The following is a 226,234-nucleotide window of genomic DNA, read 5'->3' as shown; positions in this document are numbered from 1 at the left end:
CCATTTCCTTCTCCAATGCTCGAGAGTGAAAGTGAAGCTGCTCAGTCCTGTCCGACTCTTATCAACCCCGTGGACTGCAGCCTACCAGGCTCCTCCGTCCATGGGATTTTCCAGGCAAGAGTACCAGAGTGGGTCACCATTGCCTTCTCTGACTTGGGCATGAGTAAGAAAGACGAGGTCAGCTTGGTTCCAAAGTTCTATACCTGCTCCAGCTGGGTCAGAATTCTGTTTTCGTTCTAGACTCACCCAGACTCAGGACAGTCACTGGCTTGGGGATCTTCCAGAACTAGAGAGGAGGCCTGCCCTGGCCCCTTAAGGCCATCCAGAACCTATAAGACTTTTAGGTATGGAGTATTCTGACCCTTAGTTCAGAAAACTAAGATCATGGCATCTGGTCCCATCACTTCATGGCAAACAGATGGGGAAACAGTGGAAACAGTGACAGACTTTATTTTTTTGGGCTCCAAAATCACTGCAGATGGTGACTGCAGTCATGAAATTAAAAGATGCTTGCTCCTTGGAAGAAAAGCATGACCAACCTAGGCAGCATATTACAAAGCAGAGACATTACTTTGCTAACAAAGTCCATCTAGTTAAAGCTATGGTTTTTCCAGTAGTCAGGTACTGATGTGAGAGTTGGACTATAAAGAAAGCTGAGCACCGAAGAATTGGTGCTTTTGAACTGTGGTGTTGGAGAAGACTCTTGAGAGTCCCTTGGACTGCAAGGAGATCCATCCAGTCCATCCTAAAGGAAATCAGTCCTGAATATTCATTGGAAGGACTGATAATGAAGCTGAAACTCCAATACTTTGGCCACCTGATGCGAAGAACTTGACTCATTTGAAAAGACCCCGATTCTGGCAAAGATTGAAGGCAGGAGGAGAAGGGGACGACAGAGGATGAGATGGTTGGATGGCATCACAGACTCAATGGACATGAGTTTGAGTAAATTCCGGGAGCTGGTGATGGACAGGGAAGCCTGGCCTGCTGCAGTCAGTAGGGTCCCAAAGGGTCCAACACAACTGAGCGACTGAACGGAACTGATCTGACCCGAGTGAGAGTAGGGGCAGATCTTTGTGTTGTCCCTGCGGTTGAGGCACAGAAGCATTTATGATGTAACCAGACGGCAGGGGGAGTAACATTGTTGCTGGGCAACCTGGCTTCATTAACTCTATGGCTTTCCTCAAGGTGCTACCTTGTGCAAAATTTCCTTAAGTCTTTCCTCACCCCCACCCTTCCCCCTACCTCAACTCCCCCTTCCTGTGCCCCAGGGAACCAATCAGCCCCCTTCCAACTCTAGCAATCTTGTTATCCTAGTGCAGAGTAGTGACTGAAGACTTAGGGTTTAGTTTTAGACAGACCAGTCTCCATTGTGTAACCCGCAACTTCCTTTCCCTCTGCGGCAGCGTTTGCATTTGTAAAACGGATGGTGGCTAACTAAAACTGGTAGCTAACTAAAACTGTCTCTTAAATGGGCTAAATGTGGCAATACACTCAGGGACTTAACCCACTGCAAGAGCTTGACGGTGACTATTCATCTTCCAATCATCTGGCAAGTTCATCTCACTCCTCATTCATTCCTTGTAGCAGTTCTTTTCTGTCCTTCTGGTTTAAATCTCAAATATCTATCTAGGTAGTAAAGTTAGTTCGCATCTGACGTCTTTTTTTGGTCTGTCCCTCCTTCCCAGGGCCCACCCTCTGCGGACGCAGAGCGTCTGTTGGTCAGAGTGATGGTCGGTTACGGCAGTCTCCGAGGCAATGCAATCTTGTCCTCGGCTTGGAAAGTCTCCGAACCGCTAGCTCAGATCCTCTGCGGCGCTGCCCTGCAGGGAAAGCCGCCAGCCCATTCTCAGGGGCGCGAGTGGAAGAATCACACTGCAGCAGAGGTAACAGACAGGGACCGAGGCCAATGAAGGGGGATGGGCGCATTAGAAGATAACGGGATGACCGGGATCAAGAACACGCCGCCACGCCCTCTCCGCCCGGCCTCTTATCCTCCAGCCGGTGGCCCCGGTTATCCTCCTAGATCCGGACAGCGGCTTCCGAAGTGACAGCCACGTGGACTGCGGGGGACTAGAATGTTGGCGTGGGGGGCGGGGCTGGAAGGGCGCCCGAGAGGTGAAGAAGGACCCGCGTACGCATGCTCGGGCGCCGGCTGCCAGGCGACGCCGCCGGGAGCGAGTACGCTCCTGACGTCACGCGCCGCTCGTCCATTGAGCGGCGGCCGGAGGGAGGCGCCGTTCCGCCCCCTCCCGCCCCCGCCGCCGCCACCGCCGCCACGGCAGCCGCCTCCGGGAGTGTCTGAGGGGGCGCGGGGCCGCCGCAGGCTCGGGCGCCGCAGCGCGCGGTCCGGAGCCGCCGGTCGAGGCCCAGCGTGCGGCTTGCTCCGACCCCCGCCGCCCGATGTCCTCAAGATGGAGTCGGCGGGGAGGGCGGCGTGAAGAAAGCGGCGCTGTGGGCGCTGGGGCAAGGGCCCGGGCGCCCCAGGCGGCGACGGCGGCGGCGGCGGCGGGATGGGGCTGCTCCTCATGATCCTGGCGTCGGCCGTGCTGGGCTCCTTCCTCACGCTCCTCACCCAGTTCCTGCTGCTCTACCGCAGACAGCCCGAGCCGCCGCCGGACGAGGCCGCCCGCGCGGCCGACGGCTTCCGCTACATCAAGCCGGTGCCGGGCCTGTCCCTGAGAGAGTACCTTTATGGCGGCGGCGGCGGGGCTGAGGAGCCCTCTGGCGGGCCCCCCGAGGGCGGCGCGACCCCGGCCCCCGAGACCCCCGCCCCGCCGACGCGCGAGACCTGCTACTTCCTCAACGCCATCATCCTGTTCTTGTTCCGGGAGCTGCGGGACACCGCACTTGCCCGCCGCTGGGTCACCAAGAAGATCAAGGTGGAGTTCGAGGAGCTGCTGCAGACCAAGACGGCTGGGCGCCTGCTGGAGGGGCTGAGCCTGCGGGACGTGTTCCTGGGCGAGACCGTGCCCTTCATCAAGACCATCCGGCTCCTACGGCCCGTGGCGCCCTCGGCCACCGGGGAGCCCGATGGCCCCGAGGGGGAGGCGCTGCCCCCCGCCACCACCCCCGAGGAGCTGGCCTTCGAGGCGGAGGTGGAGTACAACGGGGGCTTCCACCTGGCCATCGACGTGGACTTGGTCTTCGGCAAGTCCGCCTACCTGTTCGTCAAGCTATCGCGGGTGGTGGGGAGGCTGCGCTTCGTCCTCACCCGCGTGCCCTTCACCCACTGGTTCTTCTCCTTCGTGGAGGACCCGCGGATCGACTTCGAGGTGCGCTCCCAGTTCGAAGGGCGGCCCCTGCCCCAGCTCACCTCCTTCATCGTCAACCAGCTCAAGAAGATCATCAAGCGCAAGCACACCCTTCCGAGTTACAAGATCAGGTGAGAGGAAGGTTGCGGGGGAAGGTCGCCCGGGCGCGAGGGCCCCCTGGCTGCTGGGACCCGGAGCCTGGCAGGGCATTGCCTCCGTCGTTGGGTGGGAAGGGCAGAGACTTATACAGCCCCTGCTTTCCAGGGCTCTTCCCCACCCTGGCCAGGGCCCTCGATTAAGTACCCACATTCTTTGCTTCCGAAGGGCATTAATAAGAAGCTGGAAGCCTTTACGTGTGCTCTTGGGCATCCACGGTGTTGTCAGCGCGGGTCGAAGCAGCATATTGAAAATGGAAGGGAAGTCCCTCCCTCCCCGGACGGCTCTGGGACTGTTGAGAAACTATTTCTCTAGGTGGTTGCTGCATTGAGGGCAGCTTTGCAGCATCGCCTTGACCACATTGAGAAACTGTTCGTGGACACCAAGTACAGGCATGAGGAGTGTGCTGGGAGCCCAGAGCTGTTGTATTTTGCAACCGCAGGCCAGTTTTGCCTTGGTGCTTTGGCAACTTTCAAGGCAGAGGCAGCATCTGTTGGAAAGGAATACTTTTCCACTGCAAATTGGAAACGAGTTGGGAGCCTATACATCTTGTAGTTCTCTGTACCTTTTGTGTTAATGTCGTCTGGGGTAAATTCTGTAGCACAACCCCAGGCTGCCCCCAGACCTTTGAACTCTACTTGGCTGTAGGCTCCTCCCACAGTACCTGAAATTGCCCAGCAGGTAGTATTTTAAGATAGGTGACTTTAACTTTGTAAAGCCTACCTATATCTGGCGGCTTGATTTTTATGTAGTGTACTATTTTGATTAATGTACAAGGGTTTGGGTTTTTATTTATTTTTAATATCGTAGAGGTGGAAGGGGAAAAGAAATTTTGTGGGGCTGGAGTCTTCACTTTGGGAAGGCTTGTCGGTGTTGAAGGGTCATATATGGCTATTTCTTCTAAAACAGATACATTTTTAACTTAAAGTGTTTAACCCTTTAGGATTTTGTTCTTTACCATAAAATTATGTAGTCTGGTATTTGCCTCACCTAGTTCCCTTTAGTGGAAGTTACATATTTCTAGATCACTAACTTGCTACCACAGTTTAAAACATCAGTGACCCAGATAATTCAGGAATGCTTTTGTTTGGGATGGAGTATTGACTTGTATTATGTGGCAGGTTTGCCTTAGTAATTGTGTTTGTTTAGGCTAATAGCATAGTGACAGCTTAAAACTGTCAAGTGGCAGAAATTTATAATGGAAAATTTTCCATAGATTTGCACAGGATGGTGAACTGGTCATTCACTGTCTGATTTCCTGTTCCGTGAAGTAGAACATACTTATGAAACCTACTCTTTCAGCTCTGGAATATGTGACTAAATTCTCAGTGAGTTATAGTGTTTAAGCAGTGAGGTGTTTATAGCAGTGTGTGGCTGAGAAAGTCATGAGAGAAAGTTGTTACAGATTTTGATGTGTTTTCACAACTTCAGTTCTAATATTTTCTAAGTGGCTTTAAGATGCCAAAAACTTGACTAAGCTATTACTGATATTTGGGGGTTATTTGCAGGTTAGCCAGCGGTAATGGGATTACATGTCATTTTGGGTTGGTTGGTTGGTTGGTTAGTTGTTTTCAGTGTTGACTTGAAATTCAGTTAAATCTGAAGGAAATTGTGATTAGCAGTTATAGAGCCATTAATAGGTTTATTTCCTTTGAAGGAACTTTTAGCATCTGTTCAATTGAATAGCATCATCATTTAAAATGTAGTCAAATTGCTTTTATTTACTGTATCCAAAAGGATTTTTAGAAAACCTAAAAATCTTGGGTGTGTTTGGGTATTATGATATTTCAACTTTTAAACCTTAAAAGTTAAATGGTCACCTCCAAACATCTACACTCTTGGGCTCTATATTCCAAAGCATAGTCAGTAAGTACTGCACAGAATATATCACTCAATCTGTAAATATTTACTGCGCAACTGCTCTGTGCTTAACCATTATTCTGGGTACAGGGTTTCCATACAGTCTCAACCCTAATGGAGGCTGGAGTTTAGTGAGGATTGAATTAGCTGTACTTAATAAGATTTAGCTAGAATGTCATTGATGGGGTAACATTGAAGTAACTAGGAAGCTGATTTTAGTTTAGTAAAAGAAAATGATAAAAGTATGAGGATGGAGAGTGCTGCTTCAGAAAGTGTTGAGTTCTCTTATCTGTGTGTAGCTGTTCTGCCAGGAATATTTTAAACTACTGATGTTGTGGAGCAAATTCAAGTTTCAGCAAAGAGAACGAATTAAAATACATTTAAGATGTGTCACAATTCTCATAATGAGAATTAAAGTAGCTGTGGTTTCTTCTTTTTTATAGATGGGGAAGAGTGCTCAGAGTAGTTAAATAACTTGCCTAAAGTCACACAACTGTCAGATGGTGAAATCCAGCTCAGATACAGCCAGACTACCCTTTTTTCTTAAACTATACTGTGTTGTCCTTAAGGGATTTTTAAAGTATGCCATCAAAATAATGTATGTGGGAGGTATCCTTCCAAATTAACTGAGAACTCTTAAGAAGCATATGACTGTACAACTTTTCTCCCCCCCTTAAATTAGAAGTTTTGAGAAAGATTCCTTTTAAATTTTTTTTAATTTAAATCATAAGGGTAAATCTTTGGGTGCTACCCTATTTAGCATTTCATTTTTAATCCAGCAGATTTTGTTTCCAAATAGAAGGTCTTGCTAGTTTATCCTTTTTAGCTGCCTAATCTACTTAGTAGAGCTAAAGCAGTAAAGAAAACTGTATTGAATCTTAGGGTCTTTTGGCACTTGAAATTATTATAAAGGAGAAATATCTTAACAGTTGGCCTTGTTGTCACTTCTTCCCCCTCTTCATTTGTTTTTCCATTTTCATGTTGCTAAAGTGAAAGTGTTATAAAGTGGCCCATCAGGGCTACCAGTTCTCATCAGGAGATGAGAAGGCAGCTTAAGTGGTTGGCTGCTTTCTAAGGACCTAGCTGATAGACACTTCATTTTACCCAGGTAACATAGTTGGTAAAGGCTGTAGTATTTTTTTAACGAGTATACTTTTTTTTACATATTATTCTAATTTTATTAATATTCCAATGCCACTATCTCAGTGTTAATTTTTTTGAGTTTTTTCTTAAAATGTACACTTTAAAATAGTAAATTAAAGCCATCCTTTTAAAAATTATTATTAATCAAAAATTAGTCTTCAAGAGAAATAGATTACCCTCAGTGTTCTTTTCTTCGCTCATTTTTTTTGTTGTTCTCAAAAATTTTGTTTTTATTTAATTTCCTATTAGAGAATTATGGGTTACCAGTGCTCTTGACTACATGGAGAACCCATCTTCAACATGAAATCTAAGTAATAGTCCTGAGGAGTTTAGGGTTTGCGAGTCAGGTATTTGAGATTCTTACTGATGCTTCTCTTCCTAGGGTATCATTGCTGAGTAGTCAGCAGTGGTTGCATATTCAAAGGCCATATCTGGTTCGTAGGTGCTTTTAATTTGGCTTGCACTGTAGTTTTTTTGTTTCTTCATTGCCAGCATTTAAAAATGGATAATATTGCATGATTTAGATTTCTGGCTTCTCTTAGGAAAATCTGGAAGACCTTAAAGCACTAGGCCTGCATTCGTCCTAGCAGTAATAAGATGGGAGAGATGGAGTCTAGGTGCAGGAAGCTCTTACATAGAGTGAGTCCCCACCCACTTGCTACATTTACTGATGACACTTGCCTGGCCTGGCATTATATGCATTTGAAATTGCTTACTAAATGAACATTACTCTTGCTCTTCACTGCAAGTGGGAAGAGTGTTAGTAGCTGGGTAGTAGAGGGTGATCATTTTTATCCCTTTTTAAACATTATATCTTTGAAAAGCCTTTCACTGAACAACTTTATTTTATAAAAGATATTATCATTATAATATTGAATGCTAAAAACATCATTCTATTGGAAATCTTTTAAAAATCCCTTGAAATGTTTTTCATTTCTCTGCAGTGTAGTGATAGTAAGTAGACAGTGGCTGCTTTTCCCTTGAGTTTGCTGGACTTTTGCTTTAGTACAAAGTGTGGGTCATCAGTTAACTAGGTATAAGTGTTTACTTCTGAGTTACAAATAAGAGGGCATCTACTTATTGACACTATTTGAATTTAATAAATTAGTATGGAACAAATATTGGAAAACTTCACTTTTCAAGTTCATGGAATATCTTCTGAGCATGACTATTTTGTCAAAACTGTTTCATTCTTTTACTCTTAAAAATGTTCTGATAGATATTTGTAGAAAATTTTCACATATTCTTAGTGACTGGAGATTGAGGATAGGTCTATATTTAGTTTGATAGGGTCTTTTAGCATAATTATCTGTATCTTCTCTAATATATGATTAATTTCAGAGAACTAAATTAGACCTGGCCTGGAAAGCCTCATACTATATAGAGCAGCTTGTAATTGTGTTATTTCTTCCTTGGTCTGAGATGAGAAAGAAAAACATTTATTCTTATGTTAATTATAACTTTTAAAAATTTTATTGAATATTGGAAGTAAAGATAGTTTCTAGTAATCAATGTCTTCTTAAAATTTTTCAAAGTGAATTCTCTGAAAGCTGAAAAAATCATTTGTAAAGTTAAATGTATGGTACTGTGTTTATTCACTTACACTTTCATACTCTTCTGTATATAAACAGATTTTAAAAAATATCTTTGCTTAGGCTGGAAAATACTTTAAAATAGCTACTGATTATAATTTTACTTATATTAGTAGAAAAAATTCACCTTTGGTACTTTGGGATAGTGAAGACAAGGACATTGGGGTATCACTCTAGCTGTTCTAGAGTAATGACGTAATGTATTAGCTAATTTTTAATTTGTTATTTCTTGTACTTCTGCTCAGATGAGTATCTCTATATAAATGGAATTGTAAGATGACATTGTCTTAGATAAATAATTGTCATTTTTTAAATAATCACTTATTTTTAGTAACTAAAGATAACTGAAGTACTGAAGACTACCACACCAAGTGAAGAAGGAAATGGCAACCCACTCCAGTATTCTTGCCTGGACAGTTCTGTGGACAGAGGAGCCTGGTGGGCTATAGTCCATGGAGTCGCAAAGAGTTGGACAATACTAAGTGACTAAAACACACACACACACCCCATAGCTAGTGTTGTAAGAGTATGATGATAAAAATGGTTATAGCATAGTTCATGCTTTCAAGCTGGTTAGTCTTCCTGGGAAAAACAGAAAACAGTTAAAGCTCATTATACTGGCATTTGTATATATTTAAGACCTTCAGTTTTGTGAGAAATGAAGAGGAGCGATCAGTGTCTGCTAGGCAAACACTTGATTACTTTGTGCTGTATAATGTTTTGTGACCTTGGAATACCTGAGTATGCTCCAGTTTAGTGCTGGTTTTAACTTCTTGCAAGTTGGGTTTTCTTCAGCTATTTTGAATTACTATGATTTAGGCATTTAAAACGCTTTAGATGGAAAATAGTATATTGAAAATTAAATCTTTGCTCTAAAAATTTGGCTTACATATTGAAAAGAGAAGAGTAATAATGAGGAAGCTGTTTGAGTCTAATCAGTAGTGTAGAGATCTGTTGGCTTCTGGGAAAGCCCTACTGTGTTACTGGAAATAGCCAAAGCAGATCACTGTAAAGTAGATTGCATTGAAGGAGCATGCCTAATCAGACACTTAATATTGACTTATAAATATTACTAGTCTATCATATGAGATAGAGACACAGGTAATAAAATCAGTTTGCTAACTATATGCAAAGCACTGTGTGTGTACTTCCAAATACTTGCTATCTTTTTTCATAGTTACAGGAGCTGTGTAGGAGAAGTCGGTATCTCATTTTTACAGAGACGGTGGAAACTTGAGACTTCCAGGGGGTTAGTGACCCTCTCAGAGTCTTTTTAAAAAGTCCTGGACTCCTAAAGTCATGTGTGTTATTTCTACAGAGATAAATCAATGGTTACTCTACCAGGAGTTTGCAAACAAACTGGTGCTAGGCTTACAAATTAAGAATGACTTTTACATTTTATAACTTTACATTTTAAAGTTGTTCAAACAAAAAGAAGAATGTGCAACAGACCATATTGGATTCTAAAATATTTCCTTTCTCGTCCACTATAAAAAAAGGTTTGCTAATCCCTGGTCTAAACCCTGAAACAGAAAGCCCTAAAGAAAAAAACACACAAAAAAACTGTACTTCAGTGTATACAAAAAAGGAACATGTGTGCATATACAATACATTGAAAGGTACTTTTAAACCTTTTTTTGAGAGTCCTATCTTTTTGGAAAGCTAATGATAACTGTGGTACTTTGCAGAAAAATGCATAAACAGTTTAGTTTCATGGAATTTTTAGTCCCCTGGAAACCTGTCTGGGGTTCTTAACCCAGGTTGCATAGTAAACACAAAGGAATACAATTTTTTTCCCATAAATATAACTAAAACTAATCTTCTGGAAAAAAATATTAAGCACTTCATACTTTTGCTGGCCTTCTTGTATGGCTTCTATGGCTCACTGACCCAGCATTTCTCCCCTTCTCTTTCTCCATACCCTCCGAACATTGTCATCAGGAAACAAATGCTGTTAAATCCCTTTGTTTCTTTCTAGAGTCATAGGACCTACCAATACTTTTGTCATGACATCAGAGCACATCACACTTCATTGGAAAGTTGTAAAGCGCCTACCTGGTCATTAGCAGAAGTTTTACAGAGTAGTTTTGAAATCTCTCTTGCTAAATTGCTGCTGCTGCTGCTAAGTCGCTTCAGTCGTGTCCGACTCTGTGCGACCCCGTAGAAGGCAGCCCACTAGGCTCCGCCGTCCCTGGGATTCTTCAGGCAAGAACACTGGAATGGGTTGCCATTTCCTTCTCCAATGCATGAAAGTGAAAAGTGAAAGTGAAGTTGCTCAGTCGTGTCTGATTCTTCGCGACCCCAAGGACTGCAGCCTACCAGGCTCCTCCATCCATGGGATTTTCCAGACAAGGGTACTGGAGTAGGGTGCCATTGCCTTCTCCGTGCCAAATTGTTAGGACTCCGATAAAACCACATACTTACTGTATTTGTATTAGGGAAAAATGAGATGTAAGTGTTAATTATTTACCTTCAAATGAGTAGAACTGCAGGTGTTACAGAGAGGCTGCCAGTACTGTGGAATTATTTCACTCTTTTGTTTGAGGCTACAGAGAAGTACTTCAATTATCTATTCCAGTAAATAGAGCTTTGGATTACCATATACCTTAATTCAGCACTCTGCTGCTCAAAAGGACCTTAGACAAAAGGCTTTTATCTTCTCTTATTCTCAGTTTCCATATTTGTAAAATGGAGATGAAATAATATCTATCTAATTGGAGATAATAAATGTCATATATGATACCTACTGAATAAATATATCTTTCCTTTAGTAACTAATTGAATGTACTCATTTATTGATTATCCTACATTCGTCACGTTTTGCTAGAGATATGTCAGAAATTTGTTAGGTGATACTATAAAAAAATTTCTCTTTTCAAATGAGTGATAAGCTCATTGTAAAAAAAATACAGAGAAAATCACAGTGGAAAATCTCCTGTAATATGTCTTCTTAAAGAAAACTGTTAAATTCAGGGACTATTCTTCCATATTTTTTTCTAAATGTATTCTAATTTGTTGTTGTTCAGTCACTAAGTCATGTGACCTCTTTGTGACCCTGTGGATTGCAGCACAGCAGGCTTCCCTGTCCTTTACTATCTCCCAGAGTTTGCTTAAATTCCTGTCCATTGAGTTGGTGATGCTATCTAACCATCTGATCCTCTGCTATCCTCTTCTCCTGCCTTTAATCTTTCCCAGCAGCAGGGTCTTTTCCAGTGAGTTGGCTCTTCACATCAGGTGGCCAGAGTACTGGAGCTTCCCTCTGTCCAGGGGATCCTCCCAGCAAGAACACTAGAACAGGTTGCCATTTCCTCCTCCAGGGGATCTTCCCTACCCAGGGAATCCAACCAGTGTCTCCTGCATTGGCAAGTGGATTCTTTATGCCTAATGCCACCTGGGAAGCCCCTATAATTTGTTACTAATTTATAAAAACAGTTGGTATCCCACTGTTAGCATCTTGCTTTTTTGGTATGTTTTACTCACTGTATCTTAGGTTTTTAAATGTACCTGCTTTATTTTCTTTTTAAAGGTGCTTGGAATTACCCTGATTGTAAGTACCACAAGTTAACCAATTCCTTGTTGATTTTTTCCCCAGCTTTTCACTAATATAAATAATGGTATCACAGACATTCCTCTATCTATATATCTTTGAGTAGATACTAGTTTTTTTTCTTGTGATTTGTTTTTTTGAAGGAGTATGTATTTTTTGTTTTTTTTCCCCCCATTTTTTTTGCCAGTGGTCAAGTAATATTTAGGAGCATTAAGGAGTTGAAAATACACTCCTCTCCCTTTTAATTTCATTCCTCGATGTACCCATTGTTAAGTTTGTGGCGTACACCCAGCTCTGTGCTCAATCACAGGTACATCAATACAAGCCTTTGAGGTGTACACCAGACTCTTACGCTCAAACACAAATATACAAGCCTCTTATGTACTGAGGAGGTGCCTGTCTCTTCCTCTTTCGCTCCCTCTCTGTGTCCCCATCCTTTTCTCCTCAATAAAAAAAATGGGGAGTGTAATATAAATGTGACCCTGAAAATTGGTTTGTAGGTGTAACACGAACATCCCTCCAGGCAGCATGTATAGGTCTAATTCACTGATTAATTCCATTCCTGGTCATACTTTATTTTCTATAACTTGTTTTCTCTGGCTCTGACCTTTTATTCCATACCTCTTCCTCTCACTTCATTTGTTCTAGCCTCCTGAGTGTTCTCACACTCCAATCTTGCAGCCATCCTGAGGCCTTGGCTAGTTGTTCTCCGGGAATATTTTTCCCACAGATAGCCAAAGAGCTCACCCTGTCACTTTTCAGGTCCTTGCTTCCATATCACCTTTTAGTTATCCTATATAAAAAAGTACATTAGTGTGTTATGTGTGGAGTTATTGGGGTTTTTTGCACAGACTTTTTACTGACACATTGTGTGTGTATTTCTGTGTGTGATATAGAAACTGCCCAAATCCTAAGGATACACTTAAATTCTCACAGAGTGAACTCAGCCTTGTAACTGAAGTGCTGGGATTTTAATTTAGTCTGAAGAATACCTATTTGTTGACTTTCTTTAAATGGAATGTATAGAATATATTAACTTTTTTATTAAATGGTTGAAGGTTGTTATAAACACAGACTGATAATGTGTAATCCAATTCTGATTGTAAAATCAGTACTGAGGAGGAATGCCTTCTCTCCCAACACACATACATGCACTCCAATGATGCTGATTGAGGTTTCCAAAAGTTGACAGTGCTGACTTCAAGGTCTGTCAGGCACCTTATGGACACCATCTCTCTTCCTCTGATTCTTACACACAAACAAAGACAAAACATGAATGCATTTGCAACCTTCTCTAACACTCTAGAAGCCCTGGTTTTTGATTTCACATTGTTTGGAAAGGTCAGTATTGATAAACTAGATTATCATCCTTCCCTTGGACAGATACAATAAAACTTATTTTCACATAATTAGCAGTTTTCTGAAAACCAGCTGAATGCTTCAGAACATGTATTTCTTCTGTAATCAGCACATTGGGTCTTTATTTTGTGCCCATGAATTCTTTATATATTGTAGGGGGAATGGAGCTGATAATATGCTATGTGAATTACTGAAATATCTATGCCTTGATTTGCATAACTTTGATTAAAAAGCTGCACAATTTCCCCCTCCCCAGCATAATTAGTTTTTCTTGATATGTACTTACAACAAACATGCTGATTAGCAAGCACAACAGTAAAGATGTTTTATCTGCCTGTAGTGCAGGAGACGCTGGGGAGACAGGTGTGATCCCCGGATGGGGAAGATGCCCTGGAGTAGGGCATGGCAACCCACTCCCAGTATTCTTGCAGGGAGAATCCCACGACAGCCGAGCCTGGTCACAGAGTTGGACACAACTGAAGCAACTGAGCATGCACGCATTCTTTTGCATTAAGTACCTGTTAACGTGCACTTGCTTCATTTGGTGAGGTGTGTGCCTGTCGCTGAATAGGTGTGTGTTTAGAAATGGTACTTCTGCTAGGATCAACTCCATATCCTCCTAGATTATCTGCATTATAAGTGACTGTTGTTTTTAGTTTTTTTTTTTTTTGCTGTAAAATCTTCAGGAGCAATATGGGGAGAAAGTATTTCTGTTTAGCAGCTGGCTATAAGAATCTCTGTTTTGAAAATGACTGTGTTCTTAGTACAGCTGTTTCATGCAGGCATCAGTGTCTGCTAAACAGAGCATCTGGTGGTGTGTGCTAACTAATGTCCTCCTCACACAATAGCCTTTCATGCTTGTGAGATTATACTCATACTCATTACTAAGGATGGATGTGGTTGCTGACTGCACAATCTCTCTACTTAGTTATTTGGTCAAGCAAGTAAATTATTCAAAGCTTTTAGTTCTGTGAAACTTGGTGTAGCTGAAGTTAAGAGCCATTCTTCTGTAGCTCATTTCATCATATGATAATTATTTTTATAACACACAAAATTTTGTTTTGTTCTCACCATTATTAAGTACAATATTCTATAAAATTCGGGAAGATGATGTCTGGCCTATTTTAAAGTTTGGAAAGGTTATTAGTTCTCAATATTTAACTTTGGATTTTAATCAGGACTAGAATTGCAGACCGGAGAAGGCAATGGCACCCCACTCCATACTCTTGCCTGGAAAATCCCATGGATGGAGGAGCCTGGTAGGCTGCAGTCCATGGGGTCGGGAAAAGTCGGACACGACTGAGCGACTTCACTTTCACTTTTCACCTTTATGCATTGGAGAAGGAAATGGCAACCCACTCCAGTGTTCTTGCCTGGAGAATCCCAGGGATGGGGTAGCACAGAATCAGACACGACTGAAGTGACTTAGCAGTAGCAGAATTGCAGACTCTTAACATGGGAAGAATTTAAGTAAATGTTTGTAGTGAAATATGACAGCTTTTGTTTACTCATTCTGGAATAGTAGATAGCACAGATTTAGTTCAGGTATTTTGAAATTCATGAAGTATTAGGAGATAAATCATGGCAATCTTAGTCTGTAGTAAAGCCCATGAATATAGTTTATCTAAATGAAAGGCTATTTTAGGGGTCAGTTGCTTACCTTTATTTTAAGCTTCATGAAAGCTTAGAGTTTCAATGTAATTGGTCATAGGCCATGGTAAGAGACCTTCACGTTGTAGGTTGTGATAAACATAGAAAGATAGATCTATTAGATGTGGTCAAGAGAATTGCTTTGGTTTCCTGAGCAACTCATCTCGTTTGATACTTTCTCTCTCTCATGCATAGGATATCAGTTAACACTGACTCACCTTTGAGTCACCAGCTATTGAGTTCTTTAGTGAGGGACTTGGCAGCCTCTGTTATCACTCTTGTCAGCCTATATATAAAACCGCTTCAGAAAATTTTGTAACATCTTAGACCTTGATTAGTGTATGCAGAATTAGGTGTTTGGATAAAAGTGAACCTTGCATATTACGTAGAGGGTGTATGGATGAATGAGCAGGAGGGAAAGTTTTTTTGTAATATTATTTGTTATCCTTGTTTTTATTAGTTTCATTACCACTTAGAAGTACTTTTTTCTTCCCAGGAGTACAGAAATTAAAATCATTTTCCCAAGTATGAACTTTATCCACCTAATGTGCCCCAAGGAATTCCATAAATAGAACAATTCTGTGTGGGTTTCCTTAAGAAACCCATGCAGTGTCTTAATATATTCAGTTTAATATAAGTCTTTGTTTAAAAAGCTTAATGACACAGAAATATAAAGGTGATACCTAAGGTAGGGAAGCATACTGGCTATTATTAACTTGTTTCTTTGCACTTGCAAATTTATATCCACACAAAGGACACAGTTTTTAAGAGGCCAACTAGTAGAGTGACTGAAATCATGGTCATGTGAAATCTGAAGTCCAAGAAAGACAAACAGCTACAATCTTGAACATCATCCATGATGAATACTAAGACCTGAGATGGTTCCTTGTGGAAGGGAAGAAGTTTGCTGTCTGACATGTCTCTAGGAGACCATCCTTCAAATAAATAAATAGAAAGTTTGACAGGAAATGTTTCTAGAGCATCTCCCTATGCCAAATGCTTTATGTGAACTTTCTCATCTAATCCTTAGAGTAACCTTGTAAGACAGGTTCTAATTAGTACATATGTTTACAGATGGAGAGACTGAGGCTCTCAAATTTGAAATAGCTTGCCCAGGTCTCAAAGCTAATAAGTGTTGGACCTGAAATTCAAAACTAAGACTTAACTAAAATCTGTGTCCTTACCACTGCTTTAAACTATCATGTAAAAAAGGAACTGAGAAGTGAAGGATGCTAAGTGCTTTACATTATTTCTTGTAATCTTTATAACAGCACTGTGAGATCATTGTTATTGTCCTCCTTCTGATATGAGGAAACTGAGGTTTAAAGGCAAGAGTTGACTCAGGGTCACGTTGCTGCAAAGTGGCAGAACAGGATCCCAAGCCCAGCTGTCTGGCTCCAGAGTCTGCTCTTAACCACTCTTCTGTACTACCTGCCATAGATGTTTCCTCTCTTCAGGCAACTCCCTGTTTAGCTGGGAGGAGTGGGAGGTGTGGGAGAACCACAGAGAGATAGACATGTAATGTGATTAGTGAGAAGCTGTGACCAGATGGTGGGGGTGGGGAGGGGGCTGCTGGTTAGAGAGGAGGTGACTTTGAAGGAGAACTTAAATAGTGTAAATTAGGAACTTACCATCCGGGGCTAGTTACACGATCAGAGTGATTAGCAGGCAGACAAATCTCTCAGGAGAAATAATATGGCTGTGCTAACCTTGCTGAGTGGAGGAGCTTGGTGTATGAATTGTCTTTTTAGTGTAATATTAGCTGAGTTGTCTACATAAAATAGAAGATTTGAAATTTAGGTCCATAGTTTACCAATATAGAAAATAGTGTTTCGAACTACTTGTACTTTGTTTTCTTTCTCGTTACATACGGTTTTGCATGTGTACTGTACTTTGCATAATAATGGGCACCATACAAGTTATGACTAATAGAGGTTTGTGATGATACTTAAATACACCAGGAGAACTCTTTCTTTAAATGACTACTGAGGTACCTCCAAAGAACAATGAATGGAGACACATTTTGAAATGATCACCACTGATTTATCTAGTTTATATATTTGGTCTAGGAGATTTGGGAGCACATTTATGTTTGCTAGTTCCTAATGTGAGAGAGTCAAGACTGTCAGACTAAAAGGCAAAAACCACACAGAACTCCCAGTTGCCTGCTCCTGTCTGCTTGTTCTACTCTTCATTAGGCAGGATGTAGTGCTGGTTATGTTCCTGAGCCTGAGATAAGACTCGTCTCTGAGTGCCTGACTGTGATTGGTCTCTCCATCCTTGAACACAGTAAACCTTTGTTGAAGGGATAAGATGACATTTAAGCTGATTGTTGAAGGATGGTGTGGCTTTAGACCTAGGGAGATGGGATGGAAGTTTAGTGTGGGTAGAAGAAATAGCAAAGGAACAGAATCAGGACACTGTGTACTATCTTTAGGGACATTAAGGAGGCCAGTTTGATGAGACTCAAGCGCAGAGAAGGGAGAAAACTAGCATTTGTGTACCTGTTACCTGCTGAGAACTCTACGAGGTGCTTCACATGTGTGAACTCTCTAATTAATAGTCCTGGGAGGTAGCTTTTTATTTAGAGAAAAAAGACAGAGGCTCTTGTTTTTGGTTCAGAAAATGGTCTTTTTTAAGAAGAGGAAACATAATTTTAGAAGTCACAAAATTCTGACTAATCATTGATAACCTGAACCAAGCTAGTGGGGAACACAGAATATTAGAATATTAGCAGCAGGAAATTGGGGGAACGGAGGTGGGACTGGTTGGTTGTGAGGAGGAGGTACAAGTTACCTTCAGATTTTTAAGAGTTCATGAAATCAATCATGCCAAGAAGAGAAAACAGGAGAGGAGGAGCAAATTTGAAGGAAAGGTGTTCCATTTACTTTTAAGCATAAATATATGGAATTCATAGATGCAGCGAGAGCAAATGATGTTGCTAAGGAAAGTACAGAAGAGAAAGGAAAGAAAGAATCCAAGTTGTTTTAGTTTACAGAACAAACTTCTAATTCTCCATTATGGGAAATTTCAAGCTTACTCAAAAGTTAAAGAGAATAGTTTGATAAACCCCATTATCTGTAGCCAGATGGTCATTAACTTGTAGGCACTTTTGATCTTCTGTATTTTCCCATGCTCCCCCCCCTTTGATTATTTTGAAACAAATATCTAGGAACTGGGACCATAATCTGTGTTTGTATGACTAAATCATGTTAACACAACACCTTCCCTCTTTGACAAGGCCTCATCCAACCTCTACATGAATATTTTGAGAAATAGAAGGCAAGCAATGCCTCGAGACAGTTGTGCCTTTTTTATTATTATTATTATTATCTCTTAATTGGTAGAAAGTTTTCCCTTTTATTGAGTTGAAAACTCTAGCTGATTTATTATTATGGCAAGGATACAAGAACCCATGGTGAAGTCCAAAGTAGATTTAGGGCTGAGAATATTTTTATATTGGGTTTGTAGTAAAGCCTTTTCTCTAAAGATCACAGTGTTTGCAAACAGTTTTACTGCTGCCATGTGATGGAGATGTCACCAGCTGGCATTCAGGGTGCTTATAGAACAGTCTTGAAACATCTTAGAGCAAAAACATATTTTAGACGTTAAAAAAGATTCTCTCGGATCCACATATGAGAAGAAGGCTTGGCGTTTCTTGTAAGTGTAAAATTTTAAATATGTATTTTTAAAATGTTATCAAAGTAACATATTTTTAAATTAAACATGGTTTTTCTTTTAAACTTTTACTGCAGTATAACTCACTGCTTAAAAAGCACACTAACTGTAAAAGTTCAGTTCAGTGAATTTTTACAAAATGAACAAAACAGCATTCAGAACAAGGAATAGAGTATTACCAGCAATCAGGAAGTCCCTCATATGCTGCCTTCCCTGCTCTGCTTAGCGGTAACTACTGTCCTGCCATCTACCACCATTGCTTTTTGTTGGGGCGGGGGCGTGCCTATTTTTTAACTTGTATAAATTGAGCCATAGTCTTTACACTCATTGTTTTTCTGGGTTCTTTGACTCAACAGTATGTTTGCGAGATTGTTTCCATGTTATTGTGTATATAGTTTGTTCATTATATTTGCTGTAGTGTCTTCACATGTACCTCGATTTATCCCTTTACTGTTGATGGGTAGTTGGATATTGCTGTTATAAGTATTCTTATACATGTTTTTGGTTAACATTTATGCACATTTCTATTGGATATCTAGGATTGCCGAGTCATAGGTTAAGCATGTATTCTGGTGTAGTAGATACAGCCACACAGTTTTACAGTAGTTATAATAGCACACTAGCAGTTTCACATCCTTTTCAACATTTGATATTGTCTGTCTTTTCATTTGGAGAACGTGCCTGCCAGTGTAGGAGACTTAAAGACACGGGTTTGATCGTTGGGTCGGGAAAATCCCCCGGAGAAGGGCCTGGCAAGCCACTCCAGTATTCTTGCCTGGATAATTCCATGGACAGAGGAACCTGGTGGGTTACAGTCCATAGCGTTGCAAAGAGTTGGACACGACTGAAGCGACTTACCATGCATGTGCGCATGTCTTTTCATTTGAGTTAATGCACATAATTTTAAATAATGTACATAATTTTAAAATCAAACATAATAGAAGGACTGATAATTAAAATCAGTGATTACTTCCCTAAACCCTCTACTTTCCTCCTGTAAATCACAGTCTTCAGAAGCAACCATTTATATGTACTACTATTTCTGTTTTTAGCAACTTTTAATTTAAGAGGCAGTGATAAATAGCATAGATTTTGAAGCCAGACTGCTTAGATTCTCTTCTTGGCTTTACCACTTACTGACTGTGTAACCTTGAGCAAGTTTTTTAACCTTTCTGTGTCTCAGTTTCTTCATCTACAAAATGGGGATTAATTATAGTATCTATCTTACAAAATTGCGAGAATTAATAAATGACTTATGTAGTAAGTACTCAGTAAAGGTTAGCTGTACTAATTAATGACATTACCTATATTGTTCAACCAAGTCATACAATCAGTTGTCTTGCTTCAGCATCTTTAAATATTTTCTATTGATTGACTTCCTTCTAAGATACATGAAGATTTAGCTAAATGATACCTTCTCACCTTCCTTTCTGAGAAGGAAATGGCAACCCACTCCAGTATTCTTGCTTGGAGAATCCTGTGGACAGAGGAGCCTGGTGGGCTGCTCTCCATAGGGTCACACAGAGTCAGACACAACTGAAGCGACTTATCATGCATGCATGCATTGGAGGAGGAAATGGCAACCCACTCATGTTCTTGCCTGGAGAATCCCAGGGATAGGTAAGCCTGGTGGGCTGCACAGAGGCGGACGTGACTTAGCAGCAGCAGCAGCATATTCATTTCTATCTTTTCCCAATCCAGTTATGTCACTATTTTCAGTTCATTCACTGAGCTGCATCCTTGTTTATATATAGTAACAACTATGTTTTATTCGAACTGAAATCTTCCTTGATTGATATATATACCTTATTGTTAGGTCTGTACACTTTTTTTTTTATTGCAGAACTGCCAAATATGCCGGTTTATGCTTCCTTTTCTATATTATAATTTCAAAATCTTTGAGCCATTCAAATCAGTATGTTCCTAGAGTCAAGTTTGAATTCTTTTTTATCCTCTTACCAAATTGCCTTAACCAAATCTTCAAGATTTAATTGAAAAATGAACCTCTTCCTTATCTCTTCTTCCATTCCCTATATTCTGGAGATCCCCTTCTTAAGAGTTTTCATCACCTTCCCCAAACTGGACTTTTCCCTTGGTTTGCCACAGTCCTGTCATCTGGGTTTAGGACATCATTGCCTTCTTGACTTGGATCCCCTGTTTCCTGGATTACTTTCTTCTTTCTTGCTTTAGACCCTCATTCTGTTGGCATGTATTACATGTAACTTTTTAATAAAGGATGCAGTCTCCAGCATGTTCTCTGTGAACCAGTTGTGTGAATTGGGGAAATGATCTGCAGCTGTGCCTCACCCTGTTGTTGCTGAGTGAGAATCAAGCACAGTAGTACATTTGAAACCATGCCCATCCTTGTCAGATAACTGCAGACCCGGTCTAGAGCATGTGTTCCAGCAGAAATCAGGGTGGTCATCAAGTCAGCCTCAGGAACTGTAGACCAGGCTCTGGAGTTATGTTTGAGTTCTTTTATGGACGAATTGTGTCCCCAAAATGTTAAAGCCCTAACCTTCAATGTAACTATTTGAGATAATAGGGCCTTTAAGGAGGTAATTAACATTAAAGAGTTCATAAGGATGGAGTTCTCATCCTAGTAGGACTGGCTCTTTACAAGAACAGGAAGAGATGCCAGAAGTGTGTGTGCAGAGAGAAAAGGCCATGAGAGGATACAGCAAGAAGGTGGCTGTCTATAAGCCAGGAGAGAGGTTTTACCAGAAACCAGCCCCCCTGGCATCTTGATCTTTGACTTCCACTGTGAGAAAGCAAGCTTCTGTTTTTTATGTCACCCAGTCTATGGTATTCTGTTGTGGCAGTGCTAGGAAACTAATATAGGTTCCAGTTTTGGCTCCAGTGTATAGTGTTTGTGAGACGTCTAGGACTGTTTACTTATGTACAGCGTGCTATTCCTGGTTTGGGGAGTTAAGTGAGCAAGTAAGTGCTGTATACAGTCAGTACCTGGTATGGTAGCCATTCAGTAACTCTTTTTCATAAGCCTTAAAACAACCTGTAAGTTTCTTTATTTTAGTTAGGAAAGGATAGATTTATTACTTTGTCAGGCAAAGGGGGACACACTGGGCTTCTGCCTCGAAAAACTGTGTGTCCCCTATAAGTTATTTTAATGAAAAGTGTCATTTATGGTTTTGTTTCTTTAATCAGATAATTCTAACCAAATATTTACATATCAAAACACTGACAAGAGCAACTATCTCTGGGTAACTGGGGTAGATTTTTTTAAAGTAGCTTTATTGAGATATAATTCATACTCCAAATTCAGCTATTTAAATCTATAATTCGGTGGTTTTTAGTATATTCACAGATATGTACCACTGTCACTACCATCATTTTAGACCATTTTTTATCACCTCAAAAACAAAACCCCATACCCTCAACCATCATCCTCCTTACCCATCTACCACCCTGAACCCTAAGCAACCACTAATTACTTTCTGTCTCTGTAGATGTCTTTATTCTGGATTTTCATATGAATGAAATCATGTAATTTGTGGCTTTGGGGCTTACTAGCTACCTCTATTTGAATATTTTTTTCTGTTCTTCTCTCTCTCTCCCCTCCCCTCCCACTGGCACTCCCCTTATGTTTATGTTGGTGTACTTAATGGTATCATTTCTCTAAGGCTCAGTTTGTTTTTTCATCCACCCCCCCCCACCCCCCATTCTTTGGCTTGGCAACCTCTATTGCTCTGTCTTCAAGTTCACTACTTTTTTTTCTTCTGCAAGTTCATAGCTACTGTTCAGAGCCCTTTTGTTGAACTTCAGAATTTCTCTGCACTTTATATTGTACTTTTCAAGTCCAGAATTCACACTTTTTAAAAATATATATATATTTAAATATATGTCAATGTATCCATTGATATTAAAGATTTCATGTGACATTGTCATAATACCTCCTTTTACTTCTTTAATCATGCTTTAAACATTTTTTGTAAAAACATATGTTTAAGAGCTATTTTAAAGTCTTCTTCTGTTAAGTCCAGCACTTGGTCATTTTAACTAGCAGTTTGTAGTTTGTGTTGCCTGCTTTCTTTCTGCTTTACAGATCATGCTTTCCTGTTGCTTTATATGCCTCATATTTTTTGTTGGAAACCAAATATTTTAGATAATATATTGTAGTAACTGGATACTGGTCCCCGTCTCCCAGGGTTTAGTGTTTGTTTGTTTAGTGATTGTTTTAGTGATTTGCCTGGATTATTTTAGTGGAGTGTTAAGCCTCTGAAGTGTCTTTTGTTTTCAACAATGCCCTGAAATGTTCCCTGACTCTAGCTGTTGGATGTTAGATGGAAGTGGGATGGGGGGGTGGCAGAAGCCTGAGGTCCTCTTGGGTTGCCTCTCTTGGCAGAGAACCACTGTGTCATAAACCAGGGCAAGGACAATCAAGATGGCAGAATCCTTAGTGTGCTATGCCCAAGATAGAGTCTGCGTTTCTCAAGTGGGGACAGGGTCGATGAAAGGAGCTCCCAATTTCTTGAGCATTCTTGCCCTGAACTTAACCTCATCACAGGTAGTCGAGGGCCAGATGAGAAACACTGATGACCTATTCTCCCCTCTGACAGGGAACTGGAGTTGGGGCGGTGGTGATGGCAAGGCAGCCTGTGTTCTTGGCTTCAGCAGTCCAAAGTGAACTCTCTCTTGCTGAGCCTGTTGGTGGGCGCAGTCTTGACGTCAGCACCATAGACTGTCACCTTTCTCACCACATTTCTATAGGTTTTCTTGAATAGAAGTTTCTTTACTTGCTGTTTGCCCTTGGAACCATTTCCAGAGGGCTTAATATCTGTTTTAATAATTTCCCCAGTTTTACTGGAAATTTAATAATTTCCCCAGTAGGTCAATGGAGTGTCTCATGCTGTTGTTATGAAAGTCCATCTTCCCAGATTGGTTTTTAAAGTTTTCTACAAGAGGAAATACAGATAGCTTGTCAAAGGTTTGTCTTCTGGGAACTTGAGTGAGAAAACTGACAGTTTTAAATTGATAGGTTAACAAGAGATAAAGGCTAATGAAACGGTTTTGTGCTAGGGTGGGAAGACAAAGTTCAGTTCAGTCTCTCAGTCTTGTCCGACTCTTTGCGACCCCATGGACTGCAGCATGCTAGGCTTCCCTGTCCATCACCAACTCCCGGAGCTTACTCAAACTCCAGTCCATCAAGTCGGTGATACCATCCAACCATCTCATCCTCTGTGGTCCCCTTATCTTCCTGCCTTCAATCTTTCCCAGCATCAGGATCTTTTCTAGTGAGTCGGTTCTTCACATCAGGTGGCCGAAGTATTGGAGTTTAAGCTTCAACATCAGTCCTTCCAGTGAATATTCAGGACTGATTTCCTTTAGGATGGACTGGCTGGATCCTCCTGGGTGTCCACGGGACTCTCAAGAGTCTTCTCCAACACCACAGTTAGTTCAAAAGCATCAATTCTTCGGCGCTCAGCTTCCTTTATAGTCCAGCTCTTACATCTGTACACGACTACTGAAAGAACCATAGCTTTGACTAGACTGACCTTTGTTGGTAAAGTAACATTTCTGCTTTTTAATGTGCTGTCTAGGTTGGTCATAACTTTTCTTCCAAGGAGCAAGCGTCTTTTAATTTCATGGCTGCAGTCACCATCTGCAGTGATTTTTGGAGCCCCCAAAAATGAAGTCAGCCACTGTTTCCACTGTTTCCCCATCTGTTTGCCATCAGGTGATGGGACCAAATGCCATGATCTTAGTTTTCTGAATGTTGAGTTTTAAGCCAACATTTTTACTCTCCTCTTTGACTTTCATCAAGAGGCTCTTTAGTTCTTCTTCGCTTTCTGCCATAAAGGTTGTGTCATCTGCATATCTGAGGTTATTGATATTTATCCTGGCAATCTTGATTCCAGCTTATGCTTCATCCAGTCCAGCGTTTCTCATGATGTTCTCTGCATTTAAGTTAAATAGACAGGGTGACAATATACAGCCTTCATGTACTCCTTTCCCGATTTGGAACCAGTCTGTTGTTCCATGTCCAGTTCTAACTGTTGCTTCTTGATCTGCATCCAGATTTCTCAGGAGGCAGATCAGATGGTCTGGTATTCCCATCTCTTTAATAATTTTCCACAGTTTCTTGTGATCCACACAGTCAAAGGCTTTGGCATAGTCAATAAAACAGAGGTAGATGTTTTTCTGGAACTCTCTCACTTTTTCCATGATCCAATGGATGTTGGCAATTTGATCTTGGGTTCCTCTGCTTTTTCTAAATCCAGCTTGAACATCTGGAAATTCACGTACTGTTGAAGTCTGGCTTGGAGAATTTTGAGCATTACTTTGCTAGCTGGTGAGATGAGTGCAGTTGTGCAGTAGTTTGAGCATTCTTTGGCATTGCCTTTCTTTGGAATTGGAATGAAAACTAATATTTTCCAGTCCTTTGGCCACTGCTGAGTTTTCCAAATTTGCTGGCATATTGAGTGCAACACTTTCACAGCATCATCTTTTAGCATTTGAAATAGCTCAACTGGAATTCATCACTTCTACTAGCTTTGTTCATAGTGATGCTTTCTAAGGCCCACTTGACTTCTCATCCCAGGATATCTGGCTCTAGGTGTGATCACACCATTGTGATTATCTGGGTCATGAAGATGTTTTTTTATAGTTCTTCTGTGTATTGTTGCCACGTCTTCTTAATATCTTCTGCTTCTGTTAGGTCCATACCATTTCTGTTCTTTATTGCGGCTATCTTTGCATGAAATGTTCCTTTGGGAAGACAAAAGAAAGGTATAGAAGTAGCCTGCTTCATTGTTTGGATTCGTTTATGGGTTTGAGCTACTAAAGACTTGGACTAAAAGTTTTGAAAACCAGGTGTTCTTTGTGAGAGTGTGGATTCTGTTTATTAACTTGCTGAACAAGTAGCTTTTTGTTTTGTTTTCTTGAAGTATAGTTTAATTTGCAATGTTGTGTTAATTACTGCTATACCGCAAAGTGACTCAGTTATACACATATTTATTAATACATTCTTTTTCATACTCTTTTCCATTATGGTTTATCACAGAATATTGAATATAGTTCCCTGTGCTATACTGTAGGACCTTGTTGTTTATCCATCTATATATTAAAACTTACATGTGTTAACCCCAACCTCCAACTTTATCCCTCCCCCTGACTCCTCCCCCTTAGCAACCACCAGTCTGTTCTTAATGTCCGTGATTCTGTTCATCTTTCATAGATAGGTTTATTTGTGTCATATTTTAGATTCCACAGGGACTTGCCGGGTGGTTCATTGGTTAAGACTTTGTACTCCAGTGCAGGGGTCACTGGTTCAAGCCCTGGTTGGGAAACTAAGATCCCCACGCCACATGGCTTGGCCCTAAAAAAAGAAATAGATTCCACATATAAGTTATATTATATGGTATCTGTCTTTCTCTTTCCGATTTACACTTGCATCTGTTGACGTGTACTGCTGCAAATGGCATTATTTTGTTCTTTTATGGCTGAATAATATTTCATTGTGTGTGTGTAGCACATCTTCTTTATTCATTCATTTGTCTCTGGACATTTAGAGGTTGTTTCCATGTCTTGGATGTTGTGAATAGTGCTACTGTGAACATAGGGGTGTATGTATTTTTTTGAATTATAGTTTGTCTGGATATATGCCCAGGAGTATGATTGCTAGATCATATGGTAATTCTATTTTTAGTTTTATGAGGAACCTCTCTACTGTTTTCTAGAGTGACTATGACTACATCAACTTACATTACCACCAGCCAGGTAGGAGGGTTCCCTTTTCTCCATACCCTCCCCAACATTTGTTGTTTGTAAACTCTTTAATAATGGCCATTCTGACCAGTTTGAGGTAGTACCTCACTGTAATAGTTTTCATCTGCATTTCTCTGATAATTAATGATGTTGAGCATCTTTTCATGTGCTTATTGGCCATCTGTATTTCTTTGGAGAAATGTCTTTTTAGATCTTCTGCCCATTTTTATTTTGGGCTATTTTCTTGTTCAGTTATATGAACTGTTGGTATATTTCAGAAATTAAGCCCATGTCAGTTGCATTATTTGCAAATATTTTCTCCCATTCTGTAGGTCATCTTTTTGTTTTGTTTATTTATTTATTTGCTGTACAAAAGCTTGTAAGTTTGATTAGGTTCTATTTGTTTATTTCTGTTGCCTTGGGAGGTTGACCTATGAAAATTCTGGTATGATTTGTGTCATAGAATGTTTTGCCTATGTTCTCTTCTAGGAGTTTTACGGTGTCATGTCTTAAAGTCTTTAAGCCGTTTTGATTCTGTTTTTGTGTATGATGAGAGGGTGTTGAACAAGTAGCTTTATCTCACTGTTTAGTGTGCTGTTTTTAAATGAAATACATTTTTAAATTTTAGTTTATTTTTGTGCAGAAATCATTTCAGCAACACCCCTAGTAGTATTAATAAACCCAAATTAGATTTTAGTGCTTGTAACATTGAAGTCACACACCTGTGAGAAATTTTTAAATTGAATTTTAGCTTTATATTTGACAAGAAAAGTTAATTCATGGAGCAGCTGTGATTTAGCACCTGTATTATTCAAAGTTGCTAGTGTTTGTAGTGGTTTTTGTGATTTTTTTGTTTTTAATAGAGTGACAGTAACATGTTCTTCAGGAGTCATAAGCCTTATTAAAAACACTGAGCTACAACATCCTTCTGTCATTTCTATGATAGATGTAGTTTCTAGCTTTTTTTTCTCTCAGAAATTTGGCGCCAGTCTGTCTGAATCAAATAAGTTCAATGGAAACTAAGAAACAAAAGGGGCCTTTCTGTTTTCCATCTATTTCAAAAGCAGAAGAAAAGCACTGAGCGTTATCTGTGTACCTACTTGCCTTTCCCTAAGAAGTTTTTTCTTTAATCCTGTTCATCGGGCAACCGTAAAATTGTATTTCTCTCCCTCTAACAATCTTTTTCAGTATAAACTGTTGAGGGCCATTCATATTTTCTTAATGTTTGTTTCACATTTAATGTTGGATTTTTATAAACCAGATCGATACATGTTTCAGTCCTGATGGTATGTGTGAGGGGTTAGATAATTAGATGTGAGACCAGATCACATCTGAGATTTCAAGGCATAAGTGCCCAGCAATTTAAATAACTATGAGATAAAGAAGAATGAAAGCAGTGTGTGTGATCCACCATGATAAAGGACCTAAAGCCGGTTATTTCGGGTTTAAGTAGGCTTTGAGGAATAGGGGAGACCTTCCCTTAGTACAGAAGGCTTGAAAGCAGGAATACACATGGCATCCTCTGGGTTCATGAGGTGATGACTCTTCTAGATTGGAAAGTTTCTATTAAGGAAAAATGCTATTGGAAAGATTGGCTTTGGTAGACCTTGAATATGAAACCAAGAACTTTTGACTTTCTTTTGTATTGTATGGTTAGTGAGAAGGCATAAAGCTTTTGAGCAGATAAATGTCATATCTAGTGACAGCAAATAGGGTTAATTGAAAACTATGGACCCTCAAATCCAATTTTCTCTTATTTTCTTTGTCCTTTGCTTAAATAGAGGAGCACGAATTATGTTTCAAATTAAAGTTTTTTAAAGCCTGCAGATTATAACTCACCACAAGCATCTCCATAAAAACCAAGAGTATTAACAATGAACACGTAAAGACCTGAATAATTCATAGGTAACGGAAGTGTTATGTAGTCTGGGCTTTGATGAGGTTAAAATAGCTTGAATTCTGGTTATGCCACTCACTGTGTAATGTTGAACAAAATCTTTATCCTTTCTAACCCTCACTTCATCTGGAAAGGGAAGCTAGTAATATTGCTCACTCAGGATTGTAAGCATGAATAACATACAAAGCATGTAAAGCTCTTAGCACACTGCCTGGCAAATAGTAAACATCTCTGATAAATACCTTTGCTACTGTTAATTGTTGTGTTATTATTTATCATTATCTGGAGAATCCCAGGGACGGGGGAAGCCTGGTGGGCTGCAGTCTTTGGGGTCGCACAGAGTCGGACACGACTGAAGTGACTTAGCAGCAGCAGCAGCAGTGCTGATCACTATCCAGTTGTCTTGTTTCCATGGAACAGTGCATTCTAATTTTGATCTTGTTACTGCAGGAACACTTCCCATCTGGTCCAGGAAGAATCTCTCCTCCCCACTCAAGTTTCAGAGCCCACTGATTGGCCTTAGATTTTCTTTAACGTTCTTCTCAGAGTCTTGCCTGGTCAATGAGGGCATGCCAGAAAAACCAGGAAGTTTTGACTGCTGCAAAGAAAGTACCATTTACAGCCAGTTGTGAGGGAGAGTGGTAAACTTCGGTTTTATAATTTAGGTATTAGGTGTTTTGTTTTGTGTTGTTTTCCTACAGGTAAGTTTTGTTACTATGCTTTAAAATGTGGTGTTTATTATTCAGAAATTTAGACTTATCTTTACTTTTGTCAGGTATAAGCCGTTTTTCCCGTTCCAAACCTTGCAAGGATTTGAAGACGATGACGAAGAGTATATCCATATACAACAGTGGGCACTTACTGAAGGCCGCCTTAAAGTTACATTGCTAGAATGTAGCAGGTATGTTCTTTGTTATTACTACATTAGAGGAAAGAAGGTATACCGAAAATGTACGTGAGCAGTATTTGTGCTTGTTCCCCTCTGTGTTAATTTATATTATATTATCTGTAAATTCTTTAATGGTAAATTTCATAAGAGTAGTCCTTTCCAACTTATAAAAAATATGAACTATATTTTAGAAAGCATACTAATGGGGGGAATCATTTGTCCTGCAGTAATTTCCAGACTTCTTAGGTACATAATGCTCTGTTGGCATATTTCTTACTACCTGTTAGAAAGCTGTTCATAGCATAACAGTTTTGAAAATTGGTTTGGTAATTAAAAATACCCTGGAAAGTTGCAAAACCAGACTTGTAAACCCCTGTGATTCTTAAATTTTAGGCTGAAAGGGAATCTCAGAAATAATCTGGCCCAGCCTTTTTATTTTTCCATCCCTATAGTTTAAGCTATGTTTATACTTTGCTTGAACTACTTACTACATTAGCCTCCTTCCTTATCTCCTAACATTGGTTACCAATATGTCAACCAGAATAAGCTTTTCAAAATGCATATCTGATTGTCCCTTTCCTACTTAAAATTCTCTTGATGGCTTCCCCATTCCTCTTAGACTATAGACCCAAATCATTACCATGACACGCGTGCCCCTCTTTACCTCTCTAGTTTCTTTTTGTACTCACTCACAGTGCTTCAGCCAAAAAGGCCTTCCTAAGAGAAGAGGATGGCAGATTTTTTTCTCTAAAGTGCCAGATAAGTAAATAGTCTAGGCTTTGGCATTCACGTGGTTTCTTTTGCAACTACTCAACTCTGCCTTGTAGTATGAAAGCAGTCATAGATAAGACAGTAGGTAAATGAATGGGCCTGACTTGACTGTGTAACCATAAAACTGTATTATATGAATTTTATAATTTTTATGTGTCATAAAGTTCTTTTGATTTTTTTTTTTAACCATTTAAAAATGTGAGAACTATTGGTAGCCCACAGGCCATAGAAAAACCAACAATGGACTGGGTTTGGTCCATGGACCATAGCTTGCCATTCCCGGCCTTAGGTATTTAAACATACCAAGCTCCTTGTGTCTATTGCTTATGGCTTTTAACCTTGTGTCTATTGTTTATGGCTTTTAACCAAAGTATTAGAGTTGTCTCCTTTGCTCACCATTCTTTTGCTGTATCTGAGATACTGCTCACCTAAAGCCTTGGGTCAGTCTTGAACCCGACTGCATGAAGGCATCAAGAGAGTGTAGTAAGGCATTGTTTAGGTCTTGCTGAATTGAGGTAAATGATACAAAGAAAAACATGACAATTTGTGAAGTATATGTATCCTACTTTATTTTAATAAGGACCTGTATAACGAATTTCTGAAAGAATATACAAGAAACCAGTAAAGATTTTTATGGGGAAAAAGTGAAGGAAACAGGGTTAATGATGATGGACAGGGGTGAAGGTGGGAGCCAAACTTCTCATTATAAACTTTTTTTGTATTGTTTGATTTTTGTGACTGTATCACCTTGTCAAAAAATAAAATAAAGGCCAGTATTTCTGGAGAGTTGAAGGAGAAAGCATGGACAGTAGTTCATGTTCTTATGTTAGTACTTGTAGGCTTGGGTTATATAGTGCCAGCACCTTCCACCGGGTGACAGCTTAATCTTGGGAACAAGCACGCTATCTCAATAGTTTTTTAATCACTATGGTTACAAACCTGACCATGTAAAGCTACTCAGTGTTGTCATGCTGTGTATTATTCACACAGTTTAAGGAGTACTTAACATTGTTAATGGAGGAGAGAATAAAGTACTATTTTCAACTCATCCTTGCTTTTTTGTCTTTGTGTTGAGAAGTCAAAACATTTGTCTTATTTTTATTAAAATCTTTTTTACATTATTTTCTTCTAAACATTTTTGTTAGTATAAAAATAGAACTCTGAATTCATAGAGCTTCCAAGTTTCTAGGATTCACATTAAAGGAAAGATACTATTATTATCTCAGTATTTTAAGTTTTCCCCCTACTGAATATAAATTCATTTTGTGTGGTTTATTGTAATCTCTAAAATAGAAAGTGACACTCTAGAAAAAAACAGAAGAACAAATAACAATGCCCCCTTTTTGGAGGAAGAACAAAAAAATGCTTATTGTTTATTTCAGTTTTGGAAGCCTAAGGCTTAAGAGCTCTTAAGATATTTTTTCCATGACTGCTTCACTTAGTAATGTGAAAAGTTGTTGTTCAGTTGCTAAGTCATATCCGACTCTTTGTGACCTCATGGACTATAGCATACCAGACTCCTCTGTCCTCCACTATCTCTTGGAGTTTGTGCAGATTCACATCCATTGAGTCGGTAATGCTATCTAACCACCTCATCTTTGGCCACCCGCTTCGCCTTTGCCTTCAATCTTTCCCAGCTTTAGGGTTTTTTCCAATAAGTCAGCTCTTTACATCAGATGGCCAAAGTATTAGAGTTTCAACTTCAGCATCAGTCCTTCCAATGAATATTCAGGGTTGATTTCCTTTAGGATTGACTGGTTTGATCTCCTTGCTGTCCAAGGGACTCTCAAGAGTCTTCTCCAGCACCGCAGTTCAAAAGCATTTGATTCTTTGCCACGCACCCTTCTTTATGGTCCAACTCTCACATCCATACATGACTACTGGAAAAACCATAGTTTTGACTACATAGACCTTTGTTGGCAAAGTGATGTCTTTGCTTTTTAACATGTTGTCTGGATTTGTCATAACTTTCCTTCCAAAGAGCAAGCGTCTTTTAATTTCATGACTGCAGTCACTGTCAGCAGTGATTTTGGAGCCCAAGAAAATAAAATCTGTCACTACTCTTCCCCTTCTACTTGCCATGACATGATGGGACCTGATGCCATGATTTTAGTTTTTTTAAATGTTGAGTTTCAAGGCAGCGTTTTCACTCTCCTGTTTACCCTCATGAAGAGTCTCTTTGTTCTTCTTTTTACTTTCTGCCATTAGACTAGTATCATCTGCATGTCTGAGGTTGTTGACATTTCTCCTGGCAATCTTGATTCCAGCTTGTGATTCATCCAGCCGAGCATTTCATGTGATATACTCTGCACAGAAGTTGACATTATACAGCCTTTTCCAATTTTGAACCAGTGAGTTCCGTGTCTGGTTGTAACTGTTATTTCTTGACCTGCCTACAGGTTTCTCAGGAAACAGGTTAAGATGGTCTGGTACTCCCATCTCTTAAAGAATTTTCCACAGTTTGTTGTGATACACACAATCAGAGGCTTTAGCACGGTCAGTGAAGCAAAAGTAGATGTTTTTCTGGAACTCCCTTGCTTTCTCCATGATCCAGCGAATGTTGGCAATTTAATCTCTAGTTCTTCTGCCTCTTCAGCTTCACATGAGAAAACCCAGCTTCACATGAGAAGATTTGAAACAAGTAGAAGAACATTTTATTTTTTTTTTTCGCAGTAAGTTTATTTATTTATTTGTTTTTTGAAGGTCAAGTTTAAATTTAATGACTTTGCTATTAACTATACACATACTAGTAAGTGCTAAGACTTAAAATCTTCCGATTCAGTTGTGACTCCAGACAGGATCCAGAGAGTTCTAAAAATCTCTTCTCTGGGTTTTATGGAGACTTTCTTTACCCTCCTGTGTTAGCCTCTTAAGGCACTGCGTCAGCCTTAAAAGGGCACTGGAAAGGGTGATAGAAGAACATTTTAGAATGATCAGAGTTTTGAAAGAGCATAAACCAATTAAGATTAGAACATATCTGTAGACCACTTGTATGTATATAAAATTGTTCTAAATTAGCATGCTATCATGAGTTGAAGTTTCTTGGATTTTTAACATATAGGCATGCATATTCACATTTCTCCTCCTTGAGACCTATTTAAACATGTCCAAGTTACAGTGTCATAGGGATCACTCAGCATTATTATGTTCGTGCATGCTTAGTCTCTTAAGTTGTGTTAGCCCATGGACTGCAGCCCGCCAGGCTCCTCTGTCTATGGGCTTCTCTAGGCAAAAATACTAGAGTGGGTTGCCATTTCCTCTTACAGAGGATCTTCCCAATCCAGGGGTCAAGCCTGCATCTCCTGCATTGGCAGGCAGATTCTTGACCACTGAGCCACCTGGGAAGCCCAGTGTTGTTACAGTTTTAACTTAATATATTGTTAAAATTTTTATCTTTTGGTTGCACTGCGTCTTTATTGCTGCACATGGGCTTTCTCTAGTTGCAGTGAGAGGGGCTACTCTTTGTGGCGGTGCATGGGCTTCTGATTGTGGCAGTTTCTCTTGTTGTGGAATGCAGGCTCTGGGCATGTGGGCTTCAGTAGTTGCGTCACACAGGCTCAGAAGTTGTGGCCTGTGGGCTCTAGAGCACAGACTCCGAAGTTGTGGCACCTGGGCTTAGTTGCCCCGTAGCATGTGGAATCCTCCTGGACCAGGCATCGAACCCATGTCCCCTGCATTGGAAGGTAGATTCTTATCCACTCTGCCACCAGGGAAGTCCCCTAGCTTAATATTCTTTTAAATGCTTGTTTCTTAAGCATTTTTGAACTTGACCTTGAATCAAGTAAAATATAACTTTAATAATGTTTTCCCGAAATCCGTGAAAGAATCATACTCGTCACCCACACACAGTGATGGCTTTCTGCAAGGATTTCTTAATTTTTTAAACTTTATTTTGAAATGATAAAATGGTTCTCTGTGAGGATTTTTTTCTTTCTTAACTTTATTTTGAATTTCAAGACTTCCAGAAGTCTGTGTGAAGATTTAGCAATTGTAATTTGCTGTAATTTAAGAGTAAATTTTGCCAAAGAGGAAACAAGTTAGAAGTATTCATAGTAAACTGTTTACTGAAAATAACGGGAGTTGTACAGCTGGAAGCTTTATGCTTCAGAAGGCAACGCAAAGTAGAAATAATCCTGACTTTTGAGTTAGCAAGTGCTATGTTCACATCCTGGCGATACGCTTTTACTGTTTGTTACATGTTCTTGGGCAAGTTACACATCTGTAAAAATGGACAAGTATGCTGCTTACTGGTAATTGTGATCAGAGATAAGTAAATAAACTATAGTGCCTGCTGCTGCTGCTGCTGCTTTGTCATTTCAGTCGTGTCTGACTCTGTGCGAACCCACAGACGGCAGCCCACCAGGCTCCTCTGTCCCTGGGATTCTCCAGGCAAGCATACTGGAGTGGGTTGCCATTTCTTTCTCCAATGCATGCATGCATGCTAAGTCACTTCAGTTGTGTCTGGTTCTGTGCGACCCTATGGACAGCAGCCCACCAGGCTCCTCTGTCCACAGGATTCTCTAGGCAAGAACACTGGAGTGGGTTGCCATTACTACACGCTAAGGCTTCACTAGATGTAACTTCTGTTGTTATGCCTTGATATAAGCATTCTCATACTTATCAAGAAAAAAATCTTTATAGAAAACTGGGTTTTTTGGACATGTAGTTGTGAGAACTGGAATTTGAATTTTATTAATTTGAAAGGGTCTTGCACTGTGAAGGGAAGTTGTTTTCTAATTTATGAAATATAGTTTTGGATTTCCCAAATAAAGCTTGGGAATGGAAACATAGTTGTGTTTGTAAAAATTGGTTCTTACACCTTGCTTTTATCAAATGTTTTAGAAAGTGAATACAGTCATTCTGAAGTTACCTTTTTTTTATTGCATTGACTAAAGTTAGTTTTTTAATCACAGAAGAACTCAACTGCTGTGTTTGTAGTACTGCTATTAGAAGACTAAATTATTTCACATTAGTGTTGCAGTCACTAAGATTATTAAGATTATTATTTTTAAATTTATAGTTCAGCTTCTAAAAGGATTTTAGATACTTTGCAAAAGAAAATAATATTCCCATGTGCAGTTAAGTAGAAGATAAATTAGATCAAAAACAGCCTTGTAGAAAAGAGATCGGTTTTCTGGCAGAGAAGGAAACTCGATGGATGGGTTTTTTAGTTTTTAATCTTTTGATAAACCGTGCCTGCTTTTCAGGGGAAGAGAGATTCTGATGTCAAATTCTAGAAGGGATTTGTCCCTACCTCTTTGTATAAAAGATATTAAACAGTGTAGTGGGCCTCATTTCATCTCTTCTCTCTTTTGTTTTCCTGGTTTTAGCAGCTGGTGATATTTTTAAGAAACGAGCTAAGATTATAGTCAGTGAAAGCGAAGCCTGTAAAGTTTTGTCGTGTGACAGTTCTGTACTCTAAAGCAGTATATTTAGGATAGACTGTCCTTATTATAGATAGTTCTAATTAAGGTCAGTTCTTCACTGAGTCATACTTAGAGTATTGTAAAGCTTCTGTTTTCTCAGCACCTTTTAGAGTGTTGTTTTGTTTTACTGGGTTCCAAAAATACATCATTTAAAAATTTTTTTAATGTTAACACAAATGCAGAAAAACCATAGCCCTTGGCATTCTTCTTTTATTACCAAGAGTTCTCCCTTATCTCATAATTATCTGTTATCAGCATGCACTCATGGATTCTTATTTTTTTCAATGGTTATAATTCCTTACCATGCTTAATTATTTTGGTGCCTAAATTTTCTCAGATGTAGCTTCTTGGAGCCTCTTCAAACTGGCTCCTATGTGCTTGTGACATGACCTTGTCTTTTTTCTTTGCTTTTCTTTTTCTTGCTGCTGCTTCTTGAAAACTGGACATTGGAAATAATGAGTTGTAGAAACTCTGGTTTCTGTTATATTCTGGGATGATTGATTTTATGTTCTAGAGGGCAGTTGACTTTCCTTTTCTCAAGTTGCAAACTGTTGTCTCCTTATTCTTCCCACCTTTCCAACTTCCTAGCAACAGCATGTTTCTGTTCTCTATTTTGTCTTCCCACTACTGCCGTTTTAGACTGGTGTCCCGGAGTCTCCTCCTTTACATAGGAGTCAGCCAAGGATTTGAGCAGAGATGGAACTTACCCTCTCAGTGGTTTCTTTGCTCCTAGGGATCACCCCATAATTTCTAGCTGCTTGTCGGCTTTGCACGCCATCCTCTGATAGTTAAAACCCATAAATCTTCAACTTTCTGCTGCATGAACTACACCACCATTTTCCTGCAGCTCTAGCCCTGAGCGGTGTAAAACCCCAAGCTAGTAATTTATACTCCTTCTTGAAATTTTTTGAAATTAGACTGTCCTCTGGCTTCTCTCTGCTTTGGTTAAGTTTTCTTTGCCTTTAAATGTGTTTTTACAAATCTTTTTATCCACTTTTTATAACTGCAGTCTGTTGGAGAGTTTGTGTGACCACTTACCACTGTTACCTGAAGTACTGCTCACCTGGTTTTGTTTTAGATGTTGTTGACAGGTTTTGCCTTTGTTTTGCTTTTGTTTTCCTGATTGTTCTCTGTGCTTTTATGGGAAAATTTTGGGAGACTCAAAACCATGCTATCACTACCACTATCCTTCTAGAACCAGAAATACATATTTTTACTTAGATTTTTATAAGGCAAAGGAAAGGGTTTAATTGTGTGATTAAACAAATTTGAAATAAAATCAGCTGGTCTTGTTTCTTTTATTAGAGGCAGCTTTGACATAAAAATTTGGCAGAAGGAATTAATACTTTTAAGTAGTGTTATATCCATATTATATGGTGAAGTGTTTAGTTCTTCCATAGAGAAGGCTATTAACATGGAATTTTGAAATTCATTTCAAACTCATGAGCTATTTTAAAAGTTAAAACCAAAGATATAATTCTAGCTTACATTTGTTTTTATTCTTCCGTTTATTTTAGGATTGAGTTTGAGTACATTCACTTGTTTATTTTTGACTCAAGTGGTAAAAAAAAAAAAATATTATCTACAGTAAATAATGCTAAATATTGTTTCCTCTCCTGAGTAGTTGGTAAATAAATGTTCCTTATAGTCTGCATTTATTTTAATATTTGACAGTTTTATCTTTTTTAAAAAGAGAAAATATCTAGCTAAATTTGAATACATGGGGGGGGGCATGATTCCACAGTTACCTTTATTGTTGTTAATAGCATTTACTTATTATCTGCAATTTACATACACACATATATATATGGTAGGTACTTTGCATTCATTGTTTCAGTCCTCAAAACATCTTCATGAGATTAATAATATATGTTTTATAGATGAAGAACTGAGATCCATGGGTTACTTGCTTAAAACCACATGGCTGGAATTTGAAGCTAGGTTTGTTTGACTTCAAAATCCTTCACTCATTCTGTCTTCATAGTCTTTTTTTTTTTTTTTTTTAGCTTGTTGAAGAAAATTTTGATTCTTAAATTTTTCATATTGTGTTAGAAGTATATAAATTTTGGAATTTTTTTTTTTTAGTCTGTTTGAAGGCAAGTCATTTTTTTAAGTTACCTTTTCAGGAAGATCTTGAGATGTAGAAACATGTATTAATAATGAAGCATCATTTATATAAAGGCTGGAGGAGAGATAAAAGGAAGTTAGCTCAAACATGAGATATTTAATTTTCTTTAAGGGAAAACTTCCACTCAAAGTGAGCTGTTGAAAAACAAGAATTACTTGGCACTGTTGCTGAATGTCATTCCTCGAGTTTTTTTTAAAAGCTATGTAGATCTGTAACAATAATGGTCTGTAACTCTGAATTTGGACATATAACTCCACAAGATGAACTGAATTCCTAGAGATCTTATGCCTATGCCTGTATTTATTTAACTGTTTAAGTTCCTCTAGCAGTAAGAGATAAATAAATAAAATAATTGAATGATGTTTCCCTTTGTTTCTATACACTTCTCTGGGGTATAATTAAGTAATCTTCCCTATAGTTAGGTTGCTTTTGACTAGAAGCAGGCTTCTCAGAATATCCCAAATTTGGAGTCCACTTGCCCTAGGTTTATGTAGGTATTCTTTTCTTCCCCTAGTTCCTCTTCCCTAAGATTATTGTGTTGGAAATAGTATTGTTTCTTTTGTAATTGTATAGGCATATTTCCAGAGCACTGCAATAAAGTGAACATGACGATAAACCAAATCACATGAATGTTTTGGTTTCCCAATACATACAAAAGTTATGTTTACACTATACTGTAGTCTATTAAGTGTGTGATAGTATTATGTCTAGAAAAATGTACATACCTTATTATAAAAGACTTGATTACCAAATGATGCTCACCATCATCTGAGCCTTCAGTGAGTCATAAACTCTTTGCAGGTGGATAATCTTGCATTAATGTTGGTGGCTCCTGTGACTTACCAAGTGTGGTTGCTGAAGGATGAGATGGCATGGTAATTTCTTAAAATAAGACAACAGAGAAATTGGCTGCATTGATTGACTCTTCCTTTCATAGACGATTTCCTGTAGCATGCAATTCTGCTTGGTAGTGTTTTACTCACGGCAGAACTTTTTTCAAAACTGGAGTCAGTGCTCTCAAATCCTGCCACTGTTTTATCAGTAAAGTTTATGTAATAGTCTAAATCCTTTGTTGTTATTTTCAAAAGTCAATTGAGTTTGAAATAGTAAATGCTGGAGAGGGTGTGGAGAGAAGGGAATTCTCCTACACTGTTGGTGGGAATGTAAATTGGTACAGTCACTATGGAGAACAGTATGGAGGTTCCTTAAAAAATGAAAAATAGAGCTACCATATGACCCCGCAGTCCCAATCCCCGCCATATACCTGGAGAAAAACATGATGTGAAAGGATACATTCATCCCCGTGTTCACCACAGCACTATTTACGGTAGCCAAGACATGGAAGCAACTTAAATGTCCACTGACAGAGGAATGAAATAAGATGTGGTACATATATTCAATGGAATACTACTCAGCCATTAAAAAGAAGGAAATAATGCCATTTGCAGTAACATGGAAGGACCTAGAGATTGTCAGACTGAGTGAAGCCAGTCAGAGAAGGAAAAATATTACATGACATTCCTTATATGTGGAATCTAAAAAGAAATGAGACAAATGAACTTAACAAAATAGAAAGAGACTCGCAGACTTCATTGAGAGAATGAACTTATGGTTGCCAGGGGGAAGGGATACGTAGGGAGTGTGGGATGAATCTGAACACACTGCTATGTTTAAAGTGGATAATCAACAACTACCTACTGTGTTTAGCACAGGGAACTCTGCTTGGTGTCATGTGGCAGCCTGGATGGGAGGGGAGTTTGGGGAAGAGTGGATACATGTATAGGTATGGCTGAGTCCCTTCTCTGTCCACCTGAAACTATCACTGCATTGTTCAACTGAAATAAAAGGTACATTCACAGATTTTTTAAAAGTCAAACAAGTTTGCCTTCTTCATGGTGCTGCAAAATAATTACATAATAGCATCAAAGATCATTCATCATAGATCACCATAACAAATATAATGGTAATGAAAAAGTTTGAGATACTCTGAGAATTAACAGAACGTGACACAGACACAAAGTGAGCAAATGCTGTAGGAAAAAATGGTGCTGACAGACTTGCTCAATGCAGGGTTGTCACAAACCCTCAATTTCTAAAAATTGTAATATTTACAAAATATAGTAAAGCAAAGAGCAGTAAAGCAAGGCATGGTAAAACAGGTATGCTTGTATACCTCTACTTCTATTTCATGTAGTAAAACAACTATTTTCATGCTTCTGATATCTGAATAGCAAAAAGAACTTAAGAAAATTAAGTACAAACCCAGATGACATAAAGCGAACACTGTGTTAAAATGCCAGACTCCAGAATATTTCAGTGTGGTGTTGGCATGCTATACACTTAAATATGATACTTTCAACAAACGTGAACTGTGACATGAACTGTGGTCAGAAAAATAAAAATTCAAGGGTATTATATCTGAATTTTCCCTCTCTTTGCACCATGATGCCATAACTGTCAATCAGGTGCTTCTGATGAACTTATTAAAGATACCTGAAGGTGACATTAAGATAACACTTGTTTTCAGAAATTGTTGTTTATAGTGTGGATTGCATGGTAAGAGAAATTGAAGGCCCAGAAACAAATTAAGAGGTGTTATAGGTTAAAAGTGAGGAAGTAAGTTCTTGAAATACATGTATTAGTAGAAACAAAAAGGGACAAATGGTATAACTAGGACAGGATTTAGTGAGTGACAGAATATGTGGGTGGGAGTAGGTAGAAGAAGCCAAGGAATGTTAAGAATTTGAGTGTAGGAGAGTTACGATCTCATTGAACTTTGATTTGGTCAAGTGTTGGTTATTTTCTAATATTAGAGGTTATAAAGTTCAAAACAAAGTTTCTCTCTTCAGGACTTGTGGGGGAAATAGTGACACTTGTTTCAGAGGGAGAAGAAGGTACAATTATCAACACAGTCTGATTTTAGAACATTGTCCCTGTCACAGAAGCTCCACACTGATTAGCAGTCAATTCCTATTCCCCCTAGTCCTCTTCCCCCAGACCTTATGTAACCAAGAGGCTTTTGAATTCTTATTTTTCTGACCACAGTTCATTTCACAGTTCACTTTTGTTGAAAGTATATTTAAGTGTATAGCATGCCAACACCACACTGAAATATTTTGGACTCTGGCATTTTAACATAGTGTTCGCTTTATGTCATCTGGGTTTGTACTTAATTTTCTTAAGTTCTTTTGCTATTCAGATATCAGAAGCATGGAAATAGTTGTTTTACTACATGAAATAGCAGTAGAGATACACAAGTATACCTGTTTTACTACACCTTGCTTTACTGTATTTCATAAATATTGCATTTAGAAATTGAGGGTTTGTGACAACCCTGCATCAAGTGACAACCCTACATTGAGCAAGTCTGTCAGCACCATTTTTTCTAACAGCATTTGCTCACTTTGTGTCTATGTCATATTTTGTTAATTCTCAGAGTATTTCAAGCCTTTTCATTATTATTATATTTGTTATGGTGGTCTATGATCATTGATCTTTGATGCTACTTTTGCCTCTATAAATTTGCTTATTTCCAGACATTCCACTGGAGAAGGCAATGGCACCCTACTCCACTACTCTTATGCCTGGAAAATCCCATGGACGGAGGAGCCTGGCAGGCTTCAGTCCATGGGGTCACTAAGAGTGGGACACGACTGAGCAACTTCACTTTCACTTTTCACTTTCGTGCATTGGAGAAGGAAATGGCACCCCACTCCAGTGTTCTTGCCTCGAGAATCCCAGGGACGGAGGAGCCTGGTGGGCTGCTGTCAATGGGGTCGCACAGAGTCGGACACGACTGAAGCGACTTAGCAGCAGTAGCAGCAGACGTTCCATAGAGTATGGGATCTTTTGTGATTGGCTTTTTTCACTTAGCTTGTTTTCAGGGTTTATCCATATTGTAGCATGTGTCATCACTTCATTGCCTTTTGTTACCAAATAATATTCCATTGTGTGTATATGCCATATGCCATATCTTATTTACCTGTTCATGACCTCATGGACATATGGGTTGTTTTCACGTTTTGGCTGTTGTGACAAAAGCTATCATGGACATTCATGTCACATTTTTGTGTGAATATGTGCTTTTATTTTTCTTGATTATATATCTAGGAGTAGAATTTCTGGGTCATATGTTAATTCTATGTTAACTTTTTAAGGAGCAAGTGACTACATCATTTTCCAACCCCTCCAGCAATGTGTGAGGATTCTAGGTTCTCCATATCCTCACCCACACGTCTCTCTTTTTAAATTAGCTATCTAGTGGGTATGAAGTGTATCTCATTGTGGTTTTAATTTGCATTTCCCTGATGACTAATGATGTTGAACATATTTTCATGTGCTGATTGGCTGTTCGCATGTCTTTGGATAAATGTCTATTCATATTCTTTGTCCATTTTTTCAATTGGGTTATACTAGGTCCTGATGAGACACCTGATTCGCACATTCTGTGGATTGTCTTTGCTTACTTGGAGGTATCCTTTGAAGGAGAAAAATTTTAATTTCAGTAAAGTTCCATTCACCTATTTTTTCTGTTGTTACCTGTGCTTTTGGTCTTCTGTTTTAAGAAATTGTTGCCTAATTAAGATCACAAACGTTTGCTTTTATGTTTTCTTAACAGAAATTTATTTTCTGAAACAAACAAAAAAATTATTTCTTATCACACATTTAGTTCTGTGGCTTACTTTTTGGTTTATTTTTATTACGCTTTTAAAATTTTAAAAAGTGTTGTCAAAAATATAGAATGACTTATGATTTCAGGGAAGGATTGCAAGAATTATGCTTTCTCATTCCTGAATCCTGTAATACCTGTTGAGAATTTGGGAGTACCAGATGGTGCATCGGAGAAGGCAATGGCAACCCACTCCAGTACTCTTGCCTGGAAAATCCTGTGAATGGAGGAGCCTGGTAGGCTGCAGTCCATGGGGTCGCTAAGAGTCTGACACGACTGAGCGATTTCACTTTCACTTTTCACTTTCATGCATTGGAGAAGGAAGTGGCACCCCACTCCAGTGTTCTTGCCTGGAGAATCCCAGGGATGGGGGAGCCTGGTGGGCTGCCGTCTATGGGGTCGCAGAGAGTTGGACACGACTGAAGCGACTTAGCAGCAGCAGATGGTGCGTAGCCTTCTCTGGATTGACAGCAAATCCTTCAGGTAGTTTGCTCTTTTGAACAGATGGTGGCAGCAGAGCTTTGCTGAATGAAAATTATCAATTTTTAAGCCTAGTATTTTTGAATTATGAAAATTTTTAATGCTCTTGGCAATAAATTGTTAGGCAGTAAGTTTAAATTTCCATTTAAGATTAAAAACTATTTAAATTTAGGAACTTTTTTGCTGTGAGTTTATACTGGCTTTTCAGTTTATGAAACCAGTTTGTGAGGTATGGGCCTGGTTTTCTTCAGTTCTCCAACCTTAGGACACAATTTTCTCTTAGTACTCTAAGGTCTTTTATCCACTTTTCTTTCATTATCTCACTCCTATCCCTGTGATCTTTGTGTAGAGATAAAGTAATACAGCAACAGTCAAAATGGTGATTAATGCTAAAGCTATTCACAAACTTACTCCTAAAACACATTGGCAGACCCACATTCTGACTTAGGAGATATGTAATATAGAAGTTGAACATGTCGGTGACAGTTTTTTCCTTCAATAAGAAAAACTGCTTTATATCATCTCAAGATCGGATTCAAGATTTCCTTTTTAGATCTAAATATAAAACAGTAAAATTAAGTGGTGCAGTTATTCTGTGACAGTTGTTTTCAAGTTAATAGAAATAGTAAACATATATTGAGCACTGATTGTTCGCTAAGTGTTAGTCACTCAGTTGTGTCTGACTCTTTGCGACCCCATGGACTGTAGCCCACCAGGCTTCTCTGTCCATGGAATTCTCCAGGCAAGAATACTGGAGTGGGCTGCCATTTCCTTTTCCAGACTGTTTGCTAAACACCGTGCTGAATGCCTCATGTGCATTGTCTCTTATTCTCACAACAGCTTCTTCTAAGAGGTAAGCTACTGTTTTTGGCCTGAAGTTTCCAGAGGAAGACATGAGTTTAGAGAAGTTAAATAATTTGCTCAAGTCACATTAGTGGATGGAAGGGGGGTGTGTGTGTGTGTGTGTTCATAAGCAACCATATTATTCTATTTTATGTGTGTTTAATTTTTACAGAGGTGGTATCATACTATTGCATATGCATCATTTTGCAACTTATTTTTAAAATTCGACAGCCTGATTTGAAAATCTATAGCATTTGCTACTGTGTGTATATATCTGATCAATTTGTTTGCCTCATGAATAGATACTACTTTCTTTGAATAAGCTGCTTAAAAACAGTTTGTCCTAGAGTTTCATCTGATTTTTCATTTTATTTCACTTTTCCACTAGAGCGTGTACCAAGTGTTTAATTAAATTTTTTCCTCTGTTAACAGTATTAATTTTGGGTATAATGATCAGGAAGAAAAAGTTTAATACATATAACTGGTATAATAGTCCCTATGTTTTATTTTATACTTCAGGTTACTTATTTTTGGATCATATGACACTGAAGCAAATATTCATTGCACACTTGAGCTGAGTACTGGTGTTTGGGAAGAAAAGCAAAGGAGTTCCATTAAGACAGTAAGATAAATTTGCTTAAGTTTTACATCTGTATAAAGTTTATATTCTATAAGTGTTTTTTTTTTCATATTTCTGTATCCTTGAGTTATTTTTAGTCATTTGCAAATAATTATGAACAGCTCTTATTTGTTTTGTTGTAATGCATGCATAATAAAATGAATCACGTAAAGGTATAACATAAATTGCTTGCTTGCATCAAAAACCTTGTCTGACTAATTTTCCTTTTGTAACTTTAGTCGTTTCATAGTTGTGAGATCAGAGGGAGATAATTCTGAAAACATTGAAAAGTATGTACATTCAGAGCATTCACTCATTCATTTATCGGATATTTTGTGAGCACTTACTTTGTACCAGGCACTGTGTTAGCTGCTGGGGAAACAGTCTCTTGTCTGACAAGAGACCCTGTTTTTGTTGTGCTGTCCCAGGGTTTGATATTCGTCTGCCTGTACGGAGAAAGAATTACAAGAGGACAGGGGTAAACCTGCAGAGAGATCAGATCAGTTAAGAGGCATTTGGGGAGGCACTGGCTGCTTTAACTAGGTGGCAGGCAGTTAAGGCAATGGAAAGAAAAGGATGGCGTTCTGCTTCCTTTTTTTGGTCTCTCTCAAAAGAAGCTGTCACCGAAATTGCAAAGAGTTTGAAAAAACTGTAAAAGCATTTTAAAAATATTTGAAGTGCTATAATTAAAAATAAAAACAGTGCTTTAATCTCATTATGTTTTATTTGAACATGTTTGTGTTCTTTGGGTTCCTAAATGAGTAAAGATTGTCACTAGTTATTAGTTAATTTGTTTTCAAAGTTGAGTTGGTGTTTTTGAATGTTCTGTGTAGCAGTTTTAGTAGCAGTTATGTCTTGCTTCTTGGAATTTGCATAAATCTAGTAGTCTGCTAAAGATTTTAGAGCATTTATTCAAGATATTGTCTACAAAATTTCTTCATTAAGCCCATGAAGTTACACGAGAATAGAATCCCAGAATTTTAATGGCTGAAATAGAAAAAAAAAAAAAAAAGTCAGTGTCCTAAAGGGACCCTCAGACTTTAAAAAAAAAAAAAGGTTTATTTAGTTTACTAAGCATATACTATTATGGATTTAGTAATAATAAAATGCCAAGAGTGCTTTTGGAACCCCAGACCTCTCCAGAGTTACTTTTAGTCTGTTTTAAGGTAACATCAGTAGTTTTTTGCAGGAATAAATTATTGTGTTTTTAAAGTTGTGTTTAATAAGTTAGATATTTAGCTGTTCCCATTTAACTCTTGGTGGCAGTATAACTAATCCTATGATTATTTTTTGGTAGCCAGTATTTAAGAAAACTCCTCTTTTGTCTTCATTATACTGGTGAATAAGTACTTTTGAACTGTACCACCTAGCTGTTTCACAGTAGTAGTAAGGGTACTTTTTGGAATTTCTAGGATAGTCTGTTATTCTTCATAGCATTTTTAAAAAGACAGTTCTCAATTTTTTAAACAGATACATAAGCCTATTACCATGCTTTCAAAAATTTTGACTTTTAATGGTTATGTGGTATTTTTATGGATGTGCCTTTGACTTTTGAATTGTTGCCAGCTTCTCTATGTAGTAATTGTTATGAACATTCTTACATAAAAAAATTGAGCACTGTGGAATTCTTTTGGAATAGAGTAATTTCAATGAGTATAGGAAAGGAGGGAGAAATAAAGCTGAAAAGGGAGGATGGGCCCCCAGAGTTTGAATGTGTGAAAGTAATTGGGAGAATTGGATTTGGGACATGGGAATGCAGCCCATAGGGTTGCAAAGAGGTGGACACGACTGAACGACTGAACTGAACTGAAAAGAGTGACAGGGTCAAAATAGTTTTTTGTAGGAAAACCTCCCCTTTCTCTTGTGGTTGTTCATGCCACCTTTCCTTTGTTACATCTCAAACAATTTGAAGCAACTTCTCAGAGAAAATAGCCAGGTTTACAGTTTGTTCTCAAATAAATAAATACGTGAAAACCAGCATTGTTTTGTCTAGATACGAAAGGGTCTTAATTTGCCGCTGCTGTTGCCATTTTCAGTTTCCTTTATTATACTTGCAAAGATATGAGATTAGACAGCTTTAATATTTTGTAGCAAAGGTTACTGAGACTTTAATCTTGAGTCATAATTTTAGATCTTAGCATATGTCATAGGTAGTTTTGGGGAAGGAATTCTAGGTTAGTAATTACATCTGGTGTCAAACCATGGCAGCAGCACTGCAGTGTCTCCAGGCATTAAATCACATGTGTCTGAACTTAATAACCCTAGGGAGCAGAATCACAGTGTTTCTGAAGACCACATAAAGCATTACAGAATAGGATTTGATCATTTGAGATACATTGCAAATTTGGCTAGAAAAAAGTATATCATTAAAAAATAACTATGCTAAAAAAAAATATTGAAAGAAACTTAATTACATGTTTTAAATACTCCTTTGAGTTTTTCAAACCTTTTTTAAAGTGTAATTTACTTTATGCTCTTAAGTTGGGTAAGATCAATAATAAATGGAAAGTTTTGAATTTGTGGTATTTGCATAGATGTTGTAGCTGGGGGTGGAAGTAGAACAGTTGTAATGCAATAGCTGTGAGTCCTAGCTAAATCTAATGAATAGTGGCTTAAGCAAGAAAAGAACTTAATTGTCTTGTGGAATTTTTCTTAAATTGGGATGTCAGAGAATAATTGAAAGAATAATTTAATAAATACCCTGCATAGAACCTACTTCCTACCTTATTAGAAATCTGAGGAAAGTTTGGATCAAAATCAGACACTCAGTTCAGTGCTGTTTGTTAGCTTATTTGCACAATAAAAGAACTCATAGGGTAAATGAAGTACTCTGTGGTAGCATTTGTTCTTTAAAAATAATAAGTACAGATTCCTCATGAGATAGAATGAGGAATAAATTTGAAATTAGGCTTAAACAAAAATTAGAGGATCATCTTAAAAGTGATGACGGTGTCAATACTAAAAATGTATTTACTTGCACCAAAAGAGACAGGACACTTTATAATTTATTTCATCTGTTGCGCTATACAGGTTTGGTGATGATAGTTTGCTTCTCTTTTACTAAGGAACAAATTTAAGAAGTTTTCAGATTTTAAAAAAGTTTGAGGCCATGTTTCAGTAGGAAATGATGAAGACAACAGTATCGCTCGGCTCTACTGGCAATACAGTTAACCTGACATCTATTAAACATGGGATGTCGCAGGTGGCGCTAGTAATAAAGAACCCACCTGCCAGTGCAGGAGACCTAAGACACACTGGTTCGATCCCTGGGTCGGGAAGATCTCCTGAAGGAAGGGCATGGCAACCCACCCAGTATTCTTGCCTCTGAAAATCCCATGGACAGAGGAGCTAAGCAGGCTATGGTCCATAGGGTTGCAAAGAGTCAGACATGACTGAAGCAACTTAGCACATACACATATTAAAATATTGATCACACATAATCATTATTGTGTGCATGGTAAAGCAAACAGATCTCATAAATGTCACTTAGACATACATGGTTTTAAAGAAAGAGAGATCTTGAGTCTTACCCTCCCAGAACTGGAGTTCACTCATCCTTGACCACCCACTTGCTTTACCGTTACTCCCGGACATAAGATAGGTTATCTGTAAATGCTCTTTTCTTTTGCTCTCTCTTAACTATCCTGTCTGTGCCATCCATGTCTTCTCTTCCATCAGTTATCCAAACTGCCACTGGAGTCTTCAAACATTGTTTTATTCTTGATGCAGCATGGAATTCTTGAGGCCATTTGAGGAGAAGAGAAGAAGCACCATGAAAATGAGCTGTGGAACCTCTGAATGTGGAAATTCTGGGGTTGAGGGAAAAGCAGTGGCGGCCTTTTGGCACCCGGCTGTCCGGTCTAACTTTCCCTTGTTCACGATTTTGAATAAAATATGAAAGGAGTTTTAATTTTTAAAACAAGCTTTTTAATGTACATTTTTGGTACTAACCCTATTCCCTCTCCTACCAGCCTACCAGACTATGCCCTGAGACCCATGATAGCAATTGTCCCTTGTAAGATTTAAGTTTTCCCTTCTCTAATTAGAGATAGAAGGCTAAAAATCTAAATAACTGTTAAGGCAGTCCATCCACATAAATATGTCACTATCAAACAGGAAGAAAGAATACTGATTTCTTCCTTTGAGGTGATGAAGAGTTAGCAAGGAGTCTTCTCTGGATATGTAGTAGATGGACAAAAGAGAGCTACTGTTACAGTCAGCGTGTTCAGTATGAAAAGCAGAAGCACTTAGTGTCTTATGTAGCCCAGTATATAGATACCAGAGGGAACCATTAAAGACATTAGGAGATGTCATGACATTTCAGATTTGTCTGAAAAATAAGAAGTAATAAATTTCTAAAAAGCATTCAGCTAACAACTTGGAGAGAGTCCATAAATAAGAATTTGAAACTCTTAATCAGATTGAATGTATTCCTTTTAGAGGGTTATGTGTTGTCAGCTGGCAACTTGAAATTGGCCACTCCTCTAAGAAGGGCTTTAGATAGGATCAGCCACATCCAAAATCATGAAGTCAGAAGTCATCTGGAGTCTAGACTTTATCTTTTTGTTTTATTTGATTGGTACTTTTCCTTCTCTCTACTACCACTTCCCTATCAAAATCTCATTTTTTGAAAGGATTTGATTCTGAGAGATAATTTATATTAGATTCCCTTCCATTTTCTTTTAACCTACCCTTAGAATTCCCCAGTTCAATTCCTGGGTCAGGAAGATCCGCTGGAGAAGGAATAGGCAACCCACTCTAGTATTCTTGGGTTTCCCTTGTGACTCAGCTGGTAAAAAATAACGCCTGCAATGCAGGACACCTGGATTCGATCCCTGGGTTGGGAAGATCCCCTGGAGAAGGGAAAGGCTACCCACTCCAGTATTCTGGCCTAGAGAATTCCATGGACTGTATAGTCCATAGGGTCTCAAAAAGTTGGACACAACTGAGTAACTTTGATTTTGACTAGAATTAGAGAAACATTTGAAGAGATGATGCCTACTTTCTAAGAACTGTCAGTGTAGGGAAAGAAACATGTAAACCAAATATGTCACATAAGTAATACTTCAGAGTCTACGAAATACTGGATACTTTTACCATATATAAAGAACCAAACTCTTTTTGCCCATAGGATCTGTTCTTGGTCCCTCAAATCCCACTACCTCTTAACAAAATTAGACTGTGTGTGGTAATCTGATAATTAGGAGACAATTTGGGAGTGATGTTAGTGGGATTATTTTAGACCAGAGGCAAAGAGAACTCTGAGACTGTGGGGAGATGGAAGTTGAGTGGAAGAGCCTTCATGATAAGGTCAGCCATGTTTATTTGCCAAAGATTGAGCCTGATAATCTGCCTTATTGTAGAGTCCAATGAGTCTGCTACTGGAGATCAGTGGAGAAATATCTCCAGAAAGAATGAAGAGACAGAGCCAAAGCAAAAACAGCACCCAGTTGGGGATTTCACTGGTGATAGAAGCAAAGTCCGATGCTGTAAAGAGCAGTATTGCATAGGAACCTGGAATGCTAGGTCCATGAATCAATGCAAATTGAAAGTGGTCAAACAGGAGATGGCAAGAGTGAACATCGACATTTTAGGAATCAGCGAACTGAAATGGACTGGAATGGGTGAGTTTAACTCAGATGACCATTATATCTGCTACTGTGGGCAAGAATAATACCTTAGAAGAAATGGAGTAGCCATCATAGTCAACAAAAGAGTCCAAAATGCAGTACTTGGATGCAATCTCAAAAACAACAGAAGGATCTCTGTTCATTTCCAAGGAAAACCATTCAGTATCACGATAATCCATGTCTGTGCCCTGATGAGTAATGCTGAAGAAGCTGAAGATGAACAGTTCTATGAAGACCTACAAGACCTTTTAGAACTAACACCCAAAAGAGATGTCCTTTTTATTATGGGGGACTGAAATGCAAAGATAGGAAGTCCGGAAACACCTGGAGTAACAGGCAAATTTGGCCTTAGAGTACAGAATGAAGCAGGGCAAAGGCTAATAGAGTTTTGCCGAGAGAATGCACTGGTCATAGCAAACACCCTCTTCCAACAACACAAGAGAAGACTCCTACACATGGACATCACCAGATGGTCAATACCAAACTCAGATTGGTTATATTTTTTGCAGCCAAAGATGGAGAAGCTCTATACAGTCAGCAAAAACAAGACCGGGAGCTGATTGTGACTCAGATCATGAACTCCTAATTGCCAAATTCAGACTTAAGTTGAAGAAAGTAGGGAAAACCACTAGACCATTCAGGTATGACCTAAATCAAATCCCTTACGATTATACGGTGGAAGTGACAAATAGATTCAAGGAATTACATCTGATAGAGTGCCTGAAGAACTATGGTTGGAAGTTTGTGACATTGTACAAGAGACAGTGATCAAGACTATCCCCAAGAAAAAGAAATGCAAAACAGCAAAATGGCTGTCTGAGGAGGCCTTACAAATAGCTGTGAAAAGTAGAGAAGTGAAAAACAAAGGAAAAAAGGAAAGATATACCCATTTGAATGCAGAGTTCCAAAGAATAGCAAGGAGGGATAAGAAAGCCTTCCTCGGTCATCAGTGCAAAGAAATAGAGGAAAACAATAGAATGGGAAAGACTAGAGATCTCTTCAAGAAAATTAGAGATACCAAGGGAACATTTCATGCAAAGATGGGCACAATAAAGGACAGAAATGGTATGAACCTAACAGAAGCAGAAGATATTAAGAAGAGGTGGCAACAATACACAGAAGAACTATACAAAAAAGATCTTCATGACTCGGATAACCACGATGTTATGATCACTCACCTAGAGCCTTGACATCCTAGAATGTGAAGTCAAGCGGGCCTTAGGAAGCATCACTATGAACAAAGCTAGTGGAGGTGATGAAATTCCAGTTGAGCTATTTCAAATCCTGAAAGATGATGCTGTGAAAGTGCTGCACTCAATATGCTATCAAATTGGAAAACTCAGCAGTGGCCACAGGACTGGAAAAGGTCAGTTTACATTCCAGTCCCAAAGAAAGGCAATGCCAAAGAATGCTCAAACTAGCACACAATTGCAGTCATCTCACACACTAGTAAAGTAATGCTCAAAATTCTCCAAGCCAGGCTTCAACAGTATGTGAACTGTGAACCTACAGGTGTTCAAGCTGGATTTAGAAAATGCAGAGGAACCAGAGATCAAATTGCCAACATCTGTTGGATTATCGAAAAAGCAAGAGAGTTCCAGAAAAACATCTATTTCTGCTTTATTGACTGTGCCAAAGCCTTTGACTGTGTGGATCATCACAAACTGTGGAAAATTCTTAAAGAGATGGGAATACCAGACCACCTGATCCGCCTCTTGAGAAACCTGTATGCAGGTCAGGAGGCAACAGTTAGAACTGGACATGGACCAACAGACTGGTTCTAAATAGGAGAAGGAGTACATCAAGGCTGTATATTGTCACCCTGCTTATTTAACTTATATGCAGAGTGCATCATGAGAAACTCTGGGCTGGATGAAGCACAAGCTGGAATTAAGATTGGTGAGAGAGACGTCAATAACCTCAGATATGCAGATGACACCACCCTAATGGCAGAAAGCAAAGACGAACTAAAGAGCCTCTTGATGAAAGTGAAAGAGGAGAGTTAAAAGTTGGGTTAAAACTCACCATTCAGAAAACTAAGATCATGGCATCTGGTCCCATCACTTTGTGGCAAATAAATGGGGAAACAGTGACAGACCTTATTTTTGGGCTTTCCAAAATCACTGCAGATGGTGACTGCAGCCATGAAATTAAAAGACGCTTACTCCTTGGAAGAAAAGTTATGACCAACCTAGACAGCATATTAAAAACCAGAGATGTTACTTTACCAACAAAGATTTGTCTAGTCAAGACTATGGTTTTTCCAGTAGTCATGTATGGATGTGAGACTTGGACTATAAAGAAAGCTGAGCGCTGAAGAATTGATGCTTTTGAACTGTGGTGTTGGAGAAGACTCTTGAGAGTCTGTTAGACAGCCAGGAGATCCAGCCAGTCCATCAAAGGAAATCAGTCCTGAATGTTCGTTGGAAAGACTGATGTTGAAGCTTAAACTCCAGGCCACCTGATGTGAAGAATTGACTCATTGGAAAAGACACTGATGCTGGGAAAGATTGCAGGCGGGAGGAGAAGTGGATGACAGAGGATGAGGTGGTTGGATGGCATCACCGACTCTGTGGACATGAGTGTGAATAAATTCCGGGAGTTGGTGATGGACAGGGATGCCTGACGTGTTGCAGACCATAGGGACGCAAAGAGTCGGACACGACTGAGCGACTGAACCGAATGATTCTTCCTCTACTTCCAGTGTGAAGGTTAGGGCCACTGAGTACAGGAAGCGTTTTGTAGAAGATGCATTTTGCATTTTGGAGAAAATGCAATGTATAGGAAATCTTTCCTGTCTAGTATGAGGATGCTAAACAAACATATAAAAGAAATGGAAACAGTAAATGCATTCTCACCTTTCAAAAAGCTTTTGATGAATATCCATACTATAGGTTCCCAAATCATCTAATTACTAGGAGAATATTTTGTTACAGATTTGTCTTAAGGATAAGAAGAAACGGTAAAAATGACCGATGTAATATCCTGGATGATTGAGTTCAGGATTTTGAAGAGTTTTCACAAACGATCTAAAATAAAATAGCACTCTCCAATGGAAATAAAATGCATGCCACTTAAGTAATTTTAAATGTTCTTGTAGCCACGTTTGAAAAAGTAGAAATTAGCCAGTAAACAATTTTAGTAATCTTTTATTTGACTCATAAACCTAAAACATTGTCATTTCTGCATAACATAAAATTTAAGGAGACTTTTTTTTTAAATAGTCTTTGAAATCTGGTGCATATTTTACAATTACAACAGACCACAATTCATCCTAGCCACATTTCAAGTGCTCAGCCACATGTGACTACATCTGACAACACAAATGTAGAGAAAGCAACTCAGCTTTGCACATGTCATTAAACTTCTAGAATGTGCCCAGTTAAGAGGTACAAAATTGAGAACGCACTCTCAGGACAAATGTGTAAGAAAGAATTCCAAACTGTGCCTAAAATATGTGAAATCTAGGTTCCCTAAAGAAATAGACAGTTATATCATTGTACCTCCAAAACAAGACAGCTTTTCTTTAGAGCGAGTGTCACAAAGTGAATGTGCTTATTTTAAAGCTATGAAATTCTCAGAATAAGTTGTTTTTACATTTCTGGTTTCTATAATACTACAAATTTATATTTGCTAGATAAGCTAGGGAGAAAGAACTAAACTTTACATGGAAGTGAGGTAGCCATATAAAGATAAATGGATGGGAAAAAATTAATGTTCTTCAGCTGTAAAGACAAATGTGGGTGAATGATTAATGGAAGAATATAAATATAAAAAGTAAACAATAGAATGATCAAATTTACGGAGTCAAGGAACTAAGTCTATGGGTCTGGGAACGTAAATCTCGTGGCCCTGATGATAATCAGATGATAAATGCTAAAAGAAGGGTACTTAAATGGTCTTTGGTAATACTGCACATTACGTACTTGCTGATAGACTTTGCAGGAACTCAGATATGTTCTATTTACTCTATGTGTCCTACACCTATTAGAATTCCTGGCATGTTGCAGTTGTTCAGTGAATGTCCTGGGAGGGGACGAGGAGGATTGGTGGCCTTCATAGCTCCATACTTCTCACAGGACACAAACACACTACACTTATATCTTCTGCTGGAAAAATCTGCTTGATGCTCCAGCCTCTAACCTCTGCTAATAATATTATACTTTCTCCCTGTGTTCCGCAAGAGCTTCTAAAACTCCCCACAACTTAAAGGGAAATAAGGCTAGTAAAATTTAGATTCCACAGTGTTTCTTCCAAACTTTCAGCATGACTTAGTCACATTTCTGTCTCCTTTCTCCCTTCAAGTCTATCTCTGATGTATGTTTTAAGCAAATAAAAATGTTTAGGTTAGGGATAACCACAGAATGAGATTTACTGCTCAGTATTCAAGAGGCCTGCTTTTTAGAGTGAGGAGTTTACAAATATGGCACATAATAGTATAATGGCATTATTAAAAATATCAGAAGAGCTTCTTATCCAATGTGTGTAGTTCAACATATCCTGAAATAAAATGACTGGGATCTAAAATATTACTTACCTCACTTCTTTCTCAGTTTTGGAGAGTTTTAGTTCATGCTGAATATTATTTGTCCATGAATTGTGTGTACATACAAACTGTCGAAAAGAGCTCCCTAAAGAACTGTGATTTTAAGTAAGAACATAAGAGACAAATTTACAAACACATTAAGCTAGATACTTCAGAGTTGGCATTTTGGTGTGTTTGTTTAAGGCCAGATGCCTTGCAGATGGTATTTTTTGGTGCTCCTGTTTAACCATTTGCCATTTGCAGTCTTAATCTTGTTGAAAGGAAGAGAAAGATTAAAACAAATAAAGCTTTTTTGAAAATGTCAGTTTTTATGAAAACACTGCTTTAGTTCCATTTGATAATATTCATGAATTCAATATGGACTCAGTGAAATTTTGACCATATATAACCCTCTATAATTTGGCTTCTTAAATAAACTAAATACCTTTGAACTTTAGTAGTAAACCCTATTTGGCATTTCCACTCTTAAGTTCATCTTGGTTAGAAATGAAGGATGCAGTTTTCTGTCTCATGTTTTCTGTGTTTAATATGATTGTGAAATTCTGTGAAAAGAATAGGAACTTAGGTTAAAATACAGAAGTATCTCCAAATCAAGTCAGTATAAAGCATTGAGTATGAGAAAGAGGAAACTGAGCATGAGATGCGAGGTGATGACAATGTGGTCCTTTCCTTCAAGGAGGAGGAGATAAGATCAGCAATATAATGAGCATACCTGAATATTCATTGGAAGGACTGATGCTAAAGCTTCAGTACTTCGGCCACCTGGTGCCAAGAGCTGACTCACTGGGAAAGACCCTGATGCTAGGAAAGATGGAAGGCAAAAGGAGAAGGGGGCAGCAGAGAATGACATGGTTAGATATCATCACTGACTTAATGGACATGAGTTTGAGCAAACTCTAAGAGATAGTGAAGGACAGGGGAGCCTGGCTGCTGCGGTCCACGGGGTCACAAAGAGTCGGACACGACTTAGCAACTGAACAGCAACAACATGACGAGCATCAGTATTCCTGTTAGCACATGAATGCTCTAAGAGAGTTTCATAATAAAGTATAATAAGGCTCCATTGGAGGGTAGGTAGCTTTCTTTTGGGAAAACCAGGAAAGAATATTTTGAGGTGACATTTGAGCCAAGCCTCACAGTATATGTAGGATTTTGAAATGTAATAGAGCATTTTGGGTAGAAAACATGAGGTAAATTCAAATAAATAGTATGAATGTTTGAGCATGTTTAGGATACATTGGGGACTTCCCAGATGGCACTAGTGGTAAAAAAAAAAAAAAAAACCTGCCTGCCAGTGCAGGAGACATAAAAAGACGTGGGTTCAATCCCTGGGTCAGGAAGATCCCTTGGAGGACAGCATGGCAATCCACTCCAGTATTCTTGCAACCCATTCCCAGTATTCATGGGAGAATCCCATGGACAGAGGAGCCTTGTGGATTACAGTCCATAGGGTCACAGAGAGTCGGACACAACAAGCAACTGAGTGAGTGAGTGAGTGGAGCAGCTGAGTGAGTGAGTCATCCAGGTTGGCTAAAGAATTTGGTAATGCAGGTAGAGCATGCAAAGCAAGAGTAAAAGCAGTGGGATCCTGTTAAATTTGACTGTTAACTCCCAGACAGCAGTTACGGAGGCTTTTAAAATGAAACTGATGTCATCACAGTCTTGATTTAAACAGACTTGGCTCTAACTTTGAGTCTTAGCTGTTTCACTTATTGGCAGTAGGATGCTAAAGTCCCCAAACCTATCTCATTCACAAATATTTTATTTGTCTCTTAAATACTGCTCAGTCGTTTCCAGTTCTTTGTGATCCCATGGACTGTAGGCTGCCCAGCTCCTCTGTCCATGGGATTCTCCAGGCAAGAATATTGGAGTGGGTTGCCATTTCCTTCTCCAGCGGAACTTTGCTACCCAGGGACTGAACCCAGGTTTCCTGCAGTTGCAGGCAGACTCTTTACCAACTGAACCAGTAGATAAATGAGATTCTGTATATTAAAATGCCTAGTACAATATCTGGCATATAGTAGGTATTGAAATGTTCACTAAACCTGGCAGCAAATGGGTAAAAGCAAGAATGATCTGACAAGGGAAAGACTTGAAATAGAAGAGGGGAAGGGTAATGGAAGTCTAAAACAGAACAGGGGCGAAAGTGGAAAATAGAGTCAGTGTGGCTCAGATACCACTGGAAATGGAGGGTTTTGGAGAACGAGAGAGAAAACCAGAAAGACAGGAGCCATGAGGAGGCTCACCATACCTGTGACGTGTTAGGGCATAGTGATGGTCAGAGGTCAGTCCGGAGATCATTTTTTTTTTTAATTTGCTGCTTTGATTTATTGTTTTTTGTTCATTTGTTTTTAATATTTTCAGTGCTGTTGTTCAAAGTTTTAATATCTGGTAAGTTGAACACTTTATTTGGAATATCTCTTGTGGCTCAGCTGGGAAAGAATCCGCCTGCAATGCGGGAGACCTGGGTTCGATCCCCGGGTTGGGAGGATCCCCTGGAGAAGGGAAAGTTTACCCACTCCAGGATTCTGGCCTGGAGAACTCCAGGGAATGTAGAGTCCATGGGGTCACAAAGAATTGGACACAACTGAGCGACTTTGACTTCACTTCACTTCACTTCACTCTGTTTTTAGATTTCTTTATTCAAGGATGAAGAGAAGCAGAATGGTTTCACAAAAGAATAGTAAGAATCTAATTTTTTTTTTTTTAAAAAGCCTTTGAGAACACGTTAAGGAAATAATACTAATGAGACCTAAACACTGGTTTGGGGTTTTGTTTATTAAACTCTGCAGTTCACCGCAACCCAAGTAAAACTGATTCCCTAAGTCCATACTTTGTCATGAACTAAAACATTCTGTTCAAGGCATAGTAGCACCTTCCCATAGAAATCCACTTAGCCAGATAGCTTTTTTTCTGAGTCATACATTCAGATGCAAGATACAGAACTGGGAAGTAGACAGTTTAGAAAAGTGTTAGGTTTTATCAGAGATCCTGCAGTGTATTACAGCTCCTTGCCCACATGTGTTCAGTCTGGTGGTATTTAGGAGCAATAACAAGATACCAGTGATTTCTCTGTGCCTCTTGGAATTTTAAGACACATGCATGAAATTCTTACAACTACTCCTTGACGATAGGCACTATTATCATCTCCGTTTTATGTGTGAGGAAACAGAGACACAGAGAGAAAGTAACAGACTCAGATAATCCAGCTAAGCAGGTGGTAAGACAGTCTGCACACCCAGGCAGTGTGACTCCAGAGCTGGGGTTCTGCATTACTATGCCATCTCCATGAATGGTGGCTTCAAGTCTGGTTCTTCCACTCTAGTTCTATGCCAGTGAACAAATTATTTCCTAATTTTAAAAAAGAAATACTAGTAATGGTTGGACACTTAGCCCAGTGTCATGGTAACTGTAACAGTAACTATTATTATTGAACTTGACCCAAATGCCACCTCTTTTGCACCAGTGTTTTTAGTGCTATCTGATATTTTGTACATTCTTAAAATCCCCGTCTCCCTTTTAAATCCTTCCTATGATAAGGTGAGGAGGACAAGGAAATAGCTTCCTGAAGGGATACTATTGTTTTAAGAGTTTCATATGGTTACTTTTAAAAACATCTACAAGGTTATTAAAGGCTATTAGAAGAAAGATAAAGATCAACTAGCTATTGCTCATCACAGCTGATGATTATCTTTTGTAAACTGATCAGCACGTTGGGCTTCCCTGGTGGTGCTAGTGGTAAAGAACCCACCTGCCAATGCAGGAACTACAGTGAGACACAGATTCGATCCCTGGGTCGGAAAGATCCCCTGGAGGAAGGTATGGCAACCCACTGCAGTATTCTTGCCTGGAGAATCCCTTGGACAGAGGAGCCTGGCCGGCCACAGTCTGTGGGGTCATGAAGAGTTGGACATGACTGATGTGAATGTTGTCACAAGTCTAAGTAGGAAACCATTGAACATAAGGAAGTAGGTATCATGAAGCAGAGTTTTAGTTTTTGTTATACTCATTTGTGAAATTGGAGGATATTTGTGTATTTTAACAGTAAAATCAGTAATTTATGTAAGATAAAAATGATATATGTTTGGAAATTGGTATGAGCTTTCTTTTTTTGCCCATATCAAAAAAAGAGAGAGAGAGAAGACTATAAATAAAGCTGTAAAAGCCAGCCATATTCCTACTTTCCAGAGAAACCACTAATAACTTTTAAGAAGAACTTTATAGATACAAGTATATACACAAAGATATGTATATGGTTCTGTAAATAAGAATAAAATGAGATTGTATATTTTATGACCTACTTTTTTTCCAACTTACCAATATACCAGGGGCATATTTTTATCTCAATACATATGTTAATTGTTTTTATGTCCGCATGATAGTCCACCATGTACCATAATCTATTAAACCGATCATTTATTGGTAAACATTTGGATTTTTTCCAGTATTTTGATGTTGTAGAGAAATATATAATGGCTGTGTGTGTGTGTGTGTGTGTGTGTGTGTATTCACACACATTCATTAAGTCATGGTTTGGCACACTTTTTCTATAAAGGGCCAGATAGGAAATATTTTAAACTTTGTGGGCAAGATGATAAGTCTCAGAACTATTCAACTCACCTGTTTAATCCTAAAGCAGCCAGAGACAATACATAAACAAATTAGTGTGGCTGTTTTCCAGTAAAACTTTTTTAGAAATAACTGTAGTTTGCTGACCCCTGATCTGAATGATTCTTTGATCAAAGATTATGCAAAAAAAAAAGCTTTTAGTAGGTATTTCAAAATTGCATCCCAGCTAGAATCAAGGCTAGAAATTAGATAATAGTATTATATCAATGTTAATCTTCTGACCTTGATAACTGTGCTGTGGTTATATAACAAAATGTCCTTGTTAGGAAATACACAGTCAAATATTTAATGGTGAGGGGACATCATGTCTGCAACTCATTTTCAAATGGTTCATGAAAAAATATGAGAGAGGAAAAAAGTAGGAAAATGTTAATAATTGGTAAATCAGGATTTAGGATAAATGGAAACCCTTAGTACAATGTTTCTGTATGTTTGAAATTATTTCAAAATAAAAAATAATAAAAAATGGTCCAGCCCCAAAGCTCTCATACTTTCTTAGTGAGGTGTAAATCACCCTGCAGAAGTACGGTTGACAATATATATAGCTGCGAGTTGACTTGCTGATTCAGAATCAGAACTGTTTCTATTTGACAAAGGAATTAAAAAGGGCAAAAGTGTTCCACTGCATTGTTTCCATAACAACTCAGACTTGACGTACTTTTCAGAGCTTATTATTTCACTGGAATGGTTGTGTAAAATTTAACTTAGTGTCAGATCAAACTATTAATGCAGACTTCAATCACATTTAAAAAGAAAGAGAGAAGAAACCTAGTGTATGGCAAGGTAATCATTTGGATAAGCTTACTTTCCTAAGAGCCTTTGAACCTGGGCAAAGGCTCATTATTATTCTTTGAATCTCTTAGGTCAGTTGTATTTTTATAATGGACTTTTTTTTCTCAGCATATTTGTACATCTTTGTTGTCTCTCAGATGAGGCAATGAAAGGATGCAGCCCTAATTTACCATCCAGTTGCTTTAGAGACAAGGTTATCAGGTGGCCAAGCTGGCATTCCGTTTTAACACTTGAGGAGTCTCACTTGTATTTTTATCCCAGAAAGAGGTCTTCCTAATCCACCTGAACAGAGATAATTAAAATGCCTGGATTGTACTAGACATTTATTCCTGGACTAGACATTTATTCCTGGAGTTCATTTAATCTTGGCAGCACCCCAGTGTGGTAGATATTAGTGTCCCCTTCCCACAAAGAAGACCCATAGAGGTTAACTCACTTGCCTGAGACCACAGAACTAGTAAATGTTAGAGCTAAAATACAAATCCAATACTGAATACAGGCCATCTCAGACATTGCAGTTTTTCTTCAAGGAGGAATTTTGAATTGGTCCTAGTACTGAGGGAGTTTATTTCAGAATTTTTGTTGTTTCTTTTCTTTTTTTTTTTTAACCTATTCATTAAGATGTGATGACTGAAAATTTAGGCATTCTGCTAACAAAAGAAAAGATGTGTACTTGTAAAGTCTTTGTGAGAGAATTTAGGGTTTATCTCCTGTACTACTAATACATGCCTTTTTAAGAAACACCCATCTCTTTTAAAAATAATTTTTGTCACCATTTGGGACAGGACATGAAAATTTACTTCTGTGGTGGCACTTTATCTGACAGATTCTTTTTTTTTTTTTAATCTGGCTTATGAGTTTAAGATCTGTTATGATTTGAACCTTTATGAAGTGGTTAACTTTAATGCCAGGCCTTTGAAAAAGTTTATGGGAGTTGATAGTTGTTTGCCAAGAGATAAAAACAAGACATTTGCCATATGTGTGTTTTAAGAGTTACACTTTTTGTGAAAAAGACGGTAAATTGTGAATTCTCTTTGCTGATAAGAGTTTCAAAGAAGACAGCTAATAAACATGGTATCTCCTTTTTTCTGGTCTGGTGATAAACTTTAATGGAAGACAGTTGAGAATTTACTTGAATCTTTGGAAGCAGCATAGTTACCCAGTAGTTGAGAGTCCCATGACTAACTAATGGAGTTAGTGGAATCATCAATTATAGTTTTGGTTTTTAAAGGTGATAGATGGTAAAATACACAGTGGGCAAAGGTGAGGGTGGGAGGAGTTGAGAGTAACATTGACATATATACACTACTGTGTGTAAAATTGCTGGCTAGCAGGAAGCTGCTGTACAGCGCAGGAAGCTCAGCTCCTCAGCTCGATGCTCTGTGATGACCTAAAGGGGTGGAATGGCGGTGTGGGAAGGAGGCTCACGAGGGAGGGGATGTATGTATACATACGGCTAATTCACGCTGTTGTACAGAGGAAACTAACTCAGCATTGTAAAGCGGTTATGTTCCGATTAGGAAAAAAAACTGCTCACACACACAAAAACTGTGAAATCTGGCTCTAGCTCTTCAACAGCCTCATTGCTGCTTCTAATTGAGATGGACAGTAAACCATTGGTCCCACGCCTGGCTGTATTCTGTGCCCTGTAGCCATAAACAGATTGATCCGATGTCTGGTATTCAAGCAAATGACCGGAAAGTTACACCTCTAAGACACTGTGCCAAGTATGTTGTACCTCAAAGTTTCCTTTACAGACAGCTCAGATACTATATTTATTATATATATATATATATTTTTTTTTTAAGCAAACAGGTTTTACTTAGACCTCTGAGTGTCGGCCTGCACAGTGTTCTGAAAAGTATGTTGAGTTAGCTGTCAAGCTTTAGAAATGGGTGGATTCCACATAAATGCCCAGATTCCCAGCTTCTCTTAAAAAATCTGTAGAGCTGGCAAGACTGCGCCCACATTCCGATGTGGCAACAGCCGGTGAGGCTGAGAGGCAGCCCCCATTCGAGGGAAAGTGGGACTCCCTATTTGGCTCAGAACTGAGGGCATGAGGCTCCAGACCAAGACCCCAGCGAGGACCCAGTACAAGGATGAGAATGTGCACACCAACGCCCTTCACTGTGAAACCTGAGGACACTGGGGAGAAGGTCCTACAAGCCTGCAGAGAGAGAGAGAGAGGGAGAGAGGGAGAGGGAGAGAGGAGGAGGCAGGGGAGGAGAGAAGCAGGTCCCATGAGAGGGATCTGGGATGACCTCCCAAAGCAACCCTGGAACCTAAAATACACTGTCGGGTCAGTGAACCAGGAGAGAAGCACTCAACCTAGTCAGGACAGGCTTCCTGGAGAAAGTGGCTGGACGGGAAAGCTGGGGACAAGCACAACTGCAGGCACGCGTGGGGGGAGGCAGGCGTGGACACCCACTTTTGGCAGCTTCCAGGTCCCAGACGCGGATGGAGCCCGACTGGGAGCCGGCCACGATGAGCTCCTCGGGGGTGTTGAGACGGACGCTCTCCATGGGGGTCGTGTGACCCGTCAGGCTCTCACCATGATGCAGTTGGGCTTGTTGATGGACCACAGGTTGACGCGGCAGTCATCCCCGCCCGTGGCCAGCAGCCGGCCCGAGGCTTTGCCCAGCACCAGCGAGGACACATTGCTGGCGTGGGCTACGATCTCCTGCAACTTCCAGGCCGTCTTGGTGACCACAGGGGTGGCCATCCTTCAGCTGGCTGGCACCTGAAGCTCCACCCACAATAGACTGTGCTTTCCTTGTGGGGTGGGGGTGGATCCCCCCCAGATCCACCAATCAAGTTGGCAGGGAGTTTCCACACATGCAGGCAGAGGGAATACCTCGTCTCCGGACCACCTCGTGGTTTTAAATCATCCACAGCAGCAGCCCGTGGGTGCCTTTTGGGATCCTGGGTGATGGAATGTCAAGCTTGAGCCATCTCAGCTCAACACTGGGCTGCAGCTGCGGCTCGGGAGGCCGAGGCTCCGCTCCAGGCGCGACCCCCACTTGCCTCCATCCCCTGGCCTCATACTATATTTATTATAAAAGCTGTTCTAGTTTTAGAAATCTTGACCTCTCAAATATAAATCAGAGTTTGGGGATAAATATTTAATCATAGTTGACCGGGCCCCAAATATTCAGAATTTAAATGCCATGTCCCAAAGCAAGCCAAGTAAAGGTGATCTGTTAAAAAGTTCAGTTTATACAGGTGCTGTGTACGTTTGTGTACAGGCTGTTGTGTCATTTCTCCTTTTCCTGTTCCCCTACTCTACTAAAAAAGCTAGGAAATAGTCCTCATGATGTCTTTTTCAGAAGCTTTCTTGATGAAAGAATACTCAGAAGTATACCTGGTCACAGTAATGCAAGGGTCTTTCACATAGACCCTTTTATTCTTGCATTTTTGATTTTTTGCTCAATGTTACCAGCTCCAGTAAGAGAAGTTTGTAAAAGAATTATATTGATGTGTTATTAAAATGTATCCTCTTCTTATCCATTATATAAAATTATGTCCCTGTTAGGAAGGGATTTAAAAATCAATATGTTGTTTCCCAACCTCTTAGGTGAAAATAAGGCATCACAGCTGGGTCCAGGAAAGGCTGAAATTATGTCAGAGTGTGAGAGCTCTTAAAGGCTATCTTGGTGTTTTTACTAAATTGCTGTCCACCAGTTAGGTACACATGCAGTCAGGATTTTTTAACCTGAGTCCAGCATTATTGGTGGAGTTAAATGCAGGCTGTCTGCAATCTTGTATGTATTGACTAGTGATTTAGCTCAGGTAATTGCTGTTTAGTTAGTATGTGTCAGCAGTTCTTGACAATTGATAAACTTTGGGGGGGGGGGTGTTATATCATGCAAAAGAATACTAGAAATCATATTTCTATTCCAACAGAAATTTATCTTTTGGTTTCAGCAAAATTCAGGCCAATTGATTCATGCTAAGCCACAGAGAAAACACTTTTCCATCCTACATTTTTTTCCTATTCCTATTAGAGATTGGTATATTGATTATGTTGACAGCACAGTTAAAGAATTTCTTCATAACAGTTCAGAGTATAATCAACTACTAAGATACAAGTTACAGATTTTAAAGCCCACTTTACTTAGCACATGAGGGTACTACAAGGGCAGGGAGCAGGGAAGCATCCTCTCCAACGAGGATGGCTTCCAGCAGTTACTTGCTCCTCCCAGACTCTGAAACCTACTCTGCTGCCCCTGGGGGGTAGGGACAGCAGCTCAAGCCTCATGGAGACCCTGAGGATGCAGCTTATAAGTTTGGAGATGCCTAGACCTGCACCCTTCCAAGAGCCTCTCTGTCGCTGACACTCTAGGACCTGGAGCTGCCAGCCTGGGGGTCCTCTTGTTATGGGGCAGGGCTCATGTGCCCGAGATGTAGAAGCCCAACACTGACAGCAGGTGTGTGAATCTAAGTGAGGGTTTATTTGTAGGGTGCCAAGCAAGGGAGCAGGAGACAAGTCTCAAATCCACTCCAATTTGGTCTTTGATTTAGGGGCTATTTTAAAGGGAAGAAAGTCAGAAGATTAATCATCACCTTGTGATTTAATTGAGGCATAGCTGATGTAAGGTATTCTATAACTCTCAGGGGTACAACATAATGAGTCACCGTTTTCCAGGTCATTACCCTTTATAGTTCTTCTAACATACTGGCAATCTTCCTTGTGTGTGTCAGTCACTCAGCCATGTCCGACTCTTTGCGACCCCATGGACTGTGACCCACCAGAAATCCTCTGTCCATGGGATTTCCCAGGCAAGAATACTGGAGCGGGTTGCTATTTCCTGCTCCAGGGGATCTCCCCGACCCAGGGATTGAACCCAGGTCTCCTGCTGGGACTTCCCTAGTGACTCAGATGGTAAAGCGTCTGCCTGCAATGAGGGAGACCCGGCTTTGATCCATGGGTTGGGAAGATCCCCTGGAGAAGGAAATGGCAACCCACTCCAGTACTCTTACCTGGGATTTCCCGTAGACAGAGAAGCCTGGTAGGCCAATCTGTGGGGTTGCAAAGAGTCAGGCATGACTGAGAGATTTCACTTTCTTTCTTTCTCCTGCATTGCAGGCAGATTCATCTTCCTTGTGCTGTATGTATAATAATACATCTTTGTAGCTTACTTATTTTGTACCTAGTAGTTTGCTATTTTTTAACCCCTGGTGGTGTTGGTAGTCACTCAGTCGTGTCTGACTCTTTGCAACCCCATAGACCATAGCCTGCCAGGCTCCTCTGTCTATGAAATTCTTCACACAAGAATACTAGAGTAGGTTGCCACTTCCTTCTGCAGGGGCTCTTCCTGACCCAGGGATCGAACCCAGGTCTCCTGCACTGCAAGCAAATTCTTCACCATCTGAGCCACCAGGGAAGACCTTTTAACCCCTATTCCTGTTTTGTCCCTTCCTATTTCCTTCCCCCACTGGTAACCACTAGGTTGTTCTACATGACATTTTCTTTTTTTTAACTGAATTATAGTTGAATCACAATGTATGTTAGTTTCAGGTATACAACACAGTGATTCAATTTTATATATGTATTTTTTCAGATTATTTTTCATTATAGATTATTACACAATATTGAATACATAGCTCCCCGTGCTATACAGTAAATCTTTGTTGCTTTGGTGTTTATCTTTTGTATACAGTAATTTATATCTATTAATTACATACTGTAAGCCAGTCAGTCAGTTCAGTCGCTCAGTCGTATCCGACTCTTTGCGACCCCATGGACTGCAGCACGCCAGGCTTCCCTGTCCATTACCTACTCTCAGAGATTGCTCAAATTCATGTCCATTGAGTCGGTGATGCCATCCAACCATCTCACCCTCTGTCATCCCCTTCTCCTCTTTCCCCCCTTCAGTCTTTCCCAGCATCAGGGTCTTTTCCAGTGAGTCAGTGCTTCGCATCAGGTGGCCAAAGTATTGGAGTTTCAGCTTCAGCATAATCCTTCCAATGAATATTCAGGACTGATCTCCTTTAGGATGGACTGATTTGTTCTCCTTGCAGTCCAAGGGACTCTCAGGAGTCTTCTCCAGCAGCACAGTTCAAAAGCATCATTTCTTTGTTGCTCAGCTTTCTAAAAGTCCAGCTCTCACATCTATACATGACTACTGGAAAAACATAGCTTTGATTAGATGGACCTTTGTTGGCAAAGTAATGTCTCTGCTTTTTAATATGCTGCCTAAGTTGTCATAGCTTTTCTTCCAAGGAGCAAGCGTCTTTTAATTTCATGACTGCAGTCACCATCTGCTGTGATGCAGTGATTTTTGGCTTCCAAAAAAATCAAGTCTGTCACTGTTTCCATTGTTTCCCCATCTATTTGCCATAAAGTGATGGGACCAGATGCCATGATCTTCGTTTTTTGAATGTTGAGTTTTAAGCCAACTTTTTAACTCTCCTCATTCAAAATATATGTTCTTATTTGTCCATAAGAAATATAATTTTTTTCTCTCCCTGCTATTGCTTTTCTTGACTCCTTCCCCTTTCATTTGATATGTCTTTAGTCTTCTATAGAGGAAACTTTCTAGTGGGATAGAAACATATTTTAGATAGAGATACAAAAACATTATTTTGTGGAAAGGTAGATATTTATCATCACTGCACTGGTTCCTACATTTCAGAAGTATTAATAAAGACCATGCTTGAGCCCATTCTTCTAGCGGGTTTGAACCGGCTACGGTTCTGTTACTGAATGTTGACATCAGTCACCATCTTTGTCTTTTCTAATGAGACAGTTTTTAAAGTCATGTGATCATAAAATTATTTTTAGCTTCTTGATCTTGATTTTATAAAAGTAAATTAAACTTTGTACAGTATAAAATAGTTTAAATATTCTAATATCCTGAATTGATGTTTGTTTCATGACATGTTTGCCTTGTTTGCTGAGCAGTATATTAAGTTCATTTACAACAGATTGGTTTTTAAATTTCCTTTTGTATCCCATTTTGACTGGTAGTGCCAAGTCTCACTAATAAGAATAATAATAAATACTGAAACTTTTCTCAGCTCCATTTATGAAAAACATGTAATTTTGTCAATGACATTCACAGAACTTAATATTTGCCTAAAGTCATAGGCAAGGATTGTTGAAGACATTGTATTTTACCTCTAAGTATTTCAGTATGAATCTTCTAAAAATAGAACATTTTACTACATGTTCTGTTGGTAGATAGATGCTACAATAACCATCATCACACATAAAAAATTAATAATTCCTTAATTTGTTTGTCTATATTAAAATGCTCCCAATGTCCCGTAAATGTTTTTGTGAGTTTTTTCCCCCTAAGCTTATGTCTTTGCAAGATTCACACGTTGCATCGTGTTGTTACGTCTCTTTAGTCTTTGTCTCTCTCTTTTTTAATCTAAATGCATCTCTCCCCTTTTGGGAGATTATAAAAGGGTGATTTTTCAAATCTAATCATTCTTTCTGCTTCATTATTAACTGGCTTCTTTTTGGCAGGAATGAGGGAGGGGTAAAGAAAAACTCCCGTTTGACCGAATGCTAAATAGTTTAAATAATTTAATATGTAAACAAATGGATAGGTGCATTTAAAAGCTAATTGCAGAAACAGTGCTTACATAAATCCTGCGTTTAAAGTGAAAGCTATGTTGTTTTAAGAAAAGCCTCCAAGAAAAGCAAAAGACTATACAAGACAGAAAATGTAAAGATGTCCAGATTCTCAGTAAGTAATATTTATATAGTTATAATGTTTTAAACACAGCTGACTTTCAGTCAACCTTGATGGCTTAAAATAGTTAAAAAATGAATATAATAGTTATCAACTTTGATGATAGAGTTATAGAAAGTAGGAAGTGACTTATGCTATTGACTCCTGGCTGCTTGAATCAACCTTGAATTCCTGAATCAACTCCACTTGATTATGATTATTATCCTCATCTACTAGTGAAATTCCCTAAAATTTTGTTACCAGATGTAAGGAAAATATTTAGGATCTCTATTTTCACCTCATCATTTAAAAGTTTCTGTTTTGTCATATGTTTTATAGTACATGGTATATCCAATAATCATAAAAGTTTAAAATATAGATACATGTGTATAGGGAAGAATTATATACTTATTTTGCTATTCTTAATTTAAAAATAGTTTCATCCCAGTGGACATGTCAGTTTCGTTTTGTTTGTTTTTCTTTTTTGGACATGTCAGTTTTGTTTTGTTTGTTTTTCTTTTTTGGACATGTCAGTTTTGTTTTAAAAGTATGGTATATTTGAATGGTCTTGTAAACATTATCCTAAATTTTCATTAAAATAAAAATTTTGTGTGATATTCATTTTTAAATTTTTTTTTAAAATTTTTCTCAGGTTTTTAATTGAGGGGTTTTTATACTTTAAAACTTTTGAATCATTGTCACAGCTTAATTGTAAGTTTTAAATTTGTATTTCAGAGAGGCTGAAACTAATTCTGAAAGTAGATGGGTCAGCAGTATTAGCTTAAAAGGAAATAAGCTTTTAATAAGAAAGGAGATGAAATAAGTAGTGTCTTAAGCTCTGTACCCTGTGTATGAAATTAAGAGCATTTACTAATAATCAGTATAAAAGTTGGGGGGAGAAGGAAGTAATTTAGTATTTGCCCTTATTAATTATTCCTACTAAAAACCTTTTTTCCATCTGGAATGTTTACTTCAAGGATCATTTGAAATAAGAAAAGCAAAGGAAATAATATGATTGGTAGGGAGAAAATAAGAAACTGAATTGTGCAGAAGTCTGTATTAGACTCACTTCCCTTCTCAACCCCACCGTCTCCATCCCACTTTAGGAACAAAGAGTAGATCACAAAAAAGCACATTCTAAATGTTAATTTTTAAAATTTACAGTTCTCAGACTCATACAGTTTAGCGTTTTTTTACCCATTTGCCATGTTAGCTTTTTGAAAGTAGAAGAATTTGCATTCTTTTTAAGCTTTGGTACTCTGTATATTAAGAATACATATAGGTTCATGAATTTGAGAGAAAGTTTTCTTTAGGGCTTTTATTAACTGAAAAACGCTTTTAACATTATAAGGTGATTATTTACTATATCATGAGGCAAGAATTGGACCAATGTTTTTGGAGGTTTAAACAGAAATAATGTTTTATGGAAGGATTGTTTTGATAGATTTTTTTTGTAAACTTTTAGGTAATCAAAAACTTGACTACATTTCCCATTTCTTGAACATAATATTAATATTGGTAAGATTTTCCTTAATATAAAAATAACTTTACAATATCAATTAACACCCATATTAAAGAACAGCTTTCAATAACATCATTAGTCCAGCATCATTAAGTAGGAGAATTGAATTTCTGGCTTTTAAGTGGGATTTATCAATTAAAGCACTATAGACAGTGATATATGTACATATTAGCAGATTATTTGGCAGAGTCCTTCATGAGATAGTTTGAAGAATAGACATGGCCTGAATGATAGTACAATTAGACTGATTTATAATCTAGCTTACTAAACACAGATTAAATTCTTGTCATCTAGAGGGTTGTAGTCTATCCATTTTTTAAATAAGTGATTCAAATGAGGACAGATAGCATATGTTGTTTTTTTAATTCATAGATGATATGAGTCTGAGACACATACTCCTAATAAATAGGATAGTATTTCTTTAGAAAACAGAATGATCTTGATGAGTTAGAATGGGATATTTCACAAGATAACTCTTAATAAAACATGAGCATAAACTCCTCCCCCCCAGAAAAGTTTAACAGTATACTATAAAAAATGGAAGTTCCCAGGCACATCTTAATAGATATTAATAGAAGATTATTCCCATTTCAAAAAAGCAAGATTCAGGATTATATTCATAATGGGATCTCAACTTTATATATATGTGTGTATGTGTGTGTGTGTGTGTGTGTGTGTGTGTGTATAAAAGAAAGTACAAAATACAGCAGTTCTAAATTAGGAATGATTTTCTGTTCATTTTGCCTTATTGTCAAATTTTCTACAGCAAGCATGCATCTTTCCTAACATATGTAAGATAAGGTGTTTCATGTTTTCAGTGGCCCAGATGTGCAGTCTAAGCATCAGTCAGTTCAGTTCAGTTGCTCAGTCGTGTCCGACTCTTTGCAACCCCATGAATTGCAGCACACCAGGCCTCCCTGTCCATCACAAACTTCCGGATTTTACTCAAACTCATGTCCATCGAGTCGGTGATGCCATCCAGCCATCTCGTCCTCTGTCGTCCCCTTCTCCTCCTGCCCCCAATCCCTCCCAGCATCAGGGTCTTTTCCAGTGAGTCAGCTCTTCACATGAGGTGGCCAAAGTATTGGAGTTTCAGCCTCAGCATCAGTCCCTCCAACGCACACCCTGGACTGATCTCCTTTAGGATGGACTGGTTGGATCTCCTTGCAGTCCAAGGGACTCTCAAGAGTCTTCCCCAACACCACAGTTCAAAAGCATCAATTTTTCGGCGCTCAGCTTTCTTCACAGTCCAACTCTCACATCCATACATGACCACTGGAAAAGCCATAGCCTTGACTAGATGGACCTTTGTTGGCAAAGGAATGTCTCTGCTTTTTAGTATGCTATCTGTAGGTTGGTTTATATGTCACAGTAGAGATTTCCTACCTTTTATCGGTCTGTAATAATCACCGTGGCGTAAAAGCATGAGCTGTAGTGCTCTGTGTGTTCGTGTTTTCTCACTCCACTACCGTGAACCCACTGAATCTGTTTTCATTTTTTTCTCTTTATCAAAGGTTGAATTAATAAAGGGGAATTTACAAAGTGTCGGACTTACACTTCGTCTGGTTCAGTCAACTGACGGCTATGCTGGGCACGTCATAATTGAGACTGTGGCCCCAAATTCGCCAGCTGCAATTGCTAACCTTCAGCGGGGAGATCGACTGATTGCTATTGGAGGTAATTATGCTGCTGTGCAGTATACTTGACATTTACCGAGAAAACCAGAGAGTAGATGTGGGGCTTTTTTCCTCTTCCTTGTTTCTATAAGCACATTACTTTTATAATGGGAAAAAAAAAAAACATTACTATAAGTGAAAATCTGAAGGAAGCCTTAAAAAATTTGAAACAGGTATCATTTTAGTTCTAATGTATAAATCTTTAAAATACTTCCTCTTTAGACCATTTTCCTCCTTTTACTTCTGTATTTTTTCCTGAATATGAAAGGGCAGGTCAACAGTTATCTTTCTTTATGATCACCACTAATACTACTCTGAGCCTAAAACTGGCAGAATTAGCAGTACTACCCCCATCACTTAGGACTAGATACAGAACAGGAGAGAGATTCCTTGTCTAACTGGGCACACCTGATCTATCCTGTGGCCCCTATATTGGTGGCCCATATTGTTCCTTATTGACCAGCCATTGTTGATAGACTGTCATTCAGAGTGCAGCCCAAATCACTGTCACTGGTGGAACAGTGTGTCACCTGCATGCCTTCCTGTCAGTTGCATTAATAAAAACTGCAGATCTATCGATCGGCAGATTATTTGCTTGCATGTGTATAAATTATCAATAAGGCTACCTGCGAACACCAGTGGGGAAAAGTCTAAGCCTTTTCAGATCTTTGTAGTACTGGGCCCACCCATTCTAGACTTGTCAAGAGATTTCTTAAACACATGGTTGGTTACAGTTGAGCTTTTAAAGGCAATGTGGAATATTTTGTCACAACTAAGACAATAAATAACCAGGTAGGTTAGTTCCTAAATTGAGGAGCAGTTGTCCTTGGTTATATGTTGAGGAAGCTCTGTCTTTATTTTAATTCATAGCCATCATGACAATAAAATAATGAAAAAATTTGAAGTTTCAAAATATTGAAAAATTAGAATTTGAAAATTTTGAAACAGTGTTTTTCAAAGTCTCTTGTGTATTCCAGTCACCCAGGCATGGTGTTAAAATGTGGGTTCTGATTTAGTAGATCTGGAGTGGCGCTCCAGGTTCCACATTTCTAACAGGCTCCCAGATGATGACTGTGGTCCACAAACACCTAGGATAATAAAGCTATAAAATAGACCTCATCTGTTACATAGTTATTTAACATAAACATAACAGCTATCCCTCAGCTAAAACTCACAGTTCAGTATAATTTTTTATATTTATACATACCCTGTTTTGATTTTACCTACAGCATAAAATTTTCCTTTTTAGACCCTTTTACAGGAAATTTTTGTTTTCAGTTACACAAGTCATAAATATCTATTATCAAAAATAAATCCAAGCAATATAAGTATAGACAGGGTGAAAAAACAAAAGTCATCTCTTCGTGTCGAACATTTGTTAAAAATTATAATATTGAGATAAGGGACAGGTATAATACACATTCTTTTTTTTTTTTAAATCACTGTACTTCATTTATGCAGGTATGTGTCATTTAAAAAATTTTTAGTAACAGGATTGGTGATAGTTGAAATAAGACTGACAAAATGTTATATTTAAGCTCAGTGATGGAGTTCATTTTACTATTTCCTCTGCTCTTGTGTATATTTGAAATATTCCAAAAGGAAAATAATCCAGGTTTGGCTGGCCGGTCCAACAGATGAGTTTAGATTGATATGAAGTTTTACCTACCTCAGATCATCAGATTGACTTATTTTTTATATCAGACTACAGTTTTGCTGGAACATAGTGTGGTTAGAGGGAAGCAGTAGAGCTTAAGGCTGGATGAATCATGAAGTCATGTTAGCTCTCGATTGCCATATGATTGAGTTTATTTGCTAAAGGGTTTTGAACCAATATTTTAGGAAAGTTGGGAAGCAACATATGTTTGGTGATTAAAATAAGGAAGCTCCAAGTGAGGGATCATAGTAAAAAGCTGTTTATTACTGTAGTTGAAACAAGTGATCAGGAGGATCTGAGCCAGGAAGGAAAATGGAAAACTCTTGGATTCACAGCAGAATGAATCTCAAGAGTCCACCATCTCCACTATTCAAATCAGGTTAACTGGGAGGGCAGCAAATTGATTCATGTACTAGTGAGGACAGCAAGATAAGAATGTCAAAGAGAAGTTTTAACTTTATCAACAAAACATCCAGGTGGTGATGTCCAGAAGCCTTTGGGAATGTATGACTAGACTGAAGAAGAGGGGTTGCCACCCAAAGAAAAAGTTGATGGTTGAAACTACTGAATGGGTGTAATCTAGGGAAAGAACAAAAAGGTCGAGGAAACCAGTGACAAAACCATGGGAACGTTTGCATACAAGGGACCGATAGAGGTGGGGGGTTGGGAAAGAAAGTAAAGGAGAGGTGATCAGAGCTAAATTACTGCAGCGTAAAACCAAGGAAAAGGAAGGTTTTAAAGGAAAAGAAGGACGGGAATTAACATTTCAGCAAGAATAACTGACAGAGCAAAGTCCTGAAGGAGATGGGGAACAGAATCCAGAGTACAGGTGAAGGGCGGCTTCCTCCTCTCAGACAGCTCAGTCTGGAAAATGATTGGCAGGGAGAAAAGGCAGCCGTTTGTTGGTCTTTTCAGTAACTCGAGTGATGTCATCTATAGAATAAAAGAGCAGGAATGGTGGGCTTCAGGGGAGTAAGAGAGGTTTGAAGCTGGTGTTTGGAGACTTAGTGGTTTAGACACCAATTCAAAGAATGCTAAAGCAGCACTGAAAGGCACGCTGGAGACAGATGGCATAGCTCGGTGCTGTCTCCAGGTAGGAAGCTCAGCATCAGGACAGGGCAGAGAAGGGGCTAGCCCAGCTCTGGGGATCATCGGGACAGCGGATGGTAGAAGAGGAGAGGACTGGAGCAGAAGCAGAAAAAAGCTTGATGTGAACACCATTATGGTGAAGAGGAGAGGGCTAGGGCAAAAGCATAAAAATGTTTAATGTGAACACCATTAAGGTCGTGAGACTGAGCCTGGGGAGGGAAGCAAGTGGACCAGCTGGACCATGAGAGCAAAAGGAGGAATGACCGGACATGGACACTACCTCAAAACAGATTCAGTTAGCAGACAGGTGGAAATAGGAGATTGTGATCAGAAGTTCATTCAAAGTAGAAGGTCTTTGATGTGGAAAAGTTCCAAGTGATGACCAGATCTAGAGCATGCTCTTGCCTGGGCAGCTGAAGTTGGAGAATATAGAGGTTGGGGAACTCTGAAGTCAGGTTATTAGATGGGGCTGATACTATTTTGATTTATTGAGGATGGCTGTAGGATCTTTGGAAAGCCAAGTCTCCTCCTCATCTTTCTCTTAAGTCCTATAGAAGGGGATTGCTTAGGTAAGTACTGTTTGAGGGAAGGCAGGGAGACCTTTTCAAGTTACACCTGGAATGTCCCTAGAAGAATGCATCAGAAGCTGCTAGCTTTGATTGCCTCAGGGAAGGGAGACTTTCCACTGTGCATCTTTCTGTGCCTTTTGAATTTTGAATTAATATAGCACCTATCAGAAAATAGAATGAAAACTTAAGATAGGTATTATTGAATTACAGATACAGGTAATAAACAACTTGGTTAACTTTAAAGCCCTCCTGTCCCTTCTTTATTCTTTCTCGTCCTGAAAAAGATTCGTTTCATGTGTATGGCTAATAGAATCTGTAAGCGTCCACTATTCACAGCATAGTATTTTGCTAAGTTTAGTTCAAGCACCGGTCTCTTAATTTGAATCATTCATCACCTAGCTTATAATCCCTGAAGCGCTTTAGAATTTCCTTCAGAAGAATCACAGTTTCCCATCATTTTTAAGCCTGGTTTAACCATTAATAAAATCCTTTTCAGTAGGTTTCACTCGGTTCACTTCAATTCAAACTGAGAAAAAATGTCATTTAAACCTAGGAAGGAATGGAAAGCAGTTAGGAGTTAGCAGCTTGACACCCTCCTGAGATTTTCATGGCATCATTTGGTTTGGAAAGGTAAACATTTCCAGGACATTGGAGCAGTCAGAGTTTAGGAATCAGTACACTGGTGTATCCATAAGCCCATAACATATTTTAGAGTTTTCACTATTGCTTTTCCATTAGTTCAATGATCATGAATTAATGGCAATTATACTTAGTGAATTTAGGTAATTTTTACTGCAGTAATTTTATGTTTTCCCTTTTAAAATCTTAAAACAGGTGTGAAAATCACATCTACACTGCAGGTGCTGAAGCTCATCAAGCAGGCTGGTGACCGAGTGCTGGTGTATTATGAGAGGCCTGTTGGCCAGAGTAACCAGGGTACAGTGCTGCAGGATAACTTTGGACAGTTGGAAGAAAACTTTCTGTCAGGCTCATGCCAACCGAACTTTGAAGAGGAAGCAACTGGATTGGCAGTAGATGCTGAAAATAGAGACCTGGATTCTGAATTTGAAGACTTGGCAAGCGATGTCAGAGCCCAGACTGAAGCCAGAGAGGAGGCACAGTCACTAAGCCACAGCCCCAGGCGCGCTCCCACAGCTCTTCCTGTCAGACCCCCCGGGACTGGGTCACCTGTTTTAAACCGTAAGTCAGCTGTAGGAAGCTACCCACCACCACCAAAACTCCCATCCAAAGAAGGAAATAAGCCCTTAGCCCTAAAATCTTCTGAGATACCAGAACCAGCACAAGTGTCAAAACCTACCCAAGGATCCACTTTCAAACCACCTGTGCCACCACGACCACAAGTCAAACTTCCTTTGCCTTCTGCTGATGTCCCGACCCAGGCCGAGCCAGATATTTCTGTTGAAAAGCCAGAGAAGGTGCTGCCACCGCCTCCTGCAGATAAACCTGCTGAAAAGCAAGTGAAGAATCTGGATCACGTAGAAGAAGCAGCTGCAGCTAAGCAGTTTTTAGCCAAGCAAGAAGTGGCAAAAGATCTGACTTCTGAAAGCGCCTGCCCACCTAAAGACAGTTCAGATGACCATCAAACTTGGGAATCATCAGAAATTCCTTATCGCAAGAAGCTGGGAAAATGGACAAGAACCAGAGCCAGCTGTTTCTTTGACATAGAAGCCTGCCACAGGTACTTAAACATTGCGCTGTGGTGCAGGGACCCTTTCAAACTAGGGGGTCTCATCTGCTTGGGGCACGTGAGCTTGAAACTTGAAGAGGTGGCGTTAGGATGCTTAGCTACTTCGAACATGGAATACCTTTCCAAGTTCAGACTGGAAGCCCCATCACCTAAGGCCATGGTCACGAGAACCGCACTACGAAATCTGAGTATGCAGAAGGGGTTCAATGACAAATTCTGCTACGGTGACATTACTGTTCACTTCAAATATTTGAAAGATGGAGAGCCAGACCACGTAGTTACTAACTTAGAAAAAGAAAAAGAACTCCATTTGGTTGAAGAGGTTTCTGCTCTGCCTAAAGAGGAGCATTTTGTTGGACAAATGGGTTTAACAGAAAATAAACACAGTTTCCAGGACACTCAGTTCCAGAACCCGACTTGGTGTGATTACTGTAAGAAAAAAGTTTGGACTAAAGCTGCTTCCCAGTGTATGTTCTGTGCTTATGTCTGCCATAAAAAATGTCAGGAAAAGTGTCTAGCCGAGACTCCTCTTTGTGGAGCGATGGATCAGCGGATAGATCGGGCCCTGAAAAATCTCAGACTGGAAGGACAGGAAACCCTCTTAGGCCTGCCCCCTCGTGTTGATGCTGAAGCTGGGAAGTCAGTCAACAGAACAACAGGTTTGACGAGACATATTATCAATACGAGCTCTCGTTTGTTAAACCTGCGTCAGGTCTCCAAAACTCGCCTGTCTGAGCCAGGAACTGATCTGGTAGAACCTTCACCAAAACACACACCCAACACATCAGACAATGAAGGCAGTGACACAGAGGTCTGTGGTTCGAACAGCCCTTCTAAACGAGGCAACAGTGCAGGAATAAAGTTAGTGAGAAAGGAGGGTGGTCTGGATGATAGCGTTTTCATTGCCGTTAAAGAGATCGGTCGTGATCTGTACAGGGGCTTGCCTACAGAGGAGAGGATTCAGAAACTAGAGTTCATGCTAGATAAACTGCAGAATGAAATTGATCAGGAGTTGGAACATAATAATTCCCTTGTTAGAGAAGAAAAAGAGACAACTGATGCAAGGAAAAAGTCCCTTCTTTCTGCTGCTTTGGCTAAATCTGGTGAAAGACTACAAGCTCTGACACTTCTCATGATCCACTACAGAGCAGGCATTGAAGATATTGAGTCTTTAGAAAGTCTCTCTTTAGACCAGCACTCCAAGAAAATCAGCAAGTACACAGATGACGCAGAAGAAGACCTCGACAGTGAAATAACCCAACTCATAGACTCTCAGCCATTCAGTAGCATATCAGATGACTTATTTGGCCCATCTGAGTCTGTGTAACAGCCCATATTTAAACTTTCAAGTGCTTGAGGAAAAGTTGCATCTAAAGTACCACAGATACAACCACATTTAAACCCTCTTATTATGCACTTTGGCCTGCTTCTTTACAGTTATTTGCTTGTGTGAGAACTAGAGTGGAAGAGGTGGTTTTCCAGCAAAAACATGACCAGCCCACTAAATTGGTTGTTTCAGATTGCATTTATAGCTATGCTTTTTTGGGTTTATACTGGGAATTTATTTTTACTAATTTATTTTTAACTTTTTCTAATTATGTAATTATGTAAGCTAACTTTTTGTGTTTATGTATGTGTGATGTCTCATTGTGTTTTTTCCCCCTCCTCTTCCTAGTTTTTGAATTAATGTTAAATAGCATACTGTCCAGATTCTTGAAATATTTTCACTTCCATCACGGTTGTAACAACAAATTTGCTGCATGCCCAACTTGACAACAGCAATCATTGAGGGAACAGGTTTTGAATCTTACTTTGTGTTATGAAGTTTGTCATTTCTACTTGCTTGAGATTTTTGTTATTTTGGGGTTTGGGGGCGATGCTTTCTGTTTTGATTTTGCCAAATGTAATATGAAAGCAGATGCTGCAGCTTTAGTTAGTTATGCTGATTTAGTAAAAAAAAAAAAAAAAAGATTACATATATTGCTTGTTTTTTATGCTTCTGTGAACTTTTTTTCTAAAGCTTCTGTGCAGTTTAAGTATAGTAAGCATATAGTGATTAATTTGAAGAGCTTGCATTGAAAAACAAAATGTAATAGGGAATAAATATAGAATGCAGTTGGTTAAGAATTTTGAGAGGATAACAAGATTGCTTAAAAAAAAAGTAACCATAGGATTTTGAAATAGAATCTTTCAAAATATTGATATTTTCCTTTCAAATGGAAGTTTTAAACATTTATGATTATTTTTCAGCTTCAGTTCTCCCATAGGAAATAAAGCATGTGCAAGGATATTTGAAGTTTCAGAGGACTGTTCTTAAAATGACCTTGTTGATATCTGGTTTGGCTGTTTTGTTTTAGAAATTTTTTCATGCATGAGAATGTCGTGAACAAGAGGAATCATGCAAAATACATTTATTGTTTCACCTGACATCTGCAGACTTAAAGGAATGATCATTCTGAATGCTTCTATAGTTCAGACTGTCTTTTATTCATTTAAAAAAAAAAAAAAATAGCATAGATACCTAGGAATTGGGACCAGGTGTCTTTAAAGGAAGGTCTACTGTAACAGTTCATTGTGTGGGTCCTCAGTAATACGTGACTGAGGGAAAACGTGTGAGCATGACCTTTGTTGGTATACCATGAAAGTTTTGGCCTTTTATATGTCTATAAAAGATTTGTACATGTTTTTCCCTTTCGTAGGTAGCTACTATGATAATTGCTATATAGTGAAACTGACATGAATTTAAAACTAGATAGCACAGCTTATATAACTGGCCAGAATTCTGGCCCAGGTCCATAAGCTAGGATTCCATACAAGAGTTTAAGTTGAAGCTCTTCTGTTGGCCATTAGCAAACTGTGTAACCATAAGCAAGCCACAAAAGGGCTCCATGCTGCAGTCTCCCCAGCTCTAAAGTAGGAATAAACCAAAACTTCCTCTTAACTACCTCACAGAATTGTTGTGAGGATAACAGCATAACTGTGGAAGTTCTCTGAATAGTAAAAAGCTGTTCAAATAAAAGGGATGACTTACATGGATGGTAAAACATTTTTATGGGTAGAAAAGCTATTCTAGTTTTAGAATCATAGCCAGTTCTCATTCTTGCTGTTTTATTATCAAGTAAAATATAAGGAAACCCAAATACCTTTCTTGGCCAAGTTTATAACAAAAATATATCTCGGTATGCCCCCCTTTTTTGTTTAAGCATGCTTGCATTTTAAAAGAACACTGCTATAGAAGTCTCTATACACCAAATTCACTGAAAGCTAAAATATTGTTCTGTAAACAATAGCTTAAAGTCATCTGCCCAGTGTGATCACAGACTTTCATCTTACCATAAAAAAATCACTTACCACTGACAACCTGGAAGGCAGAGTAAGTGACTGGTGGTTTTGGATCATACCATGGAAGTTTTAGTGACATCCAAGCATGCTGCTGAAATGGATGCATTTGAAACAGCTGTAGAAATAATGCAAAACTTTGCTTTCATAAAAATCTGCTCATGTTTTTAAAGTATCTAACTCTGTAGAACCACAATTATGGAAAGCTCAGAAATGCTGCTAATGATAATTGTAAAATATACCTTCAGTGTAGTGCGATATTTTTCTATTTATTGGTGAGAGGCAATAGAGGCATCACAGTTGTACTTTAGGGCAAGGGAGGGGGACCCCTCCCAGCCACCTAGGGAATAGTAAGGTCTAAAGCTTCAATGAAAACAGTTGTATTATATCACATTCCTGATGTAATCTTTCTGCCATGCTATGTTATCAATAGCTTAAAAATAATAATAAATAAAACCTACCAAGAAAACAAGAATATCTTCATTTAACAACATCTGAAAAAAAGTGATTACTGCATCTATGTGGAATTAATTGCCTGTATAATTGGGCCGTGAAAACAAGCTTAACCAAGTCCACTTTTGCTAAACAGAATTGCTATTCTGAAAATTGTCTAAAAGCATTAAATTTGGTTTTACTCTTTTTTTATGCTGTGAGATACCAGATTTATCTATTTGCCTCTGCTATCTAGGAGTAACGAGACTATTTAAAGTGTATTTTCCACATATCAGCATTCAGATGAATGTTTAGACAGTCAAGTTGAGCAACGTTTTAGCATTATTTTAAAATAAATTCATTTAAAAAATAATAAAATAAATTCATATGCTACATTTCTTAATATCAAGCCTTACATTCTTCAGTATCAGAGCTAGTTAAAATATTCTGTGGCCATTTGTGATTTTGAGAGGAGAAAATACATAGTAGTAAAAATGTGAGGGTTACTATCAATTCTAAATTTAAGTATATTTGAACTTTTTGAAAGGCAGTTTGAAGATATTTGGCTCTTACTAATAGTAAGATAATAAAATCTTAAGTCCCCATAAAAGTGAATAACTTCAAAATCACTTTAATTTTAAAATACATTAAGTTTATTTCTAAACTGAGAGATAATGGCTTTTCTTTAAAAATGGGATTGGGGGAGGTTCCCGTAAACGTTTTTAAGCTGTGGATCCACTTTAAGATCTGTTTAAAGCCATGGATTCTCACCCCTGAAAGATGCACACACGCATATCCTAGACTTATGGTACTTCCATGGCCGTGGATCTGCTGTGTAACGCGGCTGCATATCCTAGTTACTTTTATCAACTATAGTTATTTGTTCATAGCGATTAGGAAAGCAGTACAGCTTTAGAGATGCAAGGATAACTTACTGGTTGATTCCACATTGACACCATGTGGGTAGTTACATATTTCAATTTAAAACAAATTTTGCAAAGCCAGAAAATATGGTTCAAACTAGTCTGGAGTAGATTTTACCTGACGTCTGCAAGCAAAAAAAGAATAGTTTTTAATTGAATATCCACAGTTAATATGTTCTCACATATTTTATTCTGATGATATTATCTGGTTAACAAAGGAAAACAACAGGCACAGTAGTGTTCAGAAGATTTATTAGGTAAACTAGCTAAAACAGAATGTAGGTGGATACACTTAGCAGTCAAAAGAAAGAACTGAGTATTCATTGCTACCTCATTAAATTTTTTGTATCTGTTTTGCTAGGTACAAGCATAAAAACCACCTCTGCTCAAAAAATAAACAGTTCAGAGAGCTGTGTGTTCTTTGTTCTGATACACACATTTAAAAACAGCCCCTCTTTTCATAGTTTTACCCACCCCAGGATATTATTCATATGAAAGACCTTTCAGGTTTTTTCCTCATCAGATATAGTTTTCCCCCTTTTGCTCTCAAAACATGTCTGAAAAACATTTCTCTTTTATATGATCTCTAGGGATCACCAGCAGACATGGCTGCCAGTCATTCTTGAAGAGACTGGAGCCTTACAGGCAAAAGTTTTAAAAGCTATATAGTATTAGGAGTGGGGAGAACTACAAACCCTCCAAGAGAACTGATTTGTAGTACATTGTTTTTTAAGGGTCTCCCCTAAAGAAGTAGAGAACAATCCCGCTTTTTTACTTCAGCCATAGGAGCACCTCCAGCAAAGCAGAGGCCTTGTGTGAGTCGCCCAATGCAAATACATGAGTAGGAAGCCAGTTTGCTTCCAACACATGCACTTAAAAAACCAGACTTCAGATCAAAGCCCCACAAAAAAGCTTCATGAAGAAAATGGAAAGGAACTATTAGCTACTTTCTTAGGGAAGTAAAAGGTAGAGTCTTTCCAAGTTAACAGAAATAATTTTAGCTTTACAAAGAAACTGACATTAGGTAGTTTTTGCTTACTATTACAGAACTACAGAATGAACAAGTGTTTTTAAGACATTCCATACTATCTTCATATACAAAACTATGTAAACGGACAATGTTCACTAACAGTACTTACATCGAAAAGGCACAGCAACGTTATCATGCTCAGAAAAACTACATCACACAGCGCTAGGTGATACAGTATTACATAGACAATTTTAGATGTTTGGGTTTTTTCCTGCATGTGAAAGGGAGTGTGCCCTGACCACCCTATTATTTTTACCTGTTTTCCTAACACGATCCAAGACAGTTTTATTCCTCCTTCATCTTCATCTAAAATAATAGTATCAAAAAAAATTAACAGATCCCTAGAAAACACTTGACTTCCAGGTAAAAGAAAATTATAGTCTGATTTTTTTTTTTTCACATCACAGCAGCTATTAGCTTTTTAAATTTCTTTTCTAAAACTTCAGCTAGATGTTGATATATCTCATCATGCTTAAACAATCCTAATAGTATAAGGATTTTCTATTCTCAATCTTTTGTCGTCCAGTAAGACAAGTATGTATCTGAAAGGGAAAGCTTCTAGTTGTTCATAATTATATATTTGGGTGCTTTTCTCTGCTTTCAGAATATTCACTGTTTTACCCTTATTGGCTTTAATGTTTGCTGCCAACCACAAGACATGTAAACATATAATTTACAACCATCTGCTTCCAGGTAGGTGATTACATAGAAAACTAATGCCAGCTGAGATTCATGGATTAAATCTGAAAGATGATTGACTCAAGTTCTTCTGCATTTGAGATAACTAGCTTTTGCCTCATGAATATATTGACAGTACAGTTGACCCCTGAACAACATGATTTGAACTGCATGGGTCCACTTATATGCAGAGTTTTTTCAACAAATACAGACTGCAGTACTACGTGACCCGTGGTAGGATGAATCCATAGACGTGAAATCACGGATACGAAGGGCTGACTGTTTTCGGCTGTGTGGGGTGTTGGCATTCCCAAACCCTGTGTTGTTCCAGGTCAACTGTAATTCCAAGTTCAGTATCATTCAGTATCACTACATAATATACGCCGTCTTACTTGACTCTGTTTTTCAGACTCCCTTCTAGTTTCTCATTGTTGGAAGTGTCTCGGAGATAATGTGTGCTTTAAACACTCATTACCAATATTCAGAAAAAAATATAAGACTTTTTTTTTGCCCAGGTGTTTGTGAATGTAAGTTAAAAAATTATATTTGATTTGGATTCAAATATTTATAGATTTACACTATATTTCGTCAAAATATATTGTATAATATTTAATAAAATCAAATACATAAAATAAAGTTTTCAACACTATTTATACAAACCCCTAGAAAAGCTGCTTTTTCTTTATAAGGCCGTTGGCAATCGATCATAACCGTGGAAAAGAAAGAACCTTTGGTTGTATGGACTCTCACCAGGAATGAGTGGTATGACTAAGACAGTTCTGGATGAGTCATTTCACTGGAAACACTGTTTTATACAATTAGGTACTTGGAGGACTTTTCAGGGTCTCAGTCACTTTCAGATTCTTCATCCTCACCTATTGGATATGACTGGCTGCTATTCTGAGTGTACATTTTTGTTTTAATGGGGCAGTTGTGATCCATGAGGATAGCCTAAAAGAGAGCAGAGTGCAGATATATTAACTCACTGGTTCATAAAGAGAAGACAGAAACTGGTTAAGACAGGATTAGTAGTTTGAAAACTACCTACAGTACCACCCAAAATATTAACCAACCAGTAATCTGGTGCAACTGCCAGGTGCCTGGCCTGGAAGACCTGGCATTCTAAAGAGTGAAAATTCCAGGTGGTAGGAGGCAGCAGAAGCAGTCTCTGCAGTGTTCCTATTATATCTGCCAGGGACCCTAAGTCAATTTGGAGGAACCTGTAAGCTCTGAAGAAAGGGGTATGCAGGTTAGGTTAAGTTTATACTTAGGGTGGGGCCACAGGTACGGCCCCTTTGGTTTCCCTGGATTAAGCATCACAGGGCCCTTACCTTTTTAAATATGGCATCTCGGAAGGACGTCTTCCCAAGTCCTGGCTGGCCTCTTCTTGCTCAAGTGTGTTTTATTAATAAAAAGTATGTTTCTCTCATACACATAAAAATTCTATGTGCTCCCTTATTGTAACAAAAACTTTTTAAAGATCAATTGATCCTCAGTTGATAAACATCTTCAGTTGATAAGCGCTATAGTCATTATTCCTCCTGGAAGCATAGGGACCAAGCACGTATGTGATAGCTTGATCACCCTCTGTGTAGGCATAAGGGTCAAAGAACTTGACCAAGAGATGCTCGGCTAAATGGGGTAGATCGAGCCCAGGTGGCCTGTGCCAACGTCCGCTCTAGTGACACTCCACAGGACAGCCAGGGGTGCAGAGCATGACATTGGGTGCAACTGAAATGGATTCTGTCACCAGGCATGTCTTTCAGTTTTCCTCCACGTAAGCTATCCTGCCAGTGCCTTTTTGTGCATTTGAAAATCTAAATGGCAACATTTATCTGGATTAAATTAATCTTCTGTTGCCTATTGCAACCTATCTTGGCACTTGTCAGCTGCCCCTCGCAGTTCTTGTCCCACAGATTTGATAAGCTCCTTTGTCTCCACTCAGCCCTTAACCCATTTATCATTTCCCAAGAAATTCTAAAATGATCTGCCATGTGGCCTGTAATGATAAGGACTTCCGTGACTCTAAGTTAGGCTGCCAGCTCAAATTGTCAGCTGCGAATTCAACTCTAGTTTTTTTTTTTTTTTTTTCGTTATGCTTCTTGCCAAGTGAATTGATACATGGACTTCATGAGGAGCTCAATTTTTAAAAAGTAAGTAGCTAAAGTGATAGCAAGACCCTTCTTCCCACATGGGTGTGTGCTTGTAACACACAAGGTTTAGCCATCAAGAGCTCCATGTCTTGCCTCTGGAGTCACAATCCTCAAAGAAACGTGCCCAAGAATCACTCGATGGGGCAGGCTAAACATCGAATCCCAGGTTCCCACCCTTAGTGATCCTGGTGTCAGCGTGCTGTGAGAAACACCACCCAACTTACGTGCGGCATCTTCTGGGACAAACAGGGCCACACAGCTGATGACCGCTTACTGGGCACCTACCAGATGCATGCTTCAGGCTTTTAAGGTCCTCTCCCAGCAACTTCAGAACCTCACTGCACACAAGTGACGGTTGGGGGTTCGTGGGCAGAGTGCTTACCGGGAGTCTCAAGTGCTTGGGGAAAGCACAGGAGAAGATAGGGGTGGATTTGAAGCTTGCAGGGCCTTCTGTAGAGCAGCCTGCCTTTTTCCCCAACCCTCCTCCTGACCCCCAGATCTGATGTTGAGGCATAAGGAGACCATCGCGGGAAAGCCGAATCAGACCCAGACTGCAGGGCCCTGAATGCCAGGCAAGAGGCCTTATTAACCCCAGGCCCACAGGCGGAGAGCCAGCCTTGGAAAGGATGGCCATCCTTCTTCCTTACCACAAAGACCTTCTCTCCCCTGGCTAGTCCACCATCATACCATACACTATATAGACTTAAGGACCTCTGGAACCTAGCACTGGGCACATAACAGACCCAATTTAAAAACCGCATTGCAAGGGAAGAAGTTCAGTCAGACCAATGATTTGGCATTGTACAGAACTTATCAATTAACCAAACTGGGTTTGCTGACACTACCTGTACCAGGTAAAGGAGTTTTCTTCCTTAATGTAACTTTTAAAACCTAGCTTACTGACTTCTGGACACTTTTTTGAAAGACTTATTGTGCCACTTTTTTTTTTTTTAAGTTATACACGATTAAGCCAGATGGCATGTAATAGTCCAAAAGTGCCACGAAAAGAGAGGCATGAACAGCATCAAGTCATGGGCATGAGGGACGCATACAGAGGGGCCTGGGGAGTAGCCTGGTAATTAGAGCAGTCCATGCACTACTGTGGGGAGAAAGGTGTGTTTGACCCTCAAGTGAAGTATAAAGGGGGGGGGGGCGGGGGCAGGGGATTGTCATTTGTATTCAGGGCAAAGCCAGTTCCTGAGAGTTGAGCTCCAGTCCTGCCAAATGCCTGGTTTCATATCAGACACTGTACAGTCAGGATTTCCAAAGCAGTAAAAACACGCTGGACCAAGTGAAGTGTAAAAATAACACAAATAGGAAGCTAGGACAGTGAAACCGTCAAAGTATTAAAATGTAAGAGTTCCAGGCTTCAAGATATTGAAAGACACCAGGGCTCCTGTGTGCTAGAAAAGACTTATTTACCACATTATCTTTTTTTTTTTAATAAAGTGATGGTTTTGCATCAGGATCAGCCAGTAAAAGCAAGCTACAGCCCTCAAATAGCCTACTTTCCTGTCTGAGCAACAATTAGAAACTTGAAGAGTAAGACCTAAGTGGTTGTTTAGTCGCCAAGTCGTGATTCTTTGCAACCCCATGGACTGCAGCACACCAGGCTCCCTGTCCTTCACCATCTCCTGGAGTTTGCTCAAACTCATGTCCATTGAGACCTAAGAAATGTGCCCTATCTTTAAAAAAAATTTTAACCTGAAAAAATAAAGTCCGTTCCAGAACCCAGTTTCCTCACTGGCTACTCTGAGAACCAGAGGCTACAACCAATCTCTTATAAGTGGAATGCAGTTCCCTCAAATGACAGAGCTGGTGTTTCTTATACCTGCAGAGGGACTAGAGTAACAGGCTTTTCTCTCTGCCTGTTTTGATAACACTAATTTAAAACAAAACAAAGCAAAAAAACAGAAATCCAATAAACCAAATGAAAGCAACACTCAGGTGCTCACAAACTGGTTCATGACTGGATGACTTGGGAACCATAAAACGGCACTCGAACTTTCCATTTCGAGCTTAAGTCCACACACCACTTAATCAGAAGGCTTCCTAATGAAGGAATTACTTGCTAAGGTTTGTACGCCTTCTGGCTCTCCCGTCCCCTGCGCCTGGTAACTGCTGATCCTGAATGCCAGCACTTGGTATTGGAGCTTCTCAAGTGGGTGGTAATCGATGGCTTCTCCGCCCTGGCTCGCACGGCTTCCTGCCCTGGCTGCCTCCCATCACTCGGTGCCATCGGCTGCTTCCTGCCTGCACAGTGAGTAGGCAGTGGCTGTTGGCTGCCACCTTCCGATGTCACCATCGTGCCCCTCAAATGGATCTGACGTGATGCCTTCAATTACAGGCATCAATTATGGGCAGGGAGACACACATTCTCTCTGGTTTTCAATGATTCATCTTGCTAGGCACTTATTAAGGGACATTTTACAGCGGAAGTAGCTCCTGGAAGCCTGGCCCTCCTTATCACTTTGCCTTTCAGGATTGTCTCTTCCATTTCCTTCAGCACTTTTCTTTTTAAATGAACTAAAGTCTTGGTTTGAATGTGGGGAGAGGCACAGAGGCTTTCTGCCCATCGTGTGTGGACCCCAGAGCGGGAACTGGTCCCCTGACCTCACCCACTTCCTCCAAGACCTCAGATAAGCCCTCAAAGCTGCTACTGACAAACGGATAACACCACAGCCACTAACATCCGCTGCTCGGCAAGGGAAGCCCAGTGGGCAGCGCTGGGTTATGAGCACTCTCATCTCCCAGAGAGAAGAAGGGGAGGAGACTGAGGGACCGCCGGGCTGACAGAGTACGTCAGAGCTAGGTAAGACAAGAAAGGAGGGTGGGGTTATGTGGAAACAAGTGAGAGCCTATTGAGCATTTACTGTGTGCAGATATGGGGGCCACACTCTGCTGGAACTCCTTCATTGAATCCTCAAACCACCCTGTGAGGTCAGGTCTAAATCGTCTTCCTGTGAGAGAGACAGCTCGGCTCCAGGGCCCTGCGCTACCTCCTGGGTCTTATACAGTCTCCTGGGTGGCAGAATCATTTGTAGGTGATTTTTTCTTTTTTTTTTTGGTCAAATAGGGTTGGGAGTAATCTTCATTCAGCCTTAATCAGATTGATACGGTGGCAACAGAACAAGAGCTATTTTCTGGGATTGCACAGAGAATGTCCTGACCCTGATGGGGGCCAAGGTACTCTGCTGGGGTCAGACAAAGGTGGCCAGGGAACTCAGATGACCAGGCTGGAAAGCAGGAAGTGCCCTGAGAGAGATGAGAAAGTTGTTCAGAGCTGGGGAGGTGTCAGCAAAAGAGGAAGAGTCAGATAGGTGTGAGTACTTCAAAGATACCTACTTAAATCCTATATAATAAAGGGCACAAGACCAGTGCTCAGTGCTGGATACACTTCTTAAATATACTGAACATATTAATAAATGCCCAAAATGCCCAAAACAAAGACTACATACAACTCAACTTCAGGGTCTGTGTCTGTCTTTAAACCTACTCTTTGGGGAAGGTCATGAAAGGGGCAATTAAGAAATGCCAAAGCCTTAAAACCCATTTCAGTTCAAATGTCATGGAGAACTTCTGATGTACTCCCAAGAGCACAGTGCAAGGGAACCTACATCCATTACTAAACACAAAAATACCACCTCCCCCGGCCTTGCTTCTCTAAACACACAAATACCACCTCCCCCTTGCTTCTCTCATTCACTCTTAATCTAAGGCCCTCTTCTTTCAACCAGATGAGTGTCCATCAGCATCGAATATTTAAAAAAAGTCAGCAGCAGCACCACCAGGTATGAACACTTATTGGAAAGGATAAAATGACTGATGCATTTCAAAATTCAAATTTAGAATTGATAAGTTTGAATTTGTTCAAAAGGGGAACACTTTATACTCAATACTATATCTTGCTTATAGCTAGGATTCTGGTCATGAAATTATTAACTTAAACGTTATAAAGATGTGCTCACATGTGCCCAAAGGTACATAAAACAATGTTTTTCCATAAGTGTCTGTTACCTACATTAAAACCATCTCCAGACTTTTATGCAATAAAGACTAAGACACTACTACTGAAAATGGTAAGGGTTAAGAGAAAAGCAGACAGGACCAAAAAAGGTTGATCTTAGGAGTGAGCACCGGAGGCAAAAAAGTTATGTTCAAGAGTTCAAGTATCTTTGAAAATTAAATTGTTTAATTGTTAATATAAATCTATGTTTATATTTGATTGACAGAAGAGCTATATTGATCGCTAATCTAGGTATGAAAATTATTTCACTCTTCAAATGTATAAACATAATGCTTGATACAGTCAAAGAAGTATCTGCTCTATGCAGTATAAGCTAAAAAGGAACTCTTACCATTTATATTTGGGGAGTTCTGTTCAAAAGGAGTAGAAATATATTTTAGAACCAAGCCATAAGGCACTAGCCAGAAGACCATGCTAAAATGATCAAGAAACACTTAATTGCAACCTAAAATTTTTCTTACCATTTTTTCTTCCTTGGCAGGTGGACTTCGAAGAAAAAAGCAGAGAGGAGCAAAAAGAATATCAATTATTCCGATAATTGTCATGAGCCATGGAAATCCAATTGCCTTTGCGATAGCACCACCAGCGGAAGGACCTTTCAGGAAACAGAGAATTAGATAAAGCTCTCTCTAAATGTCTTGTAGGCGGAAAGATGCAAAGGTTTAAATAATTCTCAGTAGGCATTATTAGTTTGCACTGAGAAAAAAAAGTTCTTTTGGAAACCCAATGTCCTTACCTATGGCATATCCCATACAAAATGCTACATCGGCAATGGCATACACGCTCCCATAGACGGACACGTGCCGCAGGTCGACCAGGTAGCCCATGATGGGCATCATTGATGAATCCACCATGCCTGTGGACAGTCAGGGAACACAGTCTACAGAAAACTGATGGAAACCAACAGTGGGCTGAATGTCAATGACTGTGTCCTAACCTTACAACCCTGCCAAGATTCTTCACTGCTGTCTGCCAAGTCTTGAGGCAAACTCCCTACAACGTACCTTTCACTGAAGACAGACCAAAGGTGCCTGAGGCTGGGACTGGAACTCAGACTACCATTTGCCTGTTCCCTGCCTTGCCTCATCGTGTCCTCCACTGTCTGGGAGACGGCACGCAGTCCTCTAGGGACTTGCCTGCCATTCTGCAGACCCAGAGGGATGCTGGTTACCGGCTGTGTGAACCCTGAGCCTGCTTCCTGTGGATGCTTTCCTGATTCACTATTTTCTGGTCCACGTTGTCCTCTGCCCTCAAAGAGTGGGTACACTACATGCCTCACCCAGCCTCCTCCCCACCCACAGCTTGGCCTCACTCTTAAATTATGAGAGTTAAAGTCGGAAAGCATAGAGAGAATCAGGAGGAACCAGAACAGGAAAGAGTATGAGGGACTGCCTGGCCCTACTCAGGAAACTAAAATCAAAAGAGGTTTGCTCATTTAGTTGGCTAAAACACCAAAAACCATCACCACTGCCAAGACCTGTATTAGAACCTCTGGTCTCTAGAATAGTCAGGGAACAGGAAGCATAAAGAAAGGACACGTGTATTCGGAGTTCTAAATCCAAACCCCTGGCTGGCTGAGCATCATCATGCCTTATTTCTCTGAACGTCACTCTCCCCATTGATAAAATGGAGATGATAATGATTGGCTGAATGAGATGATGGCTGTGAACACATCTGGCAGGGCATTCAAATGTCAGCTCCCTCACCCACACCCCCACAGAGGCAGGAGGGTAAGGGAGATTTCTTGCATTTAACTAGTATGTGCTGATCACCTGAGATGTGCAAGGTGCTGGGATAACGAACAGAGCAAAGATTTGAAATAAATTATGATTGTGAGTGATGCTATGAATGCGCTGTGAGAAGCTGTGTGTATGTATACACATATGTATGTGTATGTGTATATGTATATGTATGCACATAAGCTGGGATAACCTAGCCTGGTCTAAGGGGTCAGCAAAGGCTCCATCCTCGCTACTGTACCAAAGATCCAACTTCTGCCTTTACCCTGGACAGATTCACCTTTATCATGATTAATCTGTATATTATAAATGAGAAACAGCACATGCTATTTATCTAAAATATGAATGAGATTTTTCCTAACATATTACTTACTGTGCCTCACACTGCTACAAAGACTTGTCCCCTTTGCTTGTGAAAATTCCCGCAGTACAGCTGGTCATCAATGTATCAGTAACCTTTTCTGTGCCAAACCTTATTGAAAACTACATGTGAAGCCTTTGTCCCCCAGCCTCATATGAGAAAGTCTGTGCACAGATATGAGCCCAAACAGATGGGTTCTGAGTAAGCAGTTCTTCTGTTTGCCCAGGCTCAGCAGTGGAGTATCATTTTGCTTCTGTAAATATCAGGCTTTTACAATACTGGTTTTCAGGAAATAAATGACTAGTTCATGAAAGCCAGTATCTGTGGACAATCTACAAACTGTACATGAGCTAAGCTGCCACAGTCTCCTGTCAAGCTTCTAGAAATTTTATTATTGAGTAACTATAAGTCTGCCCAAGTAAGGACTCTTTTTGTTGTTGTTTTGTTTTTGCCACACAGAGCAGCATGCAGGATCTTAGTTCCCCAACCAGGAATTGAACCCAAGCCCTTGCTGTAAAAGTGCAGAGTCCTAACCACTGGACTGCCAGGGAAGTTGAGGAACTCTTTCTTGGTACTGGGAAAACAAAGTTTTAAATTTAGGCACAAGGCTCCCGTGACTTACCAATTGCAAAACCAACTCCGAAGTTGGGAGCTATGAGTCCATAGATGTTTTTTGCAAGAGGAATCTGTAAGAGGAAATACATGTTATGCCAAAAGAACATGCTATTCAACTCTGAATTATCATAGGAAGTCTTAAAGAGAGGTTTTCTCTGGCCTGGTATGTGTGTCCCCTTATGGAGGAAGTAGGAGGAGGGGGCAAGATGGGGTTTGGGCAAAAGACGACCCTCCAGATCTTTAATAGAGTTGAAATGACCACCATGAAAAGCTAGTTCACTTCCATATGTGAAAGTTCAGCCTAGTCTATACTCCATTTTTTTAATAGTTATTTTTATTTATTTGGCTGCACTGGGTCTTAGTTGCAGCACGCGGGATCTTTAGCTTCAGCATTCGAACGCTTAGTTGCAGCATGTGGGATCTTGTTCCCTGACGAGGGATCAAACCCAGGCACACTGCACTGGGAGGGCAGAGTCTCAGCCACTGGACCACCAGGGAAGTGCCCATACTCTGTTTTTGAAAAAACCAGAAGGTCTCATTTGGGGTAGATATTAGCCTTTGGTAGAAGATGTTTTACTCTAGAAAAACATCTTGCTATTGTTTCTGGCTGGTTGCCCTAAAGTGTTCAAGATACTGTAATGTTTTAGATGCACAGGGAGGGGGAACGAGGTGAAATAAAAACAATGTAATAAAACATTCTAAATAATTTCCAACTGACATAAAATAAAGATAAACCCTTTGGAGAATCTTGTCCGCAGTTTTTAACATGATAAAAAATGAGAAGAAAAGGGAAGATTAATAAAACTAAGTGTCAACAAACTTCAAACTGCCATATTTGTTGGTGATTCTTGCCCAAAGCAACAGTTTCATTTACAGGTTATTTCCACCTGCCAAATGTCATCTTTTTTTTTTTTCAAATGTCATCTTTTACTCACACATAAAATGCTCATTCCGACAATTATCATTCCTAGAAGAGCACAAAGCCATCTGTCAAAACACAAAAAAGCACATTAAGAAACGATTCTCCACACCGCCCCCCCCATCCAGGTTTTCAGTGGAAATCAAAACAGAATCAAAATAGTGAAGGTAGAAACACTTGGGGTTTTTTGAAGTAAGCAAGTTACCGTAACAGAGTGAGTGTTGAGTTGTTTCATTTCATCTTACCTCCCCATTTTGTGTGCAAGGATCCCGAAAACATTGGTTCCAATGAGATAAGAGACGCTAGCTGGCAAGAAAGCCACGCCTGTAAATTTATGAAAGGGACACCTTATCAGTACAGATATCAGTCACGTGTGAGAAAAACTAATAATTGTGAGGCACCACGCTTGTGATGAGAGCTGAGGAAATGAAGCCCTGCGACCTGCACCCAAGCAGCTAATATCCGGTGTCTGATGGAGCTAGTCTGGACCCCACACGGCTTATCCGTCCACACGAAGCCGCCAGCCGCCACGACACTCCAGAGATGAGATCCCTCCCTCTATCGTGGGCTTCATCTCGCCCCCACCTCTGCCTGGTGGCGGGCTTTACCAGGGGAGGGGGCGGTGACGGGGATAGCTCCCGGCTGTGGAGCTGTCAGCTGCCACCCCACACAGGCAGTGAGCAGTGCTGGTTATCTGCTCCCAGGTTCCTCCCTTCATGTTTGTGCAGAAGAACAAAGACACAGGCACTGACAAAAGTCAGGAACACTGAGATGAGCATAAAGAAAAAAACATTAAAATTCTCCCACGTTCTATCACTCAGATAGTACCACAGTTGTTTTCCCTTGCAAGTTCTATGTACATAAATAAATGCGTAAGCACAGGAGTTTTGTGTCTTTAAAAGAAAAATTAGTATTATACCTACGGTTCTACATCCTGCTTTTTTTTTTTAAGATTTATTTATTTATTTTTGGCTGTGCTGGGTCTTCACTGCTGGTCAGGCTTTTCCCTAGTTGCAGCGAGTGGGGCTACCCTTCCTTGCAGTGGCTTCTCTTGTTGGGGACCATGGGGTCTAGGGCCCACAGGCTTCAGCAGTTGCAGTTCCCGGGCTCTAGGACACAGGCTCAGGAGTGGCACACGGGCTTAGTTGTCCCATGGCCTGTGGGATCCTCCAGGGATCGAACCAGGGATCAAACCTGCGTCTCCTAAAATGACAGGCGGATTCTCTACCACTGAGCCACTAGAGAAGCCCCAACCTGCTTTCAATTACCTTATGGACATCTGTCCATGCCAGATAAATAAGTAAATAAGTATGTGGTCATTTTTTTGTGGCCAAATCCTATGTGACTGACAGTTTCATGGTTTCCCAGGAGAGGAACTTTGCAAGCCCCAAGCTAAGTTCACAGCTGACGAGGGCAATGGTTGTCTTGAATGTACCTCTGCCTGGAATAGGAAAGCCTACTCAAGCCAGCCCACGCTTGGTGGCCAGGGCATTTGTCCACATCAGCTCCATCTGGTCTCCATCCATCTTTAAGGCAATAGGACAATCTCTTTTCCAAAGATGGCTTTTCAAAGTTTTAACACTTCTGGTGTTTTCCCTTGAAATCCAGAAATACCAGGTTGGTTCCTAAGCCTTGTCCACAAGTGGTAAACGTTGCTTTGTTGCCAATCATCTGATTGCATAAATTAGATATGCAGAGGGATACCAGATGGTCAGCAGGTCCCCACTCACTCCAAAGGCCCAGGGCCAGAGCCCTTCTCGTACAGGCAGCTCACCAGCACACGAGCAGCAAGTGTGATCTTACCTCTCCAAAGACACACTGGCTTCCACTGCTCCCCCACAGGCACTAACTAACACAAGCCATCAAACTCTCAGATACACAGTATTGAAGGGAATCAAAAAGGGGGTATATGTAAACACACAGCAGACTGCACTTTGCTGTAAGCAGAAAGTAAAACAACATTGTAAAGAAACTGTGATCCAATAAAAATTAATTAAAAAAAAAAAAAACCCTCCAGAAAGGCCGAGCTTCCCAGAACAGAAGGGACTTCAATAAGTGATTGCTTACGGGAGCTAAATCTAAAACCAAATCATTCTAGATTTGATAATCTGGAAAATAACAATTAAATGCGATCTCATTTCGCGTTCCAGGAAACCATTTCCATCACACTTAGCAACATACAGTGGCCACATAATTGCTGGGGTGACAGGACACAGCAAACATCGCCGACAGCTCATGAGTGCTGGGCTGCGGCAAAGACAATGGCCACAACGTGGTCCTGGTCACCATAAGAGCCTCTTCAGAGGATCAGAGGACATCTGAACTACGACATGGCTGAGCTGGGGACGCACACAGGTGCCAGTGCCGTGCTCTGGGAACCAGAGTCTGCAGCTGCAAAGCTCCCCAAAGCAGCGAGTGTTTAAACCTGACCCTGGAAGGGGCATAGCAGAGAGCTAAATTAGTCTGGAGATGTAAGAAATCATGAGGGCCTTTGTCTGAGGATGAGTGTCAGGGAGGCATTAATGAATGAAGCACACAAACTATCAGAAAAGCGGCAGCATGGGTACTGTGATAAAGAGCTGCTGGCATTCAGCTTCAGCATCAGAGAAACAAAAGGAAAACAGAGGGGGAGGCCCCAGACCCACCTAAGGATGCAGCTGCCATTCTGCCCAGACAATGACTGCCCTGGGGGACTGAAATCCCAAATGAGACGATCTGGTTTTTCTAGAAAAGTTGGAATTCCAGATTCTTACATGAAGTCTCCTGATTTTTACACGTTGGCAATTCGTATTTTAAAAACATAAACCTCATGCCAACACCTGTGCCAGCCAAGCAAAACGTACTTCTAGGCTGAATTTGTCCCAGAACCTGAGCAGAGGTTGGAGAAAGTGGTTGGTACAGCATCTGGCCAGAATGGCTTGCTGGTGACTCCTGACTCCCCAGGTGAAACATGGGAAGCATCTCTGAAGCTGAAACTTCAAAGCAGGGATGCAGACAAGCTCACAGAACACCCCAGATGAGCTACATCTTCCCGAGCAAACCAGCTGGGATACTGAGCACACAGGCGTATCCTGGGAGCTGGCACACGTTATTTTCCGGCAAATAGAGCTGACCCTTGAACAATATGAGTTTGAACTGCTCAGATCATTTGCATGTAGATTTTTTCCAGTAGTAAATCCTACAGTTCTACACACCCCACGGTTGGGTGAATCCACACATGTGGAACCACAGACACCAAGGCAACTATAAATTATAGCGAATTTCCAACCGTGTGGAGGGTCAGTGCTTCTAACCCCCCAGTTGTTCAAGGGTCAGCAGTACTCTCAGACGACAAACACCAACTTCATGATTCTCTAGTCAGAAGCAAGGAATTAGGTGGCAGGCAACAAGGTGTTCATTTCAGCTGGGAATTTACCAGCTGAGGCTTGAATGGGTCACTTGAACCTCGAGACAGAGAGATGGCAACAGCTCCCACTGCACACACCTCACAGAGAGGCTTTGAAGATCACATGGCCAAGTGAGCACCAAGGGCCTTGGCACCTGCCCTCCCAGCCCGATCCCTGTGCCCTGTCACTTCACACTCACCCCACCTGACCCACCATTCACCCTGGCACGCTGACCTTCCCCACACTGCGGTAAGCTTCTGTGGGCAGGGACCACTTCATCTGTCTCCCTGCAGCCTTGCTCCACGGTGGCACACAGGAGGTGCCCAGAACCACCTGACCATTTAGAGCAAAGACCCAGAGCCAGGACATTCCCTTAACAGAGCTGAAGGCTGTCCCTCGAAGGCGCCCCCACTGGTCCGGCAGCCTGCCCCATGGGGAAACAGGCAGGGTACATGTTTAGGAGCCCAGAAGCCCCTCTTCTCCCTCCAAGGTGCGGGCAGGGCCACATGTTCTTTGGACGTCAGGCTCCGAGCTCCCGATTCATGTTCTGACACAGCCTCTGCATCCTCTGCCTTCTGGGACCTCCACTGCCTACACCATCGATGGAACCCGCCTCTCGGAACTCAAAGAGACCTCAGTGGGCCTCACGGAGGAACTGCTGCAGTGCTCCAACAGGGAGTCATCCATCTCTGCCAGACCCGGGGCTGGCAACCTACTACTTTTCCAGACAGCCTTTCAGGGGCACCTCCTAGGACAGGGCGGGCATCCTGACACCAAGCCCTAAGCCTTCCCATCATCTCCACCCACCAGCCCTGGTTCACATTACAAAGCCAAGAGCAGTGGGCTTCAACCCCCACCTCACGAGACCCTAGACCAGGAGGGGCAGAGCTGCCAGGCCTCCGGGAAAGAGCTGTGCAGCCTCCTGGCACCGGCTCCTCACCTCGGGGACAGGCCCAGCATGGGGGCTCCTCACCTGGCTGGGGGGGCCAAAGGGGCTCGGGAGAGGTGGGCAGCAAGGTGCCAAGGGCCCACATGGTGGGGGATGGAGGGAGATTTTCCCCCACACTGTAGATGACACTGCAAATGGGAACAGAAATCTGATTCTCTGAAGGAAACACAAGTCTAGCTCTGAGGCAAGGAAGGAGCCAGGTCACTGGTGGAAAGGTATGGGGCTGGGGGACCATCTGGCTGGAGAGATAAGCCCTGAAAGAGGTCCTTCCTGATGAAATCTAAGCAGCCTGTGTCCGGCTATCTAACCCGGATGGCCTGGGTCCCTGACTGACATGAAAGACTTGATGATGTTTACGTGTCTGGAGAGGAAGAGGGCCAAGCCGCTGAAGAGCCCTGCGTATGGCCAGGACACAGTCAATTAGAGCGATAAGTCAGTTAATTGGAGAAAACAGAAACACCAGAGCAGCATCTCTGCCCAGGAGCACGTGCAAAGCCAACACGTAGCTCCACTCACAGCCACGTGCCCCCCCAACACACAGGGCACCGCCTGAGGACAGCTGGAGGCCCCAGTCAGCACAGGCCAGAGGGAAAGAGCCCGAGAAAAACACCCCCCATGGCGTCATCCGCTGGTATTAGCATTGAGATGGAAGCACGTCTCATCCTTTGCAAAACCACTATTTGCTAACTTAAGGACAGAAGCCCACGCCTCCTGAGAAGCGCTGAGCTCGCCTTAGGACCCTGGAGAGCTTCCACAGTTCCTCTGCCATCTCCATAGCCAGGAAGTTCAAAGTGAGATTTCTGCTGAGAACTGGCCTTAGCTGAGCTCCCAGAATCTTTCCTCCTTCACTGAATGACTCCTGTTGTTGAGCGTTTGGTTTTATTTTTGTTTTGTGGCATAATCCACAGACCAGACAATTCTGCGTACCCTTTTAAAGCACACAGTTCACTGGGTTTTAGTATATCCACTGGGCTGTGAAACCAGCATTATGATTTAATTTCAGAATGCTTTCATCACCCCCAAAAGAAATCTCACACCCTTTAGCAGTCCCTCCACATCCAGCCCAGCTTCCAGCCATTTGGGGCTTTTTAATGAAGGATTTTTTTTTTTTTTTTAATGAAAGAACACAGAAATTCAGTGCAGACCCCCAAAGGAGCAGTCCCCAGGCCAGGAAACTGGAATAAGTCTGGAAGATGAGGGACCAGCCCCAACCAGAGGGGAGCGTTTGTGAAGACGCCTCTGCAAGGAGCATGCAAGCTCACCTGAGGAAGGTAGTGCTGTGCTATGCTCAGTCATTCAGTTGTGTCTGACTCTGCGACCCCATGGACTGCAGCCCGCCAGGCTCCTCTGTCCATGGGGATTCTCCAGGCCAGAATACTGGAGTGGGTTGCCATGACCTCCTCCAGGAGGTCTTCCCAACCCAGGAATCAAACCGGGATCTCCTGCATTGCAGGCAGATTCTTTACCAACTGAGCTACCAGAGAAGGTTGGGGGACTCTAAAAATGTAGGCTTGTTCAAAACTGAGAGTCTCCATCTGAAGATGTCAGTATGTAATGTGAAAGAACTGTGAAAAGAAACTAAATCTCCAAGAAGGACAGTTGATAAATTCTCAAAGAAATGTGTACGTGCAAGGACTAGTCTTCCAGATATTAAGCAGGATTATCAGGCTACAGTAATTAAATAGTAAGGTATTGACAAGGGGATACAGGCAGACAAATGGAACACAAGAGAGAAATCCAGAAACAGACCCGAGAACATATGGTCATTTCCAGCAAGTGGGACATGGGAAATATCAGATGGACTCCAGGGGCGCCTGGCTGTAGAGCTGGCTGGCTATAAAGAAAACAGTTACACTAGGTCCTTGTCACACTCTTATACAGCAAAAACCAAGAGTTAAATGCAAAAAAAAAAGAAAAGCGCAACTCATACATTTATTGAAGGAAACTCAGCAAAACAATAATCTTGACATAGGAAAGGCCTTCCTGAACCTGACTTTGAAATGATGGAGAAGCCTGCTAAATCTGACTTAGGGCATTTTAAATGTTCCAAGTGGCAAAAAGAAAAAGAAAGAAAAACAAAAAAACCTAAGAACACCTATTAAGTCAAAAGACAGACAACAAAGGGCCATATCTGCAAAACATCTGATAAAGATTAATATCTGAACATACAAAGAACACAACTTTTTTAAAAAGGATGAAACAATAGAAAAAATGGGCAAAGGATATCAATCAGAAATTCACAGTAAAGGGAATACATATGGATAATAAACATATGAAAAGGTGCTCAATTTCACTCACAAAGCAGAAATAAATCAATATGAGACCCCCTTTCTCACATACACTCAATGGGGAAAGGCTGATAACACCTATTTTAGGGCAAGGCCACCAAATATCAAAACACAATTTAAGTTTAGGAATTTGCCCTATAGACATAGGTACTTTCAAACTTGAGTAGGAATACATGGAAAGGCTATTTCACTGCAGTGTGGATTCTAATGGCAAAAACTGGAATGAAACCAAATGTTCAGCTAAGGACAGGTGGAAAATGTATGGTATAATCATAACACAGAACAGAAGGAAATCACTAGTAGGAATGATGGGGACGTCCCTGGTGGTCCAGCGGCTAAGATGGCGCACTCCCAATGCAGGGGGCCCAGGTTCGATCGCTGGTCAAGGATCCAGATTCCACATGTAGCAACTAAGTGTTGGCCCACCACAACTAAAGATCCTGCTCAGCCAAATAAATAAATAAATATTTAAATTTTAAAAAGGAATGATGTTGTTTAGTTGCCGAGTCATTTCTGACTCTTTTGTGACCCCCCTGGACAGTAGCCCAGCAGGCTCCTCTGTCCATGGAATTCTCTTGGCAAGAACACTGGAAGGGGTTGCCATTTCCTTCTCCAAGAGATCTTCCTGACCCAGGGATTGAACATGCATCTCCTGCATTACAGGCAGATTCTTTACCACTGAGCCATCTGGGAAGCCAGATTCAGTTAAACAGGGCAGACTGAATCTACAGCGTTTTCTAAATTCCACTTAAATTTTAGTAAAGGAATAAAAGAAAACTATAGACCCTCCCCTCTCTGCTCAAGGAGAAACAAAATGAAAAAGCAAAATGCTGTGAGAGGGAGGATCAACCAGAGGGAGAGAAGTGAGGGACACGGCAGAGAGCTCTGGAACCTTCCACCCGCACACAGAATGGGCAGAGGCAGTGAGACCTTTGTGCCTCAGAACCCAGGAAGTTCAGGAGCTGAAGGTCCAGGTGCTGTGAACGTAAGGCTGAGAGCACAGGCTGTCAACCAGAAAGAGGGCTGTTCTAAGACTGGTTGAACCGCCCCCTCACCCGCCCCGTCCTCAGAGGTTCACCTGGCAGGAGACAGTTTCTTGAGAGAAACTGAACTGAAGAGGTTCAAAGACCCCAGATAATGACACAGGAGGCTGAAACAGGAGGTGGACAGAGTCTTCCTACTAAATAGTAAGAGGATACTCTTTCAACAACCTCATCACCACCCTCCCAACACACACACAAAACCACTCAGAGAAAATACGAAAGGTCGCTTCAAATGTATGACACGTGACACCAATTATAAAAGCTCAATAGAGTTTGGAGGGTGAAGATGAAGAAATCCTTGGAAACAGGAAAGGCAAGATAAGAAATTAAAGTATAAAATGTAGGGTCCAACATCTGACCAACCAGAGCACCAGAAAAGAGCAGAGAGAAAATGGAAGAGGGGTAGGATTAAAGAAATAATATAAAAACGTCTCCCAGAACTGAAAAAAAGGGGTTTCCCAAGTGAGGAGGCTGACCATGCTAATGCCCAGCAGAGTGGAGGAAAACAAGACTCCTGTCAATCACCATCGTGGATGCTCAAAACCTAGGGACAAACAGAAGACCCTTCAAGCTCCTACAGAAGATGGGGAATGAGGACACTGGCCTCCTCAACAGCGACCCTGGCTGCCAGAAGACAACAGGCCAGTGGCCTCAAAACTCTGAAGGACTTCCCTGGTGGTCAAGTGGTTGGGGCTCCATACTCCCAAGGCAGGGAGCATGGGTTTGATTCCTGGTTGGGAAACTAAGATCCCACATGCCACACAGTGCATCAAAAAAAATTTTTTTTTAAGATTCTGAAGGAAAAGCACTTCCAACCTAGGATTATACACCCAAACAGACTAGGTCAATCAAACTCAGGATAAAACTGAGGTAAGGATGCATGTGTGTGTGCTAAGTTGCTTCAGTCATGACCGACTCTTTGCAGCCTTATGGACTGTAGCCCACCAGGCTCCTCTGTCCATGGGATTCTCCAGGCAAGAACACTGGAGTGGGGTGCCATCCCCTCCTCTATAAAGACACTTTCAGATATGCAGGATCCCAGAGAACTTTTACCTGCCATGCATTCCCCCCTCAGGAAGCTGCTGGAGGATGTGTTCCAGCATAATGAGAATGTAAACCAAAGAGACGAATGCAGAAGAGGAGGGTACAGGGGACAGAAGAGAGGCAAAGAAGATGCCCAGATATTAGAAGAGAAAAGTCTCAGGATGGCCTAGAGAGCAAGTCTAGACTGGAGCAGGAAAAGAGAATGACGTGGAACAGATGTCCACAAACAAGCAGAAACACAGAAAGGTTAGGTCTGTGAATGCACTTAGCTACATTTAGAGGGTCTCTCATCTCTGCATGAGAGTTTGAAGGATATATTCATAAATGCTACATAGGAATCTAAGGAAATAGAAAGACAGCAATTACTACCTCCAAGAAAAACAAGCAATTTGTAAAAGAGAGAGAAACTACTAGTAGTCCAGTAGTTAAGACTCCACACTTCCACTGCAGGGGCCCTGGGTTCAATCCCTGGTTGGGGAACTAGATTACACACACACACAAAGGAAATAATCACAGAACCCTACACAGCTCATCTCTGAACAATATTTACACAGTGATAGTAATGTCAACACTGAAAACCAATGTAAACAAAACCTGTTATAGAACTGGTTTAGGAGAACAGAGGATGAGAAAACACGTGAGTTGTTTGTTTGATATTCTCAGGTAGAGCAATAATGGCATTAAAGCCTCATTTATTATATTAGGAAGCTGGTGGACAAGTCAGAAATTGGAAAATCAAAAAATAAGGGTGTACACATTATTGAGAGACATAAAGGAATTAGCAGAAGAAACAACTAAAAGAGCTGAGGGTGAACAAAATTTGAGGAAGGGATTGGAGATGAGAAGGCATTCAGAAAAGACTGCTGTCTTCAGACGCACAGAACAGACTTCTGGACTCTGTGGGGGAAGGCGAGGGTGGGATGTTTCGAGAGAACAGCATCGAAACACGTATATTATCTAGGGTGAAACAGATCACCAGCCCAGGCTGGATGCATGAGACAAGTGCTCAGGCCTGGTGCACTGGGAAGACCCAGAGGAATCAGGTAGAGAGGGAGGTGGCAGGAGGGATCGGGATGAGGAATACATGTAAATCCATGGATGATTCATGTCATTGTATGACAAAAACCACTACAATATTGTAAAGTAATTAGCCTCCAACTAATAAAAATAAATGGAAAAAAAAAATAAGACTGCTGTCTTTTTACTATGACTTGTGTAATATTTTACTTAAAAATTATGTACATGTGTAATTTTGATAAAAACTAAATTTAACTGTGATAAGTAAATCTACCCATTCGGACACAGAAACATGAAAAAACAAGAAGTCACACAGTGATGTAAATGAAAAGATTTCACGTGGGTTGGGTTTTCAAGCATTTCACATGGATGGCACAGAGCCAGAAGACACAGAATTGTTAACAGTGACTGTCACAGAGGCCTGGGCTAGGAGAAGGGGAAAGATGCACATGAGATTTTTTAAAAAATTTTACTTCCTCATTCCCTGTACTTTGGTTTTGACCAATAAGCATGAAAGCAAAAGTGAAAGTCTCTTAGTCGTGTCTGACTCTTTGTGAGTCCATGGGCTATACAGTCCATGGAATTCTCCAGACCAGAATACTGGACTGGATAGCCGTTCCCTTCTCCAGAGGATCTTCCCAATCCAGGGATCGAACCCAGGATTCCTGCATTGCATGCGAATTCTTTACCAGCTAACTTACCAAGGAAGCCACCAATAAGCATGAATTACTCTATAAATAAAAAATACTCTAAAAAATTCATCCTCTTAAAAACCAAGTTTGTAATGGATAAAGATGATGTGGTATATATATAAAATGGAATACTACTCAGCCATAAAAAGAATGAAATAATGCCATTCCAGCAACATGTATGGACCTAGAGATTATCATACTAAAGGAAGTAACTCAAACAGAGAAAGACAAATAGCATATGATACCACTTATGTGTGGAATCTAAAATTTGACACAAATGAACTTATTTAGGAAACAGAAACAGACTTAGACATGGAAGACAAAATACATAGTTAGCAAACAGGGAAGGTGGGGGAGGTATAAATTAGGAGTTTGGTATTAGCAGATACAAATTACTACATACAAAATAAAGAAACAACAAGGGCCTACTCTACAGCACAGAGGACTATACTCAATATCTTGTAATAAACCATAATGTAAAAGAATATGTATATATATGCTTGGGCCTTCGTAGGAGGCACAGTGGTAAAGAATCTGTCTGCCAATATAGGAGACATGAGAGACTCAGGTTTGATCCCTGGGTAGGAAAAATCTGGAGAAGGAAATTTGCTGGAAAACTCTAAGGACAGAGGAGCCTGGTGGGCTACAGTTTGCAGAGTCACGAAGACTCAAACGTGACTGAGTGACTAAGCACGCATGCACGTATAACTGGATCACTGTGCTGTACATCGAAAACTAACAAAAACGTGTAAATCAACGATACTCAATTTTTAAAAAAACTGTTTAGTTGCTAAGTTGTGTCTGACTCTTCAGCAGCCCCATGGACTATAGCCCGCCAGGCTCCTCTGTCCATGGGATTTCCCAGGCACGATTACAAGAGTGGGTTGCCATTTCCTTCTCCAGAGGATCTTCCTGACCCAGGGACCAACCTGAATCTCCTGCACTGCAAGTGGATTCTTTACCACCGAGCCACTAGGGAAGCCCTCTTGAAAAATAAAACTAAGTTTCTTGTTATTCTTTTTTCCATAAATGTGATTGCTGTCCACATATATTTAATACAATAGTTCAGCTTCAGAAACATGAGGAAATACTGAATGCATTTTTTCTCTCTCATTTCTGCTCTTTCAGGCAGAATTAACTGCATCTCTATCAGGCATGATGCAAAAACTGGAGTTGAAAGAAACCCCAAAGCTCATTGCTAACCTAAGCACTGATCCCCTTAAGTGTCAAACAGAAACAATTGCTTTACCATCCTGCCACCAGCAGCTCAGCAGGGCTACAATAATGAGCCCTCCCCTGGGGACAACAGTTCTAGAATCAGAAGTGCCCGGCCCAGTCTTACCCAGCTGCCACTTGTGGGAACACATGGTCTCCATCATCCAGATGGGCAGGGCTGGCTCCAACATGGCAATCCCCATGTTTGCGAAGCAGATGGACCCTTTAAGGGAGAAAGAGGGTTAGTGTCCTTCTGTTTGGGGTCTCCAGTGTCCCCTACCATTCCCAAACACAGCTAAATCCTATGTGCCCACAGCCAGAACAATCAGCTCAGATACCCAGAACTTCTACTTTTGTAAGAATAACAGATCCAGGGGATAGTGGGAAGGGTTGTTTCTTTTAAGTATTACTATTACTTAAGACAGCTAACATCTCAGAGTCATAAAGTTTGGAACTGGAGAAAGGCTTAGCGATCACCAGGTTTAAACTTTCCCAATTTATTAGGGAAGTAATGTGCTTGAGGCCACTCAGCAGCTCAGACTGATCACACATAGACTCAGGCAACCTGAGGCTCCTACACTTTGTGCAATCACACAGATATTTCTAAGGATGCCCCTGGTTGCTTGAAATTCCAGTGCATTCGGTGCAAATATGCTGGTGAGGAATTTTTCTTTTAAAACAACTATACCTATAGGGTATCATTACTGTCTTAACCAGAACCCTTTGTAAATGCAGAACCTTTGGGGAAAACACACACATACACTGCTGTCCCCATTATTCTGAAAGCTTCCTATGCTGTGCGCTGTGAATCCTCTAATTTTCTAGACTTCGGATTCAAAGAACATCGTGCAACCATAATTAAGGTGCTTACAGAAGAAGAAAGATGTTTTTTTTCAATCTTTGTAAATTTAAAGACAGAACATAAAAATGATATTGAAGTGGCTGAACTACCTTCACTCACCTATTTGGTGTTTCCTTAGATTCTGTATTTGTCTATTTGACATTAACTATAGGGCCAAACTAACAAACCAGGGTTGTTCATGTCTCCCCTGTGATCCAGAGCCCATACTCTGAGCTCCCTCTTTATTAACTCCGACCCAGGACACCAGTATCCCCTCCCCACCCTAAATTCACCCAGGGAACTGGGGAGGGCACCCAAACTGGGATTAGTGAAACTAGCCCACCCTAAGCTTCTTACCCTGCCCTGATATTCACATAGAAGCTCCTAGGATCTGGCCTGGGCTTTCCCCAGCCCCTTTCTGCCTCCTGACCAAACCAGTTGCGCATGTGGCCCTGAGCAGTGTGGCATGCTCCCTTTTCTTTGGAAATGCAACTAATAAAATCTTCCTTCAGTGGTATTGACCTCTCTTGTGTCATCACTCAGTCACCTCCATAAACTAACAAATGAGACACACCAGGCTTGCAACTAACCCCTCCCGCTGGCCAGGCTGCCTGGACCTATGATGGCCTGACATTGAGTGCTGGCTGGGTCTCTGTACTTCCTCCATGGTGGGTGGGTGTCGCGTAGGAACAAGACAGGTCAGAGAAGGTCAGAGAGAGGCAGGGGCAGGAAGGTCACAGGCAGCAACCCCTGCCCACATGCCTGCCCCAAAGTACAGGGTGGCGTCTCTGGGCCCCCACCTCTCACCACACATGTCCTCACCCCCAGCTCAGACGGCCAGGGCTCCAGGGGAATCCCAGCTCTGGAATGTTCCCTGTGTCTTGCAGGGGGCCCACAGAAGGCCCCCTCCAGGAGGCAGTCACCACTCTAGGCCTACCACCCTTTGGTCAACAGGTATGACAGAGAAGGTCTAGACCAGGGTCACATGTGTGCCGCCTTAACCAAACCCAGTGGCAGATGGCGTAACAAAACCAGCCTGGGTATATGGGTCAACCCGTCTTGTAATTCACCCCACCTGCCCCTCTCCTGCTTTGTAACAAAACGTTCGCTCTCTACCTCTGTGTCTCTATTATTTCTGCTTTGTAAATAAGATCCTCTGTACCAACTTTTTCAGATTCCACATGGGCGTATACACGCTATTGATACTATGTATAAAATAGATAACTAAGGAGAACCTACTGTATACCACAGGGAACTCTACTCAATGCTCTGTGATGACCTAAGCGGCAAGAAAATCCAAAAAAGGAGGGGTGTGCTTAGTCTCCCAGTCACGTTTGAATTTTTGTGACCCCATGGACTGTAGCCCACCAGGCTCCTTTGTTCATGGGGATTCTCCAGGCGAGAATGCTGGAGTGGGTTGCCAAGCTTGCCTCAAAAAAGGAGGGATATATATATGTGTGTGTATATATATATATACATATATATGTATATATATAAGGCTATGGTTTTTCCAGTGGTCATGTATGGATGTGAGAGTTGGACTGTGAAGAGAGCTGAGTGCCGAAAAATTGATGCTTTTGAACTATGGTGTTGGAGAAGACTCTTGAGAGTCCTTTGGACTGCAAGGAGATCCAACCAGTCCATCCTGAAGGAGATCAGTCCTGGGTGTTCATTGAAAGGACTCATGTTGATGCTGAAACTCCAATACTTTGGCCACCTCATGAGAAGAGTTGACTCACTGGAAAAGACCCTGATGCTGGGAGGGATTGGGGGCAGGAGGAGAAGGGGACAACAGAGGATGAGATGGCTGGATGGCATCACCGACTCGATGGACATGGGTTTGAGTAAACTCCGGGAGTTGGTGATGGACAGGGAGGTCTGGTGTGCTGTGGTTCATGGGGTCGCAAAGAGTCAGACATGACTGAGCGACTGAACTGAACTGAAATATATATATATATACACACATACACACACACACACACACATTTAACTGATTTGCTTCATTACACAGCAAAAACTAATACTATAAAGCACTATAAAGCAACTATATGCCAATAAAAAATTTAAAATATTAAAAAAATAAAATAAAAAACAGCCTGAGGTTTTGAGAATGGCTGAATCTGAATGGCCTCAGGCAGGAGTGCCTTGGCTCGCCCAGGCTCCCTGCGGCCCTCACGTCTGTGACCCCTGCTTAGAGACACCTAACCCTAACGGGAAGGAACCCACACTGCACAGCTCCCCTGCCCCCAAGGGCTGCTGCTGACCCTGTGTCCAGGCCCAGGCCACATAAGGCTGGTCCCTCACCAGGCAGTCCCAGGCCTGGGTCACCGGGATGGTCCTAGGAGGAGGGTCACTTGGATGGATACAGCCCATTATCCCCCGCAAGAGCCACAGCACTCCGGGGCATCCTCTGAGCCCATCTCTGCTAAGAACACAAAGGATGTCTTTTCCGGCCACCGCACAGGATACCCTCTGCAGAAAGGGCGTGCCCCTTCGCCCTCCAGTGCCCTGCTGTCAGTCTCCATCCACAGATGCCAAGGTGAATCAGACCACCCACCTAAGATGCCTGCAGGGAGCCCACGGACCCATGCCGGAAGCTCGAGGCCAAACAGCGATGCCCGCTAACACAAACACAGAGAACAAACTTGGCCCAAACATCCTCCGTGGAGGGCATCTCTGTGACGCAGACTGCTTTGCCCCAAATGCAAAACAACAAAGGAGCTTGGCTGCGTCAGAAATCAACAACAGAAGAAAAACATTTCTTCTGACGTGTGACCCCTTTGTGCCTTTTATGTTTTTCTACAGCCCAATGTTTCCAACAGCAAAACCAACAGTGATCCTCGCCACCCGCCTCCACCTGCTTGGCAGGGAAGAGCTGGGGTGCTGGGGGAGCCCCACCTGCAGCGATGAGGATGTACGGGTCCCTCAGCAGGGTGGTGAGCGGCGTCCCCTTCTGGCTCTGTCGGGAAAACAGGGGTTAGAAGAGGCCGCGCGGCCACCACAGCGCCCACCTGGCCCTGTTGCTCACCTCTGGCTGCACCCGGGACGGCTGGAGCACAAAGAGCTGAATGGCTACGGGAGGAAAAAGAAGAGGCGTGGCCCCGAGCACCTGCCCACAAGGATGCTGAGCCCGAGGCCCCCGAGATCACGGCCAGGGGTCCCAGGGGACTCACTCACTCACCTCCATCCAAGAGCACCAGGGCAGCCAGGACCAGGAACGGAGCTGTCTTCCCCACAAACTCATATAGCACACTCCCAAAGGGGGGGCCCACTGCGAGGAAGACGGAGCGGGGCTGGTATCAGGCCCCGGACTGCCGACCACCCCTCAGCCAGAACCCTCCTCTTTGTGCTTCTCCCTCTATGCGTGCTCAGTCGCGTCCGACTCTTTGTGACCCCATGGACTGTAGCTCACCAGGATCCTCTGTCCATGGGATTTCCCAGGCAAGAATACTGGAGTGGGTTGCCATTTCCTACTCCAGGGGATCTTCCCGACCCAGAGAGCAAACCCTCCTCTCCTGCATCTCCTGCATCGGCAGGCAAATTCTTTACCACAAACATCCCCTGGGAAGCCCCCCTACTTGGTTCCAGACAGTATGTGAAAGGACCACCCTGTATTCTGTTCAGGAGTGTTAAACCACCCTGGCAACTCCTCTAAGTGGTTTTACACCTGAGACATGGGCAAGAGCCTATGAGGGAAACCCCACAAGCAAAGGTCAGAGAGAAATAAGGCCCAGGCACAGACATGCACAGGAAAATGGGCCAGGGAGGACTGCAGGGTCCTTACAAAGCAGCAGACAGGGAGGGACTGTGGGCTCCCAGATGAAGGTCAGGAAGGTACAGAGGAGGCAGATGACCTGGATCTGTCAGGGAAGGTGTCTGTTCCTGGTCTGGGAGCTCAGCCAGGGCAAGTCGGGGAGGCAGGCTCAGAAAGAGGGAAAGTCCTCGGGTGGGATGGAAACTCAGAGAATGTTCTAGGACAGGGACCTTGGCAGGGCATTCTGTTCAAGACTTGTTTTCATCTGGATCAGGGAGAGAGGACTGGGGAGCCCAGAACTGCCCAGGTCAGGACACGTCCCATTTTTCAAAGACTCCATGAAAGCAGGGAGGAAACAGAGGACAGTAGAGTGAAAAGGGGCTCATTGTCCAACACAGGACAGACCCTTCCCTCTACTGTGGCCCTCACCCACCTAGGACCCCCATGGCCAGGCCGCCCAGGGCGATCCCCATGGCGTTGCCTCTCTCCTCGTCATCTGTGTACACGCTGGCCAGCATGCCCATCCCTAATCAGGGAAAGAAACGGTGACAGCCAAGCTCTGGAAGCAACAGAATTATCTTCATGACTCACAACCCTGCCCACCCCAGCCCAGACTGTGGTCTTCCCACACCTGCCAGACCAACAAAACATAAGGTCAAGCTACATCCAAAAACCCACCACCCACCACCACCCATACCCTAACTGCCTGAATTATTCCAGCTCATTCTGTAAAGGGTCGCCAGCCAAGGCAATGCCCATGGTCCTCCCACAGACCAAAGCCCCTGGGACACGGACTTAGTCGGTTCCACACCTACCAGCTACAGACGAGCAGGAGGAACCGATGCCCTGCAGGGACCTGGCGATCAGCAGGAAGGCGTAGCTGCGGGAGAAGGCGAACACTGCGGAGAGAGTGGCCAGGCCACGGTCAGTGTAGACCCGGCTGGCATGGTGACCAAATATGCTCAAACAGGACCCTCCTGAAGGCTTCCCTTAACCAGATGGGGGTACTTCTGGATTAACCACATCATGCTTTGGCTCCCTGAAGACCTCACCCACCCTGAAGACCCTCACCCCTTTCTGCAATTGTTGCCAACATACCTACCCCCGCCCCCATCCCAGCTGTGTTCTCAATTCCCAGCCTGTGGTGGTCAGCCCCCGGTGACCCAAACTCAGAAGGCAAACGTCAGACACTTACTAACTGTTGAGATAAACATGATGCAGAATCCCGTGAACATGGGAATTGGGTAGCCAATTCTGCAAAACAGAACCACAGAGAGAACCTAGTGACTGCTCCGTATTTTTTTTTTTTTTTAAGCCTTTCTATTGAGTTTCTCCTGTTAGCCTTTGGGATCAGGTGGATAAGCATCTGGTCAACTTTTCTAAAAATTCATATAGTTGGTGCTTCCTCTGTGACCTTTTGGTGTTTGACTGTCTTGGAACGTGAATACATTTAGGGACTGCCACTCTGAGGGGAAATTTCTCTGGCATAAATGTTAATAAAATCTTGGCAAGTAACCCAGAACACATTCAAATACACAGCCCCTGTTTCCAGCATTTTGTAAAACTTTCTTTAATTATAGTCTTGGCTAGAGCTTCCCCAGAGGGACAGCTGCAATCAAATGATTCTAGTAAAAGGTCATCAAGAGATTCCATGGGCAGCAGACACAACTGCAGTACGTCTAAGAGGCATCAGGAAACAAGGACAATCCCAAATCTATCTTCACCTTGACCCTGATAAGGCTAGCTAAGAAAGACAGGTCTTGTTTTCTGTGCAAAAATCTCAACATCCTAATTGCTCCATAAGACCACAGAGCATAGGGCTCTGCCACCAGGCAGACAGGAGAGGTGGGGAGACCTCAGTGTCTGGGTATCACACCCTTGGCTGGACACCTGCCTTGCCATTTAACTCAAGTAGATCCCCCCACCCAGGCTCAAAGAGAGACCACCACCCACTTCCCAGAGGTGGACTGCTATGTCCCTTCAGTCATGTCCCACTCTTTGCAACCCCATGTAGCCCACCAGGCTCCTCCGTCCGTGGGATTCTCCAGGCAAGAATACTGGAGCAGGTTGCCATTTCCTCCTCCAGGGGATCTTCCTGACCCAGGGAGTGAATCCACATCTCTTATGCCTCCTGCACTGACAGGGGGGTTCTTTACCATTGGTACCACCGCGGAAGTGGAGTGGGTATGACATGAGACACGGCTATTAAACTGCTACCAGGGCACCCGGAACATGAAAAATGCTTCAGAAATTTTGCTTCATCCCTCATTCTCTTCCTGTTTTCCCCACCCGTTTCTGCAGATTAAGCAGCTTGGTCCCTGTCATACAGATGGTACATGAGAGTGAAGCGATTTCCTGCCCCTTGGCCTCCTTTCTGCTAGGAAAAAGGGAAAAAGGCAGAAAAAAGTAGGGGCCAGGACTGGCTGAGCGACAGCCCTAGAGGAGATCTGTGTCACAGCCCAGAATAGCCCTGAGCATCTCCAGGCCTCATCTTCCTCCAGCCCTAGACACTCCAGACCCTGGAGAGAAACCCAATGAGGAACAAGGAGCCCTGAGTCCCAGTCACACAGCCTGGGAGGGCTCTTCTACGCCAAGCTGGAATAAAAAATCAACAATACCTTCACCTAAGGTTACACTCCATTCTCCAAGCACTTCCACCCATGAGCTCCCTGATTTGATAAGAGCAGACAGACTACTTCCCCATGTTACAGATGAGGTATAAAAAACTGACTTACTGATGTCTTAGGGCTAATTCCATTCAGGGCCATTCTAACTAGTCCTTCTCCTTGCAGACTTACTTTATTAACCTCCCCAGGTAGCCAAAAGGCATATGTGGTTTTGAACAGAACCTTCTAAAAGTTCTGGTCACACTTATATAATTTTTTAACTGCTTCATGTGCATCCAGAAAACAAATAGCATCATAAAATCCTCACATTCTCACGCAATCACCACCCCACAAACCGACGCAAAGACTCCTCTACTGTGACCTGAAGTGAGCTTGTAACTCACAAAGCAGGCTTTGAAGCCAATCTCTTGAACTAGGAAAGATACCAAGGTGCTGAACTGCAGTTCAAATGCCATTGAATGACAGCTGCTTGTCTCCACCAGCCCTGAGCTGACTGCTCTGTGCTCTTACTTCTGTGGGCAAAAGAAACCTGCTCACAACACCAGATCCAACACGGCACTAATGGAAAATGATGAAGGAAACTTCCAGGAGGCTCAGAGAGAAGTCACAGGCAGTTTATTTTCTCAGCAACTATTGCATGTCCATAAAGAAGGCTGAGCACCAAAGAATTGATGCTTTTGAACTGTGGTGCTGAAGAAGACTTTTGAGAGCCCCCTGGACTGCACGGAGATCAAGCTAGTCAATCCTAAAGGAAATCAACCCTGAATGTTCACTGGAAGGACTGATGCTGAAGGTGAAGCTCCAATACTTTGGCACCTGCTGCAAAAATTTGACTCATTAGAAAAGACCCTGATGCTGGAAAAAATTGAGGGCAGGAGGAGAAGGGACGACCGAGGATGAGATTGTTGGATGGCATCACCGACTCAATGGACACGAGTTTGAGCAAACTCCGGGAGCTGATGAAAGACAGGGAAGCCTGGCACTTGTAGTCCATGGGGTCACAAAGAGTCAGACACGACCGAGCAACTAAACAACAACATTGCCTGTCTGGGGGAAGAATGAAGACACAACTGCCCTGGAATGAACAGAGGCTTCTTGTCCCTTTCAACATCCAACCTGGAAAACCACTGACTTAAGTCAAAGCTATTGGAATACCAGTAATATTACATCCGGCCTACAGCCCGGCCACTGACCAAGGTCACCTGGCAGAACACAGCTGGTGTGAGCGCCTTCTGACCTGGAGGCTCCAGCACTCCCGGAGATGATAAGCATGCGGAGTCACCTGTGACTGTCACAGTTCCATGTGGTAGCTGGCTCCAACCCTATTTTCAGATGGCCACACAGAGGCTCAAGGGACTTAAGTAACTTGCCCCAAATTCAGGACAGAGGGCATAATCTTGAGTGTCGACGAGGCCAGGTCCTGCTAGTGTACACTCTGGTGGGGACACCAGTCGCAGAAGCAGAGGTTCACACGGGGTGCATGGAGCATGGGTCCACAGTACCTGTTAGTACCAGGTGGCTTGGTACCCAGAGGGCTGAGCACTTATGGACAATTCTTTTAACCAAGACCAGGTGTTGTGTTTCTCTCTAAAAATACAGCAGCTACTGTTGTGTTTCTCAGTTGCTTTGGGATTTTAATAAAGCATGACTGGAAAACCAAATGGCAAAGCTAGAAGGAAACTCAAAGGCTGGCCAGTCCAAACCCCCATCTGGGATGAGAAAGTCAAGGTTCAAAGGTTGAGCCTGTGACTCAGCCACAACTGCAGAGCAAGCCAGACGCTTTGGGTATCACTGGGATCCTGGGGCTTCCTTCTCACTACCAGACTCATGTGGCCTACGCTTTCAACACTGGCCAAGCCACTGGCAGCGTTGCCCAGTGGCAAGTGCTGGGCAGCATCCTTCTCTGGAGCTCAGCCCCAAGGCAAACGCAGCCCACTGGGCAGCTCCTGGCTCTGCACCCTCAGACTGTCCTGTCCCCCTGAACACCTGCCTCAGGACAGCTGCCCAAGGCCCCAGGGTCACTGAGTGATGGGCAGATGGCCACTGTCCTTTCTGCCTCCCCACAATGTCTCCTAAATGGTCAGAACCTCAATTGACATTAGTCATAAATGTCTGATTTGGTCTCCTGCCGCAATTCAGTGCCATCTCAATTAAAGTGTTACTGAGCTGAGCCATGTCTGATGAGGCAAACCTTTACCCAAGCATCTCGTTATCACCCCCTCGTGAGTCATCCTGGCCCACAGTCATCTCCACAGGGCATCAGGGAGCAGTTAACTCAATTGGAATAAAAGTAAAAATCATATATTTGAATCCTAGAAGAGAGCGCAAAGCAATAAAAGTTATATGCAATATGTATCCATACACAGTCAGTGGAAAAACCCCATTATGTTCCTAAATTATCACTGGCAATCAATACTTGTTCTCTAATGCTACGAACTAGTTTATCTTTACCACAGAGATTAATGCAAGCTCTTGTCCCAGGCTTGCTAAGATCAGCCTCGGTTCCCTCTTCTGGGTAAGTGACAAAAGCAAGGACACAGAATAGAAGACAGAGAAGGGAACCAACTGCACCAGAGGAGACAGAGGTGACATCTCCCTTTTCAATTATCTCAACCACTCCTAAACAGTGAACAGCAGTCAAAAGAAAGGTGTTTTACATTTACTAGTGGCCCAGTGGTATGCAGGAGACACAGGGTCCATCCCTGGAGCGGGAAGATCCCCTGGAGGAGGGAATGGCAACCCACTCCAGTATTCTTATCTGGGAAATGCCACGGATGGAGGAGCCTGGCTGGCTACAGTCCATGGGGTCACAAAAAATCCGACAGGACTTGGAAGCTTGTGGTCAACCATTTCATAAATAAAAGAAAATCCTTAGGTTTAGCCCCTGGGTCTGTCTCTTTCAGTTATTACGTGTGGAGTGAGCTACAGGAGCCTTGAAATTCTTCCTCGCCCATGTGTTCCTTGATGTACAGGTCACGTGAGGGCTCTGCTCCCATGGGAAAGACCCAAATCCACAGCCAACTTGTTCTGATTTCAAAGCAAAGACGCTGTCACACCCTCTCCATCCTCACGACGTCTGGGATGGGAGATCCCTTTCCTGAATGGCCGCTTTCCCTGTCCATGGAGATGCTTTTTGAAAAGGTCACTGCTTATTCCTACAGAACCCACCTCAGACCAACTGCCTGAAGCTAGAGAAAAAAAAAACCCACAAAAACACACAGTCGATCTGGGGGGGATTTCATGCCCTGCGGCTTTCTCCCTGTCGTTCAGATGTGAGCTAAGATTTGTGAGGAAGAATAACTGGCTTTCAAATATACTAGGTAACTATGGAAATAAATTAAGCCACTAACGCTGGTTTGATAAAAAGCAGACCACTGAGACAACGACAAGCTGAGGAGGGAGCTCTCCCCACCCTCTGGCCCCAGAGTTAACCCTTTCCCAAGCCGTCGGGTTCATTTGGAATATCTTGGGTCTAAAGATACAACTACTATGTAAGCCTTATGTTAAGCAAGTGAAGACCATAGTGCCATGTTCTTAACTTGACTTACAGAAGAGAGAAATGTGAAGGTGGTTTTCACATTGTTTATCTCCCTGGAACATGCGTTTTAAAAATCCACTTACTGGGCCAAATGACAACAGCTGTTGCTCGTATAAGTCCTTCTACGCCATTTCACTCACAAGTGCAATCATGAAACGAACAGTTAAACTGGAATTAGAAAAGAAGTCACACAAGCCTCAAAGACGGCAATTAAGTCAAGACACACACCCACAGGCTTTGGAAAGTGTGTTACTGGACCTGTGATCGCCACCCTCACCACAGTCAAAATGTCCTTTGTTCCCTATCTGGTCACAAATTATTCAGTGAAAATATACTACCTACAGAGGAAATGAAACAGGAATTACTTGCACCATCCAGCAGCCAAATGAGCACTTAAATACTTCCTAAGAATTGTCATATTTTATTTTCATGACTTGAGATCTTACCCAATATTTAAAACAAAAGACAGGAGGCTGCCTCCTGTTGTCACCCACTCACAAAAGCCACTCATGTGGCAGCATTGTGACCACAAACAATGGGGCGCTGGATTGTAATGTGGGGGTTCAACGGGTTATGATGGGTGTGATGTTGGGTGTCTCATTTCAGAGTGGGTGCTGCTTACAGCAAGAAGCTTTAGAAATGAGTGGCTCCATGCAGCCCATCTCTAAGGAGCTCCCCACTGCATCTCTGGAGATGCAAGAGGTTTCTTTTTTCCCCACTGTCAGAAGCACTGCAGAGACACCGGGATGCTGGACCAGCACACATCACGGGATGGAAAAAGATATTTTTCTAAGGCCAGGGAGGTGGGGGAGGATCAAGGTCCCTCATATCAGGCTGATTTTTCCTAAACTCACTCCCACTGAACAAAAATAGCATCCAACAACTCACTGTTTTGACTTTTTCTCATTCAGCCTGGTGCACCCAGGGAGAGCCCAAGTAGATGCTAAAAAGGTGGATTTTACCTATATTATTTATATTCCATAACTAAAGGTACAAACCAGGTTAATAGTAAGCTGGTGGAAAGAACTGGAAGAGAGGAAGACATCATCAGAGTCTGGACAAATGCTTTCTCCTCCTGAGCTGTTGTTTAGCGACCCCATGGACTATAGCTGGCCAGGCTCCTCTGTCCACGGGATTTCGCAGGCAAGAATACTGGAGTGGTTGCAATTTCATTCCACTGAGTCACCAAGGAAGCCTATCCTTGTGAGTGGCAAACCCCTTTGGCTATAAACCAGGAGTCCCTAACCTTCAGGATCTAATGCCTGGTGATCTGAGCTGGAACTGATGTAATAATAACAGAAATAAAGTGCATAGTAAATGTAATGCCATTGAATCGTCCCCAAAGCACCCCCTACCCCCTACCCATGGAAAAATTGTCTTCCACAAAACCGGTCCCTGGTGCCAAAAAGGTTGGGGACCACTGCTATAAAAATACTAAGACAGCCCCAAAAGCTTTTGCTCAAGCCTCCTCAAGATCTGATGCTTCAAGTTTTAACTACTCTTTAATCAGAAACATATTAACCAAGTGTAAAATGCTATTTTAAACTCAGTTCTTTACAACCCCGAAAATGTGAGTCACACATCTCGTTGGTAATTGCGGATGTGATTGGCACAAATTACATCAAAAGGCTATTTGCAATGCCTCACAAGGGAAGAGTCTGTAAGCGGAAATATATTTATCACTTCTCTGAGCAGAGCTGCGGAGTGCCCAGAAATGCTGCAAGTCCCCAAATTCATATCCACTGGGCTTGGAAAATATTAGAAAACATTACTTATCATGATCACGTTGGAGGGACAACAGAGTTTGTTCAATTGTTTTGCCTGCCTGCATTGATATTAACATTTGTTTCCATTTCCACATTACAAGGCAGTGCTAGAAGATGAAGATTATTTTGAAATTTTGCTGGAGAGCTAGGAGAAATCAGCTAGGGCGGAAAATTTTGTTCTTGACAAGTTCCACCATACAAATAGACTAAATTTCACAGGTCACTAAAGGAAATTAGTTTTGTCTTGGAAGATAATTTTTTTTAGGAGGCCCAAACACAAGCCTTGCATGCATGCATGCTAACTCACATCCAACTCTTTGCAACCCCATGGACTGTAAGACCACCAGGCTCCTCTGTCCATAGGATTCTTCAGGCAAGAACACTGGAGTGGGTTGCCATGCCCTCTTCCACGGAATCTTCCCATCCCAGGGATCAAACCTGCGTCTCCTGCAGCTCCTGCATTGCAGGCAGATTCTTTACCCCTGAGGGGGCTGCAATGTCAAAGCATTTGGAGTATATAACAGGGCAAAGGTCTCACTGGTTTTAAACAAGCTCCTGCCCCTTGGCATAAGCAAAGCATTAGAAATGAGAATGGGAGGTTTTATCCAAGCTTTTCATTTGCCATTTACATTTGGACGATTGGAACGCTCACATCGTTTCTGCCGAGTTTCTAAGTATTGCACTGTACAGCTAGTGACAGGCCTGCCCAAGTGATTGGCAAGGTGTTATTACAATAATGTCCTCAATTTTCCCATATAGCATTTGAGCTGTTTGCTTTCTCAGAATACAAAACCCGGAGCTGTTTTCTGTAATTATACCAGATGCATTTTAAGGCGCGCTCTTAGGTGTGTGAAAAGAAAGAAAATCCTGTAACCACAGAGGTCTGCTTGGTTTTCCTCCTGAAGAACAGAAGACCCGCTGACTGCCACCTTCACAATGGTGCTTCTTGGTGGGCGCCCAGTCGGTCCAGCATCCTGCCTTCATTTGCTTAACATTTTACGCAGCAGCCTGGTAACACTGCCACACAGCCTGTGGGCTGGATGTGGCCTGGGATGGTTAAAATGCATTCAATGGCACCACCCAGTCCAGAAAATCACATCGCAGAGGTAGAAAACGTGCTTCCGTCCGACTCACCATGGGTACCCTACCAGAAATCTCTGTGTCAGAGGACCGCTTGTGTGGAGGAAGGCAGGCCTGCTGTGCCCGTTTTGAGCCCCTGCCACCACCCCAGGCCTCATCACCTCATACAGCCCCCAGCCCTCCAGAGTTGGCAACACTCTCAGCCACACAGGGTCCCTCTCTATTGTCACCATCTTGAAATGATGAATAGGATGTTAATAAAAGGCTGGACCTTGGAGGAAGAAATGGCAACCCCCTCCAGTATTCTCGTCTGGGAAATCCCTTCCCAGAGGAGCCTGGTGGGCTACAGTCCACGAGGCCGCAGAGAGTTGGACACGTCCCAGTGACTAATACTTTCACTTTTCACTTTCCCTGACTCTTCAATTTGGTTTTGGAACCTCTAGTGGCTCCTAAGTGCTCCTGCAACCAACTCCTACTCCTCCGTCTAGCACGTGGGGCTTCTCACAGCCCAGCCCGGCCCAGTCCCCCCAGACCTGCCCTCCTCAGTTCTCTGGACCCCTCTTTTGCCCTGTTTCCCACCTCTGGTCCTTGTCTTTGTTTGTGCTTCTAAGCCTGCTTCACAGGTAGGACTCTGGGCACCGCCCCCCTCCACGGTTTTTCACATCTCCGCTCTTGGGGTCACACTGTTTAGATGCGAGCCCACCACCACCACTCTACCAGCTCCCACTCTTTGCAACAGACACCTCCTCCCCTCTTTTGCAAGCCCCCTGACCTGTGCTTGCAGCCCCCAAGTACTGGGCAGAGCTGGACCACCTCAGCTGGAGAAGAACAAATACTAGCTGGATGACCACCAAAAACGGAAATGTGAACCATTATTCAGAATAACTGGGTCTTAAAAGACTCCAGAACATCCGGATTAACATAAAGCTCGTGTGGGCAGCTTGAATTATCTGGGGGGAAAAAAAATTCTCTTCGTGTGTGCACGTGGACACAGCTCAGCAGGTGGGAGGGGAAGGGCCACTGCCCAGGGCCTCGGGGTCAGTGAGCTGCTTCCTCTATCAGCAGGATTATGGATCACATCCCACGTTCCCCACCCGGCCATCCACACGAGCCTTGACCACACCAGCTCTGAAGGAAACCACTTCGGCTGTCTGTTGGGAAGTCCATGACCAGAGGTGGAAGAGAAGAGAAAGCCACGAGGCACATACAATCCCACAATGACGGCCATGGTGGCAATGAAAAGGAGCACCAGAGGGGAAATCGCGACTGACTCAAGATGAAACGTAAGGTGAAGGAGACTGGATTTTCCCTCCAGCTTTAGATCTCCAGACTCTGATCAATGAATAAGAAACAAAATGATCTGGAACAAAATTATGAATATTTAGCTCCTTGAGCGAAACAATATAACCCACCTGTTGGTCAACAGTCCTATGAACGGGTTGGTGAGGAGCTGGACAGTGGCTTTCGAGGCAAACAGCAGGCCGACCTGCACATTCTCATTCAGGAGGTCTTTGTCTTCACTGGGACAGTCGGAAGGGGCCGAGGACGAGTTAGTGGCCATGCGCTGCGTGGTGGCCTCGTGCACCAGTGCCCCCTGAAGGTGGTCGGTGTTGTTCCCGGTGACCATGGTGGAATTGTCGTAATAGGAGAAGATGTTCTGGAAGCCGCCGGAGGCGGAGGCTGTGAGCCCAGGCTTGGCGGTCTGGATTTCTAGAGCATCTTTCTCATGCTCAATGCTATACAAGTAACTCGGGATGATGGGGACTGGGGACGAGAGCAGGACAGCGGTGAGTACATTGAAAGCCTCCCTGGGGCCAAAGCCAGCAAAACTGTGGTCTTGTCAAATGCTAAAGGAGACCCAGAGAAGTGGCGTGTCTGCCTCAGGAAAGGGAACCTCTGCACTGACACTGAACAATTTCATGTTGTTTAGCTCTGGGAAAGATTGAGGGCAGAAGGAGAAAGGGGTGACAGAGGATGAGATGGTTAGAGGGCATCACTGACTCAATGGACTTAAGTTTTAGCAAATTCCAGGAGATGGTGAAGGGCAGGGAAGGCTGGTGGGCTGCAGTCCAAGGGGCTGCAAAGAGTCGGACACAACTGAGCAACTAAACAACAAGCTCTGAGAACAAAGCCCCAGAGGCTGTGTGAGCTCTCAGGGCCAGCAGACCTGACCAGCCCCAAAGCTCCCTATGCTTCTTACAGGGCTCCTTCACAGGAATATTTTAGGAAAGGAAAGCAAGATGCAATCTGAAATCTAGTCAGTGCTGACCTGGGGTCAACCAGGGCTTCTCAGAAAGAGGCTAGAGAGACCTTTAAGTGAATGAATCAGGAAAACAGAAACCTAAATTTCATTATGTGTCTTAGAAAAAAAAAAATTAACCTGCAGGAAGTAATAATAATTTGGAAATTCTGCACCAGGCTCACTTTATCTTTCTATTACTTGAGGGGGAAGCAGCAATGTTTCATACAACTTGGCAAATTCAAGACTTCTGAGACTTTCATAAAGGAAAAGAAAGCTGATGTAACCGAAGCTTTGGGCATGTGTATAACAGAGGATTCAAGACAAAGGAGTACCCAGGCCCTTGTTACTCTACTGGGATGAGCCCCAAAGCTCCGATATTCCTGGAAGTGAAAACCTGACTCTCTGATGCTCTGAAAACTGTCCAGAGAGAGAACCTTAAACAGAGACAAGGGAAATGACCCTTTAAAAAATCATTTTTATTCATTAAAAATTGGGATATTTTTTAGGAAAATATGCGTGCCAAACCCGTTGTTCATGAGGCTAATTAAGAGACCTGGATGTCAATTATGTAGCTGTTCAAAAATCTATTACAGCCAAAAAGATGAAAACCAACAGTTAAAACTGCTCTTGATAGGAGTCCTGACATGTGTCCATGCCAAGTCATCTGCAGAGTCACTACATTTAAATGTCCCTTCCTGCTATGGAGGGAGGTATGCTGACCTGTTCCTTTAGGTGACAGACCACATTATTAACCCACCTTTTTCGCGGGGCGTAATAATTATTATAACATTATTCTGAATCCTGGAAATTGCTCTTCCTTCATAGAATTTTTTTTTTTTTTTAATCGCGTTGAAAGTGACAAGGGGAAGCAGGAAATTATCAGGAGGAAACATAAGTTCTGGGTTTTATCTGATGTCACAGTTTTTTGACCGGACCTCCAGGAAAACGAAGCCGCAAACGCGGCCACTAGCCTAAACGAGGCAGCCTCGGGCGGGGAACGTCTTTTTGAAAAACGTATTCTCTCCAACCTGCCCGCACCGCGCTGGGGTAAGGCGGGCGCGCCCGGGGACTGGGACGCCCGGTCCGTACGTACCCACGACCGTGAGCAGCATGTTATCCAGCAGCAGCGCGAGGAACACGATGAACAGGATGAGCTTCCGCGAGTGCCGGCTCTCCTGCAGCCAGCGGAGCAGCGCCAGCTCGCTCAGGGCCATGGCTCCGGGGCTCGGCTGCGGGCGCGGCGCGCGGTCAGAGGCCGTGCGGGACCGCCGGCTCCCCCGACCCCAGGGCTCGGACTTCGCCCGGCCCGGCCTGCCGGAGGGGCGCTCGCAGAGCGGCGCGCACCGGACGGCGCCAGACGGCCCCCGGCGTCCCACCCTCGGCTCACCTGCGGCGAAAGCGTCCTCACCGGCACCTGAGCTCCCGGGTAATAACGCCGCGAGCGCCGTCGGGGCGCGATCCCCCGCCACGCCCGGCTCTCCGCCGCCCGCGCCCACTTCACCCCCTGAGCGCTCGGAAAGGGCCGCGCGCCCCCCGCGCACCAGAGGTCCTGCACCTCGGCTTTCCCGGGACCCCTCGGAACCCCGCGAGTGGCGCCTCCGGGGGCTTCCCCTGTCCTCAGCCGGGCCCCACTCTCCCGCGCGTCCCGGCGGCGATCGGTCCCCAGCGCCGAGCCCCGCGGGCCGGGAGCGGGGCCGGCCTTACCTCGGGGTCGTCTGCGGCTGGCCGCCGTAGGCTCCGTCTGGCCGGCCGGCTCCGGTCGCCGTCTCCACCCCAGCGCCCGGCCGCCGCCGCTCAGTTTACCGGGTCCGGCTCTGACGTCACGGCCGGCGCGGAGCGGGGGCGGGGGGCTGGGGCGCCCGGGCCTCCGCCTTCCCAGCGCAGTAGCTCTCCTGTCCCCGCCCCGCCCCGGACCCGGCTTTGCGCTGGGACTCCGGAGTCGCCCGGTCCCGAGCAGACCCTCGCCCCTTTCCGGGCACTTGGCCGTGCGCCCTGGGAACACCGGCCCGGGTGAAGGGGATGGGTCTCAAAGGGAGGACGTCAGGAACCCCAGGGCGAGGGGCCAAGGGTCCTGGGCTCAGGGGCCAGGATGAGGAGTCGGGGATTAGTGCTTTCATCCGGCCCCAGTTAGGAGCTAACGCTCTCCTTGAGCCTCCGTGTTCCTGAGCTGGGCCATGAGGACGTGAAGCCTCGTGAGTGAGTGTGCCTGGGACAGAGGTTGGGGTTGGGCGGCCGCGGACAGACCTGTTTCCTGGAGAAGCCGCCCTGCACCCCAGCACCCCTCCCCTCTTCCGCCTCCGGATCTTGGTGCAGAGTGCCCCTCGGCCTCTTTGACCATTGGATCCTCGGGTACCCTCCAGATGCTGATGTGGATACGGTGGGGGGCGGGGGGCGGGGGGCGGGGAGAAGGGGACATCCCTCAGCGTCATCCCCACAGTGAGAGTGAGGATATGAGGGCCCCAGGCCCCTGAGTCGAGGTCCCAGAAAGGAGGACCATGTCGCCTGAGCAGGGGACACTGGAGACTAGGTGAGCGCCTGGTGCCCAAATAAAAGGACCCCGTGGGCAGCTGCCCAAGCCCTGTGGCCACAGTGCTCTCTGCTCAATGTTTTCCGGGGATACTGGCAAAGGGCCTGTCTGTGGCTGACCTGGAGCTGTCATCTTCACTACCAAAGGGCAGGAGCCCAGTTTGATTTCCAAGTCCCTCTATTTTATAAAGAGAAACAGATAGACTTCCCTCCTGACACAGCTGGAGCTTTGGTGACCCTTTAAGGGGCGGGAGGAGCAGAAGCTGTTTTCTTAGAAAGCCACTTAGAATAAATGTTATCTGCTGCAGCGGCAGAGGTAGAGTCTGGCCGTGTTTTATTAATGTTTGCTTGTCAGCTGGAGACTGCTAAGAGCAGCGGGGTGCTGTGTGGGGCTCCCCTCTCTCTGCACCTCCTTCCTCCCTTCCAGATACCCCCTGTGCCATCCCGGATGTGAGAGAAATGGTTGGATAAGTAAGTAGGTCAGTAACATGGGGACTCCGGGATGTCCCAGGATGTGTGCAACTTAAATATTAAACGGGGAGGAGGGGAGGAAAACCACTTAGGAGGAGAGAACAGATGGCAGGGAGCTGTTTGAGATGGCTCAGAAGGGGATCACGTTCATGGGGTGGCCCAAAGTGCCTGGAGTTTCAGAACAGAGACACGGGCCCTGTCCCTCTGCTCTGTGGGGCAGAGAGGTGTCATGGTTATCAGGATGCCTGGGTCCTGTCCACTGTGGCCTTGATAGGTGACCTCGGGCACATTATGTATCTTCTCTGTGCCTTAGTTTTCTCATCTCTGAAACGGGGATGCCAACTGGACATGATGCCAACTGGACATAATGCAGTGTTGTTGTGGGGATCCACAAGGATTCCTTAATACAGTGCCTGGCATAAAAGTGAGAGTCAGCATCCACCGTTCATCCACCCAACAAATATTTGTTGAGCATTGACTACATCCAGGCACTGTCGATGATATTGGAGAGATATTAATGGCCCAAAGAGATAAAATCCCCATCCTTGGGGGCGTTACACATTCTGATGGCAACACCACGATGGTGCACAGAGGAAGCCACACCAACTTGAGCCCAGTCATCTGGAAGAATATGGTGCTAGGGGAAAATGCCATTCCCTAGGTCCCTTCTCCTGATCTCTACCACCCCTCCTAGAGCACCATAGCCTGTACTAGCGTCTTAAGATTTTTTGTTGACATGCCCCAGAGTGTTTTTAAAAAGATAGGTGAGCCTCACATATTTCTCAGTTGGCATCTAAAATATTCTTTCATCATAAATTTAAATAGTTTAGGGGTATATCATGTATGTGTGTGTATGTTAGTCACTTAGTTGTGTCTAAATCTTTGCCGCCCCATGGACTGTAGCTCACCAGGCTCCTCTGTCCATGGAATTCTCTAGGCAGGAATACTGGAGTGGTTGCCATTCCCCTCTCCAGGGGATCTTCCCAACCCAGGGATTGAACCCGGGTTTCCTGTGTTGCAGGCAGATTCTTTGCTGTCTGAGGCACCAGGAAAGCCCCATATCATGTATCAGTTCAATTCAGTTCAGTTGCTCAGTCCTGTCCGACTCTTTGTGACCCCATGGACTGCAGCACACTAGGCTATATTCATCTTTATATATAAAACCATTGCGACTCTCTTTTGAATGTACCCAATGGATTATGAAATTACCACGTTTTATTTGAAAATACAAAGAACTTTTTCTTTAACACTGTAAATGTTACATTGTTTCTCTTTAACAATGTAAAAATTTTACATTGTTTCCTTTATGCTCTCAAAGTATATTTTCTAGCCACTTTCAACAGAATTTTATCTAACTGTAATTTTTTATTACTTAAATTCTGTATTTACCACCTTATCTATTATATGAACTTCAACAGATATATGAACATGCATTAGCATTTTAAAATTTTCTTATGGCCATAAGGTCCTAAGTTCAAAAATTCTTTTTTAAGATTGTGTTATTATATCAATTATTGGTAGTATATAAATGATAAAGCTGCAAACACATAATACAAATTTTGATAAATATTAAACAAAAGAGAAACATATTAGATGTGTATTACCTAATGAGATGAGTAGGGAGAGGATTTTTGGAGCCTTAACAGAAGAGAAACCATATTGTCTCTGGATGTTTTTATGCCTCAGAACAATGTAACACAGTAAAATGCTATGTGTCAGGTTGGGTGGGAGGTAAGCCTTTCTTTGTCCAGTGGGAGACAGGAGATTATTGAAAGGGGAAGCGATAAAAGAGAATCCTCATGTCTCTACCTGGGACCATCTCAGCCAGGTTAGTTTTTAAGTACAGGGCACAGGGAATGAGCATCTGCTATGGCTTGGGAAACCTTGAAATATACCCAGTGTCCTGAAGTAGCAGATTGAAGAGCCAACCTGGAAAGCCCTGCCTATCTGGGACTTTGGGACTCCAGAGCCTTTTAACTGACTCAGCCCCTACCTCCCCTCTCTAGCCACACTCGCTCCTCTGGCCTTTCTCTGCCGCAGGGCCTCTGCACATTCTCTGCCCGGGAAGTTCTGCTTCTAGTTATCACCTTCTCCTTCTTCGTTACCAGTCCTAATGCCACTTCTTAAGGGGAGCCATCCTTTCATGGACACCCCAGCCCCAAGTATCAGGTCCCCTTCTCTTGTAAATCCTCATGGAACAGTTACTTCCTCCAAAATATTTCTGTCCATGAGGAGCTGTTCTCCATCTCCCCAGGTATCAGGACCAGGGAGACCCTTCTTGGTCATCACCAAGGTTCCAGAACACAGATGAAGCTCATTAAATACCTGCAAGAAGGATGTGTTCTGGGTGGATTGGGTTCCCTTATGAAGCAGAATGGTGGGAACCTGAAAGAGAAGCACCTTTGCTGGAAGGTCAAGGTTACACTCCTGTCTCTCTCCCCCACTCCTCCAGGACCAGGCTTTGAGGAAGCCCCCTAGTGAACACTGGTGGCTCAGATGATAAAGGATTAGCCTGCAATGCAGGAGGAATTGGGAAAATCCCCTAGAGAAGGGAATGGCAACCCACTCCAGTATTCTTGCCTGGAGAATTCCACGGGCAGAGGAGCCTTGCAGGCTATAATTCAGGGGGTCACAAAGAGTTAGACACAACTGAGTGACTAATACTTTCACTTTTATTTCCTAGTGAACACATTTATTGACTTGACCAAAAAGATCGTTTGGGATTTTCTGTAGGATATTAAGGAAAAACTCGAATGAACTTTCTGGCCAACCCAGTATTCACTTTTCCTGGGAACTCAGACTGGTGAGCTCAGCCACTCAACCCCCTGCCTTCACCCACTCCCACCCTTTTCAAACACTAGGGACTGGGAAGGTACAAAGGTCCCAGCAGGGTTGATTTTTTTTTTCCCCATTAAATTTCAGTATTTAGGAAAGATAAGGCATGGAGCTTTCTTGAACATAGCAGTTATTTGAAATCGGCACTATGGGAGATACACTAATAGTTTAAGCCATGGATGGCATCTGATTGGGTCACTTTTACAATTCTGTGAATTTGAGTGAGTCATTAAACTTGTACGTGCCTCAGTTTAACATCTGTCACTCAAGCATGATAGGAGCACCCCCCCTCCTGCCCCCACAACACACACACACACATACAGAGCTGTTTGGGAATGGAGAGAGATGATCCTGGCATAGTGCCTGGCGCAGAGCAGAGGCTCACAGTTGAAGGGTTCCTTGGCCTCAGAAAAGTGAAAGTGCTGATACCCGGGAGATGTAAGTGGTCCATGGGAAAATCCTTGGGCGCTCTCCCCATCAGAGACCTTGGAAATAAGGAAAACAGATTTATGACCTGGGCATTAAGCTGTGAAATGCAGACAAGGGATCAGAGCAGAAATGAACAATGGCATCCTGAAGAGATACAATTGTTCGTGGGCCAGCAAAACCCAATACACTGGTTAACTTGTGGGCAGAGTAAGGAGTGGAATACCCGGTGGAGAGCCAGGCATGGGGTGGAGCAGGCTGTTCCTAGAAGAGGGAGCCCCATTGGCTCCGAAGCTCATGAAGAGATGCTCAGACACACTAGTGATCAGAGAAATGCCAATTATAATGGGAGGAAGAGGCAGCACTATACCCATCAGACTGACAACAACTAGGAAGCTGGGTTCACAACAAATGCCATTTGTTGGTGAAGATGTAAGGAAATAGGGACCCTTTCCTTGGGGGTGGTGTGGGGACTGGGGCAGCCTTTCTGGAAGCTTGGTGGAATTAAGTCAGCGTGCACCCTCTGATCAAGTCCACATCTCAGGGAAATCCCAAGGGAGGAAGAACTAGGGAAGGCAGGAAGGCATTACAGTGTTGGTTGCAGTGGGGAGTGGGAGGCAACTTCGGTCTCCATCACTAGGGAAGAAATAATTGAAATGTGGAGGATGCTCAGAATGGAGTGCCGTGGATGTGGGATTACCCATGTGTCTGTGCACAGATTCTACTAAGCCTTGAGGGTAAAGGCAGGAGGAGGCGAGCGGGATCTGAAGTAAGATTCCATGTTGTAAAAGCACACGGAACACCACTGGAGGCTTCATTCCTATTCAAGGGTCCATATTAAGTTCTGCGGAGCGGGTGCCTTCATAGGAGAGGGGCCCAGGAGTGAGCATGCAGGATGAATTGGGAAAAAAAGTGGACATAAACCAGGAAATGGGCCTTACAAGGACCGATGATGATAGTATGCTCAGAGATGAGACAGATGATCAGCTCAACTCTGTGCACATGGGTGCCCCCAAAGGGATGCCTAGAGAAGTAGGAGCCTTTCAGTACAGAGTTAGCTGTTCTGAACGCATAGGCTGCCCAGGGGCTTTATCTCCCAGGGCAGGCAGGACTGTGCTCTGTCTTAACCCAGCCTGATGGGAAGGGAGAGCAGATGGAAATCCAGGTCCAGGAAAGAGCAGAGAACATCAGAAACAGTAAGCTGTCTGGCTAAATGCAAAAGATACAGCTGGTTTTTTCGTCTTATTTGGTTTTGTTTCATCTTTTCCCTCTTGTTTTCTCTGTAAGTCTTTAACTGTTTAGATTTATAACATTTAAAACTATAACAGTTGAGGAATTGATGACGAGTAGATGAACTACTTAAAACAACTATAACTTAAAGGATGAGGGTGGTTATGGGGATATAAAGCAGCCAGATATCTGTATTTTATGTGAAGTGGTATATTATTCACTGTAAATGGACTGTAAAAAGTCAAGAATGTGTGTTGTAGTCTCTAGCACAACCACTGTAAAAGTAATAAAAAGGAGAATAAATAGCTAACAGGAAAATTAAATGGGATTCTGTGAAGTATTCATATACTTGTAACAGATAGGAAAGGAGGAACAGATGAGCAAAAAAAAGAAAAAAAGAAATCAAACAAACAAACAAAAAAACCTAGAGGAGTCAAGTAGAAAACAAAAAATAAAATGATAGATTGAGGGCTTCCCTGGTGGCTCTGTGGTAAAGAATCCGCCTGCCAATGTAGGAAACAGTTTTGATCCTCTATCCGGGAAGAATCTACATGCCGCGGAGCGATGAAGCCTGTGTGTCAGGGGATGTTTAGCAGTAGGACTCCTGTGGGCTGTGTCCTATCTCTCTTGAGCCCTCTGTTCCTTATCAGTCCCCATCAGGGGTGAGAGGAGCTGGCAAGCCGCTCCCGGGACTGAGATCATAGAGATGGGATGCTTGCATCGGATTTCCTTCATTAGCTTTTCCATTTGGTGAAAGGGAGTATTTATGACCCTCTTTTGATATGGATTGCCTTTTGGCCTTATGGCCTCTATTGCTCCTTGTCTCCTTGGTAACTTGTAAAGTCAGGTCTTTTGACCTTTATCTGAAGAAGCTACCTTGTAATACGGTATATATACTCTTACGGAATTCAATAAAGCACTCTTGCTCCACCAGAGACTTGGGTCCCCATGTCCTTCTTTCTCTCTCTCTCTCTCTCTCTCTCTCTCTCTTTCTGGCCGATTCCCTGGAGCAAGAAGGCCGGCTGCGTAATCCAGGGAATATTAGCCTCTTTACTTCTTTCACTTTCTTATCGTGGACTCGGGACCACCAGGTTCCGGTCCACTAAAGAACCCCAACACCTGTGCACCACAACCACTGAGCCCGTGCCCTAGAGTCTGGGGGTCACAACTGCTGAAGCCCATGCTCCCTAGAGCCCATGCTCTGAAACAAGAGGAGCCCCCACAATGAGAAGCCCACTCACCACAAGAGAGTAGCCCCCTGCTCGTTGCAACTAGAGAAAAGCTCCTGCGGCAACAGAGACCCAGCACAGCCAAAAATAAGTCAATAAATAAAAATTTTAAAGAATGAGATTGAAATCCAGCTATATTAACAATTATATTGTGTATGGGGACCCATAATTAAAAGGTAGAAATTGTCAGAATAGATTAAAAAAAAAAATAGCCCCACCTCTACAATGTCTGTACAAGACCATTTAAATATAGACACAGGTAGGTGGAAAGTAAATGGGTGAAAAAAAATACAGCATGCAAACTATAAGCATAAGAGTGCTGAAATGACCACATTAATATAACGGTAAAAGCGATCAATTCAGTAGAAGACATAAGACTCAGTGTGTATATACCCGAGCAGAACTTCAAAATGTATGAAACAAAACCAGACAGAATTAAATAAGAGAAAAAGACAATTTCACAATCCAAACTAGGGAATCTAAACACCTAGACCAAAAAATCAGCAGATATAGAAGATCAAAACCACGCCATCAACCACCTTGGTTTAATTGATATTTATTTACCCTGAACAAATGACTTCACATTCTTTTCAAGTGCTCTTGGAAGGTCTCGGCCAAGATCGGTCTAATTCAGAGAGCTTTTTTCCTTCTTGAAGCCAGCTCTATCTGTTGTTAACCACGTATATAAAGACTGAGAATACAAGTGGGAAAAAAATGCATTTTATTTTCATCCTTTTCTGTGTTCTTCTGCATACTGCAAAGCACATTTTCTGTATAAAGTTTAACCAAATCTACTGTTCTGGTTTTAAGACAGAATGGCAAAGCAAATGTCAATTTACTTGAAGGAGGCCATGCTGATGGCCAATGAAATTAAGTCATAGATGCTCTAACTTAATAATTCAATCACTGAATTAACTGGCTTCATGCAGCATTATCTGTAAAATGTGGGTCTCCAGGTTTGGCCACTTTAATAGAATCACTAACCTGTCTGAGGACATTTGCTGTTATTAGAGGCTGCAGAGGAGCCAGGCAGCTGTGAAGGGCAGCATTTCATCAGCTTTAGGCCTTGATTCCCCACTCTCACCTGGACTTTTGCAATCATCTCCAGTGGCTACGCTAACGGTCACCCAGGCCTCCTACACTTCACCCTCCTCACCTGTTCTAGAGAGCTCTAAAACACCAGAGTGGTGATATCACTCCCTCTCCAAATCTTCAGTGGCTTTGCACTTGGGATAATGTCAAACATCTTCAATGTGGCCCAAGAGGAAGTGCCTGTTCTGGCCTCAGCCACTCCTCCATCCTCATTTACCACTGTTCGTGCCGCTGACCTAAAATCAGATTCCCTCCTGATTTGCTGGGCTCTCACATGGCATCAGATGTCTGTGTGTATCACGGGGGTCCTAGCATTGCAGCTGGAGGAACCCTGACCCAGAGCCCATGCCCCTCCTGGGTCATGCAGCCTCCACACTTCTTGTGGCCCCTGCCTTCCCCCTGCAGCCACAGAGGGCTTCTTGCACTGAGGTTCTCTGCCTCAGGGCCTTTGCACACTCCATTCCTTCTGCCTGTGAAGCTCTTCTCTGTCTCTTTGTTTCTTTCTCATTCCTTGCCTTCCGTCTGTTCATATATCTTGTGCTCCTTCCCACCTGGAGCCTTTGCTGAGGCCATTTCTGCTTGCCGGGAATGTCCTTCCCTCTCGCTCCTTTTAACTTCGTTAGTTCCCCCTTAGCCTTTATGCCTTGGGGTCAAGACACAGGTAGGCTGAAAGTAAATGGATGGAAAGGTGTTTCTTCTTAGGGAGGTCTTCCCAACACCTGTGCATTTGTCGCTTGTAGTATATTGATTGGTTCCTTCATTCCTGCTATTTCTCAATAATAATCTGTGACTGTGAGACTGTGAGTAATGTCTGACTTCTGCATCCCTCCTTCACACAATCTGAGGCCAGGGCAAGGCCGCTGGGATCTTGCTCCCCACATCTTCCCCCCAGAGCCTCACACTGCCTGGCACAGAGTAAGTATCCACAAATGCAGTGATTGACTCGGACTTGGAGACCACTTCGGCAGTGAGCGCCCTCTGAGGGTGACTCACGGAATTGACCTCTGTTCTCCCAGGCTGTCGAGAAACAGAAACAAGCTGCTACGCCCAGTCCAGCTCATAGGTCATTCATTGCAAAAGTGATGTCCCTCTACCACCTGTCTTCTACCTGCCCAAGCCCCGACCCCCTCCTACTTGGCTGGGTTTGAAAAACCTTTTTCCTGCCATTCTACCAACTTACCAAAAACCCCACTCAATTTACGATGCCAAGGCTTGGTGGCTCAGATGGTAAAGAATCTGCCTGCGATGCAAGAGACCCAGGTTTGATCCTTGAGTCGGGAAGGTCCCCTGGAGAAGGGAATGGCTACCCACTCCAGTATTCTTGCCTGGAGAATTCCATGGACAGAGGAGCCTGACAGGCTATAGTCCTTGGGGTCGCAAAGAGTCGGACATGACTAAGTGACTAAGCACATATGCAAGGAATTGCTGTCTTGCTCGTTAAGGCCTCAATCAATTGATTCCTTCATCCCCCTCCCTCCCCAGCAGCTACCTGCAGCCAACCCAGTCCCAACACCCCAACCTCTGTCTCTTTCTGACTGAGTCTTTGCTTAAGCAGAACCATCCACATAGTGTGACCCTCCTGCCCTTAGGAAGGAGAGCCCAGGAGGAAACAAAATGCCCAGATGTCATCACACCATCATAGTTTCACCATCAAAGCTGAAGACCCCTGGGACTGGCATCCTCTCATTCCGTAGAATGACTCCTCTTACCCCCAGCTCTGGTCACCACCTCCTGACCCAGCAGTCCCCTCGCCCACTCCTGGCAACAGGTGCTGCCTCCAATCCATCAGTGACAGCAGATCTCATTGAACCACCGCTTCCACTGAACCCTTCCCCAGCTCAAGAGCCAAAGGTGGCTTCCTATACTCCTGTCTAAACATTTCTGTGTTTCAAGTTCAGTTGCTCAGTCATGTCTGACTCTTTGCAACCCCATGGACTGCAGCACGCCAGGCTTCCCTGTCCATCACCAACTCCCAGAGCTTGCTCAAACTCATGTCCATCAAGTCGGTGATGCCACCCAACTGTCTCATCCTCTGCTGTCCCCTTCTCCTCCTGCCTTCAATCTTTCCCAGCATCTATGTTTCAAGGTTGTCCACAATCCACTCCACCACACCCCCCCAAGTTCCCACCTTCGGCTCTAATCACAATGGCCCCCAAATTCCCCAGCAATGGACATTATTCATATTTTCCACATCTCTCTGAGACTTTGAATCTTTTTCCTACCCTGGATGTCCAACTCAAGTCCTCTGTTCACATGAAGTCAAGTCTGGGATGACCCACAACCACCCTGGGTCTCTATCTCCAAGAGCGCATGAAGCCCTGATAGCCTGTTCCCCCTAAAATTTAACCAGCCAGCACTGGTCCCCAGTAGGTGCCTCTGGGCTCCTTCTTTTTCTTTTCTCCAACTGGATTATTAGCTCCTTGATGGCAAAGGGATTCCTTCCTCCTCTGTCTCCCCCAGAGTGGCTTGTACAGTGAGCTGGAGAGAGTAAATCCTGGGACCAGCATCGGATCACAGGTAGGAGCCTGGGGCTAGAGCCATCTGTCCCAGTCGGTCTGCTTCAGGTTCTTCATCTGTATAGACAAGGAGTGGACCAGGGACACCTGAGATGTCCAATCCAGTAGCCATTCACCACCTGTGGCCATGGAGCACTCAAAATGCCAGAGGCCAAACTGAGATGTGCTGTGAAGTATAAAATACACAGTGAATTTCAAAGACTCAGTATGAAAAAAATGTAAAGAATTTCATTAATGTTTTTTATTCTTATATGCTGAAACAATATCATAGATACTTAGATAACATATTCATATCTTAGATCTTAGCATCTTAGATACTTAGAATTGGCTTAAATAAAATATATTATTAAAAGCTAATTTCATCTCTTGCTTTTTACTTTTTTAAACATGGCTGCTAGCAATGAAATGACCTATGCAACTGGTGTTTGTAGCTCACATTATATTTCTACAGGATAGTGCGGGGCTAGAATATCAGTGCCGGAAGGGGCCTCAGAGGTTGTTGAGTCTAATGGCTGCCTTTCCAGGTGGGAAAGCAGACTCGGCGAGAGACAGAGCCCCGCCCGAGGTCCCACAGCTGTGAGAGCTGGAACTCTGCTTCCTGGGCCTTCGTGGTTCGGGGGCGGCTGACGTGCGACCCTAGAGGGGCTGACAGGTGGGTGCCCACAGACGGTCCTTGGCCACAGAGGATGCTGGGAGGGACGTGGGGTGCAGCTGTGTGGAGGCTTCCGCCCCCACCTCCTCACCCCCTGCCCAGATCTGTCTTCGCCCACTTGCTATGCTGACTGCACACCCGGATGTCCGCAAGGCAGGAGATTTTAGTGGATAATCAATAGTCCAATAGGGCAGACTGCAAAGCCCCAAACCTAATTATTTTGTACAGAAACTTGTCTATAACTAAAAGGCATCTGAGCAATCATGGTCACCATGTCTGAGGGGGGGGAGAGAAATCCAGTCATTATGGCCAATTGGATTTATATTGACTGTTGTTGTCTTGTTGAAGATGTCGTCTCCCTGCAAAACCAATGTTCGGGTGTCACAGGGACACACACACACACAGACACACATATGTATACACGCTCACACACACACATTCACAGGAACACATATGCAGGCACATGGACACACGCAGACACACATAATCATACCGATGCACAGACATACACACACATGTAAACACACATACACACATAAACACACATACAAACTCACACACATACATACATATAAACATACGCACGTGCACAGGCACAGGCACACACATAGACATAAACACACACACATACATACTCACACACAAGGGAGAGTTATCCCTTTTCTAGGAGACTTTGGGAAGGTTCTGCTCCACCCTTTTCACACAGGTGACCGGAGCTGCTTTTACACGGCTGGTTCTCTGGGTCTAATTTTTGAAGTCCAGATGCTGCCACCCTAATCCTCTGCGGAGAAGAGAGAATGAATCCCTTTAAAACAGCGGCATGGAGAGACTGCGTATCTTCTGCAAGTGCAGGAATTCACCAACGCCTCCCTTCCCCAACCCCAATGAGACCAAATACTTAGGAATGAGAAATCTTTTGAAAATTAGTTAAGACATTTGTATGTCAAGTCACTTGTGTGACTTTAAAATTGCAATAGGGAAGAACTGGAAGTCTCCTGAGTGTCTGCATGCTGGGGCCTGTGAAAGTAAGTGGCGGTCATCCTGACAGTGAAATACCCAGTGGCCACTAAACAGGATGAGGTAGCACAAGGGTTATCATGGAAAAGTATCCAGGACACTCTTCAGTCTGTATTTTTCATTCTTTGATTTGTGAAATCTAAGCTCACAGGACAGCGTGTCTGCTGTGATTCATTTAGGAAAGCAAGTTAACTTATCCAAAAGGCTTTACATACATGTACTAATGCAAAATGCATAAAACAGATTGGTTCTGGATGGCTGATGGTCAGCCCACAATGGTAGTTACTGTGTTTACTTCCAGGGACTGAAAACAGTGGGGGAAGAGGAGAGTTGGAGGGTGAAGATTTTTACTCTCCATGGGTAGTTTTATGTCCCTCCAATTTTTTAAAAGTACTATTTAGCACAGCTTCTATTGCTTCTTTCTCATATCTTCATTATGGGATATATTGTATATACAAAGGAGAGCACAAAACATGCTTACAGAGTAAAAAATAATTGTCTGGTGAGCCACATGCTACCCCACCCATGCCGTGCTCAGCCATGTCCGACTCTGCGACCCTGTGGACTGTAGCCCGCCAGGCTCCTCTGTCCTTGGGGATTCTCCAGGCAAGAATACTGGAGTGGGTTGTCATGCCCTCCTCCAGGGGATCTTCCCAACCCAGGGATCAAACCCAGGTCTCCCACATTGCAGGCAGATCTTTTTTTTTTTTTTTTAACCGACAGAGCCACCAGGGAAGCCACTGTTTACAGAGTAAAAAGTAACCATTCAGTGAGCAGCATGCACCCTCACCCAGGTCAAGACATAAAAGCCGTCTGGAAGCCCCGGGGCTCCCAAGGGCCTCTCCTCCATCCCAGTCACCTCCTTTCCTCTAGACTTCCTGACTTCTTAGATTTTCTGTTCCTTCTTCTTTTTTTTATAATTCTACCACCTACGGTGCTTCCCTAAAAATATAATTGAGGTTTGTCTGTTTTTTATCTTTTTATAAGTGGAATCCTTCTGTGGATGTTCTTTCTTTCTCTGGTTCCTTTTCCATCTCACCAATATCATTGGTGATGTTCATCCATTTCATGAATACCTAAAGTTCATTCCTGTTCACTGCTGTATAGTATTCCATTAAAAACTATATCACAGTTTCTTTGTTCATTCTGTGGATGGACATTGGGGTGTCCCACATTTAGGGCTGTTTTTAGCAATGCTGCTGTGGAGACTGTGACCTGAGTTTCTTTAGGATCCATGCCTATTGGAACTGCCGGCTCATGGGATACCCAAGCTTCATCCTTCCCAACAAGTGTCAAATGCTTTCCAAAATTGCATGAATACATATTTTGCATGATTACATATTGCTAATTTTAAGTTTTTTTTTTTTTAAGGTCTTTATGCAAATAAAAACAGAGAAGGCAATGGCAACCCACTCCAGTACTCTTGCCTGGAAAATCCCATGGATGGAGGAGCCTGGTAGGCTACAGTCCATGGGGTTGCAGAGTCGGACACGACTGAGCAACTTTACTTTCACTTTTCACTTTCATGCATTGGAGAAGGAAATAGAAACCCACTCCAGTGTTCTTACCGGGAGAATCCCAGGGACGGGGGAGCCTGGTGGGCTACCAGTCTATGGCGTCGTACAGAGTTGGACACGACTGAAGCGACTTAGCAGCAGCAGCAAATAAAAAGTGAGAGGGTGAAATGGGTTGTGCGTGTGTGCTGACCAACCAGCCTGCTTCAGATCTTGACATTCCCCTCTACTCCCCACAGCTCATCTCTCCCCAAAGATGAGGGAGGGCCTGGTTAGCAGAATTGCTGGTGACACTGAACCCCACATATACCCAGAAGGAAGGGCCTCCCTAAAGCTGAGAGTCAGTGACAGGCAGTCCATTTCAATTCGGGATTTTTTTGGCCCTGCCACGTGACTTAAAGGATTTTAGGTCCCCGACCAGGGATCAAACCTGTGCGTGCCCTCTGCAGTGGAATCGAGGAGTCCTAACCACTGGACTGCTAAGGAAGTCTTTTTTTTTTTAATGGACTTCTTTCTTCAAATGACATGTAATAGGGAAGTGGAATATATAACATGGAGCAAAGTAAGTGACTGGGATCTTCACCTGTGTTTCAGAAACCTCTGTATGAAAACTCCTAGGCTCCTTCAGCCCCCTTGTACTCTGGGAAACAGGCCTGGAGAGGCAGTCCTGACCATAAGCTCTGAGAAAGCAGAGACCTGGTTGGTTTTTTTACCATGCTGAATCCCCAGCACCCAACCCACCCCGAGTCCTAGCACAGTGGGTGCTTAGTAAATGTTTATTGGATACTGACATACAAGCAAAGCTGTCTCTGTGAGGTCATCTCTTGTTCTACACATGAGATTACTTTCCAAAGAGACTAAAAGAGGGGGCTCGAACCTCAGAGAGGCCCCTTAATTGCCTGTCTTGAATTTATAGCATTTGAAAGGGTTTCATTCTCTGATCTAAATGGCAAGAACAAAAGCAAAACAGTAAAGAGCCCAGGAGAATGAAAAGAAGCCATAATTTGCATCCAAGATGGAGGTGCCCTTTGTTGTCCCCGCACCCAAGTCAACTTCAAAGTTATCTGCTGAACAGACAGAGGTACATCGGTCACCATGGTAACAACCAAGCCACCCAGCCCACCCAATTCCGACAGCCCAGCTCCAGGAAGCTGGGGGTGGGAGGGAGACAGAGAAGTTACAGGGCGTGGGGAGTCTGACGACCTGCTAGGCTCGGCCCCTCCATCATCCAGCCATCTTGTTCCTTCTCTGTTGTGGGGGAGGTCTGGGTCATCACCTCCACCTCAATGCACAGGAGCACCTGCTGTGTGTCTGGGCGTCAGAAGTGTTCTCCTTCAGAGCTGTTGCCTCGGTGCCTGGCACACAGTCATTGGACAAAAGCTTGTGATGAGTAAGTGCATGAAGACACAGCCAGAACCACCTGGGAGTTTCTAAAATATACAAATGCTGAGCCCCTCCTGACATCAGCGACAGCAGAATCGCTCAAGGCTGGAGTGGTGGGGGGGCTTCATAAACTCTGCATACATGCCTCTCAAGTCACAGCAGGCAAGAGAAGAAAGCAGGGTCAAGACAGCCTCCCAGGCATCTGGCTTGAGTAGCTATCAGGCTGGGGCTGCCACTCCCAGGGTGGATGGGACAGAGCAGGACCCGGGGAGAGGTTTGAGCTGTGTCTTGGACTTGTCCAGGGAGAGGTGCTGGGGAAGAAGTCATGAGTCTGCAGTCCTGGGGAGAAGCCAGGACTGGAGATGGTGTTTGTATCCACTAGCATGGACGAGACAGAGGGGAGGGAGTGGAGACAGGGAAGAAACAAATGGTCCAAGGTGTAAGCCCTGGAGCCCCATGAGGAGGGCCCAGCAAAAACCCGAGCCATCAGAAAGAGAGCATCAGGCAATGTGGTGTTGCGGAAGCCACAAGAAAGGACAAACGCAGGCTGGAGAAGAAGGATCTAGTCATGTGTGGGGACTTCAGGGCACGCAGTGGGGAGCCAAGGAGGAGGTGTGCTGAGGTGTTAGCCACTGAAGGTGCCCCGTCTGGCTGGGGGTTGCCTATTCTGCCTGAGCCCGCAGGAATAAGACCACCCTAGAATCAGCCAGGGATGACAAATGCACCCTTTTCCCTAATTAGTGAGGGGGTGCTGGAGACAGAGGAAACCTGGCATTTTTTGCCTCCTAATCACAGTAATGGGGACATAGGATTTTTTTAGTCACTAGTAAATGTGGGCATGGGTGTCCCTGGTGGTTCAGTGGTAAAGAATCTGCTTGCAATTCAAGAGATGCAGGAGACATGGGCTTGATCTCTGGGTCAGGAAGATCCCCTGGAGGAGGAAATGGCAACCCACTCTAATATTGTTGCCTGGAGAATCCCATGGACAGAGGAGCCTGGCGGGCTACAGTCCACAGGGTTGCAAAGAATCAGACATAACTGAAGCGGCTGAGCATGCATGCATGCAAAGGTGGGCACAGGGCTACAGCGCTTCACATGGATTATCTTGTTTGATCCTCACAATAACCCTCCGAGATCAGTCCTATTGTTGTGTCGGCTGGCCAGCTTTCATTGTTAAGGAACTGGTCATTCCTATTTTCCACCCGTCAAAGCAGCAGGACACAGGGGCGAACCTCTCCTCTCTGGAGAACTCAGAAGCAGGGGCACACCCAGGACTGGTGGTCTGGCCAGGTTTCCTGATTCCTCGTCCCTCCGGCCCTAGCAGCCCTTCCAGGATGCACTAGGTCTCCCCAAGCCCCTTTGGATCAGAGCTGGCCTGGCCCTGTCTCTTCCTGGTCAGCACATTGAAGGTGCTCCTGGGGAAGTTTCTGGGCTGGCATTCGAGTTCTTTCCTCTTGACTCTTTGTATCAGTCACCTTCTTTGGGGGGCATCTCTGGACAGTGGGCAGTCTTACCACAAGGCAGAAACCAGAGCATAAATCCTGTTAGTTCCTGGCTCCTCCTAAGGTTATTTACTGTAAGCCTGTGTGTGCAGAGGCTGATGTGGCCAGAGGGGACTTTGTGGCCAGTGACAAAGTGGCTGGACCTCTGTCTGTGGGAGGACATTGGATCAGCAGGAGGCTGGCCAAAGGGGGTGTCCCCCTAGACAGCATTTCCTTCTGTTGAGTACCTGTCAGCAGGGGCAGGTTTGTGGATGTTGATTCAATTTAAGGGGCTTCTGTAAGAAAACAATATAAAATTTCCCATTCGAAACTGGGTTTGATTGTGAATAATCTTCTAGAGTGTTTAACATTTAACAACAAATTAAAATGCCAATGAATACAAAATACAACTGAGGGACTTCACTGTCAGCATATCTCCCAGCCAAAGGAGGTCCCAGGTGAGCCACGGGACCCTGAGCTTAAGCTTCATCAGTTTCCAGGTAGATCACCTCTGCTTTTAACACACTGACCATCATCTGAGTCACTGGGAGTCTCTGATCGTTTGTTGCAAACACCACCTTCTGGTATTTGGCCCTATCCACCCAAACTGGAGAGGGGATAGTGTTAGGGAAGACCCTGCTCTCCAGTGAGGCTGGTGGATCAGAAAAACATCCAGGGTGAAAGGGAGCTAACGGCGGGATTACTAACAGGACCCCACGTGTCGAGTGGCCGAGACTCAAGTAGTAACATTTCAGGCACTGACTTGAGCTGGACAAGACGCGTGACTTCGGAGATGCAGGACAGACGTCCGAGGCGCCCACGTGTTGCTCCCCCCGGTGTCCGTGGAGAGAAGTCCAAGGCGTCCCTTCTCAGAGGATGACAGGAGCCTGACTCTCCCCTTCGCGGTCGGGGGTGGGGGGGTGGACCACAGGGTGGGGTTCGGGGGAGATAAACACTCCTGAAGCCCCTTTCTCTGAGGCGCCGGGCGGCAGGCGCGCCACCTGGTGGCCACTCGGGGAAGGACTCAGCTTGGGGTCTGGAGGTAGCAGGTGAGCGGTTAAGGGGTGACTGCTCTCCTAGGGATTCGTGCACCGAAGTTCTGCCCAGAGTTCTCCTGTCTGTGGTAGATACGGCGACGTATGGGTGGAAGGAGTCAAAGAACAACGATAATGAAAAAGACACAATCATTTTCCTCGGGGAGAGGACCTAGTTACAATCCTGTCACAGAGGAAGGGGTTACGGTGGGTGCAGTGGGAGCATGGGGAGACCAGAAGTCAGGGGACACTACCCAGAGGAGGGGACGTGTGGGCTGAGACAGGAACTTAAGTCTTCATTAGTCCTAGAAGGAGAAGGGCATTCAGGTCAGAGAGCAGCTAGTGCGTGGTTCTCAACTGTTGACCACACGCTGGGATCACTTGGGGAACTTTTTAAAAGCCCGAATGGCACCTCAACCAATGACTTCTGAATCTCAAGGGGAGGGACATGAGGAGACACGTGAGTTCTCTGAGCCCCCAGCTGTCCGTGTGGTGAAATGGAATCAGTTCAGTTCCGTCGCTCAGTCGTGTCTGACTCTTTGCGACCCCATGGACAGCAGCACGCCAGGCTTCCCTATCCATCACTATCTCCCAGCGCTTGCTCAAACTCATGTCCATCGAGTCAGTGATGCCATCCAACCATCTCAGCCTCCGTCATCCCCTTCTCCTGCCCTCAATCTTTCCCAGCATCAGGGTCTTTTCCAATGAGTCAGCTCTTCACATCGGGTGGCCAAAGTATTGGAGTTTCAGTTTCAACATCAGTCCTTCCAGTGAACACTCAGGCCTGATCTCCTTTAGGATGGGCTGGTTGGATCTCCTTGCAGTCCAAGGGACTCTCAAGAGTCTTCTCCAAAACCACAGTTCAAAACCATCAATGCTTTAGCACTCAGCTTTCTTTATAGTCCAACTCTCACATCCATACATGACTGGAATATCATGAAATGGAATATCTCCTGCCATATCAATAAACAAGGATGTCACAGCTATCTGTCATTCTAGCCCTCTAATTTCAGGTTGTGACTCTATTATTTTTCAGTCGACAGAGAATAGGCAAAGTTGAGAACCACCAAGAAAAGTCTTGGAGGAAAGAATTTCTATTTTCTCAGAACCACATAATACCCACTAGTAAATGAAATAAGCAGATCTTTAATTTGTATAAAACTTACTCTGACAAGCTCTGTTTGCATTTGAACAGGACTCTCCTTACAAAGGGAGGGACTGAGCAATTCAATGGAAGTGGAAGTGTGGAAGTGTTAGCTGCTCGGTCATGTCTGACTCTTTGCAACTCCATGGACTATAGACCTCTAGGATCCTCTGTCCATGGAGAGACTGAATATCACCAGTAATTACCTCCACATTTCTGAGAATATGCCTGATTATCTTTGGAATCCTCTATGATCCTGGAAAACAGCAAGCACTCAATGAATGTTTGCTGAACTGGACTTTGAATCCAATCATGTGCTCCCACGTGAGTGGCTAGTCTTGATCACCTTTGGGTTTGAGCAGCTTTGCTGCATAGAAACTGGGCGACTGTGACTTCAGGGATGTGGGGAGACTTCACAAAAACCCTCGTCCCAGTGGCTGCTGCCTGAAATTCCATGTCTTTCAGTGGTTCCAGTTTACACTGTATCAATTCCCTTTCCTGAGGTAGGTCTTAAAGAGTTAAAGGGGCAAAAAGCTGAACAGTGTAACAGAGGACCCTATGGGACCTTCTGGGGACAGACCTCCCCCCATATCCTCTGCTTTAGCTCCTCTGAAGTACCCAGATAAGAGTATTTTATGCACATTTCCTGAGTTGTTTTGTGAATGCAAAAAAAAAAAAAAACCCTCCCCCTCTCCAACAAATGGAAGATGTTAATTACTTGATAACCCTGAGCACCTAGCCCCAGGCCTCCTGAATCCTGGGGACTGATAATGTTAACCCCTGTGACACCACCCTGCCACCATCACCATGTCACATGTGACACCATCAGCCAGAGTATTGCTCACGAACTGATCACAGACCCTGCGACCCCTCTCACTCATCTGGTTTCTAAAAGTTCTTTGCTGAAATCCTTTGGGGAGCTCAGGGCTTTCTAGGGCATTAACACCCATCTACTTGCATGGCCTTGCAGTAAAGCTTTCTCTGGGCTTCCCTGGTGGCTCAGACGGTAAGGACTCCACCTGCAATGCAGGAGACCCAGGTTCGATTCCTGAGTCAGGAAAGATCCCCTGGAGAAGGGAATGGCAAGCTACTCCAGTATCCTTGCCTGGAGACTCCCATGGACAGAGGACGGTGGTGGGCTACAGTCCATGGGATCGCAAAGAATCGAGGACATGACTAAGCAACTAACACAAACCTGTCACTCTGTGTCTGACACAGAAACTTGCAAATTGTTAACTTGCATTAACAACAGTAGTAGGGTAGAGAAGGAAAGATCCAGAAAGGAAGGCCTGCACCCCCCACCGGGAGCTGACTTCCTTTCACTTCAGACTGGAGCCCACTGCCAGTTTTCATTGGTTCTTGCAACTTTTGTTCTCCCTGTGCACTCAGGCGCACAGTCGTGTTCAGCTCTTTGCGACCCCATGGACTGTAGCCCACCGGGCTCCTCCATCCACGGGATTTCCCAAGCAAGAATACAGGAGTGGGGGGCGGGAAAAAAAAAAAAAAAGAATACAGGAGTGGGTGGCCATTTCCTCTTCCAGGGGATTTTCCTGACTCAGGGATTTTGTTCTATACCCTGGAGCAAAATTCACTGGTTACCCAATTTAGCCAATCACAGGACACGAGTTGATTTTTCCAAGATTCTCTCAAAGAAGCATTCAGGAAACTTTGCTTCTCTCCAATAAGACACTTCCAATAAGTGACTAGGGAAACAGTGTGGCTTATGTTATTCCACGCATGAACCAATCGGTTTTCTATACAGATTTGGTACTTCCTCTCCTGGGCTGGGGAGTGACTCTGAGACAAGGCTTGTGTGCAAGTGGGTTATCGAGGGGTGATCTCAAGAGGAGTGGAGATGTGAGACAGAGAAATGAAGCAGGCTCAGTTGCGCTGGGGAACTTGGGGGGACGGTGTTGAACATGCTCCAAAGTTACCCCATGGGAGGGGCAAGAAGCTGGGGCCAGACGTCCACCCACTCCCACCGGTTGTCGGTTCAGGGAGGCAGCCAGGAGTGTTAACCCACTGGCACTTCTAGCCTGCCCTGCGCATGCCTGTGCTTTGGTGGCCAGAGAAAGTCCTCTGGCAAAGGGAGCTGGAATACCAAGCCACATGCCACACAGACCTCCCCATTCACATGCCAGTCATTCATGAACAGCTCACACCCGCCAGATAAGCACCAGCCCTTTATGGATGTGTACCCATCCATAAACATCAACATGTTAAGCCAGCTCACTCAGGAGATGCGATCCTGTGCCACTTGCGGAGAGCCCTTGTCTACACTGAATCCGGCAATCAGGAAATCTGCCAGGCCCCTGTGAACACATGACAATTTCTCTTAGTGCCATTGATGTATGTTACAAGGGTGGGGATTGGGCTGATCCGACTCACACAGTCATTCAAGAAAAGCGGTGGCTCAGACTCACTCTGCTTCACCAAGGGTAAACCCGGAATGGCTGAGGGAGGTTTTAATTTAGCTGAAAGTACAAATGGCAAAATCAAAGGTAATTTTTTTCCTCCTGTTACAAGAAAACCAGTGACATCTGTGAGGTGGTTCGACCCACATCTGGGGAGCTTTTGAAAAATGGAGATGGCAATTAATTGGACTTTAGAGGATGGTGACAGTTTTTTTTCCTAATGTCCTGATAGGAAGGGCATTGACCACTTTTCTGCAGGGCCTCAAGACTGTAATCAGATGTCATGTCGGAATGTGACTCCAAGGTCTCAGGCGACACCAGGTCTAACTAGAGTGCCCCCAAACACAGGACGAGACAACCAGCTTGGCCGGCGGAGTCACCTGAGAGTCAACAAGATGGGAAAACCCAAGTCAATGGAGTCTTCACTTTTTGACAGGACTGGAAAGCCTCCCGTTTGCAAAGAAGAGTATGAGAGTTTTATAGAGGTGAACCAGCCTGTTCTGCACTAGCTTGAAAGCAATGCACACAATCTCCATCCCAATGATGATGTAAATGGAGAAGAACAAGAAGAAGTGAGGGTGTTCCAGCATGATGTCCCCGAACCCAATGGTGGTCAGCGTGACGAAGCAGAAGTAGAAGGCGTTTTCAAAGTTCAGCTGCTTCTCCCAGATGGGAAGGACGGCGGCCGCGCAGGAAATGTAGGCGAAGACCACGAGGGCGATGACGGGGAGGGGGACGTCCAGCCTCTCCACCTGCCGCCCCACCTCATCCAGGTTGCTGATGATGGAGTTCGAGAGCCTTCCGGACCCCAGCTCGGGACACGACGTGCTCCTCTCCATGGCCAGAGGGGGCACCTGGAGGGTGCTGTCTTTCTCCCGTGCCAGAAGTCTCTCGAACAGCTCCATGTTGCTGCTTGGGGCCGCGGGGGCAGGTTTGGCGGCCGGGAGCTCCGGGTCATGGATGACCACGTGCGGGAGGACTTCATCTGCGGGACGGGAGTCCGGTCGGCTTTTGCAGGAGCGTCCGGAGCACCACTTGGGAAGGGGAGCTGGGAGGAAGGAGAGTCTTCGGAATTGATTATAGGACGTGGATAAGATGGTGGCCAGGATGTCGCCTATGTCCGTGAGGACCAGGAACATCAGCGGGATGCCAAAGAGAGCGTAGAGCATGCACAGGTACTTGCCGAGCCTGGTGACGGGGTAGACGTGGCTGTAACCTGAAAAAGAAGACCGAGCCGGATGGTTGGATGGTCCGCGGCTCCCCCCCCTCCCCCGCAAAAAAAAAAAAAAAACTTTAAAGAGACCTTCTGCCATTTCCTTTCCTTGGCATGACATTTTGCACCACGTATTTTTAAAATATTCATCCTAAAACATTCATCAGCTTGTCTGACATTAGGTCTGCTTTGGTTGGGGCAGCAGGAGGTGAAACCCAGCTTATCTTTAGGGTAAGGGACGACTCATGTCCTTGGCAGGAGACAAGCCGGCATGTGGGAGTGAGCTGACTGCCTTGCCTTCTGCCCTCTCTGAGCGTCTGAAAGAGGATGGGCCCAGCGCACCTGGAGAGACGGGATGAGCGCAGGTGACAGGATGTGGTGGCTTTGCAAGCAAACCCATCACTTCCGTCATCCTCCATGAAGGCGGCAGTTCCTAAGAAGCCACGCCCATCCTTTCTGGGATGTCTGGGCCTCTATATAAGGTTTGTGTCTATATAAGAGGCAATTATGTGCCAGTGGTGTAAGCAGTGCACACAGTACTTGGGATGGCAGGAAGAGGGACAGTGAATAACATATCCCTGCTGCCTTCAGAGCCAGCTGTGGTCGACTGTTCATGAACAACACTGAAGAGCTGAGGACCCCAGCATCTAGAATCCTGCCAGCCTCATTTCCAGTTCCAGCGCTACCATTTACTAGAAAGTGATGTGACTGCTCACATTTTCTAAAGTGGGGAGGACCATCCCTGCTTTGCATACTGACCAGTGGAGGGATTACAAGAGACCAGTGCTTCACACGCAGTGGGTGTGTCATTCCCAGGCGGTCGATGTCCTCGTTCTAATAATAACAGCTGGCTTTTTGAGCAGTTACTGGGGGCCAGGTATTAACCAGCCTTCATTGGTAGCTATGGTGATCACCATCACAGAGGGGGAAACTGAGGCCCAGAGAAGTGAAGCGACTTAGCCAAGAGCATACGTGTGATAAACTGTGAAGCAGGGGGCCAGAGCATTGAAACCTGGCCTACAGTAGGTGCTCAATAAATGCCAATCCAGGATGGATGCCTAGAAATCCCATCCGGCTCCCGAGCCAACACTCTCCACTGGGTCAGGAGCACCAAAGGGGCCAGACACGCCAACCATGAAGGACAGGTGAGCCAAGCAAACAGAGGGCTAGGTTGAAGTCTTCCTTCTCTTTACCAGCTGCCTCCTTCCATCACTCCATCCTCCTCTCTTGTCGACAGAGGCCCAGGAGCAGAGGGATACCAAATCCCACAGCACAAGTCGCTGGATCTTCTGGAGTGGGCAAGCTCAGTGCCTTCCACAAAGAGGGAGAAGCTTCTGTATTTAATGCCTGTGTTTAATTTTTGATGTCCTAAAGGATGATTAATACAGAAAGCCCCAGCCCAACTATGTAAATTAATTGGAAGGCAATTGACAAGCTGGCTAAGCCCCAACCTCCTCCAGGCCCACTGCTTCCTGTGCAAACTCTGGCCTCAGCATCTGCCCTCCAGGCACACAAGGTGGTCAGGCTGCCCATCTTCACTGGGGTCCTGGGGGAGGCCTTCAGCTGGTCTCCTCAGTGAGCATCCCTCCCAGGGCACTCCACGCCACCCTGCTGCTTCCACGAGGTACCATATGATGGCAGGAGCAGTGAACTCTACATTAGTGTTGATATGGGATCCAATCTCAGTGATCTTCTGGTTTAGTGGAGGAGGCAGATATGAATTAAATAACCACCCCAGTGAGTATGCTTCCCTGAGAGCTCAGAAGGTAAAGAATCTGCCTGCAGTGCAGGAGACCTGGGTTCAATCCCTGGGTTAGGAAGATCCCCTGGAGGAAGGCATAGCAATCCACTCCATTATTCTTGCCTGGAGAATCCCTATGGACAGAAGAGCTTGGTGGGCTACAGTCCATGGAGTTGCAAAGAGTCAGACGTGCCTGAGCAACTAAGCACAGTGAGTATGCAATTGCACGTGGAGATCAGTAACGAGTCATAAAACCACGGCCACCTGATGCAAAGAGCTGACTCATTGGAAAAGACCCTAATGGGGAAATGATTGAGGGCAAAAGGAGAAGCGGGGCAGAGGATGAGATGGTTAGAGAGCATCATCAACTCAATGGATATGAATTTGAGCCGATTCCAGGAGACAGTGAAGGACAGGGAGGTTTGTCTTGGCATGCTGCAGACATGGGGTCGCAGAGTCAGACACAACTTAGCGAGTGAAAGTGAGTCACTCAGTCGTGTCCGACTCTTTGTGACCCCATGAACTATACAGTCCATGGAATTCTCTAGGCCAGAATACTGGAGTGGGTAGCCTTTCCCTTCTCCAGGGGATCTTCCCAACCCAGGTATCGAACCCAGGTCTCTTGCATTGCAGGTGGATTCTTTACCAGCTGAGCCACAAGGGAAGCCCAAGAAACCTGGAGTGGGTAGCCTATCCCTTCTCCAGGGGATCTTCCCAACCCAGGAATCGAACTGGGGTCTCCTGCATTGCAGGTGGATTCTTTACCAACTGAGCTACCAGGAAGCCCACGCGAGTAAACAACAACACATTAGATGGGAACAAAGGCATCCAAGCTGTATTTGCATTTATCGAGGACCTACTCTGTGCCAGGCTTTTGTGGGCAGTATTGAGGGTACAGTGAGGAACGGGCTGAGGTCATGCGCTCCAGGAGCTCCTAGTCGAGAGGAAAGCAAAGCCATGAGTTCAGCCCCCTCAGTGTCCAGCAGGACCCAACAGCACCAGGAGCAGGAGTGAGCTCTCCCTGGCTAAACCTCCCATCAGACGCCAGGATTGCTCAGAGGGGCCGGACTTGCTGAGGGAGCCCAGCGTCTCCAGTCTCTGCTCCCTGCGGGGCTCCAGCAGCTCAGCCCTCCCCTCGGGGGGAGGAGGTGGCAGAAGGGACCTCAAGACAGTGTCTCGTCCGTACTGCAGTGACAATGACCGCCCAGGAGCACTGAGGAGGTGGGGGTGCGGTGGCGTCTCAGGGAGAGGGAGGGGGTGGGGGACAGAGGGGGCTCTGGATAGGAAGGCCAACTGTCCCATGTGCCCAGGACTCAGGGTCTCCTGTTCCGGTAAAACCCTTAAGTGCTAAAGCCAGGGCGGCCTCAGGCACGCCAGGGAGCTCCTCTCTGGAGCCAGGGTGAGTGTGGAAGGGGCAGAGAGATTCTCCAGGGCAGGGAAGAGGAGAAAGGAGGGAGCCCAGAGCCCCTTGTGGGGACAGGAGTTCAGAGAGGCCATGGATGGAGTCTTGGAGGGGTCCAGACCCGGGTGTCAGCAAAGATTCCCATGCCCGAGCTTGTCACGGGCCCCGTAGGGCCAGCAGTCCCTAAAAGATGTGAGCAGCGGGGCCCATAAGCAGGGAGTCATCCCGTTTTCCAGATGTTGCCTAAGTCCCCAGCTTTCGTGCACCCATAGGAAAATCAGGAAAAGCTCCCAGTGGAAGCCCCCCAGTCCCCAGGATGGGGTCCTAAGGTGAGATCTATGTAAAGAAAAGAATATCACATTTCTTACCAGATTTATGGAGTAAAATGCCTTCTAGAGTCAGACTTCCCTGCATAGCAGAACCCCTAATGCTGCTAACCACCCCTATTACTGCATGTCAATGGGCAAGGAACCAGAAAGTCAGGTGACTCGTGTGGGGTCACCCAGCCCACAGCCAACAAGCATGTGCACCCCTCGCCCAAAGACCTCCGCCCCCTCCCCCCAACCCACATGCTGTCCTTGGCAAAGGCAGGTTCAGTGAATCATAAACAAAGTCACTGTGACTGCCTCTGAGTGGAATATGATTGCAATCCAGAGGACGGGCCACAAGGCAGAGAGGCAAGTCTCAGAGCACAGGCCCCTGTGAAGGAAATGGATTGCCTCCCCAATTACTGAATACTAGAACACATAATGGAAAAATCATATCATTTCTTATAATGCAGGCATATATTTTAATGCCATCAGTTCACCTCACTTAGTCTATGAGGATTTAACAGCCCATGCACTCTCAAATCCCAGGGGGCTGATCCGTTTGGCAATGACTGGGATTGATCAGCCTCGTACCTGCCCAGGGTCCCTTCTTCAACATAAGGTCAGGTGCGTTCCAGGTGACCCAGAGATGCAGGGCAGCAAGCAGCATTATCAGCAGGGCCGTTATTGATTACGGGCAGTGCAGAAACTGCCCCCAACAACCCCTTCCGGTAGCAATTACTGGATGGCCTGATGTCCTAATGGACTTGGACATGAGTGGGAGCATTGTTTTCTTGGGATTTAAACCAAGCTAATGCATTTCCATTAGATCAGTGGTTCATCGCCTGGACTACCATTAGAATCACCTGGAGGGCTCTGAAAAACACTGATGCCTGGGCCTGTCCCGAGTAAGTCTGACTTGATTGGTGTGGGGTCCAGGCATGGCGGTGGTGGGGTGGGGCACCTGTAAATGATAACCCGGTGATTCTGATGTGCAGCCTGGCCTGAGAACACTTGTCCCAGGAGAGTGTTTCTCAAATGTCTTATGCATCAAAATCACATGTAGAGCTGGTTACAACACAGTTCACTGGCCCCACCTCCATAGCTTCCAACTCAGTAGGTCTAGGATGGAGCCTGAAAATTAATTTGTATTTCTAACAGGTTCTCTGGTGATAGTCATGCCACTGGTCCAGGGACCCCACCATGATCTGATAATGATTACATCACATCAGTGGTTCTCAACAGGGGGCAATTTTGCTCCCTGAGGGATATCTGGCAATGTCTGGAGACATTCTGGGCTCTCTCAACTGGTGGAGACAGCAGGGGAAAAGTTGGGTTTCCATAGTGGGGAGAGGCCAGGGATACTTCTAAACATCCCACCATGAGTGCACAGAACAGCCCCCACCATAAAGAATCCTTTAGTTTAAGACATTGGCCATGCCAAAGTCCAAGGTCACTCCCAAAAGGGGCAGTCACAGTGCCTACCTTGTAGAGCTGTTGTGAGAATTAAATAAAATCGTGCATATAAAACATGCTGGCACCATGCCTGACGCTGGTATGTGCTCAGTAGCACAGCTATTAAGTTGCTGTTACTCCTTTAGCGACTAAACAACAACTACCCCTCTTTCTGCCCCTTACCTGTCGCTGCCTGTATCAGCATTCAGGTGAATGAGAGCTGTTCTGAAGGAAGCCACACGGGGGCGCCCTTGGACACAAGCACATGCCCATTTATACAAGCTCGTTACAGTAGACACTGGCTGTCCATCCCGCAGCCATTCCCCCGTCTTTCCCTGGAAGGCCGCTGCTCCCTCATCTGATTCAGCGATAGATCCAGTTCGTCTAAATCATCCCGGTAATCCAACCCTCTTTGCCAGGGACTGGCTTGGGGTGGGAGGCTTCTCGGAAGAAGTTTCCTTGCTCCACCGCCTCCACTACGGTGACCCCCGCCCCCAGCAGGGAGGCTCCTGACAACTCTGGCTTGGCCGCTCTCACCCGGCCCTTCCTGCTGCTGCCCTGCAGAGGGAAGCTTCTTTTCGTTCAGCTGCTCAGTCGTGTCTGACTCTGTGACCCCGTGGACTGCAGCACACCAGGCTTCCCTGTCCCCCACCATCTCCCAGAGTTTGCTCAAACTCACATCTATCGAGTCAGTGAAGCCATCCAACCATTTCATCCACTGTCATCTCCTTCTCCTGCTCTCAATCTTTCCCAGGATCAGGGTCTTTTCCCATGAATTGGTTCTTTGCATCAGGTGGCCAATGTATGGGCCCAGATGCCAGGAGGCCCTCCGACACTGGCCTAGGGATACGGTGCTTGAATGCAAGACCAGCCCCATCCCTCACAGCCCGCCAGCCTCGGTGGCCTCTCCCTCAGAGTTCTGCCCTGCTGTCTGGCTGGAAAGCTCTCTCAGCCTTCTTCGCCTGGTTAATCTCCACAGATCCTTCAGCTCCAATGCTACTTTCACTGACAAGCCTCTCCCTGCTCCCCACCCATCAGGATCACCCCGACATCCTGTTCCACCCACTTCCACCGTCCAAGCTTCTCCTCTGAGCTCGTCTGCATGCTCAGCTGTTCACTGTTCCTCCCTCCGTTAGACTCTGAGCCGCACTGGGGTGGGAGGCGCCCACCTACTTCAGTCCCATGCTGGGCACAGAGAAAGTCAGGCCTGGACAGAAGCAGTGGGGTCTCAGGTTAAGACCCAGACAGCCTGAAGCCAGACGTACATGAGCTGTCACCTTGCAAACAGGGCGGACCTGCCCTCCCTCCCTGTCCCCATCCAGAGAGCGGGACGAACACCAGCAGCTACCTCAGGGCCGCTGCGAGGCTTCAGCAGGCTAATCGTGGCGAAGAACTTAGCCTCGAGCCTGGTCAGTTGTAAATACACATGTGTTAGCCAGTGCAGCGGCTGCTGGTGCAGTCATAGGCGTTCAGTATGTGTCCATGAAGGAAAGAAGGAAAGAGAGGGAGAAGGGAGGCTGCAAAGGCTATCTCCAGGGCCGAGTCCCAGTGTCTTCTGTCACCCAGGAAAGTGAAAAGTGAAAGTGCTACTTGCTCAGTTGTGTCTGACTTGTTGCAACCCCATGGACTGTAGCCTGCCAGGCCCCTCTGTCTGTGGAGTTCTCCAGGCAAGAATCCTGGAGTGGATTGCCATTCCCTGAGCCCACCCTTTGTGCAGCCATCGAGAGGCGAGTCTGTGGCTTTGAGGGTCAACAAGTCCATCTTTAAACATGCAAGTGGTCACTGTGGGGTGGGGGCAGGTCTGTCCCGTACCCTCTCCTCTGCCGGGGCTCTGGGAGGGACATCCCCGGGACAGGGACTCACACGGAAGTCTCTCCCTTGCTCCAAGGCTGAAGACACATATACAGCAAGTGCTGGGAACAGGGTGAGGCCAGCTCCTTCCTCTCTGCAAGTCCCTTCCTTCTGTCATCTACTCCAACTGGACGCAGGAATCCAAGGGGGTCCCTGCTTCCCAGGCATAGCCAGGCCCTCCCAGGGGCTCCCTGAGCAGCAGCTCCCACAGACCTGCAAACCGGCAGCCTCCTTTGGGGAAGGAGCACTGGACTTGGAGTCTCAGCGGTTGTCACGAGCACCAGCTTCACTCTCTGCATGACCTTGGCTCCTGACATCCACTCTCTGGGCTCAGGCTCCCTGACCTGATTCCCTGTGGGCCTTAAAGGAGGTGGCTTAGCACAGCCCCTGCAGGCAGCTGTTAGCTCTCGTTAGCCCTGCAGCTCCCCCTCCTCCTCTGTCTCACGGCTAGTGCTCCGGTCCTGCTCTCGCACACTGTCCTCCCTCTCCACAACGAGCCCTCCTCGAGCGCCTTCCTCCATTCCTTCGGAGTCAGCCACCATCAGTGTGCCGGTGACTGAAACCCCAAGGCTGGAGCGGCTGCGCTCTCGCGTTACCCTGAGCACATCACACTGACCACGTTTGGTTGCCCCTGAGTCCAGGCACCGGGGCAGGCAGATACATGGCAGGTTATGTTTTGTACGAGAGCACTCACCCGGAGACCAAGAAGAAGCTGAAATGCAGCCTGCACCTTGCCTACTGGGACCTCCGCATGGGGCTGCCCCCACCCGAAGGAAAGGTTGTGGTGCTTGTTAAGTCGCTCAGTCATGTCAGACTCTTGTGACCCCCTGGACTGTAGCCCACCAGGCTCCTCTGTCCATGGGGTTCTCCAGGCAAGAATACTGGAGTGGGTTGACATCCCCTTCTCCAGGGGATCTTCCTGATCCAGGGATTGAACCTGGGTCTCTAGCATTACAGGCAGATTCTTTACCATCTGAGCCACCAGGGAAGCCTGAACTGGAAGGGTATGCTTTCCTGATTTGCACAAATGGGCCAGTGGCAGCCTCACTCACTGCCACCTTTCTGAGCACAGGGTAGGCGCTGCACACCCATTTCTTGCACTAGATGAAGTGAACATTTCAGCATCCCTGCCAGGGCTCCCCCACCCCCACTCTGCTTTCTCTTGCAGGCCCGCCCTTGCCCTTGGACTTACCCACTGTGCTGATGACCGTGCAGCAGAAAAAGAGTGAGCTGAGGAAGGACCAGTCTGCAGACGTGGAAAACCACTGGGGCTTCACCTTCTGCAGCAGCTTCTCGAGGTCCCGCTTCCGGCCTTCCTCAACTCCAGAGAGACAGGACCGGAGTGAGTGAGAGGGTCCCACGCTCTAAAACAGGTCCCACCCAGGTGAAAGCGTGTCTTCCCCCGGGACCACGCCCCCTGCCTTGTGGCCCTCATCAATGCGAGATGGGGGCTCCCGGAGCCCTTTGCTCAACGTCTCTGCAGTTTGGGTCCTGCTCCAGCAGCTGCAGGGATCAGGAGCCCACGTAAACCTGTGTGACGGGCACCCGAGAGAGAGGCCCACCAGCCTGAGGTCATCATGGAAGTGCCCTGGGGGCTTTCTGAACGTTCTGAGCCTTGCAAAGGGGCTTACTAACTTCTGCTCTGTCTCTTTCACTGGGGTCTTAAGAACTGAAAGGAAAAGGCTTTCATGAAATGCGAGGAGATGCATGATTGCAAACCATCCCCACTCCCGGAGACCATTAAGCCTGATTGAGCATGGGGATCAGGCTGGCATCAGCTGCCTGAGAATATCTGGGAAGCCTGGGTGGAGGCCAGCTTGGGGACCCTGGTTTCTCAAGGAGGTTCCCAAATGGTTCCCTTGGCCCAGCACTCAGGGGGTTTGGGGATCCCAGAAACTGCCTGCCAGCTGGCACTGTTATAAGAGGAGATCACACAGCCAGGCACACAGCAGAAAACTCTTATTTTTGCAAAATAGTTTGTAATTTTATGAAAGAAAATCCATCCTTATTTGAATGGGCACTGAACTGGGAGTCCAGGCACCTACAGTCTAGACTCAGCTCTGCCCTTGACTAGTTCCCGTCGCTGTGGACATGAGGCTTCTTTCTGAGCCTCAGTTTCCCCATCGGGGAGGAAGCATGACAAGGTGAAAAGTTCTGGCTTAGGAATCTAAATGCCTCGGATTGAATCCCTGGCTCCTTTTTCTCATGGGTAACCTTGGGCAAGTTGTTTTACTCCCAGTGCCTCAGGTTCCTGATCTGTAAAAGGGGGACAATTCATACCTCATAGGGTCGGTGGGAGGATTGAGTGAGTACATGAAAAACACTCGGCACAGGGGCTGCATGAACCCAGCGCTTACCAGGCATTTTCTCCAGTGAAAATCAGGGGATGGGCCAGCTCTGTTCCCCATGGCATTCTGTGCTCAGAATCACCCAGGAAACTTTTCAAAAATAAGATTCCCAGCCCAGCCCTGGAGATCCTGCTTCAGTGGGTTGGGGAAGAGCCTGGGAATGTGCATTTGAGACAAGCTCCTTTGATGATTCTGATGTGTGGCCAGGTTTGGAGAGCCCTGAACTTGTTGATAGTTTGGATCCAGTGATGGCGCAGTGTCTGATGGCATCTCATGGGTCATCTGAGTGGCCCAGATGCAGAGAGAAGGACCCTCCACCGAGGAAGGACTCTGCCACCTGTGAGCAGCCTCTGGTCCGCCCCCACTGAAGGGACCTCCCGCAGGTCAGAGGAGTCATTAACAGCCTGGCTGAGGACCTATCGTACCGTGGACCCTGTTATTCCTCTGAACTTTAGAGTCTGTGTTTCCTTTGTCTTTTCTTCACTCTCTATTATTTTATCTTGTTCTATTGAATCCATCTTTGCAAGTTTTAGGAGACAGAACAGAATAGAAATAGTGGACAAATGTCGATGAAAAGCGATAAGGATAGACGTACAGCCCCCTGTGCCTTCCAAGAGGCTTCACGTCTATTATCTCATCTGCTTCCCACAGGGTCCCTGGGATTTGGCAGACCTGAGACTGTGGGCCTTCTTCTCCCTGGCAGATTGAGACCTAGAGAGGGTCATTACTCTGCTTCAGATCACTCAGCAAGCTGGGAGAGCACCTGGCCTGGAACCAGGCCCCAAGTTCTTCTCAGGACCCTTCTTATCTCCCCTGAGTTGAACCACACACCCACACACACACAAAAGGCCATTGGAAACAAAAAGTAGAAGACCAGAGGGGCAGACTGGAGCCTATCCAATCTGGATGGTTCCTTGAATTCTAATCCCTGTAAACTGAATCAGGGTGGGGCAGGCAGTTCTGAGGACCAGTCTAGGAATCCCCGGCTCCAGATCTGACCAGCCTAGGAATCCCCAACTCCAGATCTGACCAGCCTAGGAATCCCCAGCTCCAGATCTGACCAGCCTAGGAATCCCCGGCTCCAGGCCTGGCCAGCCTAGGAATCCCCGGCTCCAAATCTGGCCAGCCAGCCATGCCACCCCACCTCATCAAATCTCCAGCAATCGGTCCTCCATGGAGCATGCAGGTCTGGGTGGGGCAGGAGCTGAGGCAAAGGGGTGGGAACACCTACTGGGTGCTCAGTGCTTTTCCTACATTCCTTATAACAACCCTGAGAGGCTGTCCACTCTTCTCCCCCATTTTACAGAAGGGAAAACCGAGACTCAGAGAGAAGTCACTTGCCTAAGTTTGCCCAGGGATGGGGAGGAGGCAGGCAGAGGGCTCCCAGATCAAGCCTTCTCCAAACCCGCTCTTCTCTGGGGGCTGCTTCCAGCAACAGAGAAAAGGCCTGCCCACCAGGTGAGCCCCCTACCTGTGCTGTTACATTTCAGGATGCCACAGAGCTTCTCCAAGAACTCCTCAAACTCCGGGTCCTCTGCCCGTAGGTCCTGGCTGCCCTCGATGGCCGAGAAGACCGCAGCGCCCACCAGTGCGTAGGTCACCAGGGAGCAGAGAAAACAGAGGCGAGGGGAGAGCTTCTCCAGGGCCTCCCAGTAGCACCTCTTCGCTTGGGGAAGCCCCGCAGCCTCCATCCTCCCCGCAGTGGACAGGACAGGAAATGCTGGAGAGGCCGGAGTCCAGAGGCCAAGAGGAGGTGCGGGGGGTGGGGTGGGTGGAGGAAAGCGCCCTGAGAATGGCCAGGCTCCAGCGTTAAGTGGTTGGTGCCAGGGTTTCCCCCCGAGGACTCGGGAAGCAGCCGGCACTCCTAGCGTTCAGTTCCTAAGAGTTTCTCGGATAGCGCACCCCCCTCCTCGGCCCACCCCTCTCCAGTGCCCCAGATTGATCCACCGTGCCAGTGCACACCCAGCAGCCTGGCCAGTCCTGGAGCTGCCCTTCAGGGGCTTTGCAAAGACTGTCTGGTGCTTTGGCCTTTCCCATTCCGAAGCTGCCCTTTTGACTTCCAGGTACCGAATGTGGCTTTTGCTTTTTAGCCAAGTGGTGGTCCTTCCTGGGTATGTGTGGTACCCTGACTCTTGGACAGGTCAAAATAATCGTAATTAGTGCGGCCAGAGCTCCACGGTTTACAAAGGGCCTTCATCCTGTGTGGATCTAATTGTTGGTCCCAATTCTTCATTCCTCAGTAGCATACCCCCAGGCTCACCGTGGCCTCAGGTGGGTGGAGCAGACTTCCCAGCTATTAGGGTTGGACTAAGCCATGTGACTTGCTCCAGCCAATCACATGTTAGCAGGTGTGATGTAAGCAAGCACCTGAAATGTGAATGTGAAGTACAACTTGCTACTCCGTGCCCTGTCTCTGCTAGGAGGGTAAAAACGTGCCCCAGATGGCAGACGTGGAGATGTGTGTGCCTTCAGATCCCCCTCCATGAAAGGATTCTCTGTGCAGCTCCAAACAGCATGGTTCCTGACAGCCTCCAGCTGTTCATTCCTTCCAGTTTTGCCTCAGCTTTCAGGCCGTGTTCTCTGGGAAACCCCTGTCCAATGACTGAGCAATGTCGGGGGAACATGAGCTTAACCATTTCTGTCACCTGCCAAACTCCTCCAACCTGAAATCTTTGCTCTCCCTTGGTCTACCAGAGATTTTGTCAGGTTTGCATCATGATCTCAAGGCTCCCCTTGTCCCATCCTGCTTCCTCCCTTCTCCCTTACTTCCTAATAAATAGAGCTTTTGCATATTGTGTTGTTGTCCAGTCGCTAAGTCATGTCTGACTCTTTGAAGCCCCATGGACTGCAGCACGCCAGGCTTCCCTGTCTTCCACTATCTCCTGGAGTTTGCTCAAACTCATGTCCATTGTCAGTGATGTCATCATCTCATCCTCTGTCATCCCCTTCTCCTCCTGCCCTCAATCTTTCCCAGCCTCAGGGTCTTTTCTAATGAGTCAGCTCGTCCCACCCGGTGGCCAAAGTATTGGAGCTTCAGCATCAGTCCTTCTAATGAATATGCAGGGTCCATCCTCCTCCCTTCTCCTTTACTTGCTAATAAATAGAGCTTTTGCATGCCTTACTCTATCTGTGTCTGCTTCACAAGGGATACAGTCTGCAGTAGCAGGCACCAGGGGTAATCTGAGAGAGCAGGATGGCTCAATACCCATTGGTAAGGAGATGGTGTGCAGAAAGTTCTTGTCAAGATCGCCATGCAATTGTTCAGCTTTTGTCAGTGGTGAGCTGGGATGGTGTACAAGTGCAACAACCCAGGCATTTTAAAACATAGGGGAAGGATGATAAATATAAGGATAAGTATAAGTTGGGTTTCCCTAGTGGCTCAGACAGTAAAAAATCTGCCCACAATACGGGAGACCCAAGTTCGATCTCTGGATCAGAAAGATACCCTGGAGAAGGGAATGGCAGCCCACTCCAGTATTCTTACCTGGAGAATTCCATGGATAAAGGAGCCAGGTGGGCTACAGTCCATGGGATCACAAAGAATTGGACATGACTAAGCAACTAAGGCTACTACTAAGTTTAGATAGTTACTAGGAAGTTCCATTGATCCCCCGAAGGCAAACCTAGGAAGGGAGCTTAGCAGGACAAGCACAGCTTCCGCTGTGGCTGGACTCAGGACAGCAACTGATATTCGTAGCCTCCTTATTTCACTACTCATTCTAAATTCTCCTTGCCCTCTGCCACCTCTTTTGCTGCTTTCAGTGGATTTCCCATTGGCATGACCCAAATCCTCGTTCCTGAAAGGTTTGAGCCTTTCCAGGTCAAACTTGCTTGTGTTTGTCCATTCACAGACACCGATACGAAGTGGTCCCCCCACCCCCCGTTACTACCCGTATTCTCCCTGCCCCTGCAGTGTGAACACCTTCACATCAGGTATAATGATTCCTCCTACCTTCTCTTCTTTTTCAAGATTGTTTCAGCTATTTTAAGGCCTTTCTACTTCAAAGACATACTGTATAGCACAAGGAGCAATACTCAATATCTTGTAATAACCTACAAGAGAAAAGAATCTGAATATATATGTATATATAACTGAATCATTTTACTGTACATGTGAACATAACACAAAATTGTAAATCAACTTATGCTTCAATTTTTTTTACTTCAATTTTTTAAATTAGAATGTCCTTTTTATTTATGTATTTATTTTTGGCTGTGCTGGGTCTTCACTGCTGCATGGACTTTTCTCTAGTTGTGGGGAACAGAGGCTACCCTTCATTGTAGTGGCTTCTCTTGTTGTGGGCTCTAGAGCACAGACTCAGCAGTTGTGGCGTATAGGTTTAGTTGCTCTTTGGCATGTGGGATCTCTCCAGACCAGGGATCAAATCCATGTCTCCACTGGCAGGCAGATTCTTTACCACTGAGGCACCATGGAGGCCCTATACTTCAATTTAAAAAGAAGGCAAAAAAGGCCCTTCTATGTAAGCTTTTGAATTATCTTACCTATGTCTATAGAAAACCTCACTGGGATTTTGATAGCAGTTGCATAAACCCATAGAACAATGTGGGGAGGCTTGACACCAAACTCTGTCAAACCCCCCAGTCCTTGAACACAGTATTTCACTCCTGGCCATTGTTTTTGAATACTGCCTTAGGGTGCTCCCATCACTCTTTACTCAAGTCAGGAATCAACATCTGAAGATGAGAATGCATAAGTCATTTGTTATTTATTATGTGGTGCATTCTGAGTGCTATTTAATGTGTTTGGGGGCAATGTTAATGGTTGAAAATGTTAGATGGCAGAGGTCAAAAAGCATATTTGTACTTCTCTTTGTAAGTCTTTCCAGAAGACATAGTCCAAAGGTCTAGAACAGTGTAGAGGATAACAGAGCCTGTGTGCTCATCACCCTTCGTGATGAGTATCACGATGCTGTGGGCCTTCCAGAGGTAGACAGACTGCTGGCTAGAGAAGGACCCTGGGATCGGCCCCAAACTGACAGTAAGTGAGCTCCGGCTCGTTGGCCAGACCCAGTCCCAGCCCAAGGTGCAGCCGCACCTCGCTGGCCATTGTGCGTTCTCCTACCACAGGCTGCCCTGGAGAGAAACATGGCCTCAGGGTTCTCTCCCTGTGTGTGTGTCTCTGTGTGCATGTGTCTATTTCTCACTCTTTTCTTTTTTTTAATTGTTTCTGTTTTATGTTTTGGTTTCTTGGTGGAGAGGCATGCGGGACCTTAGCCCCCCAACCAGGGATCGAACCTGCACCCCCTGCATTGGGAGGTAAAATCTTAACCACTGAATCACCAGGGAAGTCCCGATTTCTCACTCTTAAGAAAGGATGAGCAGTCAGGGAGTGTGCTTCTCAATCACAAAGAACCCACCAGTTCTTATAGAAATAATGAGAAGCCGATTACACTTCTACATTAAACATGGCATTGGTCCCTAAAATCAAACTGCTATGTTACAATCAACTTGTAAGGCTTTGGCATGGAAATAGGGACATATGACCTGCACTCCACATGGCAGGGCCTATGGGAAAAGGATGATTAAGAAGTCACAGGCCCAGAGAGGAAATTAAACCTTAAGGACATCATTGACCAAACACCTGCCTGGAGTCCACTGTTCCCTTCTTGGCCATCACCCTATGTCCTAGATGGGAATAAAGGCAAAGTTGCTTTAATGAGAGGACGAAAAAATATATATAGTGGCTTAAAAGAAATGGACGTATACTGACCTCTTACATAACAGTCTGGAAGCAGGAGCTCCTTATTGTTGGAGCAGCTCCACTTTATCCAGTTGATCTCAGGCGGCCTTGGCCTGCAGCAGCTTGAAGCAGGATTTCAGTTCCCAGACAGAGACTGAAGTTAGGCTGAGGCAGTGAGAGCTCTGAATCCCAGCCACAGACCAGTGACCAGTGACAACGCCCTGGCCCGACAACTTTGTAGAAATAAATTTCCACATAGACAAAGTCATGAGACAAGTTAAATGTTTATTAGGAGGGAAAGGAATACATGTGGATGGATACACGGGTGGACTCAGAGAGAGAGTTGTGTCCACTGGTAGTTTGAATCACTTACATGTGGGCATTTCTTCCAGGTTTCCTTTGGCCAGTTATCTTGCTTTGCCTGGTTCTGAGCTTGTTCTTAATTTATCTCAGGGTCCCCCCATGTGTACATGTGTATGTCTTGGCCAAGATGGATTCTAGTGAAGAGATCCATGGGCAGGTTGACATCACTTACTGTGAGGTGACACCCCCTCCCTTTTGCTCCCCGAGGAGCCTTTCTGCACAGATGTAGTTGGGAAGGTTTCCATGACCTTGAGAATGAGAGAAATGTGGTCTCTTATCTGGGCAGGGCTCCTCTGAAGAGGAGGGCTCCTCCTCTTCATCTTGGAATAACTGTCCACAGGGGACAAACTCCAGCTGCTCAGGCTGGGGCACATCTATCTCCTGCCTCACAGTCATTAAGCACCAGAGTCTTTCCATCTTGTTGCCCCATCATATCCCAGGGCAGTAGTTTTCAAAATGTGGCCCTTAGACAAGCGGCATGACCATTGTTTGGGGACTTATAGGAAATAGAAGTTCTTGAGCCCCATCCCAGACCTACTGAATTCAGAACTCTGGGGTGGGACCCAGCGTTGTGATCAAGCCCCTCAAGTGATGCTAAAGCACATTAAAGTTTGAGAAGCACTGCCCTAAGTCATCAACCCAAGCTGCATGCTTAAAACTAGACTCTTGGGCTCGCCTGGTGGCTCAGTGGTAAAGAATCTGCTTGCCAGTGCAGGAGACATAGGTTCAATCCCTGATCCGGGAAGATCCCACGTGCTGCAGAGCAACTAAGCCCATGCATCACAGCTATTGAACCTGTGCTCCAAAGCCCAGGAGCCCCAACTACTGAGCCTACGTGACCACCCTACTGAAGCCCATGCTCCCTAGATAGAGCCTGTGCTCTGAAACGAGAGAAGCCACCACAATGAGAAGCCTGTATGTCATAACTAGAGAGTAGCATCCACTTGCCACAACTAGAGAAGAGCCCACTCAGCAACAAAGACCCAGCACAGCCAAAAATAAATTTAAAAATACCTTTGATTCTTCGCTGATCACTTCATTTAAAAAAAAACCAAAACACTAGACTCTTAGGCTCATCCCCGTCCTATCTCAAGGGGAGGGAAAGGGGAAGTCAGGATGAGAACTATTTTTTTAACGTCAGTGAGATGGAAATTGCACACATCACTTCTACTGACATTCAGTTGATGAGGACTTCCTCACACTGAGCCACCAGGTCATCCAGAAGATGTAAGCAAAGCATCTAGCAGGTGGCAACTGCCCAGGAGGAAGGGGGCGGGGATTGATTAGGAACACAGAATTGACCACAACCACACTCAGGGGGCAAGATATCCTGAGACTGTGGCTAAGTCACCCCTCCTGTGGATGGCAACACACGAATCTGAGTCTTTGACAGGCGCTTTCATAAAACCTCCATATGGAGATGACTTCTTATTACCACCTGCAATTAATTATCCTGGTTGGTGAGGGAAGAATGAGAAAAGTCAAAAGATAAACAGTTTTGAAAGTGCTTTGGGAACTCTAAGTTTGCTAAGTTGCTTCAGTCATACCTTTGTGATCCCATAGGCTATAGTCCTCCAGGTTCCTCTCTCCATGGGATTTTCTAGGCAAGAATACTGGAGTGGGTTACCATTTACTCCTCCAGGGGATCTTCCCAACCCAGGGATCAAACCCGAGTCTAAAGCACTGTGTAAATTCAAGGGATAATGTTCTTATTTGGGGATTTTGCTTTTTTGTTGCGGGTTTTTGTGATTTTTATTATTTTAGGATGTTCCCTAGTGGCTCAGTCAGTAAAGAATCCACCTGCAATGCAGGAAACCTGGGTTCGATCCCTGGGTTGGGAAGATCTCCTGGAGGAGGGCATGGCAACCCACTCCAGCATTCTCGCCTGGAGAATCCCCGTGAACAGAGGAGCCTGGTGGGCTACAGTCCATGGGGTCTCAAGGACTCAGTCATGACTGAGCGACTTAGCACACAGCACAGAACGTTGAGGTATGGAGGTTCCCACCCTTTTCATTCTGCCTGTTCAGCACCCCCCCAAAAAAACACAATAGACATATTGACAGGAAATTGTGAACTTAATCAAGTGGGGAAAAAAAACAAAGGTGGACCCACATGTGATCCAGATGTTAGAATAAGGAGATAAGTACTTTAACATAACTATAACTAACACGATAAAGAAAATAAGAGCAAAGGTTGACAAATGGATGAATGAGTAATGTTAACAGAGAATCTCTAAAAGACCATCAAGAAGATATTCTAGAATTTAAAATTTAACAATATGAAATTTAAAGCTAACTGAAAATGAGAAGACAAGACACAGAGTGAGAGGAGATATTTGCAAAAGAAATGCCTGATAAACAATTTATCTAAAATATATAAAGAGCTCTCAAAACTCAAGAAGAAGAACAACCTCACTTTGCAATGTATTATATGAGCATCAAATCAACATGCTGTGTACCTTAAACTTACCCAGTGTTATATGTCAACTACATCTAATAAAGCTGGAAAATTAAACATTTTTAATTTTTAACAAGAAAAAGCTTCCCTGGTGGCTTAGTGGTAAACAATCCTCCTCCCAAAGCAGAAGACACAAGAGATGCAAGTTTGATCCCTGGGTCCGGAAGATCCCCTGGAGTAGGAAATGACAACCCGCTCTAGTACTCTTGCCTGGGAAATTCCATGGACAAAGGAGCCTGGTGGGCTACAGTCTGAGGGGTCACAAAGAGTCGGACACGACTGACCATGAATGCAAGTATGCAATCATACATCATTAGGGAAGTGCAAATTAAAAATAACAATGGCATACAACTACACATCTCTTAGAATGGCCAAAATCTGGAACAACTGCCAACACCAAATGCTGGTGAGCAACAAGAACTCTCACCTGTTGCTGGTGGAAATGCAAAATGTTATAGCCGATGTAGGAGATAGATGGAGTGGGTAGCCATTCCTTTCTCCAGTGGATCTTCCCAACCCAGGGATCCCACATTGCAGGCATATTTTTTACTGTCTGAGACACAAGGGAAGCCCAGAATACTGGAGTGGATAGCCCATCCCTCCTCCAGGGGATCTTCCTGACCCAGGAATCGAACTGGGGCTCCTGCATTGCAGGTAGATTCTTTACCAGCTGAGCTACCAGGGAAGCCTGCTGACGGGTCAAGTGAGATGCAAATACATGTTAGTATATAGAGCATAAAGAAAATCCTGGAGAGTTATACACCGCACCATTGCCAGAGATTATCTCTGAGGGCTGGAATGCAGAGACTCTTCCTTTTTTAAAAAACTTTCCCAGTATTACATATTTCTGTGAGGTATTCATTATTTAAAAGGAAAAACTAATAAAGCAATCTGCAAAGCATGTCTATCTTGTGGGTGAGGATGCATCCACATTTTAGATGTCTGATAAATGTTAATTTTCCTTCCCTTCCCTCCTGTGGTTTTGCATTCTGAAAGGAGTCTTCCAAAGAGGCAAAGCCCTCAGAATGGTTTTTAATGTGTTTGTTTTAGGTATTTTTTGGGCCACACCATGTGGCATGTGGAATCTTAGTTCCCCAGCCAGGGATTGAGGGCTTCCCTTGTGGCTCAGATCCTGCCTTCCAAGCGGGAGACCTGGGTTTGATCCCTGGGTTGGGAAGATCCCCTGGAAAATGGAATAGCTACCCACTCCAGTATTATGGGCTGGAGAATTCCATGAACTATATAGTCCATGGGGTCACAAAGAGTCGGACACGACTGAGAGACTTTCACTTCACACCAAGGATCGAACCTGCACTCCCTGCATTGGAAGGGCAACGTCTTAACCACTGAACTGCCAGGGGAATGAATTTCTGCTATCTTGGCAGACAGGTAGCAAAGACCTTTCTGAACAGAGGATAGACCCTTTCTGCAGCCTTGAAGTCACATCACAGAGGGGCCTGTGGCATCTCCCACGAACAAGATGCTCCTACACGCTCATTTCCCTAACCCTGCAGAAGAAGTAGAAAAGGAAACTCAGGGTCGCCTTGACATCTCAGCGCACTGTAGAGTCATTCTATTCTGAAATCTGAATTTTTAATAGTTTAGAAATGCCCCGTGTTTCAGAAGGTGAACAGAGGTCCAAACACTGAAAAGCATGAATACCCTGCTGGTGATTTCTGCAGCCTACTGTTCATTTCTGAGAATGTTCCTGGAGGTGAATAATTGATGTGACTTTTTGATGCACATTCCTTAAGAGGCCCATCTTAAAGGAGGCTGGAGGTTTCCACCCAGAGCAAGCCCAGCTTCCCCAGAGGCGTTTCCAGCAATCAGGATGCTCCACAGCTGTGGTTGGCTATAAACATCCCACAGTGCAAACACATTTGCATCAAGACCATGAATGTCCTTGATACAATGTAAATATGATGTAGAAAAAGTAAGTTAAGTATTGAAAATCACCCCAGTACAAAAAGAAACAAATCTTATCAGAGACGTTGAGGAGGGTAATTTCTCCCGTTCCTTACTCTGTGCCTCTAATACCACAATTTAGCCACACCCTCTGCCCTGTGACTTTAGAATGCCTCCCACAGTTACATCCCTTCTCCATTAAAGCTGAGCTTGGCTATGCAACTTTAGACAATGAAAAGGCAGCAGCTATGATGCCATAAAAGGCTTTTTAATGTGTTTGCATGGATGGGTTAGGCTTCTGCTATGCATGGTAAGAAGAGCATCTCTGAGAGCTATTTGTTCCAGACACACAGAGCCAACCAGAACCCCCTCACTCCCACCCAAGCCAAGCCATGCCAGCCAGCTGGCAAACCTGCAACAGATGCAGGAGAACAGATGAGCAGGTGGCAGGAATTGTTAGATGCTAGAACATGTCTTCTACCTGAAGACCCGGTTCATCAAGAAATTAAACACAGAATTATTATATGACCTAGAAAGTCCACTCCTAGATACATACCCCAAATAATTGAGAATAGGGACTCAAACACATACATGCACACGGATGCTCATAGGGGCACTATTCACAATAGCCACAAGGTGGGAACAACCAAATGGCCATCGGTGGATGAGTGGTACCATATGTAATAGAACATCATTCAGCCACTTAAAGGAATGGAATTGTGTTACATGCTACAACTTGTATGAACCTCAAAAACCTCACACTAGGTGAAAGAAGCCAGATACAGAAGGACAAATATTGTACGATTCCATTTCATTTACTAGAGTAAGGTAAACACATACAGACAGAAAATGAATTGGCGGTTTCCAGGTACCAGAGAAGTGGGGACTAACTGCATAGGTACAGGAGTTTTCTTTTGAGATGATGAAAGTGTTTTGGAACTAGCACATTCACATAACATAATATGCACATAATGTTGTGTACGTACCGAATGTCACTGAATTGTTCACATTAAAATGATTGATTTTATAAACTATAATGGAGAAGAATATGAAAAAGAATATACATGTGTGAATCACTTTATTGTACACAGTAACTAATACAATAATGTTAATGAACTATACTTCATTTGCAAAAATGGCTGATTTTATGTTATGTAAACCTTATCTCAAGGCTTCCCTGGTGGCTCAACAGTAAAGAATCCACCCACAATGCAAGAGACGCGGGTTTGACGCTTGGGTCCGGAAGATCTCCTGGAGAAGGAAATGGCAACCCCACTCCAGTATTCTTGCCATGGACAGAGGAGCCTGTCAGGCTACAGTCCATGAGGTCACAAAAGAGCCGGACACAACGTAGCGACTAATCAGCAATAAAAAAATCTTACTCCAAGAGAAAGTAAAAGTTGTCTTCATACAAATGAGATGCTTAATAACTACAAGTGTTTACCAGGGCTTAGTGTCATTTCTCTTTTCAATGAATCCACTGTGAAACAGGAGTGTACCAGGTCTCAGAAGCTTGCAAAACTTAATCTGCAAATCGACTTATGAATGGATTTAAATAATCTGGCTGTAAATCCACTTAACAATTGCCTCTAAATTACCATCTTGAAGTAAAGTCAGTCATTAAGGGGATGAAAGACCTAAGCACCTCATCTAGTTACAAGTATGTGTTCCTTCCAGGGATGAGTAAAGTTTGGGGGACAATATCCACCCCCCTTTATTAATCCAAGTTTGTGTGTCTATTTGTGTGTGTGCTCGTGGGCATGCTCAGTTGCTCAATCTTGTCTGACTCTTTGCAAGTCCAAGGAATGTAGTCTTTCTGGCTTCTCTGTCCATGGAATTTTCCAGGCAGGAATACTGGAGCAGGTTGTCATTTCCTACTCCAGGGGATCTTCCTGATTCAGGGATCAAACTCACATCTCTTACATCTACCTGATTGTCAGGCGGATTCTTTACCACTAGCTTCACCTGAGACATCCACCCAATTCAAGTTTGTAAGGCTTTACAAATTGTCTTTACCACCCTACAAGATTAGATTCACTGCCACAAGGGGGCAGTGGTGTTCAGGAAATGCCCCACCTGTTAAGAGAAAGACAAGTTAGAATTCCTGAGCTGCAGATTCCAGTTTTCATCTTTGAAAGTGGTAGCAAATATCCCCAGGTCACTGAAAACATTATCAGCTATTGAAAAATACATAGCATAGGGCTTCCTAGGCGGTGCAGTGGTAAAGAATCTACCTGCCAATGCAGGAGACTTGTGTTCAATCCCTGGGTCGGGAAGATCTCCTAGAGAAGGAAATGGCAATTCACTCCGGTGTTCTTGCCTAGAAAATCCCATGGACAGAGGAACCTGGCGAGCTATAGTCCATGGGGTCACAAAGAGTCAGACTTGACTTAGCGACAGCATGCATAGAGAGTGGTTGTTCTAATAGCTTGGAAGGATGAAGGCACAGAATGGTATTCCCAGCCAAACTGTGATGATCACAGACTAAGAGTGAAAAATAAACCTTGGTTGTTTGGTGTTTTTTTTTTTTAATAAAAATATATAGTAGGTTTGTTGAAAACAATATTGGATCTGGAAAAGAATCTTTGGAAAACATGTTCTATTGAGTTTATATAAGGAAACTGGGTTTCTAGAAACCCAGTAGAAACTGGGTTGCATGAGCAGCCCAGAGCCACAGAGTCAGGCCTGGAACCCAGGTCTAGTGTTTTCTGAGGCTCTTGGTGCCACGGCCTCCTGCTCTCAAGCTTTCCTCAGCCTTTTCTTGAGCTTTCAGAGCAAGTCGAGTCTGCGCGTTGGCAGGAGCACTTTTCACTGATTTCTTGCAGCAAGTCTCTTCCAACGCCACGGTCTGCCTTAAAACTCCCACCGTGCTGCCCGCGGCCCCCATCTCCCGGGGCAAAAGCATTAGCTGAAAAGCCCAGCTCTCGGAATCAGAGCTGGCGGTCCAAGAGCAGCGACTGGGGACGAGCGTCCACACGGGGCTAACGAGCTGTCAAAGCCACCACTGTCTGTCAAGACCCATGAGATCGCAGCCCGCACAGGGCAGGCAAGCAGCTGAGGCGCTCGGTCACTCAGCATCGGCCTCAGAGGCACACAGCAGTTCACCTCGTGACCGGCCCAGGCTCCAGCATCTCCCAGGAAGTCCTCCCATCGGCAAAGTCCCCTACTAGATGCTGGAGGGAGGGAGGCGTCCTTCACGGGTGATTAAGATGCCATTTCAGCACTGGAGAAACTGCTGATCTGCTGGGGAAATGGGGACCAATATAGGAAGCTCGAGGGATAGGGACCTGACTGCCAATGCAGGAGACATGAGACTCCAGTTTGATTCCTGGATCAGGGAGATCCCCTGGAGGAGGAAAACTCCAGTATTCTTGCCTGGAGAATCCCATGGACAGAGGAGCCTGGTGAGCTACAGTCCACGGGGTCGCAAAGAGTTGGACATGACTGAAGTGACTTAGCATGCACAAATGAGAAGACGAGCACCAAAGCTGTCCAGAGCAGCTTTCCAAGTTCCCTGCAAGAATCCTTCACGCCAGGATACATGCACATCAACAGGACCAGACATCCAGAGGAATTTCAACTCCTCAGGCTCCGAATGGCAGCCCCTTACAGAAGGGAATGGTGGACTTTTTGCCATGCCACTGGAAGTGTAGAGGACCGTTCCTCCTATAGCTTCTTACTGAAAACTCAGGTCACCTCTGTGCCACTGGACTCAGTCACGTCCAACTCTTTGCGACCCCATGGACTATAGCTCACCAGGTTCCTCTGTCCATGGAATTATCCCCGCAAGAATAGTGGAGTGGGTTGTCATTTTCTTCTCCAGGGAGTCTTCCTGACCCAGGGATGGAACTTGCGTCTCCTGCACCTCCTGTTTGCAGTCGGATTTTTTTTACCCGCTGAGGCCTCAGGAAGCCCCTCTGTGCCATGTGATATTGTTCAGTGGCTCAGCTGTGTCCAACTCTGCGACCCCATGGACTGCAGCACGCCAGGCTTCCCTATCCTTCACCAACTCCCGGAGCTTGCTCAAACTCATGTCCTGTGAGTCAGTGATGCCATCCAACCATCTCATCCTCTGTCATCCGCTTCTCCTCCTACCTTCAATCTTTGCCAGCAACAGGGTCTTTTCTAGTGAGTTGGCTATTCACATCAGATGGCCAAAGTACTGGAGTTTCAGCTTCAGCATCAGTCCTTCCAATGGATATTCAGGACTGATTTCCTTTTGGATTGACTGGTTTGATCTTGCAGTCCAAGGGGCTCAAGAATCTTATCCAACACCACAGTTCAAAAGCCTCAGTTCTTCGGCATTCAGTCTTCTTTATGGTCCAAGTCTCACATCCATACATGACTACTGGAAAAACCATAGCTTTGACTATTCGGATCTTTGTTGGCAAAGTAATGTCTCTGCCTTTTAGTACACTGTCTAGGTTGGTCATAGCTTCTCTTCCAAGGAGCAAGTGTCTTAATTTCATGGCTGCAGTCACCATCTGCAGTGATTTTGGAGCCACTCATGTCTAACTCTATATAGTCCATGGAATTCTCCAGGCCAGAATACTGGAGTGGGTAGCCTTTCCCTTCTCCAGGGGATCTTCCCAACCCATAGATTGAACCCAGGTCTCCCGCATTGCAGGCGGATTCTTTACCAGCTAAGCCACCAGGGAAGCCCAAGAATACTGGAATGGGTAGCCTATCCCTCCTCCAGCGGATCTTCCTGACCCAGGAATCAAACCGGGGTCTCCTGCGTTATACGTGGATTCTTTACCAACTGAGCTCTCAGGGAAGCATCCCCACCCCCACCCCCACGTCCTGCCAAAAAAATACAACCCTCAGAGCTGGATTTTTTTGTAATTGCCACCAGAGGGCGCTCCAAGAACAAGTCTGAATTTTGCTTTCTCGGCGTTTATGAAGGAAGAGGGGAAAATGCTCCTCTCTGCTCTCAGCAAGTCCCAAGGACCAGTGAAAACCCTCTAATGGTTTTACTTCACTATGAATTTATGACAGGCACACACTGCAAAGTGAATCTGGATCTGTAGACTTTACAGAGCAGTTGCCCTCCCCCATGGGTTTCCCAAGAATATTCCAGACACAAAGGATCCCCAAAGCACAAGTCCTGCCCTGATACTCCGCTGGAGTGCACTGTCCAGAGGATCAGATGCCAGCCTTCTCCCTGTCTGGATTCAGAGCCTCCGGAACTGCTCTCCCAACCAGAATCAAGCCCAGGTCCTGTCTCCAACAGCTACAGGAGTGCCAGCCCCACCCCTCAGGGGCCCTCTTTACCAAGCTACTCCCAGGAACATAGGATAACACTAATGTGACAGACTGTGTTAGCCAGGCCTTGGAGCTAAAGTAGACATGGCTTCCAGCGACTTGATTCCACGTGCCTCCTTTTTTACTGCAGGTCCGCCTCTCGGCTGGGATGGGGACACGGCAGTGTGGTGTTCTGCTTCCAGGAAGACGTGAGGAGACTCCCCAGGGAGGAGATGGAGCGGGCACATCCAACAGCACGACAAACCCCACCTGAGATCGCTTGTTGATTAGAATAGTTGGTGTTCATAAGGTTATCATCCGTATTAACACATGAGGATGCGCACCTGCTTTTTTTTTTTCCTCAAGATTATTTTGCACCTGCAGAAGGTTCCCTTTTTAAAAATGTGTCTGGAGACAGAACTGTGAGAAGGACTGATGCTCCCATTGGCCCATGCACCTGTGGTTATCGTGCAGAAAGAACATAAGGGGCAACCAGAAGGGCAGCGAGGGGTGGGGGGGCGGCAGAGGGAAATGGCCCTGACACTCAAGTTTGGGGGTTCAGCAGAGATTGCTGTTGTGAGTGCCACACTTGAAGGAGGCCATAGGCCAACAGGGAAGTGGGTTTATCAACATGATCAGATGCACTCTTCCTGCTCTCAGAAGACATTAGAGGGGTGCATGACTACCCCGTGAAGCTTCCCTGAGCTTCAAGGCTCAGATGGTAAAGAATCTGCATGCAATGCAAGAGACCCAGGTTCGATCCCCGAGTCGGGAAGATGCCCTGTAGAAGGGAATGGCTATCCACTCTAGTATTCTTGCCTGGAGAATTCCATGGACAGAAGAGTGGCAACTGCTTCTGGAGACATCTGGAAAGGCGTCCAAGGACAGATGTCGCCTGGGTTTCTCCTGGAAGGCTGAGAGGTAACTGTCACCACCAGTCTAGGTTCACCCCAGCACCCCCCTGGCCTGCCCCAGCACGTGCTCCCCAAGAAGCACCTTCTGTGTGCCTGCCAAGTTAGGTGACAGGATCAGCAGGGGGCTGCTACTGTCCTGGGTCTCATTCCTTCCCCCAGGCCTCAGGTGATATTCACGACTCACACCTGAGATGTGACACTCTCGCCCTCTAGGGCTCTGTGAATAAAGAGGGCATTTGAGTTCCTTTTCTTTCTTGCACATGGTCAAAAACCTAGACTCTCTTTGAGACAGTGTACCCAGGGTTTTGGTTCAGAGATGAATGGAGCCCTTAACCACAGTGTTCACCCACACATCAGCTTGCCCCTCATCTGAAAAGGCCTGGAACATCCATGCTATGGGCTTTGTAGCCATGGAATCCCGACTTTCCTAGCCACCCTCATGTCCTCTGAATGGGATTTTATGGTTTGCAAAATGCTTTCACTGTCACTGTATTATCCCCATTAGACAGATGAGGAAACTGAGGCTTGCCAGCATCCAAAAGTATGGTGAATCAGGAACCACATTACAAATCTGTAGAAGTGGAAGTCCTGAAGTCGAAGTATTAATTTTACAAGCTTACCTCATGGAGGAGATAATGCTAATCTGAGATACTTTATATTGATCAAGGAGCTGTGCTTGAACTTGCAAGACTCTCTGGGTAAGTACCTGGATTCCAGAACCCACAGAGCCTGGTGCTGCACTAGAAGGCTGATGCTCTCAGGAATACCTGTGTTCAATCTCACATCTATGGTGGATGCCTTAGGTTTTGCTATCCATCACGCTGTCTGCTTCCTTCTGATGCCTCGATTTTTCTAGGAGTGACCCCTGTCTCTCACATTCAGAATGACGTTTCCCCTGTGTCCAGAAAGGAAATGCAATTCAGACTTGAGCACTTCAAGCCTTGCTTTCTCCGGGCCCAAGTGATTGGCTAAGGCATGAGCACGTGGCCCAGTCAGAAGCACTGAGACTGCTGCTGTGATCATTAAGGGGCGGGCACTCTCTCTCTCACAGTACTCAAACCTGGTAGGATGCAGGCTTGGAGTATGTGGCCACAATCTTGTCACCATGAGGGACCCAAGAAACAGAGAGTGTGATACCATTGGTCTCTGGAGATAACTATGTCTGAAATGAGTATTTTTCTAGACTTTTTTGTTATGTGGTCCAATAAAGGCCTTTCATTTCTTAGGTCAGCTTTGAGTTGATTCAAAGGTCCTATCCAATGTAACATCCCTTCTACTACAACTACCAGTCATCCATTATAATCGCACACATTCCTTTTCTAGACAGTGGGCTTTGCCTCTGTCCTTCCTGTCAAATCACATGGAAGTTAGTTGAGGACTCTGGCTACTCATCCCTTGGCCCAGTGAGTTGATTCATGGAATGAGGGCAAACTGCAATACCCGGGGTGAAACCAGCCAGGCATCTTGCTTGATCCTCATTTATTTGCGTAAGGATACATTGTGTTTTCTTCTCAGCAAGGCCTGTCATGTCCTCCAGTCTGCACCTGGAGCCGGTTGCCCTGTTTTCAAAATGAAAGGGACAGACCAAATAATGTCTTAAAAGATGCACTACAACTAATATCCTGTTATCCACTTAAACATTCTTTAAGAGAATATGGGAAACAGTCCTTATCAAGGAAGTGTGGCCTGTGATCAGAGGGCTTTGGCACTTGGGAAAAGCCTGAGGTTTCTGGAAAATGTCACTGACGAGGATGTGCTTACAGACTCTCCATTTACAGTAACCTGTGACCCTAGAAATGTCTCAATTTGGGGGGAAATAAATGAGAATAAGCATCAAGGTGGGTCTGTGTGGGGCATTTTCTTCTTTGTCTGAGGCCTCAGATCTGTAAGCAAGCGCTATCCAGAAAGCAGCGGAGGCAGGTCCCTTTCAGGAAAAACTTCTTGTACCGAGGTTCCCAGAAAATTGCGTTTGGAGAGCTAAGAAGCTTGGCCGTGAGTAATTTGTTTTTTAAATAGCCCTGTTAGTTGGTCCACATTGTGTTTTTCATTCCACCAGAGCCGAAGGTGGCGTTCCTTTTGTTTATAGTATTAGTGTTATATTATTGGTGATCTCATTGTTCTTGTTTGTGACATGTTTACCTCGGTGGGACAGTTATTGTAGGAGGCACGTCGGGGGCCAATCTACCCACCAAACCTGCAGAACTAAAGAAAAAGACGCCAATCTGTCCTGCAGGGTGCACATTACTCCTCTCTTGGATTGTTAAAGTCTAATTATAGGCTGTTGATCCCAGTTAGAACCATTTATAAGCCTAAACACTTTTCTGCGGTGTCTTTTGCCAATAGGTGTGTTTCGTTCTTATTGTTGTGTAAAACATAACATTTGCGCATTTGGGGGACTAGAACAGGTTAGTGTTCCCTTGGAAAGTCACAGGGAAAACACGCTAGATATGATTCAAAAGTGGGTTGAGGGAAAGCAATAGATCTTGATGTTTATTTTTCAGGAATTTCAGAAACCTCAGGACTATGGAGCTCTCCTTGCAAATCTCAGCTCAAGTGCCACCTCCTCTGGGAAGCTCTCCCTGACTGCTCATCTCAGGTTCTTGGGACAGCAGATCTCTCCAACCTTCCCCTGCGCCAGCTGCCTGGCATTTGTCCCATTCCATATGTCTGTGTGGACTGATTGTGTCTTTCCACTAACTAGAAGGCTGCCTAGCATGATGCTTAGCATTTAGTAAACATACAATATGTGTGTGCTGTGTTATTTGAGAATACTGAATCATGTCCCAGAAGACAGGAAAAAGAAACGGATGGATGAAACTCATAAGAAGTGTGATGGTAAGCAAGGCAGTAGACAATGAAATATAAGCAAAATTCATAGGAAGTGTTCATTCTAGAGCACGGGTCACAAGTAGCTTGTGGGACATGGCAGAAATTCACCTGCAGATAAATCAGCAATATGCAGGATATGGTAAAGATGGAGAGAGAAAAAAAAATAGTGTGGAACAAACCAGAGTGCTAAGTGCAAATAGGGATGAAAAGACCAAGTAATAAGGTACGATCATGACACCTCAGGGCTGGCAGCTATGTAATCCTCTAAATCAGCCACTCATTGGTGACATCCATCGTGGTCCCAGTTGTGTTCTGCCCATGATGCACAGCTAAACCTGAAGGTGTTCTGCAGACTAACAGTAGAGTTCCTGCTGTTAGCCAGGCAAACTTGATGGTGAAAGTGTGTGTCACTGCCTTGGGCACTTTCTGTCTGTCATCTCAGGACCCACCCCCAGCTGTAGTCCTTGTAACCACATCATCAAGGGGGAACCCGAGAAACCTGCATGCAGGTCAAGAAGCAACAGTTAGAATTAGACATGGAACAATGGACTGGTTCCAAATTGGGAAAGGAGTACATCAAGGCTGTGTATTGTCATCCTGCTTATTTAACTTACATGCAGAGTACGTCATGCGACATGCCAGGCTGGATGAAGCACAAGCTGGAATCAAGACTGCCGGGAGAAATATCAGTAACCTCAGATATGCAGAGGACATCACGCTCGTGGCAGAAAGTGAAGAAGAACTAAAGAGCCTCTTGATGAAAGTGAAAGAGGAGAGTGAAAAAGCTGGCTTGAACATTCAAAAAACTAAGATTGTGGCACCCGGTCCCATCACTTGGTGGCAAATACATGGGGAAACAATGGAAACAATGACAGACTTTATTTTGGGGGGCCTCAAAATCACTGCAGATGGTGACTGCAGCCATGAAATTAAAAGACACTTGCTCCTTGGAAGAAAAGCTATGACCAACCTAGACAGCATATTAAAAAGCAAAGACATTACTTTGCCAACAAAGGTCTGTATAGTCAAAGCAATGGTTTTTCCAGTAGTTATATATAGATGTGACAGTTGAACCTTAAAGAAGGCTGGGTGCAGAAGAATTGATGCTTTTGAACTGTGGTGTTGGAGAAGACTCTTGAGAGTCCCTTGGACTGCAAGGAGATCAAACCAGTCAATCCTAAAGGAAATCAGTCCTAAATATTCATTGGAGGGACTGATGCTGAAGCTGAAGCTTCAATACTTTGGCCACCTGATGCAAAGACCTGACTCATTGGAAAAGACCCTGATACTGGGAAAGAGTGAAGGCAGGAGGAGAAGGGGACGGCAGAGGATGAGATGGTTGGATGGCATCACCGACTTGATGGACATGAGTCTGAGCAAGTTCCAGGAGTTAGTGATGGACAGGGAGGCCTGGCGTGCTGTGTTCCATGGGGTCGCAAAGAGTTGAACGTGACTTAGCAACTGAACTGAACTGAACTTACTATGGCGGGGAGGGAGAAGGGGACATGAACATGACATATTACATAACCCATGATTCTGCAAGTGGTCCTCCCCACCTTCTTATACCTGATCATATTGCTGCTAACCTACCCCATCTCTTTTATCTTCCTTCTCCCTGTGTGTTTTCAATTTATCCAATAATCTGTGAGATTCAAGCATCTAAACTTGGTCTGTGTGCCTTTCTATTCTGTCACCTCTAGAATAGCTTGCCTGGTAGTGCATTTGGAGGCTAATTTCTTTACAACATATTGAAAGGGTGTATTGTGAATTACCTACTATGACTGCTAATTAGGGTGAGGGGTAGGGTTAAACCACTTTCTGAATCTAGCTACAAAAAAAGCCATTTCATTGCCATTCAACCGTTATCCATTGTATTAACTGTTAAGAACAACTCAGTGACAGGAAAACAGCCACGGAGCTCACAGCAAAAGGAAGACAATCTGATGATTGCATGAATAAATGTGAAGTTTTAACAGTGATAAGTCGTCATGAAGAGAAAGTGTATGGTCCTCTGAGAGCATCTGACAGGGGAATCTGGCCTATTCAGAGAAGGCAGGAGTTAACGAAGCAAAGAGAAAGATGGCTTGTGTAAGGCCACATTTGGGATGACCAAATCCACTCACTCAGCAGCCAGCACGGACCCTGAGTACCTGGCCGCCTCTTGGGTGTAAGAGTACAGAGGAGAAAGCCCAGCCCTGCCCCAAGGCAGGTATAAGAAAACACTTAGGCTTGGGAAGGTCCTTGAAGAGCCCTAGGGTCCCAACTCCGAGCCTTATTGATTCTCACTGAGGCAAGCTTCCACCCCCACCGAATGCTCATTTGTGAGTTCAGCCCTCCCAGGATTAAAGTCTCACCTTACAGCAGTATCTCTGCTCCCAGTCTCATCCTTGAGTCCAAGTCAGATCCGATTTTCAAACCTTCACTAGCTAAAGTCTCATTGAACTCTTGGGCTTCCCAGGTGGTGCTAATGGTAAAGAATCCACCTGCAAATGCAGGATAGGTAAGAGACATAGGTTCCATCCTTGGGTAGGAAATCCTCTGGAGGAGGGCATGGCAACCCACTCCAGTATTCTTGCCTAGAGAATCCCATGCACAGAGGAGCCTGATAGGCTACAGTCCATAGGGTCACAGAGTCGGACAGGACAGCAAGTGAAGAGACTTAGCCAGCATCTAACTCTGGCTTTAGGAGAAATCATCCAGATACAGTTACCTGGCCTACTCTAAACTCTACACGAATGACTTTTTAATCTTTATAACAACCTGTGAGGTAACTCTATTGTAACAGAGAGAACTGGTACTTAGAAGGTAATTTGCTCAAGTCATTCAGCTATTACGTGACAAAATCAAGATTCAAATTCAGGTCATTCTGACCCCAGACCTGAAACCCACAGGAAACCTAGGGAGCTCTAACCAGGAATTTCAGCTAAAATGCAGCTTGCTGAGTTTTTGAACGCGCTCAAGGCGTTTTTCTCCAGATTCTTGTTCGAATGAGTCATCTCTCTCCATCGAGTCTCCCCGGTGGGATTTCAAGGGAGAGAAACTGCTTCACCCAGAGATGTGGGCAGATAGCATCGGGGACACACGAGAAGGCCGGGGAGTATTTGCCTTTCTGGTTCACAAGACCCGGGCAAAGGGCGGTGGACACGAGGTTGTTCAGGGGGACGTTTTCTTTTTGAAAATCCAGATGAAGACGGTTTTCCTTCACCCCTGAATTAGGTGGATGGGTGGATTTTTTTTCTTTTCTCAAGCATAGCGCTGGCCTCCGAGGGGCCTAGCGTCCAGTGAAGCCCGGCAGTGGGGTGGCGGTTACCTGGCATCAGTGGTTTCTATTCAGGGAGACCCAGGCCCGCTCCTGGGGAATGTGGAGGGGGCTTGGGCCAAGGGCGCGCCCGGGCCAGTCGAGGAAAGCCGCGAGCGTCTCTCGGACCGTCTCTGGGGACAGCCACATCCGTGGAGACGGAAGAGTGGGCGAGGCGGGAGAGGCCGCCCGGGGGGTCGGGCGGCGGAGGGGACCCGGAGCAAGGAAGTATCAGCCCTGAGCCACCAAGCGGGCGAGTGTGCGCGGCTTCCTGCCGCCAGGGGGCCCCTCGCTCAGCGCTGCCGACGCCGTGGCTGGGCGCCGCGGAGAGCAGCTGGGGAAAGGGTGGGCGGTGTGCTTGCGATCCAACGAAGCCTGGGCCCCACCAGAAAGCGCGCTCCGACCAGCGCTGGTGGCGCCCTCAACTCGGACCCACGGGAGGGCAGGGGTTAGGACAGAGAGTGGGGGCTCCTGGGGGCGGCCGGGAAATTGACCGTGACTGGGGCGGGGAGGGCTGGATGCCGGGCGTGGCTCCCGGTAGGCAATCGTTGGATATTTACCAACTGGGGAGCTCGGAGACTCCCATCGCAAGGAGCCGCTGGCCCGGGAACCTCATGTTCAAGTCCATTCCATAGCTGACTGTCGGTGCCCTGCCCCGCGACACCCGGTTACACGCACTACACTCCCCCAACTCCAACCCCCCTGTCCTGAGAGCTTGCTTTAGGATGAGGGAACGAGGGGGGGTTCGTGCGGCGTGGGTACCCGGAGGAGTCCCGAAGCATCCCAGCAGCCCGGATCCGCGCGCCTACGCCTCCCGGGGACTTGACAGGCGTGGCCTCACCTGTTTTCTGCACCGTCTGGACCACTTGATCTCAGCTTCCGGGGAGGGTAGAGGTTTCTTCCCCGAACTTTTGTCCGGATGCTCGGGTGGGTCACTCTGACCTGAGATGGCCTTGGGGACTAGAGACGGAAGCAGACTCCATCAAAAGGTCTGTGGACACCCCATAACTAACTGAGTGAAAAATTCGCGTCAAGGCCCGAGATTCCCCGGAGTCAGCCTCAGCATCCGTAGGTGCCAACGCAGGGAAAGGGAAACTGCAGTTTAAAGAATGTAGAATGAGTTAAAACCGAAGAGTGAAAGCTTATGCTTTCTAATGTCACACCAGAAAGGGCTTAGCCTCTGAAAAAACCAGCCGTGTGATCTTGAGCAAGTTATCCCACCTCTCTGAGCTGAGTTGCCTGCTCTGTAAAATGGAGATCTGAAAACTTAACTACTTCTGTCCCATCACTGTGAAGACAAAATAGGATAGTGAACACGCAGCTCTTAGCCCTGTGTCTGATGCAGGTTAAGGCTGGGTGTGTGACATGTGTTAGGCCAGGGCTCTCAACACCAGATGCTGTCATAAACGAGGATAACTAGGTTCCCAGAGCCGAGAGGAGTGACCTAAGTCCTTCCTTCGAGCAAAGCCTGGGCCCTGGTGGAAGACACCCAGGAAGCATGGGGACCCTGGGGTCCCCTTCGGGGCTGTCACTGCTCAGTATCCACCTCTCCCGAAAACCGGGGTTAGCACCACTGTGGTGCTGCAGGAGTCCCCCTTAGGGGATGCTCTCTGGGGCACTTTGCTGCAGGGAACACCCACAGTCACCAATGGTGACCCTGACTGAGCACATGGCGGCCCTTGAACATTGTCTCAGTTCTCACAACCTCCCTGAAAAAGTAGCAAGGAAAACAAATGTACAGAGGCTGAAGGTCTCAAGGTCACACCATCTGCAGGTGACCAAGCTGGAACCCAGAGTGGACCTGGTTTGGAAGTCTGAACTCCTCCTCTGTGTCCAGTGATCTAAACACCTACTTCTTCCCCAAGCCCTAGCCTCAAGCATGGGACCAGTCCTCCAGTTGGTGGTGGGTGTCTTGAGACTGGTCCCCACACCCGGCACCAGATGCCCAGTATGGGTTGAAGAAGAGGGCAGTCTTCCTCCGGGCACCCGCAGGAAGCCAAGGCTGTTGGGGACCCATACGAAGGGGATAAACTGGGCAGGACTCGCCCTGCTGAGCCATGCCCTGGTGTTCCAAATGGGTCACCTGATACCTGCTCATGTCTCCCACTTCGGGGTGCATAGAAGACTGTGACCCTGTCTCCCCTTTCTTCTCCAGAAAGCCCAGATGCCCCCCCCCCCCCAAAAAAAAATGCCCAGGGAACTGGTGTTCATTAAAAGAACGAACCATCCCAATCCTAAATGAGTCTCCGTGTACACAAGCCTTCCCCACTCACCCAGGCCGGCAGTGAGGCCTCCAGGCAGCCCTCACATCTCAGCGGGCACTTGGGTGCCAGAATCACACCGGGGGCCTGGTTTTGAGAGTCCTCCTTGGGGAGGTGAGTGCTTGGGGCGGGGCGGGAAAGAAGGCTTTAGAGCTCCGCAGGAGAGCTCTCTCGAGGCCTCCCGGGGAGCTTCTAGAAGAGGGCTTGTGGCCAAAAAAAAAAAGGAAAAAAGGTTAGCCCCGGCCACGGAGCAGGGAGACCGTCACCGCCTAGCGGGGCAGTTTTGGCGCAGGATACCAGGGGGCAGTGCTGCGTAGCGAATGTGGCCGAACACCAGCTTGCCGCCAGTTCTCCGACTCCCCTCTGGTCTCTCAAATCCGCTGCAAAGTTGCACCTAGAGTCCTCCTGACCCCAAGAGGCCCCTCGCCGCAACACGCTGAGGGCTCGCCCCTCTCCCTCCGCGCGCCGTGCTCCGTGCGGCCGTCCTGAACGTCTTTGCTCGGTAAAGACCCTGCCACCTGGTTGGTTTTCCACTACTGATTTGGTCCCCAAGAAGCGTAAGCTGGGGCGACGGGGTGCCCCATCGGGTTTTTCTGCAGGCCTTGCAGGTCAACCAAGGAGGTTGGGGTTGTGGGGGGCCAGCCCGCAAAAAATTCAGATGACACTTTGAGAGCAAAGGAAAGGGCCACTAGCTTTCGATCTCCTCCTGGATTTAGGTAGAAATCGGTCTGAGTAAAGGTCAGCTGAGAGGTGGAGTCCCACCCTCGGTCAGGTTGGAGCCACTCCAGAGGGATGAGGGTGGAAGGGCTGATCTTTAGCCCAGGACCCAGCCCTCAGGCCCACCCCACCCCCGGATTCTGTGCTGCATGGAAAAAAATGTCTTTCCTTCTAGCCTAGAGGAGGCTGTGTTCGGATTAAACCTGCAGATGCAGGGGTAGACAGGACCCGGTGACACTCGCGGGGCTCTTCCTACTCCCGAGGCTATGAATTTCATTCCCTGTCCCGTGGAGCAGGAAAAGGTCTCGCCCCGGGAGCTCCCTGGCCAAGTGTGTGCCCAGAGAGCTTGGTGAAATACAACGTTGAACATGGTTTTCTCTTTGGGTTCGGCCTGCTTCTGCTGGGATTTTTGTTTTTGTGTTTCTCTCTCTCTTTTTTTTTTTTACTAATAGCCATTTTGCAATAAATAAAATTAAAAGGCAGCTGCATGTCAGCGTTTGAATGCTAGTGGCTGCTTGTTCTTTGAAGAATTCATACTTTAAAATTGCTTTCTGTGAGCCCAGAGGAAGAACTTATAAACCACCGTTATGTAATTTGAAACCATCAATAGCCCCTCTTTAAGGTTGTCTTTATTGTGGTAAGTCAAGGTAATGATTTTGTTGCTGTCTAATTTCATCCCAATGTACAGCATCGCTTTTATAGCCTTTCAAAGGTAAGTGAAAGGCGTCAATCTGGGACCCTTTTTGTGGCCGATTAACAGTTTAAAATGGTTTTCTAACCCCATCACAACTATTGGACCGATAAACAGGATTTCTGCAGAGGCATTAACAAGTCTGTAAATAGATCATTTTTTAAAAACTCAGGCAATTCTGCCGTTCCTCTGGCAAAAATAAAACATAGGTCCACAGGGTGGTGTGCTTGGGTCTCACCTCCTAGAAGAGGTAGTTATAAGCGACTTCTCAGGAGCTGTTTGTGTCCTGGTTATTATAATGATGATGATTGCTGCCATAATCTTAGGAGAAAGTGAACAACAAGCTGACGACACAGGGGTGGAAATCAATGGCTTGGGCGCATGGCATTGACTCTACCTTGTTGTAGGAAATGTCCTTCCGTTAATCACGGGCAAAGCCGGTGCCGCTGCAGACCGTCTTTGACGTAGAACCATCCAAATAGAAAATCCGATTTTGTTGCAAGGGTTCGACGGAAGAAAATATTTTAGGTGGACACTGCCGGGACAACTGCGGGAGAAACGGAGCAAATGAAGGCAAACTAGACGCACAGGGTGACCCATCGGTCACCTTTCAATCCCGTAATATTTTCAGTAGAAGCAAAAAGACAAACTGGACAATTTCAGACCTTTTTTAAAAAAAGAAATTAAGTTTAGGCCCAGTCCTACTATAAGTTTATGCCCCCTGACGCCGTTGTGTTTCTCAGATGCATCAGAAATCTCCAACTCCTGGCCCCAGGTCGCGCACCCAGGCAGACGGCCCCACTGCCCCGGGTCACCTGAGGATTCCCGTTGGATGCGGGCGCCGCCTCCTTCTCCAAGAGGAGGGGCTAGTTCCCCGAGTGCAAAGCGAAGGAGACATTAGAAGTAGCGCTGAAACTGTCAAGAGGCCCAGCCTGGCACCCACTTCGGCAAGTCACCGGGGGAGGCGACACCCCCGAACCTGGAGCGCACTCCCCAATAAGTTTCTTTGGCGCCGCTGGCGGAAAACTTGGACTGTTCTGTCTTCCCCGCCGCACCCCGCTGCCCTCTGCACGGGGTTTGGGGAGTTTAGGTCCCTGGGGAGGAAAGGGCGAAAAGGAGCCTCTGGGCTGGCTAGGGATGCGGCCGCCGCGGAGCCGGCGCCCGGCCTCTATCCTCGCGGCCCGAGGCAGGGCCCGACGGCGAGGTGAGGTCGCGGGGAGGGCGGACGGGCGGGCACCCCTCGCCCGCGAGGGGCCCCCCGGCGCTCCGAGCCGTCGGCGCGCAGGCAAAGTCGAGGCGCACAGAGCGCCTCCCCCTCCGCTCGGCTCCCGGGTCCCACGTGGCGATCCGCACCAGGTCCCGGAGAGCGTCGCGACTCAGGACCGGGGGTGGGGGTGGGGGGCAGCTCCCCCGGGCCAGGACCGAGACCGAGGAGGGCAGTTCACGCCCGGTGGTCGCCAGCGACACGCAGAACCTGGAGTTCGACTTGCATCTTCATTCCCGGCTCCCCGGCCCGGCCCGCAGGGGTCAGGGAGGTCCCAAGCGGCCTTGCCTCCTCCCCTCCTGCAAACACCAGCGCCTGGTAAAACGGGTCACCCCATCCAGCCTGGAGAGCCACCCGGCCGCGGGCTGCTCCCGCCGCGGCTCAGTCTCCGCGGCTGGTGCAGATCCCCGATCGAGCCTGCGAGGAAGGCGGATAGAACTCAGCATCCTGGCGGCTCCTGCCTCCGGGAGGCCGCCACCTGGGAGGGGAGGGGGCTGGCGGTGGGCCGTGGGCGGAAGCCGAGCCCGGGGACCCAGTTGGGCTGCCGAGGGCGCGGCCCGGGCTGAGCGGCGCCCTAGAACGGAGCCCGGTCCGGGCCCTCTGGCTCCGGACGCAGCCCGAGTGCCGCCCTGCCTCTTCCCTGGCCCTCCCCTGGCTGCGTTCTCCGCCTTGGGCATTCCTGTTCCCTCCTGGGGTTTCCACCCCCCTGCTTCTCTCTCTTACTCTCTTCTTCGCCGACTCCTTTCCTCCCCACCTTGTCCCCCGCCCCCCACTCTGCAGCAGATCTCAGAGAGAGCCCCAAACAACCCTAATAAAGCCAATAAACTAAAAATGTAAGCCCTGCCCAGATCCTTGTGCGCATCCTGTTGCTTCTAGAAGGCAAATTGACACCGGGAGGATTTGGGTCGGCTTCCTCCGAGAGGCCAGAAAGCTTTGAAACATTCTAAGTCTGGAGACAGTTGGCTGTTTTCTTAGCATCTCTGCAGCCGCTGAGGATTTCTTTCTTCATCCTCAGGCATCCCCAGCCCAGGGACGTTAGCCCATTGCACAGATGGAGGACTTGGAGCTGGGAGGTAACCCCAACTATTATCCACTTAATGTTTGTCATGTGATGGATCTCAGTCCTCTGAATATGATCTCTACCTTCTGTTTTCCATTGCTCTTAGTTTCTTGGTATTTTCTTGGCCGATTTAAGCAGCAGAAGGAAGAGAGGGCAAAGATAGCCCTGAATCGTTCAAAAGAATGAAACAACAACCTGGAATTTCAGCCACATAACTACCACAAATGAAACTGTGAAAATCTATAACCCTAGCTATGTAATCTGGACATGGTCATGAAAAAAAATAAAGGATACTGCACAGGTTAAGTGATTTTACAATTGCTTCCATATTTTTAAATATTTGCCAGAATTGCTGAGAGGAATTTTCCCAAATACAAGGATGAATGTTTCAACTTGGAAAGTTCAGCCTATGCCTTAGGCATTGGCAGGCAGACTACTGTTATCAGAAATCGCTTTTAAAATGTATATTAAAGTGATCAAAATTTGTTTCCTTTTTTCAAAAAGCCTCTGAAGTTGAAAACTTTCTGCCTTTACCAAATAGACTTTCCTAAAACTTTAAAACAATTTTCATGAACTTTTTCTTAGAGAAATTTCACCTTAAATATAATATTTCTGGCAGCACTCTTTAAAAAACAGGAGTTGGAGCACAACCTTCACAACCATCAATTTCCTGCCAGATTCTTTGAATTGAGCATGTCTGGGTTCCTGGACCTTCCTCTTCTGGAAGCAAAATCTTCAGGAGGGAAGTTTTGCCTTCCTGGAGAACTCTGCTTTATGGCAAGTCCAGAAGAAATGCAAGTTTTTGCCCACTAGGGTGGACAAGATTTTGGACTTGACATCAGCATAAAATCCAGCCGATATTTTGGACATGCTGACAAAATGAGGAAGATGCAAGATATAGCCAGATTCATGGAGGATGAAGACAAAATTTCAGTAATCCCTTGTTTTACAGGATGCACTCAGATACTGAAGAGGCAATGAGATCAGACTTGTCCTCAGTGTTTTTGTATCTTTCTGTTTATTACCAATTTTCATTCCTTTTCCAGAGCTCGTTTTGTTTAGCCAGCTCTGAGTACCTAGGATTTACCGGAAAACTGTTTGCTTTGATTTCTCCCTATATTGTTGGTAACAATTTGAACTGAGTCTGCCTAATCCAAATGCTTATACTCTGATTTTGTTCTTTAACAACTGGATCTTCAAATTAAAGAGTTTTTCTGTCCCTACAAATTTTTACTTTCCCCCTCTTTACTCCTGTACTTCAGACTAGCTCTCCTTGCTTGTTATTCTTCCCCATTTATTCTTTTCTCACTTGAGGTTTCTATGATGGTGATTTACGTTACTGAACACATTTTCAAAACACTTTCAAAATTAACTGATGCCTTTTCTCACCCACTGAAGTATCATTTAACCAAGGAGCCCTAGTCAACCCAGGAAGGTAAGGGAGAAAAATGAGAAAATCATAAACAAGTGACTGAGGGCAAAAACATCTTCTCCTTCAGGTTTTTTAAAAAGAGGTCTTTAAATTAGAAATATTGGATTAATTATGTTAGACAAATGTAAATTGCCACTTGCCATTGGATATTCTCATCCAGAGTTCTTTTCCACTAGCAACATTATAAAATATAAACAGTGGCCATGCAAAACATCAAATGTTGTGTGTCTAACCCCAAATGCCTCGTTCCTATAACTGACAATCTCTGGCATCCTTCTTTGTAGGAAAACCTGTACATAGAGGAAAAGGAAAAGTTGGAAGGACACCCTGGCAGCTGATACAAAATAATTCTCTTGTTGAAACAATTGAAGGGGATTCCAGCAGAACAAATTAGTATTTCCATGATCTGTGTCTGCCCCAAGGAGAGGGAATTGGGGATGGGAGTGGAAATGGCTGTTATCGGGAAATGAAATGCTTGCTCAGAATTCTAAGCAAGTCAATCACCAGACCAGGCAGGACTTGGTTTGTTTTTTTCTTTTAAATATCCACTTCCCATTTGTTTTACCCAATTTAAAAATTTTTCCCAAGAAAAAAAATACGCTTGTAAAATGTCTCAGTAACAGCGAAGATGAATTGGACTGCAACTTTTGAATGCCATGCAGCTTTAATGGAGATTGTAGAAGTTTGTGGATTGAAAGAACAGTGCCAGCTTGCATTCAGACAGACTATTTTCCATCTGTGTGGTAGAGTTTGAACTGTATTTGCTACAAAAGCTTCAGTTGGCTGAGGGACGACTTTGACCCTGAATTTTCATTTATTTTTTGGTTTCAAATGTGCAAGGATATTTGTTATTTTCCAAAATGTCCAATTTTCCATCATTTCCACTTTTTATCTGCTTTAAATTATGTTTTGAGATGCACATTAGAGATTCTCTACATTTAATATTATTTTACAGGGGAAAAAAAGAGAGAGAGAAAGGGAAGGTTCTGACTTTCTATGCCAGAGAAATGAGTTACTGGTTTTTGTCTTCAGGCATCTCTGATTAATACTCAAAAAATAAAGGTGTTCTCACACGCGGAACTTTGCTAGCACAATCCACCAGTGTGATCAGCAGCCCTGAAATGGGAGGTGGTGAGGGTGGGATGTGGGGGCAGGGAGGACTCATCTGGTACCGACGCGCGATGCAGGGATTGTTTTTTATGGAAAGCCTGTTTTGTCCAGCAGCTGGTGAAATTCAAAATGGTCCCCAAAGCCTCTCTCTGAAGCCAGCAATTCAGAAACAGGAGAGCCGGTTAGCCTCCGGAGCTTGCTTCCCCTCTCAACGACACCCCAGCCCAGAGAGCCTCCAAAAGCAAGACTTTTCTAACCAAAGGGAAGCTGCTGGGAGGGGCTGGGTTCCAGGATCAACAGTTTTTTGCGTTAAAAAGAAGGTAGTAGTTCAGCCCCTTGTTTGTTTTTGCTGAGCACCTCGGTTTAGCCTCCACGGTTCCCCAGCAGCAGGAGACCATTACCGGGACAATGTCCTATTCCATTGTCATCGTCTCCTACAGAACTAAAACAATGCTCTGTTTGGCCTCCCAGGCGAGAGGGATTTGCTCTCCTCTTCCTGAAGCAAAGTTTCTGACTGAGTTTCTGACCTAGTCACTTGATATTCTGCAGGGATACCTGGGGACAAATTTTTTAAAAATCTGCAGTCTTGTGTTTTGTAATTTCATTCTCTGAGAACAGCCCAGAAACTCGATTCTCAATCAAGAGGAATCACACCGTGGCTAAAGGAAGAAGATTTGCTCAAGCTGCATGGGCTCTATAATTTAAATCAGCTAGATAGGATTTATTTATAGTTGTCTCATTTTTTTTTTTGTTTTGTATTATTGAATAGCAAACCCCTAAAAGATTTTCTAATATTGTATTGTTGAATATCAAACCCCAAAAGGTTAGAAACCACAGAATCTCCAATATTTTCCACTGGGCCATAGTGTTTCCTTTCTGCTCACTTTATAGACACACAGATACATATATGTCTGTGTGTGTACATGTATATATAGATATATAATATTATGATATGTCAAGATTTCTAACATTCATGACAAACATTGATAAATATTAACTCTTTGGAGCTATTTCATCATACTTGAGGTCTTCTATAAAAGTGAAACAAGCCCACAGAATAGAAAGAAACGCTCTGATCTGCCAGAGGCATCTCTCTTTTCACATATCCCCACACAGGTCTATCGCCCTAAGTGTTTTCACCTGGAAAGTGTTATGAAGCTTAAGGCAGTTCTAGTGGCAGAAAGACTTGTTTGTCCTGGAGTTAAAGAGTCAGTAGGACACTTAAGACTGTTTTGCCCTTGGACCTGAGGCAAGCTAATTGTCGGCATTGCTCCAGTAGTTGTTATCCATTTATTACTCGTGTTTAGCTATGAGTAACCTGGGAAGCACTAAACATAACAGCTGCTTATAATAAAAGTATAATTGGCCAAGACAGGCAACCTGAGGAGATTGAACCTCATGCTAATAAGGCCAAGGTCGTATGCTTATTTACTTTGCTCTGAGATGGTAATGAATAGTCCCTGTCCCCAGCAACCCCAGGCTGGATCTGTGCAAACCTACCTTGACATGGCTAGCACAGAAACAGCTCAGAGCCTAGGTCTTACTGGAAAGGGAGAGAGCCATTGAAGGAGATGAGATGGCAAAATGCTTAAGAGTTGGGGCTTCAGAGACAGATAGACCTGTGTTTGCATCATGACTCCCCCGTTTGTTTCTTGGTGACTCTGAATAAGTTGCTAACCACTCTTGAGCTTCTGTTGCCTTGTTTTTAAGAATAGAGAAAATAATAGTGCTCTATTGTTTGTTAGAAAGCTTAAATGACAAGTTGCATGTAAAGCATTCAGCACTCAATGTTAGTGATCATCAGTATTATCTGTGTATACACTGAGCAGCCAAGACCCAACCCTATAGTTCTTTCTAGTCTTGTCCCTGTCACTAGAAAGATTGTCAATTCTAAGGATATTGTGGTCACATATTTTACTCCTAGACCACAAGAGACTTGTCATATACAAATAAAGCTTCGTTAATTGGCCTATACATTTATGGACACATTCTGCAAACACAGTAGTCTTCCCAATCTTGATTCTTCTATTTTTATGAGAGTTGAGAAATCCAAGATTTTCTAGTTTTTATAGATAGGAACCTTGAAGCAGGAATAAATTGGAGTATTCAAGTGGAGTATATCAAGACTGACCAAGAGGTGAGATCATTGAAACCAACCTATTTTCCTTAAAATGCCAGTCATGTAACAAAATTTGCCCTTCATAAGGGCTGCTTGAAATCTGAGAGACCTTTTTCACTAACTTCTGCTGTATGAGCTGATTGGTGACGTACAAAAAGTTTTCATTTCCTTACTGATGGGCTGAGACTCTGAGAAGCCTATGAACAAAAGAAATACCCTCCAGCTTTTTGGGAGATAATTTTTATAAGGTTATGGTTATCTTTCCTACCCTTCTCCATGGCAGTCCCTAGTCCTAAATTTACCGGTTCTGAAATGTTATACTTAGAAGGTCATGCTTTCCTGACTACACTGGTTGGTTTGTAATATGATCCCATTGCATTTTACTAGACATATGTTACATTTGCAGGAAGTCCAGGATTATGCCAACAAGCACAATGGATAACCCCTATGGTTTCTTACAACTATTTTGAAAACTTCTTTATTTTGATTTTTAAGCAAACCTGTGCCTAGAATGCTAAGTCACGGGTTCTGATCTCTTAAGCGCTTTCTTGATTACTGGGTTGGGCCTCACTGGTTCTGTTCTCTTTAGATCCAATTCTACATCTTTCTACCTGTGTTGCCAGTGAAACCTCCCCATCACATGAGCTGCTTTCCCTTCATCATTGTTTCTTTGACTAAAGCTTGAGTCCCAAAATCTCACTGCACTGGCCACAGCTTCAGGGAAGAGATCCCTGCTCTCAAGAACTTATAGCCTAGTTATGGGGACACATGTGCATGAAAAGATAACTAGCAGCAGAAAGCAAGGCAAGAATGAGGTGAAAATGTAGTCAAGATGATAAGTGCTATGGCATACTGCACTTGGAACCTCACTTTGCTCATTTGAAAAACTGGAGCTAATCCTCGAAGGTCAGCCCCTCTCATGGAATTTCAGTGAAAACCAGATGACGTGTCTATTTGGGAAGCTTTCCGTCAACCACAAATCAACTGCACAGAAGAAGAGTGAGCATTGTTAAAGTGTAAGATGCAGGAAAATAACAGAATTATTATTAAACAGTAAAAGGTTTAATGCCAAATGCCAGATTCAACAGCATGGCAGTATGGTTCTATCTGGAGTAGGGATAAGGGTAGGGGGTACAATTCAAAAGGCTGCGCAAAGAGTGTTTTTTATGTTTTTTGTTGGTGTGCTATGTGTTGTGTTGGAGGTGGTCACATGAACGTTCACTGTCTCATTTTTATAAATGTTGGTATATATGGAATATTTACATACTATACATATATTCATATGTATATACTATATGTATATACATACATAAAGAACTTTAGTTATTGGGTCTAGACAGTTTCGTTTTACAAATGAGAAAACTGAGACCTGGAGAAAGAAATGCTTGCTTGGAATCAAACAGCCTCTCAGTAGCTAAACTAGTGCTATACAATATCCTAACTGTTTCCCTTCCCCCTCCATCTATGTTTCCTTGATCTTCTGTAAATCTCGTTATCCTTCATTCCTCTCTTTCACTTACCCTTACGCTCAGCCCACCAGCAGGTCCTGCCAGTTCAACCTTCTAACTACGTCCTGAGTCCCCCCACTTGTCCCCATGGCCATGGCCCGTGTGTGTGCTCCTGCATTTCCCGGCAGCTCTGAACTGATGGGAGAGCAGGAGGTGTCGCAGTGGGCAGAGCTGGGGTTCCAGGTCTCCTGACTGGGTCCTGCCTGAGAAAGCACTGCATTTATGCACGTGGGAAATAGAAGTCACCATCCCTCCTGTTGCACCTACTTAACAAAGCACTTATGTGGATAAATGTGAAGGCACTTTGAAAGTTTAAATTGTTCTTTGTATATGCATGCATGTATAGATAGGGAGGTGTACATATAAGTTTCTACGGCTACTGTTATACACAAAAGGCAGATCCACTCCTCTCACGTCCCTCAGTGTTTTCCCCAGCTCTCTAATGGAGCATCTCACTTTCTAGTGTATCATGTGTCATCAGGGGCCTTCCTTATCCTTACCAGATGGAAATAACTGGAAGGCAGGAGCCTGGGGCCCCACAGGGACAGAACATGTGCTGAATAGGTGTTGAACGAAAGTTCATTCAGAATAAGCTGTTGCTGTTACTGCTGTTTCCATCCCACCATGCACCTTTCCTTGTATCTCTTTAGATAGAAACCACCGCCCCCCCCCAACCCGGCCACGCATCCATCCTTTGATGCCTGTTGAGTCCCACGTCTTCAAAAAAGCCGTGCTCCACACTCCAGCTCACACTGTGGCTGCCCCTTCCTTTCTTCTGAATTCCTTCCCCACTCGCAGTGTGGGCCACAGAGTTCAGCCCTCAGGGATGTCTTAACTTGACATGTTAATGGAAGACTGGAAGCATCCTGAGCTGGGACCATAATGTCTCAGAGTCTCCTCTCTATAACACATTCATCAGTAAATTTCTCGAGGACAAGGACTTGATCTGTCTTGTTCACCACCGTGTTTCCAACATCAATATGTTATCCCACAGAATAGATAGTAAATATTTGTTGAGTGGGTAAATAGATTTTACACATAATAAATGCTTAATAGATACTTAATCGTTCCTGAACAAGTTGGTCCAATAACACACCTTATTATTGTTTCTTCATAGCACTTATCATTGTTTGAAATTATCTAGTTGGGTAATAAGTTCACGTGTTCCTCGTTTGTTGCCACTTCAGGGGTTCCCGATCTCTCTTTTCTAATGCTTGATGATCTGAGGTGGAGATGATGTAATCATAATAGAAATAAAGTGCACAATAAAAGTAACGCACTTGACTCACCCCAAAACCATCCTCACACCTCTGGTCCATGGAACAATTGTCTTCCACAAAACTGGTCCCTGGTGCCAAAGAGGTTGGGGACTGATGAAAGGGAGCTTATATTTTAACAAGCAAGGCCCTTGTTTGCCTTTTTCTTTTTTTAAACCTCTCTGTTTAAAAAAACAAAAAAGATTATTTATTTATTTATGGCTTTGTTGGGTCTTTGTTGGGGCTTCTTTCATAGCTCAGTCGGTAAAGAATCTGGTTCAATTCCTGAGTCAGAAAGACCCCCTGGGGAAGGGGTAGGCTACCCACTCCAGTATTCTTGGGTTTCCCTTGTGGCTTAGCTGGTGAAGAATCCACCTGCAATGTGGGAGATCGAGGTTCGATCCCTGGATTGGGAAGATCCCCTGGAGAAGGGAAAGGCTACCCACTCCAGTATCCTGGCCTGGAGAATTCCGTGGACTATATAGTCCATGGGGTCGCAAAGAGTCGGACGCAACTTTCACTTTCACTTTCTTTGGGCCTTTGTTGCTGGGCGGGCTTTTTCTCTAGCTGCATCGAGCGGAGGCTGCTCTCTAGATGTGGTGCATGGGCTTCTCCGGTTGCAGAGCACAGACTCTAAGTACACAGGCTTCAGGAGTTGTGGCACATGGAATTAGGTGCTCCATGGCATGTGGGATTCTCCCGGCTCAGGGATCCAATCCATGTCTCTTGCATTGGCAGGTGAATTCTTCGCCACTGAGCCACCAGGGAAACCCCTGCCTTCTTCACTGCTCTGTCTCTAGGTACTTAACAGACTGGCAACTCGTAAATGAATGAATGAATGAAAAAAGTCACATCACACTATTAGGCTGAATTCTGGCCCTCCCAAATTTGTATGTTGTGGCCCTAATGCCTACTGTGGCTATATTTGGAGACAGAGACTTTAGGCAGGCAATGAAGGTTAAATGAGGTGATAAGGTAGGGCCCTAATCCAAAAGGATTGGTGTCCTTATAAGAAGAGGAAGAGACACCAGGTCTCTCTCTCCCCACATGAGCACAGAGGTCAGGCATGTGAGGACATAGTGAGAAAGTGGCTGTCTACAAATCAGGAAGAGAGGTCTCATCAGAACCAACCTAGACAGCATCTTGATCTCAGACTTCCAGTTTACAGCCCTGTGAACAATTAAATTTCTGTTGTTTAAGTCACCTAGTCTATGCTATTTTGCCATGAAAGCCCTAGTAAACTAAAATATACACAGTTACTAACTAGTTGGCTGGCCTTGGACCAGTCTTACATGCTCTGTGTACCTTAGTTTCCTCACCTGTAAAATGGAGCTAATAATAGTTTCTTCCTGGTAGGATTGTGATGAAGATTAAGTGAGTTAATATATGTAAGGGATGGTAAAGAATCTTCCTGCAACACGAGACCTGAGTTCAGTTTCTGGGTGGGGAAGAACTCTGGAGAAGGAAATGGTAACCTGCTCCAGTATTCTTGCTGGGGAAATCCCATGGACAGAGAAGCCTGGTGGGCTACAGTCCATGGGGTCGCAAAAGAGTCAGACATGACTTTGCAACTGAGCATATAGGATACTATGTTAATAGTAGCTATGTGAATTAGTAATAGCAGGTCCAGTCAATTTCGTGAATGACAGCAATCATGCAAAATTTTAGAACTCCCAAGTAGGACAAAGAAAATGTCATCTGGAGAAAGAAGTAACTTGGAGAGGTCCCAGACAAATAGGCAGATGCAAAGGAGCAGAGGAGGACGAGAAGAAACTCTGGGGAGACAGGGATGGGAGGCAGAACTGAGTGATGTGTCCTGGGGCAGCAAACAGTATAATGTGGCTTGGGCAGAGAGTCTGTAGAGAAGAGAGCTCCATTTTTATTTGCACAAAAATACCAGTGTTTCAAAGCAAGGGAGAAGCCAGCAGACGTTCTGGGAGTGTTTTGCATCACTGGTGATTCCGTTCCATTTACCGACCTTCTCGGGTTTGTCAGCAGGCCCTGCTGGCCCGCCCGTCACCAGCTGTCACTTCTCACCCTTCTTGGCACCATGCTCTTTCTTACTCAGCACACTCTGCTTCTCCTGTTTTCCTCCAAACACCCACCAGAATCAACGTCCTGGTAGAGAGAGACATTAGCCACTGGGCCACACAGTCCCCAGTCTGACTCTCCCTCACCTTCTGGCATGCGAAGATTTGCCCTGTAAAGAGAATTTAACTAGAATGTTTTTTTACTGTCAAGTGAGTTGATCTGTGTAGACAGCTGGAATCCTTTTGGGTTTGGTTTTATTGCTTTTAATCCTCAGAACCTGGGGCAGGGTTGGGGTCTGAACCTCTGGGTCTCATGTTGCCTTTATGTTTCTTCTCTCCTCTTCTAGAGCTGAAGGACCAGCCTTGGCAGCCACAGACACAAGCCCGTGTTTTCTCCTGCTCCGTGTCTGGCAGGGTAGACGCCAGCCTGCGGTCTCTGACACCAACTCTGGTTGCAGGAGAGGGAACGTGGGTGCTGGAGTGAAAAACATAGGCTGGTCATCCTGACTCTGTTTCTGCTTCTAGGCTTGTCATTCTGGGAACCCAGAGCCTCAGTTTTCCCATCTGTAAAATGGCACAGACAGTGGGGGAAGAGTGATGTGAAGGCGCCTGTGGAGGTGTCACACTCCATGCGGATGTGGTTGTTCTCACTGTTTTCACCAGCTGCCTGTCATTTGTTCTCTCATTTTCTCCAGCCTCATGGTGGCTGGACCTCTGGACTGGGGAGGAGGAAGGGAGGGCCCTAGTCAGCCTCAGGGCCATTCACCTGCTGTAGGACTTCCCTGATGTGACTCGGGGTTCTAAGTACTCTGTGGATGGTGCAAACCCCAACGGGCAGTTTTGTGAGATGTGTTTTAGGACCAGCAAGCAGGGAGAACCCGACAGAGGCTGAGGCTCTCCCACTTTGTCTGCTACTTGGAGCGATGGCAGCCTGCACTGCCAGCTTCTTTTGCAACCCGGCTGGACAGATTCGTCTACAGTGCCTGCTCCCTACAGCATTTCTTAGGCTCAGATGCCTCCAGGCCCAAGCAAGGAATTTGATTCAAGAGCCCACCTGGTGAGGAACTGGGGAGCCCATGTCCCTTCCAGTAAAGGTAGTCACTTCTCACCTCCAGCTGACTGTTGACATGGAAAAATGAGCCCAGTGCAAGAAGGTCATCTGATTTTTCAAGAGAAATGGGGAGTTCAGGTTTTTAGATGAAATTGCTTATCTTTCAAATATTGGAAATTAACTTTAAAAGTGTGAACAAAACACAAAATCACAGACTGGATTTGGCTCAGGTCTCGAGCCTCTGCTTTCAAGTAATCCACGTGAGCATATTGGTAAATGCTCGGTGGAGCTGTTTTGTGACTTATCTGTGTTTTTATTTGTAATAGGACATGGCAACCCACTCCGATACTCTTGCCTGGAAAATCCCATGGACAGAGGAGCCTGATGAGCTACAGTCCATGGGGTTGCAAGGAGTCAGACATGACTGAGCGCACACACTGTGTTTTTATTTGGCCTTGTCTAAATACCCAGCAGCGGTCAAATTTGGATAGCCTGATGATTCTGCCATGAATCAAGTAGCCTCTGCCTAAGTACCCAGTTCCTGTAGGGTTATATGTGTAACTATGGAGTCTGAGAACGTGAGAGCTGGGATCACCAGCTCTCCTTGGGCCACTGATCCTCTCTTGCTCCTTCTTCATTGGAAAAGAAAAAAAAAGAAAGAAAGTTAAGGTTAGATGGAGTGGGGTCTTGCCTAGGATCATTCAAATTTTTAGTGAACTAGTTGGAGAAGCCCAACCCCTGGTCCTATTTCCTTCCTTTTTCCCTAGAGCTTCCATTTCCTAATATAAAATAATTGTCACTGCTTCAACCCCAAACTTGGGCTTCCCTGGTGGATTTAAAGAATCCACCTGTAAAGCAGGAGGCAGCAGGAGCTGCAGGTTTGATCCCTGTGTTGGGAAGATCCCCTGGAGGAGGACATGGCAACCAACTCCAGTTTCTTGCATGGAGAATCCCATGGACAGAGGAGCCTGGTGGGCTACAATCCATGGGGTCACTAAGAGTTGGACATGATTGAAATGACTTAGCACACACACAACCCCAAACAACAGTCTCCTGAGAACTAGTATTCTTCTGAGCCACTGGGATTTCAAGCCACTGTAGAATGAAAGGCAGGTTGAATGAGTGGCTAGCACTGTGGTTTGTTCTTTTTGGCTGAAGTCAAAATCAGAGCGAGTGGGATGCAGAATCCCGGGGCCTCTAATTTGGCAAATCAGAATGCCCCAATGTGCATTTTCATTTGATCGCTGCCAAATTTCTTCGCCAAGAGTAACAACATCCCCCTTTTATGAAAAGCATGGCAACATGTAAAAACAGGCAAAAGAACTTGTCCAGATTAAGAATGTAGTGGGGGAAGATGCTGTAGAATCTCAAAACTGTGACTATTTTAAAGCATTTGTGTATTGGGCAGCAGGGATCAAATATTTGAACGGGGTGGGGGATAGGGCTGAGTGTCTTACTCTGCACCAGATATTTGGCCCCTGGCTGGTGTTGGGCTTCTCGAGAGTGTCTGCTCCCCATACTTCTTTACGAGGCCCTTTCTGCAGAGATGGTGGATGGAGCTTGATTTACCCAGGAATCAGGCTTCCTCCTCCTTCCTTGTACCCAGGGCTCAGACAAACCCTTCACAGAAAGAACCGTAAGGAGAGGGGACCACAGCCAGCCACAGATAATCAGGCTGCTTGAAGAAAGAGAGCATCTTCCATGTTTGGACTTGGTCTTCTGTTGGTGGTGTCGTGGTGGTGACATAATGTTGCCATGAAGAGCCTCTGAGAGTATCAAATGCCACCATCACAACTCCATATTTAATCCCTTACAAAAGCTGTTTACAGTTCTGTGTACTCTTCATGAACATTACACCTTAGTTTTATTAGCTTTTTCAGAGAACTCAAGCAGATTACAGAGGCTCAACTTTCCCTTCCAGAAGTCATGCTGGTTTAATTAGTGAACGTTTGTAAAGCACTTTTGAAGAAGGAAAGTGCTGGAGAAGGACTATGTATAAGTAGTATTAGAAATTACTCAACTCACTTTATGATAACATCTCCTGGTTATAAATGTCATCCTTTCCAGCTCTTTGGGTGTGTGTTAGTTCTGACCATTACATAATTCATTCCTGGAGAGTGTTTCTGTCTCCTTCTGGGGTCACCTTGGGGTCCCAGGCCAGTCACAGCCACCTGAGGCCCCCTGAGTTCTCTCCTTCTGCCACAGCTGAGAGTCTTGGCAAACTCAGAACAAACGTCTCTCAAAAACAGCCAACAGTCCTCTCATTTTCTTTTCCTTTCTGCAAATACTGAGTGCCCACCTTGTACCAGGCACTCCCTCCCTTTGGGTCCTCTTTTCTTCTCTGGGTTAATGTTTTTCGCTGGGTGACCTTGGGCGAGTCAATTCATCTTGCCGCTTCTCTCGATTCCTTTGGCTCTGTTGTAGAGACGTAACACAAAACATCTTGGAATAAAACTATGTTGACTTCTGTCTTCCTATGTTAATGCTCTCACCTCTGTCAGCGTTAAGTTGAGAGTGAAGGGGAGTCCTCGGTGCTTGCACTGCTTTCATACCGATATAATTTTTCCTTTCAAACTTACAGTGATTTCTCCCTTATTATAAATGAATACAGTGTGACATGTATGTAATTTTCTGAGTTTATTTTATAATAAAATGTTCCTCAGAGGTTTCGTGTGCTTCTCTGCCCCCTTAAACAAAAACACGATTTAATCTTTTGAGGATCATTTCCCTGGATATTCATCGTCACGTTGCATTCCACTGTTTTCACGCCCTCAAGAGCACTTGAGGTTGTAGTTACTTGTGTCCAAGCAAAGTCACCCCAGTCTGTGATATTTTTCAAGTTACTTGGTCTGTTTTCTCTCTCTCTCCAAGCAGTATTTTCCCTTCCCATTTGCTGCCTCTAATCTTCTATAGTCTAGGAAATAGGAGAGTTGGGTTTGGTAGGATTGGGTCTAAAATGAAAGTAAACTGGCTTTGAATGAGGGACTGAGAAGGTCTCCTATAAGCCAAGAACCCAGGTTGTAATTTACATTCTTTGATACACACCTTTTAACTCCATGGCTTTGCCTTCTTTCGTTTTCAGTTGTGGCTCTCTTCTAGATGGGGTGAAGTTTATAATACAAGTGACTCCTGGGCAAGCATTCCTGCACACTGAAATAAAAACACTTTACAGTTCTGATACAGGAAGTTCTTAGAGATTTGCACAGAGTAGGTGTCAGTACCTGCTTGTTGAATGAATGGCTCCAGCAGCTATTCAGGCAGCCAGACATTTTAGAAAATGATGGGTTTAAAGATGCTTTGAAACACAAATGTACTCCTGTTAGAAAAATACAGATGTATAAGCCAGGCTTCCTGGGAAACCTCAAAGTTCTCCCTGACCCAGAAAATGTAATAAAATCAACCTTTCTTTTCCTTCTCCCAGAATGCTTCACTTGGAGAATGTCACAGCCAGCAAGAAACTGTTGTCATTTTCCACTTACCACCCTAAGTGCAAATAGGTCTCTGATTTCCTAAAGGTGAGAACAGAATATGTTCATTTGCATCTATATATTTTTTTAAGTAATTTAGGACTCTGCACCCTGAGGTACATGCCAGTGAAGTAGCCCCACACAATTCATAAGAAGTGATAAAGAACTTGGCAAAGACCACAATCATTTGTCCATTTCTAGCTCTAACACTTTTATCCTCTTTGGTCTTACTGGGCTAAGTAAGTGACATGCTATGTCTTTTATTAGTCCAGTGTTTAAGGTCTGAAATAGAGAAATTACAAAAATAAACTAATAAATTATTCTTTAGAAGTTGGTTATTCCCTAGGAAGTACAACATAGTTCATTGGTCAAGATCATGAATTTGGGTATAGGATGGCCCTGGGTTTGAATCCAGGCTCTACCGCTGCCTACTTGTGACATCAAGTTGCTTAACTTCTCTGAACTTCAGTTTCTCATCCAAAATATGGGTGTTTCTGTTGTCACTTACTGCATAACAAACCCACCCAAAGCACAGTTTAAAACAACAGCAACTGTATTTCTTTTCAAGATTATGTTATTTGGACAGGGCTCAGCATGGACGGCTCATCCCTGCCTCCCATGATACTCCCATGATACTCCCATGAAAATGTGAAAATATTAGTCACTCAGTCATGTCTGACTCTTTGCAACCACATGGACAGAAGAGCCTAGCCCATCAGGCTCTTCTGTCCATGGAATTCTGTAAACAAGAATACTGGAGTGGGTAAACATTTCCAGGGGATCTTCCCAATGCAAGGATCAAATCCAGGTCTCTTGCATTGCAAGTGGATAGGTACTAGGTCTAACCTTACTGTGCAGACAGACTGCTGAGTCACAGAGTAGCAAAGTAACCAGCCTAAAGCTACATACCTAGTAAGTAGTGGAGCTAAGAACATATGACTCTGACAGCTTGGCTGACCCCAGAACCCTGTTTATTACACCAATTTAAGACCCCCTCCAACTCAAAAATTGTATGTTGCTTCTACCTACAAAATATATAAAGTAGTTGAAAGAACTTGGTTTCTTGTTACAAAATACAAAATTGAGAAATGGAGTCTCCTGGGAATATTTGCTAGAAATGTGGTCAGAATAATTCAGAACTTAACTCTCTGCCTTTGGGCTAATACTCTATCTCTAGCTAAAATGGGGAAGAAATATCTGGATATAAGGCTGTATTTTTCACCTTCGATATTCAGCACCAGTTCTCAATTCAATTGCTTCTCCAGTGCCCTGACTGCCTGCATGCAAGCTAAGTCATTTCGGTTGTGTCCGACTCTTTGCGACCCCATGGACTATACCCACTAGGCTCCTCTGTCCATGGGATTCTCCAGACAAGAATACTGGAGGAGGTTGCCATGCCCTCCTCCAGGGGATCTTCCCGACTCAGGGTTCAAACCCACATTTCCTATGGCTCCTGCTTTTCAGGTGGATTATTTACCACTGAGCAACCAGGGAAGCCCAGTGCCCTGACTACTTTCTGTGAAATGAGGATAATGACAATTAGATGACACTGCAACTTTGATAGGTGTTCTTGGTTTTAATTAGTCATTATTATCAGGTACTCTGATTTATTGTTACAGAAACTTAATTTCTGGCGGTATCATCTCCTCTGATGCAGTTCTTTTTAAAATTATGTCTCAGACATTGTTATGCTATCCCTAAGTCACTCATAACCTAAGAAGATCTCAGATTTTTCTGCCAGCTTGCTTTCCCCTCCTACTTCTTTCTGAAATAAAAAAATGAAGATGGGAAAAGGAAGCAATGTGTAGTACCTCTGATCCTGCTTTCTGTTGCAGTGACAAGGTGGAGGCAGGATATATGAAAAGCACCTCCAAGGTCCAGATTATGATGGAATTAATTTAAATACCATTGTTTCATCAGTTCCGGAGAGCACATTCATCTTGTTCAGGTTCTGGCAGTCTGGATGGTGGTGGGAGTGCAGTTTTAAGTCAGGAGACAAGGATTGTAGCACAGATGCCCCCACTAACTAGTCGCCTAATCCTTAACAAGTCACTTTGTCTTCCCAGGCTCATTTTTTCTCATCTGTCAAGTTAGATGAAGGTTATGGAATAGATGATCTCTAAAAATTCTTCCAGCTCTACAGTTCTATTCTGGGTCTGTCTGCACCTGCAGACAGTGATGTGGGGGCAGGAAGGGTACTGAAAAGCGAGGCACATTTAGTCAAGAGAATAAAACACTTTTTACCTGGGGCAGCCCTGCATCCTCATGTGTTGTGTAGACAGGCTTGTCTCAGATTAACCAAATAATTGACTGGATTCTCTCCTTCCGTTGCCAATGGACACACAGCTTTAGTTTTTCTGGGAACAGCAGCTGCTTTTCTGAAATTTCCATCCCAGGGCTTCTGTCTCCCTGTGTTCTCTCAGAAACTTGTCATGGTTTTTCTGGATGGATGCCCATAGAATTTTAATCCAGTCACAAAAAAGTGCTATACATAACAAAAAGCAAAAACAGGTTATGGGTTGACTGTTTCTTTATTGAATTTGTTTTTTGTTTTTTTTTTTTCCAAGGACTTGGAACATAGCAGGGCATCATTCACAGCACCATCTGAGCTGCCAGCTCAGAGCCGTGGCTAGGGCCAGTAGTTAAGGGTTTGTCCTTGAAGCAGTGGAGAGAAGCCCTATATGATTTAGTAGCAACCCTGGACTCTTGGTAACTGGCTGCTTAATTTAAATTGGTTGTTTCCCCATAATACCCCATTTTCTTCCCTTTCCCAATAAGTATTGCATTTCCAATAAGGGGGGGGGGGGGAAACCCTGTCCTCAAGAAGCTTAGCAGAGTCTCCCAATTTAAGCTAACTTTAAAAGGTGTAGTTCTCCAACTTTAACTTGTGGAAAGTTTCCCTGAGGAGGCAACTAGAAATGTACATTCTAGGACCCTGATCTCAAATATTCACTCAGTAGGTTTTGAGCCAATAAAACTACATTTCACTCAATCCAGGGCAGTTTGATGTAGGAGGGTGATGGACTACTGTGAAATGTTCATGGTTAGAAACAAACAGCATTATCAGAAACAAGAATTTCATGTTTGCATTTGTATTTCATGCAATCAGTATAAAATTCATGAAAATTGATGCCTAATACTCAGGATTCCAGGCATTAACATGAAGGTCCTTGCACTGTACCTCACCATCACTGGCAGATTCTGAAAACTCAAAGCAGGCATATTATTATGTCCCTGATGGGAAGGTTAAAAAAATTAAATGAATTTATACACCTGGTCAGTAAGTGACTGCTCAATAAATAGCTGCCACTTTTATCCCCTACAAGAAGAAGGAGGGGAAGACTGTCTGCGGCCCAACTTCACACTGGGACTTGGCTACAGTTGAGTGTATTCTTTGGTGCCAGGGAAATGCGGCCATGGATCTCTGGGACCACCACCCCGGGACACCCACCGTGGTGCCCTTACTACGGGCAGGGCAGTAGTTCTGTTCCTTTGCCAGTTCAACCTCCAAGACCTATAATAAGAGGGGTGGTATGTGTGTTAGTTGCTCGGTCTTGTCAGACTCTTTGGATCCCATGGACTCTAGCCCGCTGGGCTCCTCCGGCCATGGAATTCTCCAGGCAAGACTACTGGAGTGGGTAGTCATTCCCTTCTCCGGTGGGTTTTCCCAACCCAGGGATCAAACCCGGGTCTCCCGCATTGCAGGTAGATTCTTTACCATCTGAGCCACCCACCGGGGAAGTTAAGATGTGGTGGGTGGGGCATTTTTATTTTTAAAGATTTCCCTCTGGGCCTTTGACATGTTTTTGCGGGCTTTGGAGGTGGGTGTGGCCGGGGAGGGTCCCTGCGATCTTGACTCTCCGCTGCCCGCAGGTCTCCGGAGGGAAGAAGAAGGCCCCGAATCCTCCGGAGCAAGGGACCAGGAGTGGTCGAGGTGGGGGACCATGGCCACAGCCAGGAGCCGGAGGGTTCGAGGCCCCCCCACCCCCGCCAGGTGGCGGGGAAGGGCGGGGGGAGGGGCAGGGATTTGGGACCACACTATCTCCCAGCCCGCAGAGGCCCCAAGAACTGACTGGTTGAGCTCTGCAGGGAAACAAGGGCCCCATCCACCGCCCGAATCCTCATCAGGAGGACCCAGATCCCGGAACTGCCAAGTCCCGGCCGCGGCGCCAAGCGTCGGCTCGGCCCGCGGGGGAGCGAAGCCCTCTGGGGGCCTCGGAGCGTCAACCCAGGGGTTTACTGAGAGCTGCCGCAGGTCCCCGGAGGGTTGGCTGGATTTTTGCCTCAAGCCTGATCAACATATTCAGGACGGGGCCGCCGCAAGGACCCTTCTTACCCCTCTCCACGCCCACCCGCCCCTACCAGCCCACCCGCGAGACGCGGACTCAAAGACACTGTCCACTTGAGGCCGGGCTGGCGTCGAGTTTGGAGGGTCGCGCCGGTGCAGAAGGGGACCGACGGGCCACCTGTCGGCTGGGGACCCGGGAAACCAGCCGCCCCGCGGAGAGGAGCTCGGGACAATCGCGCGTACACACACACACACACACACACACACACACACACACACTCGTACACCCAACCCCCAACCAATGAAATAAAGTAAAAACCCAAGGTTTGCCTCCGGTGACAGAGGAGGCTGTCCGATTCCTTTAGGTCGGAATCGGGCAGAGTGTGGATTCATCCTGGGGGCCAGAGAGGCTGGGGGACCAAGGGGCCGGGGCGGCGGGTGAGAGCGAAGGTTCGGGCTCCGCGCCCCTCGCCATCCCCGCCCCCGACGTTAGCCAGAGTCCCGCTGGGCGGCGACCGCGGCGGCGGGAGGGTGGAGCGGGCAGGGTCCGCCTCGCTGTCAGCCCGAGCCCCGCCGAGCCCACCGCACACACTCGTACCCCTGCCTTCCCCCTCTCCCACCGGCTCGCCGTGACCCCCGCCCCAGCCCCCTCCCCTTCCCCGCCCGCCTGCCTGCCTGCCTCCGCCCCCATTCTTGGAATTGTGTGGAAAAATTCTCAGCCAAACCTCCCACCTCTCCTCTCCCCACCACCCCCGCCCCACTCCCTTTAAAAAACCCCCTTTCCTCCCCGGCCCCTGCACTCTTTGTGAATGAGGGCAGGAACACGGCCCTTCCCCCGCCCAGGAGCCACGCCAGACCGCCGCACTCAGAGGACTGTTTGTTAATAGTCCAATTAGATAATTGCCATCTTTCACTCCTTTTGCTCCGTATTTCCCATAAAGGAATGAATGGGGAGAGCGGCGTGGAGAGGGCTTCTGCCCCGGCAAGGTGACGAGAAGGGCTGGAGCATGCTCCTTGCACAAGGCCATGCGCTTGAATTGAATCATTGTGGCCTAATCAATGCTCTTATTGGATTACTGGCTGTTGCTTTTCTCAAAGATATTGTAGCAGAGACAATGAAATAGCTAGGGGAAAACTTTTTTTTTTTTTTTTGAAGCAGATCTCACAGTTGAGATTTTCGCGGCTCTCTCTCCCTCTCCCCCTCTCTCTCCTGCTGGACTCTCTGAGTACAAAGCTGCCCTTTGAATGGGCTGCCTCAGGGCTGCTGGAGGTGCAGGCATGAAAAAATCCAACTGGAACTAAATGAAGAGGTGGCAGCTTAAGATGGCTGTCAGCGTCGAGGTGTGTTAAGGAGTTGTTTGGGAGGAAAGCTTGGCTTTTTAGAGTGTGGGGGAGATACTTTTGGGGAAAACTTTTTCTTCTTCCCCCTTCTTTTTTTCCCCCCTCCTAGAGGCGACTGCTTTCTTCTGCTGAGGGTGTGTAAGGGGTTTTGTTTCTCCTCCCCCCGCCCCCCCCCCCCCCCCACCATTCAGCTCTATCTGTCGAGGGTGGAGAAAGCCCCTCTAGCCGGTGTGTGAGCAGGAGGGTCAAAGGCAAAGGGAAAGTTAATAATGCCTGCTAATGGTACTAACAATTCAGGATGAATCTTGTCAAAAGTTTTTCTGGAAGTATGGGTCTTTGATTGTGTGTTTCCTGAAAGCAAGACCAATCATTTCCGTTTATTCACTGGCTAAACCCCTACTTGATTGGGGACAAGGACAGAAACCATCCATTACGATCTGATATATTATCCAAACAATTTAGTGTATTCATGAGGTAACCGAAACGTGGGGGCTGCGAAATTACCCGTAATCAATTGCAACAGCGAGTGCGCGTCCCCCCCGGGTGTCGGACAACTGCAACTCCGCGTCTCAGTAATAGGCGGGAGCCACAGCAATTCGGAGTTGCGCTGCTCGCTACCTGATCGCCAAGCTGGGGACACTGGACGTGCTCAGAAGACGCGGGCGCTGACGAGGCGGCCTCGCCGCTGCTCCGCCGGGATCCTGGACCAGACTCGCCGCCTCTCAGCGAGCGCGCCACTCGGCGGTCGCCGCTGACCCGCCCGCGGCCGCCCCGCGGGGACATTCATTCGTGCCGCTTGCCTCTCTCCGGGCCGAGCGTAAGGGCTGTATTGTAGGGGTTTTGTCCCCCCTGGTTTTTTTTTTTTTTTTTCTCTCGCCCTTTTTTGTTGTTGCTCGTGCCTGTCCTATGTTCGGGAAACCAGACAAAATGGACGTTCGGTGCCACTCGGACACAGAGGCCGCCCGGGTCTCCAAGAACGCGCACAAGGAGAGTCGGGAGAGCAAGGGCGCGGAGGGGAACCTCCCCGCCGCCTTCCTCAAGGAGCCGCAAGGCGCCTTCTCTGCGTCGGGCGCCCAGGAAGATTGTAACAAAAGTAAAGCCAATTCAGCAGCCGACCCGGATTACTGCCGCCGGATCCTGGTCCGAGGTAGGAACGGAGCAGGGCTGCTGCGGGGGGCGTTCTTTAGGGGCGACTCTGGGACCGGAGAGGCGCGCCGCCACCTACCCCGGCCGGCGAGGTGGGTCTGCCGCTCGGGACTTAGGTGAAAGTTGCTGGCCCTCCCGGGGCCGGGGTCCCGCCCGCCACTAGGGACTCCCACCTGGGACGCACGCCCTCCAGGAGCCTCCATTCCTCCAAGCCTCGAGGGGCCCCGCCGGCTGGGCTGCTGGGGAGAGCCGAGGGACTGGGCGGGCGGGCCCAGGCTCCAGGCTGCGGCCTCCGACCCGGGAAGGCGGCAGGAAACTCTGGAGGACGTGTTTGCGTCCGGCGGATCCGAGGAACTGCGGGGAGCCTGCTTGGGGGCTCCCGCGCCCTGCAAGTCGAGCGCACCCAAGGGGACGCGGGCGCTGGAGAAGAGCTGCGGACCGCCGGCAACCGCTCGGCCAGTTGGCGCTTTGGGCCAAGGGGGCCCGGCGCCGTGCTCCAGGCTGGCCGCCGCCGCCGCTGGGAGAAGCGGCCAGGCGGGCTTGCCGGGCCGCGGATGCCGTTTTAGTGCTGGGCTCGACCCCGCTCTGCTGCGCGGGGTGCTCTCCGCTCCGGCGGTGGCGGTGGGGAGGACCGGCTCCGGCTCCAGCCGGGCGCCGCCCCCGCCAACCGATCGCCAGGCCCTGCAGGCTCCCACTCGGTCCCTCCTCCTTCCGCCGCCCGGCTTCGGGAGGGAAGGGGACCCCGGGATGGGGGTGGGGACCGCTGGAGTACGGTCTGGTCAGCCTGCTCTAGAGCTGGGGCTGGCAGGACCTGGGCTGGTCAGTGCTGGGACCCTCAAACTGCAGAGGATCCTGTCCATGCAGCCGAGGCTCCCAGGCTGAAACGAACGTCAGCCCACTTGATTTTTTTTTTTTTCTCTCCCCTGTCCAAAGGGCTCTCTCAAAGGCCAACACCGATTCCCCCTCCCATCAGCTATGTGGAGTCAGTCCCCTCACCTCCCAAACACACGTAGGGTCCTTGCTTCCCGGCTGTGGCTGCACCCCCACTACCTCCACCACCCCCACCATCCGCCTCCGGACTGAGGCTCAGAAGCCAGCTCCGGCTTGGGGAGGTGGAGGAAAGCAGGAGGGTGGGTTCTGATGCTTGACATCTCCCCTTCCCCAGATGCCAAGGGGTCCATCCGAGAGATCATCCTCCCCAAAGGCCTGGACCTGGATCGGCCCAAGAGGACACGCACGTCCTTCACTGCCGAGCAGCTCTACCGCCTGGAGATGGAGTTCCAGCGCTGCCAGTACGTGGTTGGCCGAGAGAGAACGGAGCTCGCCCGGCAGCTCAACCTCTCCGAGACGCAGGTACTCAGAGACCAGGCCGCACACAGCTCTTTGCATCAGCCTCCCTCCCCTTCAGCCCCATCCAGCTCTAGCAGCTCTTCCTGACCACCTAGCTTGACTCTGGACGGAGCCTCCCACGGGAGGCAGAGGAATTGGGGAGGATGGAAAAGAAGGGGTGAACGCTTTCTTCCTTCTCTAAGCCATCCCTTTCCCCCTACACCCCACATCTTCCAGGGCACATGTTCTGTCCACCTTGGCTTAGCTCAGGAGGCCCCCAAATCCGGTCCTTTTGGTTTCTTTTTAGACCCTAGTCTTGAGAATTCCCTGCTTGCCTCTCCTTGAGGAGGAACCTATATTTGCCCCTGTTTTGGCCACCCCATTTTGGCCAGATTTCCTGTCACCACCCTCTCTGTAGATGGAAACCTCCCCTAGCACCCAGGCTCATTCAGTAAGAATGGGGTTAGGACCAAAGACCCCTGTTTCAGAGCTGTGGGTGACAACCAAGGATTAAAAAGGTGTACATTCCGGAGATCTGCTTTTGCCTACCAGGCTGCCCTGATCCTTAATGCTTTTGCTGGCCTTGAACTGGACTCAGCCCCATTCCCAGCCCCAAGCATCCACTCTGGGCACCTTCAGTACCAGTGATGTGTGAGGTATGAGATAGGAAACAGATCTGGGCCCTTGGGAGCCAGCACTGACAATTGTGCTTTAGGTCTTCTCCTTTATTCGAAATCCATATTTTACTGGGACTGGTCATGCGGACTCTGGGCCCAAGAGGTGTTTGGGGCCCAAGAGCTTTGCCTTGTGGAGGTCATTTAGGACCTGCCCAGGGCATGGCTTCAGCTTGGCCTAGGTAAGGCATATTTACTTCTGAGGACCAGTCCCTTTTACCATGTCCAGCTCTGAAACAGATGGGGAGCATTTTAGATATGGAATCTGGGGAGAGCTGAGACCCAAGGACAGAGCATACTGGATATCCATTTTGAGTTTGAGTTGGAATGTAGCTTCACCCCTACTCTTTCTGCTACCATCCTCTTAGTTTACAAAATCTGGACAGAATAACCTTTCCCTAAAGCTGCCAAATGCCATTCTGGGCCACCAGTTAGGCCTGAAGAGGGACAGAGTGAGAAGAGGAAGTAAGAGTGGAGATTGATGGAGAGTACTTAGTTTACCCCAGCCTCCTGACTTCCTCCCATCACTCCAAAGTCCATGATGGAGAGCAGCAGAGTTATGTTATAAATTAAGGACATCATTCAGACCCTCCAGTCCAGCGGCTGGTAAGGAGGTGGAGAAAGGTTGGCTTATAAAATGCATCCTGCACAGATTCTATGTGTAGACATCTTCCCTGCTTGCTGTTAGTTGATAGTCCATCTGACCCTAACAAGCAAGAACTAGCTTCTTGTAGCCTTCAGCAGAATTAGTGCTGCTGGGGCTAAATTCGAGCCGCTTATGGCCAGGGGCTTGGGTCCTGAAAGACAGGGCAATACTCCTTCCCATTCACGCTCACTTCCTACTTCCCTTTAGGCCTTACACCTTCTCATGGAAAAACGGGCTTTTACGAAGCGCTGATCCACAGTCCCCCTGCGAGTAGTGCGGTGGCCCAGTGAAGTAACTTCTGATCTTCCCATTTAGGGTCATGGACATTTTTATTTCTTTGTTTGTAACCGGGGTCGGCCTAGGCCTGCTTCTATGACCCACCCGGAAGCGCAGCCTATGGGAGCTGTGTCCCCCTCTTGGCGGCCCTTGTCCCCCCAGCAACCCCACTCCCGCCGCCCTTGCCCCGCTGCTCCAAGGCCCGACTTCTCTGGCTCCAGTTTGAGCTTGGGATCGGGGCTTTGGCTGGAGTTGGGGGAAGCCCCCCCGGAGCCCTTGCGCCCCGGGAGCCCGCTCGCCTTGACGCTCGTCTCCCTCTCTCCCACCCTCCCCGCGGCCGGCGCGCAGGTGAAGGTCTGGTTCCAGAACCGGCGCACGAAGCAAAAGAAGGACCAGGGCAAGGACTCGGAGCTGCGCTCGGTGGTGTCAGAGACCGCGGCCACGTGCAGCGTGCTGCGGCTGCTGGAGCAGGGCCGTCTGCTGTCGCCGCCAGGCCTGCCGGCGCTGCTGCCGCCCTGCGCCACGGGAGCGCTCGGCTCCGCGCTCCGCGGGCCCAGTCTGCCGGCCCTGGGCGCGGGCGCCGCCGCGGGCTCGGCCGCCGCCGCCGCCGCAGCCGCCGCCCCGGGTCCCGCCGGCGCCGCATCCCCGCACCCGCCAGCCGTGGGCGGCGCTCCCGGCCCGGGGCCCACCGGGCCCGGGGGACTGCACGCGGGCGCACCGGCCGCCGGCCACGGCCTCTTCAGCCTGCCCGTGCCCTCGCTGCTCGGCTCCGTGGCCAGCCGCCTTTCCTCCGCCCCGTTGACAATGGCCGGTTCGCTAGCCGGGAATTTACAAGAACTCTCCGCCCGATACCTGAGCTCCTCGGCCTTCGAGCCTTACTCCCGGACCAACAATAAAGAAGGGGCCGAGAAAAAAGCGCTGGACTGATTTGAAGTGTTTCCCTGTATTTATATTTATAGTATCTATTGTGGTGATATTTATGGACTCACGCGCATTAGGCGCCGGGGCTCCTGAGCTGGGCACCCGGCTCCCAAGAGGCCTCTGGCAGCTCTCCTCCCCACCAGTTTCTGCTACTATTTGGGCTACCCCACCCCCCTCCTCTGTGTCCTCCCACACCCACCCTCCGGCGCCAACCTCCTTCTGAATCCAGGAGAATCCAAAGAATTGGGGGGGGGGAAACCAACCTGATGCCCCAACCAGTGCCTGGCCCTGGAGGGAAAGACTGGTTCTAAGTCCAAAGCACAGGACATCTGCTTTAGATCGAGCCGCTGCTGCCGTTCATTATGCTTATGAATATTTGAAAAAGGGAAGCTGCAAGCAGACCCCAGCTGAAAAGGCTGACAGGTTTCGTTAGACCAAAAAGGAGGAGGCTCCTTCCTCTCGCCGGAGAAACCAGGGCTTTTGGAAGCTGCTGGGCCCCACTTTGCGGACATCTCGGGAGAGCCGGCGCACACGCAGCTTCCTGGCTGGACAAATCGTGCCGAATCTTCTCCCCTTTAGAAAAACTCCCATCACCACCAACCCCGATCCCAGGAGATAATAAACCAAACATTGTGATAGGCGACGGTGGTAATACGTTTGATCTAATCAGCAATAAAAGGAGAGTAATTACCATACAGAACCGAGTGGAGTGGAAGCAGTTTTTTTAAAAACTCATAGCGATGGAGTTAGGAAGCCGTAAGAAAATTCGGGATAGAAAGTGCATCCAGGGCATTGCAAAATTAAAGATCCGGGTGTTACGACTTTAAACAGGAATTGAAAAGGGAAAAAAGCAAAAGAAATGCCTATGCCGCGAATGATGGAAAATTCAGGATCTTCTCCGAAGCTGCTGTGGAAGACAACCGACGGCATCACGCTCCTCTGGGAGAGAGTAATGCAGCTCCCGGCCGCTCCGCCCCACCGTCTCCCGGATCCGTGGCTCCGGGCAGCATTGCTAGGCTTGGAAACAAATCAGTGCCCATCCCTCTCCCCCACCCACCGGATTCACACAACCCTCCAACACGCTGGAAACGTCCGGATGGCGGCCGCGAACAACAGGGCGACCCGGCCTCCTCTGTCGGTAGTCTCCGCATCCGGATCAGTTCCCTGCGTGGTTAGGAAAAGCATCCTTTCCCACCTCCTTCCCTATAAAACAACAACAACAAAAACAGAATTTCCACGGTTCCAAGTGAGAAACCCGGACCTCCACTCGGTAGCGGCCTCACCCCTTCCCCTGCGACAACGCCCGTCCCCACGGCCACGGCCGCGCGTATTTTGACCAAAACCATAGACCCAGACCGCGGGTGCTGCAGCATCTAAGAATGTATTCCTCCATCCGAAGTGAGCCGCAGAGCATTTAAAAATAGTAATTTTATTGTAAATTATTTACGTCGGAAGCTTTCCCCCCTTTTCCTTTTTTCTTTCTTTTTCTCTTTTTCTTTCTCTTTTTTTTTTCTTTTTTTAGGCAAATAGTGAAGAAAATAATGAACGATTCACACGCGGGTAGGTGTTACTGAATCCTGACTACTAACTGTTCTGAATGTTTTGGATATTTGAATGTTTTGTATTTATGTGGTGAGAGTGAAATATATATATCTATGATGATAAATGAGGTGTATTTTTGTCTTGTATTTGAAGGATTAAAAAAAAAACAAAAAAAAAAACAGAAGAGAAAAGACTCAGCAATGGTGAGTCTGGGGCAGAGGGTGGCTGCCCTGCGGGTGCCCCGGGCCCTACAGCTGGTACCCTGAGCTCCTGGAGAGAGGTTTTCAGACAGAGGAGCCTGCCACGATGTTCGTTCGACTTCCATGAGGGTCTCACTCTCCCGGCCCTCTGTCCCAGGGGTATCCGACTTTCAGTCCCTCTCTCCTCCGTCTCCCACTTTGGTGTTTCTTAGCTTATTTAGGAATTTGTCTCTGGACACCCTGGAGTTCCTGCCTAATGACAACGCTTCCAGCTTCTAGAGTTTTCCAGCCGCATCTCTCTGGTGGTAGTATGTTGGATTTGTGCAATCACAGGGTCCCGAAGAGGGAAGATTTGCCTTTCTTCTGATTTACAAGAAGTTGATCGGCTGTCAAAGAGAAACTTTGAATGAGCATGATAATAAAATAGATATTAATTCTTGCAGAGATCTCTCCACCGCCCCCACCTCCACCCCATCCCGCTACACACACAATGGTGACCCATGTAGATTTTGCAGTCAGAAATCTGGGAGAGCTAGGAGGCCTGGGGACGGTACCCTGGGGACACATTCTCCTAACCCTAGCCCTCTCTTCGTGGCTTCAGAAGTGCTGGGGGGCGGGATGGGAGGGTCACAGTTCTCTTGCGGAAATGGCCCAAGTGAGGCCCTTCGGGCCCCCACGAGTGTACTGCGCCTAAACAGCAAGTTTGAGGCATCCAAAATCAGGCGGCGGCACAGTGCGGGCCGGTGGAGTTCCTGAGCTGAGTGTGAGTTGCTCTCTACGGGTTTAGGACCTTCGCTGTGAGCTCACGGTATTCCCCCCCCAACCCCTCCCAGGGGCTCAGAGCAGCCGCAAACCCTAGACTTTTGTTTCTCAGGGTCCCTACACACCCCTCAGCTTTGCTACCTTTCTGCTTTTCCCTCCCTGTCCTTTCTTCCTCCCCTCTTTCCCCTCCTCCCCGATTTGTATCTTTGTCTTTCTCTCTAAGGACCTCTCTCCTCTGGTGGGCTCTCTGTCTCCACCCTCTTGTTTCCACCCTTTTCCATCGCTTCTCCAGACTGTCTCTCTCCCTTCTTCCACTCAGTCTCCAATTGGAGATTTCCACTGCCCCCAGTCTCTCCCTCTCCCTCTCTCTTTCTCCCTGCTTTCTGATCCCTCTGTCTGCCCGGGTGGCCCCCAGGCCAATGCGTGGGTGGCTCTTACTGCAGTTTCATGGCTGGTGGCCGGGGGCCTGCAAGGGGGAAGAAGGGAGTGAGAATGTGGCATAATTTTATAGAACAAAGGAAAGTACAAAAATTCCAGCTTCAGGGCCCCCAAGAAGCTCAGCCCCCGGCCCTAGGAGCCTCAGCCTGGGGAGTCATCAAGAATATCCCTTACCAGTTCCCTGGCCTTTCTCCTTTTGCTTTTTATCCTTAAAAGGAGAAAGAACCAGTTACGGACTCTCTTCTCTGCTCTCACCTCCCTTCCCCTCCCTGACTTCGGGAGAGCTGCTGAGCATTTCGACTGCCACTTGGAGCAAAGTTGTTCTTAGACTCCTTTGCACGGAATAAGAATTACAATTTTAATTAAAAAATATTTATAGACAATTAATTTCATTTTAATGCCTGCCCTGTCTCCTCTCCCTCCCCAAGGGCCTCCAGCCAGTTGCTTTGGTCCTTGGAATCCTCCAGTGAAGCCTCTGGCCCCCAACTAGTTACTCATAGGCCAAGGAGGAGGCTGGTGGCTTCTGGGACAACAGCTGGCCCTTTTGGGGGAGAAGGTGGAAGAGTTCTGGGGTCAAGGAGAACAGCTGGAGGTGGGCGTGCTGAAAGGAATCTCATGCCCAGGCCTGCACAAAGCCATATCCAAGTTAGCTCAGAGCAGAGAAGAAAAAGGGAAAACATCTTACCAAACTTCTGTGATTTTGGTGGTTAGGTGTGGCAAAGACGAGGGACGTCACTCCAGGAGCTGAACCAGACATGATTACATCCGTGCTTGCAGTTGGCCTAACTGAGCCAGAATCAATTTGTAATGAGCAGCATTTAGCAATTCTTTATACAAAACAGCCTTTGCATACACCACCTCTATTTCTTCTTACTTCCAGAGGTCTAGCCTCATTTTAAAGAGCTCCATACAGCACCCCCACCCCACCCCGGGGAGCCCTCAAATGACTTGCTTATGGCCACATAGTTAGAACCACAGGACTATAAGCTCCCCCTAGGTTCAGGGCCTTCCTCTTTCTATTTCTTGCTCTTCCCCCCCCCCCCCTCCTGCCTTGCTCCTTCCCTCACTCCCTCCTTTCCTTCATTCCCTTCTTTTGTGTCCGAAGTGTCTGGCTCACAGTTAACCGAACTCTTTAGCCTATTTGCATCCATGTCTGCCACCTCCTATTTTCCAGGTCTCTTTCTACTACACCAGCTGCTGAGGATTAACTTGGTGCCTTCATCAAGAGATACGAATTTCTCCCTTCTTTATGTTTTCTTTTTTTTTCCTGCCAGTACCCAACTCCTTCCCTCTACTTCTCTCTGAAATGATGTCCATTACCCTCTTTACCTTACACTTTGTATCTTCCAATCTCCTGCAGTCCTGAGGTTGACTTAAATACCTGGTCAGAACTGTCTACTAACTCAGGGTTTCTCAAGATACAAGTGAAAACCACCTGCTATAGAATCACTTGGGGACTAGTTAAAATGCAGATTCTTAAACCTCAGCCCCATCTAATAATCAGAAACTCTGGGGATGGGTTCAGGAATGTGCATTGTTAACTAGTTTCCTATGTGATCCTTATCCACTCTAACATTTGAGAATTCCTGTACTCAAAGGCAAACTCACAGAGACCTCCAGCATCCGGCCTAGGGCCTGGTGTTTGGTAGGAATACAATGCATGTTTATTAAACACAATAATCCACATTTTCTGACACAATTTCTTGGATCACCTCATACTATTGTAATTTAACACCATTTCTACATTGGGAAATCCTTACAGATCAGAGTCTTTTCACTTAAGTAGATTTCATTTTAATGAAGCAGGAGAGGAAGATGGATAGATTCTGGTGGTATCTCAAATCTAAGGGTGGGGCTTCCTCAGTAGTTAAGTGGTAAAGAATCCACCTGCTAATGCAAGATACGCAGGTTTCATTCTTGGATCAGGAAGATCCACTGGAGAAGGAAATGGCAACCCACTCCTGTAGTCTTGCCTGGGAAATTCCATAGACAGAGGAGCCTGGTGGGTTACACAGTCCATGGGGTCTCAAGAGTCAGACACGACTTAGCAACTCATCAAGAACAACAAGAACAAATCTAAGGGAAGGTCTTTTATTAACCTAACTGGGACCATCTTGTTGGGCTGCTCCTGTTCAGACCTGGGAGTTTGGGGAGGGCAGAAGGAGAGCCCTCCATATTTGCTGAAATACATTCTTGACGGGACCCAAAGGTGTCGGTTGGAGAGACATCAGAGTTGTGATAGGAACAAGGCCACCAGGTCCAGAGGAACTGGCATGGAATATACATGGAAGCTGAAAACGAGTACCACAGTCTCTGGTTTATTTAGTTGATAAGAAACTTATTTTCTATCTAGAAGCATGTGTGCTTTTCCTCTTAGCCTGAAAACAGAAAATAAATGTTGTTTACGTGGTAGTGGTGTATCCATTCTTTGAAAGAGCAGGCACACACACACACACACTCCTCAGTATCTCACAAGGCTCAGGATGGTGACTTGCTGCACTAAGAGAAAGTAATGCATCTTAGTGGTTACTAGTTATGGGCTCCAGGGTCAGAGTGACATGGGTTCACATACTAGGTCCTCCACTTAGTAGCTGTGTAATCCTGACACATTACCCAGCTGGTTGTGTTAAGCCTGTGTCTATATATGTCATATGGAGGTAATAATGGTAGCTCCTCATAGAATTTTCATGAATAGTCAATTAGATAAGGCATGTAAAGCATCTGGTACAACCTAGTATCAACATTCAAATATTACCTATTTATTACAAGACTGTGCTACTGTGGTAGCTGATGCTCTGAGACTCTCTCCAGGCCTCAGTTTCCCCATCTCCACAGTGAGGAGGTTGGCTTTAAGTCCTGACTTGTGGAAAAGACTCGGAATTGTGGGTAAGTCAGTCATAATGGAATTTACTCTCCCTGCCTTTAGAACGGACACCACAGCCATCAGTAAGAACAGCATTTTTTACCAAAAGTGTTAAATTATTATTTTAATGACTTGGTAGACAGCCTTCAACTGTCAGTTGTCAGGCAGGCCTCAGCGGTAAGTCTCTTTCGGGAGTTGCCTCAGCTGAAGAGAACCAGAGACCCACCTTGCCCAAGGTCATCCCCAGTTTCCCAGGGTGGCCTCCAATGACTGAGAGACCTGGGGATAAGCATGCTGGTCCATGCTCCAACTTTGGATAGTTTTGGAGGGCCATCCCATATGGTTCTGGTGAGACTTCAGTGCAGCTTGACTTCTCCTGTCCAATACTACCTTCTTATTTTCCCTTCCTTGTTGGACTTGGAGCACTCCTAATAAGCCTCCTACATGCCAGTCTCTCCACCTCTTAGGGAACCTGACTTGCATCAAATATCATGGGAAAGAGCAGGTTGAGTGGTGGAAACGGAGAGGAAACACTGAGGACTAGAGCACAGAGTGACTGAAGGCAGATGGTGGGTGAAGAAGCAGAAATACAGGCAGAGCCTAGCATCCCATGTTAACCATAATTGGACTTGACCATTAAGGTGATAGGGAGTCACTGAAAGTTTCTCCCAAGGGGATCGTGAAATCATTGCAGGTCTGTATTTTGTTTCTTTTTAACATTTTTAAAAAATATAATTTTAAGTCATTTTCCATTTACAGTTACTACAAAATATTGGCTATATTCCCCATGTAGTACAATACATCCTTGAGGCTATCTTACACACATTAGTTTGTATTGTTATCTCTCATCTCCTCCCCCTTCCCCCATATTGTCCCCAGCCCCAGGACCACCAGTTCGTTTTCTGTATCTGTGAGTTGCCGGTCTATATTTTGAAAGATGTTTTGGCAGTTGAGGGGATGATACGGAAACAGGAGCGCAAGGATTCTTGAGCCAGAGGTCAGTTGGTGAGTTCACGGCAAGAGGGACAAGAGAGGACGATGGTGGTGGCCGCAGGGCAGCGGCAGCATCAGTTTATGCAGTAACAGCAAAAATGGAGAAGAGAGGATGGGTTCAAGGTATTTCCTGAGTTTAAATCAACAGATCTTAGTCATCAAATGGAGGTCACGGGGTGGTGGCATTCATTCCAAGACTGGCTCAAGGGGAACTTTGAAATTACGTTCTTTGAGTCATGGAAGGAATGAGATGCGTGAACCCCAGAAGGGTTTGAGCCCCCAAGGCTTTGGTGGCAGCAGTGAGTTCCGGTGGAAGCCCTGGACCGGTCGGTGGGAGGGTCAAAGGGCAGGAAGATCACGGAGCATGCGCCCTCTGCACAAGCCCGGCGTGCACACTAGGCACTGCTTCTCAGCGGCAGGAGGGTCGGAAGGATTCTCGGGGTGACTGGGCTTCTAGTCGCCTGTGCCAGGCCCCCCGCCCCTCACCCCTTTCCCCTCCCGAGGCGCATAATATGCACTCACATGAGGTGCCAGCTGCCAAGGAAGTGGAGAGTTGACCTCCTGCCTTGACCTAGTCTGAACCTGACCGTGGCGCCCTGTTGCCAGTCTGCCCAGGAATAAGCAATGGAAACGCCTTCCGTGAAGGTCGGTCTCTGAAGAGGTAAGCAGTGACCAGGTCTGTGGAGCACCACCGGCATGAGAAGGTGTGGCCTCCAAGCCTGAAGCCCCTTGTCCCCATCTGACAGCTCAGCTCATGAAAGAGGAGCGTGAGGCAGGCCCGATGCTACCTCTCCAGTCTGCAGACCAGCGCTCTGGGCAGCAACACAAGCTGGACCCCAGTCATGGACTCACTCATCTCTTGGAAGAAGAGAAACAGGGATGCAGAGTTAGCTAAAAACTCCCAATAGTAAGTGCCTGGGTTTTGCTTTATTTTCGTTTTCTTTCATTTGCTAGTGAGACTGCCATCTATTAAATAGGATGTGAGAGTTGGACTATAAAGAAAGCTGAGTGCCGAAGAATTGATGCTTTTGAACTGTAGTGTTGGAGAAGACTCTTGAGAGTCCCTTAGACTGCAAGGAGATCCATCCAGTCCACCCTAGAGGAAATCAGTCCTGAATATTCATTGGAAGGACTGATGATGAAGCTGAAACTCCAATACTTTGGCCACCTGGTGCCTAGAACCAACTCGTTGGAAAAGACCCTGATTCTGGGAAAGATTGAAGGTGGGAGGAGAAGGGGATGACAGAGGATGAGATGGTTGGATGGCATCACCAATGCAATGAACATGAGTTTGAGTAAGCCCCGGGAGTTGGTAATGGACAGGGAAGACTGGTGTCCTACAGTCCATGGGGTCACAAAAGAGCCGGACATGACTGAGTGACTGAACTGAAACTGAATTAGACAGGTGGTCAGTAGGGAAGTTCATCTAGCCCATTGTACTTAGGTTCAGACTTTCCATTCCAAGGAAGAGCTAAATGCAAGTTTAATGTTTCTGTCCCAGTTGTCAGTTGATGCTCTGGGCTTGGCAGAGCAAGCCCAGAGAGGTGAGAGGGCGTTTATTCTTAGGTTAGGTTGAGCAGAGAGCTTATCAGGAAGGACTGTAGGATTCTGAGATGATCAGGAAGGTGTTTCAGGCCTCCGCAAAGGCAGCTCAGGGAGAAATTGGAGAGGGAAGGGAATAAAATGAAACAGAGTGAAAGGAGGTGTCGGGGACACACAGTGAGTGGAGGTGAAAGATGAGGCTGGAAAAGTAGCTCCATCGAGAAAGGTCTTGAATACCAAGCCAAAGGTCTTTATTCTGTTGGCAAACAAGAGGGTTTTAGTAAGCAGCAATGAGGGGAAAACTGGATCAGGCAGGTGCAGACAGAGGAGAAATATTAGTGAATCCTGAAGTTAGGTATTGAGATCTGAAATTAGGCTGCAGGTGGGGAGAATGGAAAGTAGGTAGGAATTAATGTTTTTTATCTTATCAGCGATGGAGGCTAGGGGTAAACCAATACATTGATACCAAAACTCCTAAACAAAAGCATTATTTTATTTTAAGGTTCTTTTCCTGGTTTTCTTATGAATGTCTCTGTTCAGAGACAAGGGGGAAGGTGGTGAATAAGTTTCAGCTCTGGTGCTAACTTAGATTGATCGATGGTGGCTGCCTGTCACACTAAGTTGCAGAGGATTCTGAAGCCTCATCAACAATCAGTTGGAAAAGTGTGCTGATCATCAGTGATGTCTCCCATAACCATCAGAGCTGTTTTTGTAATTCTGAGAATTGTAGGTTCTGAGTGAGGAGCTGGGTCCAGTTTTGGCTCAGTAGGTTTTTCTTAGCCTGGAAAGTCATGGCAGAGTGGGGAGCTGATTCCAAATAACCCAGGGGCAAGGGCTTGCAGCAAGCATCCCAGTCATCACAGACCCCTGCAATTTGGCCATATTAAGAAAACTTGGGCTTGAAGTCCATCTCTGCCTTTCATTTAGCCATGTGAACTGAGACAAATTACTCAACCCCTTTCAATCAGAATATTCATCTACAAAATAGATGGATAAATAATAAATAAATAATAAATGGAAACGTATTACTTTTTCAACCTAAGCATAAGTACTTAACATAGTGACCAACTGTGAGCTCAACAAGTATTGATTAGCTGCTTATTTTCCATTTTGAACATAACCTTGTCTTTAGGTCTTGAGCATCAACTTCTGACTAGATTTTCACCTGGGGAAAATTTTGTAACTGTGATCTTTGTGAAGATTCACTGAGATATTGGATGTAGAGTACATGACATAGAACACGAGAGTCCTCTTTGCAAATTGGTAGAACAAAGGATACACTTTCAACATTTTGGTGTCTCCAAAGCAGTTTAGTTTTATGTATTTATTTTTTGGCTCTGGTGGGTCTTCATTGCTGCATGTGGACTTTCTCTAGTTGTGGCAGCAGGGGCTACTCTTCCTTGCAATATGCAGGCTTCTCACTGAGGTGGCTTCCCTTGTTGCAGAACATGGGCACACGGGTTGCAGTAGTTGCAGTGTGTGGACTCAGTACTCTTGGCTCGAGGGCTCTAGAGCACTGGCTCAGGAGCTGTGCACATGGGCATAGTTGCTCTGAGCCATGTGGGATCTTCCCGGACCAGGGATGGAACCCGTGTCCCTTGCATTGCAAGGTGGATTCTTAACCACTGGACCACCAGAAAAGTCTGCAGAGCAGTTTTTATGCATTTTTACAAACACACTCACTCATACATGTTGTTAAGTTTTCTGTTTTCCCTTGACATAAACAGGTTCATTTTGTACATATTGTTTTGTGTTTTATAACTTTCTTTTCATTTAACAGCATATCTTGGAGATCCTGTTATGTTATTGTTTATAGGTCTATTTTATTAACCTCTCTAAATTTCATAGTATGGGTGTATCACTTACTGATGGAAATTTGTTTTCCTTTTTTTTTGCCTTTACAGATATATTTATGAGAACATTACTGCGCCTTTGCATGTATATGATATTTCTGAAAGTGGAATTATTGAGTCAAACAATATGTGTTTTAATAATTTCAATAGGTACTACTCAAAGACTGAACAAATTTATTTATATAGTCCCACTTACAATTTTTTGGAAGTTAGTCTGGGTAGTTTAATTTCTACCCCATGGACAGAGGAGCCTGATGGGTTGCAGTCCATAGAATTACAGAGTCGGACACGACTGAATGACTAAGCACATTCCTGGATATAGTCCATCTGAGACTCTTCTATAGGCTAACTTCTCAAATAATTGGTGTTGAAACTACGTACAACATGAATACCCAGAATGTACTGCAAAAAATAGCTTGCTTCTTCTCTTTTCTGGATTGATTATTAATCTTATAGATCATTTAGGATCTCCTTTAAAACTAAACAGATTTATTTTCAAGGGATAAAAAGTTAAAGTGTCAAGACTTTTCATAGAAGAGCAGTCCCCTGCCCTCATTCTCAAGCTGTAACCACCTTAAATTTGTTTGAATTTTTTCTTTCACTTTTTAACTCCTCCCCTTCATCTCCTTTATATGTCCATAGTTATTCCCCTCCAATACTCAGTTTAGTTTTAGCATTTTTAGGAGGGGGTAGCTAGACCAACATTTAGCATTTACATTATTATGGCAAACAAATCCTATTCACAGTTGAGCTGTTTACTATATATATTATGAATCCATTGTTTGCAAGCAACTTTTGTTTTTCCTGGAGGTAGTCATTTTTTAAACATTTTTTAAATGTAAGAATAGATGAGGAAAAACACTTTCCTTAGGAATAGCGCTTTTTTTTTGTTTACACATGGCATGTGTGTGTGTTGTCATGTCTGACTTTTTGCGACCCTCTGGACAGTAGCCCACTAGGCTCCTCTGTCCCTGAAATTTTCCAGGCAAGAATACTGGCGTGGGTTGCCATTTCCTACTCTAGGGGTTCATCCCAAATGTGGAAAAACCAGAGATTCTCTGTATCAAATGGGAGGTCCTGATCTGTTTTTGTTTTAATTGTTGCATGTACCCTACAGCAGGTGTGATCTTAGTTCCCAGTCAGAGATTGAACTTTCACCCCCTGCATTGGAAGTCTTAACTTCCAGTCCAGTCTTAAATCCAGTCTTAACCACTGGACCACCAAGGAAGTCCCTAAACATTTTTTGCTTAATTGGTTCTTTGTGTACTGCACAAATTCATTTCAAAGTCTGCTGTGAGTGTAAATCTTACAGTTAGTTCATATGCATCAAATATTCTCCCAGTTCCTTCTTTGTGGAGACATCTTTCTTGGTGGTTTTGTCCTGCTCTAATGAGGAATGCTGGCCCTTTAAGCTGGTGACACAGCTGTTTTCCTAGCATCTTTCTTCGCTTTTATTCTGAGGATCATCCTCTCCTCCTGGGTTGGAAGCTCTGTCTCCTGGATTTTGTTTCTTCTTTGATGATTTACTCCTTTGTTTTGATAGGGCATTTCCTTCATTGGCTCCTTGAGACATGGTGAATGGAGGTAATTTTTGAGAGTTTGCATGTCTGAAAGTGGCCCTATTCTACCTTTACACTTACATGATTATTCACTTGAATGTAGAATTCTTGGTTGGAACTACCTTTTCTCAGAATTTTGAAGACATTTCTTTATTGCCTTCTAAGCTCTAGTGTTGCTGATAAATCCAGTGTTTTTCTGACTTATAGTTTTTTTTTTTAAAATATGATTGTTATTTCTCTCTGGAAGGTTTTGGAGTCTTTTCTCTATCCTGGTGTTCTGAACTTTCAAAGAAGAGTGCTTAGAGTAGGCCTTTTTATAGTCATTATGCTGGTACTCAATGAGTCTTTCATATACTTCATTGGGAAATTATCTTGCATTATTTCTTTGATAATTTCTTTCTTTCTTTTTCCTCTGGCCATTTTCCTGGAATTTCTGTTATTTGGCTATTGGATCTCCTGGACTGATCTTGTAATTTTCTTTCCTAGTTTCTGTCACTTGATGTTCTGGATGAGTTAATATGTTATAAAGTCCTTAGAACAGTGCCTGGCCAACTTTATCTTCTAATTCAAGATTAGAAAACTTCATTCTGCTAAGATTTTCATTTTGGCTATTGCATTTTGCATTTTCAGTATCCAGGATCTGTGTTTGATTTTTTAAATCTGAGCTGTACAGTGTGGCATTCACTAGTCACATGTGGCTACTTAAATTAAAATTAAGTATAGTCAAAATTCAGTTCTTAGTTGTATAACTACATTTTGAGTGATCTATGGCCGCATGTAACTAGTACCTACCATATTAGACAATGTAAATGTGGAACATTTCCATCATTACAGAAGGGTCTATTGGACAGTGTTGCTCTAAATTATTTTAAAAATGTAATATCCTGTTATTGTTTCAAGAATGCACTCTCTTATTTCTCTGAGAATATTTTTTTTTAATTTATTTATTTATTTGGCTGCATAGGTCTTAGTTTCGGCATGCAGGATCATCGATCTTCATTGTGGCAGGAGAACTCTTTAGTAACTCTTAGTTGTGGCACGTGGGATCTAGTTCCCTGACCAGGGATCGAACCCAGGCCCCCTGTATTGGGAGCGTGGAGTCTTAGCCACTGGGCCACCAGGAAAATCCCCCCAGTCTCTATCTTTGAGGAGTAAATGCCCCACCTTTCAGAAGTTGAAGAATAAATTTAGGTGGAAAGAAAGAATTTTATGTAAATACCCAACAATGTAAGTTGGAGTTAGATTCTGGAAGGCTCTGAATGAAGGGCAAATGATTCAAACCATCAGAACATACATTGGCTTTCCAATACACAGTTTTGGAGGGGTAAGTATTTGACTTTAGGCAATGTTGCTTTATAACTTACATGGGACTTAGTTCCCTTATTTGTAAAATGAGCAGAATAAAAATAGCTCTTATACCTCTTATCTGGTGGCTGCACGGCGCTAGAGTGGCTGTGAGGGGATAACCTACGTCCAAGGGCAGAGAAGCCCCAGCAAGATGATAGGGCTTGAAATTAAAACTCTTGCTCCTTGGAAGAAAAGCTATGACCAACCTAGACAGCATATTAAAAAGCAGAGACATTACTTTGCCAACAAAAGTCCGTCTAGTCAAAGCTATGGTTTTTCCAGTAGCCATGTATGGATGTGAGAGTTGGACTGTGAAGAAAGCTGAGCGCCAAAGAGTTGATGCTTTTGAACTGTGGTGTTGGAGAAGACTCTTGGGAGTCCCTTGGACTGCAAGGAGATCCAACCAGTCCATCCTAAAGGAGATCAGTCCTGAATATTCATTGGAGGGACTGATGCTAAAGCTGAAACTCCAATATTTTGGCCACCTGATGCAAAGAACTGACTCATTTGAAAAGACTCTGATGCTGGGAAAGATTGAAGATGGGAGGAGAAGGGGATGACAGAGATGAGATGGTTGGATGGTATCACTGGCTCAATGGACATGAGTTTGAGTAAACTCCGGAAGTTGGTAATGGACAGGGAGGCCTGGCGTGCTGCAGTCCATGGGGTTGCAAAGAGTTTGACATGACTGAGCAACTAAGCTGAACTGAAACCTCATATCTATTTAGCTCTTGCCACGTGGCAGATTCTAAATTCTAAATTTTATATATAAATTATCTACCTACCTATCTATGTCTTCTTTGATTTTCATATCTCTATAAAGCCATTCCTCTTTCTTTCCCCCTTCCTTCCTTCCTCCCTTCCTCCCTTTCCCGAGAAGTTTACCAGTGAGTCGCTTGTAAAGGGTGCTTGTTAGGGAGAGTCACTTCCTGTGGATCTTCAGAAAGTAGATTAATGATTCCCAACACCACCCATGGGGATCTCTAATGACATTCAGCACAGCAATTTTAACCTTGTCCTTTCAGGCACAAATGTGACATTTGCCCAAGATTGTGAGATCTTCCTAAGAAAGTGTGATTGAGAAATCAAAATGTTGCTAGCGATCATTTTCTTATACTTCACACTAGTGATTCTTAAATCTTCTGCTTTAGGAATCTTTCATTCTCTTAAAAAATATTGAGTACACCAAAGAGATTTTTAGTTACATGGATTATATCTATTGACAGTTACTTTACTAGTAATGAAAAGGCAGAAATTTCAAAATGAGATTTATTAGTTCATTAAGCAATGATAAACCTATTACATGTTAAATCCAAAGATTATGAAAAGTAAGTATATTGTCCAAAACAAAAATCAGTAATGGCATTTTAAAAATATGTTTGCAAATCATGGTCATGTCTGGCTTTATAGATGACGATTGGATTCTTTGTCTGCTCCTGCATTCAATTTGTTGCAATATTTTGTAAGCCATTTTCTATAATTATCTTGATTCTACATGAGAAAATGAAGGACACAGGTTAAATGATTTAGCCAAGATTATATAGTCAGTAAGTGGTGGAATCAGAGTCAAGCTCAAGCAAACTTTAGAGATTATACTCTTACTCTTCGATATACTAAATTGCCTGTAGGGCTGTTTAGAGGATTAAATGAGATAATGTAATCACTTAATCAATGGCTGGCATATAGTAAGAGCTCAATAAAGTGAGCCACCATTTTTATTTCACTTGAGAAAATTAGTGAAATGTTTAAAAACATGGTAGATTATTAAAAGTTTATGAGCTGTGGAAGCAGGATCCTCTGTGACCCACCTCCCAGAATATTGGAAATAAAAGCAAAAATAAACAAGTGGGACCTAATGAAACTTAAAAGCTTTTGCACTACAAAGGAAACTATAAGTAAGGTGAAAAGACAGCCCTCAGATTGGGAGAAAATAATAGCAAATGAAGAAACAGACAAAGGATTAATCTCAAAAATATACAAGCAAAAAAAAAAAAAAAAAAAAAAAAATACAAGCAACTCCTGAAGCTCAATTCCAGAAAAATAAATGACCCAATCAAAAGATGGGCCAAAGAACTAAACAGACATTTCTCCAAAGAAGACATACAGATGGCTAACAAACACATGAAAAGATGCTCAACATCACTCATTATCAGAGAAATGCAAATCAAAACCACAATGAGGTACCATTACACACCAGTCAGGATGGCTGCTATCCAAAAGTCTACAAGCAATAAATGCTGGAGAGGGTGTGGAGAAAAGGGAACCCTCTTACACTGTTGGTGGGAATGCAAACTAGTACAGCCGCTATGGAGAAGAGTGTGGAGATTCCTTAAAAAACTGGAAATAGAACTGCCATATGACCCAGCAATCCCACTTCTGGGCATACACACTGAGGAAACCAGATCTGAAAGAGACACGTGCACCCCAATGTTCATCGCAGCACTGTTTATAATAGCCAGGACATGGAAGCAACCTAGATGCCCATCAGCAGATTAATGGATAAGGAAGCTGTGGTACATATACACCATGGAATATTACTCAGCCGTTAAAAAGAATTCATTTGAATCAGTTCTAATGAGATGGATGAAACTGGAGCCCATTATACAGAGTGAAGTAAGCCAGAAAGATAAAGAACATTACAGCATACTAACACATATATTTAGAAAGATGGTAACGATAACCCTATATGCAAAACAGAAAAAGAGACACAGATGTACAGAACAGACTTTTGGACTCTGTGGGAGAAGGCGAGGGTGGGATGTTTCGAGAGAACAGCATGTATATTATCTATAGTGAAACAGATCACCAGCCCAGGTGGGATGCATGAGACAAGTGCTCAGGGCTGGTGCACTGGGAAGACCCAGAGGAATTGGGTGGAGAGGGAGGTGGGAGGGGGGATCGGGATGGGGAATACATGGAACTCCATGGCTGATTCATGTCAATGTATGACAAAACCCACTGCAATGTTGTGAAGTAATTAGCCTCCAACTAATAAAAATAAAGGAAAAAAGAAAAGTTTATGAGCTGTGGATTATGTCAGGTTAAAGTGTTCATCTTGGGGAGCTTAGTGTGACAGTGCTGAGTAGGATGAGATATTAGAAGGTGAGACAAGACACAAAGAGATGTTTGGAGAATTGAAATAGTCCAGTTGAGTATAAGGAAAGATGTTCCATCAGTAGAACAGCTTGACAGGGAAGGGAATTTTAAGATAGCATTGACAGTCAAGCAGCAGCACTTATGGAACACCTGAAATGCACAGATAACTGCTGGTTATTGTGGGAAAGAAAGAAAACTAACATTCTCTGAGCACCCATGACAGGTACCATTACCTATTTTTTTTTTTTTTTTTTTAGTACCTTGTATGAACAGACACTTGTCTATAATTATTTCTCAGTCTCACAGCAATATTGCCAGGTAAGTGTTATTGGTGCCATTTTTCTGGATGAGGCTTACAGGTAAGAGACTCATCCATGGAAGGAGGAGGGAAAGAGATGGGGGTGGGGGAGGATATCTCCAAGGTCCCATCCCAGACCTAGTTGACTTCAAAGTCCATACTGCACTGAGAATATTAGTTTGAACATTAGGAATTCCATGAATTTTCCATGGAATTGTAGGCATAGTTTTGTGGGGGAGATTATAATTTAGCACACTGGTCTCCAACCTTTTTGGCATCAGGGACTGGTTTTGTGGAAGATGATTTTCCCATGAATTGGGGAGGGGATGGTAATGCAAGCGATGGGGAGTGGCTGTTAATACGCATGAAACTTTGCTCACTTGCTGTCAGTTCTCCTGCTGCTATGTGGCTCAGTTCTTAACAGGCCACAGACTGATACTGGTCCATGGTCAGGGAGTTGGGGACCACTGATTTAGTAGATTTTTCAAAGGAATCTGTGACCCCAAAAGAGCAGAACAACTGTCTTAGACTGTCAAAGTTGGAAGGATACTTAAAAATTAAAAGCCCGCTGCCTTCATGTCAAAGCTGGGCAAACTGAGGCATAGAAAGAAACAGAAAGAATTTGTTACAGAGTGACTCAAGAGGCAGAGCCAACACAAGAACCCAGTCCCCTTGTCCCCACCCCAGGCCACTGCATCTCCATCTCTGGTACCTCCTATGAAGGCAGCAGAAGTCTTGAACAGCTTGGAAGAACGGCAATGCCCTGGACAGATCCCCTCTGAGACCATCTTGGCACGAAGTCAGTTAGGCACCTCTGGAGGGAGGTGTGTTAACTCTTCAAGCACCAGGCTCTAAATTAGTCCTGTTTGGTAAATTGCACTTTATAGGGTACCATTAGTAAGTGACTGCTCTAAAACAAGCTCTGGAGTGTAGAAGAGCAACCCACCTCTCCAAGGGCCTGCTTCTTGCCTAGTACATAGTTTTTCTATGTAGAGGAAATCATGCCTGGACTGTGGCAAATCAAGTCATGTTTGAGGAGGATGTAACTAACAGAAGGGGGAAAAATCAGGACATGATGCTTTTTGTACCCACAGAAACTTTTGTCTACGTGTGGGAACAGCTTTAACATAAGGAAGTGCAAGTAGTGTTTTATCTGCTCTGTGTTCTGTCTGCTGCTGGCAGTTCTGGTTTCCTCTGAGCCCACAACCACAGTCCCTTTTCCACTTTCCAACTACACTTTTCAAAACAATGTTTATTTATTTGGCTGCCGTGGGTCTTAGTTGTGGCACTCAGGATCTTTGTTCTTCCTTGTGGCACGCAGGATCTTTTTTGAACTCAGTTGAGGCATGCCCTCTGCCACGGCATGTGGGATCTAGTTCCCTGACCAGGGTTTGAACCTGGGCCCCCTGCATTGGGAGCACTGGGTCTCAACCACTGGACCGCCAAGGAAGTCCCCCCAACTTCACTTTTTTAAAAAAACTTTTTGTTTTGTATTAGAATATAGCCAATTAACAAACAGTGTTGAGATAGTTTCAGGTGAATAGCAAAGGGACTCAGCCATACATATACATGTATCCATTCTCCCCCAAACTCCCCTCCCCGAGTGTACTTTTAAGGCTCATTTTATTCTGTCCACCACCTAGCTCAGAGTCTGGCACTTAGAAAATTTAAGCAAGTGTTTGTGGACTAAAAAATGAGATTTTACTTGTGCTTGAGTCTTCATTCTACCACGAATAAGCTGTACTGTTTTAACAAGTAAATTAACTTCTCTGAGCGATAATGCCTGTGGTTACCTGCTAAAGTAGAAAACAGGAGAAAGTCTCAATGATGGTCAGGACTGGCCCTCTTGGGACCTTGGGGGAAAAGATTAGCAGGAGCCTAAACCTCTTGGTGGGTCTTCCCCTGTGATTCAGAGGTAAAGAATCCTCCTGCAATACAGGAGCCACAAAAGACATGGGTTCTATCCCTGGGTTGGGAAGATCCCCTGGAGGAGGGCATGACAACCCACTCTAGTATTCTCACCTGGAGAATCCCACGGATAGAGGAGTCTGGGGGCCTATAGTTGATAGGGTTGCAGAGTCAGATATGACTGAAGTGACTTAGTATGCACACAGCCCTCTTGGGGAACTCAGAGGAAGATTGTTGGTCCCTGAGACCCAGTCTTGCTTCAAAGCCCCGATCTTGCTCTTGTAGAACATTAGGCTTATCCCTCAGTCTTGGTCTGCCTCAGTAGCACTGGGAATTTTGGCTTTTTCCGTCTAGTGACGTGATGGCTCACCAGCTTTTCCTTCCCTCAAGCAAAACCAAATTCAGGCCAGCATCATTCAAGAAGAGTGGTATTTGGAGGAGATTCCTGCCCAAAGAGAGTTAGGAATGAAAGATTCAGAGTTTCTGAAAAAATGCCCCCTTCCACTTCAGACAAGTTTCTGTTACTTAGCTTTGTCCAGAAAATGACTATTGCTCTAGATAAAGCCTTGCAGTTTCAGACTTAATCATGATAAATCTACCAGGAGTTAATGCCTGTCTGACATTAGACCAATTGCCTAGAAATCATGACACTTATAAGAAAGAGTCATCTCTTTATTTGAATGAAAACAAAGCATCCCAAGGCAGATTTTAAAATATATTATTTTAATTTTTAGAGGAAAAGAATTCTTTAAAGAGAATTGTCAACGATCAAAACTGGTTGATAAATCACATATGTAGCTATGTAATTAAACTTCTCCATTTTCAGAGACCTGCAATTAGAGTTCTTCATGTAGTTACCCATAATGATTCATTCTTGCTAATATGCTGAGGAAGAAGGGAGTCGGGAAGATAAATTTTATTTTATTTATTTTTTTATTTTTATTTTTTTTTAATCTTTTTTTTTTCATTTATTTTTATTAGTTGGAGGCTAATTAATTTACAATATTGTAGTGGTTTTTGCCATACATTGACATGAATCAGCCATGGATGTTCCCCATCCCGATCCCCCCTCCCACCTCCCTCCCCATCCCATCCCTCTGGGTCTTCCCAGTGCACCAGCCCTGAGCACTTGTCTCATGCATCCAACCTGGGCTGGTGATCAAGATAAATTTTAATTTGAACTTTTCCCTAATTTGGATCAAGAGACAGTAGAAGTATGCCTAGGCTGGGAGGTGGGAGAACTGGGTTCTAGTTCTAGTTCTGTTTCTCATTAACTGTGGGGCTTTAGCCAGATCACCAAGTCTATCTGAGCCTTTGTTTCCTCTGCTATAAAATGATAATAATACCTATTTCAGAGTATTGTTATGAAACCTGAATGAAACTGTGGGTGTGGTAATGCTTTGTAAATTTTAAAGCCCTGTAAGGTCCTAATGCATTTTTATATTTTGCTGTCTTTTCTCATCACAGCAGGTCAGGCCCTCTGTTGGTGGTGAGAGGAAAAGGCTTTAATGAACAACATTAGCCTTTGTGTAGTGTGAAAAGACAAACAGTAATGAAGGGCTGGGGTGCTTTGTTGAATGTGTCTGAATGTGTCTGTGATTGACTGGTGGCCCTGCTTCTGATGATCAGAAATTTATTATTAAGAAAATTGCTGTATGCTTGGGGAGCTAGAACTTGTTTTGTGCCTTCCCCACTGCAGAGGGTCACCATAGATGCCTCAGGGGCTGTTGAGTTGACTTTGCTGGATTTGCATTTAAAGAGAAAACTTTCATTTGGACCAACTTGAAGTTAAGGGGGATTGTGACAAGTACATTGAGAATTTTCAGGGTTCAGGTCTTTATTTTTTTAATTGACATAAAGTTGATTTACAATGTCATGTTAATTTCTGCCCTATAGCAAAGTGATATATATATATATATATATATATACGTTGCTCAGTTGTGTCTGACTCTCTGTGACCCCATGGACTATAGCTCGCCAGGCTCCTCTGTCCATGGGATTCTCCAGGCAAGAATACTGGACTGGGTTGCCATTCCCTTCTCCAGAGGATCTTAGTGACCTAGTGATGGAACACTAGGTTTCCCTCATTGCAGGCAGATTCTTTACCATCTCAGCCACCAGGGAATGCAGGTTATACATATATATGTGTGTGTATGTATGTGTGTATATATATATATATATACATATATATATATATATATACACACACACACAATACCTCCCAAAGAAAGGCAATGCCAAAGAGTGTTCAAACTACTGCACAATTGTACTCATCTCACATACTAGCAAAGTAATGCTCAAAATTCTACAAGCTAGGCTTCAATAGTACATGAACTGAGAACTTCCAAATGTTCAGTTTGGATTTAGAA

At 44.6% G+C, this 226,234-nt stretch overlaps 4 protein-coding genes and 1 non-coding gene across 6 annotated transcripts; 2 read left to right on the top strand and 3 right to left on the bottom strand.

The window, feature by feature from the left end:
• The first annotated feature begins 2,461 nt into the window (after positions 1–2,461).
• Positions 2,462–77,613, top strand: PDZD8 (PDZ domain containing 8). Its single transcript, XM_061162743.1, has 5 exons — positions 2,462–3,385; positions 28,637–28,762; positions 43,587–43,689; positions 70,002–70,164; positions 74,313–77,613. The coding sequence occupies exons 1-5, from the start codon at positions 2,514–2,516 to the stop codon at positions 76,511–76,513; spliced, it is 3,465 nt and encodes a 1,154-aa protein (XP_061018726.1). The 5' UTR covers positions 2,462–2,513; the 3' UTR covers positions 76,514–77,613.
• On the bottom strand, positions 32,302–32,421 carry LOC133070915 (small nucleolar RNA SNORA26). Its single transcript, XR_009696303.1, has one exon. It is a non-coding gene; the product is annotated as a small nucleolar RNA SNORA26 (small nucleolar RNA).
• Positions 77,614–81,882: 4,269 nt separating the features above from the next.
• SLC18A2 (solute carrier family 18 member A2) lies at positions 81,883–120,669 on the bottom strand. 2 transcript variants are annotated; one of them, XM_061162744.1, is made up of 16 exons: positions 120,589–120,669; positions 119,978–120,113; positions 118,055–118,406; positions 108,827–108,885; positions 108,447–108,530; positions 108,065–108,157; positions 107,059–107,148; positions 106,906–106,949; positions 106,776–106,836; positions 103,164–103,259; positions 91,648–91,726; positions 91,419–91,470; positions 90,491–90,554; positions 88,505–88,624; positions 88,230–88,363; positions 81,883–82,539 (listed from the first exon to the last, which is right to left on the bottom strand). In XM_061162744.1, the coding sequence occupies exons 2-16, from the start codon at positions 120,096–120,098 to the stop codon at positions 82,435–82,437; spliced, it is 1,554 nt and encodes a 517-aa protein (XP_061018727.1). In that variant the 5' UTR covers positions 120,099–120,113; positions 120,589–120,669; the 3' UTR covers positions 81,883–82,434. The 2 variants fall into 2 exon arrangements, with proteins under 2 accessions (XP_061018727.1, XP_061018728.1); XM_061162745.1 differs by lacking the exon at positions 88,505–88,624.
• A 21,601-nt stretch (positions 120,670–142,270) lies between these two features.
• Positions 142,271–153,857, bottom strand: KCNK18 (potassium two pore domain channel subfamily K member 18). Its single transcript, XM_061161347.1, has 3 exons — positions 153,638–153,857; positions 151,011–151,139; positions 142,271–143,064 (listed from the first exon to the last, which is right to left on the bottom strand). Exons 1-3 carry the CDS (start codon positions 153,855–153,857, stop codon positions 142,271–142,273), a joined length of 1,143 nt encoding a protein of 380 aa, XP_061017330.1.
• Positions 153,858–201,378: 47,521 nt separating this feature from the next.
• Positions 201,379–205,470, top strand: VAX1 (ventral anterior homeobox 1). The gene is made up of 3 exons (XM_061163175.1): positions 201,379–201,619; positions 202,784–202,971; positions 204,892–205,470. Exons 1-3 carry the CDS (start codon positions 201,379–201,381, stop codon positions 205,468–205,470), a joined length of 1,008 nt encoding a protein of 335 aa, XP_061019158.1.
• The last annotated feature ends 20,764 nt before the right edge of the window (positions 205,471–226,234 follow it).

The sequence above is a fragment of the Dama dama genome, chromosome 15, assembly GCF_033118175.1.
Source record: "Dama dama isolate Ldn47 chromosome 15, ASM3311817v1, whole genome shotgun sequence".
Classification (NCBI taxonomy): domain Eukaryota; kingdom Metazoa; phylum Chordata; class Mammalia; order Artiodactyla; family Cervidae; genus Dama; species Dama dama.
This window is presented reverse-complemented; position numbering and strand designations above follow the sequence as displayed.

What these genes read in the sequence shown, in the direction of transcription:
- PDZD8 (XM_061162743.1), top strand. Translation starts at nt 2,514, where the DNA reads ATGGGGCTGCTCCTCATGATCCTGGCGTCGGCCGTGCTGGGCTCCTTC. An exon ending in CTTCCGAGTTACAAGATCAG is followed by an intron (nt 3,386 to 28,636) that starts GTGAGAGGAAGG and finishes TACTTTTGTCAG; the next exon opens with GTATAAGCCGTTTTTCCCGT. An exon ending in ACATTGCTAGAATGTAGCAG is followed by an intron (nt 28,763 to 43,586) that starts GTATGTTCTTTG and finishes TTTATACTTCAG; the next exon opens with GTTACTTATTTTTGGATCAT.
- SLC18A2 (XM_061162744.1), bottom strand. Translation starts at nt 120,098, where the DNA reads ATGGCCCTGAGCGAGCTGGCGCTGCTCCGCTGGCTGCAGGAGAGCCGG. An exon ending in CATGTTTATCTCAACAGTTA is followed by an intron (nt 108,531 to 108,826) that starts GTAAGTGTCTGA and finishes CTCTCTCCGCAG; the next exon opens with TGTTCGCCTTCTCCCGCAGC. An exon ending in CGTCCCGGGTGCAGCCAGAG is followed by an intron (nt 106,837 to 106,905) that starts GTGAGCAACAGG and finishes TTTTCCCGACAG; the next exon opens with AGCCAGAAGGGGACGCCGCT.
- VAX1 (XM_061163175.1), top strand. Translation starts at nt 201,379, where the DNA reads ATGTTCGGGAAACCAGACAAAATGGACGTTCGGTGCCACTCGGACACA. An exon ending in CCGCCGGATCCTGGTCCGAG is followed by an intron (nt 201,620 to 202,783) that starts GTAGGAACGGAG and finishes CCCCTTCCCCAG; the next exon opens with ATGCCAAGGGGTCCATCCGA. An exon ending in TCAACCTCTCCGAGACGCAG is followed by an intron (nt 202,972 to 204,891) that starts GTACTCAGAGAC and finishes GCCGGCGCGCAG; the next exon opens with GTGAAGGTCTGGTTCCAGAA.
- KCNK18 (XM_061161347.1), bottom strand. Translation starts at nt 153,857, where the DNA reads ATGGAGGCTGCGGGGCTTCCCCAAGCGAAGAGGTGCTACTGGGAGGCC. An exon ending in CCTGAAATGTAACAGCACAG is followed by an intron (nt 151,140 to 153,637) that starts GTAGGGGGCTCA and finishes GTCTCTCTGGAG; the next exon opens with TTGAGGAAGGCCGGAAGCGG. An exon ending in CACGGTCATCAGCACAGTGG is followed by an intron (nt 143,065 to 151,010) that starts GTAAGTCCAAGG and finishes CTTCTTTTTCAG; the next exon opens with GTTACAGCCACGTCTACCCC.